Source organism: Manis javanica, chromosome 5 (genome assembly GCF_040802235.1).
Source record: "Manis javanica isolate MJ-LG chromosome 5, MJ_LKY, whole genome shotgun sequence".
NCBI lineage: Eukaryota > Metazoa > Chordata > Mammalia > Pholidota > Manidae > Manis > Manis javanica.
Window position 1 is genome coordinate 84,386,978 of NC_133160.1, and position 288,358 is coordinate 84,675,335.

Genomic DNA, 288,358 nt, shown 5'->3' on the forward strand with positions numbered 1-288,358 from the left:
CACTGTCCATCAGTGTAGTAAGATGCTGTAGAATCACTACTTGTCTTCTCTGTGTTGCACAGCCCTCCCCATGCCCCTCCCCACATTATACATCCTAATCATAATGCCCCCTTTCTTCCCCTCCCCCCCTTATCCCTCCCTTCCCACCCATCCTCCCCAGTCCCTTTCCCTTTGGTAACTGTTAGTCCATTCTTGGGTTTTGTGAGTCTGCTGCTGTTTTGTTCCTTCAGTTTTTTCTTTGTTCTTATACTCCACAGATGAGTGAAATCATTTGGTACTTGTCTTTCTCTGCCTGGCTCATTTCAGTGAGCATTAATACCCTCTAGCTCCATCCATGTTGTTGTAAATGGTAGGATTTGTTTTCTTCTTATGGCTGAATAATATTCCATTGTGTATATGTACCACATCTTCTTTATTCATTCATCTACTGATGGACACTTAGGTTGCTTCCATTTCTGGCTATTGTAAATAGTGCTGCAATAAACATAGGGGTGCATATGTCCTTCTGAATCTGAGAACTTGTTTTCTTTGGGTAAATTCCTAGGAGTGGAATTCCTGGGTCAAATGATATTTCTATTTTGAGCTTTTTGAGGAACCTCCATGCTTCTTTCCACAATGGTTGAACTAGTTTACATTTCCAACAGTGCAGGAGGGTGCCCCTTTCTCCACAACCTTGCCAACATTTGTTGTTGTTTGTCTTTTGGATGGTGGTGATCCTTACTGGTGTGAGGTGATATCTTACTGTGGTTTTAATTTGCATTTCTCTGATGACTAGCAATGTGGAGCATCTTTTTATGTGTCTGTTGCCATACATTTTTGAAAGGTATTTTTTGTTTGAATCAGTGTTCAAATAAGTTCCATATGTTTAAATTACTAGCTATTTCTTTTAATTTTTAGTTCTTCCTCATTTTTCTCTTGTAAATGAATTTGAATTTTCAAAGACTCAGGTCATTTATGATGTAGAGTTTTCCACAGTTTAGATTTGGTTGATTGTATTGTGATGACTTTACATCTTCCTCTTTCCTCTGCATTAATAGTAAACTGATAATTAGACCTTAAGTCTCGATTAGGATCAGGTTTGATTTTGAGAGGGGTGGACATTAATACTTCATCAGGAAGCAAAAAAGTTTTGATGTTCTTTATTTTCATGATGTGCACAACTGCTGAGGACCACTGCCTTTATCCATTATTTCATTAAAATGGTATAAGATGGTAATATAATTCTATCTTTGCTTCTTCATTTATTAGCTGGTACTTCTACAAAGAGAAACTTTTTCAACACCTGACTTGCAGTTAGTGCAGGTAGGAGGGTAAATGCTTAATTTTTTCCCTTTATTTTTCAGTTTTCAAAATAATGAGTTGGTTCACAGGCATTCAAGGGTGATGGGTTCTTTTTAAATTGTCATTATTATGAACATCTGGATTTAAACATACTTGATTTGTTTCAATATTGTATAGCTGTATACCCTTTCATACTCTGTGCCCTCTGACAAAATTGGGAAGGTTTTTCAAGCTGGTGACGTAATCCTAGTGGTATTCAATAATTTCCTTGTTTCTGGTTTGACAAGATGTTTCAGGTTCATTTGCATGACAATGTCTGGAATCATGAATTTGATTTGACAGTATCAGTGTAAATGCATGATATATTTTATCTTAAAAAATCTTCCACTGAAAAAGCCCAGAAACACAGACTAACTCAAAAGTAACGTGCACTCCTGGAAGTCCAGACTGTGATATCTAAATACCTTTTCCCTCTAAATACCATTTATTCTCTAAGAGTCCCAGGACTCCTGGGAAAAATGGCTGATTCCAATTGCATCTATGTCTTATCATTTGAAGCTTGAGCTCATCTTCCAAACTCTTTCCTGTTATTGGCAGAATTAAGAATTATATTAAAATTCAGTTCTATACAGACTCTATAGAGAAATACAGACTCTAAATTAAGAATCCCCTAAGAAAAAGCCACAGGCAACCACTGACATCTTAAGTGATTAAGATAGGATTGCCATTTTAGAAAGCACTCTGACAGCATTATCAAGAATGGAGTGTGCGACCCGGGTGCTGGCAGTGGCTGCACTAATGGGAAGATGACCAGCTAAGGAATTGTTATTCATCTTGGATATGGGGAAGGTCTAATATAAGACAGTAGCCGTGGGATTAACAGGGGATTGATTTGTTAGCTATTGACTGTTAGCTTTAAGTCTTAGTGACTGTGGTGCGTGTGTATAGGTGGGTGTTGCGTTATGGAAGAGCAGAGGCTCAACCAACTACCTTGGTGTCAGGGAAACTGTGGAAAATTGTTTGGAGTAATGGAGTTGTGAGGGTATGTAACTTGTGGATGAAGCACCCGCGTACCCCTAGCCCATCCTCCTATGATCTAGCCCTGTATTAGGTATGAAAATATCCTCCACAGATGGGCATTCTACCCTGTGGTAAAACGCACTGAAGGAGGAGGAGCGTTACGCTTGGCTGGCAGGATACCCAGCGGCCCTTCCTGGAATTCAGTCCTCTAAGGGTTTCCTGAGAAACCAGTGTTATAGAGGCCCTTTTTGGCTTAATTGGTGAGAGGTATTGCACAGAAACCTGATATGAAGAGGTCCCCAAGTGGGGAAGGAGGCACCTTGCAAATACCCACTAGGTATCCAGGGGTGGAGCTTACTTTTTCCTGAAGTTGAGCGTTGAGCATAATTTTAAAATCAAGGGTAAAGTGTGGAGAATGAGCTGTTCCGTAAATCAATTCTTCCATTTGCGAGTCTGGAAAATCCCTTTTTAAACATTGGCCAGGCTGACGCCGGCACAGATTGGGCGGACAGGAGCCTGGTGACTCGGTCTCTGAGGGAAAAGCGAGAGGGGCGGGATATCACGGGAACGTTTGCCAAGAGGCAATTTCCGCAAGAAGCCCGGAAAGCCAAGCGCCACACAGGTTTCTTGCCGAACTCTAGGTGGGGCGCCGAGGAGTCGTTCTAGCCTCTGCGCCTGCGCAGGCGTAACGCGCCAGGGAGAGGGGTAACGTTCCACGAATACCTTCCCAGGGCCCGCCCTTTCCTCAGAATCAAAAGGAAAGAGCGTCGTGCGCGCGTCAGCCCAGCGAGCCCCGCCCTCAGCTCGCCTCGGGTTCTCTTGCGCCGCCTCGCCGCTCGCCTACGTGCCTCGGCCATGGGCTCCTCTCGGTGGCACAGCCCACAGGCTGAGCAGTCGGCGCCGCGACCACGAGCGCGTGCGCACGTCAGGGCGCGCAGGTCCCAGCGCGAGGAGTCCCCTCCTTTCGTCTCGCCCCGCCCCCGCCGGCCTCCAGTGCGGCGCTCTGAGCAGCGAGAATCCTGGCACTCGCGCGCGCTCGGTATAGCGATGGAGGTTCCAGGGAGCCTGTGCAAGAAAGTCAAGCTGAGCAATAACGCACAGAACTGGGTGAGTAGGGGCAGAGGAGCAGAGGTAGTTCTGGAAGCCTTCGGCTACAGTTCGTACGGGAGCTGCTGTCTTTTTCCCTCCTCCTCCTCCTCCCTTGGCGCGGGGGTTAGTATCCGAGGCGGCGGCATCTTACACTGGGGCTGTGGCTGGTGCCGGACGGGGGTCTAGAGCTGGCCCCTACGTGCGGCCAGACCCACCGTCATTGCGGAGGACGCCTTCTCCAGCTCACAAGAGACCCCAAGGAAAATCTTTCGGGATGGGCTGGCAGCTGCTGAAACCTGCACCCCCGGGGGAGCTTTCTGCGTTCTCCGGAGTGGATGAAGATCTGCAGAGGAGGAGGCGGCGGGCGCCTTACGTGCGTCCCTGGTTTTTTTTTTGGCTCTGCCAGTGCAGTTAGCCCAGGTTTGGATCCATCTCCGTGTCTTCCCATTTCTGAATTGCAGTGTGAAGGGAGAATACTCAACAATGTGACCATTCATGAGCTGAGACTGCCCTGAACTGAGGTTCTTTGTGGTTACGTGTTAAATAGGAATGTCTGGAGTTTCAAAGACTGGATTCCTGGAGACAGTAAGGTGTGGGAAGACTAATGGTTTATCACGTTATCAAGGACTGCCATTTGGCTTGGATGGTCAAGTGCTATGTCCTCAGAAGGTTGCTTCCTTAATTATACATTGATAAGCAACAGCTTTAGCTTAAAATTTTGTAAGTTCAGAGCTGGTGGGGGTTGGGGAGGTTGTGTTCAACTCTGGAATCAGGAAATGGTTTTAGGTTTAGATGGAAATTTTTATTTCACAGTGAACAAAATCATGTGGTCTTGTTGGTAAAGGCAGCCTTGCAGATCATTGATTGCCCTTGGTGAGTCAAAGGATAAAGAAGCTGTGTCTGACAGGTATTCCCTTCAAGTTGCTAATTTACCATATCTGTTTTTACCAAGGATTCTTACCCTGTTGCTTTCTCCTTTTAGTAGTTTAACTCTTCCTTAGGCAATAAGGAGGGAAAGGGGATAAAAGGTGAATTAGAACATTGGAAACAGCACTGTGTTACTGGCCTCATTTCTAGTTCCAGCTTTGCCATGTAGTAGCTGTGTGATCTTGAAGAAAAACACTAATTCTTTAAACCTCAGATGACTTTTGTAACTCAGGAGTGGGGATGGAGGGGGAATATGTCCCCAGCCTCGGCAAATAACCTTTGAAGCTGGAATCTGTGAAAGGGAGAATTAAAGTGGGAGAAACCCGTTTATTGCTTACAAGCAGTCGTTTACCTCTTGTCCATGTCTCTTTGTTTCCCAGCTGCAAAAGGACCCTGTCACACCTCTGGTCCAGATAGGCCCTGCTCCCTGCTGTAATCACCTATTGATATGGAGATGACTAATTTTTCTCCACCCCTTGGGAACACCTGTTGATATGGAGATGCACTAAGGCCAGGCAGAAGTTCTGGAAATATTGCATTTTTACCCACACTGTTAAGAAGCGTATAATAGTGTGTACTTCACCAGGTTGTTGTGAGGCATAAAGAACATAATGAGTTTGAAAGTGCAATGAAACCAATGCCATGAAACTATTGTTACTGATCCTGATATTGAGCTGTTTCTTGATTAGGAAATAAGATTTAACTAAATTAGGGTGATTACAGATAATTTCAGTTACGATATCCACACTTCTTTTATTTGCTATTTCATTTGCCAAATAAGTGCTCATTCTTTGCAGAGACCTGTGCCACTCATGGAGATAAAAAATTAGCAATTCAGTGCTTGCCTTCCAGTTGATCTTGATCTGGTTAGAGTTTTCAGTGGTTGAATATATTGCTATGGACCATAGTGAATGGAGTAAGGCAGAAGTTTTGTCACAATTTAGAGGAGAGATTAGTTTAGCCTAGCTGTTTTGGGGAGGGCTTGTAGAGGAGAAATATACCCAGATCGCTGAGGCAGAGGGCAACTACACAAATAAAGGCTGGCTTTAAGCATTGCGAATATATTATTAGTGTGTACTCCAGGAACAATGAAGAGACCTGTTTAGGTACTCTGGAGAGTTTTTGTTAAGGAGTGGTGATAAGACTGAATAGATAGCATGGGGTTAGGTTATGCAGTTGTTAATGTTGGATGCTGAGTTAAAACATGGCTCTGGGAGATTTTTGATGAGGCTAGAATTTTTTATTTTTTGAGCCTTGTAAGTCTTTCTTCACCCTAATAGAGAATACTTGTCATCTTTCTCTCTCATATTTTGATCAACTGATAGGCACAAGTGTGAAGAATCCGTACACCTTTGAAGTTCCCATTGCATGATAAAATTGACATTCCAGGAAGACCTGCTGAAGAAATTAGACACTGTTAGAGCTCAGGTGTGGAAGTCTGAGGAACAGACAGGGCTATAGTGAGGTTTAAATGCATTAATGGATTTGAAGCATGCCCGATACTTGATCACTATTTAAGGTGTTCTTGTTATTAAGTCATCTGGTGTGAGGGTGGGAAGGGCTGGGCAGATAAGGTGGTAGTGGGGAAAACGAAGTAGATGCATTAAAAACATTGAAGGAAGAGTCAGAAGGACCTGACTAGAGTTAGGGGATGCAAGAGGGAGATGTGTTAAAAGATAATCCTGAAGTTTTAATCCTGGGAAATAGGGAGAAACATTGTGACATGCAGTGAAATGGGGAAGTAGGTTGGAAGCTGGAGTAATGGTGATAATAGTTAAACACTGAAGGTGAGTTTACTCTGTGCCAGGTGTAGTTTGAAATGTTTTACCTAAATTCACATACTGAATTTTTGCAACATTTCTGAGATGGGTATCCTAAGAGATAGTGGTTTGAAGCAGGGACTCTGGAGCTGACTCCCTGGGCTTGAATCTGGGCTCCACTATTTACTAATCATGTAACATTGTGCTAGTTGCTTAATTTTTCTGTGTCCTGTTTGTTCATCTATGAAATGGGAATGATAGCCTCACAGGGATAGTGTGAAGATTAAAAGAATTAATACATGAAAAATGCTTGAATTAGTGTTTGGCATATAGTAAGTGTTGTGTGTTAGCTCTTACTGTTACAGTTATATTCTTTATTGCAATTAGTATCTCCATTTATAGACAAACTGAGGCACAGATATCTTACGCTTCTTAGTGGTGGATCTAGTTTTTTTTTTGTTTTTTTTTTTTGAGAGGGCATCTCTCATATTTATTGATCAAATGGTTGTTGACAACAATAAAATTCTGTATGGGGGAGTCAATGCTCAATGCACAATCATTAATCCATCTCAAGCCTAATTCTCGTCAGTCTCCAATCTTCTGAAGCATAACGAACAATTTCTTACATGGTGAATGAATTCTTACATAGTGAATAAGTTCTTGCATGGTGAACAGTACAAGGGCAGTCATCACAGAAACTTTTGGTTTTGATCACGCATTATGAACTATAAACAATCAGGTCAAATATGAATATTCATTTGATTTTTATACTTGATTAATATGTGGATCCCACATTTCTCCCTTTATTATTATTATTATTTTTATTTTATTTATTTTATTTTTATTTTTTTTTGTTTTTTTTTTTTTGAGGGGGATCTCTCATATTTATTGATCAAATGGTTGTTAACAACAATAAAGTTCAGTATAGGGGGGTCAATGCTCAATGTACAATCATTAATCCATATTAAGCCTAACTCTCGTCAGTCTCCAATCTTCTAAAGCATAACGAACAAGTTCTTACATGGTGAACGAATTCTTACATAGTGAATAAATTCTTACATGGTGAACAGTACAAGGGCATTTATCACAGAAACTTTCGGTTTTGATCACGCATTATGAACTATAAACAATCAGGTCAAATATGAATATTCATTTGATTTTTATACTTGATTTATATGTTGATCCCACATTTCTCCCTTTATTATTATTATTATTTTTATTTTTAATAAAATGCTGAAGTGGTAGGTAGATGCAAGATAAAGGTAGAAAACATACTTTAGCGTTGTAGGAGAGCAATTGTAGATGATCAGGTGTGTGCCTGTAGACTATGTGTTAATCCGAGCTAGACAAGGGCAATAAACCATCCACGGATGCAGAAGATTTCTCTCAAAGCAGGGGGGTTGAGGTTCTGAGCCTCACCTCTGTTGATCCCCAATTTCTCACCTGATGGCCCCCCTGCGACTGTGCCTGTCTTAGGTTGTTCCTCCCTTGAGGAATCTTACCCGTCTCTGGCTAACCAGTCATCTTCCGGGGCCATACAGGGAAATGTAAAGTTGGTAAATGAGAGAGAAGCCATATTGTTTGAAAAGGTTAGCTTTTTACTTCTTTGCAGATTTATGCCCTGTGGCTTCTATGCCCAGCACTTGTCTCGAGGTATCTTTACCACCTGGAGGAATTATGATACTCGGTAAATTCGATATGAGGCACGAATTCTATTTAAGGGTTGTAATTAGGAAGGAAGAAGAAAAGCTATAGAGGTAGCATATGGAAGAAAACATGGGAGGATTGATTATTTCTTTGACATATCTTCTTGTAGAGTACCTTAAGTATGTATAGGTTTTAAACTACTAACTAATTTGTACACACATATTAACATAATAGGAATACGGTGACATAAACAAAGCAAATCTACAATTACCAGCCATCTCCAGTGAAGCCAAGAAAACCATTTAGGCACCCTAGGCATTTGTGAAAATTTGTCTATGATATGATGGATATTGTCCAACTATACTTGAACAGTCTGAGAGAAATCAGACAAATTAAAGCAGCCCATTTCTGGGATCTGTTCACCTCCCATATGTCCTTTTAACCGTAGATAGTCTATAGTCATAAGATTTTGGAGTGCTACACCTTGCACCCCTCCCAACTCCTGGTTGAGTTCCAACAGTACAGATCCGGTCAAATTCGTTGTCTCACTGTATGCACATGCCAGCCTAGACATCTCCCTCCTCATTCCAATGGCAAGTCCAGGAAACGGTGGGGTGGACGCAGCCACGACCGCAGCATTGTCCGGATCCCTGTTGAGGCTTTTTGATGATCATCCCCCGGCACGAGTCCTCCAGAGAGTGCTGATGCCGGAAGCTCCTACTCATATCGTATCTTAGTTCATTTTCTGGGTATCCAAGCTAGGCCTTGATCTTCTGCATAGAAACAAACAGACCCTTTGCCCACACTTTGACATGCCCTCTATACCACTGTGCAGAACTCATTGGAGGTCAGCACACAGGGACTGCTTTTTTTTTTTTTTTTTTTTTTTATTAAGAGAAAGGAATATTATCAGAAAAGAGTACCTCCATAGCTGATCATCTGACACCCTTTAAGTGATCAACATTAAGGATATTTAAAGCATGCGTTGATCTTTGATTTACCAATAGTTTTATCCTATCAAGGAGTAATCCCCCTTTTCTTTCTTTCTTTTTTTTTTAATCTTTAATCTACACTTACATGAAGAGTACTATGTTTACTATGCTCTCCCCTATATCAGGTCCCCCCTAACAACCACATTACAGTTACTGTCCATCAGCTTAGCAAAATGTTGTAGAATCCCTACTTGTCCTCTCTGTGTTGTGCAGCCCACCCTCCCCTTTCTCCCTCCCCCCATGCATGCTAATCTTAATACCCCCTTTCTTCTTTCCCCCCCTTATCCCTCCCTGTCCACCCATCCTCCCCAGTTCCTTTCCCTTTGGTACCTGTTAGTCCATTTTTGGGTTCTGTAATTCCGCTGCTGTTTTGTTCCTTCAGTTTTTCCTTTGTTCTTATACTCCTCAGATGAGTGAAATCATTTGGTATTTCTCTTTCTCCGCTTGGCTTATTTCACTGAGCATAATACTCTCCAGCTCCATCCATGTTGCTGCAAATGATTGGATTTTTTCACTTCTTATGGCTGAGTAGTATTCCATTGTGTATATGTACCACATCTTCTTTATCCATTCATCTACCGATGGACATTTAGGTTGCTTCCAATTCTTGGCTATTGTAAATAGTGCTGCGATAAACATAGGGGTGCATCTGTCTTTCTCAAACTTGATTGCTGCGTTCTTAGGGTAAATTCCTAGGAGTGGAATTCCTGGGTCAAATGGTAGATCTGTTTTGAGCATTTTGATGAACCTCCAAACTGCTTTCCACAATGGTTGAACTAATTTACATTCCCACCAGCAGTGTAGGAGGGTTCCCCTTTCTCCACAGCCTCGCCAACATTTGTTGTTGTTTGTCTTTTGGATGGCAGCTATCCTTACTGGTCTGAGGTGATACCTCATTGTAGTTTTAATTTGCATTTCTCTGATAATTAGCGATGTGGAGCATCTTTTCATGTGTCTCTTGGCCATCTTTATTTCTTTTTTAGAGAACTGTCTGTTCAGTTTCTCTGCCCATTTTTTAATTGGGTTATTTGTTTTTTGTTTGTTGAGGCGTGTGAGCTCTTTATATATTCTGGACGTCAAGCCCTTATTGGATCTGTCATTTTCAAATATATTCTCCCATACTGTAGGGTTCCTTTTTGTTCTATTGATGGTGTCTTTCACTGTACAGAAGCTTTTCAGCTTAATGTAGTCCCACTTGCTCATTTTTGCTGTTGTTTTCCTTGCCCGGGGAGATATGTTCAAGAAGAGGTCACTCATGTTTATGTCTAAGAGGTTTTTGCCTATGTTTTTTTCCAAGAGTTTAATGGTTTCATGACTTACATTCAGGTCTTTGATCCATTTTGAGTTTACCTTTGTATATGGGGTTAAACAATGGTCCAGTTTCATTCTCCTACATGTAGCTGTCCAGTTTTGCCAGCACCATCTGTTGAAGAGACTGTCATTTTGCCATTGTATGTCCTTGGCTCCTTTATCAAATATTAATTGACCATATTTGTTTGGGTTAATGTCTGGAGTCTCTAATCTGTTCCACTGGTCTGTGGCTCTGCTCTTGTGCCAGTACCAAATTGTCTTGATTACTGTGGCTTTGTAGTAGAGCTTGAAGTTGGGGAGTGAGATCCCCCCTACTTTATTCTTCTTTTTCAGGATTGCTTTGGCTATTCGGGGTCTTTGGTGTTTCCATATGAATTTTTGAATTATTTGTTCCAATTCATTGAAGAATGTTGCTGGTAATTTGAGAGGGATTGCATCAAATCTGTATATTACTTTGGGCAGGATGGCCATTTTGACGATATTAATTCTTCCTAGCCATGAGCATGGGATGAGTTTCCATTTATTAGTGTCCCCTTTAATTTCTCTTAAGAGTGACTTGTAGTTTTCAGAGTATAAGTCTTTCACTTCTTTGGTTAGGTTTATTCCTAGGTATTTTATTCTTTTTGATGCAATGGTGAATGGAATTGTTTTCCTGATTTCTCTTTCTATTGATTCATTGTTAGTGTATAGGAAAGCTACAGATTTGTGTGTGTTAATTTTGTATCCTGCAACTTTGCTGTATTCCGATATCAGTTCTAGTAGTTTTGGAGTGGAGTCTTTAGGGTTTTTTATGTACAGTATCATATCATCTGCAAATAGTGACAGTTTAACTTCTTTACCAATCTGGATTCCTTGTATTTCTTTGTTTTGTCTGATTGCCGTGGCTAGGACCTCCAGTACTATGTTAAATGACAGTGGGAAGAGTGGGCATCCCTGTCTGGTTCCTGATCTCAGAGGAAATGCTTTCAGCTTCTCGCTGTTCAGTATAATGCTGGCTTTGGGTTTATCATATATGGCCTTTATTATGTTGAGGTACTTGCCCTCTATTCCCATTTTGCTGAGAGTTTTTATCATGAATGGTTGTTGAATTTTGTCAAATGCTTTTTCAGCATCTATGGAGATGATCATGTGGTTTTTGTCTTTCTTTTTGCTGATGTGGTGGATGATGTTGATGGATTTTTGAATGTTGTACCATCCTTGCATCTCTGGGATGAATCCCACTTGATCATGGTGTATGATCCTTTTGATACACTGTTGAATTCTGTTTGCTAATATTTTATTGAGTATTTTTGCATCTACATTCATCAGGGATATTGGTCTGTAATTTTCTTTTTTGGTGGGGTCTTTCCCTGGTTTTGGTATTAGGGTGATGTTGGCTTCATAGAATGAGTTTGGGAGTATTCCCTCTTCTTCTATTTTTTGGAACACTTTAAGGAGAATGGGTATTATGTCTTCTCTGTGTGTTTGATAAAATTCCGAGGTAAATCCGTCCGGCCCCGGGGTTTTGTTCTTGGGTAGTTTTTTGATTACCATTTCAATTTCTTTGCTCGTAATTGGTTTGTTTAACTTTTGTGTTTCTTCCTTGGTCAGTCTTGGGAGGTTGTATTTTTCTAGGAAGTTGTCCATTTCTTCTAGGTTTTCCAGCTTGTTGGCATATAGGTTTTCATAGTAGTCTTTAATAATTCTTTGTATTTCTGTGGAGTCTGTCGTGATTTTTCCATTCTCATTTCTGATTATGTTGATTTGTGTTGATTCTCTTTTTCTCTTAATAAGTTGGGCTAGAGGCTTATCTATTTTGTTTATTCTCTCAAAGAACCAGCTCTTGGTTTCGTTGATTTTTGCTATTGTTTTATTCTTCTCAATATTGTTTATTTCTTCTCTGATCTTTATTATGTCCCTCCTTCTGCTGACTTTAGGCCTCATTTGTTCTTCTTTTTCCAGTTTCGATAATTGTGATGTTAGTCTCTTCATTTGGGATTGTTCTTCCTTCTTCAAGTGTGCCTGGATTGCTATATACTTTCCTCTTAAGACTGCTTTCGCTGCGTCCCACAGAAGTTGGGGCTTAGTGTTGTTGTTGTCATTTGTTTCTATATATTCCTTGATCTCTGTTTTGATTTGTTCATTGATCCATTGATTATTTAGTAGCATGTTGTTAAGCCTCCATGTGTTTGTGAGCCTTTTTGTTTTCTTTGTAGAATTTATTTCTACTTTTATACCTTTGTGGTCTGAAAAATTGGTTGGTAGAATTTCAATATTTTGGAATTTACTGAGGCTCTTTTTGTGAGCTAGTATGTAGTCTATTCTGGAGAATGTTCCATGTGCACTTGAGAAGAATGTATATCCTGTTGCTTTTCGATGTAGAGTTCTATAGATGTCTATTAGGTCCATCTGTTCTAGTGTGTTGTTCAGTGCCTGTGTGTCCTTACTTATTTTCTGCCTGGTGGATCTATTCTTTGGGGTGAGTGGTGTGTTGAAGTCTCCTACAATGAATGCATTGCAGTCTATTTCCCTCTTTAGTTCTGTTAGTATTTGCTTCACATATGCTGGTGCTCCTGTATTGGGTGCATATATATTTAGAATGGTTATATCCTCTTGTTGGACTGAGTCCTTTATCATTATGTAGTGTCCTTCTTTATCTCTTGTTACTTTCTTTGTTTTGAAGTCTATTTTGTCTGATATTAGTACTGCAACCCCTGCTTTCTTTTCACTGTTGTTTACTTGAAATATGTTTTTCCATCCCTTGACTTTTAGTCTGTGCCTGTCTTTGGGCTTGAGGTGAGTTTCTTGAAAGCAGCATATAGATGGGTCTTGCTTTTTTATCCATTTTATTACTCTGTGTCTTTTGATTGGTGCATTAAGTCCATTTACATTTAGGGTGACTACTGAGAGATATGTACTTATTGCCATTGCAGGCTTTAGGTTCGTGGTTACCAAAGGTTCAAGGTTAGCTTCTTTAGTATCTTACTGCCCAACTTAGCTCGCTTATTGAGCTGTTATATACACTGTCTGGAGATTCTTTTCTTCTCTCCCTTCTTATTCCTCCTCCTCCATTCTTCATATGTTGTGTGTTTTGTTCTGTGCTCTTTTTAGGAGTGCTCCCATCTAGAGCAGTCCCTGTTGGATGCCCTGTAGAGGTGGTTTGTGGGAAGCAAAATCCCTCAGCTTTTGCTTGTCTGGGAATTGTTTAATCCCGCCATCATATTTAAATGATAGTCTTGCTGGATACAGTATCCTTGGTTCAAGGCCCTTCTGTTTCATTGCATTAAGTATATCATGCCATTCTCTTCTGGCCTGTAGGGTTTCTGTTGAGAAGTCTGATGTTAGCCTGATGGGTTTTTCTTTATAGGTGACCTTTTTCTCTCTAGCTGCCTTTAAAACTCTTTCCTTGTCCTTGATCCTTGCCATTTTAATTACTATGTGTCTTGGTGTTGTCCTCCTTGGATCCTTTCTGTTTGGGGTTCTGTGTAATTCCATGGTCTGTTCGATTATTTCCTCCCCCAGTTTGGGGACGTTTTCAGCAATTATTTCTTCAAAGAGACTTTCTATCCCTTTTCCTCTTTCTTCTTCTTCTGGTACCCCTATAATACGAATATTATTCCTTTTGGTTTGGTCACATAGTTCTCTTAGTGTTGTTTCATTCCTGGAGATCCTTTTATATCTCTCTATGTCAGCTTCTATACGTTCCTGCTCTCTGGCTTCTATTCCTTCAATGGCCTCTTGCATCTTATCCATTCTGCTTATAAATCCTTCCAGGGATTGTTTCACTTCTGTGATCTCCTTCCTGACGTCTGTGATCTCCCTCCGGACTTCATCCCATTGCTCTTGCATTTTTCTCTGCATCTCTGTCAGCACGTTCATAATTTTTATTTTGAATTCTTTTTCAGGAGGACTGGTTAGGTCTGTCTCCTTCTCAGGTGTTATCTCTATGATCTTTGTCTGCCTGTAGTTTTGCCTTTTCATGGTGATAGAGATAGTTTGCAGACCTGGTACGAGTGACTGGTGGAAGAGCTTCCCTTGTTTTTCGTTTGTGGCCTTCCTCTCCTGGGCGAATAGCGACCTCTAGTGACTTATGCTTGTCAGCTGTGCGCAGACAGGGCTTCTGCTACCTGCCCGTTTGCTATTGAGTTTATGTCCGCTGTTGCTGTGGGTGTGGCCTGTCTGGGGCTGCTCCTCCAAAGTGGTGGAGCCCCGTTGGAGGGGGAGCGGCCGGGAGGCTATTTTTTTCTGTAAGGGGCCTCTGTGCTCCCTGTTGCCCAGGTGGTTAGAGTGCCCAGAGATCCCCATGTTCCCTGCCTCTGGTCTAAGTGTCCTGTCCTGCCCCTTGAAGACTTCCAAAAAGCACTCTCCAAACCAAAACAGCAACCGCAACAATGAGTAAGGGAACAGAAAAAAAATAAATAAATAAGGAAAAAACACGTGATTTTTTTTTTTTTTTTTTTTCCTCAGGCGCCGGTCCCAGGCACCCGCTCACTGGTCCTGCTGCTCTGCCTCCCTAGCACCGGGGTCCCTGTCCCTTCAAGGCTTCCAAAAAGCACCTGCCCACTGGTCCCGCAGGGAAAAACGCGCGATATTCTTTCTCTTCAGGCGCCGGTCCCAGGCACCCTCTCACCGGTCCTGGTGCTCTGCCTCCCTCGCACCGGGGTCCCTGTCCCTTTAAGGCTTTCAAAAAGCACTTGCCAAAAAGAGAAAAAAAAAGGGGAAAAACGCGCGATTTCCTCCGTCCTCAGGCACTGGTCTCAGGCACCTGCCCACTGGTCCCGCAGGGAAAAACACGCGATATTCTTTGTCCTCAGGTGCTGGTCCCAGGCACCCGCTCACCGGTCCTGCTGCTCTGCCTCCCTAGCACCAGGGTCCTTGTCCCTTTAAGGCTTTCAAAAAGCACTCGCCAAAAAGAGAAAAAAAAAAGGGAAAAAGCGTGCAATTTCCTCCGTCCTCAGGCGCCGGTCTCAGGCAACCGCCCACCGGTCCCGCAGGGAAAAATGCGCGATCTTTGTCCTCAGGCGCCGGTCCCAGGCACCGCTCACTGGTCCCGCCGCCTTGCCTCCCTAGCAACGGGGTCCCTGTCCCTTTAAGGCTTCCAAAAAGCACTCGCCAAAAAAAAAAACCAAAAAACAAAAAAAACCTGCTCCTATTTCTTTCCACCTGCCAGGAGCCGGGGGGAGGGGCGCTTAGGTCCCACCGGGCCGGGGCTTGTATCTTACCACCTTCGCAAGGTGCTGGGTTCTTGCAGGTGTGGATGTGGTCTGGATGTTGTCCTGTGTCCTCTGGTCTCTATTTTAGGAAGAGTTTTGTTTGTTATATTTTCATAGCTCTATGTGTTTTTGGGAGGAGATTTCCACTGCTCTACTTACGCCACCATCTTGGATCCGCCTCCTATTATTTTTATTTTTAATAAAATGCTGAAGTGGTAGGTAGATGCAAGATAAATGTAGAAAACATAGTTTAGTGTTGTAAGAGAGCAATTGTAGATGATCAGGCGTGTGCCTGTAGACTATGTGTTAATCCGAGCTAGACAAGGGCAATAAAATATCCACGGATGCAGAAGATTTCTCTCAAAACGGTGGGGTGAGGTTCTAAGCTTCACCACTGTTGATCCCCAATTTCTCACCTGATGGCCCCCCTGTGACTGTGCCTGTCTTAGGTTGTTCCTCCCTTGAGGAATCTTACCCGTCTCTGGCTAACCAGTCATCTTCCGGGGCCATACAGGGAAATGTAAAGTTGGTAAGTGAGAGAGAAGCCATATTGTTTGAAAAGGTTAGCTTTTTACTTCTTTGCAGATTTATGCCCTGTGGCTTCTATGCCCAGCATTTGTCTTGAGGTATCTTTACCACTTGGAGGAATTATGATACTTGGTAAATTTGATATGAGGCACGAATTCTAGTTAAGGGTTGTAATTAGGAAGGAAGAAGAAAAGCTATAGAGGTAGCATATGGAAGAAAACATGGGAGGATTGATTATTTCTTTGACATATTTTCTTGTAGAGTATCTTAAGCATGTATAGGTTTTAAACTACCAACTAAATTGCACACACCTATTAACATAATAGGAATACAGTTACATAAACAAAGCAGATCTGTAATTACCAGCCATCTCCAGTGAAGCCAAGAAAACCAGTTAGGCACCCTAGGCATTTGTGAAAATTTGTCTATGATATGATGGATATTGTCCAACTGTACTTAAACAGTCTGAGAGAAATCAGACAAATTAAAGCAACCCATTTCTGGGAACTGTTCACATCCCATATGTTCTTTTAACCGTAGATAGTCTGTAGTCGTAAGATTTTGGAGCGCTACAACTTGCACTTCTCCTAATTCTTGGTTGAGTTCCAACAGTATAGATCCAGTCAAATTTGGTGTTTTAACTGTATGCACAGGCCAGCTTAGATATCTCCTTCTTCATTCCAATGGCAAGTCCAGGAAATGGTGGGATGGATGCCGCTACAACTGCAGCATCGCCTTGATCTTTGTGGAGGTTTTTTGATGATCATCTTCTGGTGTGAGTCTTCCAGAGAGTGCTGATGTTGGAAGTTCTTCTTCATATCGTATCTTAGTTCATTTTCTGGGTAGCCAAATTAGGCTTTGATCTTCTGTATAAAAACAAACAGACCCTTTGCCCACACTTTGATATGCCCTTTATACCATTGTGTAGAACTCATTGGAGGTCACATGGTGGATGTAGTTTTAAGCATGCTGCATGTGAGGGACAGCCTTAGTACAGATAATCTATAGAACAATGCTGTCCAATACAAATATATTATGAGCCACATATGTAATTTAAAATTTTCTAGAGATCATATTAAAAAAAGTAGAAAGAAACAGGTCAAAATAAATTTTAATAATGCATTTTGATTTAACCCAGTATATCTAAAATATGTCATTTCAATATAAATGTAAGTTCAATAGTATCATAATCAATATAAAATTATTAATTGATAAATTACCTAAGTATATATTTTATACTTAACCACACAGTTCAATTTAGACAAGCTATATTTCAAATACTCAGTAGGTGCATGTGGACAGTACAACTATAGGAACTGAATTAGGTTAAGTTTGCAAATAAAGATTTAGCAGTTAAATTTGAGTTATAGAATGTAAAGAAAAACTTGAGAGACCAAGTACTAAGCTTTGGGTGATACCTCCTGTTAAGGAGCAGGTGAAAGAAGTGGATTCTTGGTACATATAAGCAAAGAGGGAAATGCAGTGTTACGGTGCCAGGAAACATTGTTCATTATAACAAGATGATCCCTCTCTGTGTCTACAAGAACAGTAAAGAAAAATCAAGAATGAACTTGCCTCTTATTTCAGTCTAACAAAGCATCAGATGTGATAAACATCATTCTCCTTCTGATCACACCTTTCTCCAGAGGGACCAGTTTCCATCTGCCCTTGGGGTGTGTGAGTTGCGCTGAGGGAAATCTGGGCACTTTGTTCAGACCCAGGTGTCATTATTCACCCATTTTGTAAATTCATATTGGCTGAATCCCTTGCTTGGACATACCTTACAGTTGAGTTGGATCCTGCTTCCCACAGGAGGGTCTGAAATCTGACATGATGTTCAGAAACACATACAGTCTCAGGTTGCCTATCCATTACCCTCTCCCCAATCACTCTTCGAATTTCCATAGTTCTGTATCCCCAACCCCAGCTTGCCTTCCATTCACATGTCTTTCCTTCCACCTGGGATACCTGTTAACCTTGATCTCTGCTGAAATTTTCAGGCTGTGGGCTTCTTTACCGTGCCAGTGTGCCCCAATTATGCACATGCTTGCTTGCATATGGGCTGCATTGTTTGTATACCTTTGTATTATGTTGTACTCTGCTGTAATCATATTTCATTATAGATGTTTTATGTGTACACATAGCTTCTCCTGATAAAACAGGATGAGGAGAAGGGGTAGGATGCAGAGTAAGCTTGGGTGCCTCTGATATTAAAAGCTTTAGGTAATATTTTTGCACAACTTAAGTAAGAATAAGCTCCATATGTGGTAGGAATCAAATTACAGTTTTGCCATTCACATGTATGATCTCAGGCACACTACCTAACTCCTCTGTGCCTCAGTATCTTCAAATGTAATAATGTGGATAATAAAACATACCTTATAACAATGATAGTATGTGCCTCATAGTTTTAGTGAGGTTTAAATAAGTTTGTATTTTAACACACTATGGTGCCTGGCACATGAGCACCATTTAAGGTGTTCTTGTTATTGTTCATTCATCAAACATTTAACACCTACTTTGTATGTTCCAGGTCCTGGGGCTGCAGAGCTAAAAAGAGTCCTGTTCTTATGGATGTTACATTCCACCTGGGAGAAATTAATTTAAAAAGCAAACAAATTAATGAGATACTTTTCCCTTTTACTAGTTCTACTTTTTCTAAACAATTTATCCCTTTTACTGTTAGATACCTTTCATAGAAGACTAGTAGCCCATTCTGGATTTTGGTAAGACTGAGGTGGTACAAAATGGAACAAGCATGCAGAAATGGAGCACAAAGAATGTGAAGAGCCCAGTAAGAGGCCAGTATATTTAGTCTTCAGAGCACTGGCCTGCTGTGGTCAGGGGCAGGTATTGATCTTCTGACCCTGGAAGAGAGAGATGCTGCTAGAAAAATTGCCTAAAGAAGAGGGAACAATGGACTTCTACCAAGAATGTACTCTTAATGTTGACTAACAGCAATAAGAAAAATAAGGATGATAGCAAGGTCTGCATCTGCATTGTCCAATCCAGTAGCCCAGCCTCCTGTGGCAACTTAAATTTAGTTACAATTAAATAAAATAAAAAATTCAGTTCTTCATCTGCACTAGCCACATTTCAAGTGTTGCATTGCCACATGTAGGGAGTGGCCACTGTATTGTGCAGCACAGTAGGCAACGTTTCCATCACTTAGAAAGTTGTATTGGACAGGGCAGATCTAGATAGTAACTTTGCCAACATTCTTTTCTACTTATCTGTGTATTTATATTTTCATATATTTATTTTTACTTTTTTCCCAAGGCAAGGAAATTTCAATAGATAGTGGCTACTCTGGGATCCTGGTTTTGGGCAGTTCTGCAGCCCTGGCTTCTGGCAGGGTACCCAGCAGTGTGAGCCTCCCTTTAGCATAGCTGGTTCTCTAAATTTGAAATGTGAAATAAGCTTCCGCAGCCTGGCTATGGTAACACTGAATTTTGAGGAGTATTTTTCTCCTCTGGTGGTTTTCCATTTGGTAAAATTTTACCACTTGTAGGGGGATGTTTGGCAATATCTGGAGACATTTTTGACTGTAACATTGTGCATTGGGTGAGATGGTGAATTAATGCTGATACTTTTCTTCTCTTTGCTTAGAGTAAGAAAAAGGGGGGAAATTATATAACTGAAAGACAAAGGTAGCAATTTAAAATAAAATCCAATTGATAATCACATTTTCTCATCCACCAGCCTTGAAGTGGCCATCTTTTGCTCTGAGATGTATGTTACCCATACTATACCAACAACAAAATAGTTAAACTGCAACCCTGAGTTGTTTTGAAAATAAATTACTGATTAGTTCAAATGAAGAGAATAACTTCTCTTTTTGGTATTTACCTAAGTGGTAATTATTTCTGTTAAGTATCCTTTCTTAAGGACACAGTTTTTTACAGTATGTTTTAACTGTGTAAAAATATTGGAAATAGTAGACATTATGTATAGAAGTCCATTTTCTAATTTTAGATGAATCAGCCATGTTTCTCTCATTCTCATTTCTTTGATGCTTGCATCCCTTCCCTATGCCTTCGTCTCACATGTGTTTAAGTCTGTAAGTCATTGTTTTTTAGTATATTCATGGAGTTGTACAACCATCACCATTATCTAATTTAGAGTATTCTCATCACCCAAGAAAGAAACCTTATACTCATTTGCAGACATTCCTTTTCTTCTCCCTACCTTCCTCTGTAGTTCCCACAACTGATAATCTACTTTCATTTCTCAATTTCCTTATTCTAAACTTTATTATAAATGGAATCATACCATAAGTGTCCTTTTGTGTCTGGCTTCCTTAACTTAGCGTAATGTTTTCAGTCTTTAACTTAGCATAATGTGTTCAGTTTTCATCTGTGTTATAGCATATATCACTACTTTATTTCTTTATATGGTTGAATAATATTCCATTTTATGGATATACCACCTTTTTATCCATTCATCAGTTGATGGACATTTGAGTTGTTTCTGTTCTTGGTCTATCACATATAATGCTGCTATGAACATTCATGTGCATAAGAGTTATTGTGTCTACTCTTACACAGGTTTATTTTAGTTAATTTTAATTTTTGAGGTAGACTTCAATGTATTTTTGTTTGCTAGACTCTGTACCCCCTTACATTTGTGTAGAGAGGATATTGCTGTCACCATGGTGGGAGGCGGGGGTCTGTCACAATGTAATGAATTCTGTATCTGTTCATAGTTTGTTTCCTTCCCTGAAATGTTTTTGTTCCATTTTATCCTCAGTACCTAGAAGGGACCAGTGAATAAATTATGAACGAACAGGTAGTCTCAGACTTGTTTCTGACTTCAGGGAGTCACTTAGGGCTGTGCGTCCCAACTGGAGGTCATCTAGGGACCCTCATTACAGGTATTGATGTTTTAAAATACCCATTAAATAAATATTTACATGTTCTTTAATCTTCAAAACAGAGTAGTTGGCAAGCCAAATGTATTTGCAGAGCACAGACATGACATATGATTGCAAACAGGTGAGATACTAGTAACCTCGTTCTGATCGAGGAGGTCTGGGCAGGGCCTGGATGTGCTTCCTGACAAGCAACCAGATCATGCCGTTATTGCTGGGCACCATGTTTTGCAGTACCAAGGTTTTAAGTACAGCCTTTTCAAATTTTCTCAACCTTCAGGAATGTATGATTGTCACTTTTGCTTATGAATGTTCAAAAGATATATCATTATCAGTATCTGAACTAGTTCATCAGTAATTCTGTGAGTTAAAATAAAAGTTTTTCCTCATTATACTGTACCATCTCTTCAATTTATCCATATCATACTCTACCATCTCTCCATATTATGTGTGAGGACATAATATAAGCATTCTGGTTACCATTTTGGGGATTCTCTTTGAAGGGATACACTGTGTAGCAGTCAGCTTAAAGTGGTGATGAGATGGGTGACTGGTATTGAGTCCAGAATTATGCTTGGTATTTGGTATGTGCTCTGTGCTTTTACAACTTTCACTTAAAAAATGCAGAGTTTTCTTGGTCATAATAAACTCACAAAGCATGAAATACTCAAGGTGACTTCATAGAAGAAATTAATTTGTCTCATAGGGCCTAAAAGGTATTGTGCTGACTGAAATAAGTCAGAGAAAGATGAATACCATATGATTTTACTTACAGTAAAACCTAAAAAAACAAAACAGGGACAGATTTATAAACAGAACAGATGGGAGGGGTTTGGAAGCTAGCTGAAATAGGTGAAGGAGAAAAAAAAATTGGTGAGAATGTTTGATCTCTTAATCTGAGTGATGGTTACATGAATATATACACATGTCAAAATTCTTTGAACTATACAGTAAGATTTGTGCATTTTATTGTATGTACCACAACAAAAAGTGAAAAAAAATTTTTTGGCCCATAAGGAAGTGGATAAAATAACAAAACAGCCACGTGGAAATTAAGGTTGGTCAAAAGAGGAGCACAGGGCCACTTGTGTGGGTGATGACTAAAGTTTGTAGAATGTGTGAAAAATGTACACCACAAATATCAGAGGCCACTAGAATTATCCTAGTAATAGGGCTGATAGTCAGGATTTTAGTTCTAAGTGTAGAAAGTAAATGAATTCCTTTAGAATGACCTGGCCCTTTCTGCTAAGATTTCTGAATGTCAATCATTATTTCATTTATACAGAAAACAAATCATACAAAATAAATGCTTTGTATCTACCTCTTATTGAGCAGTGACTAGGCATAAGAAAAGAGATGGGAGTTAGGAAAATACAGAGAACTGTAGGTCACGGTGCTTGACCTACCCTCCCAAGGAAGTCAACATACATATACATAAAAGGACAGCTTAAAGTGTAAAATGGTCCAAAAATAACAAATGAATCATGTGGACAGTACAGGGACTTCCTGGGTATACATAACCAAACCAAATCAATACTTCTACAATCACTCAGACTATTAAGAAAGAAACAGTGAGTCTGATTTTTCTGTCTTGTGGAAGGAAACTAGGCCATTGAAGACTCAGAATAGGAATGTAGTGTTAGAAGGAAATAACTCCCTCTTGGCCCCTATTGTGTCACTAACACTCCCCCACCTCCCCCCAGCCATGCCCCTGCAGAACTGTAGGAGGGATTTGGCTAGAGTGGGTGGAAAAGGAAAAGGGGAAAGGGATCTAGAAAAGTGTGTGCAGAAGTGGCTTTCAGGTTTTTAGTAAAATTCAGACATACTTCCATCACCTTGTAGTTCCAGTAATTTAAAAAAGTGCTCTTTGATTTACTTTGAAAAACTGGCAGGAAATTTGACATATCTTTTTTTTTAAAGTTTGTTTTTGAATATGAAAAATATCAAATACACATAAATAATAGGCCTCCTTACACCCAGACTACTGTTAACTGCCAGAATTTTTTAAATGGAGGCAAGAAGTCCCAAGAGAGTATTCTTTTTTAGCGATTAAAACAATCTCTGTGTATCCTGTATTTCCTCTCAACCATATCCTTTGCAGTTTATGCCTTTTCACATAATTTTTATACATTCTACTGTACTTTAAAAGAACAGCAGAAGATAGTTTATAGGGCTAAAATGAATTAAAATTCATTAGATAGATGTTTTTTCTTGTCCAAAAGCAAAGTAACTTGGACAAAAATCCAAAAACAGAATGACCAGTCAAACAGGTCCTGCAGGCCTAGACAGCTGCCTTCTGTCCCCTTCCAGCAGATGCAGTTTTCTTCTCTCCAGGTGGCCTGGCTGAGAGCTGAAATGAATGATCTCAAGGATCAGGTGCCCCTGATTCCCAAGAGAAGCACACATGACTGTCTGAAACCCTGTTTTTGTTTAAGATCTTAGAAATGCAGAGCTGGAAAGTTATGTTTGCTTCATCAGTTACTTGAGAAGAAAAGAGTTTGGAGACTCATATTGTAATTTTTTCCTAAGTGATTATTGAACATACAAGAACATAATTTTGTTGGAAATACATCTGTTAATGAGATGATGCTGGGGTTGCAGCTTCTGTGGTGTGCCTGTTAAAAGAATCAGCTTCTCCCTTTGGCCCCAACAGGCTTTCCCACTGGAGTGCAGTGAGTGGGATGCCCAGGGGCAGAGTTGCCTTTCTCCTGAACACTAGGAGGGCTTTGTAGGGAGAGGTGGGAACGAGGTCCTGAACCTTGTAGAGACGAGCACATCTGGAAATTCAAAATCTGATGGAAGTACGTTCCTTTCCAGAGTCTATGCTTTAGTACCTACAAGAGTGTTTATTCCCATTTTGAAGACCCTCTGGGCCAAACCACAGCCCTGGCTGGGTGCACTGCTGTTCTGTGCCTCAGCCTGTGCCCCTGACGGGGCTGTGGAAAGCAAGGCCATGGTGACTGGTCCTGCTTTAAGATTATGACCATTGACTTCAGACCAGTTGTTCAGGCTGCCCAGCAACCATTCTAGATTTCCCAAGTCCCTTTGTCACTTCCTTTGTACTACTGTTCCCTGTCTGGAAGGTGCTTCCCCCAGAAGTCATAGAGGTCTTAAGTGTCCTCCATTTGATGAAGCCTTCCCTGGTTTCCTGTCTAAAACACCACTCTGATTTTTCACACTTTTTGCTTTTCTTAACTTTTTCCCTTGTTGATACTTATTCCCATTTGACTTACATAATTTACTTTTTATCTTAGTCCAGTGATTCTCAAACTTGAACTTGCATCATAATCACTCAGAGGGCTTAAAATACAGAACTGATGGGCCCAGCCCCAGAGTTTCTGACTCAGTAGGGCTAGGCCAGGAGCTGATGATTTGCATTTCTAACAGTTCCCAGGAGATGGTGAAGCTGCTAGTCTTGGGCCACACGTTGAACCGCTGCACTAGTAATGAGGACTACATGAGCCCTGTGAGGACAGTGATTTTTTTTATTGGACTTGTTCACATCTTGTTTCATCGGCACCTAGAAGAATGTCAAGCATGTAGTATGCATTAAGTAAATAGTTTTGAATGAATGATGAATAAAACTCTCTTGAAAAATAAAAGCTGTAAACAGTATCAAATACAAAAGCCCTATCAAAAAAATGCTTGTACTTGTCTAGTTTATAAACAAATACTTGTTGAAAGAATCTCAATTATGTTTTTGCTCCATAGGAAAAAAAATTGAGGCTATGTAATTTTTTTTTTTAAGGAAACAGCTTTTTAAAGATATAGTTTGCATACCATTCAGTTCACCTGCTTAAAATTTACATTCAGTAGTTTTTAGTATATTTACAGTCATGCAACCATCATCAATTTTATAGCATTTTAATCACCCCAAAAGAGATTCCTGTACTGGTTAGCAGTCATTGACCATTCCCCCCTAACCTCTCAGCCTGAAGCAACCTCTAATCTGCTTTCAATCTTTATAGATTTTCCTATTCTGGACAGTTCATCTAAATAGAATTATACCATATGTGGCCTTTGTGACTGGCTTCTTTCATTTAGCATAATGTTTTTGAGATTCATCCATGTTGTAGCATGTATTGGTGCTTGATTCCTTTTTATTGCCAGATAGTATTCCATTTTATGCATATACCATACAATTTAAAAAATATTTTATCTACTTAACAATTGATGAAAAATTAGGTTGTTTCCACTTTTTGGCTTTTATGAATAATGCTGCTATGAACATACATGTATAAATTTTGTATGGACAAGTGTTTATTGCTTGTGTGTATATATCTAGGGGTGGTTTAGTTTTATGGGAACTATAATTTAACATTTTACAGAGGTGCTGTTTTCCAAAATGGTGTTATTTTACATTTCCACCGGCAAATATGTGAAGATTCCAATTTGTCCATATTCTCAGTAGAACTCTGGCTTTTTGAATATAGCCATCCCAGTGGGTGTGGTTATCTCATGGTTTTGATTTGCGTTTCTCTGATGGACAGTGATGTTGAGCATCTTTTAATGTGCTTCTTCACCATTTGTGTCATAGGAGAAATGTCTGTTTAGATCCTTTGAAGCCTCTGTAATTTTATGCCCTATTGTTTAATAAGAAATTTGGGAGAATAGCAGTTCCATTCCACTTTTTTTGTTGGATAATTGCAAATAACCAATGTTCTTAACTTTTTGTCACATGCATTTCAGGATACCTATGGGCATCCCTGCCTCACTTCATTCAGGAGTTTGCTCAGATAAACCCGCCCAGAGGCCTTTCTTGTTCATCCTAACTAAAGAGGCTCTCCTCCGGTCTCTCTTTCCAGTCTTACTCTGTTTTATTTTCTACAGTACACTTGTCAGTTTGATTGAAGTTTTATTGGTTTGTCTCCCCAGGGGAGTGTAAGCTCAGTGAGAGTAGTGTCCCTGTTTGTTCACTTGGTGTACTAGTGGGGCCTCAGTAAATTCTGGTTGAATGAATGAAGGAGTAAAAAGATGGGCTGTGGCATCCACCACTCACTAGTTAGGGGAACTTGAGCAAATTATTTAACTTTTCTCAGGTTTAATATCTTCATTTATATAAAACCATAGTAGTAAGAGTTTTTGCATTCTTGGGTGGCTGTGAGGATTGAATTAATTGGTATATATAAAGCATTACACACCATGCCAAGTACTCTAAAGAAAAAAAAAGCCTTAAGTTTTCATCTTTTTTCTTGCTTTTGACATGTTATATGGCATAGTGTCTGTATGTTTGCCATGAATATGTGTTTACCTTTTAAAGGACGCAGGTGAACCACAATTCTTTCTTTTTTTGTCTCCTTTTTTCCAGGGGATGCAGAGAGCAACCAATGTCACCTATCAAGCTCACCATGTCAGCAGGAATAAGAGGGGCCAGGTTGTGGGGACCAGAGGTGGCTTTCGTGGTTGTACAGTTTGGCTAACAGGTATGGTGAAGAGAGAGAAACCAATTATTTCAAAAGCATTGTGTATAGACAGCCTTGAACTAGGAGTAAGCATATTTAAAATTTGAGCTCTGTTTTTGTATCTGGAGCATCATAACATAACTGACAAAGTTGCTTAGTAGTAACATTTCCTTTTGGCAATTCCTTTCTTCTTTAAAAGAATTGCTGTTGAAGGGGAAAAGGCAGAAAGCATCCTAAAAACTTTCTCATTGATAACTGTATTATATTCTATAATCTTCTGCATGCAAATCAGACTTGATTCTGCCTTCAGGAAGCTAATAATGTAAACCACATGAAGAGAAGGACAGTGAGAAAGAGTTTCATATAATCAGTTTCTATCATTCAGCTTTCATTTTGTCCTCTGTTTGGCTCTTGTGTGGTTTTGCCTGAGTATCTCTCTGGGCTTAGCTATAGCAGGCTGGTGAGAGGGTAAATTGGTCCAGATTTTGGAGGTGGCTTTAAAATTGATGGATCCTTTTACTTATAGAAATTGTATTTAAAGTTTTTATGCATCTTGTCATATTCCCCACTAAAATTATGTACCTATTTACTCTCCCACCAGCCGTGGAGGAGGGGATCCATTTCCCGGTATCTTTGTCAATGTGGATATTACCAACCCTTAAAATTTTTGCTGATTGGCAAAAAAAGCAGCATTCCCATTTTCTGTTTTTAGATTACAGGTTTCAATTGGAGACAGGTCTGTCTGTTTCTGTAGGAAAGAAGACCATACTCTTGCATTCTTTTCCTCTCCTCATTCTTGTCTAGATTGATAAATTGGTACCTTACATTGCTTAGGTTTGTAACACTAACATTCTGTTCTTAAATCTTAGATTTCCCTCATTGTTTGTATTTGAGTTCTGTAAGCAGTTTGATTCAGTACTACTTAATGGGCTCACCATCAGTTCTTTTCTTAGGGCATGTTCATTCATGAGCTCTTTCTTTCAGTCAGGTTTTGATTTGTATTTCATTGTTGAGCAGATTTTGTTAAAATGTTAAGACCATTGTTTAGATTGTCTTCTGTTGAACTCTTAATTTCCTAAGTTTTTATGTTTGAGAGTGTCTGCTGTCTTTTCACAACAACATGGCTAGATAAAATACATACTTGGTTCATACTTTTTTGTCTTGAAATTCTGGAAACACGACTGACTCCATTGTTTTCTGGTATTAAATATAAAGAAGTCCAAAACTAACCTGATTCTGTGTCTTTTTAGGAGCTTTCCTTTTTTTATCTGGATGCCTGAAGAATTCTGTGTATATTTTTAAGAAGTTCTGCCGTTCTCATTTAGGCCCTTTATGTATCTGCAATTGGTTTTTGTGTGTAGTGTGAGGGAGTTATCCATTTTCTTTTTCTCCCATGTGGATTGTTTGTCCCAGGAGCATATACTGACGAAGGTATCCTTTTTGTCATACATTAGGTTTCCAGTTATGTGTGGATTTGTTTCAGGGCTCTTTGATCTATTCCACTGGCCTACTTGTTTATTCCTCTATTATTACCACACTGTCATAATTGTTATATATTTATAAGTCTTAAAATTCAGTGGAATATGTCCTCTTACCTTATTCTTCATCAGGAGTGTCTTGACTGTTTTTGGGGGTTGTGAGGAGAGAGGCTTTTTGCATTATTGTGTACATTTTATAATTGGTTTAACCAATTCTTCCAAAATCCTGTTGAGAATTAGTTTGGGATTACATTGTACCTAAAGGTCAATTTTGGGGAAAACTGGTCTTTAGAATATTGTGTGTTCCTTTTCTTGGACATGGTATTTTCTGTTTATTTTACCACTAATGAGGCTTATACACACTGCTTATCATATTTTTTGGTACTTGCTTTGTGGTTTATTATGTGGTTTCCATGAATGTTTATTTGAAAAGAATATGTATTTTCCTGATGTGTACAGTATGCTTTGCTATGTTCATTAGATCAAGCTTTTTAATTAGGTTATCCGATCTTCTGTAGCCTTCATTGATTTTGTTTTTTTACCATATTGTTGAAAATGGAAGTCAAGATTCCTTTCTTTGTGTGCAATTCAGTAGCTTAACCAGGATCTGTCAAGGTATTGAGCAGAATCTCTCAGGATATTGAGTGTTTTGTATGCTATTTGCCTGGAACACAGTTTGCTTTCTCTCAGCTTTTATCTCAGGTAAACCTTGTTTTGTATTTTGGCATTGGTTGGGGTATTCATTTCCCAGGGCTGCTGTAAATAATTACTATAAAGTGTGTGGCTTCAAACAACAGAAATTCATTCTTTCACAGTTCTGGAGGATAAAAGTGTGATGCAGGTGTCGGCAGGGCTGGTCCCTTCCGTAGCCTCTGAGGGGGGAGTCTGTTCTGTGCCTCTCTCCTATCCTCTCCTGGTTACAGGCAATCCTTGGTGTTCTTGGTTCGTAGATGTAGCATTCCAGTCTCTGCTTTCATTGTCACATAGCCTTGTAAGGACAACAGCCACTGGGTTTAATGCCCACCCTAGTCCTATATGACCTCATTTTAATTTAATTATACCACAAAGACCTTACTTTCAAATGAGATCACATTCTGAGATTCTGGGTGTTTATGAATTTTGGAAGAAGGACATTACACAATACAGCACATTTAGTTTCTCTTCTTAAGGCAGATGAATTTTTCTGTATTAGTTTTGGGTTATTGATCTTGCATTTTCTATTAATTATTTTAACTGCTTTAATTTCCTTGCCTTCTTATCTATGTTCACTATACTCATCTCACTGAAACTTAGCAATTAAATTTTCAGTAGCACCTATTCTTTGTTTCACATTAAATACATATGTAGGATGTAGATATAAACAGACAGTTATGTTGTGATTTAGGTATTCTTTGTTGTATAAAAAATTTACTTTCAGGTTTCATTTTTTTCCCCCAATACTTAGTGCTCAGCTGGTAGTTAAAAACCATGACAGGTGGAACAGCCTGCTTCTCCCCAACCCATATCTTTTTGTTCTAGTTATTGTGCCTGGTAACAGATTACCTGTTCTAATTTGCTTACCATTTTGTGGGGAAGGAATCTGGGGGCCCAGCCTAGGTCTGGCTTTGCTGCCTTCTGAAGGCTCCACTGGCTGGGCCTCCGTGATGCCTCATGCAGTTGCAGCTGCTGCTTGGCTGGGAGCTTAGCTGAAACACTGTGTGACCTCTCCAGCACGGTGGTCTCAGGATATTTAATAGCTGGCTTCCCCCAGATTAAATGTCCAGAGCGAAGCTGCATAGCCTTTTCTGAACTAGCCGTGGAAGTTGTTACATGATTGTTATTTTCACTACATTCTTTTGGCTACAGGCCAGTCCTAAGACCACCCCAGGTTCAGAGCAGGAAATTAGACTCGGCCTCTTGATGTGATAGTGGTGACGTTACACTGTAAAAGAGCTTGCAGCATGGAAATTCTGTTGCCATCATCTTTGGAAAATACAATGTGCTGTATTCGTATTGATACCAGTTTTTATGTGTAAAGCAACTAACAGTGTATTGATCCTCCTAATATATCTTCCTTTTCCTTTATGTTTTTTCCAGTTAGCACTCTCTACTACCATAACTTCCTTTGAGAACATCTGTACATTAGACTTAAGTATTGTATCTCTTGCCCCATAGCTACCTCATTTGTAAATTCTATAATTACTTAGCGAAGTGGCAACTATTAGTACACAAATAGACTTTTTTTCTTTTCCTTTACTTCTTGTTGTTTAGTGAATAAATGTCATTGGTACAGGAAGGTAGTTGTATTATAAATTGGCTTCCCAGGTACTTTTATTGTGGGGGTCTGTGAGAGATGTTTGTCCTGGGATATATAGGTTACTTTCTAATGTTTATTTATTTCACTTACTTCTGACCTTTCTTTTACTTCAGCAGAAATAATTTGGGCATATGTCTTAAAATTGGCATGTAGCTTTAGAATAATAGCAGGGGACAAAGTGAGTATGACTCAGCTATGACTGATACTTAAAAATGCTTAAGCCTTTGAAGCTGAGTGCTTTTCTGAGATACTTTTGGGCATGGACAGGAGTTAACTAAGAATGTAAATGGTTATTATATTTAAACTGCAGATGTTTGTAGCTAAGAGGTAAATCTTAAAGAGTAATATTAGGTAAGAATGTTACTGAGAGACTGCTGTGAATAATGAATGTTCCTAGGCCTGTAACTAAAATTCTGTGAAGCTCTCCTTCCAATTTTGTATGTGGAATTTGTTTGCATTGTTGAATTTTAGGCTTATCTGGAGCTGGAAAGACGACTGTGAGCATGGCTTTAGAAGAGTATTTGGTTTGCCATGGTATCCCATGCTACACTTTGGATGGTGACAACATTCGCCAAGGTCTCAATAAAAATCTCGGCTTTAGTCCTGAAGACAGAGAAGAGAATGTTCGACGTATTGCAGAAGTCGCTAAGCTATTTGCAGATGCTGGCTTAGTGTGCATCACAAGTTTCATATCACCTTATACTCAGGTATGTGTCTTCTGTGCTGTTGCTATTTTAATTACACTTGTTGAGAATGTGGTATCAGGCAGTGCAAATAATTTAAACATCAACATGTGTTTTGAGGCTAAATCAAATTGAAATAATTACCTACAGAATTTCTGTGCCGTGACTTTCTGAGTAACCTCATTTTTCATAAAACCTACTATAACCTGCCTCTCTCACCCACCTGCCCTGCTCTCAAAGTATAACCAAAATCACTGACCTCAAGCCAATGGCTAAATTACTTCAAGCTTGATTTTTCAATTCCTCAAACCTATACTGAACAGTCAACATGAATCAGACACTAGGGAGAATATTGTTTTTTAACATGTGTCCTACCATGGCTTCTTTGCTCATAATTCTTGAGTCTCATCTTTCACCACATTGTTCCTCTTATTTTAGAAACTAGCAGTGCCACTTCACTTTTTTTTTTCTCTGCACACATTATATTGTCTCTCACCATGGGATTTTTGTTTCCCACTGCCTGGAAGGCACTCTTCGCCTTCCTCGTATCCTTCCCTGCTCACCGCCAGTTGCCTCCCATTTTTGTTTGGAGCCCCAGGGTGGGTGTCTCCTCCTACTGAGCACCTTCCGTTTTTCCCTCAGGCTTTGTGGGCTGCCTTTTTTTGGTGCCCTGTTATTGCATCGTAACACAGTGTTTTATTATAAATGTCAGTCCACTGGATGGTGGTGCTAATAGCAACGGCAGTCATGGTAATAATGATGATAATTGTAGCTAATAAATTTTGGTCACTTAACTATGCACTAGCAATTGTTTTAAAGTTCTTTTATCAATTCACTTATTTACTTCTCATCACCCAATATGGAAGGTAGAGGTGAGGAAGCTCAGGTGTATATTACCCAAGGTCACACACGCTACGTGATAGAGCAAGGATTTGTACCCAGTCAATATCACTGGAATCCATGCTCTTGCCCACCTTGCTTTGCTGCCTCTAAACTTAGCTGGCTTTTTGAAGGCTAGAACTACATCTTACTTATCTTTGGAATTTTGAGCCAAGCCTTGCTTCGTGAACACAGTAGATGTTTTAGTATTTGTTAAATGATAGCATAAACCCTTAGGGAGCCCAGATATGAAAGACAGTGGTTAATGGCAGGTGAGTTGGAGCCAGAAACAATGGGCTGATATCTCAGCTCTGCCAGTTACTGTTATGAGCTTGGTCAGTTTACTTAATCTTCCTAAACTCAGGTAATCTCATAGAGTTGCTCTAAATATAAGGTAAATCAGACATTCAAAGCTCTCAGCACAGTGCCTGGTGTGTAATAAGTGTTTAGTAAATATAATAAATAATAGCACAATTTAGTACTTACCGTAAATTTGGGTGGTTGCTTAGACTTTTTTTAAACCAAAAACAAAATTTGAGCTGTAACATAGGTAAGTATCAGATTGAGTGTTAATCATACAGGTTCATGTAATTGAACCATGGTAGGAGTCCTTAAGGGTTCCTGGAGGACTAGCTGCTTTCCTTTTTCCTGAAATATTGGGATTGGTGTCAATACATCAGTTTGAGGTATACTGGATAATGAAGTTTATAAGAGACTGAGAGTTGTTAGAGTTCTTGGATCCTTGGATATAAACAATTTTCATAGTAATATAATAACAGTGATGTTCTTGCACCTTCTGGGAATGTTTGCCACTCATGGAAAAGGAGAAAGTCAGTAACACCTGATTTGGAGAGCTATCAGCTGAGACACAGGTATCAAAAAGTATACACCGATCGGCTTTTTGGCCTTCTTGTTTCCATAGTGTGGGGCAAGATTTGTGTTGGTTTCTTGTCTAAAAGCACTAAGCATGAAGATTGGACAGAGCTTAGGGCATGTCAAACTCTGATAATATTTGGATCAAGTGTACAGTACAGGATCATTTAAAGTAGTCTCTTACCTCCAGACCATTCTCCTTCCAGGCTTCAAGGGTAACCTCACTAATGCAAACCTCACTAATGCAAACCCAGAGACATTCCCTAGTACCATCTCACTCCATCAAGTATGTGTGGGGCAAAGGCCTGAGCAGTCAATTTTCTATGTCAACACAGAACTTGGGTATTTTTGTTCTAAAAATAAACCTGATGGTTCCTAGGTCATCTGGTGGGAACATAGAGGTGTGAACAGATACAATATCTTGAGGCTAGTAATTAGGTAAATGAATATAAAAGGTGCTATGGAAGATTCACAGAGGAGGTGCTTGCTGCTTGAAATGAGTCATGGAGGATGAATCAAAGTGTATCAGGCCAGAGGAGGAAACCTATTTCAGACAAAGGAGATGGTACAGTATTTGCACACGCTTGGAAATGTTAGGGACTTTGGTCTTTTAGGGAGCTGTAGGTAATTTGTTAAGACTGCTATGCAGGATGAACATGAGGCAAGAGAACGCTGGAGCAATTGGCAGAGGTCTGATGATGAACTCCGCCTGCTCAGGACTTTGCCCCACATGTACTTGATAGTTTGAGATGGTACTAGGGAATGGTGTATCTGGGTTTGCATTTGAGAGGTCACCTTTGAAGCCTGGAATGAGAATGGTCTGGAGGTAGGAGACTAGTTAGGAGGCTTTTGAATTAATTTCAAGCAGCAGTAGTGGAAATAGAAAAATGGGGCACATTTGAGGGCGCTTGAGCCAGTAGCATTAGTAGGACTTGGCACCTGGGTGATTTGCTCAATGAGGGGTGAACATGAAGAATGGTGCTTTCTACACAGAAGATGGTATGACTGAGTTAAAAAGTATAAGCTGGGAAGGGAAGACATTACTGTTTCATTTTTGGTAGGTTAGGTTTTAAATGCTAATGAATATCTAAGGGGAGAGGACCACTGGGTCATTGGAAAATTGGTTCTAGAGTTCTGGAAAGTTGTGTAGAATTGAGAGATAGATTTAGGAATCATTAACTTTATTAGTTGAAACTGAGATGAATTTGAGTATACAGAAGAGTAAGCTAATGAAATGATTTCCATGTATCAGAATAAGATGTACGACAGAGGTACACAGTGATTACTCTGAGAACTTAGAGGAAGCAAAGGTTTCTTGGTCAGCTTGGGCACACAAGTAGGCTTCCAGGAGGACTTCCCCATGAGCTGAGCTGTGAAGGAGCACGATGCTTCAGCTGCAAGAGAGGGTCAAGTGTTTTTGGCAGGGTTGATAGCAAAGGTATAAGGCCTAAACAGCCTGGTAGACCAGGCAGGTATTTATTATTATTAATAGACCATCAAGTGCAAGACTGAGAATGGTGAGATCAGATATAGAAGGTCTGGTGCTTTGCACTAAGAAGCTTGGGTATTATCCTAATGGCAGTGGGGAGTCTCAGAAGATGGTAGTGACATGCTCAAATTTGCATCTGCTTTCATCCTGGGGACAGTATAGAGGATAGCTCTGAGCAGATCAGAGCTTAGAAGCCAGCAGACTGACAGGAAGGTGGTTATTCTGTCCAGACAGAAGAAATGAACTTGAACGAGGGAGCTGAGAAGTACTGCTTGTACTTGGTTGGTGTGACATGTAGAGGTAGCATCTGAAGGACTTAGTCACAAAATGCATGGGTGACAATGCACAAAGGGAAGGAACCAGAACAGCTCTCAGAGTTTGGGTGGATAGTGTTGTCATTCCTTGATAGGTGGGATGCAAGCTGAGGAGACAGAGAATGGATTCAGTATGGGACATGCAAATTTTAAGGTACTTGTAGGATCTCCAGGTGAGTATATTTAGGAGTTGGAAATGTGTGTATAATTTTAGGAGAGAGGACAGGGCTTAGGCATAAACGCCAGTGAATATATTGTAGTTTACACTGTGAAGGCAGTTGAGAAAAATGCTCAAGGACTGCATAATGTGAGCAGCAGGCTCCTGAGCAATGTGGGCATCACTAGTCTTTGAGGGATAGGTGAAGTAGGGGAGTCTGTATAGGGATGAGTAGCATCATGGGAACATGTAGGGTTATTAATGAGAAACACAACAGAAAGTCCTGGAAGTACTCATGATTAAGGAATTTTTGTATGACTTGTTTACTTGCTTTTAATGGATGAGAGTGACTTGTATTTGTTTGTTGCCAGGGGAAGAAGCCAGTGGTGTTGGAAGAGATTTAAGATGTCAGATGGAGTAGGGATAATGGGCTGAGCAAAGTCCACTGGAAGGACAGGGACTTATCTGACAGAGGAGAAGCAGGAGTGTCTTGCCCATGGGTTTCAGCCCCAGTAAAGTTCACTGTGGATTCAGCGAGATTGGAAAAATAACAATGGAATGTTCTTGGGGTGAAAGGGTTTATACCCAACTTTATTCCCACAGTGGCAGGTCAATCACTAGAACCCCATCCACTCAGAGCAAGTCTGCCTGCAGCAAGTTGGTCTCTGCCTCAGCTTCTCTGCCCCTGCAGCTGTCTCAGTCTGTCCTCGGTGCTGCCACCACTACAGTCTCTGCTCTCCTGCAGCCATGCAGCCCAGAGCATTGGGCAGAGCTCTGTATATAGAGTCAGTAATAGTGTATTGCCCACACGTGTGTAGTGAGCAAGCTGACCAGGGCCAGGTGAGAATCCTGGCCATAGGAACCTTCACTTTCTCCACAAGGAGGGGTGGAGATAAAGATTGTTGGGGATGTAAATACATTTATAGAGAGAGGATATTGAGAACATTCATGCCTGGGGATTTCCTTTTTGGTCATCTGTTGAGTGTGGAGGTAGGCCTACTTTGTCAGGGGCCATAAGAAAGGTGGTGAATGCAAAAGTGGGCTATGTGGACATGCAGGAGCTGGCTTTGTGAGTGTTGGCCCTGCTTTGTATGTACAGTATGAATGTAAAGCTTGCATCTGAGAATGGGAAGATAAGTGGATCCTCAAGGGAGAACATAGTTTTAGTTAAGACTGGAAAGAAGAGGTTGACTTAGAAAGGAGACAGACAGTCTTTCCAGGTCAGGGTGGAGAGTTTAAACTGAGCGATGAAGAAGGTTACCAGAGAGTTGGGGGTTAGGAGCTGTGCAGAGAAGTAAAGTTTTGGGAATGCCAGAGATGAGAAGTGGCTTCAGGAACTTGCATTTATCAAGCACAGAAACTAGCCTCAGGGTTCCAAGTGGATGCCCTGTGAAGTTGCTTTAATGCCAGCTCAGCTGAGGATGAATGTGTTATTAGAGAGGCCTTAGGACACCTGCATTTGAGCTGAGCTCTGATTCAAGCTCCTCATAAAATTTCAGTGAAAGTTGTATGGGGTATCCATTGTTTTCCTCCTTGAACTCCCCAATATCTCAGATTTTTGCCTCAGAATACATTTTTAAATTGTCCCGAAGAATGGATGTGTTAACATATATATTCTAATATATGTATTAGAAATATACTTTTAATATATTTTCCATGAACTCTGCTGAAAAGCCCTTTTACTTGTCCTGGATGTTCATATAGCACCTTTGAATTGTATCAGTATTTTTCATTATTATTCCATATCTTTTTTCTAAGGATCGCAACAATGCAAGGCAAATTCATGAGGGTGCAAGTTTACCTTTTTTTGAAGTATTTGTTGATGCTCCTCTCCATGTTTGTGAACAGAGGGATGTCAAAGGACTTTACAAAAAAGCACGGGCTGGAGAAATTAAAGGTAAGTAATATTTTTTTCCCAGTTTCTCTTTGTTTAGATATTTAATCTTACCATATCTGAGACTGAAAATGTTTTCTAAGAGATTGGGGGTATTCAAACAATTTGGAGCTCCTTGAGATGAGAAAATGGGTTTTATTACAGTGTTATATCTCTCAGGCCAGCAGGAATAAGTACCTGGCACTGTGTATACTCATCAATTTTTGTTGATCAGGTTGGAGTCTGTCTTGCCAACAGGTTTTAGCCCCAGGCAAGCTCACTGGATTCAATGAGACCAAGGAATGACAATGGAAAATTCTTGGGGTGAAAGGGTTTATTTATTTATCATTTATTTTTATTAAAGTATCATTGATATACACTCTTATGAAGGTTTCACATGAAAAGCATTGTGGTTATCACATTCACCCATATTATCAAGTTCCCCCCATAACCCCACTGGTGAATCAGTTTATACCCAATTTTACTCTCATGGTGGCAGGTCAATCACTAGAATCCCATCCGCTCAGAGAGAGTCTGTGCGCAGCATGTTTGTCTCTGCCTCTGGGCCTCTCTGTCCCCGCGGCTGTCTCATCTCTTCTGTCTTCCAGAGCACTGGGTGGAGCTCTTTATATAGAGTCAATAGCAACATATTTCCCACATGTGTGTAGTGAGCAAGCCGACCAGGGCCAGGTGAGAATCCTAGCTGTAGGAACCTTCACTTTATCCAGAGTCCTACTAATACCGGGTTTTGGAGGATGGGAGCTTTGGGGGCTTGTGGACCTCCTTGATATAATCAAGTGCATAGCATTAGATTAGATATCAATTGCTAACTGCTGTTGCTTCTGTTCTCTTTGTTCCAGTGAAAACATAGGAAATTGCATAACTAATGGGAAAAATGGCTAAATTATAAGCATCTTGAAAGAAAGAGCAGTGTCTGGTTCTTATTTGTACCCTAATGTTTGGTGTGGTCCCTTATTCATTCTTTGTAAGATAGTTGAATTAGACTGAATTAACATCAATTCTATCAAGATACATATGCCTTGCTTTTTAGGTTTTATGGTTTGCACCCAGAGTTTCAACTGTGAGGAATATTAGGCCACAGAAAGAGATATTTAGAGCCCTGTTTCTGTGGCCTTTGATACCAATCGTATTATTTATCTTCTAGACATCCTTCAGCATTAGTCTTCTTCTATTATTACTAATAGAAACGGAGGACACAACATTTAAAAAAGAATCAAAGATAGATTACTCAGTCAGGATTGTTTAGGTATCAGTGATTTATGGGTGACGTTTGTTTGCTTTCCCAGGAGGGAGTGTGGTAGCGTGGGGCTCTCACAGGAGCTCTGTGAATTAGATTTTGACCTTCAGCTTCTGGTCCTCAAGAGGAAAAGGTAGAGTGGGAAGGAAGATGCTTGTTTTTCTGGGCTTGTCTGTATTCAGACCTGGGAATGTGTTAGCAGGTGGGGCAAATTCCACCTGGCGTGGTGAGATCTGGTTCCTGGGGCAAGGCTGGTAGCCAGTTGTGCCACCTTGGAGACTGTTTAGCCCATTTAGCCTGCATTTTTTTTTTGTTATCATTAATCTACAATTACATGCAGAACATTATGTTTACTAGGCACCCCCCTTCAACAAGTCCCCCCCACAATCCCTATTACAGTCACTGTCCATCAGCATAGTAAGATGCTGTAGAATCACTACTTGTGTTCTTTGTGTTGCACATCCCTCCCCGTGCCCCGTCTCCACATTATACATGCTAACTGTAATGCCCCCTTTCTTTTTCCCTGCCCTTATCCCTCCCTTCCCACCCATCCTCCCCAGTCCCTTTCCCTTTTGTAACTGTTAGTCCATTCTTGGGTTCTGTGATTACGCTGCTGTTTTGTTCCTTCAGTTTTTCTTTGTTCTTATACTCCACATATGAATGAAATCATATGGTACTTGTCTTTCTCTGCCTGGCTTATTTCACTGAACATAATACCCTTTAGCTCCATCCATGTTGTTGCAAATGGTAGGATTTGTTTTCTTCTTATGGGTGAATAGTATTCCATTGTGTATATGTACCACATCTTCTTTATCCATTCATCTACTGATGGACACTTAGGTTGCTTCCATTTCTTGGCTATTGTAAGCAAGACAATAGTAAATAGTAAATAGGGCTGCAATAAACATAGGGGTGCATCTGTCTTTTTCAAACTGGGCTGCTGCATTCTTAGGGTAAATGCCTAGAAGTGGAATTCCTGGATCAAATTGTATTTCTATTTTGAGCTTTTTGAGGAACCTCCATACTGCATTCCACAATGGCTGAACTAATTTGCATTCCCACCAGCAGTGTAGGAGGGTTCCCCTTTCTCCACAACCTCGCCAACATTTGTTGTTGTTTGTCTTTTGGATTGTAGCGATCCTTACTGGAGTGAGGTGATATCTCATTATGGTTTTAATTTGCATTTCTCTGATGACTAACGATGTGGAGCATCTTTTCATGTGTCTGTTGACCATCTGAATTTCTTCTTTGGAGAACTGTCTGTTCAGCTCCTCTGCCCATTTTTTAATTGGATTCTTTGCTTTTTGTTTGTTAAGGTGCGTGAGCTCTTTATATGTTTTGGATGTCAACCCTTTATCAGATCTGTCATTTATGACTATATTCTCCCAAAATGTAGGGTACCTTTTTGTTCTATTGATGGTGTCCTTTGCTGTACAGAAACTTTTCAGCTTGATATAGTCCCACTTGTTCATTTTTGCTTTTGTTTCCCTTGCCTGGGGAGATATGTTCATGAAGAAGTGGCTCATGTTTTGTCCAAGAGATTTTTGCCTATGTTTTTTTCTAAGAGTTTTATAGTTTCATGACTTACATTCAGGTCTTCGATCCATTTTGAATTTACTTTTGTGTATGGGGTTAGACAGTGATCCAGTTTCTTTCTCTTACATGTAGCTGTCCAGTTTTGCCAGCACCATCTGTTGAAGAGACTATCATTTCCCCATTGTATGTCCATGGCTCCTTTTTCATATATTAATTGACCGTATATGTTTGGGTTAATGTTTGGAGTCTCTAATCTGTTCCACTGGTGTGTGGCTCTGTTCTTGTGCCAGTACCAAATTGTCTTAATTACTGTGGCTTTGTAGTAGAGCTTGAAGTCAGGGAGTATAACCCCCCACATTTTATTCTTCATTTCCAGATTGCTTTGGCTATTCGGGGTCTTTGGTGTTTCCATATGAATTTTTGAACTATTTGTCCCAGGTTGTTGAAGAATGCTGTTGGTAATTTGATAGGGATTGTATCAAATCTGTATATTGCTTTGGGCAGGATGGCCATTTTGACGATATTCTTCCTAGCCACGAGTATGGGATGAGTTTCCCTTTGTTAGTGTCCTCTTTAATTTCTCTTAAGAGTGTCTTATAGTTTTCAGGGTATAGGTCTTTCACTTCTTTGGTTAGATTTATTCCTAGGTATTTTATTCTTTTTGATGCAATTGTGAATGGAATTGTTTTCCTGATTTCTCTTTCTATTAGTTCATTGTTAGTGTATAGGAGAGCCACAGATTTCTGTGTGTTAATTTTGTATCCTGCAACTTTGCTGAATTCCGATATTAGTTGTAGTATATAGATTCTAGTTTTGGAGTGGAATCTTAAGGGTTTTTTATGTACAATATCATGTCATCTGCAAATAGTGACATTTTAACTTCTTCTTTACCAATCTGGATTCCTTGTATTTCTTTGTTTTGTCTAATTGCCATGACTAGGACCTCCAGTACTATGTTGAATAACAGTGGGGAGAGTGGGCATCCTGTCTTGTACCCTCCCTCAGAGGAAAAGCTTTCAGCTTCTCGCTCTTCAGTATGAAGTTGGCTGTGGGTTTATCATATATGGCCTTTATTATGTTGAGGTACCTGCCCTCTTTGCCCATTTTGTTGAGAGTTTTTATCATGAATGGATGTTGAATTTTGTCGAGTGCTTTTTCAGCATCTATGGAGATGATCATGTTGTTTTTGTCCTTCTTTTAACTTACGTAGTGAATGATGTTGATGGATTTTCGAATGTTGTACCATCCTTGCATCCCTGGGATGAATCCCACTTGGTCATGGTGTATGATCCTTTTGATGTATTTTGAATTCAGTTTGCTAATATTTTGTTGAGTATTTTTGCATCTATGTTCATCAGGGATATTGGTCTGTAATTTTCTTTTTTTGTGGGGTCTTTGCCTGGTTTTGGTATTAGGGTGATGTTGGCTTCATAGAATGAGTTTGGGGTATTCCCTCCTCTTCTATTTTTTGGAAAACTTTAAGGAGAATGGGTATTATATCTTCTCTGTATGTCTGATAAAATTCTGAGGTAAATCCATTTGGCCCAGGGGTTTTGTTCTTGGGTAGTTTTTTGATTACCGCTTCAATTTCTTTGCTGGTAATTGGTTTGTTTAGATTTTGTGTTTCCTCCTTGGTCAGTCTTGGGAGGTTGTATTTTTCTAGGAAGTTGTCCATTTCTTCTAGGTTTCCAGCTTGTTAGTGTATAGGTTTTCATAGTATTCTCTAATAATTATTTGTATTTCTGTGGGGTCTGTCGTGCTTTTTCCTTTCTCGTTTCTGATTCTGTTGATGTGTGTTGATTCTCTTTTTCTCTTAATAAGTCTGGCTAGAGGCTTATCTATTTTGTATATTTTCTCAAAGAACCAGCTCTTGGTTTCATTGATTTTTTCTATTGTTTTATTCTTCTTTTATTTTATTTACTTCTCTGATCTTTATTATGTCCCTCCTTCTGCTGACTTTAGGCCTCATTTGTTCTTCTTTTTCCAATTTTGATAATTGTGACATTAGACTATTCATTTGGGATTGTTCTTCCTTCTTTAAATATGCCTGAATTGCTGTATAGTTGACTGCTTTTACTGCATCCCACAGAAGTTGGGGCTTTGTGTTGTTGTTGTCGTCATTTGTTTCCATATATTGTTTGATCTCTATTTTGATTTGGTTGTTGATCCATTGATAATTTAGGAGCATGTTGTTAAGCCACCATGTGTTTGTGGGCCTTTTTACTTTCTTTGTACAATTTATTTCTAGTTTTATACCTTTGTGGTCTGAAAAGTTGGTGGGTAGAATTTCAGTCTTTTTGAATTTACTGAGGCTCTTTTTGTGGCCCAGTGTGTGGTCTATTCTGGAGAATATTCCATGCTAACTTGAGAAGAATGTGTATCCTGTTGCTTTTGGATGTAGAGTTCTATAAATGTCTATTAGGTCCATCTGTTCTATTGTGTTGTTCAGTGCCTGTGTGTCCTTACTTATTTTCTGTCTGGTGGATCTGTCCTTTGGAGTGAGTGGTGTGTTGAAGTCTCCTAAAATGAGTGCATTGCATTCAATTTTCTCCTTTAATTCTGTTAGTATTTGTTTCACATATGCTGGTGCTCCTGTGTTGGGTGCATATATATTATGGTTATATCCTCTTGTTGGACTGACCCCTTTATCATTATGTAATGTCCTTCTTTATCTCTTGTTACTTTCTTTGTTTTGAAGTCTATTTTGTCTGATACTAGTACTGCAACACCTACTTTTTTCTCCTTGTTTGCATGAAATATCTTTTTCCATCCCTTGACTTTTAGTCTGTGCATGTCTTTGGGTTTGAGGTGAGTCTCTTGTAAGCAGCATTTAGATGGTTCTTGCTTTTTTATCCATTCTGTTACTCTGTGTCTTTTGATTGCTGCATTCAGTCCATTTACATTTAGGGTGATTATTGAAAGATGTATACTTATTGCCATTGTGGGCTTTAGGTTCATGGTTACCAAAGGTTCAAGGTTAGCTTCTTCAGTGTCTTTCTGTCTAACTTAACTCATTTATTGAGCTATTATAAACACTGTCTGATGATTCTTTATTTCTCTCCCTTCTTATTCCTCCTCCTCCATTCTTTATATGTTGGGTGTTTTATTCTGTGCTCTTTTGTGTTTCCTTTAACTGCTTTTGTGGGTAGTTGATTTTATTTTTTGCCTTTAGTTACTATTTGGTTGGTCTGCTTTCTTTGCTGTGATTTTATTTTCTCTGGTGACATCTATTTATCCTTAGGTGTGCTCCCATCTAGAGCAGTCCTTCTAAAATACCCTGTAGAGGTGGTTTGTGGGAGGCAGATTCCCTCGACTTTTCCTTGTCTGGGAATTGTTTAATCCCGCCATCATATTTAAATGATAATCGTGCTAAGTATAGTATTCTTGGTTCAAGGCCCTTCTGTTTCATTGCATTAAATATATCATGCCATTCTCTTGTGGCCTGTAAGGTTTCTGTTGAGAAGTCTGATGATAGCCTGACAGGTTTTCTTTTATAGGTGACCTTTTTCCTCTATTCAGCTGCCTTTAAAAGTCTGTCCTGTCCTTGAGCTTTGCCATTTTAATTATTATGTGTCTTGGTGTTGTCCTTTTTGGGTCCTTCTGTTGGGGGTTCTGTGTACTTCTGTGGTCTGAGCAACTATTTCCTCCCCCAGTTCGGGGAAGTTTTCAGCAATTGTATCTTCAAATACACTTTCTATCCCTTTTTCTCTCTCTTCTTCTTCTGGTACCCCTATAATACGGATATTGTTCCTTTTGGATTGGTCACACTGTTCTCTTAATATTGTTTCGATCCTGGAGATCCTTTTATCTCTCTCTGCATCAGTTTCTATGCATTCCTGTTCTCTGGTTTTTAATCCATCAATGGCCTTTTGCATCTCATCCATTGTACTTTTAAATCCTTGCAGAGATTGTTTTATTTCTGTATTCTCCCTCCTTAGCTCTTGCATATTTCTCTGCAAGTCCATCAGCATGGTTATGACCTTAGTTTTAAATTCTTTTTCAAGAAGATTGGTTAGTCCCCAGATTCCTTTTTCAGGGGAGACTGTCTGCGTTAATCTGGTCTGTATCAAATTCTTCTGCCTTTTCATGGTGATAGAGATAGTTGTGGGTAGTTAGCATGTGCCCGCTGGGAGAATGTCCCTTTTTGCTGGTTTGTGGCCTTCCTCTCCTGGGAGAACGGTGTCCTCTCATGGCTTGTGCTGGGCAGTTGCACGCAGATGGGGTTTCTGATTCTTGCCTGGCTGTTGTGAAGGAAGCTCCGTGCATGGTTGCTGTGGCGGGAATGAGCGGGAGGCTGTTTATCGCTGTGAGGGGCCTTGGAGCTGCGCTGCTGCCCCGGGGGTTAAGGTGCCTGGAGTTCCCCGGGTTCCCAGCTGTTGAGCTGATAGTGCCGGGATGCCTCCGTCCAGCGGTGGGGTTCCTGTCCCTTTAAGACTTTCAAAAAGCACTCTCTTTTCTTTGTCTCAGGGGCGCCGGCTGCAGGGACCCACTTGCAGGTTTTACTGTCCCGTTTCCCTGGTATCTAGCACCTCTTGCACTGTTTGTCTGCACTCCCAGTGCAGATGGCTAGAGCTGGGTATTTAGCAGTCCTGGGCTCCCTCTCCCTCCCCGCTCTGACTCCTCTCTTCCTGCTGGGAGCTGGGGTGAGGGGCTCTTGGGTCCCGCCGGGCCGTGGCTTGTATTTTACCCCCTTTGCGAGGCGCTGGGTTCTCGCAGGTGTAGATGTAGTCTGGCTCTTGTCCTGTATGTTCTGTTGTCTCTTTTCAGAATAGTTGTATTTTTTGCATTTTCAAAAATATATATGTTTTTGGGAGGAGATTTCCACTGCTCTACTCATGCCGCCATCTTGGCTCCTCCAGCCTGCATTTTTTGACTCAGAAAAAATAGGCTGGCTGACCTGAATAATTTATGACAATGGGAGAAAAGCCAGTTTAGCCCTTTAACTTCTGTCTCCTTCTCTGTTGATGCACATTTTTCATTTCAGTCTTTTGTAATAAAGATTGGGCAAAGAAAAACAAAGTGATGTGTCCAGGATCCTGAAGTCTAAATTTTGTACTTATTTTTATTGTAGCTGGTTTTGTTGTTTTTGCAAGGATGGATTTGTGAGAGAGGTAGATTTGTGTGCCCTGCTGGAGTAAGCTTCAAGGGAGCAGGGATGTCTTGAGCATTTTTGTATCTTTAGAATTTAGTACAGTGCCTGGCCTTAAACAATAATACCTGGCACACACATCTAAGTGCCTGCTGGATGGATTAGAAGGGTGAGTGGAAATCTGATGTTCAGCACACATTGATCAATGCTATTTGCAAGGTATATATTCAGTGCTTAGGCTACAAAGATGAATAAGACTGCATCTAAAATACCTTGAGTCACTTCAGGTTTGCATTGCCTATCTGGGAGTGTATTTGTATCAGTTTAGTTTTCTACATATTAGTTGTTACTTTTCTGACTGATTTACTTGCTTAAATTTTTCTGAGTAGACACTGATAAATGTTCTAAAACATATATTCCAAGTCTACAGCCCAGTTACTTCATTTTGCTTCTATTTCATATTTCTAAGAATCACATGAAGTCCTGAACTCAAGGAGAAATTTTTGCATTACCAGTATTCCCAAAAGTATTAAGTGGTGACTGACAATAAAATAGTTGGAAGAAAAAATAATTCTGGCCAAAACACTAGTTCTTAAGCTGATACTCAAATGTGGTATACACTAGATCAGCAGGTCCTAACACATGTTGTTCATGTTTACTTTCCTGACTGATTTACTTGTTTAAATTCCTCTGAGTAGACATTGATAAATGTTCTTTGGGTTAATTATATACATATGTGCATGTGTACGCACAGTTATTTATTTTAGGTTTGCCCTGGAGGTAAGAGTTCCTGGTTGTAGAGTTGTTTGTTCCCAAGAATCTTTTACTCATTGTTTCTAAGGATCTCTTTAACTCAGAGTGGTGTTTAAAAAGTTGCCTCTCGATGCTCTTTCACAGCCACATTGGTAAACCTTCAAGGGCAGATGAGATTGCACACATTCAGTAGACTTTAGGCTTCAGGCCTGTACATGGCATTTACTAGACTGTAAATGTATCCCTGTGGCAGCCATTTTGACACTTATTGACATGATTACTACTCAAGTAATCATTATCTACTTAAATATAAACGTTTTCCTTATAATAGAGTACATTTATTATAATCACTCGAGATAATTTAGCTAGGAAGAGAATTCCTAGACTTTTAAAATGTTAAGCCAAGCCTTCTAACACCATGGTTCTCAAGCTTTGCTGCACATTAGCATTACCTGGGGGAACTCTAAAAATATGCAATGCTCAGGCTGTACCCCAGAATAGTGAAATGAGCATCTCATGGATATTCGGACCTGCTGATCTAGTGTATAGCCACATTTGAGCGTCAGCTTAAGAACTAGTGTTTTAGCCAGAATTATTTTTTTCTGAGTGCTGTGTTTTTTACATTTTTTTGCTTTTTGTTGGTGATTTTGCTGTTTAAATGTCCTTCAGGCATAGCACTGAAATACTGTCTAGTATTCCTACGTGCAGGAAGGATGTGATGTGCCTGGTGAAGAAAACGTGTGTTAGTTAAGATTCATTCAGACATGAGTTATGGTGTGTTGGACATGGATTTAGTGTTAAAGAACCAACAATACGTATTAAATAAGGTGTCTTTAAACAGAAACACATATAAAACAGTTATATTTTAATCACTGTTAAGAATTTTGTGACAAGAGGCTAGCTTCACAGGAATCCAACCCCATATTTCCTCTAGGAAGAATGGTTCAGTGTTCACTGAATTAGTATGTGAGGCAACTTTATTGAATATAACTACTGTGAACAATGAGAATCATTTATATGTGTATAAAGACAAAACAGAAGTTCGATTAGAAACCTTCTCCTAAGAAAGAAGTTTCAATACTGTAACCCTGTAACTTAGAAGGATCTTTATGAATATGAACCCACAGAGCAGAGACTTGCACTGAAGAAATAAACCTATTTTAATTTTAATTTCTACCCCGTTCTATTCTCTGGTAACTTTTATAGGTTTTACTGGGATTGATTCTGAATATGAAAAACCAGAGGCCCCTGAATTGGTGCTGAAAACAGACTCCTGTGATGTAAATGACTGTGTCCAGCAAGTTGTTGAACTTCTGCAGGAACGGGTAAGAGAAGGGCAAAGAGGGAATCATCAAAGAAAAATGATTTCCACCTCGTTACCATCCCCCTGCAAAAAGAAAAATATGAAAAGGTGGCAAATGGAATAACATTTGTATTTTAAATTCTTCATCATGCTAACAGTTTCTTTGTGTGTATGTCACTGTGTTAGAGTCAGTGTAAACCACAGGAGGCATGACAAATAATCTTGTGTTTGACTAGTAATTTTACCACACAAATACCCAACAGAGAAAATTCATCTTTGATTATTCAGTTGTACAGCTTGGCATTGTTATGTTTTTGAGTTGAAGTGTATACTGTAGTTAACTTTTCCTAGACATTTAGAGAGTGCCCAGATTTTCCCTGTGACAAGGTGATGGTGTCTGTGTGATTGAATTTTGGGAGGGAAAAGTTCCCGGTCATCAAGCCCTTTGTCTGGTTCCTGAGCATATGGGAGCATAAAGTGGCCTGATGTGATCCAGAGCACTCAGGCCCACTAGTGAGTACCTGATTCTCTCTGAGTTTAATGAGGACTCAGTGTGCAGAAGTTACTTGTCTTTCCTCCCTAGTCCTTATTCTATACTTCCCCTGTCCCAGCAGAGGGTCCCACAGTTCCCTCAGTTGGAGAGGACCTGGCCTTATGTGGGGGTATCAGTGGGTACTCTCCTGCCTAGTCACTGTGTCCCTGCTTTGCTATGAGTGCTGCCCAGGGACTGCTGACATAGTGGTACACAGACAGTGATGGATCGTTGTACCTCATTCCATCCTACCTGTGGCTTATAGCATCTGAAGCCCCTCTTGATTTTTTAAATCCTGTTACCATAAAGCTCTTTGATCTAGTATCTTTTACTGGATATATTAGACATACAGCTTTTTTTAATCACCTGTGTCTGGATATATTTTTGAGTTTACTGATTCCTCACCTTTATCCAGTATATATATATTGATTTGGCCATAGAAAGAATTCTTAAACTCTTGACAGTTGTCAAAAAAAAATTCTGTCATCATTTGGCTCTCTTTTATTTATGTATAGTGTATACCTTTCTGTCGAAATTCTCTATCTGTTCATGCTTATTTTCCACTTTTGCATCCGATCCTTTAACATATTGATGATAGTTATTTTAAAGTCCTGCCTGGTGGTTCCAACCTCTGGGCCACTTCTGGATCTTACTGTGTCTCTTTAACAGTGGGTAGCTTTTCTTTCTCTTTTTGGTGTATCATAATTTTTATTGAATGTTGGGAATTGTGTCTAGAAGAACATTAGAGATTGAGTATATAGTATTTATGCTCTGGTCATTATACTGTTTCTGTCACACGGTTAGTGTAATAAGTTGAGTTAATTTAGTCAGTAGCTGGCTGGATTTGGGTTCCTTATTCTGTAGTTACTCTTAATGTACCAGCTTCAAATTTCTCCAGTCGTAGGCTTTCCTACCTGGTGCTTAGTGTGGGATCAAGCCCGCTGGAGGGTTTTTGTTGGTTTTTAGTGTTCTCTGCATGCCTGTATCACAGAAGGGCAGCACTCTCCATGCTCTTGCTCTTCTCTCAGCAGTAAACTGCTGTTGTTTATTACCTAGTGCAAGGGAGAACAGAGGTTGTTCTCGGTTCTGCTGGCCCAGCTTCAGTATAGGGCAGGACCTATGCTCCAGGGTCTTGGAGTTGGTCTCTCTCAATGTCCCTGCCACTTCTTGCATGGTTGCCAACCTGCGCTTTGAACATGGAAGGTCTTGGAAGGTGAGTTGTCTGCTCCTCACATGCTTTAGCTGATGTGTGGTTTGTATCAGTTCAGGATCATGGGCCAGGTTTCTTCTGTGTCCTAATAGCAGACCATATTTGTTTCTCTCCCTCCCCTGGAAACAGTGGAACCTGGGAGGGTTTCCTGCCCTTTCCCATCAGCTTAAGACTTTTGGGTTGTATGAGACAGCAATTCAGGGAGTGGGCAGAATTTTGTGCCTACACACCCCTAAGGGGAGCTCGCTCTCTCATCTCCAGACCTGATTCCGAGCTGTCTTCCGAGCACCCGTTGTAGGCCTGTTTGTGAATGAGTATAGAACTCCTTGTGTCTGGGGTTCTCTGTTAGACTAACCTATCCCACTGGTCCACACTCAGCCTTTAAGAGTTTTAAGAATATTTTAACTGTTCCTTTCTTTGCTGCCTTTATTGTGCCTCCTCTTCCTTCCATGTTCCACTAAAAGAAAACAGTTCATGTGTCTTGTCTTGTCTTTGGGGACTTGTCACTCTTTGGAAGCAGTTCACCTTACTGCTTTAGGACCTCAGCTCTGGGATGGGTTTAAGAAAGCTTATGATTTTATAGATGAGCTGTTATTTCCTCTTGCCAGTGGAGTTCTGTTATGGAATCTGTTTCATTTTTAGCAGGCTGTCTATTCTTGTTCTACTTTTACTCAGTTGGGGTTGTTTATAGTTTTCTTGTAAATTTGTATGAAATCAGTAGATATTAATTCTGTCATTTGCATTGGAGCTATGTTTCCCATATTTTCCTTATTTTGATTGTAGTTTTGTTTGCATTTTTTGTACATTGAATCTATCTAACTTGTGATTTGTCATAGCAATATTAGAGTATTATACATAGTTTTATTTTCTGTTTAGGTCATCTATTTTTCATATCTAACTATTAGTGATTCTTAAGTGTTTGACTTCAGGAAAATACATAGATACCTTTATATGTAATTTTGGGGGACTTGTGACTCCCTGAAGCCATTTTATGGATTATAGACACAGATAGTTCAGACACTTCTAATGTGTAATGCATACAGCAGGTAACTCCTCTTCTTCCCTTCTTTCTTCCCTCCAGGTGGCAACCACTTCTTTGAGGCCCTACTTAGAATAGCTTTCTTTGGGTTTGATGCGCTGTCTACATAGAGGCTTATTTTTGTTTTTGTAGTGGGCAGATGATTTCTTTTTTTTCAAAAGCTTTATTTTGAGAACATTTTACAACTCTTATGTAAGTCTAAAAACATCCTTCACTTGGCTTCCTTTAATGTTAACATCATATATGACCATAGAACATTTCTCAAAACTTAGAAACTAACTTTGTTAAGATACTATAAACTAAAGCACAAACTTATTTGAATTTTACAAGCTTTTCCACTAATGTCCTTTCCTGTTTTAGGATTAATCCAGGGTCCCACACTGTATTTAGTCTTAAGTTGGTTTTCAACTGTGATTCTACAAAATGAAAATACAGACTCATGTAGTGTCAGTCATGCACAGGGCTCTACCTCTCTTTTTCCCCACCTAATGGTTAAAAATTGAGGGTAAACTGCCGCTGTGTGACTTTAGGCTCACCCTACGCAATACTCCCTTAACTGGTCACCCTACCCCCAGTTCTGTATGCTTTTTATTCCATTGTTCACAGAGTCATCTTCCTAAAGTGTGGTCTAATCCTTTCTTTTTTTGTACTAAAAAACATTTCTTGATTTTCCCATTGTTTATAGAATTAAAGTAATTTGTGTTCAAGGTATTCTGCAGTTTGGTTCCAAGCTGCGTATTTTCTTATTATTATCTTTATATATAGCAGCACAGTATTTCTTTTTTCTTTTCTTTCTTTCTTTTTTTTTTTTTTTGGTGCCATTTCTTGACTTAGTCTCTGTTGGCTTAATTAATGTCTTGGTCCCAACTAATGGTTATACTAATTGCTCTTATTTTTATACAGATACTAATTTATATTATACCTACCAGTCAATCTGATAATTGAATGATTTCATTTTCATTCATGGTTTAAAACAGAAGATAGATAACATTTACTGAGTTATTAGGGACATGTATGTGGGGCTTTGTCTTTTAAATTATTTATTTGGTTGTTAGAATATGGGAGAAAGTGGCCTTTCTCCTAGATTAGCTTCTAACCACCCTTCACTTGAATCACTATGGTAGTTTCCCAAGTGGTCTGAGTGGCGAAGGTGCCTGGGTTATTGTGCCACATACAACACAACTTTTATTCTGAAATAATAAAGCTAAGTAAACTTAATCTCCTCTTTGGTCCAAGTTTCTTGAGGGTTTCTTTTTTTTTATCATACCAATTTTCTGATTCTGTGACACAGGTTGGGTGTCCAGCAATTCATTTCAGTTCTGCTACAAACTATCCAGATTTAGCTCAAACCCCACAGATCAAGGGCTCAATCTCACAAGATTTCCTCTACTTCAGATGCCAGCTGCAAATAGGGTGCCCAGCTACGATTGTTTCTGCCTCACTGACTGCAAATTTGAGAGTTTCCCAGACCTCTGCCCATACCCACACATCAATAGTTTGACTCTCATAACTTGGACAGCCCTTTACTATTTTATTATAAATTTCACCAGTTTATTGTAAGGGATACAACTCAGGAACAGCTAAATGGAAGAGATGTATGGGGCTAGGAGAGGTGTGGAGTGTCCATGCCCTCTCTGCACATGACATCTTTGGTGTGTTTACTAATGCACCAGCTCTCTGAACCTGTCCTTTAAGGTTTTATGGTGGTTTCGTGGCATAGGCACCATTGCTTAAATCTTTGGCCATGGTGATTGAACTCATTTTGTGGCCCCTTTTGCAGCCCAGAGGTCTGGGGAAGGAGCTGAAAGTCCCAGTCATCTAATTATGGTGGTCTTTCTGAATAAGCCCTGCAGCCTAGAGTCATCTCATTATCATACCAAAGAAAGAAGACACTTACCACTCAGGAGATTCCAAAGCGTTTTAACAGTTTGGTGCCAGGAATCAGGGACAAAAACCAAATATTTCCCATTGTACCATAACTTCTTATTAGAGCAGGGAGGGTAGTGTTGTTTGGGACTTCCCGGAGAATGTAGGTGTCTGAGAAGTGCTGTCTCCATAGCAGTCAAGGAATTTTTTCTGTTTGAAGCTTGGTATCACTTTGGAGGGACTCTTCTGAAATGAATTCTACCAGGAATTGTTTCTTTAATGTTCTTTACTATGGCATTGGTTTCACTGTCCAAGAAAATGTTTTTAGTGTGCTGAACAATGGGTATCTTAGGACGATGGGTGTTTTGGTGTCACATATCCTGTGTCCTCTCTGGATTGTTTTATTTTTCCTTCAATCTGGCCTATGTAATATAATTAGGGTATGTGGTCATTTATATAAATAATTTCTCAATAATTTTCAGAGCACCTTTATTTTCTTGATGTGCTTTAGTTGGCATATTTTAATTCAAGAAAATAGAAGATGCTGAAAACATATTGGGGATTTTTGGATTTCATTTTTTTCCCTCACCCTTGAATGGTCACTAGATGGCCTGCTGGTATTGCAGTTTAACTTGGTGTCTTATGACATAAGGAAGTAGGCTTCTTGCTGCTGGTTTTAATCTAAAGTGATATTTTAAATACTGTTTTTAAGTCTACTAGGGACTCTAGATTTACTAGCGCTATAAATTATTTAAAGGTTTGTCTTTTTATGAAATGGTGGTTTAGTGCTCTAAATGGAGTTTATACTGCACATAAAAACCTGACTTTGCAGCTCAGTTTTAAAGTGTTGCCAGAATGTCGTTTGGTATTCATGCTTTGGATGCATGTAGTTTAGATAATAGAAATTTAATAGTTACATAAAATATGAAATGAGCTCTAGTGCTCAAATCTGCTGAGCAGATTTGGCTCAGGAAGAAAGTGCAGAAATACTTAAAGGAAAACTAAAAGATAGAATCTCTATGTTTATTAACATGTTCACAGTTCTTTAGGAAGATTAAAAAGAGAAGGCAAGAACTACTATTTTCGGGGAGTGAATGTTGTTCATCCTACCAGTTTCCAGATAAAAACAATTGTCCCTTTGAACAAAGATATGAATACAACATTTGTTAGATCTTAGATTGCATTTAGTCAGTTGAGCAAAAAAAAAACTTGTATCCATGTTACATTTTAAAATTAAATTAATATTTAAACATTTGTAACACTTAAACAGTTCTAGACCTACTTCAGCATGTGAGTTGTTTACTGACCCCCTCTGCACAGGACTTGTAGAAGCACCCCCATGCCTCCTTACCCTTAAGTGCTGGGTGAGTGGAGCTCTTAAGATTGGGGGTCAGGGGTTTAGGTGTGGAAACACTTGTTTCTGGTCTACTTTGTGCTCCATCTTTGTTTAAAGGAAATTTCTTGAAATAAAGGGTTTTATATGTACAGATTGAAGAATAACTCATTGTTTTCTAATAGCTGACCATATATATGGAAATCCTAATGGATCCCAAATAAGATGGATAGCTCATGTGGCAGGGACTTCATGTTTTGCTGTCCACAGATCTTGTCTCACTTTGAGGTGATTTTGCTCCTTTAAATGTTTAGTTGTGTTTTGGAAACTGAAAAGATTTGTCAGCAGAATGTGTTAAATTCTTTATTTATTCCTGATAGAGAGTCCTCTTCTCCCTGCACATAGACTCTACATAGAACTCACTTCTTCTGAGCAAATGTTCCATGTTTCTCTTTATTCATGCTGTTATGTTTCTGTTAATTCCAAGAATACTCACTTTGTGCATCTTTTTAGGAGAGAAAAAAACAGTAACAACCTCTTGAACTTTTATTTTGGCATTGGTTAGGCATTAGAAGAATTTTGTATCTAAGTTGTGAGGCTAAATTCATTTAAAAATATTGTTATGCAAATTGTAAAAAGGGAAGAATTTTATGAAATGCTTGTCATGAGAAAATTACTTTGACACAAAAAAGGGAAAAAATCTCTTTTCTTGAAAAGACAGTGATTATAGCTATATGTTCATGCATAAATGCAGCACATCACTAAAAATGCATTCATCTTAAAGCTTTGGTTTTATTAGAGAACAAAACATTAAAAAACTAATTTGGTTGGGCTTATAGATAATATTCTTTCATGTACAAACCAGTTTTCTTGGAGACACTTAGATTTGCTCTAAAATTATTTGTATATTTGTTTTTTGACTTAGGTATGGTTGGAAGGAAACTAGATGTGATATATTGAAACATTTGTTTGTTCACAGTTCTTTGAAGATCTCTTCAGAGGGTGTAGTTTCACATATGTGAGTGTCCCACCAGTATCGTGACATTCTGGAAAGGGGTGATTTCAGGGTGGAGACAAGGAGCACAGACCCAGCTGTGTGCCTGGAGCACCATGGTGGGCAGCGTGCGCTGTTGCTGTTCATCCGCATTTGTCAGCAGAATCTAGTGATGCTGGCTTTGGAAATCAGTTAAAAATGCCCTGTTGTATCCAGGAAAGAGCAAAAGAGTAATCTGTTGGATGCTCTCCTCTGGCCCTTCAAGATTGTTGATAGTTACCTACAGTAAACATGGGGGAGAGGGAGAGTAGTCAGCCCCACCACAACATAAAATAAGGTATCCCATCCTTACGGTAATGCAGGCTTCAGAGATGACAAAGAAAGCTTTATGTAGAGTTATTCGTATCAGTGAAATTCTTCTGTTCCCTGGAGTCCCTAATGTCATATGTTCCCAGTTGTGGATTCTGATTTTTGAAGGCATAAGGGGTCCAAAGTGGTGAACATGGAGGTTTTCAATTTATTCACAGTGATAGGGTTTGGAAAAGTCGGATGAAAATCATTCATTTATCCTTAATGGAAATGTTTAGGCCTAACTAAAATGTCATATATCTTTACTTTTTGCCTAGAACTTTATAAACACAGATCACATGCTGACCAGAAACTCTGGGAATTGTAAATGTTTAATAAACTCATGAAAATAAACTAAGGACACTTTTCATGACAAAATGTTTCATGACTTAGTTTTCATGGGAGAAAAAATAACAGGGATTTTTATGGAGGAAAATAGTACTGGGAACTCAGTTGGAATCCCAGTTTACTATACGACCTTGTATAAGATAACCTAATTTTTCTGGCTTTCATTCTTTCCCCTGGGAAATAGGAAATACTAATAACACCTGTCTCAGAATTGCCCCAAGGAGTCTATGAGTTACTGTATGTAGAGTGCTTAGCACAGCTGCTGGAATGTAGCAAGCACACTATAATTAGTAGTTATGGAGTATTATTGTGTTTTAAGTGCAATGAAAGATGGTATGGCAGGGATTAGGGCCCAGTTATTAACATCTGATGAGTTACACTCTCCTCTCTTAAAGGAGGATATTTCTACCTTCATCGGTAGGATTACATGAAGACTAAATGGAATTAATTTATATAAAGCCCATAGGACAATGATGGTATGTATATAAGCATCTAGTTAATGTTAGTCCTTGTAGTTCAGAAATTTTGTTTATTTCACAACAGCCCTGTAATATATATGCGCGTATATATATTTTAAGCAACTGAGGAGGAGACAAGTTCAGAGATGTTAGGTAACCTGCTCAAGGTTGCACTGTTAGAATTTGAACTCAGATCTTATTTTCAAATAATCAGGAATAACGAACCTATAGAACCCTGTTGCTTTCTTGTATCTCTTTGCTTTTGAAGATGTTCTTAATGTTTTGTGATTAATGTAAATACTTAAGTCTATTTTGTGAAACTTTATCATGTTCTTCCTCATAAAAGTCCTAATGAATGCCTGACGTTTTCTGTAACTTAAGTTTAGCATTTATTCCCAGTGTGGAAGATTTCAATTCTTTATTTTGCAGCTGGAAAAATGAGTATGTCCTAAGACATCTTTGAGAGCTTTACATACCCAAGAAGCGAATTGAACATGTAGGGTGTGTGTGCAGTTTGCTTAAAGTATGTCATATTATTCTTTCAGGAAAAGTTGATTCTAAATTTCTTTTTTCTAGCTGTGGAGTAGTAAGCTTTGTGTAGTCTGGTAAAACTACCAGTTGGCCTTGGGTGAAGAACAGTTGGAGGGGAATATATAAAAATGACAATGATAGCCATATATAGGGTGTTTTGTTTTTCTCAATTCTCAATTCTCTTTACTGCTATTTTATAATTGAAGATAAATGTATTAGAAATAATTCCTGGAATTAGAAAGTACAGAGCAGACTACTTTATGCTGTTTCTCTTGATAGAGTTTAAGCAGTCTTTTGTTTTTTTCTTTTCCAGTTTTATTGAGATAGAACTAACACAGTGAAAAGAGTCCTTTCTATGTGTGATTTCCTCTTCAGGTACACAGTAAAATCAAGTATTATGTATAAATTGTGTATGTTTACATATCATTTCTTTGACCCCCTTGTCAAAATTGAAGACATGCCCTCTTTAGCTTGGGCTCATTAGAAATATTCTGCTGCATTAATACAAGGTTTTATGGTATTTACATCTAGAAAGAGAAAATACAAGCATCTGGTAGAAGCTTTTTCCTCCTTCACCATTGTCCTTTAAATACTGCATGTCCTCCTGTAGTGTTTACTCTCAGTAAACACCATACAGAGCCTTCTGCCATGGGGGCCTGCTGGCAGCTTAATTGCAGAAGGTCTGGAAGGTCCATGCAGTGCCCTGTGGTGTGGAGGGTTAATGCTTCACAAACACGCTTCTCCACTTTCCTCTTGGGAGCCATGGGATGTATAAGGGACAAAGGGGCTTCAGAATATCCCCTTCATATCTGCATTCCTGGAGCAATCAAACTGAACTTGGTATTGTAGCCAGTGCTGCTTCTTTATTTTCTGTTTTTAACTTTTATTATTTTATTTTTCTTTTCCTTCATGTTTACTCTAATTTATTCTTGGGTTTATTACGAGAAAGATCAGAGGCCTTGAATTAACCAGGTAAGACAGACCTGGTTTTGGCACATGATTTAGCCAATGCCAAACTGTGTCTTATTTGTTGCTTCTTTGAGGAGAAATGTGAGAGAGTAATTCTTTATGGATTCTCAGAACCCATTGGGGCTGCTTAAGCAGTGGCTTACAGGCCTTTCATGAGGCCATTTAGCACTGATACACATATCTGACTCCATTTTTTTTTCTCTTGCAGATTTTAATATTAGTCCAAATATAAGTTGAAGTTTCTTCCTTAACTTATTCCTCATGATAAATGGTAGAGAACGTCCTTAAAGATCTGGTTCTTCCATTGATATTTAATTTGAATTACTTTTTGTTGTTGTTATGCATTTTTTTAATGGACTTTATTTTTCAGAGCAGTATTAGGTTCATAGCAAAACCGAATGGGAAGCATACAGAATGAGTTCCCATTTGGCTCGTGCATAATCTGTCCTATTACCAACATCCTGCACCAGAGTGGGACATTTCATTACAGTCGGTGAACCTGCACTGACATATCATCACCCAAAATTCATGATTTACATTAGTGCTGTATGTTCTGCGGGTTTTGACAAATGTATAATGATACTTATCCACTGTTTTTAGTATCATACGGAATAGTTTTCACTGCCCTAAAAATCCCATGCTCTGCCTGTTTATCCCCCAACTCCCAAAACCTAATAAGTACTGATCTTTTTATTATCTTTGTAGTTTTACCTTTTCCAGAATGTCATATAGTTGGAATCTATATAGCATTTTCAGGTGGGGTTCTTTCATTTAGTAATATGCATTTAAGGCTCTTTCATGTCTTTTCATGGCCTGGTAGCTCATTTCTTCTTAGTGCTGAATAATACTCCATTCTCCGGATGAACCAGTTTTTATCATTAATCTACTGAAGGACATTTTGGTTGCTTCTAAGTTTTGGCAATCATGAATTAAACTTGTGTAAACATCTGTGTAGGTTTTGTGTGGATATCAAGTTTCAGCTCATTTGGGTAAATACCAGAGAGTATAGTTGCTGGATCATGTGGTAAAATTATGTTTAGGTTTTGTAAGAAATCACCAAACTGTTTCTCAAAATGTCTATATCAGTTTACATTTCCACAAGTGATGAATGAGAGTTCCTGTTGTTCCACATCCTCACCAGCATTTGCTATTGTTCGTGTTTTGAATTTTGGTCATTCTGATAAGTATATAGTGGTATTTTATTTTAATTTTCATTTATCTGATGACATATGATGTGGAGTATCATTTCATATCATTATTTTTCATCTGTATATCTTCTTTGTTGTGTCTTGTCAGGTTTTCAGCCCATATTTTAATCTAGTTATTTTCTTATTATTGAGATTTAAAAATTCTCTGTATATTTGGATAACAGTCCTTTTTCAGGTATACCTTTTGCAAATAGTTTCTCCCAGTCTGTGGCTTGTCTTCTCATTCTTGAATGAGAAAGTATTGCTTGGACGAGACACACGTATAGAGAGCCCTTAATCAGTGCCAATTTTGTATGCTTATTAATTAGTGCCTGGTAGTTTAAAAAAAAAGTATTGAACACATTTAGTAATTATTCCTAGGGGTATGGCAAGTGTTGTGAACAAGCCTTGTAAAACTCACTTAATGGACAGTGTGTAAGTGGCTGTGGTGTGGTAATCACAAATACATACTTTTAGGATAAATGGGCAAAAAAAATCACCATCCACTCTTGTATAAATGTATAAATGAGTACTTGGAATTAGTATATAACTTTCAGACTGCATTTCACATGGGATCCAAAAATGCTATTTCTCAGACCATGGTGCGAGGAAAGCTGATACTCTGGAGAACTGTGTTGCATGCCTGTAAAGGTGGTTTTGGTGACACCAGTGATAAAGATACTCATGAAAAAATGGTTTGATGACACCTTAAAGATAATAGTGATTATGTTTAGAGTGGTTTTGTTTGTGTCCAGATTCTTTTTATCATTACCTCTTCTTTGATGCCACCTCTTTGCAGTTGCCTGAATTTGATGTGACGTAACTGGTGCATTATAGGAATTTATTTCTTTTTATTATATAATGGGACATTATGCTTAGTGACTTCTTGTATGTGGTATGTTATTGGCTTGATAGTAGACCAGCTGACATTAGGAACATTGATTGGGGAGGCACAGCATTTAAAGCCCGCTTTAAACTTCCTTTTTAAAGTCTCATGTTGAAATGTTGTTTTTCTTCATTAAGATACCCTTTGGTGAACTCTAAATCATTGAATCAAACATTAAATTTGTACTTTTGTTGTTAAACAGGATATTGTACCTGTGGATGCTTCTTATGAAGTAAAAGAATTATATGTGCCAGAAAATAAACTTCATTTGGCAAAAACAGATGCGGAAACATTACCTGCATTGAAAATTAGTAAAGTAAGTGCTTTGTTGTTTTTCAAACCAAGTCATTTAGCCTTATGTACAGTCATTAGTCTGTAATATTTATGATTCTGTTTTTGAGCATATGTGTGGTGGTGATCAGGAGGGTATTTGGTTTTTATCATAATTTCCAGAGATATGGGACTTGTATTTAATTTGTGAAAACATATTCCCAAATTACCATGGCTTTGATGTGCTTTTAGTCATAATATCTATTTATTTTGAAATAGCAAAGAACAAAGATGGTTTAAGATTTGTAGGCTTATCAGAAAAAATGGGTTCTAAAAGATTAAAAAAATACTAAATATAATAATTGAACAATTTTTCTTTCAAGTGTTTCCTAGTCCCCTACTAAAACCCTGAATCTTTCCTACACTGATAAGAATAACTTTGTTCTATATCTTAGCTCTAATGATAATCATTAGGTGTTTTTCCCAACAAGAAACTGTTGAGTTAAATTAGATATGGTGACAGTAGAAACTATAATTTATTGTTTTCAAATCTTAGAGAATGTAACATTTTATCATATAGGTACACTTAAAAAATGAAGAGATTAAGAACCTTGACCAGGTGTTGAATTTCCCAGCCTTTCTTTTGGTGTAGTAAAAATCCAGGACACCCAAGGAAGTTCCAAATCTGAAACTAAGGAGAAAGAGGAGGACAAAAAAACAACCAAGAAACTTCTGGACTTGGAGAAAGACACTTAGAGTAGTTACTCAAATCCATACTACTCACATCCCTAGGAATACATTAGTATTTGGCATGCTTTGTGTGAGCAGAAACCAAGACATGCTGCAGGGAGCAATGAGGGGGAGTCGGAGAGCAGAGCCACGGAGGAAGCTGTTGCAAAGGAATGACAGGTTTTGTCACTGACATACTTTGCATAGAATGAATACACACCCACCCATACACACACACACACAGAAAAAGAATGAGAATGAATGAATATGAATCCAGGTCAGTCAGACTATATGACCCAGAAAGACAGTAGCTTCTTTAATACAGTTGTTTGTTCTTGTACAGCCATATGAAAAGTAATTAAGAAATTAATCTTAAATCAGATATTAGCTTGGGCTGCTATAAAAATAGACTGGATGGATGGCTTAAACAACAAAAATTAATTTTCTCACAGTTCTGAAGGTAGGAGAGTCCGACTTGAGGTGCTGACCTGTTTGGTTCCTGGTGAGACTCTTCCTGACTTGCCAGCATTTGCTCTCTTCCTCTGTCATCATGGGATGGAGAGTGAGATCTGGCATCTTTTCCTCTTCTTGTAAGGACACTGGGCCTATTGGATTAAGGCCTCACCCTTACAACCTTATTTATTTTAACCTCCTCACAGGTCCCCTCTCCAAACAGAGTCACATTGTGGGTGAGGGCTTCAACATACGCATTTGAGGGGACACAGACATTCAGCCTGTAACAGATATTTAGAATTGGATTCCAATAGAAATAGTGTTCACTGTTAGAGGTGGAGGAAAAGTTAATGAGTAAAACTTAAAGTATGTAAAACAGTGTTGAATATGATGGGAATATAATGTTTCCTATGAATTGAAGGAGGGGAATACCAGTTATTTGATTTTGCAGTGGAATATATTGGCCAACATATTTTGGGAAAAAATAGTAGTAAATAATAAAGAGTAAGCTGCATTTTTACTATGTAGTGTGTGGCCTTGTACTTCAACTTTTCACACTATGTTTATCCCAACATATATGTATATATATGTTATACTAATGATACAAGTCCATCAATTCTTTAATGTTCTGATGGGATGTGCTAGAAATCTTAAAGAAGAAATAACGAATCCTTGTGAAATGAAGGGTTCTTTGTTATAATAGAGGGACTTTTTGGTAAATGTTTTTATATGAGGTTTGTTTTAGTTTAGGACAGTAGTTATCAGAGAGTAGTTTCCTGACTTATTATTGTTAGCGTTTTCTGGGAACCTGTTAAATATACAAATTCTTGGACCCCACAGCAAACTGATTGAATTAGTCTTACCTAGAATTACCCTAAGGGGGTAGAGCAGTCTTCATTTTAACAAGCTTTCCCAAGGTTTCTTAAAACATACTCAAGTTTGAGAACTGGTAGTTAAGGAGATGCTATCCTTACTCAAAATGCTTAGAAGCCTAATGTCACTTAAATTTATGAAGAAGAAATGCATATTTTCCTAGTGCCCTTAATCTTTATTAGATCTGTATAATCTAGAATAATTCTTGAGATGTTTGTTTCCACTGCTTTCAAAATTAAATTTCTAGAGATTCATTACTGCTTTTGTTCAAAAGTACATGAAACAGAAAACTTTCCTGCACTGTCTCGTTTACTAGGTGGACCTGCAGTGGGTGCAGGTTTTGGCAGAAGGTTGGGCAACGCCACTGAACGGCTTTATGAGGGAGAGGGAGTACTTGCAGTGCCTTCATTTTGCCTGTCTGCTGGATGGTAAGACATTTTACATTCACTAGTGTAGTGAGTGTGGGAGAGAAATCACAGGTTCAGGGCTTTGGCACTATTTATAAAAAGCAGTGGTAGCATCTTTATTAGAGGTAGCATTTTAAGACTAAGTTATATCAGTACTGAACATTTCAAGTGAACTGTGAGGTCTGTTTTCCATTTTTTGTGTTCCAAATTGTGATTTATTGCAGGGGAGAAGGAAAACCTGGGGACTAGGGCTGAAAATGGATGGAAGAATCAAATTCAGTTTTCATATGCCATACCCAGCTGATGACCATGGAAAGCCTCTCTGAAAAGTTCACATATATATTGAATTTTGCTATAACGAAGCCCAGGCTCGAGTGTTGTAATGAGGAATCAGGGAGTCCAAGTCAAGGAGTCCTGAAATAAATGGTTAAAAGGATGGTTCTTTCTATTCTTTCAAAACACTAAAATAAAAAAAACAAATTGGCAAAGAAATAGATGCATGGTGTAATTGTAATTCAACTACCTTAAACTTTGTACACTGTTGGTGAGATTAACTTATAACATTGAAGACAACATTTTAAATGTCACAGAGCCCTACCAAATTGCTACCTCACTCTTTCATCGTATGACTCCTTTTAATTGAGGAGTAAAATAGGTATAGAAAAGGTAACTCCCAATCACTCTTCTCAAGAAACTGAATCACAAGAACAAAAGGGTTAAATATTACTTTTTGATTTTCTTTCTTGGAACTAATGGGAAAGCCTTTGTGGACTGCCTCCTTAGGAGTGATTTGGTCTTGGGTTTGGTACAAATCCACCTATTAATTTTCCCTTTTAAGCTCTGCCTACTGGTGGTAATTGTAAAGCAGGCAAGCAGTTATCATTGATTTTATTGACATCTTTTTCCCAAAGGATGGCTTGCCATGATTTCCAAAAAATATGGTTTCTATTTGGTATGTAAATAAGATTCACATGAATTTGAGAGTACATTTAATTTTTCTCACTTATGCACAATGAGTAGGAAAAAAAATGTAGAGCTTGAAAGTTTGGAAACTGAGAATGTGCTGTTGGTCTCACTGAGAACACAGTTTGGTTTAAGTAGAGCCACGATAAGAGCCTTTGGTTCTTGGCTAGTGATAGCTGACTTTGGTTCAATTCTGATTAAAAGTCAAGACAAAAAAAAAATTGGGGGGTGTTTTTGTCTTCTTGTCTCAAGGATACACAAATACCCTAAGTATACTTAACTTGCTACTCAAAACATAGTTGTTAGAAAGGATTTACATTTTTTCCTGAAAAGGCCATAAAATATAGTTGTCTTATTTATATATTGGAGGTGCTGAGTATGTTTTTGGTGATGTGAGGCTGAACCAGCTCATTCTTCCATGTTAAGTAGTTTCCTTTTACTTCTGTGATTTTCCCCCAAATTTTTCCCCAAAGACAGTTTCATGAATTTTTGTGAGAAGTCTTGCTGCACACAGTGTTGATGTTTTAAATTTTTGCTGTTTTTTTAATCTCTGGGGTTGCTGCTTATTCTCTTCCCTGACTTTCTGTGCCAGGTACCAATTGAACACCAATTGAACGAACCATAAAGCTTTCGTTATTTGAAGAGTGTCCACTGAAGAGCAAGGTGGATCTAAGACCTGTTGAGTAATCCAAGCTGTGTGCTTTATGTTCTTCTGTGCCCTGCAGGGGGTGTCATTAACTTGTCAGTGCCTATAGTTCTGACAGCTACTCATGAAGATAAAGAGAGGCTGGATGGCTGTACAGCATTTGCCTTGATGTATGAGGGCCGCCGTGTGGCTATTCTTCGCAATCCGGAGTTTTTTGAGCACCGGAAGGAGGAACGCTGCGCCAGACAGTGGGGAACAGCATGCACGAGCCACCCCTACATCAAGGTCTTGAACAAACCTTGCTGCATTTTGTCTTGATTTGCCAATAATTTTTGTGCTGAAATGTGGGCATTACCTTGTGTTAGTAATTAACCTATTCCATTAGAATTAGTAATAATTTGCAGAATTGAGATTGGATTAGTATGATGAACATATGGTCTTGTCATTTTGGTCCAGATAAATTTTGTTCAACAGATATTTTTTAAGCATCTACTGTACACCAGGCACAGAGCAAGGTGCTAGTGCTGGGGACGAGGGCTGTATATGTGGCAGGCACAGTCTTCATACAGTGGGAGCACCCTGTCTGGTGGTAGAGTAGACCCTAAGCATGTACTCAGATAGGATGTGAGGGCAGGATGTTGGGGAAGCCCATAGTGGCATGATTTTATCCAGGATTTTAATTGAACATTGTGTCTCTGGTATGAAAACAGTGAAATATAATTAGTCTCCCTAAAGGCCCTTATGTATTTTATGTGTATTATTATCATCGAAGTCAAGTTTCTATCATTTGTTGTTTTAAAATATGCTTTACTTTTTAAAAGAAGCTAACTTAGGTGAAATTTTAGTTGCTTTATTATGTAGAAAATTTCTATAACATCTGTTTAGATCTTGGCAACTTGCTAAATGTCATTGTCTTATGGAGGAGAAAAAAGTAATACACTTTTAAAAATAGGGAAATACATTGTTTTAGAAAATAAGGAGGTTGAACTAGTGATGTCAGGCATTCCTTCAGCATTAAAATTTTACAGGTATTTATAACAAGTAGCTTAGTTTACAGAACATGCTTATGTAAATTCTTTGAACCACATAGCAAATCTGTAGAATAAGTAGAATTTCCATCTTCCACAGGGAGAAATTGAGACTTACAGGAGATAAATGTCTTGGCCAAAGTTATGCAGTCAGTAGGTGGGATGAGGGTCTGATGTGAATCCAGCATTTGAGGCTTCAGAGCCATCTTCCACAATCCCCAGCATAGAGGGAGTATTGGTATACAGGCAGCTCTTCATATACTATGTAACCCGTAACATTAGAGAATATTTTTTATATGACTTCAGTGGAGAAGATATTTATCTTTAAATCACTCTACAAATGTGCGTGCTGTTTAGACTTCTGTTGAGAGTAATTTACAAGACTTCTTAGAGTAGTTGGTTCTTGGTATTGCAGCCTTGAGGACCCAGTAGGATTTGGATAGTAGGGAGCTGTGGGAAACGCACTCTAGGTGTCTGGAACAGGAGAAGCAGTGACTAGGTATGTGTGAGAAAGAGCTGGTTGTTGAGTGGGAGAGGACCTTGGGAAGATAGGGCTTAGCATTCTACCCTAGATGTTAAGATTTTGTTCCATCATAATAACAGCGTACATGTATTTATGCTTTTTCAAACTGCATTTCTGATTTTCAGTCCTTGTAGTGACCCTGAGAGGTAGACAGGGCTGTCTCCTTGATTCTGAGGAGCCTTAGAGTGGGCCAGCTGGCCCAGACATGCAGAGGTATCAGTCAGAAGTCAGGATTCGAGTCTGTCTTAGGTCTTCTGTGCTCTTCCCACTATGCTGCTCTGCCTTTGAATGGAAAGGTCAGAGGCAGGTTTAGAGCCAGAGAGGGTCACAAACAAAGTGGTGCCTCTGGACGGGTAGTCTTGTGTGGGGTGTCCGCATTTCACTCCTAGGGCATCCTAGCTCTCTAGGTCCCTGGACTAGATTTGCAGTCATGTGGTGAGAATCCCACTTCCTCTCATACCCTCTGCAGTCCATTCTCAGAGCAGCCAGAATGAGTCTCCTGAAAATATCAATCTGGGCATATCACTCTATCATTTAAAACTCTCCAGTGGCTGCTTATCATTAGAATAAAACCTAAGCGCCTTCAATAGCCTGTGTGTTCAGCCGGGACTGCCTTCCTCCTGATCTCTCTTACTCTGTCTCTGCTCCTCTCCATGCTTTGACCTTTTTTGACCTTCTAGCCACATGAGCCTTTCTGTTCCTCAAAACAAAGAACCTGTTTCTGCCCCGAGAATTTGTACTTGCTGTCCCTCTGCCTGAAATACTTTACCTCCATGATTGGTTCCTTTTCATCATCTCAGTTTAAGTGTCACCCTCTTCAGAGAGGCCTTGCCTGGCTCTGTTCTCTTAAATTTCATTCACTGTATTCCCTGAGCACTTGGTTCCATTGTCCTCTTGATTTTCTCTTAACATTTATTACCAGCTGTTGTTTCTCTTATTTCTCCTTTTTCCTAGTAGAGGATAAGCTCCATTAGAGTAAAATCTTTTTCTCTTTTGTTTTCCTCTGTATTCCCCAATGCCTAGCACAGGCCCTAGCACTTACCAGTTACTCAGTAAATATTTACTGAATGACTGGTTTGATGATAGGGAGAGAACTAGTGAGGAAGACAAGGTAGGAAGTGACCACAGTAGTTTAGGTGCATTATTAACATATAAACTGAAGCAGTGGAGGGAAAAGCATGAGCTTGAGCTGTATTTTGAAAATGGACAGTCCCAGAGGGTAAAGCTCTTTCTCTCAGAGGCAGGGAAACAGCATCAATGAATATGTAAGAAAAATTTGAGGTGTTATAGAGATGGAAGGCGTGCATTTGTGTCCAGCTCCATCATTATTGCTTTCGATGCTCAAAATTTTAGTATTGGAGAACACAGAGGGTAGGATAACCCAGGGTTACAAATTTTTCTATTAGTCAACACACAACAACAATGAAAAGAATGCTTTGTTGCCTAAGAAGTCATAATTATTCATTTTGGTTTTGTTTGCCTTTCATATGTAAGTATAATAGTTGTGTCACAAGTCCTTTGAGAAGTTATAAATGTATTCTAATTCCATAGCATCTCTAATCCCAACTCAGTTGATAAGCCAAATGGATTTACCATTGACCTCAAGATGAGTGGTTTACAGCTAGATTTAGTTTATATGAGAGAAATGTTCTTTGTTATTTTGATTTTGGTTTCTGTTTAAAAAGATTTTTTTCATTTTCTTCCCATTAGATGGTTATGGAACAAGGAGATTGGCTGGTTGGAGGAGATCTTCAAGTCTTGGACCGAATTTATTGGAATGATGGTCTTGATCATTATCGTTTTACTCCTGCTGAGCTAAAGCAGAAGTTTAAGGATATGAATGCTGGTAAGACATGGACCTACTTACCTACCATGGGACTACTTGGAGTTTCTGCTTGATGGGAAAGTTCTAGATGATGTTTTCCAGTGCTCACTAAAATGTGAAACAGAATGAGTAAAGGCAAATGTAGCAGTGGAATATATAACAAAAGGTAGTTGATCTAGAGTAACCTATATAGTTTTGTTATGTCAATATAATTTGTTCTAACATTATTTTGTATACTTTGTGGAAGAGGTTGCTAATAAAATGACCTTTTACTTGTTTATTATAAAACTCATGTTAAAGCTGAATAGGATTATGGAAAATAATTATTTGAATAATTTACTCATGTCAATAAGCTTTGTATCTCAGTGTCTTATATGAGTGGCATGTGTCACTGCAAAAAAATAGTAGAACAGTATTGTATTTGCTACTCATTCAACAAACGTTTGTTGTGCATGTTTATATGCCAGATGCCAAGAGCTGAGGATCCATAAATAAGTAAGACAGGAGCTTATCGTGTGGAAAAGAAGGATATTAAATAACAGAAGGTGTTGAGGAGTAAATTAAGGATTTCAGATCTCTGGATTAGGAAGAAATGCAGCAGTAAGAATGGAGAGTCTATAGATTTGGTTCTTTATAACAGTGTCTTACAAAGTACTGTAGAATAGGGATTTTTATAGCAGACACTTGTGATTAGCAGGTCTTTTATACAGAGGTAGATACGATGTGTTTACACTGGTGCATCCACACTCACAAATTCAAGGTTCCATGTCAGGGGCCAGCAATAAGTGTAGTTTTGGGGAGACTTTTTTAAGATTGGAAGAATTTAAAGCAACCTACAGTCGTGCTACTAATTAATTCTCACCCACTACAGAATTGGTAAAGCAGCCTTGGTGCTGCCTTCTTTACATTTTCTGTATAGAAATTGAGCAGATATGGCTGAGAAAGTCAGGTAAATGTGGCTGCTTCTTAAATAACTAGCTGGCCACCCAGTCATATTTTTTAACGAGAAGCCCCACTTCCCAAGTGACTACAGAATCTGGGCAAGGGCACCTGTTTCGTCAGTTGTGTTTATTAGCCTCTGTGAAGCCCAGATCCTGGTAATCATTCAGAGTCCATGTGCACACCATCCCCAGCTTCACCACCGCCAAGTTATGTGGTTGTGGGGCAATCGCTTCCCTTTCTAAGGCTCAGTTCCCTCATCTGTAAAAATGAGGACAATGATGGTACCCAATGTGTACATTTTATTTCAAAGAGTGAAATGAAATGAAATGCTTAAGGCACTGTAAACAGTGCCTGGCACATAGTAAGAGAGTAGGTTGTCATTTATTCTGTTACGTGAGTCTGAAGCTAGTCCTCCTGTATTTATGTAAAGGTCAGAGAAAGAATATCTGTTTATTCTTAAGCTGTACCATAGTTTGCTGGTATTTGAAATGAGGAGAGTTTGAAATGGATCAGAACTGGAGGCATCAGACGGACCACACACTCTGTCTAATTTATTCACAATTCCTGCTTGGGCCATTTGAGTGTAGGATCCTACTTTCCCTTCGGAACTGTACTCCTCTTTGAAGTTGAAGCACGTATTTGGCTTTAACTTCCTGTGCAGGAATTTCTCTGAATGCAGCACTTGGTGCTTGCCTATGCATCAGTTTATTTTCTTCTTCTTTCTTGTTCACATATTTTGGGCCCAGGCACAGGGAACGTATGATTTCTGTAAGTCAGTGATGGTGCCTCATTCTCATCAGTGTGTGATTTAAGGGTCTGTGCTTAAATCAGTTCTGGCCATTGAGATGTCAGAGATGGTATTCTGGGAAAACTTTTCCTTCCTGACAAGAAACTGGTTTAGAACAAAAAGGTATCTTTTTTCCATCTCTCCTTTTCTTCATTTTTGGATGCTGTCATGTAAGGGTACAATGTGTGGAGCTGTGGTAGCCATTTGGTATCCAGGAGAAACCATGAAAAGCTTACACTGTTTGAATTTCTGATCCAACCCTAGAGTCCTCTGTATCCAGACCTCTTATTTAAAGACTTAATGCATGTTTGAATTAGTTAAGACATTTCTGGTTGGGCTGTCCTTTATTTGTAACCAGAAGCATCTGATAGTTTAATAGATGAACACTTCTCTTTTTTTCTTGTCAACAGGAATGCATTAAATGGGGGATTGCTCAGACCACCTCATTTATTTTAATTTTTTGCCAAAATTCGAATTCATAACTGGAATTCATGTTAGTAAAGTAATTGTTGGCACTGTTGAGGGGTCTTATCAAGGAATTATCATTCATAATTGGGGACTTTAATATTACATCTGTTTCACATTCTCCTTTGCAAGCCAAACATTTTAAGTCATTTAGAGAATTTGTTGCATGAGTGATTGAGACTCTGTTTAAAGTAGCTGAGAGCCAATTATTAGCTCCACATCAGACAACAGAGATCATGAGTAGGATTTTGTTTACTTTTCCATTTTAGACTGAGGCACATAAGCAACAGACTGGGGAATTTCCTTTGTAGTTGTTGTTCACTCTCTCTGGAAGCCAATAACAAGTCATCTACTGATGTGTACAAGACCTAGTTCAAGGAGCAAAAACAGAGAACATATATATTTTTTTCTTCTACCTGGGGTTTCTTTTCTTACTGCTCCTTCCTTCTTGTTCCCTCATCTTAGAACTTTGATTACTCTGTGGGTTATTGACCTGTGCATATTAATATGATCAGTTTTCTGTTTCTAGACCATTCTGTAGCTAGGATTGAGAGGTCTTGAATATAATACCCACACCAGTGATTGCCAGGTGACACAGTCCCAAATGGCAGGTTCTTTGAATTACTGACGGTTGACTGCTATCCTGGAAAGGAAGAATGAATTTCACTTGAACAAAGTAAGAGCTAGTTAGTATCTATTATGCATATACTATTGGTGTCCTGCTAGATGACAAAGGAAAAGGTTGACATTAACATCTTTTAAGCTGGTATGTGGTATCACAGTATCATGTAAGGCTGAGGAAGCTTTGTAGAGTTTTTGAACTACAAACTATATTGAATGAATCGGTAGACATTAGGTATTTTAGGTGGAGTTTGAAACGATATGTGAGAAAGCTGAGGCAGAAGTAGACAGCTCGTCTCTGAAGACTCCAGGCTTGCTTGACCAGCAGTGCAGTGAACTAGAGAGAATTGTGATCTGAAGATGGGCGAGGGGAGCCTCAGTCAGGGCACGGCACACTCAGATGAGGCTCTGAACATGAAGTATTTGAAGAAGGGTGGTCAGGGTTAAGGGAACCCACAAGGAATGTGGAGGCATCCAAGGACTCGCCTCTTTGGGTAGTGTTACCGCTCCTGAGGCCAGTACGAGGAGGTGGAGCAGTGAGGGGGGCCTCTGGCAGCAGCAGGTTGTAGGGGGATGTAGGTGCAGCCAGAATCACAGCACTGAGGCAGGATGTTCCTGGGGCAAGAGTTCCCCTAGCTTTTTCTCCCTCCATCCTGGTGCCTGCTGATGTCCCCCAATCGTGGTGGCAAGTTCCCTTAATGACCCCACCCCAAACAGAAACACACAGGCATAAAACAGAATAGATGGTAAATGGAATGGAGAATAAGCACAAAGCCTGGTTGGTAGAAAGCTTTATAGTCAACATTATTTTTCACTTCAGTTTGAAAGCATTTCTAGGCTTGAGAATTGAAGACAGTTTATTGTGGCTATACTTTGGGGTATGAGAAGTTCTGATTGATATGTACCTATTTACTCAAGAAGCTTATCCCTTTCTTACTGATTCTTACCCCTACTTCCCACAAGCAGTTTAAGTAAAAGAAACACTAGTGATTTATGACGGTCTAGAGAGAGGAGGGGAGATCAAACCCTTTCTTACTTCAAACTCTCTTCAGAACAACTCCCATAAAAACAAACATTGTACACACACACACACACACACACACACACACACCCTCTCTCTCCCTCCGTCATTGTACACACACACACACACACACACACCCTCTCTCTCCCTCCCTCATTGTACACACACACACACACACACACACCCTCTCTCTCCCTCCCTCATTGTACACACACACACACACACACACACACACACACACACACACACACCCTCTCTCTCCCTCCGTCATTGTACACACACACACACACACCCTCTCTCTCCCTCCCTCATTGTACACACACACACACACACACACACACACACACACACACACACACACACACACACACACACACACACACACACCCTCTCTCTCTCTCTCTCCCTCCCTCCCTCCCTAACAACCCTAGAACTGTTCTCAGTACTCTGTTGTTCAGCTACTATATTGATTAAGGACAAATCAGAAATGCCTTTTCTTATGGCTTTGGGGTACATTAAAGTAGCAGTAATAAAGCTGGGGTAGGATGGGAAGAGGAGACTTACTAATTACTGCTGTATGTAGGACAGTTTTGCAGAGAAGTTGAAAGGGAGGAAGTGGGAAGATGTTGTAATTCTGTTCAGTGGTTGGGATGCATACCAGGGCTCTGACTGTGGGCTAGGGAGCTGAGCACAGTTCTGAGAAATCTGGGGGAAGGATGACTAGGTGTCAGGAGCTCATCGCCTCATTCGTTTGCACAAAACAGCCCTGCTGGCAGAACTGAAAGTGTCCATGGGCACTCGGCTGAGACACTACAGAGCAGGGGTCAAACCCAGGTTCTTTGCAGTGTGGCACAACAGTGTTTGCTGGCTGTGGTACTAGATCAGGCAGTCCATGTCCTCCACGTATCCAGGGCCCATCCTCCACCCACTGGTGGGGAAAGCTAGTGGTTGTTCTTCCTTTTCTCTGTCACAGAGCAGCACATGCTCAGAAGAACCTTCTCCACTTTCTTCTTCCTCTTCTACCTGCTAGAAGGAAAGGGATCAGACTGTACTTGTTTCCATAGTGTGTTGGCTCCTGGACTAGACAGAGAGAGCCTGTCATACTGGGCTGTTCCTTTAATTAGATGTGAAATATAGAAGAAGAGTAGGTTTTGAGGGCTAGCTCTGCTTTTGGCCTGAGATATTAGTGCAGGTGGAAGAATTGTAAGGGTGGGAAGACAGTAATGAGCAATATATTGAAATTTTTTCAGTAATAAGCCTCTATAGTGGGTGAATTAGAAGGTCAGGACTTAGAGATGCAGCTAACAGGAGCCATCTGTATGTACATAGTAATTGAATCCAGGTGAAGGGGTAAATTTCCTGAATGAGTACGTAAGAAAGAATTTCATAGGACCCAGCAATGAACCCTGTTGCTCCAAGAGGACTACAAGATGTCAGAAACAGGTGATTAGACCAAAATGGCCAAGCAGTATGAAATGTCATACATATTTGATTGCAACTGTGTAAAAATACATGCATAAGGAGAAAAACTAGGACACTGCAGAAAAACAAAAACACTAACTGGGTTCTCCCCGACCCCCCCAATTACTCTTCAGTGTTTCATGGCTTTTATTTTTAAAAAGAGTAAAGAGACAGATGAATAGAAAAGGTTAGTGCTGTGGTTAGCAGCCTTTAAGGCTGTGGAGACAGCGGGTAGATTTTTTTTTTGTCAGAGGCAGTAGAGAGGGCAGGGCTATTTAACATGGGAAAGTGCCTTTGGATTTGGCAGGAATTTCACACTACCTCTGTTACAGCAGGAAGGACTTGACTGAAGGAATGAATCCGGTCCTGTTCTTTTCTTCCATCACTCTCCTTCACACTGTCACCAGACTTACTTATCTTCTGAAAACAAAGACTTGTATATATATATATATATATATATATACAAGTACATATATATATATGTACATATATATATGTACATATATATATATGAAGGATATATATTCCCTTTAAACACATTTATTCTCTGATTAGTTCATGTTTGCATCTCATCTAACTAGACTGTGGGCTCTTGGGGGCAGGACCGTTTCCTCAGGACAGCAAATCTAAAATGGAATTTTCGTTTTGTCCCTACCGGATTTCTTGCTTGCCCCTGCCTGCTTCAGCAGTTGTCTGGAGTCTGGGTGCAGGGAGAAAGACCAGTTAGTAGACAAGTGTCGTGAAGAGGGGATGGAGCTGATGTGTTCATTGGTAGTGAAGAAAGTAGGGCTGCAAGGGTGCACAGTGGGACAGCCTCTTTGTTACAGGTGGTTGAGGGCAAGGCTGGCCTCTGGTGGGGAGTTGTACCTGCCCTGTGCCCCCAGGGAGTGGAGGTGGCCAGAGGTGTGCCTGCAGACTGGCGGGAGTCGAATTTGAGGTGCCCAAGGGGTAGTAAGAGGCCATTGGAGGGACAGTTTTGAGCTTAAGGGAGAGTTTTGGTCAGTAGAGAGATTTGTGAGTTGCTAAAATATGGGGCCTGCTCAGCAACCTCAGGCATTGGGAAATGGTTTCAGGGAGCCGTTAGTGCCTGTCTCAGTGTGATGCCGATCTCCAGGGTGTAGGTCAGTCAGAAGGGCCTGTCCATATCCTGAGGGAGAAACAGGTTAAGTGGGTGGAGAGAATGGAAAAGAGTTGGTAGAAGTTTTATTTTGTATGGAAATGTGGGAATATGTTCCTCAGCAACAGTCTGCTGGTTTTGCTGTCCTTCCATTCTACCCACTTCCTCTTTCCCCCTTGTCAGTCCTGCATGGCCCTGTTAGACCAATTTTCTGTAAAACATTACTGATTAACTCAGTCACAATGTCTGTTTGGTACATAGTATCCTTCCTGACCTGGCTTTCAAAATTCCACATAACAGTCTTGTGACAACTTTAACAGAATGGATGGTTCCATATCCCTCAGACCTCTCTGCTTTCTGGTCTCCACACTTTGCTCACACCAGTTGGATTGCTTGTGATGTTCTTTTAGCTTCTATCAGCCACATTCCATTTGTCATTCAGAGGTCAGTAAATTGCAGCCTGCAGGCCAAATCTGGCCTGCTGCCACTTTTTGTAAATAAAGTTTTATTGGAAACAGCCATATTCACTCATTTACATATTGTCTATGGCTGTTTTTGCAGTAGTACAGCAGGGTTGAATGGTTTCAGCAGACACTCCATGACCTACAAAGCCTAAAATATTCATCTGGCTCCTTATGGAAAATGTTTACTCGCATGCATGATGTCAGCAACTTCTTAGTGTACTTTCTAGAAGTCAAGATGATGGAATTCCTGGTCCTGTCCTAGGAACAAGAAGATAGAGGGCTAGAAAGAAATGGAAATCATAAAAGCTAATACTAAATTTCTGTCATCTTGTAGATCATCTCCATTTTCAGTTGAAACCATGATCTTAGGTAAAGCAGTCTTAAACTAAACCATAAGGAATTCTAAGTGAAAAGACAAATATTTTACATGGGCTATAGTGTGACAATGGGGAAATCACTGTCCTTTAGAAAATAGGGATGAGAATGTGAGACATTAATGAGAACTACTTTGTCAGTGACTCCAGGTCCATAGGGTCCCATTATTCTTTTTTCATCCTTTATGGAAAATTGATGGAGGAGAATTTAATAGTGATGCTTTGTAGTAGTTGGGACAATACCCTGGGAATGGAGCTTCCAGTGGATCAGGTCCTCCTATTACACCATCCATCTGAATAAGTTCTTTAGTGGAGAAATCAGATGGTAGAGATGAAAATACAGCCTGGAACTACAGACAGTAAAAGCCATTTGTATAATTCATTGATAAATAGGTACAAGAGATGGAGAAGAGTAGAAGCTTAGGAAAGACCTGGTAATATTGGCAAGAAAAAAATGGGCAGGACAGATCAAATAGTCATTGGATTTCTGAGTGGAACTGATAGCATAGACATAATTCTACCTGGAAGAAATTTTGGCAGTAAAATCCTTTATATGCTGCTGATGTGAACTTTTATGAAGACATTCATCTTAACTTTATCTGTTAAATGTCCAGTGTGGAACTACATTAATTCTTTTTGGAAAGAAAGCCTAAATAGATAAACTATTAGAATTTGTGAAATATGGGTATCTGAGAACTTATTTTTATCTTTCCTTTTGCACATCCTGTCAGATAAATAATCTTGCTAAATGGTGATTTTATAAAATCAGATTTGACCTGTTTGAAGTCTAGGAATGCAGTCATCATGCACCTAAGATGTAATGCTCAGGGGTCCTATTCAAAGATAGGCACCTGTTCCTGATTAAGGAGGACAAAAGCTGTGTCTGGAAGCACAGAGCCAGTGCACCCTCATCACAGAAACACTCCCTGGGAGTGTTATTCACACTGGAGGGGACCTTGAGCATCCAGTAGAATCGTGGGTTCAGTTTCCTGCCAGGGATTTTTAGATGTTTTGCTTTGGTTTTTGTTTTTTAAGAATGAATTGTCTTAAGGAACTTAGACTTACTGAGTGACTGTAGTGTGCATCTTACCATGCAAGGGACTTTATATTATTTTGTCTTTATAACAGTTGAAGTCTAGGAATGCATTCATCATCCCCTGAGTATCATCCCCTTTTCAAAGATGTAGAAAGTGAATTTCAGTCCTTAAAGTCCACAGTCCATGGCTAGACACCAGTAGACCTATTATTTGAACCCATGAATATCCTATTTTAAATCAGTGCTTCTTCTGGTACCCTACATATGTCTTCTCTTTTAAAACTCATATTATGGAAAATATCAAACATACACTATATTTGCAAGAAGAGATAATAGTATAATGAATCCCTATGAACCTCTAAGCCAGCTTCAAATGATTATCAGCTCTTAAGTAAGCTTGTTCATCTGTATCCCAACTCCTCACCCCTGCATGGCGTTTTGAGGCAAATCTCAAACGCCATATCATTCCTTCTAAATATTCAGTACTTTATCTCTTAAAAGTAAGGACCTATAATAGTGCAAGCATGATACCACTCTTGCGCCTAAATAATAATTATAGTCTCTTATTATTATCAAATATCCAGTCCTTATTCAAATTTCTGATAATTTCACAGTGGTCACTTTTATTTATGGTTTGGACGAATCAGGACCTAAATAAGATTCACAAGTCTCTTGTCATTGTAACTTTTTACTTTGTTTTTTAACTTTTCATTTTGAAACAATTTAAAATTTACAGGAAAGTTACAAACAATATCAAGAACCTCTGCATATTCACTCCATCCCACAATTATTAGCTTTATGCTCTGTGTGCTTTCTTATTCTCATTCTCCTTGACAGTGTGGACGTGGTGTGATGCCTCATCACCTTGTAGTATTTCCACATGCATGCTAAAAGTAAGGACAGTCTCCTTCCTAAGCACAGTGTGCTCATGATAGTAAAATAACTGTCTGATCCACACATTTTGTTCCAGTCGTGCCGTTGCCCTAATATGCATAAGCCAACACAGCAATGAAGTCTTCTCTACCACTTGCCCTTTCAGTGGAGGATGTCTGTCACATCTTCTTATCTGCTTCAATCTGGAACAGTCACTTAGTCTTTATTGTGTCTTTCACAGCCTTGACATTTTTGAAGAGTAAATGTCACTTACTTTATTGAATGTCCTCAGTTTGGGTTTATCTGCTGTTTCCTTATGATTAGATACTGGCTTCACATCTTTGTCAGGAAAACTGTAGGAAGCAATTGTGAATTCTCAGTGCACCGAAATCTGGTGGTTTACAATTTTGGTTGGTCCCGTTACAGGTGAGGTTAACTTTTTTTTTAACTCAGCTTTTGTCACTTATTTATGGTCATGTTTGTCAGGCTTTTCTGCTGTAAAGTAAAAAAATATTTTGTATTCATTAACTAATAAGCATGTTAGGGGAGAGATTCTGGAACTCAGTTCTGTTGTCATCAAACTTCTGCCTGCTGGTTTTAGTACATTATAAATATGGCCAGATGGTGATTTTCTAATTCCATCATTTCTTCTGTGTTTATTAGTCGACCCTCTATCATAAGGTAGAATTGTCACTTCTCCCCCATTGGTTTACTTATTTTGTTCTTTATGGACTCACAGATTCCTGTTTTACTCAGTGAGTTACACTCCCTTCCTAATATTACTTATCTTGATGTTTAGCTTGTCTGAGTAGGCCAGTGCGGCCTTGTACAACTTGTATCCTTTTCACATGTCCCCATCATTCTTTGAGTGCTTTATTTATGACATAAAAGATGTTCTGGCTCATGTTGCACTTTACTTCTCCTACCCCTAGAATCAGCCATTTTGTCAAGAAGCCCTAGCTGATTTAAGTGAAGAATGTTATTTAATGTGAAATTTAGGCCTTAGCTGCTGGATAGTAGTTTCCTTTTAGGACCTTTCAGTGGACAGAACTAAGAAACGTGCAGCCATATATGCATACATGCACATTTATGTCTATTCCTGTATCTGTTTGTATAGCTGAAAACTGTGAAGTCCTGCTGATACTTTCATTCCTAATCCAGTACCATGTATCCTATCCTAGCCTTTCTCTTTCCTGTATTTATGTCTTCCATCTCATGCAGTGAGAATCCTGGTACCAGTTACCCTCAATATATTTACTTAGTTGTTCTTCCTCCCTGTATATGAGTGGTCCCCAAGATGGGTTGCCTTTTTGGCCCAGGCCCTGTTGGCCTCAGCCATGCAGGTATTTCCTTGGCCCTCATGCTGCAGGCTTGGGCTGGACCAGAGTCTCCCCACCCTGGTGCAGGTATGGAGTCTGTCCCCCCCACTCCCGGTGGTGCAGTGACTCACATGAATGCAGCCCGAGAGTAGGATTCATTCATGCTTAGTAAGTGTCTCTGTTGTGATTCAAGGCTGTTTGTAAGGAATGGATAGCAAGGAAGAGAAAAGAGAACTGAGGGTGAGATTTAGGTCAGAATCAGGATGGCAGAGTAAGTTCTAGCCACAGTCCCCTAAGTGAAGGACTATTAATGTCTATACATTCAGGAGACACTTTTTGTTGGCTCTCTTTTAAAGGACTGGAGTACAGTAGAGTCAGGAAGTACAATTGCTTCTGGGTCTGGGAAGGGTAGTTCTGGAGTTCTACTTAATGGCCAAAAGGGGTGTTTGGTATGTTTGGGTATCCATATATAGAAAAAAATTTGAGGTGATTTCAGAAGGATAGAAAAACTTTGTGCCCTTCCTTCCATCTCCATAAATCAGAAAAATTTTAAATGCTCATATACGTGTATCAAGACTTTCTTGTTCTTTGTACCTTATGTCATATTAGCTATTTCTTGGATGAAAATCAGCCTTGTTCATGTATAAATGGTAACTTGAGATACTTGAGAGCATAATGATAATGCTGTAAATTGTGGGATATAACAGGATGTGGGCCCCCTCACCCCCCAAAAAACAAACCCTAAAACCCTTGTCAGGTAGGTGCCACCGTTTTCCTCCTGTGCCTTTTGTCATAGTGATAAAAGAGGGTCAGAACTGAAAACAGATGGGAGAAGATACTGTATTATTTGTCTTAAAATCATTAGGGGAGAAAATGTTCCTCTCTCTTGAGTCAAGCTTGGATCAGCATGGGATGATGCTGGGCCAGCTGTTTGAAGGCAGTAAAATACAGAGCTCTTCTAACTGGGCTGTTACTCTGTTCTGTGAAATTAGTCTATCACTCCAAAGAGCCATGCCTTTGGAAAAAGGTCTCCTGATGATAGGCCCCATGTGGGAATGAAGCCAAGTTTGCAAGCAGGAAATAGAGAATTAACCAGTTGAATTAATCTAGTAGTTTTCGTCATTTGAGTAATAGCAGTGGCTCTTATAAGGAATATTACTGCTGCTAAACTGTAGTCCAAAATCCAGACCTAGCATCACAAAGTAGCATAGGATTCCAGTCAAGCAAAGTAACCAGTATAGATGAACATATTTGGATATTAAGTACATTTTTTAAACTACACATTTCTCTACCATTCTATCTTCCTTTAATAAAGCAGTCTTGGTTTCTACAAGGGGATGACCTACTGGGTGGATAATTAAGGCAAAGCCTAGAATTTATATCCCCTGTAAGCAGTTGAAGTACGATGTTAAGACCAGAAGGTCTGATTGTTGTTCTGAAGTTTTCCATGAAGGCAGAAAGTAATTGTTATAAATACATCACTATTGTTATACATCCTCAGGGATGTAAGAATTATAAAGTAAAAGTATAGTAACGAAGTATGTCATGTTACCATGAAGTAAATGGCCAAAGCAGTACATGTTCTTCCCCAGTTTCTGATTCTGAGCATCTATGTTTTGCTTAATCCTGACATCAAGCTTTATCCTTAATACTAAACATTACTTTTGGAAGGTAATCTGGTAGGGTTGTAAGTCTCAACTTGGAAATTCTCTTTTCAGATGCTGTCTTTGCATTTCAATTACGCAACCCGGTGCACAACGGCCATGCTCTGTTAATGCAGGATACCCACAAGCAGCTTCTTGAGAGGGGCTACCGGCGCCCTGTACTACTTCTTCACCCTCTTGGTGGCTGGACGAAAGATGACGATGTCCCTTTGGTGTGGCGCATGAAGCAGCACACTGCAGTGCTGGAGGAAGGGGTCCTGAATCCTGAAACAACGGTGGTGGCCATCTTCCCGTCTCCCATGATGTATGCTGGACCAACTGAGGTAGGCTGCTTTGAATATTTTCACTGTGGCTGTGTTGAAACCACTTTTACAAACACAGCTAATGTCAGCAATAGACCTGTCTACTGAGTTTTCTCGGAGCTGTAGGTCTGTTCCATACATATGGCATCCCTGGAGTACTCTCCAGCCCTGTCGGGGCTGTTCTCCAGAGGTGGCTCCAGGCGGCAGCCTTCCAGGAACAGGAGCACAGGGAGAGGTTTCTCTTGCTTTTATTGTGGCTCTTGGTCCCAGTTTTGTTAAAGAGGGAACATATCTGCAGATAGAGAGCTGGGTGAGCTTGGGAAGCTGTGGCACGGGTCCTCCTGTAACTACTGGCCATGTCACAGACACAGCTGTGACAGCAGTCATCTTACGCCTTTAACACAGTCCTAGGTCACTCTTCCCAGGGAACAGATTTGATCTGATTTTTGCTTCTTCTGAATTTTGGAAAGGCCAAAGGTATTTCAGTGGGAAGAAAAACATGTTATCTTTTAAAAAATGTTCAGAAGACATTCCTCATCTAGTCTTTCATGAAGGACTGGAGCATAATAAAGTGAGGAATAAAATTGCTTCTTGAGTTGGGTGGGGGAGGGTGGATTTCTATTTTTTGATCAAAAGGGATGTTCTGAGATCTTTTTATAACCATATATAAAGAAGAGGACTTAATTAGGTTTTTGCTCAAAGGCAGAATAATAGGCTTTCAAAAATACTTGTTGAATGAATGAATAAATCAGTGAATGACCTAGATAAAAACAGTGTGTGGAAAATTCCTGGCCAGCTTCTTGTTGAGTTTTCGAGATAAAGAATGGAATGCAGGTTATCATTGGATTCTCATTCATTCCTGCCATGAAGGGAGCTGAATTTAGCTGAATTAGAGTTGTTGGGAAGCAAATCCTTTTAAAAATGGTCTAAATAATTTAGTTGTATATATTTTGTGATGTCATCCCCCAGAAGAAAAAGTTTAAAAAAGAAATCCAAACATATTTGCCTATTCTTTGGGATTGAGCCTAAACATTTCTACTGGAGTGTCGCTGTGGAGTTGTACACTGTGACCTCTTTATCCAAGAAAAACAAACAACAACCAGGTGGAGTTGTACACTGTGACCTCTTTATCCAAGAAAAACAAACAACAACCTACAAAATTAAAATATATTTGACTCTCCTGGACACAGCCCAAATCATGCACTGAAAATGTCCACAGCAGGTAAAACTGCTCATATTCTTTCCTCTGTTGATATAAAATGTTCATAAGATTCAGGCAGTGGTGGCCCTTTGAGTTGTCTAGAGACCACCATGACCTTTTGGAGATAAAGTAACAATTGTGTTCCCATAAGTCCAGCCTCTTTTGATGTTGTGGTTGTCATCATTACTGTTTTAACGTCGTTTGGTGTGACGTTCTCTGTAATCATAGGATGAATGGTTTCCAATGTGGAAATGGCTCCAAGTGAGTGTAGGCTCAGAAATGGACTTATGACTGATAACCTCACTGAACCACCTAGGAAAGGGAAGGATTTTACCTTCTCTGTTTCCCCATTTGGGACATCCTGTGTCTTTTTTTTTTTTTTTTTTGGCTTTGTGTTTCTTACTCCTTTTTAAAATGGGAAGAGAGATGAAATTTTGCTAACTAAAAAAATGAAAAACTGCTTTTAAAAAGTTGGGAATGAGAGGGTGGATAAATAATAAAAATAGCTAGCCATAGAAAACAGGAAATAGTTTCTTCAGAGGACATCACAAAGGGTCAAGTGTGCTGTTTTATCTACACTGGAAAGATTTCTGTGTGTTCTGATTTCAGTGCCAGGTGTGTTTCTTATGAAAGATTCGATCATAAAGGTACCTAAAGGTGCCTTGGGCACTTACATGCTAACCTCCTTCCGAGCTCTGCATTCAGGGCAAAGCTGGCAAGTTGGAAAGCTGGCTGCAGCAGACCCTTCCTGGGCCTCAGGTCCACTGCCATTGCTGCCCACAGTCTGATAAAAACAATGCAAGACTATTGTTGAGAGCCCTCCCATGGTGCTGGGCCTGGTTTGTCAACAGCTGTGATTTTTAGTCTCAGACCTCTCTGGGCTGTGTTTAAATGCACAGTAAATGGTTGTTTAAAGGATGCACAAGGTGGTGGAACTAAATGTTCTTTAAGGTTTTGTCCCATTCTGATTGTTTTCTAATTGTCTTATTTTCTTTTAATTTCTTATTGAAGTATAATATAATAGGAAAAAGCACATTTTGTAGGTGCACAGGTAAATGGATTTTTCCCATTTGAACAAAGTCAGACAACTGACCCACACAGATTTTTTAAAAGGCCATTTATCAGCATCTGGGGGCTCTCCCTCCTGCCCCTTCTGTGCACAACCTGCCCCCCCCCCCCCCCCCCCACCATCACCACCATCCTCGCTTCTGTCATGGATCCAGTTTGCTTGTGTTGAAGTTTGGATCCTCTGGGAAGTAGACTCTGAGAGTGAGATTAGGGCTCAGGGAATCATTAGGACGAACCCTTGGGATCAACGCTGTGGAAGAGAAGAGATGGTAGGGGAACGGGAGCAGGACTGGGCAGAGGGAGAAGCTGGGCTGCAGTTCAGCCTCAGTGGAAGCCTTGTGACCCCGAGTGGAGTTCTGGAATAGCCCCTCCGAGGGATGGTCCAAGTTCACAGTAAACAAGCGTGTCTAGTCCTGTGCCCAGGGAGTGAGCAGGCCTTTGGCGGCTGCTGCTCTTCTCTGCGGAGGCAGTTTCTAAGGAGGCCTGACAGCTGCCGGCTGTGTGCCGGCAGCCCTCCTGGGAGCCGGGGGTAGTCCTTCCTTCCTGAGGGGGCCTGAGCATACATCACAGCATCTAGTCCTGCCTGTCCTAATACTGTTCATAACTGAAATCATATGCATATACTCTTGTGTCTGCTTCTCTGACTTTACATTGTGTGTGTGAAACAGCCTTGTGTGTAGGTAGTTGTAGGTTGGTTGTCCTTGGTCCTGTGGACACTCCATCGTGTGATGACACCCAGTACTGAGGGGCATTTGGGCAGCCCCTGTTTTGTACTGCAATTAAGAATAGTGCTGGTGTGGAGGTGTTTGGGCGTGCCTTTTCATGGGCATTTCTGTTGGTTATGCGCCTAGAACAGCTGGGTCTTGTATGCATCTGTTCAGCTCTAGGAGATGCTGCCAGGCAGTTTTCCAGTGTGGTTGTAACATTTGACACTCTTATCATCAGTGTATTGCCTCGCGTATACTAAGTTATATTTTTCATTTTAGCCAGTTTGGTCCTTTAGCCCTGTTTAGTTAAGCATTCATTGATACTTTCACTGTTTCTTAGCCAACCTCAAGAATTTTTTCATTGAACCAGTTTCACTGAAGAGGAAACTGAGAAGTGGTAAATGAGTTGTGTATATGTACAATGAGTAAGAATATAATAGCCATTTTTATTGAGATCTTAGTGTATTTGCCAGGCAATATTCCAAATCCCTTATATGAATTAGCTAACTCAATCCTTAGAAAAACACTAAGAAGTTAGATACTATGATTATTCTCAATTTACAGGTGAGGAAGCTGAGGTAGAAAGGTTAAAACTTGTTCAAAATCACATAGTAGTGTATAGGTGGCTCCAGAACCATTGAGATCATTAGAATGTTTTTATCTTATAAAAAAGTATGTGGCCACATACATTTTGAAAACAGACTGGAAATAAACTTTTTAAATATCCTAAAGGAGTTCCTATAAAATAGTTAGGATGGCCCTGGCTGTCTTCATCAGGCGTGGAGTCTCTAGCACAATAACTTTCAAAGTTATTTTTTGGTTATTGTAGCCTAGTTTTGTAGGTTGTGATCTAATTTGTTTGATCTGTATTCTTAACTCTTTGTATTATTATGATACCTGCCTCATAGTATTAGTAATATTTGCCTATGTTTTTGTTGTTGTTAGGAGTGAATGGGATACACATTGTCTAGCTCATGACAGTACATGATAATGAATCTCAAAACAAAAACTACTTAAAAAAACAAAAACTACTTAGCTGCAAGTTCTCAACATCCCTAGGATTCTGTCCCTTTTTCAAGGGAGCGGTGTATACCTTAAGGCTGTTTGTCAATCTGTATAAAGGATTTTGACTGTGGCAGAGACCGAGATGACCTTCTCCCTAATAGACTCCCTAATAGACTTCATGTCAGAGCATGTCTCTGATTTGGAATGTCCTTTAGTATTTGACAGTATAAGCTAATATAAAGAATATGACAATAATAATATGAAGACAATGAAAATAGGCATTTTTGGCTCTGTGTCTATCACTGAATGGATACTTTGCATATATGATATAATCTAATCCTCATAGCAGCTTGGTGAGTTGGATTTTATTCACATTTTACAGATAAGATTACTGAGGCTCAGTGGCCAACTAACTTAACTGGGGTCTGTCAAGGAACATGAGAGCTGGAAAGTAGGTAGAGCAGTAAAAACAGACTTTATTCAGGAACTGGGAATAATAATAGGGGAAGCCCCTCCAAACAGAACTGGACTCAATTCTGAATATAGTATAGACAAATCAGGATTTGTAGCCAAGGAGCAGAGGGAGTGGGGTTGGTTAGGGGATAGACAATTACTTTGAAGTAACATCAGAAATCATGGGTTGGTTTAATAGACCTAGCAGGATTTACTGAAGGCAGGCCAGCCCCGTCAAATACCACTTGGAAGATGAAGAATTTGATCAGATATTGAGGATGGGAGTTCTTGTTAAACTGAGCAGGGGTTTTGCTCCAACTGGGTGGTGCAGGCCCTACAGGGATGGACCCTGAAGGCTGAGGCCTAGAGGGATTGCAGGAGCCCAGGTAGTGTTAGGTAAAGGAAAGAGTCTTTGTCAGATCTTACAATCAGCAAGACACAGAGCGGGACTGGAACTCAGGCCTGGCTCAGTGACCGGCATGTTCTTCTCACCAGGGTTCCTTGCTCCCTGGATGCCCCTGTGGGGCCTGTGTGCTGGTAGTCTGTGGGAGGGCAAAGGAGGTAGGCATCCTAACTGCCTAGGCCCAGCTCCCAGGCTCTCTAGGGGGATAAACTTGTATCTGCCTATAGCTCTGGACTGTTAGGTGCTAAGAGGTATGTTCTTGTCAAGAATCACCAGATCTGGTGCCTGAGCACAACACAGACTAACTTCTGAACTTTGGAAGAACAAACTTTAGAAATCTTGTTAGCGTCTTCATATTTTAACCCATTAAGTGTTTTAATGTTTATGACCTGGCAGGATTGATTGAGTGGCTTATGAAAAGTACCCGTTTCTTTTTCTCAAGTCGCCTCACTTACATGTTTGACTTACTTACAGCCTTAAGTAAAGATTTCTTTGTAATTAAAAAAATACTCATTTTTGTAGCTTTCCAGTGACATCAGGAAAAAGTCTGCCAGTAATGCTTATTTGCCAACTAATAATAATAAAAACGACTCTTCCTTTAATCATTCTCAGTAGGTCATTTAGAAGGCGTTGGTACCAGATTTGTTTCCCTAGCACAAATGCTTTTCAGAACAATGAGCAGCTGTGAAGTCTTGTTTGGTTATCAACAGGATGTCCCTGATTTTCCAGTCTGTAAAGATTTAATGACTTGATTCCTGAATTCCATTTTAGGAATCGGGTGCGTGGGGCTGCTGGCATGTGGAGGGAGTTTTTTCTAATGCTGAAAAGGTGTTCTGTTCAGTACATTTTTATTTTTGTGAGGTATAAATTGATGGTAGGAAATTGTGTTTGTCCCATCTCACAAAATACTAAATCTATTTCTGTAAAAGACTAATAATGCTTTCTAAGACCTGTTACGTCAAAGTTCCAGGAGTAAAATGTATTTTGGAATGTGAATATGTACACCTAACAGGTTTTTTTCTGGGCTTAAGACCTTTGAATGAGAATTACCAGTTGAATTTTGGAGAAAACACATTGTTGGAAGTAGAGATTTTTCTTTGCCGTAGAAGTTATCCATGCATTGGTAAATGAGTAGAAACTGATTCTGTGAAAGTGAGCAAAAGTCCTTAAAGAGGGACAATAGGAACATACTGCCAGCTGGATGCCAGTATAGTCGTTTAATTAGTCTGTGCTTTACACCAGTGTCTGCAGCAGTAAATAGCGTATTAACCTGTTTCTGTAAACACTTCCAGGAGTTCTAGAAACCAGGCATGACATTACTTTTTGAGATCTGAGGAGCCTAGTTATAGGAGCCACAGACTCCCAAGGTTTATTAATCATAATCTTTGACATTGTTTGGGGTCTGAGGTAATTTTGTCTTTTGCTGATTTGTTTTATTCATGTTCTGGAGTAGTGTTTCTTCATGTTCTGGAGTGACACAGATTTACAATGTCTTACCCCAATTCTTTGGGGTCATGTGTTATTTAATTTTCCTGGTGGGTCTGGGACATAAATTACATCAATATTTCTATAGCAGACTGGTTTTCACACTAAGTGGGATTAGTGAAGCCCATAAATAACTTTCAGTGTCTGTCTTAATCAGATTTAGCTACTTAGTTTTTAAAAACGAAGTTTTTGGATTTCAGAAGGATATGTTAACTAATCTTATTGTAATCATTTTGCAAAACATACATACAGTGTATCAAATCATCCCTTAAATTTGCACACTGTTAAATGTCAGATCTCAAGCTGGAAAAATTGGATTTCATATTTTTGGATAAGGAACTGTGGGTCTGTATCACAAAAGTATTTAGAACCTGCTGATTTATTTGGAAGTGATTTTTAAGATCTGTATAGCATGATATTTTATATACTTTTCATATGTGTCCTAAGAATGGAAATTACTAATTTACTTCAGACACATTAGATTTTACAGGTGTTTTAGGATGCTTTTCATGGGGAGAAAATGTCCCTTTTTTTTCTCTTGGGTTTTCTGTAGATCTATTCTTGTTTCTTTTGGAAACAGCATCAAATTCCAGTTTTGTCTTTCAGTCTGGTTTTTCCGGTTTTTCTGCAATTAGGTAATCTATACTATTTCTTTCTAAAATGTAGTACTTACTTTTATTTTTCCTTCTGCTCTGTCTTATCAGAGGGCTTGACACAGTCTAAGAAGCCAAGTGAGAATAGGTATGCACGGACTTGGGAGTTAGAGAAACCCAGGAATAATACTCAGTCTTTCAGTTTTTATTTTGCAGCCTTGGACATGTTACTGAAATTCTCCAAGTCTTGGTTTTCTTGAACAGGAATAGTAACTAACTGCTTTGATATAAACATTAAATGAGATAATATTTATAAAACAGAGAGGCAGAAGAAAATCAAGCACTTCTTTTGTGCTTTTATCAAAAGTAAATGTTGGGGCCTTTGGGCTTGGGAGGCAAGAGTGGGAGGGAGAGGCTGGGCCACAGTGGAAATACTCTCTACCCACTCACCCTTTCACTCTATGAGGCTGGGCTCAGCCAGGGCAAGGTGATTTACAAGAATAAAATCAGTTTGGTGTCTGATGGCTCTGAATAAATAACATCTCTTGTGTTTATATGTGTTATATTATTTTGAAGACTCAGACAGCTGAGATTCCTTAAAGATAAAGGAAATCTTTGGGAAAATCTGTATTGTGCCTATCAGGTCTCAGTTTCTTGATTTGCAGAATGGAGGATTTGGATTCCACAATTTAAACTCCCTTTCAACTTTTAAGATTGTGTGATGAGAGTAACTGAAGATGAGTGTAATTCTCTTTTACAAGTTGGAAAATGTAAACATGTACGTAGATCTCATAATTTTTGCATTGCAAATCAGAAATGTGACTCTTGTGCCGGCTACATACTCTTCAGTGTCTGTGAGTAATAGAAACTGGTAGAGCATTTAAAATACCAGTCGTACAAAGAAGACTGAAGCCCGAAGTACCCGGAACCTACATGATGATGGGAAGGATGAATTTCCTCTTTCATTCGGCCTCCGGATTTCCCCAGTCAGCTTGAAGAGTTTAAAATGATTCTGACTGCTCAGAAATCAAGAGGCAGGCCATTATGATTGGCAGTTTCCAGAAAAAAGATGAATACTAGAGTGATATGATGATATCCAAAGAAAAGAGGGATATTTTAAAATGGAATTCATGAGATGAATGGAGGTATAGATGTTTACCCAACAAAAATAGGTAATGAATTTTATTTTCTAAAGAATATTTGTAGTATTAAGATAAGTAAATTTTTGATACTTTGGAAAAGAAAATTTGCTCATTTACATAAAATAGTCTGTGCCTGAAGTTCTTTATAGACCAGTTGAGTATATGAGTTTTGCCTCATAGAATGTGGACTTTAATAAAATCTACTATACTTACATAAAAGCAGGTATTGGTGTGAATTATAAAGAAATAAGTCACTATAATTGGTCTATTCATTATCCTCAGTATTTTTATGTAAGGAAAATTAAAAATATGTATTTAATCTACCAAGCTTTCTGGACAATGGAATTTCTCAATTAGGGGTGGGGAGATGATGGTAATATAGTGGTGTTGTATGTAAGCGGTGTGGTCCTGTTTTATATTTTCATAATGTAATTCAAAATTTTGAAAGTAAGTTGTTTTGGTTTTAGAAACTTCTGAAAATAAAAATTTACCCAAATCTTTGCCAGGTTTGGGAGTCGGGAGATGATGATAGATAGTTTTTCTAGTGGAATCAAGGAGCAAGTGAGACTTTTATGTTTATCAAAAGAGGCATCAATTAAAAATGGGTAAGAGGCTCTCTTATAGGTAATATGCCATATTGGGTTGAATCAAGAATAAGTTTAATTCTGAAGAATTTATATTATATATAATGTTTAGGGAAATAAATGATTTAGGTTCCTACCTGTGGATGTCTTTTGGTTCATTAGTCACACAGTATCTTAATCTGTGATGGGTGGCAGGGAGAAGTCATTGTAGGATTAACATTTGCATAGATAAATTTGCATAAATTTCTTTAAGAGTTGATTATAATTTGAATCATGAACTACTCCCCAGTTATCAGTTGGGTGGCAAAACTTAACTGAGCCTTACTCTACTACCCATGCTGTAGAATTTAAAGATTTGAATAGACCTTAAACTCAAAAATGTAGCTGGGGAGGATATTCTGAAACACATATCTATTTTAGCTATAGTTATTGATTCTAAGCAGCCAGTATTCTGTGGAACATTTTGATAAAAGTAAAAGTTCTGAAACCTTAATTGAAGTTGAAGTGAGATACTGTGAACCTCATTTAGCATTTATATTTAGCCCTCCTGTCATTCCTTACTGCTCCCCTCACCCTTCTTTTTTCCTCAAAGAAAGCAACAAGAAAATTCTGTACCACACAGTGAATCAGGTCTGCCCTGGGCTTCATTATTCTGTTCTGGAGTGTAAAACTCCACTACTGTGCTGGGGACAACCCCATACCTCCCAGCTGCCTTTGGTGTTTTGGAATTCAGACCCCTGAATGAAGGGTCCCCACCAGTAAGATGGCAAACTTTCAGCTTCTCTTCGGGGTCCTCAGTTCCCGCCGGCGCCACCTGAAGCCCAGTCACCTCTCGCCCCCCTCCCAATCCCAGCACCTAGCCAACAGCCACCAGCCCCGTAGAAGTGACACCTCAATCAATTCATGCCCCTTCCTATATAACCCAGCACCTTTCCCTAATAAAGCGGGACTCTCCGGTGAATTGCTGCTATGTGTCGCTCCTTTCCTTTCATTGGTGCCGAAACCCGGGAGACGGGACACCCCAACTGGGCCCCGTCTTCCCCAGACACCAGCAGCAGCTTGCCCTCGTCCTCTTTTTCCGGCGCTGGCTCATCACACTCACCACTCCTCTCTGGCCTTTAGGTAAGTTTTCCCCCCGGAGTGGGCCACTCTTCCCCGAGCTATCGCAGTGCCATTGACCGTGATCGTCCGGCAAGGCCCTGACGCTCGGGGATGAGGAGGGAACGCTCCCCGTCTCAGGCCTTCACGGCTGCGGCGGACCCTCAGGCCCCTCCTCCAAAAGCCATAAATCCCCGCCTCAAGCCTTTACAGCTGCGGCGGATGCTCAGGCCCCTCCTCTGACAGTCAAACGCATTCACCATCCCTTCCATCAGTGCTGAAAGTTTTTAAGCAAAATTTCCCCGGGGTGGGCCACTCTTCCCCGAGGTATCGCAGTGCCATTGACCGTCATCGTCTGGCAAGGCCCTGACGCTCGGGGATGAGGAGGGAACTCTCCCCGCCTCAGGCCTTCACGGCTGCGGCGGACCCTCAGGCCCCTCCCCAAACAGCCATAAATCCCCGCCTCAAGCCTTTACGGCTGCGGCAGACGCTCAAACCCCTCCTCCGACAGTCATAAATCCCCGCCTCAGGCCTTCACGGCTGCGGCTGACTCTCAGGCACCCCCCTCCAACAGCCATAAATGAGGTGACTCCTTTGTGGATGAGAACGCTCCCTTTTCCCCCCCTCCTCCTTCTGCTCTGTCCGCCGAAAACGCCTAGCGCTAGGTACCTCATGACTCCGGCACTCTGCCTTCTTAGGGAAGTCTGGGTGACGACCCACACTTCCCAAGAAATTCCAACTCGTATACGAGTTTCTGCAGACCACCAAGGATCATCGGGGACGCCCTTTGTCTCCTTGTGGTCTGCTTCCAGTCTGAGGATCTCCGTTCGTCTTCCCGTTTGTCTCCTTCTCTGTCCTTTAGCCATGGGAGCCTCCTCATCCCTCCCTGAAAGTTCACCTCTTGAATGCCTGCTTAAGCATCTGGCTACCCCCTCCCTGACGCCTGATATAAAACCAAAACTTCTCCGTAAATATTGCTCCCAAGATTGGCCGACATACCCCCCTAGACAATAACAAGCAATGGCCCGCAGGGGGAACTCTTGATCCTAACATCACTCGCGATCTTTTTAACTACTGCCAGCACCTGAAAAAATGGAAGGAGATTCCCTATATGGAAGCTTTCTGCCTCCTCCTCTCCCCGCCCCCTCCCAAGTTCTCCTAGCCTGCAAGCCGCCGCCCCCGCAGAAGCCTCCTGTTCACTCCCTTCCCCTTCTTCTCCTACAACAGCCCTTCTCCCTTCCTCCCCAACCATCTCCTCCCCCATCTCACCTCCTCCACCTTCATTCCCTGCAGATTAAGCCTGAGCCTTTCAGCCCCCCTTTAACTAGGTCCCAGGGGCCTCCTCCGTCTTTGCCCTCATCACCTGTTTCTCCCCTGTTAGGGACTGCCTTTGTCTTCTCACATGTTTGTAGAGAGAATGGGAAAGCACCTCCCCCCATGTCTGAACGCAGCATGGGAAAGCACAAGCTAGAGAACAACCGGTGCAGTCCTTAGAAGTTATCTGTCCACAAAAACATATCTTGCCAAGACTCCTCACTCTGAAAATAGGGAGACCTTGAAGATGTGTAGAAACACCGCCCCTGCTTCTAGCTATGCCCTTCCCCCACTTGCCGATGTGGCAGGAATAGAAAACAACGCATTCCATAAGCAATTAACTGGAGCCCTGCTGTAGCTCAGTAGAGCATGGGACTCTTAACCTCAGAGTCATGAGTTCAAGCCCAACTAAAGCAGCAGAGGCAAGCAGCTGGGCTGCTAGCTGGCGACATGTGGGTCCGATTCTATCTTTCTTTATTTTCTTTGCCCCCCTTCTGCACTTCAGGACCTGCTCGACTAGGCACGGCTAGACCGCGTCACTCCCCCACAGACTGAGCCAGAACCCTTCAGTCCCCCTCAGACTCAGTCCCGAGAGCCTCCCAAAATTATCACCCCCCTCCGGGAGGTAGCAGGATCCGAAGGCATCGTGCGCGTTCACGTCCCTTTCTCCTTAAGAGATTTAGCCTAACTAGAGAAACGCCTAAGTTCCTTTTCCACTGATCCCATGACATACATCAGGGAGTTTCAATAGACCCTCCAGTCTTACAGCCTCACACATCATGACATTTTCATGCTCCTGGCCAATACTCTCCTCCCTGAAGAGCGTAGACGAGTTTAGGACTTCGCCCAAATGCAGGCTACTGAAACCCACAGGACTGACCCCACCTATCCCCCTAGCCCCACTGCTGTCCCCGAACAAGACCCACACTGAAATTATAACACCGCCATGAGTCTCCGCTCTTGAGATATTTTTGCCTCCTGCTTAATAGCAGGTCTGAAAAAGGGCAGCTTGTAAAGTAGTCAATTTTCAAAAGCTCCAAGACATAATTCAAAAGAGAGATGAAATCCCCTCCGAGTTCTTAGACAGACTCACTCAAGCCCTATTACAGTATACCAGCCTGGACCCAGAAACACCTGAAGGAAGACATGTCCTTATGACATACTTCCTAGCTCAAGGCTACCCCGACATTAAAGCTAAACTCAAAAAGTTAGAACAGGGCCCCGCTACCCCACAGACTGAGATCCTAACAGTGGCCTTTAAAGTTTTCCATAAGCGGGAGGAGGAGAAAGAATGCCGTAAACAAAAGGTTGATCAGGCCAATTTCCAGATGTTGGCCCAGCTGATAAAACCACAACCTGGGCGCCCCTCTACAAACAACCCCCCCCAAGAGCTTGTTTCAAGTGCAGAAAAGAGGGACATTGGTCAAGGGCATGCCCCTCCCCCAGATCTCCTACCACCCCATGCCCCAGATGCCACAAAAAGGGCCACTGGGGGTCTGATTGCCCAACCACCCGAAGGGGAGGCTGGACGAACAACCCCCATCCTAAGCCCGCTGTAGTGGGGCTGGCAGAAGAAGATTGATGGGGTCCGGGGGCTTCTCGCCCGACCATTTCCATCACCAAACAGGAGCCCAGGGTTACTTTAACAGTAGACGGTCACCCCATCTCCTTCCTCCTAGATACAGGAGCCACCTTCTCAGTCTTGTGAGAATACCGGGGCCCTACCACGCCAGCCATTACTCCTATAGTCAGAGTAGGAGGTAAACAGATTTTCCCATTAAACCCTCCACCCACCCTTTTATGCACAATCCAAGACAATCCCATACCTTTCTCCCACTCCTTCCTGGTTATGCTCCAGTGTTCCATCCCTTTACTAGGACGAGACATCCTTTCCCTCCTCCACGTTTCCATAACTATATCCACTCCCACAGCCCCCAGTACTCCCTTTCTGATGGCCCTCATAGCCGACGACCCCCCTCTACTCAATGAAAGCTCCGGTTCTGCCCTCATACACCCTGTAAATCCCAAAGTTTGGGACATTACAAGCCCCTCCGTGGCCCTATGTCCCCCTGCCTCTATCAAATTATGTGACCCCTCTCAGTATATCTGTCAGGCCCAATACCCCCTAACCACTTCAGCCCTCATAGGCCTTCAACCCATCATTCAAGCAGACCCACTCACTCCCCATTTAATACCCCCATATTAGCTGTTAAAAAAACCAACGGATCTTGCCGCCTTGTCCAAGACCTTCGCCTCATCAACATAGCCATTGTCCCTATCCATCCCTTAGTTCCAAATCCATACAGCCTCAGCATCCCACTTCTCAGTCCTAGATCTCAAGGACCCATTTTTCTATCCCTCTAGACCCCTGCTCCCAAGATTTTTTCATCTTCACCTGGACGGACCCATACACAAGACATTCTGAACAACTCACCTGGACAGTTTTGCCACAAAGCTTCCGAGATAGTCGCCATATTTTTAGACAGGTCCTAGCTCAAGACCTCAAACAGTTTCATCATGATCACTCCAAGTCCACCTTATTATAATACATGGACAATCTTCTACTCTGCAGTCTCTCGTGAGAACAGTCTCAACTTGACACTGCCTCTCTACTTAACCTTCTAGCGTCCAGAAGTTACTGAGTATCCCCCGTCAAAGCTCAAATCTCTTCCCCTCCTGTCACTTACCTCAGATTCCTTCTGTCTCAACAAAGAAAGTCCATTACCTTAGACAGAAAATGGCTCCTCTCTGACCTGCCCATTCCCAAAACCAAGACAGAAATCCTTTCCTTTCTAAGCCTGGCTAGATATTTTAGACCGTAAATCCCTAACTTCTCCCTGCTCCCTGTTGGCAAAACCCCTATACGACCTCAGCAAGAGCCCCCCCTAAAAAACCATTATCCTCCTCACCCCAACACTCCTTCATTAAGCTCTGTCAAGCCCTTGTGGAAGCCCCAGCTCTCCATCTTCCTGATTTGTCGAAGCCCTTCTCATTATACATTCATGAGAGGTCCAGTCAAGCTCTAGGAGTCCTAGGCCAATATTATGGCCCATCCTTTGCCCCAGTAGCTTATCTCTCCAAGCAATTAGACCCCACAGTTCGGGGATGGGCCCCCTGCCTACGGGCATTAGCCGCTAGACAGCTCTTGCAGGAAGAAGCTTATAAACTGACATTCAGGGCGCCCCTTACCATTCTGTCCCCACATCACCTAAAAGATCTCTTAACCTACAAAAGTTTATAAACTCTCCCTCCCTCCAGACTCCTGACCTTATTGTCCTCTTTCCTCCAAAATCCCATTCACCCCCTTTGCCATCCATACCCAAATCATGACTTTTTCCTCCTTTACTGCTCTCTCGCTTTTTTTCCTCATTCCTATTGTCTTCCCCACCATCCCAGCCTCCTTTGTATGGCGATTTAAAGTCAGACAGACTTACACACAGCATCAAACAAAAGTTACTGCCCTCATTGCCACACCAGACTGCCCTCTGAAAAGCTGCTCTGAGCCTTTATACCTCCACTTTCCTCCCTCCACTGAAGTGTTCATTAGCAGCTACCCTTATTCTCCCTACCTCTGCTTCCTCTATGACCAAAAACAAGCCTATTGCAGGCGATGGCCAGATACCTACAGGAGATGTCCCTACTAGTCTTGCACCATTCACTACATAGGTAACTTCCAGTACCTACAGTATTACTCCTCCAACCGTTTCATGAAATATCCCAATGGCTCATTCTTCTTATCAATCCCAGATCCCTGGGACTCTCGATGGGCTGCCAGAGTCACAGCCTCAGTTTACTACGGGGGGTCCTCGACCCCCCACAGTACCCTTCATATCTCTCGAAAGTATGTTCCCTCTCATTCCCAGATCTCTCAAGTTGCATCAGATATCAGACATTCCGAAAAAGTCATTATCCAAACTCTTGATAGCACCTCTTCATCTTCTTATCCCCACCCCTCTTCCCATTTCTCCTACTCTTCATTACAGCTCATTCAGGACACCACCATCTTTCTCAACCACACCCTTAACACCGCCAATTGTTTCTTGTGCACATCACTACAGCGCCCACTGCTGGCCGCCATGCCCCTTAATATTTCCAACTACTCCTTCCATGCAGAAAGACAACCCCTCTGCCCCCTGGCAGACATACCCCTATGGGAACCAGAATACTCAGATAATCTCACCATCCACCACTGTGTAGGCCCAACTCCACCCCCCTCCAGCACACTTCACTGCCTCTCTATCTACACCCCTACCTCCGGCTCTAAGACTTATACGCAACCAGGACACTTCTTTTAGTGTAATAGCAGTCTTTTCAACTCACTGCCTCTCAACTCCGATACACCCTGCATTCTCGTCACCCTAATCCCACAGTTAACACTTTACAGCATGGCAGAATTCCTTGAGCTCCAACCTCCCTTGCCCTCGCGCACAAAAAGGGCTGCTTTCCTTCCCATCATGGTCAGCATCTCTTGGACCACCTCAGCCATTGGGGCAGGGTTTTCGGGAGAAGCCTTGGGTCACTCTCTATAGGCAGTTAGAGATCTCAACGCCAAACTTGAGGGAGCCCTGACATCCACTGCCGATTCTCTAGCCTCTCTCCAAAGACAGGTCACTTCGCTAGCTAAAGTCACCCTTCAAAACCGGCGGGCCCTAGATCTGCTTACAGCCGAGAAGGGCGGCACCTGCGTCTTCCTCTGGGAAGAGTGCTGCTATTACATCAACGAATCTGGCATTGTAGAAACTGACATTACCAAACTCACCGACCTTGCCTCCAGTCTCCGCTCTGCTTCCAATTCCAACCCATTCTCGTCAATACTAACAAACCTCCTCCTCACCTGGCTCTGGCCCATTGCAGGCCCCATAATAATCATTCTTCTCGCCTGTCTCTTCTTACCCTGTATAATAAAGTTCATCAAATCCCAAGTCGGAAAAATCTCTAATCAAGCTTTCAACCAGCTTTTACTCAGGAACTACCAGCTTCTGGCCACAGAAGATCCCTCACCCTCATGTGACCTCCTTACCACACGCTGAGATGGACCCCTCTCTCCACTGGAAACTGTTCCTGGAAACAATAGCCACAGACGCCTGGCTCCTGACATCCATATCCTCTTGGCCAACCTATGGTTACAGGGAACCTTCATTGATTTCCAAACCTGAAGAAGTCCACATCTACTCGTCCTTACTGCGGGGAGTCCTATCAACCCTTTCCTCCCAATCCTCAAGCCCTCACTCCCTTCTCCGCCCCTGTTCAGCAGGAAGCAGCCAGAGAGAAAGCAATGTCCACAAACCCATGGAGGAGAAAGGGGGGAATGAAGGGTCCCCACCAGTAAGATGGCAAACTTTCAGCTTCTCTTCGGGGTCCTCAGTTCCCGCCAGCGCCACCTGAAGCCCAATCACCTCTCGCCCCCCTCCCAATCCCAGCACCTAGCCAACAGCCACCAGCCCCGTAGAAGTGACACCTCGATCAATTCATGCCCCTTCCTATATAACCCAGCACCTTTCCCTAATAAAGCGGAACTCTCCGGTGAATTGCTGCTATGTGTCGCTCCTTTCCTTTCACTGAACATCTTCATTCCCTCCTTTGTTTTGAGTTGCATGCTTTTAGCAGTTGGTTCACTAATAAACCAAGTCGGTAATTTTCCAAGATCTAGCTCTGTAGGACATGCATAACTATGATAGAAATCAAAACCTAAAGTCTTTATTTCATTTTCCTCCAGCATTTCTATTACATATTTTGCTTTCTGTTTTGTAAAGCTGCTTCTTAAATGTTCTATATTATAAATACCTTTCTGTGTAAATTTAAAGTCTGATTATTTTTAAAGACTGCATGGTCTTCAAATGCTAGGAAATTAATTTAATCAATACCCATACCCCATTGGAAGATCTTTGAGTTGGTTTCTGTCTTGATATTTTACCTGAAGTGAACATCTTTGCCTACTTGACTCAAAGTAATTTCTGGAATTGGAATCTTGTAGGTTTCTGACATGTTGTCAGCGTCCATTTTAAACATTTTATACCAGTTTTCATTCACAGGAGTAGGATAGTGTAATGTTTAAGCAGGTGATCACTATGCAAATAAATTTTCTTTAGAAACACTGCTTAGGAGGCAGTTACTTCAACTGGCATTGTCAGGGAATGTTTCACAAAATACTACTAACAGCAGTGTTTGTAACTGCCCTTTACTGAGGGCCAGCTGCTATCCTGAGTTCCCTCAATCTCCCATCAATCTCATGTATTAATCATTATAATTCTCATTTTTATAAATTTGGAAACTATGGCTTATATAAGGGAAATGGCTCAGGGTATTCAGTTAGTAAGGAGCAAAGTCAGGATTCAAATCTGTACAGCCTAACTCAAAAGCCTTAACCAGATACAGCAGTCGCTGTGGGCTCACTTGGATTTTTTTGATTAAAACACAATACGTTGTCAATAGGTTATAAGTTGATTCATGCCAGGAGTTCTTGGAAGAGTTACATGTGATTCATCTATTCACAGCTGTTACAGTTTTAAAGGATTCTCAGAGAAACCATTCACTGAAATGTAAATTGAAATCAGTTGCCTGCAGGATGTTGACTGCATGTTTGTGTGTTTACATTTAATTTACTCATATAACCTCTGGAAGTCAGAGACAATTTAATTTTCAAGACAAAATTAGAACTGGCCACTGCCACCAATATGCTTTGTACTGATTTCTCTGGGCTTCAGTTTCCCCTCTTGTTTTAAAAGGGTAGAGGGGGTGGATTAAACGATATGAGCTTCCCTACCTATTAAAATTAAACCATACGTCCCCCGTTTATTGACCATTTGGTACTTGAATGATATAAGCATCTAGATATAAATACTTTATGAGCAAAGTAAGTTCATCTAAATACAGAGAAATGAGACTGCCCTTTTAATCAATTCTGTAAGCAGTAGCTAATTTGCATAGGGCAAAAAGATTTTCTGTTTAAATGGAGTTCAAGTAGTTAATTGATGATTGATTCTGACTCACTTCTTGATAAAAATTCTAAGTCTCAGCTAGCAAAGGTCTCCTCTGTTTCTCCTGTGAAGGGGTAGAGGGGAATGAGCAGAATTCTCATGAAGAGTCGAATGTGAGGGTGGGTGGAGGAAGAGGTGGCATATGTGGCCACAAAAGTCTTTCAGCTTGCGCGTTGCATCTTGTTCATACAGAACTGTGGCGGCTCGATGCAAACTGTAGTTATGCTATAGTAGAAAAGGTGTAGTTACAGGACCTTGGGGCCTCTCTAGCTGGCATATGGGGAAAGAGAAGTAGGACGATACTCAGGAGGTTTTTTAACAGTCCACATTAGGGAGTGGCTCACATCACTTTTACTTTTGTTCCTTTGGCCAGAACTCCGCCACAGGGCCGCACTGTAAGGAAGACAAAATTATGTTAAATTGTGTGCTCAGGAAGAAGGATGGAACAAAGTACGTAGAAACACAGGTTTGTGGGATGAAATCAAAGTAATTGTTAATTCTGGAAAAAATAGTTGTACAAGGAGGCGAATAAAATAAAGATGATAATAATGGATAATATTTATTATGTACTTACTCTGTACCAGGTACTGTTTTAAGTCCTTACATGCTTCATATTAATCTTAAAAATTCTGTGAGATAAATATGATTGTAATTCCCATTTTACAGATAAATTTTGATTTCACTCAAGTGTTGATATCAGTATGTTTATAGATAAACGGGATAGGAAATGAGAGTGGAGTAAGAGCCCAACATTATCTTTTATAGTAGGAAATTTAAATAATCTGGAAATAACATCTATATTATATAATATCTAAAATTAAACAGTTGGTACAACAGTCTACACATATACACTGTTTAGAAATAAAGAGGTAGATGGCAGCAGGAACAACTTAGCTGAAACTCCTCAGCATGACCAAATTCAAGTATAGGTGTCTCACCTGAGTATTCCAGCCCCAGGTAAGTTCACTGTGGATTTTGTGAGCCCAAAAAATGATGGTGGAATGTTGGGGGCAAAATGGGGCTCATACCAAGTTTTAGTCTCAGTGGCAGGTCAAGCTTTAGAATCCCGTCTGCACCTGGCAAGCCTGTCTCAGTCTCTGCTCTCTGCTCCCTGCTCCCCAGTCTCTGCTCTCCTGCTTCCCTCTGCCCTGCTCCAGTCTCTGCTCTGCTCTCCAGGCTTCTCTTCTTCTGCTTCGGGCTCTGCTCTAGGATCTGGAGGAGCTCTTCCTCTAGCCGGCAGGCAGTAATGGCTTATTGCCTCCGGGTATGTACCTGCGCAGTAGGCTAAATATTACATCATTGTATGTACACTGTGGGTACACAGGTGAGGATCATGGCCATGTAACTTCCATTTTCCCTACAGTAGGGTAAGGTATTACCCTCATGCTACTGTACTTTCTAAACTATGTTGATGAAAATGTGAGTACTTGGTATCAGAAAGCTGTCAAGAGAAAGCAAATGAAAACGATCATGTATACCTTATTTTCATGGAGAACAGAGGTGGTTTGGTAAATCATTAAATGATGAAGCCTTACACTAAAAGGGAGCTGAGACCAAATTTCTAGACCTGGGTTTGTTCAGTCCTGTACTTCATTGGTCCAAGTCACTTAACCTCTGAGGGGTTCACTTTCTTCAAATTTCAATGAGAATGGTGATCTCCTTGAGTTACTTTAACTTCTGAAGTTCCACAGTTTAGGTGTTAGACCAATTTCTGTTTTTCAACAGATCTTTATGTGAAATTATAGGCGTCAAAGCTAGTTTTAGGTGTAACATGGCGGTTTAGTAAGAACCAACACCTTGTTTTATTCTTACCTAGTATGTTGCCTGGTAGTCACGTAGCTACATGGTTTTTTTGGTACCAGTTTATTAAATATTCATAACTAATTTTCATCCAGTAGTTTTTAATGTATTAAATTATAACATAGAGAAAGGTATATAGCACAATGAACTTTCATAGTGAACATGCTCTATCAGATACTGGATCAAGAGACAACACTACCAGGACTTCCTAGAGCTAATATCAAAGTGGATTGGGTACAAGCTCTTATATCCAAAGTTGGTTAAAGGATACAAACTTGCAGTTACGAATAAGTTCTGAGGATCTAATGCACATCATGGTGACTATAGTTAATAATACTCCATTATATACTTGAAATTTGCTGAGAGGAGATCTTAAGTGTTCTTCCCACACATACAAAAAGGTAACTATGTCAGGTAATTAATGTGCTGATTACCTTGATTGTGGTAAATAAATATTTTACAAAGTGTGTGTGTGTGTGTGTGTATGTAAAATCATCATGTGTGCTTTAAATATATACAATTATATTTGTTAATTATACTCAATAAAACTAGGAAGAATAAAACAGAACATTGCCTTTATCCTAGGAGCCCTTTCCAATTGTTCTCCTCAGAAAACCAACCACTAGCTTGAATTCTAACAAATAGGTTAGATTTTGAACTATAAAAAGTGACACCTAGTAGTTGTGTAAAACTGTACACATAGACACATATGCATGTTCACATATCTCTTAAAAGTAATGAAATATATAAATACATATGCATAAACATCTATACACATTTATATTTTTTAGATTTTGGTAGGGGAAGAGGTTGCCAATTTTATTTCTGGCTTCCCAAGATGATACATTTAAATTTGTTGAGATTTCCTACTGATAGATATTGATTGTATAAGAATCAAGTTAATGATGGAGTTGTGTCCTGATTAGTTGAAAATATCCTAATTCAAAAATGCATTTTATACACCTAACCTACTGAACATTGTACTTGGCCTAGCCTACCTTAAATGTGCTCAGAACATCTGCATTAGCCTACATTGGGCAAAATCATCTAACATAAAGCCCATTTTATAATGAAGTGTTGAATATCACACATAATTTGTTGAATACTGTACTGAAAGTGAAGAACAGTGGTTGCAAGAGATTCAGTTATTTGCCCTTGTGATCACATGGCTGGCTGAGAGCCACAGCGTGTGGACACTGCCTAGAATCACAAGAGGGTATTGTACTGAATGTTGCTAGCCTGGGAAAAGATCTAAATTCAGACTTTGCAGTATAGTTTCTTCTAAATGAGTACCACTTCTGTACCATTGTAAAGTCGAAAAATTTTAAGTTGACCCATTGTAGGTCAGGGACTGCTTGTATATGCATTTATTATCAATTTACTACTTCCAAGTACCAGTCATAACAGTATAGTAATCTAATAAGAAAACTTTTATTTTAGGTCCAGTGGCATTGCAGAGCACGGATGGTTGCAGGAGCCAATTTTTACATTGTTGGACGAGACCCTGCTGGCATGCCTCATCCAGAAACAGGGAAGGATCTTTATGAGCCTACTCATGGCGCCAAAGTGCTGACAATGGCCCCCGGCCTCATCACCTTGGAAATAGTTCCATTTAGAGTTGCAGCTTACAATAAGAAAAAGAAGCAAATGGACTACTATGACTCCGAACAGTAAGTTTACATTCTCTGAACAAATCTATGAATCATCTTCTGCTCTAAGCTCCTCCCAGGCCTTTAACATATTGTTATCTTTACAACTTTACCAATGACAAGCTTTTGTGGTATCCATTATGGAGAGAGGAAACTAATTACTCAGTATTCCAGAAGTTAGAAGTAAAATTGAATCTGGTTTCATGGTTCATCATTTCATAAAAGTATTGACATTTCTGTGTCTGCCATATCTGCTGTAGTACTACTGATCATGTAGAATTAGTCCAAGGACGTAGTGATGATTACTCTGGTAAGCTCTGGTAAGAGAGTTTAGTATTTGTGTAATCACTGTGTGACAGGCACTGTCTAATTGCTTTGTTGCAGATATTAAATTAACTATTCCCCACAAAAATCCTATGAGGTAGGTGCTATTATTATCCTCATTTTACAAGTAAGTAGTAAGCTGAGGCATACAAAGTTCAAATAACTTGTGTAAGGTCACAGAGCCACTAAGTAGCAGTCCTGCAGTTGAACCCAAGTAGTATGGCTTCAGAAGCTGTGCATTTGACCATGAAGAGTACAGCTTCTTCCTGCAGAGATCTTACGAGGAGAAAAAAAGTAACAAGCCTCTGTACAAACTTATAAAAAGTCCAAATTATGACAGTATGGAGCATGTGTCTATTTCCCTTTGAATGACAAAATTGTATTAATTTCTATCTGTAGGTAATATCAGTAGTAGTACATTATAAATTCAGAGTGGCAGTGCGAGGCTCTGGAGATCAGAAGTTAGGAAGTTAGGGGTTCTATCCCTGGTCCTTGCTGTGTAACCAGAGAGTCCCGTGTCACTTTTGACCTTCTTTCTTCATTTTTAAATGATGGCAGCGGAGAGCTGATTCCCTCATAGCTCAAAATCTGTAGTTCATTGCATGATCTGTAACATCTTTTTATTTCTGTGTCTTAGTAGGCGATTGCTGTTTTGTTGATTAATGATTAGTATGTAGTACAAATCACACCTGCTTATTTAGTATGCCTGCTTCTTTTTTAGTAAAAATTACAATTTATGTTTAGCAAGTGAGGTGTTATTTTTTATTTACATTTTTTTGTTGTCACCTATACTGAGAGGTACCAATTGAAAATTGACCATGGACTCATACACCTTTGATCTCAGAGCCCTCATCCTTTTGCATGATACTTTACAGATGTCTCTGTTTTTAGGAATAGTGTTCTTCCTGATCCTGATCCTGTGTCCTCATTTAATACGGTGGGGACCAGAGAGAAGAAGAAATCTTTTAGAAATCAAAGCATTTTCTTTTTTTCGAAAAGGGGCATGAAGTTTTGTGTCATTTAATTTCTTTGAGATGAATGCTAAGTTGTCTGGATAAAGAAATACTACTAACAGTGGAGTTTCTGGGATTTGTTAGCTTCTTACTTAATGTCATATGTAATTCTTAGGAAAATGTACAATTTTAGATGACAGCAGGCTTTTCTGAGTGATAAACTGTGTAGCTAAAATACGGAGCAATCTTAGGAATCTCTGAAGAGAAAAGGCTTATCAAACTGGTGCTGGCAAGTGTAAAAGAATACCTAACTGCCCCCTGTGGCCCACATGTGGAATTCAAGACAGGAGCAGTTCTGGACTGTTACTTTCTGAAAATCTAAAATTTGGTCCAGATTCCATTTTACATCTGAAACATGCCATGAGAAGACTTTGTAGTAAACCAAAACGTTTTTACCCTTGTGCAAAATTGGAGTTTGCTAATGCCTATAAATAGTTCTAAACTGTGTGTATGTTCATATGTACTATGCATGCATATGCATATATAGTTATATACACATACACTACACTGTCTTTAAAACAGTGCAGCTGTAAAAGGGATGTGCTGACAGTTTTGACTTTCTCTACCAAAGAGATGCCTTAGCAGCTTTAAAAAAAGAATATTAAGAAAAATAAAAGCAATTACAGTAAACCTTGAACTGTATTAACACAAAAGCTGATGAACACTGAAAAAAATAAAGAGTAAAATAAAAATGTTTCTAATACCATCCTGTCCTTTTATGGTTAAAAGTATGCAGGGCCACCGTTAGAGATCGGAATTTACTTAGTCTGGGGAGAGGTTTACACGTTGGCATTCTTTTGAAAGCCGAGAACCCCTGAGGAGGGTAGCATTCTATAGGAATAAATCTGTAAAACATACAGTGTCAGAGATAGAGTGCTAGGGTGGGGAACCCTTTGCTTCTCTCCCAGCATGCAATCTGTTTGTTTAGTTTGTGTACAAGGTGCTATGAACATAATCTTCTTCTGAAAGTTAATGATTAGTCACTTAAAGAACAAGGAGAGAGAGAGAGAGAAAATCATTCTACTACTGGGCAAATAGTTAAAACTTAGGTGACTTTCCATTCTGATGAGTTAGGGAAACAAAACTAAATGGAGTTGAGCTTTTCTTTTACACTTCTGCTTGTGCTTACATGTTTCATTACTGTGGTTTCCCTGCATGATCAGGTGATTTAATCACACACAGGGTCCTACAACCCATCTATCTGTATGTGGTGGGCTTATGTGCTGGAAAGCCCTGGATATCTTTCATGTTTGTTAAATCTGTGTAGTATTGCTTTAAGTCTCTCTTTTAATCATTCAAAAGCTAAATAATTACATCAGTTCTCATAAGATTTTCCAGTGATGAATTCTATATTAGTTGCATGAGTGGCTCATTTTCTTGGAATTTTTTTTGAGTTACCAAATCTTAATAAATTGTAACTGGGAAGTTTTGAAACTACCTTAGAGTTCTAATCTTTTATATTTGTGTTCAAATATAATTAAGTTGATGGGAATATGTTGGAAAGTGACTAAAATTTGTGGAAAGGCAATAGTCTTTGATGTAGTGAGAAAACAGTTATTAATTATTCACATATGAGGTTGTCTTATGTTTGATTAATGAATGCTATTCAATGCCAGCTTTTATGTAATTAATGATTTTGCAGCTTTTGATTTGATTAAATACCAGTGTAAGACAAGGCTCAGGGAGAAACGAACTTCATGAAGATTTTAGGCAAGATATTATTGATAGGGATTATGATAAAAATCATCTGTTTATACTTAACGATGTTAAGTTGGTTCTTATTAGCTGTAATAGTGACTCAAGGAAATTTAGTTTTAAGACTACAAGATTAAAGCCCATTCTTTCAGCTATTAGAAACAAACTTTTAGAGATAATTCAGTTACTTGTAATTTTTTCTCCTTTATGAAGTAAATCTTCTTTGTATTTCGGTAGGTAAATGCAAGATTGTGGTTCAGATTATTGAAATAGCAACCCAACAAAAAGAGAGCCCATGTGACTGAGGGAGGACTTTTTGGAAATGGGTGAATGAAGGGACATGTGCGTGTAAATGTTTGCTGTCTGGTTATTTCTGCATTATCAAGAGAGTATTTCTTTTGTTATTTTTAATCCTATAGTCATGTACTATTAGTGTCATTTTTAAAAAATACAGTAATCATAGGCATCCTTCAGGCTTTTTCATATATTCTTCCCTTCTATATAATTTCTATAGGAAATCTCATCTATTCTAGTGGTTTCTGTGTAGTGACTAATGTTTTCAAGTTGCTAATTGTGTTAGCTTTCTGTTGCTGTATAATGCACTATCACTAATTTAGCAGCTTAAAACAATATTTATTTATTACCTTACAGTTCCTTAGGTCAGAAGTTGAGATGGGCTAGACGAGATTTTATGGCGGGGCTAGGTTCTGGGAAGAATTCACTTTCAAGATGACCCTTACTGTTGGCAGAATTCAGTTTCCTAAGGTTGTGGGACTGAGATCTCTATCTTCTTACTGGCTGTTGGCTGAGGATTGCCTTCTGCTCCTAGATGCTACTGTTAGGTCCTTCCTTATGGGCTCCTCCGTTTAAGTAATAGAACCTCGCTCATAGCGAATCCCTCTCATGCTTCAAACCTCCCTGACTTCCCCTTCTGCTGTCAGCTGAGAAGAGTCTTTGCTCGTAAAGGGCTCGAGTAATGAGGTTAGACTACTCAGATAATCTCACTATTTTAGGTTAGGTGATTAATAACTAACTACATCTGCCATATTCTGACATATGGCAGTGACTCCATGGGGTGAAGGTCCTGAGGACTATGTTAAAGAGTTCAGTGCCTGTTACACTAATGGGCATTTATGCTTAAGTTTCTTTATGTTACTTAAAATGCCTAGAACCAACTTTACCTTTTTATTTGATTAAATACCAGTGTAAGACAAGGCTCAGGGAGAAACAAACTTCATGAAGATTTTAGGCAAGCTATTATTGATAGGAATTATGATAAAATTCTGTGATAAAAAGAAGGGAAGAATATATGAAAAAGCCTCATATCTAAAATCCTAAATCTCCTCAGTTAATTTTTATTCCCATCATATAGAATCTTGAGGTCTTTTGCTCTTTGCCTCACTCTTCACATCTAACTCTTGTTGTGTTGACCACTGAAATATTTCTTGTGTGAACTCTTTTCTTTCCCTTTCTTGTGGCATACATAGTCTTTGCAGTACACAGATATTTCTCTTAGAGCACTGGGGAACTGTCTTTTCCATTAATTCATAAAAATGCTTTGTTTATATTAATTTTGATGTTTCTTTGAAAACTTGTAGAAGTCCAACTGTAGTTGCATGAATTCACCAATGAGTCTTGTCCTATGTAGATTTTGGACATATTTTATTGTGAAAAGTTACTGCATGACCATTAATAGGTAAAATTTCATTTAAAATCTTATATTATCTTCATTTTACTTTATATTTGAAATAGGGATACTCTAAATTTTATAATTTGATTTTTGAAAATCAAATTATATGTTTTCTATGTATTGTGTCTTGTTTTAAAGTCAACATGTTATATTGAAATTAGTACAAAACTTTCTGACTTTGCCATGCTTCATTCATTTATTAACCATTTATTGAGTCTTTACTATGTACAAGCCATTGTTAGGCGTGGACACTGTAGTTGGAAATAAGCAGATGTTGTTGCTTACATGGACTCACATTCCAGAGAAGAGAGGCAGTAAACCACCACTAACACAGTTAATGAAGGGTGACTAGTGTTCTGCTAGCACTTGCCTGACCAAATCTGGGTTATCAGTGATGGATTCCTGGAACAAGTGACATTTGGGCTGAGCTCCAAAAGATGAGTAGGCATTCTTTTGGTAAAGAGGGCAGTAAAAGCATTCGGGACAAAGGGATGAGCACATGCAAAGGTCCTAAGGTAAGAAGATCATAGAGGGTTTGGAAAGTAGGCCAGAGTGGGGTGGACAGAGAGTGAAAGGAGGAGGATGAGATAGACAGGGACCAGATAAGCTGGTTCTTTGGAAGGTAGGAACTGGAATAGATTTTTGAAAGATAGCAATGTTGTCATGCCTTAGGAAGTATGCTTTAGATACTAGGAAATTCAGGTTTTTGGTAATTAGGTTAGATTATACAGATTGATTACCCCAACTAAAAATGCTGGATAAAACAAAACATTTTTATAAAAGTATTGTGACACTGATAAGATGATAAGAACTGTAAGGCCAAACTATTAAGTGAATGAAGGCCAGAAATTTAGGTAAGCTGGGTGTTGAAGCTGCTTTTGTCCTGGTGGACCTAACAAACTTGAATATTGATTTTTATGGCCCGGCCCTAGGTGGGGAGTGTAACAAGAGACAGCCTGTCAAGATGGGGCTGCCTCCCACCTTTAGTGTAAGGGAGAACCTGAAGTGAAACCAGCCCATTCTCCTATTCCAGGAGAATGTGTGCAGAGTTCTGAGCTTTTGAGCCTAAAGCTCATATTACCTGTGGGGTATCAAAACTCAGGTTATCTGGGTGGTATCAAAACAACCAACCAAAAGTTTTCAAGTCATGAAATTAGTTTTAGGTGGTTCTTGACTAGACATGTCTCTCTGTTCAACAGAAGCAAATGTATACTCTCCCAAGAGCATTATACCTTTGTCCGAGGCCTCAACTCAGTCCCATCAAAAATGATAAGAATTATTACAGCTATCACAAGCTTAAAGAATAATTTTAGTAAAAAAATGGTAAAGTTTACAATGAAACAAAATGACAAAGCAAGAAAAAAAATGGAAACTGCAGTCAGCCAAAGCAGACCGCAGAGACTTCATATACTAGTATTACCAGACACAGATCACAAAATATACTTGCAGTGCTTTTAGAAACCAGACGAGTTTGAAACTATACAGCACATGGAAGTATAGAAATGAGGTAATAATAGAGAAAAGAGAATGGTGGGAAAGCAAATCATTGTGAAGGTATATCTCATACAGGAAACAGTTTTTAATGGTAGCTTAGGTTTGGGCAATTTGCAACATGGAGATTGGAAAAAATGGATTGACTCCAAACATCTTTAGGAGGCAACAGTCATTGGGACTTAAAGTATAATTGCTACATTAAATAAAGGCTGATTTTTTTTCTTACTAAATATATAAATCTAATATCTCCTCTGGTTCCCCCCCCACCCCCCCCATATTTCAAAACAAACAAGGAAACATTTTAGTTCATTATTCTCTGGAATTCCAGAGGTAAAGGGCAGGGGATTTTAATGGAAAGAATTGAGAATTGGTGGCATAAAAGTGGGATGGAATTAGTGTAAGGATTGTGTTTTTAACATCATTATTGTATACAAGGTAAATTTTAAGTTTTCTGTAACAGACCAATTGTTTTGATTCTGAAAGTGTTCTGATGGAAAGGTTCTGATTTTACATTGCATAAAACAGTTCATAAATGAAAGATTTTTGTGTATGTTGCTCCCTTAAGAGTTGTTTAACTACCAATGAATGATGATCATTTTCTCCTAATTTTATGGCAAACTTCCTTTGATCAGTAATGAAATAGACGACAGTGGAAATGTACATTATTTGTCTTCATCCTTTCATAGACCCCTCTTTTGAAAACATTCTAGAGAAGCAAAAAAATTCAGAAAAATTGATTTTTTTCCCCTAGTAGCTAATGATAGATAAGACATTTTAAGGAGATGTTGTATTCTCATAATAAAACTCAGCAGTAACCATGTCCTGCATTTAATCAGTCACACCATCTGGGAGAAGCACAAGGTAGGGGAGAGGGACATGGATTGAGCAGTAACTAACTGTGTAGGGCCCCCAGTTAGAACTCTTGTCAACTGGTATAGACTCCCGGGAAGGTTTATTTTTTTGATGCCAGGGAAGGCAAAATAGCCTGAACCCAAAGAACGGCAAAGTTCTGTTCCTTTTTTCTGTGTCTTAAAGCCCTGACCATATTTGAATACTCTTGTGGTGTGAAATGAGCACATCTAAAACACTAGAGAAAAAGTCGAAAGAGCAAATGAAACCGTTTTTGGTAAAATAATTCCCCCAGTGCTTAGGTAGGGTGGTCTGAGTCTCCCAGTAGAGCAGTACAAGGTGCCCCTAATACTTCAGCCTGGTGAAAGGAAAATAGACCTCAGTCATGGGGGCTCAGTCTTTAAAACCTTCATTTTTAGAATGTTCCTTCTTCATGGGTCAGTGAGATACCCTACATTTGATGCTTTCTTGGGTGAATAAGGGATGAATGGGATGAGTTCACCCAGTGGTCAACCAATAACAAATAAATGTTTTGTTTTCTTTTTGTTATGAAAATGTTTAAAAGGAGAAAAAAACACATACCAACACCCATTTTTTCATGTGCTTTGCTTTTATTATTTTTCATTGCATTCATTTATAACATAATTGAGCAAGGTTAAGTTTATAATATAGTAGAATTTTATTTCCTCCTCTTTATTTATTTACTTTTCATGAACATCTTTCCATGTTGTTAGAAGTTTTCTGTACACATTTTAATCCTCCTTGATTGCCAGTTCTGGTACTGAACTGTGCCACAAATACTGTGTGTGTGTGTGTGTGTGTGTGTGTGTGTGTGTGTGTGTGTGTGTGTGTGTGTGTCCAGTCGGAGAGGCCTCCTCACAGCACAGCACATTAGGGTCCTTAGTTGTCACTGAGGGTGGGTAGCAACTGTCTGTCCCTCCTCTTCTCACCCCTTTCCCCTGAAAACATGGAGTATAGGTTTCCTTTCTCTGTGCCTTCAAATGCTGCACTCTTGAGCTCTGACTGTGATCTCCCCTCAGACTGCAGAACTGTGCTGTGTCCAGTCACTCACCTATACTACAAAGCATTGCAGCAGGAACTGGCCACAAGTCCTGTGTCTCCTGTCTTGATTTTGATTTTCTCTATCTGCTTTCTTTTTTTCTTTCTGCTGTCTTCTCATTTTTCTTAGGTTCTCTGCCCTTTTGGGGTGTGAGTGAGATTTACTGTTTATAACAATATCAAATCAGAATTCCTTCCTTAACAACATGCTCAACCTTGGCAGTATTGACAGTTGGGGGCAGATAATTTTTTGTTACAGTGTCTCTCCTGAGCATTGTAGGACATCTGCCCTGTGTAGGGAGGAGGTAAGGTAGCAAAAATCACTTCCATTGAGAATCAGAGGTTTATAACAATATTGGCATATTTGGGTACCTTATGCTCTTCTTAATTATTTCACCATTATTCACAAGTCAAAAACAGGCTTAAATTTTTTTAAAATTATTTTTTGCTCTAGGTACTCTATTTTACTTTGATATCTGGAGCCGATCTAGGCATTTTGAGAATAACAGAAGTTCTGGTTTCTAAATAAATGAAGATAGGCACATGTTTCTCAAAAGTAGAAAACTAATAATAAAACAAATTCTGGTGACACATATAAAGGGAATTGTTTAATATAGTCAGAGCAATGTCCTTGTTATCTAGAGTGCAGGACTTGGGTTTCCTTAATTTTCTGGTTAATTGATGGATAATTAAGCTGTTTGAGTCGCTACATTTTAAACCCTTTTAAAGATATATCATTTCTGCCTGCATACCCCCTTAGTTGCAGGTCTTTTACAGGAAGCCAACGCAAGGACATGAGTGTGCTGGTCAAAACAGGTCACACAGTCTGCCGAGAGGGACTTCATAAAACCGGAGTTCAGCCGTATGCCTCATGCTAGACAACTGTATTTGAATGATGGACATCTGAGAGCTTCTGGGGTTAGCTTTCTGATTATTGGGATCCATTCTGCAGTGATCTGAGGCTTCTTTCCGAAGCAGCTGATGTGCCCTTTCCCAGTTGAAAGCACAGAAGTGCCAAATTTTGCCCATTAAGATATTTACGGATCCTTTAGAAACCTGTCCATTGGCACAGTTAAAAATCTTTGTTCTTCTACCCTGTGGTAGATTATAGATTTCCGTTTTTGTTAAAGAAAATGGAGTTGACTCTCCTGTACACTTCAGGGCATCCCTGGAAATTCATTACTTGACTGAAGTCTGATAGGAGCTGTTCTTTCATTTTTATTTAGAAGACTGGGATTCTTGGAGGGGTGGGGGAAGGGAAGCATGATTTAATTAACAATTTTTATTAAGTAGGTTCTGGATAATTAAATTTTTCATGTATTTCAACTGGTCTTTGGTTTGGAAATAATTAAATTTCTCATGTATGATGCCAACCAGAGCTTTTTTCCTTGAAAGAAAGCCATAAACATTTATAGTTGTGAAGAGATGACTTTTTAACCTCATTCCTAAGAATTCTTAGTGCTTTGATGTACACTATATTAATATAAGCCTCTTCCAAGTTGAATGAATAATTAGGCCCCCAAATAGTTAATTAGGTTGACTTTTTAAGTTACCACCATTATTTTTAGTTCTTTCAGTGAAGAAATTCCCATTTGCTTCTCTGCTTATCATCTAGTTAGCATTTTTTTAAAAAGCTGGTCTAATTGAATATGAACCTTCAAAAGATATGCTTGAAGCTTCATCTGCTAACCCTAGCTCTTGTCCATTTGGACAGCTTGTTCTGGTGGCTCTGGTGGCTGCATATGTGGGCTGAGAGGCAGCAGATGGTTATAAAGATTTAAAATCTTCAACAAGTGGCCGAGTCATTATACTCTGGAATTAGTCAAGATGTGGGCCACATGTAGTTAATGTGTCCCACATGGGACAAGATGCTGGTCCCAAAGGGTCCCACATAGCTTTCTGGATGGTAGCTGTTCTAACCCCTGCCTCCTCTGTTTTTTTAAGAACTGTGGGTTAAAGGAATCTATGACCAAGTGGCTTTGAGAAGGAAAAAAACACACATACTCTTGTTTTTTTTTTCCGGTGCCATGGCACATTGGTTACCTAGGGTAATTCAGTGGCCTGATTAGAATTGCTTTGTAGGGAAAGGCTAATAAAGTCCTTTATTTAGTAACCTTTTCTGCTTCTGGAAGATTCCTGATTACTCACAGGTAAAGTTCAAAGCCAATTTTAGATCATTCCTGAATGCCTCGGTTTTTACTTGATTTAACTGTTTCTGTAAAAATGTCCAATTAAAGATCAGTTGTGAAAAGTAGGAATTGATTACAAATAGTCACTCTTGTGTCAAGTCCTTGCACCTGACTTCTGATCAAAAGTAAAATCCTTATGTGACAGTGTAAGTATAAGGCAAAGGGAAATAAATGTGTTTTCCCTAGCAAGGGTGGAGTGGACCCACCACCACATGGAAGCAGAAACTCCCATTTCATATGATGAAATGCTCGTGGTATGCAGTGCAGATGGAGTGTGAAATAGTGTCAGGAAAAGAGGTACCCAGGGACCTTGGTTTTAAAATGCAATTTCAGAAGGAATGCAAGCAAACTTCTGGATTCCAGACAGTTTGGCATTCTGGAGAAAGAAAGGAATTAATTGGTCTGGCTCTTTTCCTTTAATCCAATAGTCAAGACAGAGTCATCTAGCAGGCTGCTCTCTCACTTCTTTCTTGGTGCCATCAAGAACAAGCACTTTGTGCATGTGACACCAGGTTTTCTTTGTTGAAATCAAAATTTAAATTTTATGTGGCCAGAAAGCTCTAGGGTTTGAATTTTCCCTCAATGAAGCTTAGTAGGGAGCCTGGTAAGTGCACTGCCTAAGGAACTGAAGTTCCTTTTGCAGTTAAACTAACCAGTTTTACATCAAGTTGGAGCAAGGATGTTTGGATATAATTGGAATGCTATCTGGACCCCTCCACTCTCTTGACTTCTTCTCAGTCTCATGTTTGCTTAGCCCTGCCCTCAGGTGTAACCTCACTGAACTGGAGATCATCAGCTGTGTGGATGGAATTCTGTTATCAATTCATTCCCACACAGCTTCCTGTGACCCTCAGAAGGCAGCCTTACCTCTTCATTGACAAGGTTGAGACCGTCCTACACGAACCATCTCGTCTGTTCGTCACTCCAGATCATCACTAGTTCTTTTCCTTCTCTTCTGCCACTAGTCCTTGTCAACGTCCGTCTTCCTGCATTCTTCATTCTAGACTCTCTTCTCCATCTTTCATCTCTCTACTGTTCCCTCTCTCCTGGCTTGCATACTCGCCCCTTATCTCATTCTTGTCATTTATTTTCTTCTGCCCATATACTTGCTAAAACCTCCCTTTTCCTTTAAAAAAAATCATAATCTCTTCATCTGTACATCTATTTTACCACTCCATCTTTTTCCTTCCTTATCTACTAAACTCTATTAAAGAAGATTTAAACTATGATTTCTAAATCCAGGGTTTTTTTTTCATAGTCATCTTTCTTACCCCATATAATGGCCTTAACATTTAAAAATTTCTACTCTTCCATGACCTCCCTGTATTCATACTGGTTTTCTTCCTATTGCTTTTCACAAACACTTTCCCTTTTACTTAATCTTCTTTCTTTGGAGGACTTACCTGTTCTCTCAAAACCAGTTTTCATTTTAGTGTTGATAAATGTATATGTTTATGTTTCTAACCCCAACCTTTCTTGAGTTTTTTGAAATTTCCTCTCATAGCTTCTTTTCTAGGCCTTTTTACATGCAATCAATTTCTTTTTCTCCCCTGAAGTCATTTGTGTAAGAGAAAGATGATAGCTTACTTCATGGATCAACTCTGGGGACCAGCCCACTTACATGGGCTAGTACATTATAGTATCTGACTTTTCTTGCACATTGAACAGATGATGGAAGTGGGAGATACCCTCTGGATTTAAACTTTTTGAATCTGTCTTGCTGAACCTTTCCTTTTCATCAATCATCTTTGAAAATTAGTATGGACACTTAAAAGATGATTTATAAGAAGATGAGAGCTCTTGAAATACTGAGTTGAATACATATGCATATCTTTCTGTCTTCCTGGTAGTTCAGGAAATAGGAAAAGCAGACAGGGTGACTAGGGGAAAATGTTGCAGCCTGAATTAAAGTGGTGCCTTTCTGCTTAATAATAACAGTTGATACTCCTGTGACTGATTAAATGACTCACACTGTTTTGCATTTATAAAACTCTTAAGACATATTTCAGAGGGGAGTGAGGCAATCAGTAAAATCTGGGTATCCAACTGGGGAGTTGGAAAAGCCAGAACTAGGGCCACCAGAGAATCTAAGAGGTAGAACTAGTTTCAAGACAAGTGTTAAGTTCATCTTAGGAACTAACAGTAGTGGTCTTGTGTAGGGCCAGGCCAGGTGCAAGAGGCATTTAGGTGGTAATACAAAGAGGTCTAAGGTTCAGAAGCCCAGTGAGCAGTCAGACACCGAGCACACAGATAATGAAAATCAGAAAAGTAGGAGAGACTGGAAGGTGCGCAAGGTGGGTCATGAGGAAACCACAACACTTCTTTCTTAGTTTGAAGCCCAAGAGCTCATAGGTAGAGCAAACGAACCAGGGTAGGAGGATGGTGTGTGGGTTCCCCTGATTAAAGTGGAGGTGTAAAAGGTCAGAGAGAAGGCAGATCTGAAGATGATTGCTGAAGATAGCATCCTGTAGGACATGTAGAGATCTCTGGTGTGAATAATCTAGATTTAGATAAGAAAGGGACTGTATAAGTAGTTCAAATGAACCACAACAATAGAACCCTGGTCTCCCTTTTTTGTGGAAGAAGAAGAGTAGTGACTTGTTATGACTCTGAATGGTTCTCTATTGAGCCCTGTTTTTTTTTCTCTCTGTAACCTATTCATTTTATATTTCACCAAGTGTTTGAGTTCCTAATTAGGAAGCTATTAATAAAGTACCCAGTCGCTGGGCAGTAAATATTTATTGAATAGGTTCTGTGTCCCAGTACTATTCAGATACACTGTTTGCTGCTAATGCTTGCCATTTAAATGTGAATTAATAGCTGTGAGAAGTACTGTGAGGATAAAGAAGTAGGTCTGGAGGGGAAAAAGATGGCAGCGTGAGAAGAGAGGCAAAACCCTCCTCCCAAAACTATTTATAACATGAAAATACAGCAAATACAACCAATCTTGAAAGAGTGACCAGAAAGAAGACTGCAACAGAGGGGAAGAGAGAAGACTTCATGGAAAAAGGTAAAATAATAAAGCTGTGATCTGGCGGGACCCAAGCCCTCCCCCAATCCCAGCTCACTGGTGGGAGGAAGAGAAATGGAGTGGGGAGGGAGTAAAAGCCCAGGACTGGTAAATACCCACCTCTGGAGATCTGTTGTGGGAGCACAAACCCACATTACATGGTGCTCTGGAGATTACAGGGGTTGGAAAGCAAAGACAGGTGGAATACATGGAGAGACTGAGATTCCAGCTGCTTGTGGAGAACAGGTACCCACAACTGGCCAGTCCAGGACAAAAGAAAGGCAGGTGCATTGAAAGACTGCCCAACAGCAAGAAGGTTGCTAAAGTGGCAAAGATTACACAGAACTTGCTGCTCAGGAGAAAAGACAGGTGGACAAAATCATTCCACACACTCAGCCCAGCAGGTTGGGAACTTTCAGGGGCTTCAAGCGCTCCATCCCCGCTAGCTGGCAATGCAGCGCCGAGGCCCCCAACTGTGATATATAGCCTGTCGCTCCTTCTTCTGGGCTGGCACCCGCTTGCAAACCTGCTTCCCCCACCATCATACCAAGCCAGCCAGAGGGCAGCCCGCCTATGGCACCTACAAAGGTGTAATGCAGAGGCTGTGCCCTCCACATGACTCACTGGCCCTTGTAGTGGAGGCAGGCACCAGTGCCACTTGTCTGCAACACCCACCATTGCACCAGGTGCTGGGCAGCTCCAGAGAGTAGAGCTTTTGAGTACTAGAGGGCGCTGTCTACACGAAGTTATTATTCCATATTATTCATTAGGAATATGAAGTGACAAAAGAACTTTGTTCAAACCAAAATCCCTCAGACACCAGAAAGAGGACTCCGAAACTGAAATCATCAATCTTATTGGTAAAGATTTCAAAGTAAAAATCATAAACATGCTCATGGAGCTACAGAAAAATATTCAAGATCTCAGAGACAACTTCAAGAAAGAGATAGAAACTTTGAAAAATATGGTATCTGAAATGAAACATGCAATGGAGGGATTTAAAAGCAGATTAGAAGAGGTAGAGGAGACAGTAAATTGAATAGAAATTAGAGAACAGGAATACAAAGAAGCTGAGGAAGAGAGAGAAAAAAGAATCTCTAGGAGTGAAAGAATAATAAGACAACTCTACTACCAATCCAGATGGAACAATATCTGCATTATAGGGGTACCAGAAGAAAAAGAAGAGAGAAAAAGGGATAGAATGTGTCTTCGAGGAAATAATTGCTAAAACTTCCCCAATCTGGGGAAGGAAATAGTTTCTCAGGCCACAGAAGTGCACCGATCTCCCAACACAAGGGACCCAAGGTAGAAAACATCAAGACATATAGTAATTAAAATGGAGAAGATCAAGGACAAGGACAGAGTATTAAAAGCAGCCAAAGAGAGAAAAAAGATCACATACAAAGGAAAACCCATCAGACTATCATCAGACTTCTCAGCGGAAATCTTACAGGCAAGAAGAGAGTGGCATGATGTATTTAATACAATGAAGCAGAAGGGCCACGAACTAAGAATACTCTATTCAGCAAGAATAGTATTTAAATTTGAAGCAGGGATTAAACAATTTACAGATAAGCAAAAGTTGAGGGAATTTACCTCCCACAAATGTCTCTACAGTGTATTTTAAAGGGACTACTCTAGATAGAAATGTTCCTAAGGCTAAATAGCTGTCACCAGAGAAAATAAAACCACAGTAAAGGAAGTAGACCAATTAATTACTAAGCAAATGCAAAAGTAAATTAGCTACCCACAAAGTCAGTCAATGGATACACAAAGAATACAGAATATGATACCTAACATAGGAAGAGAGAAGGAGGAAGAAAAAGAAGGGAGAAAAAGAAAAAAAAAAGAACCTTTAGATTGTGTTTTTAATAGCATAATGAGTGAGTTAAGTTAGACTGTTAGATAATAAAGAAGCTGCCCTCGAACCTGTGGTAACCACAAATCCAAAGCCTACAATGCTAATAAGTACATATCTCTTGATACTCACCCTAAACATAAATGGTCTGAATGTACCAGTCAAAAGACATAGAGTTACAGAATGGATGAAAAGGCAAGACCCATCTATAAGCTGCCTACAAGAGACTCACTTCAAGCCCAGAGACATACACAGACTAAAAGTGAAGGAATGGAAAAAGGTATTTCATGCAAATAATGGGGAGAAATAAGCAGGTGTTGGAGTACTTTTATCAGACAAAATAGACTTCAAAACAAAGAAAGTAACAAGAGACAAGGATATGATACAATGATAAAGGGGTCAGTCCAACAAGAGGATACAACTATTATAAATATCTGTGCACCCAACATAGGAGCACCTACATATGTGAAACAAATACAAACAGAATTGAAGTGGGAAAGAGAATGCAATGCATTCATTTTAGGAGACTTCAACACACCACTCACTCCAAAGGACAGATCAATCAGACAGAAAATAAATAAGGAGACAGAGGCACTGAAAAACACATTAGAACAGAAGGAACTAACAGACATCTACAGAACTCACCACCAGAAAGCAACAGGATACACATTCTTCTCAAGTGCACATGTAACGTTTTCTAGAATAGATCACATACTAGGCCACAAAAAGAGCCTCAGTAATTTCAGGAGGATTGAAATTATACTAACCAACTTCTCAGACCACAAAAGTATGAAACTAGAAATAAATGGTGCAAAGAAAACAAAAAAGCCCAAATGGAGGCTTAACAACATGGTCCTAAATAATCAATGAATCAATGACCAAATTAAAACAGAGATCAAGCAATTTATGGAGACAAATGAAAACAACAGCTCAACACACCAACTTCTGTGGGATGCAGTAAAGGTAGTTCTAAGAGGAAAGTATCTAGCAATATAGGCTTAACTCAACAAAGAAGAGCAATCCCAAATGAACAGTCTAAACTCACAGTTAATAAAACTAGAAAAAGAAGAACAAATGAGGCCCAAAGTCAGTAGAAGGAGGGACATAATAAAGATTAGAGCAGAAATAAAATTGAGAAGAATAAAACAATAGAAATACTGAAACCAGGAGCTGGTTCTTTGAGAAAATAAAGTAGATAAACAACTAGGCACACTTATCAAGAAAAAAAGAGAATTTACACTCAAACAGAATCAGAAATGCAAAAGGAAAAACTATGGACAACACAAAAATACAAAGAATTATTAGAGAATACTATGAAAAATTATTTGCTAACAAAGTGGATAACCCAGAAGAAATGAACAATTTTCTAGGAAAATGCAACCCTCCAAGACTGACCCAGGAAGAAACAGAAAATCTGAAAAGACCAATTACCAGTAATGAAATTGAACTGGTAATCAGAACACTACCTAAGAGCAAAATTTCCTGGACCAGATGGCTTTACTGCTGAATTTTACAAAACATTTAGAGGAGACCTAATACCATCCTCCATAAAGTTTTCCAAAAAGTATAAGAGGAGGGAATACTTCCAAACTCAGTCTATGAGGCCAGCATCACTCTAAAACCAAAACCAGGCAAAGACAACACAAAAAACAAAAATGACAGATATCCCTGATGAACATAGATGAAAAAATACTCAACAAAATGTTAGCAAACCGAATTTAAAAATACATAAAAAATATATTCCATCATGATCAAGTGGGATTTATTCCAGGATGCAAGGATGGTACAGTATTTGAAAATCCATCGACATCATCCACCACATCGACAAAAAAGAAGGACAAAAACCACATGATCATCTCCATAGCTGCTGAAAAAACATTCGACAGAATTCAACATCCATTCATGATAAAATCTCTCAACAAAATGGGTATAGAGGGGAAGTACCTTGACACAATAAAGGCTATATATGACAAATGAACAGCCAGCATCATACTTAGTAGTGAAAAGCTGAAAGCTTTTCCTGTAAGATCACGAACAAGACAAGGATGCCCACTCTCCCCACTTTGATTCAACATAGTACTGGAGGTACTAGGCACAGCAATCAGACAACACAAAGAAATAAAAGTCATCCAGATTGATAAGGAAGAAGTTAAACTGTCACTCTTTGCAGATGACATGATATTGTTCCTAAAAAACCCTAGAGAATTTGCCCCAAAACTACTAGAACTAATAACTGAATTCAACAAAGTTGCAGGATACAAAATCAATACACAGAAATCTGTGGCATTCCTATATACTAATGATGAACTAGCAGAATGAGAAATCAGGAAAACAGTTCCATTTACAATTGAACCTAAAAGAATAAAATACCTAGAATAAACCTAACCAAGGAGGTGAAAAAGTTATTCCCTGAAAACTACAAGACACTCATGAGAGAAATTAAAGAAGACACCAATAAGTGGAAATACATCCCATGCTCATGGGTAGGGAGAATTAATATTGTCAAAATGGCCATCCTGCCCAAAGCAGTCTACAGATTCAGTGTAATCCCTATCAAAATATTAACAGCATTCTTCAATGAACTAGAACAAATAGTACTAAAATTCATATGGAACCACAAAAGACCCAAATAGCCAAAGCAATCCTAAGAAGGAAGAATAAAGCAGGGGGGATTATGCTCCCCGACTTCAAGCTCTACTACAAAGCCACAGTAATCAAGACAATTGGGTACTGGCACAAGAACAGACCTATAGACGGATGGAATTGAATAGAGAGCCTATTATAAACCCACACATTTATGGCCAATTAATATATGATAAAGGAGCCATAGATACACAATGGGGAAATGACAGCCTTTTCAACACCTAGTGTTGGCAAAATGGGACAGCTATATGTAAGAGAATGAAACTGGATTATTGTCTAATTCCATACACAAAAGTAAACTCGAAATGGATCAAAGACCTGAATATAAGTCATGAAACCATAAAGCTCTTAGAAGAAAACATAGGCAAAAATCTCTTGAATCTAAACATGAGCAATTTTTTCATGAATGCTTCTCCTCAGACAAGGGAAACAAAAGCAAAAATGAACAAGTGGAACTACATCAAGCTAAAAAGCTTCTGTACAGCAAAGGACATCATCAGTATAACAAAAAGGCATCCTACAGTATGGGAGAATATATTTGTAAACAACATATCCAATAAGGTTAACATTCAAAATATATAAAGAACTCACATGCTTCAGCACCCAAAAAGCAAATAACCCGATGAAAAAAATGTGCAGAGGATATGAAGAGATAACTCTCCAAAGAAGAAATTCAGATGGCCAACAGACCCATGAAAAGATGCTCCACATCACTAATCATCAGGGAAATGCAAATTAAAACCACGATGAGATATCACCTCACAACCAGTTAGGATGGCCAACATCCAAAAGACTAGGAAAAACAAATGCTGGGAGGAATGTGGAGAAAGAGGAACTTCCTCTTACACTGTTGATGGGAATGTAAATTAGTTCAACCATTGTGGAAAGCAATATGGAGGTGCCTCAGAAAACTAAAAATAGAAACACCATTTGACCCAGGAACTCCACTCCTAGGAATTTACCTGAGAGAAACAAGATCCCAGATTCAAAAAGACCTATGCACCTCTATGTTTATAGCAGCACTATTTACAATAGCCAATATGTGGAAGCAACCTAAGTATCCATCAGTAGATGAATGGATAAAGAAGAGGTGGTACATATACACAGTGGAATACTATTCAGCCATAAGAAGAAAACAAATCCTGCCATTTGCAACAACATGAATGGACTAAAGGGTATTATGCCCAGTGAAAGCCAGGCAGAGAAAGACAAGTACCAAATGATTTCACTCATTCGTGGAGTATAAGAACAAAGCAAAACTGAAGGAACAAAACAGCAACAGATTCACAGACTCCAAGAAGGGACTAGACATTACCACAGAGGGGGGTGTTGGGGAGGGTAGGTGGGGAAGGAGGGAGAAGGGGATTAAGGGGTAATATGATTAGCACACATAATGTAGGTGGGTTCACAGGGAAGGCAGTGTATCACAGAGAAGACAAATAGTGACTGTAGCATCTTATTATGCTGATGGGTAGTGACTGCAGTGGGGTGTGTGTGGGGAACTTGATAATATGGATGAATGTAGTAACCACAGTGTTGCTCATGAGAAACATTCGTAAGGTTGTATATCAATGATTCCTTAATAAAAAAAAGAAGTACTGTAGGGTCAGAATGGAAGCATAATCCTCTATCAGCACCTTATTTATCTGCTTTCATCAGAGGCAGTGTTCAGATGATAGAGGTTTCAGGTTAATTAAGCTATGTTATTTAAGATTATTTAAAATCACTTCAGATATTTTAAAAATAAGCTTTAATTCATTGTAAAAATTACTGACAATTGATCATTTTAGTTGTTATCTTGATATTGATAATTGGTGAAAATCTTCATTTTAGGAAAACTGCAGAAATTGTGATGAACAAATTTAAAATCACCTGTGATACCACTGCATAGAAATAATGGTGGTTAACATTTGACAATTTTTTTACAGCTGCTGTGTCATCCCCTCTCCCCCGTATATTTTAACAAAATTGGAATGGTGTGGTATGTGCAGTTTTGTGTCCTGATTATTTCACTTACCACTAATTACATAATGAAGATTTTATCTCATCCTTAGCTATGTAATTCTACTCAGGGATGCACCATAGTTTATTTACAACGTTATTTACAATATTTTACTATCATAAAGCAATCTTCACTATCTATATTTATAATACTGTGTCTGCATCTCTGATTATTTCCTTTATATAGGTTTCTAGAAATGTGATTATTAGAAAAACATACTTGGTAAACCTCTAGAAGCAAGGGCCACTTGGCGTTTGTGGCCTCACTGTACCCCCAGGTTAACACCACGGATAATGAAGTGGGGAGGAAACATATAGCTGCTTACTAGGAGTAAACAGATTCTGTGATCTTGTGACTTGAGGGACCCAGAACCCTTGATGGGTCCTGGTCCATTATCTAGGTTGGTTCCCCTTGTTTGAGGGAAGAGAGTGAAATTACCAGTAGACAGTATGTGTCATAACCACAGGTGTTCTGTGCTCAGTAGTCAAAGAACTTTTGTGTGTTTTTGAGTGTGTGAAGATGAGAAAAACTAGCACTGCTTTTGTGGTATATTACCAGTAGAAAAATATCTATTGCTACTTACTTATTGTTACTGTAAAAAAAATTCCACTTTTTCTAATATGCATTTTAGCCTTTCAGATTCAAACTTCCTAAGGAAGTTTTCAATTTGTGTTAGTTAAATTAGATTTTTTGTTGTTGTTCTTTTGTTTTTTGATTCCTAATTCTAAATTAGTGGTTGCCTGGGACTAGGGAGGAGGGAGAGAGGGAGGGGAGTGAGTCTGGCTATAAAAGAGCAACCCGAAACATTGTCATGTTTGGGGAACTGTTCTATATCTTGGTGGTGGACACAGGAACCTACACATGTGACCCAATCGTATAAGAATAAATAAACCCAGACAGAATTGCATGTGAGTCAAACTAGAACAATTTGAATGAGGTTGGTGGATTGTATCCCCGCTGGCACTCTGATTGTGACATTATATTGTAGTTTTGCAAGGGGCTACCATTAGGGGAAAATGGGTAAAGGATACATGGGATCTCCCTCTGTTGTTTCTTAACAATTGCATGTGAATCTTCAATGATCTCAGTAAAATTTTTGATTAAAACTTGTTTCCTGGTTCTAAAAATGGGTCATTTTCAATAGCATGTTGTTTCTTATAAATGACAAATTTGAAACTAGTTTAATATTCACAAGTACTATGTTCTGTTCAGACTGTTTTTCATTAAGCTTAATTGCCATGAACAGAACGAGTGCTTTTAAAATTTCACTCTAAGTTTCTAAAAGTGTGAAATAATTTTCTCTTTCTTTTCTCTTTCAGCCATGAAGACTTTGAATTTATTTCAGGAACACGAATGCGCAAACTTGCCCGAGAAGGACAGAAGCCTCCAGAAGGTTTCATGGCTCCCAAGGCCTGGACTGTGCTTGTGGAATACTACAGATCCTTGGAGAAAGCCTAATCTGTTAACCCAGTCACTCCACCTTTGACACTTACTGAGTACCAAGAAGGGACCACATATTTACTGTTGGCATTTCTGTGTGGTGGTGTCTGTCTGGACACGCTTCCTAAAAACAGGCCATTTTCCTTAACTCGCATCAGTTAGTCTGCCTTATGAGTTCTGTTTTGAACTAGTGTAGCACTGCTGGTTTTAATGTATCTTTCCACTTATTTTAGTCAATATTCCTACAATACAATTTTAAAATCTTGTCCTTCTATATTATATTTATGCTTCTGTCTCATGATTTTTTCAAGCTGTTGTATTGTAACCAATAGGATACATATTGAATCTCATTTTATCCCTTGAAAAAAGAAAAAAATACTCACTAAACAAATTTGGCTAGAACTCATTTTGGGAATTTTGCAAGACATCTGTAGTAATCAGATTTTTTTTTTCTACATTGAAAATATAAGCTGCTTTCTTTCTTCCAATCAGCTATTGATCTCTCAGCTATTATAATCTAAAGTATTCTTATGATCTGTGTAAAACCCTGAATGAATTTTCTTTATTCAATAAAGTAAAACTTTTTGACTTCTTACTTATGTGATACTTTTTTTTTATTCTTTTGTTTGCCCATACTCTTTCCTTCTTGGGAAAAGTTTCTGATGGAAGAAGGAAAATATATCTTTCATTACTGGAATCTAATTTAGTTTCTAACACTGTCTCATAGTGTCTTCTTAAGTGGGGAAATAATCATTCTCAGTCTATCCAAAAATGCAACTAGTTTCCCCAAATGTCTCTCTAATAGCCTTAAACATCTAAGATGGTGGTACCAGTTAATAGAGACATGACAAGGGAGATGGGAGGTGTCAACTAGTCCATTTTGGCATGAGGGAAGGTGGGGGCAAAAATCAAGTTTGCTTTTGTAGATTATCCTCAAGTAGAATATTCAAGTGGAGATGGGTAATTTAGGAGCTTGATATCAATTTTCATTGATAAACCAGCATTTTTTGATTTGCAGTCATACTTTCTATGATAAAATAATCTTGCATGTTCTGGCCTTGAAAATTCAGCATTATAAAGAGATGGCAGATTATATCAAGAGATGGTATATTGTCATTAAGGCAAATGGGAATAAAATACCTCTAGACAAAGATACAGAAGGAAATGCAAAAAAATACAGGATTATAGAATAAGTGAATCAGTTGATAAATAGAAAAAAAATGGAGAATGTGAATAGATATTTTCTAGTGGATAGGTTTATTCACTAGTGGATACTGAATATCTATGTATGCAGAGGCTATATGGATAGACATGTTGATGGGCAAAATAAGATGTTAAAGTTGATACTATTTTTTCGGTGTCACATTGTTCAGATCTGTTTATTTAGGGAGAACTTGATATAAGTCTACACAGGTTGAAGGGCACCATAGATCGCTTTCCAACCACAAACACCTAAGGTGTGACAGCACCTCCATTCATCTAAACTCCCACCTGAAATGTCGAATGTGTAGGAACTGATGCAAAGATACAGAGACAGAATAAATCATGGTTTTATGGTTGCAGTAATAGAGCTGAGATTCTGGGGGTTGTTAGTGGCAAATGGAGTGGTGTCTGCAGCAATGGGGTCTTACATGCAGAAGTAGTTATGCTATCTAGAATAAGTGGCATAACCTTGGATGAGTCCCTTGCTACCAGCTCCTTTCATTTCTGACCATTTTCTAAGCCTCATTCTCTCACTTTCCATCAATTCTGTAAGACACCCAACAGCCTTCCCATAAATTCCTTTGCTGCCCAAATTATCTGGAGTTCCTATCATCTGCCATCAAGAACCCTGATGGTAACACGTGGCATGTTAAAAAATGGGTATTTTGCATAAAAATCTTAACACTGCTAAATTTCAAGATGATTTGACTGGCAGCAAAATATTTTGAAAGTTAAAAATATAGGAAAAAAGCATTTAAAAAATATTTGGCACTCAGAAAACTTACTGTCCTTTCGAAACTACAAAAAATGTAACATCAAGAAGATAAAGAAGAGAAAATAAGATTAACAACATTAGGGAGAAATGTGGGCTAAAAAGTAATTTTGTGTTCTGTCATATAATTGTCCTTTCTAGTCTAGTCCCTGTGTGCCCCCTGGCCTTCAGCCCTCCAAAGAGGGACATGATGAAAACATGATTCTAGGTCCATGGGCCTTTGGGATTGGCCATCCACTTGTGTGTTCAGAGAGAAGGGGAGGAAAAAAAAAGGCCCCATGATTTCTGCCAGCCTCCAGATTGGCATGTGTATTTTTAATCTCAAGTCTGATACATGTAGAAATCTAATTTTTCCTTTTCCCAGTTCATAAAAATAAGCCCAAACCAATCTTTAAACATTCAACCCTTACACCAAGTCCCTACTGCCAAGTGGTCTTGGAAATCGCAGTGCCATTTTTTATCTATCCATCAGCTGGAAAAGTGAATGGAAAAATAACTTTTTGTTTTTAAAGGAAGGAGGAAAGAAAAGTTCAATCATCTTTGCAGAAATGTAATGTTTTAAATCTGTCAGTTCTCTCTTTCCCTATGATAATCAGGACCACATATTTGAATTTCATTTCCATCCAAGAGGGGAGCAATTATGTCTATCTCTTGGAAGGAAGTATTCAGATACTTTATCAGGAAAAATTCGGAAGTCATGCTTCCCACATGGTATAATTTTATTAGCACATATGTATCCAGGGGTGGGTTGGCTCACAAAGTAAGGAAATATTTCCCACTGGGCCTCTTTTATGTGTGGGGGTGTATTTCTCAGAGAACCTACAAGACTTTGGTTATATTTCTGCTGGATTCCATTCCCTACGCTACACAGTCTTTTCCTGAATATAATTATATATAAACTGTGCAAATACATCCTGTCCATCTAACTCCCAGTCAGTCTCTTCTGGACTGAAATAAAAGCTGGCCTCTCTAAAGATATGTACATGAGGACTGATTGAGCAAGGCTGTATTTAGATTGAAGCTTCTTTACCTGACTTCCTGCCTTCTCAGATACCCAAGGAAAATTACACCAGAATTAGGGCCAGTACTTGAAGAACTGAAACAGGAAACATGAAAGATACCATCATGGGCCTTTATCTCCTGGACCTGCATCACAGATCTGAATGCTCTCCCGTTGTTAAGGAAAGGAAAGTATCTCCACTGAAATGAATCAGAACACTGACTCCCAACAGATCGGGCTTATCCTCTTTGAGAAGTGTTTGTTCTCCCCAGGAGCAAAACCAGTCCTGTTGCCCAAGAAAATGTGTAATCTGAGGACACCTGCCTATTATGTTCTACATAGGTGCAGATATAGGCGTGTGCCTTTTGATGTGTGAAAATTCCAATGGGTTACTTGCAGCTGTAAAATAATTTTGAGTAAGAAATAAGTTAAAAGTTACCTTGGAGATGTTTTGTCTTAAGCAGAGGCACAAGCTTAAGGAATAGTATAGTTCAGTGATTAAGAATTCTAGCTCAGAAGTCAAACCTCACCAATTCCATGTTGATTGTGTGACCTTCAGCTTCTCAAAGCCTCAATTTCCTTATCCGTGGAGTGAAGGTTATAGTCAGGAATTATATGAAGTAATGCATATAAGCATTGCTCCATTATATTTATTACTTAAAGATGTAGTCTTTTGCCCAAGAAGCACAGTGATACAATACTTATGAGACTAGACCTTGAAACCTTTGCTTCATAATTCCATTCTCCAGACCTTGAGCAAAGTTACTAAATACAAGTGTATGTTAGATGCAAATCTAAAGGCAATCAAAACACAGTCTCCCTGGTCAGGCCATACTTTTCCCTTGCTTTTTCCTTGTGCCCACCTTCTGTGCTTCCTAGAGTAGGAAAATGAGTACATTTTTGCAAAGAGAAGAAGCACTAGAATTCTTTACCAACTGAACTATACTCTTCCTTAACAGTATAGACATTCGTGTAAAGCAAATCTAGACTAACTGAAATGCAAAAGAAAAAAAATCATTAAAAAAATGACAGCACTTTGAAGAAGTGGAGTGAAGTGGAAGATATGTCTTAAAATATGAGGAGTGAAGGACTTGGATTAGAAAAGAAGTTTATTCTCAACATTAAATTTAATGAGGAAGGTCTGCTTTAATTAATGTGGTCATTAGTTATATTCAAGCTGCACTTTACAACTCAACACTTTTCATATACTAGCTGAGTTCACCTTGTTGACTCTGATCGAAGCATAAAATCTAAAATATATTTAACTTTCAGAATTGAACCATAAGGGGTGCCTCACGTACTAGCTAACCATTTGTATCTTCTGTGGACGTAACAGATATCAGAGTCTATTAGAATATGAAATAATAATTGTATACTGTTTTCCCAGAGTTTCCACACAGGCATATTTTTTTCTTGTTCTTGTAGTCAAAACATCTCAGCAAAGAGTAAAAGGATGAATAAAGAATAGCATAAAATTTAATCTTTAATAAGCATAATCAGTATCTTAATAATAGCTTAATATCTTAATAATATAACAACAATAACTTCATATCTTAATAATAGCTCTTAATAATTGCTGACTGCTTACTATTTGCCAGACACTGTGCTAAATGGCTTACATTTGCTTAACGCTTGTAACAGCACCTGGCATAATAATGAATATTAGTAAGAAAGGAGAATACAAAGTTCTAAAATGAGAATTTAACATCTAAAAAGATGTTACAGAAATAAAAATTGAGTACTATAATTTTGTCAGCAGAGAAATTAAAAGTTAAATTTAATAGGTTAAGTATAAGATAAATACAAGCAAAAACCAAAAGCATATAAATGTGCAAATACCAAAATGCATTAATAACAATTGAGTACAAATGACTATCTGGTGGAGGAGGTCATTGAGAGGACATAACTGCCAGTTGATCCAAGAGAAAGACCTGTGTGATCAGAGGCTCCCACCCCCTCCCCTGCCCTTGGAACATAGGTTCTGCTGCCATTCCCACAGTGAGAACCTATCCACACAGTCTTTTTTTTTTATTTATTGAAGTGACTATGATATACAATCTTTTTTTTTTGGTATAATTAATATACAGTTATATGTATATGTACCACATCTTCTTTATCCATTCATCTACTGATGGACACTTAGGTTGCTTCCATTTCTTGGCTATTCTAAATAGTGCTGCGATAAACATAGGGGTGCATATATCTTTTCCAAACTGGGCTCCTGCACTCTTAGGGTAAATTCCTAGGAGTGGAATTCCTGGGTCAAATGGTATTTCTATTTGAGTTTTTTGAGGAACCTCCATACAGTTTTCCACAATGGTTGAACTAATTTACATTCCCACCAGCAGTGTAGGAAGGTTCCCCTTTCTCTACATCCTTGCCAACATTTGTTGTTGTTTGTCTTTTGGATGTTTGTCTTTTGGATGTTGCCAGTTAGGATGGCGTGAGGTGATATCTCATTGTGGTTTTAATTTGCATTTTTCTGATGATTAGCAATGTGGAGCATCTTTTCATGTGCCTGTTGGCCATCTGAATTTCTTCTTTGGAAAAGTTTCTGTTCAGATCCTCTGCAATTTTTTAACTGGATTATTTGCTTTTTGTTTGTTGATGTGCATGAGCTCTTTGTATATTTTGGATGTCAGCCCTTATCAGATATGTCATTTATGAATATATTCTCCCATACTGTAGGATGCCTTTTTGTTCTATTGATGGTGTCCTTTGCTATACAGAAACTTTACAGCTTGATATAGTCCCATTAATTCATTTTTTCTTTTGTTTCCCTTGCCCAGGGAGATATGTTCAAGAAGAAGCTGCTATGTTTATGTCCAAGAGATTTTTGCCTATATTTTTTTCTAAGAGTTTTATGGTTTCCTGACTTACATTCAGGTCTTTGATCCATTTTGAGTTTACTTTTGTGTATGGGGTTAGACAATAATCCAGTTTCATTCTCTTACATATAGCTGTCCAGTTTTGCCAACATCAGCTGTTGAAGAGGCTGTCATTTCCCCATTGTATATCCCTGGCTCCTTTATCGTATATTAATTGACCATATATGGTTGGGTTTATATCTGGCCTCTCTATTCTGTTCCACTGATCTATGGGTCTGTTCTTGTGCCAGTATCCAATTGTCTTGATTACTGTGGCTTTGTAGTAGAGCTTGAAGTCAGGGAGGGTAATATCCCCTGCTTTATTCTTCCTTCTCAGGATTGCTTTGGCTATTTGGGGTCTTTTGTGGTTCCATAGGAATTTTAGAACTGTTTGCTCTAGTTCATTGAAGAATGCTACAGGCATTTTGATAGGGTTTGCACTGAATCTCTAGATTGCTTTAGGCAGGATGGCCATTTTGACAATATTAATTCCTTCCTAGCCAATGAATGAATTTCCATTCATTAGTGTCCTCTTAAATTTCTCTTTAGAGTGTCTTCTAGTTTTCAGGGTATAGGTCTTTCACTTCCTTGTTTAGATTTATTCCTAGGTATTTTATTCTTTTTGATGCAATTGTGAATGGAATTGTTTTCCTGATTTCTCTTTCTGCTAGTTCATTGTTACTGTCTAAGAATGCAACAGATATCTGTGTATCAATTTTGTATCCTGCAACTTTGCTGAATTCAGATATTAGATCTTGTAGTTTTGGAGTGGATTCTTTAGGGTTTTTTATGTACAATATCATGTCATCTACAAACAGGGACAGTTTGATTTCTTCCTTGCCAGTCTGGATGCCTTTTATTTCTTTGTGTTGTCTGATTGCCATGGCTAGGACCTCGAGAGCTTTGTTGACTAGAAGTGGGGAGAGTGGGCATCCTTATCTTGTTCCCCATCTTAAAGGAAAAGCTGTCAGTTTCTTGCTGTTACGTATAATGTTGGCTGTGGGTTTGTCATATATGGCCTTTATTATGTTGAGGTACTTGCCCTCTATACCCATTTTGTTGAGAGATTTTATCATGAATGGAGGTTGAATTTTGTCGAATGCTTTTCAGCATCTATGAAGATGATCATGTGGTTTTTGTCCTTTTTGTTTATGTGGTATATGATGTTGATGGATTTTTTGAATGTTGTACCATCCTTGCATCCCTGTGATGAATTCCACTTGATCATGTTGGATGATCTTTTTGATGTATTTTTTAATTTGGTTTACTAATATTTTGTTGAATATTTTTGCATCTATGTTCATCAGGGGTATTGGTCTGTAATTTTCTTTTGTGGTGTGTTTGCCTGATTTTGGTATTAGAGTGATGTTTGCCTCATAGAATGAGTTTGGGAGTATTCTCTCTTCTACTTTTTGGAAAACTTTATGGAGGATGGATATTAGGTCTTCACTAAATGTTTGATAAAATTCAGTAGTGAAACCATCTGGTCCAGGTGTTTTGTTCTTAGGTAGTTTTTTTATTGCCAATTCAATTTCTTTACTGGTAATTGGTGAATTCAGATTTTCTATTTCTTCCTGGGTCAGCCTTGGAAGGTTGTATTTTTCTAGAAAGTTGTCCATTTCTTCTAGGTTATCCAGTTTGTTAGCATGTAATTTTTCATAGTATTCTCTCATAATTTGCTCTATTTCTGTGGTGTCCATAGTGATTTTTCCTTTCTCATATCTGATTCTGTTTATGTGTGTAGACTCTCTTTTTTTCTTGATAAGACTGGCTCGGGGTTTATCTGTTTTGTTTATTTTCTCAAAGACCACCTCCTGCTTTCATTGACTCTATTGTTTTATTTTTCTCAATTTTATTTATTTCTGCTTTAATCTTTATTATGCCTCTCCTTCAACTGACTTAGGGCCTCATTTGTTCATCCTTTTCAAGTTTCGTTAATTGTGAGTTTAGACTGTTCATATGGGATTGTTCTTCTTTTCTGAGGTAGACCTGTGTTACAATATACTTTCCTCTAAGCATCACCTTCACTGCGTCCCACAGATTTTGTGTGGTTGAATTATTGTTTTTGTCAGTCTCCATATATTGCTTGATCTCTGTTCTTGATTGGTCATTGATCCATTGATTTTTTTAGGAGCATGTTATTAAGCCTCCACGTGTTTTTGGGATTTTTTGTTTTCTTTGTGTGATTTATTTCTAGTTTCATACCTTTGTGATCTGAGAAACTGGTTGGTACAATTTCAATCTTTTTGAATTTACTGAGGTTCTTTTTGTGGCCTAGTATATGATCTATTCTTGAAAATGTTCCATGTGCACTTGAGAAGAATGTGTATCCTGTTGCTTTTGGATGGAGTGTTCTGTAGATGTCCATTAGGTCCATCTCTTCTAATATGTTGTTCAGTGCTTCTGTCTCTTTATTTATTTTCTGTCTTGTTGATCTGTCCTTTGGAGTGAGTGTTATGTTGAAGTCTCCTAAAACGAATGCATTGCATTCTATTTCCTCCTTTAATTCTGTTAGTATTTGTTTCACATATGTAGGTGATCCTGTGTTGGGTATGTAGATATTTATAATATTTATATACTCTTGTTGGACTGACCCTTTTATCATTATGTAATGTCCTTCTTTGCCTCTTGTTACTTTCTTTGTTTTGAAGTCTATTTTGTCTGATACAAGTACTGCAACTCTTGCTTTTTTCTCACTATCAGTTGCATAAAATATCTTTTTCCATCCCTTTGCTTTCAGTCTGTGTATGTATTTGGGTTTGAAGTGAGTCTCTTGTTGGCATCATATAGATGGGTCTTGTTTTCTTATCCATTCAGTGACTCTGTGTCTTTTTATTGGTGCATTCAGTCCATTTACATTTAGGGTGATTATTGATAGGTATGTACTTATTGCCCTTGCAGGCTTTAGATTCAAGGTTATCAAAGGTTCAAGGGTAATTCCCTTACTATCTAATAGTCTCATTTAACTCAGTATGCTATTACAAACATAACCTAAAGGTTCTTTTTTTTTTTCTTCCTTTTTTCTTCCTCCTCCATTCTTTGTATGTTATGAATTTTATTCTGTAGTCTTTATCTATCCCTTGGGTGACATCTATTTAGCCTTAGGAATACTTCCATCTCTAGGAGTCCCTCCAAAATGAACTATAGAGGTGGTTTGTGGGAAGTAAATAGAGCTTTTGCTTATCTGAAAATTGTTTAATCCCTCCTTCAAATTTAAATGATAACCTTGCTGGATAGAGCATTCTTGGTTCAAGGCCCTTCAGCTTCATTGCATTAACTATATCATGCCACTCCCTTCTGGCCTGTAGTGTTTCTGCTGAGAAGTCTGATGATAGCCTGATGGGTTTTCTTTTGTATGTGATCTTTTTTTTAATCTCTCTAGCTGCTTTTAAAAGTCTGTCTTTATCCTTGATCTTTCCCATTTTAATTATTGTATGTCTTGATGTTGTCTTCCTTGGGTCCATTGTGTTGGGAGATCTGTGCACCTCCATGGCCTGAGGACTCCATGCTTTCATTCTCCAGATTGGGGAAGTTTTCAGCAATTACCTCCTCAATGGCACTTTCTATCCCTTTTTCTCTCTCTTTTTCTTCTTGTACCCCTATAATGTGAATATTTTTCCGTTTGGATTGGTCACACAGTTCTCTCAAGATTCTTTCATTCTTAGAGATTCTTTTTTCTCTCTGTGCCTCATCTTCTTTGTATTCCTTTTCTCTAATTTCTATTTAATTTACCTTCTCTTCTACTACATCTAATCTATCTACTCTATTTTTAAATCCCTCCATTGTATGTTTCATTTCAGAAATGAAATTTCTTAATGATTGAATCTCTGACTTAAATTTGTTTCTTGAGTTCTTGATTATTTTTCTGTACCTCCATAAGCATGTTTATAATTTTTATTTATTTTGAACTCTCTTTCAGGAAGATTGGTGAGTTCAGTTTCATTTGGCCCTTTTTCTGGGGTTTGTGAGATTTTGGTCTGTACTGTGTTCTTTTGACATTTCATTTTTCTGTGTGTTGCCCACTAGTGCCCAGAAACTCCAGTCTCTGGAGCTGCTCAGCCCCTAGAGTGAGGTTGGAGGTCATAGGGGAGTGGAGCTGGTGCCTGGAGGGAGGAAAGATCTGTTTCCTAATTCCCATCTGTGGTGCCTGTCTTCAGTGTCAGAGCCAGTGGGCTAAGCACACAGGTGTAAGCCTCTGTGCTTTGCATCTCTAGCTGTTGTAGGTGGGGCCTCCCTGTGGCTGGCCTGACATCAGTGACTGCCAGTTTGCCAACCAGCACTGGCAGGCTAGAAGGGAGGCACAGCAGGCTGCATGTCACAGAGGGGGGCCTCGGAGCTGAGTAGGCAACCAAGGGGATGGAGCACTTGAAGCTCCTCAAAGTTCCCAACTAGCTGGGCTGAGCATGCCCAGACAACCTTGTCCCCCTGTCCCTTTTCCCCCACAGTAAGCTCCCTGCAAACCCTGTCCCTTCAGCAGCCCTCTTGTTGCTAGGAAGCCTCTCAGACTGCCTTCCTTTCCTCTGATACAGAGCAGCCAGCTGTGGATCCCTGTCCTCTACAAATGGCCGGAATCTCAGTCTCTCAAGCACTCCACCTGTCTGAGCTCCCCAGTGTCTAGAGCACCACACAGTGTAGGTTTCTGCTTGCAAAGCAGACCTCCAGGGCCAGGTGTTCAGCACTCCAAGTTTCCACCCCTCCCCCTGCTCCATTTCTCTTCCTCCTGCTGGTGAGCTGGGATGGGGGAAGGACTTGGGTCCTGCCTAATTAAGGCTTTCGTACATTACCCTGTTTCGTGAGGTCTGCTCTGTTCATGAGGTTTGTGTGTAGTCTGGTTCAGCTTTCTTTCTTCTTCTTGTTTTATGATTAGTTGTATTAATTAACTATATTTTTGTACTATTTGTGGTTTTGGGAGGAGTTCTCCGTCTCACCTCTCATGCTGCCATCTTGAATCTGTTTTATTCTTTTTGATGCAATTGTGAATGGAATTGTTTTCCTGATTTCTCTTCTGCTAATTCATTGTTAGTGTATAGGAATGCAACAGATTTCTGTGTTTTAATTTTGTATCCTGCAACTTTGATGAATTCAGATATTAGTTCTAATAGTTTTGGAGTGGATTCTTTAGGGTTTTTTATGTACAATATCATATCATCTGCAAACAGGGACAGTTTGACTTCTTCCTTGCCAATATGGATGCCTTTTATTCCTTTGTGTTTTCTGATTGCCATGGCTAAGACCTCCAGAACTATGTGACTAGAAGTGGGGAGAGTGGGCATCCTTGTTTTCTTTCCAATCTTAAAGGAAAAGCTTTCAGCTTCTTGCTGTTAAGTATGATGTTGGCTGTGAGTTTGTCATATATAGCCTTTATTATGTTGAGGTACTTGCCCTCTATACCTCTTGTTAGCATATATACCCATCTATACCCATTTTGTTGAGAGATTTTATCATGAATGGATGTCGAATGCTTTTCAGCATCCATGGAGATGATCATGTGTTTTTTTTCCTTCTTTTTGTTTATGTGGTATATGATGTTGATGGATTTTTTGAATGTTGTACCATCCTTGCATCCCTGTGATGAATCCCACTTGATCATGTTGGATTATCTTTTTGATGTATTTTTTAATTTGGTTTGCTAATATTTTGTTGAGTATTTTTGCATCTATGTTCATCAGGGATATTGGTCTGTAGTTTTCTTTTTTTGTGGTGTGTTTGCCTGGTTTTGGTATTAGAGTGATGCTGGCTTCATAGAATGAGTTTGGAAGTATTCCTTCCTCTTCTATTTTTTTGGAGAACTTTAAGGAATATGGGTATTATGTCTTTTCTAAATATCTGATAAAATTCAGCAGTGAACCCATCTGGTATGGGAGTTTTGTTCTCCAGAATTTTTTGATTACTGATTCAATTACATTGCTGGTATTTGGTCTGTTTAAATTTTCTGTTTCTTCCTGGGTCAGCCTTGGAAGGTTGTATTTTTCTAGAAAATTGTCCATTTCTTCTACGTTATCCAGTTTGTTAGCATATATATTTTCATGGTATTCTCTAATAACTCTTTGTACTTCTGTAGTGTCTGTCATGATTTTTCCTCTCATTTCTGATTCTGCTTGTGTGTGTAGATTCTCTTTTTTTTCTTAATAAGACTGGCTAAGGGTTTATCTATTTTGTTTAGCTTCTGAAAGAACCAGCTCTTGGTTTCATTGATTTTTCTATTGTTTTATTCTTCTCAATTTTACTTATTTTGTCTGTGATCTTTATTATGGCCCTCCTTCTGCTGACTTTGGGCCTCATTTTTCTTCTTTTTCCAGTTTCAATAATTGTGAATTTAGACTATTCATTTGGTATGTTCTTCCTACTTTAAATAGGCCTGGATTGCTAATTACTTTCATCTTTGAACTGCCTTTGCTGTGTTCCACAGAAGTTGGGGTGTTGTGCTGTTGTTTTCATTTGTCTCCATAAATTGCTTGATCTCTGTTTTAATTCAGTCATTGATCCATTGATTATTTAGGAGCATGTTGTTAAGCCTCCATGTGTTTGTGAGCCTTTTTGTTTTCTTTGTACAATTTATTTCTAGTTATACACCTTTTTGATCTGAAAAGGTGGTTGGTAAAATGTCAAAGGTTTTGAATTTACTGACGCTCTTTTTGTGGCTTAGTATGTGGTCTCTTATGGAAAATGTTCCATGTTTACTTGAGAAGAACGTGTATCCTGCTACTTTTGTGAGGAATGTTCTCTAGATATCTGTTAGTACCATCTTTTCTAATGTGTTATTCAGTGCCTCTCTGTCCTTACTTATTTTCTGTCTGTTTGGTCTGTCTTTTGGAGTGAGTGGTGTGTTGAAGTCTCCTAAAATGAATGCATTGCATTCTATTTCCTCCTTTAATTCTGTTAGTATTTGTTTCAGGTATGTAGGTGCTCCTGTGTTGGGTGCCTAGATATTTATAATGGTTATATCCTCTTGTTGGTCTGACTCCCTTATCATTATGTAATGTCCTTCTTTATCTCTTGTTACTTTCTTTGTTTTGAAGTCAATTTTGTCTGATACAAGTACTGCAACAGCTGCTTTTTTCTCCCTATTGTTTTCATGAAATATCTTTTTCCATCCCTTCACTTTTAGTCTTTGTAGTCTCTGGGTTTGAAGTGAGTCTCTTGTAGGCAGTATATAGATGGGTCTTGCTTTTTTTATCCATTCTATTACTCTGTGTCTTTTGGTTGGTGCATTCAGTCCATTTACATTTAGGGTGATTATCGATAGATATGTAGGTATTGCCATTGTAGGCTTTGGATTCGTGGTTACCAAAGGTTCAAGGGCAGCTTCTTTACTATTTAACTGTCTAATTTAACTCACTTATTATTCCATTATAAACACAGTCTGATAATTGTTTATTTCTCCCCCTTCTTTTTCTTCTTCCTCCACTGTTTATATATTATGTGTTTTATTCTGTACTCTTTGTGTTTCCCTTGACTGATTTTATGGATAGCTGATTTTATTTTGCATTTAATTAGTATTTGGTTGTTCTGCTCTCTTTGCTGTGATTTTATTTTCTCTGGTGACAGCTATTTAGCCTTAGGCATACTTCCATCTAGTGCAGTCCCTTTAAAATACACTTTAAAGATGGTTTGTGGGAGGTAAATTCCCTCAACTTTTGCTTATCTGGGAATTGTTTAATCCCTCCTTCAAATTTAAATGATAATCTGGGTGGATACAGTATTCTTGGTTCAAGGCCCTTCTGTTTCATTGCATTTAATATATCATGCCATTTCCTTCTGGTGTGTAAGGTTTCTGCTGAGGAGTCTGATGATAGCCTGATTGGTTTTCCTTTGTAGGTGATCTTTTTTATCTCTCGGGCTGCTTTTGATACTCTGTCCTTGTCTTTGATCTTTGCCTTTTTAATTATTATATGTTTTGGTGTTGTCCTCCTTGGGTTCCTCATATTGGGAGATCTGTGGTTTTGCATGGTCTTAATACTATTTCCTACCACAGATTGGGGAAGTTTTCAGCAATTATTTCTTCAAAGACACTTTCTATCCCTTTTTCTTTCTCTTCTTCTTCTGGTACCCCTATAATGTGAATATTGTTCCATTTGGATGGTCACACAGTTCTCTTAATATTCTTTCACTTCTAGGGATCCTTTTATTTCTCTCTGCCTCAGCTTCTCTGTATTCCTATTCTCTGATTTCTATTCCATTAACAGTCTCTTCCACCTCATCCAGTCTGCTCTAAGTCCTTCCATTGTTTGTTTCATTTCTGTTATCTCCCTCCTGAATTCATCCCTTGGCTCCTGAATATTTCTCTGTAACTCCATCAGCATGCTTATGACTTTTATTTTGAAATCTTTTTCAGGAAGATTGGTGATTTCAGTCTCATGAAGCCCTCTCTCTGGTGTTTAAGGGATTGTGGACTGAATAAGGTTTTTCTGCCTTTTCATGGCAATGGAAGTGGTTGCTGGTGAGTGGCGCCTGTGTCAGTTGGGAGAACAAAATCCCTTCTGTCTTGCCGATTGCCTTGCCTGTCTCCTCTGTGTTTACGATTTAACTATACACAGGGAGCAGTGTCTGGGTTATTCCCTAGGCTTCTGTGGTTGGGGCAGCCCTCAGGATGGCCTAGGGTGATGGTGGGGCCTGCAGGGCAGCAGCACTTGTGTCTGCCGCAAAGACAAAGCCCCTTCATGGTTCCTGGACTCTGAGCCCATCTCCTCTGTCTGTGCCAGTCAACCACTCGCAGGAGGCAACCTCTGGGTTAATCCCCTAAGCTGCCATGGGCAGGCGGCCCTCCGGATGGTCTAGGGCACTGGCGGGGCTTGCAGGTGAGTGGCGCATGTTCTGCCATGAAAACAGAGCCCCTTTGTGCCTTCTGGACTCTGCGCTCATCTCCACTGTTTGTGCTGGTCAACCGTGTGCAGGGAGCAGTCTCCGGGTTTATCTCCTGAGTTGCCAGGGGTGGAGCAGCCCTTGGGATGGCCTTGGGTGCTGGTGGGGGTTTCTGGCAAGTGGCGTGTGTTCTGCTGTGAGAACAGAGCCCCTTCGTGCCTTACAGGCTCTGTGCCCATCTCTTCAGTCTCTGCCGATCAAGCATACGCAGGGAGCCACCTCTGTGTTAATCCCATAAGCTTCCATGTGAGGGGCAGCCCTCAGGATAGCCTAGGGCACTCGCAGAGGTTGCAGGTGAGCCGCACATGTTCTGCTGTGATAACAGAGCCCCTTTGTGCCTTCTGGACTCTGTATCTGTCTACACTGTCTGTGCCAGTCAACTGTGCACAGGGAGCAGCCTCTGGGTCTGGGCCATTTAGCTGCGTGCAGGGAGAAGCCTCTGTGTTAAACTGTGTGGTTGTTATAGGCAGGGCTGCTCCCCGGCTGTTCTGCAGAAATGGTGGGTTAGCTGGTTTGCTTGCAGAGCTGGTGAGGGGGAAGGAACAGTAGGCTGCTTATTACCGTGAGGGGCCTCAGAGTTGCCCAGCCAACCAAAGGATTAGGGTGCCTGAAGTTCCTTAAAGTTCCCAGCCTGCTGGGCTACGTATGCCAGCACGATTTTGTCTACCTGTTAACCCCTTGTCCCTGTAAGATTTTTAATGTGCCTGCTTTTCTTTTGTCCCAGGGCATCCGGCTATGGGAACCTGTTTGCAGTCTTAGTCTTGGATTTTGCTTTCCCTTTCCTCTAATATCCAGAGCACTGTGAAATGTGTGTCTGTGCTCCCAGGGCGGATTAGTACGGAAGATTATTTAGCAGTCCTGTGCTTCCACTCCCTCCCCACTCTGATTCTTTTCCTCCCGCTGGTGAGCTGGGGTCGGGGGATGTACTCGGGTCCTGCCTGGTCATGGCTTTGTATCTTACCCTTTTCCATGAGATGTGGGGTTCTTGCAGATGTAGCCTGGCTGGTGTACTGTATCTTCTGGTCACTCTTTTAGGAATAGTTGTATCTACTGTATTTTCAAAATATATATGGTTTTGGGAGGAGAGTTCCACCACCCTACTTATGCCCCCATCTTTTCCTCCTCTGATATACAATCTTATGTTGGTTTCAAATGTACAACGCAGTGGTTCAACTGTTATCCATATTATTAAATCCTCACCAGTGTGGTTACTATCTATCAACGTAGAAAGATGTTACAGAATCATTGACTATATTCTCCATGCTGTACTACCATTCCTGTGACCAACTTATAATGTGATTGAGAATTGTCATGCCCCTTCATCCCCTTCACCCTTTCCCCAACCCGCCTCAACCCCTCCGCTTGGTAACCTCACAGTCTTGAGAGAGCCATGTGTTCTTGAGACCATCTGGATTCTGTATGTGAGTGAATCCCATTAAGGTCTCTATAAAGACTCTTAGGATTTAGGTGAGCGAATGCAGAGATTTAATCTTGCTGTCACTCAAGACAAGTCTCGTAAGGAAGTCTTTTTGCTTATTAAACCTGTCACCTACCAGTCTGGAGGGGCCTGTCACTTTCTTCAGTCTCTCCTTGCCCTCTGTGTACCAGGCTGGTTTCAGGTGAGTAAGGAAATTCCCCGGTTTTTGAATCAACTATGTCCCGATAGCCATGCAACCTGTAAAATGCATAGGCACAAAATTAAGAAGAAAAGAAACAGGATCTACTTGAAGAAAACAATAATATTTATGAAAAGATATAAAGTGAGGACTAGACAAATGGAACAGTATACCATGGTCCTAGATGAAAAGATAGTATAAAAATGTCAATCTTCCTAAAAATTGTGTTTGAGACAAAACTTCAGTGAATTTGTTTTGGGGATGACTAGATAAAATAATTTTATCAGTTCATTTGGAATAATAAATACAAGAATAGGCAAGGAAATTATGAGAAAGAACTGAGGGGAGACTTAATTTACAGCTGACCTAAAGAGATGAAAAATTGTAAGTTGTTTTAAGCCACTGGGGTGCTTTGTTATACAGCAATAACTAATTAAAACAGGTATTACAGCTCATGTATCCTAAGTCAATTGTACTCATCAGCTGATGATGGCAGGGGATGTCTGGGTTGTGCTAAAGGTAAAGAAAACTAAAGGAATTTGGAGTAGGAGCTGGAAGCCTTATAATAAGAGGGATAAATGATAGAATCACTTAGAATAGCGGCAAGATATACAACAGATCAGGCAATAGTGTATACTAAAATAGTAGTGTTACTGAGCTAGTCTTGACAAAACAAGCAAAAAAAAGTGGATAAGCAGACTTCTCTAGACCAGAAGTTGGCAAACTGTGACCTGGTTTGCTGCCCATTTTTGTGAATAAATTTGCATTGGAATATGGTTACCCACATTTGTATGGCTGCTTTTGTGGTGAGGCAGAGACCCAATGGCCTGAAAAGCTGAAAATATTTACTCTCTGGCCCTTTACAGGAAAAGTTTGCTGACCCTTGCTCTAACTGACAATTACTTCTACAGCATGGAGTTCCCACATCAGAGTTCACACTGAAAGGAGGAGACAGGCTTGGGGATAGAGCAAGAGCCACAGTATTTAGTCTGAATACCTCACCTTGGTATTCCCTTCTCTGGCTCTACCGGAGAGGAGCAGGAGGGTGGGGGGAGATGGCAAGGGGGAAGAGACCCAGACCCTTCAGCTGACTTAACCCCATGAGGTCAAAGAAATCATGGTGGTGTATGCTCAGTTGCCTCCTGTTATGGGAGATTGGATATTTATGACAGTAAAATATCCAATTAATTCAGTTGTCAGACATCCAGTCTGACTTGATTAGGAGCTGTGCTTCTGAACTATTTACTGAATAGACCAAAGTTTTTAACATCTTGTTGACTCAGCAACATTTCTCCTGGTAATGGGACTAAAAATTTGTGAATGCAAATTATATTTATATTTTAATTATATTTAAGATAATTATATTTTAAGTAGATAAATGCAAAGAATAAAAATGAATGTGAAATTTAATAAGCAACAATTCCAACAGTAGTTGTTTTCACTTTCACACTTACAATGACTGTCTAGGCAATTACAGATTTACAAAGGTTGGTGACTTGCTTGTCAGGTGTTTCAGCAGATGCACCAGTTGTGTAGTGCTGACCACCATCATGCATGTGGTTAGTTAGGGTACATGAGCTAAGGTTCCTATGAGAATATTTCACCTTTACATTTCCTGACTTCTATGTTTTCATTTGTACCTTGTGCATTGTATTAACATTTTAATTTGCATTTAGTTTCCTTTTAAAAAATGAGAACAAGAAAAATTTTAATATCCCATTCTCTCAGGGTAATCACTGTATACCATATAATAGCTGCATTGAAGTCTTAAGTTATTTATAGGTCTTTTATCTTTGCAACAACAGGGAAATGATTTGGTTCCTTTTATTCATATGTCTAATGGATTAAAAGTATTGTGCTCAATGTTTGCATAAAATTTTTTCCCTTACTGCCAGAAACCAACAAAAGACAACAAAGAACCTCATTAAGGAAAGAAAATATAATATAGCTTAGAATCAAACTTGAAAACTCTGTTTCATGTCATTAAAATTACACTAAATGAAAGTTTCAAAACCAGTCTTTTTAGAAAAGGGTTTGGAGTGATAATTTCTCTGGTAACTCTGAAAGAGAGCAGAAGTGATAAGGTTAAATCAAAGAGCTCTGTTTACAGGGGAGTTTGGGATATTATGTTAAATAAGATTTTTTACAGTATGAAATTACTTGTTCCAGAACTTTCCATATAGTAGCTACTCAACATATGTTTGCTTCCTTTTGTTTCAAGATAGAAACTATAAATTGTCTAGTCTTTATTCTACCTTCTTCCTAGACAGGAGCCTGATGTGTTGAGGTGGGATGGGTCATGAAGCACTTAGACTGATCATGACGGACGTGTTCTCAGCTTCCCCAGCCTTCCTGACTACTATCATTGGCCATGGCAACAATTTGGGCCAAGGAAACCTAAAAGAAATTCTGCTGGGGTGGGGGCTTTGCTTTTCTCATATAAAAGAGAGAACACAGCTAACCATACAATGTTTCCTTTTTTTCCCCCATCTGGTAGGCAGACAAGAATGCTTCCTTAGCAAGTTCTGTAATAAGATATGATAGATGGTATTTAGCAAATTCTGTTCAGTTGTATTTGAAAAAAGTCTAAAGAGATGTTTTCCAAATTGTGGCCTTGAGCCATTTGCATTAAAGTTACCTGGGCTGGTATCTCCGGGTTGAACCCAAGAATATGCATTTTGAATATGTGTTTTGCTTCATTCTTATGCATGCTGAAGTTTGATATCTAGTAGCAGAAAGACTGATGTGGATAATTCTTATGAATCAGTTTGTTGAAAAAGTTATGCTTTATTTGGATATGCGTTCCAATTAAAGACTTTAATAAGCTTTGGACTTGACTATTAGCTCCAGAAGTGAGGGTTATGGAGAAGTTATTGTTTAGAATCACAGAGTAAAGCCCTGGTTCTTTGGACATTTTGAGAAATATTTATGTTGAGAGTAATGGCCATATATTCAACTAGAGCCAGAGGTGGAACAAGGATGGTCCTCTCCTGATCTAGGGCTTTGATAAGTCTTTTCTTCTTTGCTAAAAGGTAGAAACATATTTGCTTTACCATAAATAATTCTCAGGGATTCTGGAAATACTAAGGACCCATATTCTCTTTTTAAGAAATAGAGCGAGACCACCACTAACAATAAGAAATTATTTATTTGAAATGATTTTTTCAGATCTTGGGTTACCTCTTCAGGTGTTTGCGGTTTGCTTGGTAAAAGACTCCATCCAGGAATTGACAAAACTCTCTCTAAATAGCTCAGGTTCCTTAGCTGAGAGCCTTATAAACTATTAAATGGGAAATGTTAACAGGCGTTATGAGACAGGTATAAACATGTCCAGATTCCCCCAAAGGTGATCCGATCTTAGAAGACCATCCATGAGCAGGGAAATAAACGGATGTAGCCCCACCTGGTGGAGCGCTTCCCTTTGCCCTCTCAGCTGAGGTGTTGGGGACCCAGCGCAGGCATTTTCTCTTCAGGGTCAAGCCAGTCTCCCATCTTCTCCATGTTCTCGTCTCTCTTTCTCCATGGCAACTCTACCACAATGGAAAGGTTATAAAATACGGAAGAAGGAATATTTCAGTCTCAGAAAAATGCTCAGCACCAAAGGCCTCTAGGCAAGCTTATCAGTGGTTACAGTTTTGTTTTGTTTCGTCTGGGTTTTCTCATGCTCTGCATGCAGCCTGGGCATCCCCTTACCGCTAGAGATATCACTCTGCCTCTTCGCTGTCAGGAGTCACTTGCCGAGGCCCCTCACCCTCCAGTCCTGAAGTAAGCCGCAGCACGTGATTACGGGAGGTCAGAAGTCAGATTCTGTCTGAGAAAGTGACCTTTTATGACAAACCAGGGCCTCAGGTTCTGGGAACTTACTTAACAATGAAATAGATTGAAAAGTGTTAGGGAAAATCTTGTCACAAAAAATAACAATAAAATATAACCAGTGATTAAAAACAAAAGTGGGAACATGTTCAGCTACACTAGGTTTATTATTATTAATGAAATTAAAACAGTCTAAAGCTCTTGCTTTATTCTGGCTAGAATGCAGTGAACTTAGATGTAAGGTGTGAGGGCACGGAGGAATTTTGATTCCAAGCTGTCTGACTTGGGCTAAGTGAATGTTCAGGGGAGCACCACCCTCTCCCGGCCTCTGGCAGTTGGGGGATTACCGATGTGTTCCTGAGAGGAACTGCACTTGCGTGGAGGGGTGCAGCCCACTGCATTAAGAATGAAGCATTTACACAGGACCCAACAGGGGCAGCGACTGTGTGTTTTTATCCAGGACTGTGATGTGTGATAAGTAGGGTTTCAGGTAAATAGCGGCAGCCACAGTGTGCAGAGAGGAGAGGAGACACCGAAGAGCAAGACACAGCGGGCTGACAGGGTTGCTGTTTCCCAGGCGAGGGGCCAGGAGGGTCTGGCTTAGGTGGGAAGGAAGTGATGGAGAAGAGAGGGTGCCTATGCCATCTTCCTCCAACACTCCCTGGGCCTCACAGCTCTGACCTGTTCTTTGGTGGCCACACACACATTAACTTCACTGTTCACTCACAGATGAGCTTTTGACAATACGAGTCCAGCAAAACCAAATCTGTTCCTTTTGTTGCAGCTCCAAATGACAGATGGGTCTGCTTTTAGGGTCTGTGCCTCCGGAAAACCTCAAGGGGCCCCTTTTTTTCCTCATGTCCAGGGGGCCTTACTCTAACTGTTCCATTAAAATTGTCATAGTACAGTACACTCCCTGCATATACTGAACACTTGTGATGGGCCTTTCCTGGGTGTTTCTAGGTTGTTTCTTGGAAAACTGCAGGTATCTTTTCTTGATTGGAATTTCAGGGCTTATGAGAAAGAGCCCTGAGGAAATAATGCTAATAGGTAATATTTGCTGTGGGTTATAATGTGCCAGGCATTTGGTGAAGGGCTTTGCATACACTAACTCTTCTAATTTTTATGACCCTATTCTATGAAGTAATACTATTGTCCCTGTTTCACAGATGCAAACACTGAAACCTAGGTTACATCTCAGGGCCACATGCTGAGAAGTGGTAGAGTTGGGGACAGGAACCAAGGTGTGTCCAGTTCCAGAGCTAGTCATTGTCTGAGATTTCTGGAATTGTCCAGAAATATAAATTAGCCCTTTAGAGGAGTAAGTACTTAAAGATAACAATAGAAAGAATGAGACAAGAATAATCAATAGCTGGTCATCTACTGTGTATCAGGTTCACATCTCAACTTATCTCATTCTTGCACTATCCTTAAGAGCTAGGAAAAATTCCCATTTTATAAATAGGAAAACTGAAGCCAAGAAAAGATAGGGAAATTAAGATCACAAAGCTAGTAAAATGCAAAGTCAAGATGAGATTCAAACTCAGGAATTCTGCAAAGGTGGTACACATTTTAGGCTATGAGTGAACAACAGTTCATATGCACTTTCTGATTTTTGAAAAATGCTTGGGATTAAGGCTGCTCTGTAGTTGAGACTCACAGAGTCCTGAATCAGAATTGCTTATTGATAAAAATATAAATACCTGGGCTCAGTGAATCAGAATCACTGGGGAAGGGACACAGAGATGCAGGAATCCCACCAAACAGGGGCTTGGCCGTGCCCCTCACTCTCTCATTGCGGGGAATCCTATCCTTAAGTATTGCCTTTTCCATGGTACACAGGATACTGATGAACTTAGTTTTACAGAAACAAAAGGAAATAGTGGATTTGTACTGAGATGGGAAGAGACTGTGCAAAATCTTTTGTATTTATAACAGTTTCACTGCATTTCTCATATCAAAGTACTAAAGAGTTGTTGAATTCTCTATTTTTGCAATTCATAATTGACATAGTATTATACTATAATGGATACATATATAAAATATAAATGACCACACCCATTAAGTTGGCTATTATCAAAAAAGAAAAAATAGCAAATGTAGTGAAATTGGAACTCTGTTAAAATTCTGGTGGAAATGTAAATGGTGCAATAGCTGAAAATAATATGGCGGTTCCTCAAAAAGTTAGAATTACCATATGATCCAGCACTCAGTATTTATGTACACCCACAAAAGAATTGAAAATAAGGACTCAGACAGATACTTGTGCTCCAATGTTGACAGCAGCATTATTCGTAATAGACAAAGGTGGAAACAATCAAATACCCATCAACAGAAGAATGGATAAACAAAATGTGGTATAAACATACAATGAAGTATTACTGGCCTTAAAAAGGAATGAAATTGTGATATATGCTATAACATGGATGAACCTTGAAAACATGCTAAGTGAATAAGCCAGACACAAAAGGACAAATATTTATATGACTCCACTTACATGAGGTACCTAGAATAGACAAATGCACAGAGATAGAAAGTACAGTAGAAGTTACCAGGGGCTGGAGGAAAGTGGGGAATGTAGACTTATTGCTTGTTGGCAGCTTCTCAAAAGTAAAAACCAAATGTATAAACCAGGAATGAGTGACAGAGGGTCATACTGGGAATTCTGCCAGAACCTGAAACATGCCCTGGGGCTTAATGATCTATAAATTTGTGTAATTCTTTGCTAGGATTTCAAAAATTATTTTTCTACCTATTTTATTTTTGCCAGAATTAAAAGACAGCACAATATGAATTTTCTTGCTATATCACAAGAATAAGTAATGCTGACTGCTGTAATGAATATTCCCAAGATTTGGGTGACTTAATACAACAATAGTTTATTTCTCACACTTATCACAGTCAGAAGGTAGATGAAGATCATTCCATTTTCTTACACTGTTACTTCCAATCTGTGGATTTCTTCATCAGTGTGGAAGAAAAGAGATAACAGTTATGGTCACACCACCAGGGCTTTAGGGTCAGACCTGAAAGTGGCCTATATTGCTTCCTGTCCACATCTCATTGGCCAGGGTCAGTCACCCCCACATGACTCCAAACTAACTGCATGGAAGGATAAGAAATGAAATTTCCCTGAATTTTCAGGAAGAGTTGAAGGGATTATTGAGCATTTAGCTAGTCTCTGCCACAACTTATAAAAATAACATAATTCTTGATGTTTTTCCAAAAAGATTTGAGATAGGATTCATATGAGAAGACATGATAAAATAGTAACAGAATGAGGAAATTAGGACAATGAAAAAATGAAAGCAAGAGATATTTTATCCTAAGTATTGTCTTTTATAAGCTTGGAACCCTTTTCTTATTTATTATATAGCCAAAGTTGCTATTCCTTCCCTAATGGTACCAGTTCAGAATTCATACTCCAAATCAATTTCTCCGAGCCTGAGCCAACCAAGGTATCAAAATAGAAACTCTATTTAATTAACTTCATCCACACAACTTACTTTTGCCCTTAATATAAATTTAGGAAGTAGGAAAGAGTGTGATATTGCCTTCCCCATTTTATACAAAAATGAAGCATAGACACCTGAGTTAAGACTGTCATGCAAGCAATTGTCATAATGCTTAATTCCCAAGACACCTAAAGGGTGGTTTTGAGAGGGATGCCTTAGCAAAGTATTGTTGGGGGATCTTGATCTCAAGCTCATAAGTTGACAGTGTCCTTGATTGTATGCCATGGTTGGTTGTGATTAGAAAGCTTATTTCAGTATGACTCTGAGCCAAATGCTCAATTTGCCTGGTAAGAGTCAAGGCCAAGGGTATCTTTGGGAAAGTCCCTTCATGTCTCTGAGCTTCAGTTTTCTTGCCTATAAAATAGGAGCCTTACAGAAATTTTGGGCTTGGTATGATAAAATGCTTGAAAGCAGCTAACTCCAAGTTTGCACACCCAGTAAGGGATTCATACACGCTCATTCTGAATTTTATTGTGGTCTTCCCATATTTTTCAGTCAGATCCTGTGTTCCCCTCTGATGTGGCACTAGGTGGGCATAGGTATGCAGACCATGGCTGCAGAGGGAACAAATACCAGTTTCAGCATTATGACCTGGTTCCCCAACTTCGTGCTGTATATAGCAGAGGGAAGTCAGCTTGTTCTGTAACATGTGGGATTCTAGATATTTGTATTTATAATCTTAAATGTCACCAAGTTTTAAATTGGCTTTTCAGTTTGGTGGTGGGGAGAAAGAATAGTAGGGTGGGGAGCAACATAAATAGGCTTATCGTCGTAATCCAGTGAGTATGTTTGGGATAATGAAAGACTATGGCAAACATACATGAGTGATGTCTGGTCCAATATGATGTGCTGGAAGCTTCCTGGCAAGCGTGGCATGGAATATGTCAGGGCCCCGAGGTCTCCTTTGTTCCCCCCTCCAAGTATCTCAGATCTACTTGCCAGGGAAGATCTGAGTGAGAGAGGTTGGTCTCATGCCTGGAGCTGTCTCAGCAGCTTTGATTACTGTATTTCTGTTTTCATCCATCTGGGGCCAGGACGGCGCACAGGGAAGAAGTAATTGCAAAGAAAGCCTTCTAGCTTCTCTTTATATAATAGGGAGACGCAGTAGAGATTTATCCACTGGTCTTGATGTGTTCTTTGTGACACTTCCACATATCTGCGTATGGGAAGGAAAGAATAGGATCTGCCATCCTTGAAAACTTACAGTGGGCAAGCAATGGTGCCATTGCTAGTGTCTTTGTGGTGTGGTTTTATGGAAGCTCAAGGAGAAAAAAATTTTGTTCTAGCTTGTTTCTGCATAATTAAGCTGTATTTTTTCCAGCCATTCAGATCCTCAATGCAGTAGTTGCTCTCCAGAATTCATGCTTATTTAGACAGGGGTTTAAAACCAGGGATATATGGATAGGGTTCACAGATTTTCACGAGCCTCCTCAAATTATATGGACAAGAAAACTAGACATGTATGCACGCATGTGTGCTTTTTCTGGCTTCCAGCAGATTCTCACAGGCATCTGTGTCTTTCCCCCTGGTACACTGAGAATCACTGTGAACATGATATCTGCCTGGGAAGTCTAGATCTCATTATTGGACATTGCTACTCTGTTTTTCAGAGGGGATTAGTTACTCTTATTCTGATTTATAGCTAATCTTATTTGTGTAATCTTACATGTATGGATGGTATAATTTAATGAATTCCAAAATTTTGAATTAAGGGGAATGGGTTCAGATTTTGGCTCCCCTACTTCCTGATTATATGGACAAGGACAAGGCCAAGTTACTTAAGCTCCATGTGCCTCTGTTTCTTCCGTGGCCCTCTCATGACCATGAAGCAAGAGAAGGTGCGGTCAAAGCCAATAAGTTAACAAAGGTGAGTGACAGGAGGAAAAACTGAGTAAATCAGAGAGAAACACAGCAAGAGCCCAGACTAAACATCCCCTGCAACCTGTCCTACTACTGGAGTTTGTTCAGTAGCAGGAGCCAAAAAATCCTCTTACTTACTATTAACCCAGTATTAGAATTTTTTTTGTTTTTTTTTTTGAGAGGGCATCTATTGATCAAATGGTTGTTAACAACAATAAAATTCTGTATAGGGGAGTCAATGCTCATTGCACAATCATTAATCCATCTCAAGCCTAATTTTCGTCAGTCTCCAATCTTCTGAAGCATAACGAACAAGTTCTTACATGGTGAACAAATTCTTACATAGTGAATAAGTTCTTACATGGTGAACAGTACAAGGGCAGTCATCACAGAAACTTTCGGTTTTGATCACACATTATGAAATATAAACAATCAGGTCAAATATGAACATTCATTTGATTTTTAACTTGATTTATATGTGGATCCCACATTTCTCCCTTCATTATTATTATTATTTTTATTTTTAATAAAATGCTGAAGTGGTAGGTAGATGCAAGATAAAGTTAGAAAACATAGTTTAGTGTTGTCAGAGAGCAATTGTAGATGATCAGGTGTGTGCCTGTAGACTATGTGCTAATCCGAGCTAGACAAGGGCAATAAAACATCCACGGATGCAGAAGCTTTCTCTCAAAACAAGGGGCGGGGGTGAGGTTCTAAGCTTCACCACTGTTGTTCCCCGATTTCTCACCTGATGGCCCCCCTGCGACTGTGCCTGTCTTAGGTTGTTCCTCCCTTGAGGAATCTTACCCGTCTCTGGCTAACCAGTCATCTTCCGGGGCCATACAGGGAAATGTAAAGTTGGTAAGTGAGAGAGAAGCCATATTGTTTGAAAAGGTTAGCTTTTTACTTCTTTGCAGATTTATGCCCTGTGGCTTCTATGCCCAGCACTTGTCTTGAGGTATCTTTACCACCTGGAGGAATGATGATGCTCGGTAAATTCGATATGAGGCACGAATTCTATTTAAGGGTTGTAATTAGGAAGGAAGAAGAAAAGCTATAGAGATAGCATATGGAAGAAAACATGGGAGGACTGATTATTTCTTTGACATATCTTCTTGTAGAGTACCTTAAGCATGTATAGGTTTTAAACTACTAACTAACTTGTGCACACATATTAACATAATAGGAATACAGTGACATAAACAAAGCAAATCTATAATTACCAGCCATCTCCAGTGAAGCCAAGAAAACCATTTAGGCACCCTAGGGATTTGTGAAAACTTGTCTATGATATGATGGATATTGTCCAACTGTACTTGAACAGTCTGAGAGAAATCAGACAAATTAAAGCAACCCATTTCTGGTATCTGTTCACATCCCATATGTTCTTTTAACCGAAGATAGTCTATAGTCCTAAGATTTTGGAGCGCTACAACTTGCACCCCTCCCAACTCCTGGGTTGAGTTCCAACAGTACAGATCCAGTCAAATTCATTGTCTCACTGTATGCACATGCCAGCCTAGACATCTCCCTCCTCATTCCTATGGCAAGTCCAGGAAATGGTGGGGTGGACGCAGCCACAACTGCAGCATCACCCGGATCCCTGTGGAGGCTTTTTGATGATCATTCCCTGGCACGAGTCCTCCAGAGAGTGCTGATGTCGGAAGCTCCTCCTCATATCGTATCTTAGTTCATTTTCTGGGTAGCCAAGGTAGGCCTTGATCCTCTGCATAGAAACAAACAGACCCTTTGCCCACATTTTGACATGCCCTCTATACCACTGTGCAGAACTCATTGGAGGTCAGCACACAGGAGCTGCTTTTTTTTTTTTTTATTAAAAGAAAGGCATATTATCAGAAAAGAGTACCTCCATAGCTAATCATCTGACACCCTTTAAGTGATCAACATTAAGGATATTTAAAGCATGTGTTAATCTTTGATTTACCAATAGTTTTATCCTATCAAGGAGTAATCCCCCTTTTCTTTCTTTCTTTCTTTTTTTTTTTAATCTTTAATCTACACTTACATGAAGAATACTATGTTTACTATGCTCTCCCCTATATCAGGTTCCCCCTAAAAACCACATTACGGTTACTGTCCATCAGCATAGCAAAATGTTGTAGAATCATTACTTGTCCTCTATGTGTTGTATAGCCCTCCCTCCCCTTTCTCCCTCCCCCCCCATGCATGCTAATCTTAATACCCCCCTTCTTCTTCCCCCACCTTATTCCTCCCTGCCCACCCTTCCTCCCCAGTTCCTTTCCCTTTGGTACCTGTTAGTCCATTTTTGGGTTTTGTAATTCCGCTGCTGTTTTGTTCCTTCAGTTTTCCCTTTGTTCTTATACTCCTCAGATGAGTGAAATCATTTGGTATTTCTCTTTCACCACTTGGCTTATTTCACTGAGCATAATACTCTCCAGCTCCATCCATGGTTGCGGCAAATGGTAGGATTTTTCCACTTCTTACGGCTGAGTAGTATTCCATTGTGTATATGTACCACATCTTCTTCATCCATTCATCTACCGATGGACATTTAGGTTGCTTCCAATTCTTGGCTATTGTAAATAGTGCTGCGATAAACATAGGGGTGCATCTGTCTTTCTCAAACTTGATTGCTGCGTTCTTAGGGTAAATTCCTAGGAGTGGAATTCCTGGATCAAATGGTAGGTCTGTTTTGAGCATTTTGATGAACCTCCAAACTGCTTTCCACAATGGTTGAACTAATTTACATTCCTACCAGCAGTGTAGGAGGGTTCCCCTTTCTCCACAGGCTCGCCAACATTTGTTGTTGTTTGTCTTTTGAATGGCAGCTATCCTTACTGGTGTGAGGTGATACCTCATTGTAGTTTTAATTTGCGTTTCTCTGATAATTAGCAATGTGGAGCATCTTTTCATGTGTCTGTTGGCCATCTGTATTTCTTTTTTAGAGAACTGTCTGTTCAGTTCCTCTGCCCATTTTTTAATTGGGTTATTTGTTTTTTGTTTGTTGAGGCATGTGAGCTCTTTATATATTCTGGATGTCAAGCCTTTATCGGATCTGTCATTTTCAAATATATTCTCCCATACTGTAGGGTTCCTTTTTGTTCTATTGATGGTGTCCTTCGCTGTACAGAAGCTTTTCAGCTTAATGTAGTCCCACTTGCTCATTTTTGCTGTTGTTTTCCTTGCCCAGGAGATATGTTCAAGAAGAGGTCACTCATGTTTATGTCTAAGAGGTTTTTGCCTATGTTTTTTTCCAAGAGTTTAATGGTTTCATGACTTACATTCAGGTCTTTGATCCATTTTGAGTTTACCTTTGTATATGGGGTTAGACAATGGTCCAGTTTCATTCTCCTACATGTAGCTGTCCAGTTTTGCCAGCACCATCTGTGGAAGAGACTGTCATTTTGCCATTGTATGTCCATGGCTCCTTTATCAAATATTAACTGACCATATATGTTTGGGTTAATTTCTGGAGTCTTTAATCTGTTCCACTGGTCTGTGGCTCTGTTCTTGTGCCAGTACCAAATTGTCTTGATTACTATGGCTTTGTAGTAGAGCTTGAAGTTGGGGAGTAAGATCCCCCCTACTTTATTCTTCTTTTTCAGGATTGCTTTGGCTATTCAGGGTCTTTGGTGTTTCCATATGAATTTTTGAATTATTTGTTCCAAATCATTGAAGAATGTTGTTGGTAATTTGATAGGGATTGCATCAAATTTGTATATTGCTTTGGGCAGGATGGCCATTTTGACGATATTAATTCTTCCTAGCCATGAGCATGGGATGAGTTTCCATTTATTAGTGTCCCCTTTAATTTCTCTTAAGACTGACTTGTAGTTTTCAGAGTATAAGTCTTTCACTTCTTTGGTTAGGTTTATTCCTAGGTATTTTATTCTTTTTGATGCAATGGTGCATGGAATTGTTTTCCTGATTTCTCTTTCTGTTGGTTCATTGTTACTGTATAGGTAAGCTACAGATTTCTGTGTGTTAATTTTGTATCCTGCAACTTTGCTGTATTCCGATATCAGTTCTAGTAGTTTTGGAGTGGAGTCTTTAGGGTTTTTTATGTACAGCATCATATCATCTGCAAATAGTGACAGTTTAACTTCTTCTTTACCAATCTGGATTCCTTGTATTTCTTTGTTTTGTCTGATTGCTGTGGCTAGGACCTCCAGTACTATGTTAAATAACAGTGGGGAGAGTGGGCATCCCTGTCTGGTTCCTGATCTCAGAGGAAAAGCTTTCAGCTTCTTGCTGTTCAGTATAATGTTGGCTGTGGGTTTATCATATATGGCCTTTATTATGTTGAGGTAGTTGCCCTCTATTCCCATTTTGCTGAGAGTTTTTATCATGAATGGATGTTGAATTTTGTCAAATGCTTTTTCAGCATCTATGGAGATGATCATGTGGTTTTTGTCTTTCTTTTTGCTGATGTGGTGGATGATGTTGATGGATTTTCGAATGTTGTACCATCCTTGCATCCCTGGGATGAACCCCACTTGGTCATGGTGTATGATCCTTTTGATATACTGTTGAATTCTGTTTGCTAATATTTTATTGAGTATTTTTGCATCTACATTCATCAGGGATATTGGTCTGTAATTTTCTTTTTTGGTGGGGTCTTTGCCTGGTTTGGGTATTAGGGTGATGTTGGCTTCATAGAATGAGTTTGGGAGTATTCCCTCTTCTTCTATTTTTTGGAACACTTTAATGAGAATGGGTATTATGTCTTCTCTGTGTGTCTGATAAAATTCCTAGGTAAATCCATACGGCCCTAGGGTTTTGTTCTTGGGTAGTTTTTTGATTACCATTTCAATTTCTTTGCTCGTAATTGGTTTGTTTAACTTTTGTGTTTCTTCCTTGGTCAGTCTTGGGAGGTTGTATTTTTCTTGGAAGTTGTCCATTTCTTCTAGGTTTTCCAGCTTGTTGGCATATAGGTTTTCATAGTAGTCTTTAATAATTCTTTGTATTTCTGTGGAGTCTGTCGTGATTTTTCCATTCTCATTTCTGATTATGTTGATTTGTGTTGATTCTCTTTTTCTCTTAATAAGTTGGGCTAGAGGCTTATCTATTTTGTTTATTCTCTCAAAGAACCAGCTCTTGGTTTCGTTGATTTTTGCTATTGTTTTATTCTTCTCAATTTTGTTTATTTCTTCTCTGGTCTTTATTATGTCCCTCCTTCTGCTGACTTTAGGCCTCATTTGTTCTTCTTTTTCCAGTTTCGGTAATTGTGATGTTTGACTATTCATTTGGGATTGTTCTTCCTTTTCAAGTGTGCCTGTATTGCTATATACTTTCCTCTTAAGACTGCTTTCGCTGCGTCCCACAGAAGTTGGGGCTTTGTGTTGTTGTTGTCATTTGTTTCTATATATTCCTTGATCTCTATTTTGATTTGTTCACTGATCTATTGATTATTTAGAAGCATGTTGTTAAGCCTCCATGTGTTTGTGAGCCTTTTTGTTTTCTTTGTAGAATTTATTTCTACTTTCATACCTTTGTGGTCTGAAAAATTGGTTGGTAGAATTTCAATATTTTGGAATTTACTGAGGCTCTTTTTGTGAGCTAGTATGTGGTCTATTCTGGAGAATGTTCCATGTGCACTTGAGAAGAATGTATATCCTGTTGCTTTTGGATGCAGAGTTCTATAGATGTCTGTTAGGTCCATCTGTTCTAGTGTGTTGTTCAATGCCTGTGTGTCCTTACTTATTTTCAGCCTGGTGGATCTATCCTTTGGGGTGAGTGGTGTGTTGAAGTCTCCTAAAATGAATGCATTGCAGTCTATTTCCCTCTTCAGTTCTGTTAGTATTTGTTTCACAAATGCTGGTGCTCCTGTGTTGGGTGCATATATATTTAGAATGGTTATATCCTCTTGTTGGACTGAACCCTTTATCATTATGTAGTGTCCTTCTTTATCTCTTGTTACTTTCTTTGTTTTGAAGTCTATTTTGTCTGATATTAGTACTGCAACCCCTGCTTTCTTCTCACTGTTGTATGCCTGAAATATGTTTTTCCATCCCTTGACTTTTAGTCTGTGCTTGTCTTTGAGTTTGAGGTGAGTTTCTTGTAAGCAGCATATAGATGGGTCTTGCTTCTTTATCCATTCTATTACTGTGTGTCTTTTGATTGGTGCATTAAGTCCATTTACATTTAGGGTGACTATTGAGAGATATGTACTTATTGCCATTGCAGGCTTTAGGTTCATGTTTACCAAAGATTCAAGGTTAGCTTCTTTAGTATCTTACTGCCTAACTTCGCTCACTTATTGAGCTGTTATATACACTGTCTGGAGATTCTTTTCTTCTCTCCCTTCTTATTCCTCCTCCTCCATTCTTCATATGTTGTGTGTTTTGTTCTGTGCTCTTTTTAGGAGTGCTCCCATCTAGAGCAGTCCCTGTAGGATGCCCTGTAGAGGTGGTTTGTGGGAAGCAAATTCCCTCAGCTTTTGCTTGTCTGGGAATTGTTTAACCCCGCCATCATATTTAAATGATAGTCGTGCTGGATACAGTATCCTTGGTTCAAGGCCCTTCTGTTCATTGCATTAAATATATCATGCCATTCTCTTCTGGCCTGTAGGGTTTCTGTCAAGAAGTCTGATGTTAGCCTGATGGGTTTTCCTTTACAGGTGACCTTTTTCTCTCTAGCTGCCTTTAAAACTCTTTCCTTGTCCTTGATCCTTGCCATTTTAATTATTATGTGTCTTGGTGTTGTCTTCCTTGGATCCTTTCTGTTGGGGGTTCTGTGTATTTCCGTGGTCTGTTCGATTATTTCCTCCCCCATTTTAGAGAAGTTTCAGCAATTATTTCTTCAAAGAGACGTTCTATCCCTTTTCCTCTTTCTTCTTCTTCTGGTACCCCTATAATACGAGTATTATTCCTTTTGGCTTGGTCACATAGTTCTCTTAGTGTTGTTTCATTCCTGGAGATCCTTTTATCTCTCTCTATGTCATCTTCTATATGTTCCTGTTGTCTGGTTTCTATTCCTTCAATGGCCTCTTGCATCTTATCCATTCTGCTTATAAATCCTTCCAGGGATTGTTTCACTTCTGTGATCTCCTTCCTGACATCTGTGATCTCCCTCCGGACTTCATCCCATTGCTCTTGCATTTTTCTCTGCATCTCTGTCAGCATGTTCATGATTTTTATTTTAAATTCTTTTTCAGGAGGACTGGTTAGGTCTGTCTCCTTCTCAGGTGTTGTCTCTGTGATCTTTGTCTGCCTGTAGTTTTGCCTTTTCATAGTGATAGAGATAGTTTGCAGAGCTGGTATGAGTGACCGCTGGAAGAGCTTTCCTTCTTGTTGGTTTGTGGCCTTCCTCTCCTGGGAGAATAGCGACCTCTATTGGCCTATGCTTGGCAGCTGTGCACAGACAGGGCTTCTGCTACCTGCCCATTTGCTATGGAGTTTATCTCCGCTGTTGCTGTGGGCATGGCCTGGCTGGGGCTGCTCCTCCAAAATGGTGGAGCCCCATTGGAGGGGGAGTGTCCAGGAGGCTATTTATCTCTGTAAGGGGCCTCTGTGCTCCCTGTTACCCAGGGGGTTAGAGTGCCTAGAGATCCCCAGATTCCCTGCCTTTGGACTAAGTGTCCTGTCCTGTCCCTTTAAGACTTCCAAAAAGCACTCTCCAAACCAAAACAACAACAACAACAATGAAAGAGGAAAAAAAAAAAAGGAAAAAATGCATGATTTTCTTTGTCCTCAGGTGCTGGTCCCAGGCACCTGTTCAGTGGTCCTGCTGCTGTGCCTCCCTAGCACCGGGGTCCCTGTCCCTTCAAGGCTTCCAAAAAGCAGCTGCCAAAAAAAAAAAAAAGGGGGAAAACGCCCGATATTGTTTGTCCTCAGGCACCAGTCCCAGGCACCTGCCCACCGGTCCTGCCGCCCTGCCTCCCTAACACTGGGGTTCTCATCCCTCCAAGGCCTCCAAAAAACACTCGCCAAAAAAAGAGGGAAAAACGCTCGACCCTCTCCATCCCCAGGCTCCGGTCCCAGGCACTCGCCCACCAGCCCTGCCACCCTGCCTCCCTGGCACTGGGGTCCCTGTTCCCCTAAGGCCTCCAAAAAGCTCTCGCCAAAAAGAAAAAAAAGGGAGAAACGTGATTTCTTTGTCTGCCTGGCACCCGCCCACCGGTCTTGCTGCCCTGCCTCCCTGGTATTGGGGTCCCCGTCCCTTCAAGGCTTCCAAAAAGCACTCGCCAAAAAAAAAAGAAAAAAAAACGCGCGATTTTCTTTGTCCTCAGGTGCCGGTCCCAGGTACCCTCTCACCAGTCCTGCCACCCCGCCTCCCTGGCATTGGGGTCCCTGTCCTTTTAAGGCTTCCAAAAAGCACTCGCCAACAAAAAGAAAAAAAGGCGAAAAATGCGCGATATTCTTTGTCCTCAGGCGCCGTCCCCAGGCACCTGCCCACCAGTCCTGCTGCCCTGCCTCACCAGTATTGGGAAAAATGTGCGATTTTCTTTGTCCCCAGGCGCCGGTCTCACGCACCCGCTCACCAGTCTTGCTGCCCTGTTTCCATGGTATTGGGGTCCCTGTCCCTTTAAGGCTTCCAAAAAGCACTTGCCAGAAAAAAAAAAAACCGCTCTGGTTTCTTTCCACCCTCCAGGAGCCGGGGGGAGGGGCGCTCAGGTCCCGCCGGGCTGGGGCTTGTATCTTACCCCCTTCGCGAGGCGCTGGGTTCTTGCAGGTGTGGATGTGGTCTGGATGTTGTCCTGTGTCCTCTGGTCTCTATTTTAGGAAGAGTTTTCTTTGTTATATTTTCATAGATCTATGTGGTTTTGGGAGGAGATTTCCACTGCTCTACTCACGCTGCCATCCTCGCCTTTTTTCTTTTTTTAAGGTTCTTGACATATAATTACATCCATGAATTATTTTTTTCCAACTTTACATTAGGCAATGAAACACATTTACAGAAAAGTGCACACACCCATGAGCACAGTTCATATCTCATTTATTGATTACAAAGCAAACACCAATTTACTTGCATTGCTGGTGCTCCAGAAATGCCCTTCATGCCCTCTCCCAGGCATCATCTCATCCTTTCTCCACAAAGGTAACCACAATCTTTTTTTTCATTTTATGGAAGAGCAGAGAGTTGCTTCCTTGCTTTTATTTATAGTTTATCATTGAAACATATATCCCTAAAACCTAAATACTTGGTTTTGCCAGATTTAAAGACTTGATATATATGCCATCATACAGTGTGTATTCATTCTTTTGTCTCGATTCTAAGTTTGTTTTTATGCTTGTGAGATTTATTCCTGTTGCTACATGTAGCTGGTAAGTTGCTCATTTTCACTGCCAGAAGGTCTCCTGATCTGGGTAGCAGTTAGAAGCTGTGATCCTCTCTCATCACCTTGTAATAACTGAAAGGATTTTATATTTTTATATTTCTTTATAAAGAAAGGAAAGAAACATTTCAGTGTCTAGTTTAGATACTACAAATCTGTATGTGGGAGAAGAAAGTGTGTTATGAACATGTGCTTCAGTTTTTATATGTGGAGTGCTCAATAAGGGGAATAAATAATCTATAACATATGGAAGACAATCTATATCCTAAATATTTGTTCCTTAGTTTGAAAATACAAGGTTATATAGGTATATGTGTGTATGTTTGCTTGGATATCCATGAAAACCTCTTTTTTTTCCATGGACAGAAAAAAATACGTTTCTTTCAGAGAGTAGATTGTCAGACCCTTTTTAAAGTGTGATGAATGTTTTTTTTTATTAGGATACCTTATTGTGCTGATAGGACTAATAGGAATTTGCTTTGTTACACACTTAGCCCAGTCATAATCTTCCCTCCCCAGGAACAGAGATAATAGAAGATCCAATTATTGATAAAATCCATTAAATCACATATATTTGATTTAAAAACAGAAACTTTTACATTGATAAAGTAGAGATTTTGAAGCAGATGCCTTCCTTATCTTTAGCATGTCTCAGGCAATCCATCATTACATACTGATTCACTTAAAAATAGGCCTTTCTTCAGTTCACATGTTTGTGAATGGAGGCGTGACAGATCTTAAGAAATAGCAGCACCTCTACTATCTTTCTCTTCATGTATGAAGAATAATTTTTTGTATATTTGACAGCATCAAGGACTAATTAGAAGCATCACCGAACGAAGATCCAGCAACTTTGAGCATATTTCCATGCTTCTAATTTACAGAAGTGAACCTAATTTATTCAAAAACTGCTGAATATGCCTTTTTCTGATAAAAAAATGTCTTGCAGACTCTACATACAGTTATTCAATTCTGAAAAGCTGACTTAGTACATGTACACATTTGTTGGTCTATTTTTCACTCTAAGGGAAGAGGAATCAGGGTTTTCTGTTTATTACCTGTATTGAAATAATAAACACAATCTCAGTACCTGGTGAACATTCAGTAAATATTTGGAAGTTGTTAATTACTTTATGCTACTGAGTCCTGGCAGCCAGCATTTGTGCAAACAGTGTTTGTTACGGCATCCACAATCTTCTGTAGGAGTTTTGGCAACATTACAAAGGCCTTCCTGCCACCAAAGGCCTCCTTGCTGACAAGGAGAGGAAAAAAGGAGTGACCTCCTGACTTTGTTTATCCAATGGGATCAAGTCTCCAAATAAGGAAGCAATTAAATTTGCTGATTTCCTGGGTGTAAGAAAGGAAAAAGATACTTTGTATTCTGTTAAGATAGGGTAATCAGTAAATCTTCTCTGCCACCAGGATTATTAAAATAAAATTACACAAAACCTTTTTAACATCAGAAATTCATTTCTGAAACTCCAATGTTCTGTTAAATAAATATTGACTTGGAGCTCATTTCCCATTCATTTAAGTAGGAAATTCTGCTCCCTCCCTACCAATTTCCTTAAATGGAACTAAACCAGTAATTATGTATATTACCTATATACATAAGTAATAGATTACAATAAGTACATGTTTACTTTACAATAAGTAATGCTTACAATATTGCTTCTTGATCACCAAACAATAGAAATATTGGTTAATAAAATAGTTGCTTTGTATGCAGTAACATTCCATTTCCCTTTGTTAGCACTGCTCAGCTTTTAAAAAGTTTGTGTAGAGTCTGACATTTTAGCAGTTGCATTTGGAATTCCAGAATTTTCCTATACACCATTTTATTTAATATGTTGTAATGAGTGTGATGGCTAATTTTATGCGTCAACATAACTGGGCGGGTAAAACATTATTTCCGGGCATGTCTGTGAGTACATTTCTGGAAGAGTTTAGCATTTGAATTTGTAGATGGGTAAAGATCAACCTCACCAGTGTGGGTGGGCTTCATTCAATCCCTTCAGGGCCTGAATAGGACAAAAAGGCAGAAGAAGGGCAAATTTGCTAGGTTTGAGCTGAGACATCATCTTCTGCGTACTGATAATGAACACTGTTGTTTCTCTGGCCTGTGGACTCAGACTATGGCTTATAACTGAGTCCCTGGTTCCCTTGATCTTGGGCCTTTGGACTGGGACTTAAACAATCAGCTTCCCTTTTTCTCAGGCCTTCAGACTCAGACTGAACACCTCCAGCAATCCTGGGTCTCTGGATTGCTTATAGCAAGTCCTGGGACTTCTTGGCTTCCACAATCACTTGAGTTAATTCCTATACTATATCTCCTCTTATGGATATATCTATATGTATCTTATTGATTCTGTTCTCTGAGAGCACTGACTCATACAGTAAGTTTTAGGGATATAAATACATCCTTTCTTTGTAAACATCCACCAAAATAAGCTGTACTAAGAGATACACGTGATCCATGGAGGTTGGTTATTGAAAACCAAAAGATATTTCACCATAAAACATTAGCTAGGGAGATATTCTGCAGGGTATGAATGTACAAGACTCTCTTTTAATCAATTAAATACTGATATCTGAGTGTACACAATCACTGATCCATCTGTTGGGATACATTGCTGTGTAACTGCGGTCTGTGGGGTCTGTGCAGTGGTCTGTGGGGATTGTATGGCAGCAATGCCAGGGCTGTTTGATACAGGAATGACTTCCTTTTCTGTTTCTCTTCCCCTAATCTTCAGAGTCCTCTAACCTATCCACAAAATTGAAGTAATGCATCTTGACATATTGTTACTTTTACTCTTCTACGGGCAGATGGGGACAACTGTGCACTAACTAGAGCATGGGAGGACAGAACCGGGACCTGGCCCTGTGCAGCATTTCTCATAGGTTTTCAGGAGCCAGTCTCTACTTGACTGATACTAGGATAGCAAACATCAACAAATGATTGTTCCCAGGTGTGGGTAGATTAAAAAAAAGTACTGACTTTGAAGCCAAACAGATCCAGTTTCAAATCCTAGTTTCCCCACTAAACTAGCTGTGTGAGCCTCTAAGATTCATTTTCTTTGTCTCTTAAAAGAAAATGGTTAGTATGCTAACTTCAGAGGGTTATATAATAGGGACTAAATGACAGTTAAATTTTAGATACCTATAAAAAGCAATCCTATAATAGACTGTGATGATTAATTTTCTGTGTCAACCTACCAGGTGTTTTGGATGAGATTAACATTTAACTCATTGAATTTGGAGTAACTAGACTGTCCTCCATAATGTAGGTGGGCCTTGTCCAGTCAATCAAAGGCCCGAATATAACTAAAAGGCCAACCTACCAAAAAGAGGGAATTCTCCAGAAGATTGCCTTTGGAAATCATTTGCACCATTGGCTCTCCTGGGTTCGAGTCTACAAGCCTCCATAATTGCATAGGCCATTTCTTCATAATAAATCTCTTTCTTTATATATACATCCTATTGGTTCTGTTTTTCTGGAGAATGCTCACTAATACATAGACCACAGGGCTCCAACAGGGAGTTATCTGGGGTTAGCATCTGCATGGTTATAGCATAAAGCCACCAACCAATATTAATAAACACCCACTAGTTTGAGTGTATAAAGTATTTTTAAGAAGGGATAGATCCCACAAATTGATAAACTATTAAATTCACACCAAGGTGATTTACAATTGTTTCCTTTCCACTTAATGCAATTTTCCTTAGATTACAGCAATAATGTTTTCTGTGGACAGAGATCTGAGCAACTCTTGTTTCTAAGAGCAGATACTTTTAATGAAAAGGGAGTTAGCATTTCTTGATAGACTATACTGAATTTCTTGGGGCTGAAGACTGTCGTATCATCTTTGAAACTTCAGAGGCTGATGGCAATGCTTGATGAATAAATCTATCTCCTAAATCTTTTAAAAATTAAGAAAAAAATATCTATGGAAAGTGGAGGTCACTGAGCCAATGATGTTTGATAGCTTTTGAATTTTTTTATCTATAGTAGATGGAACTACCTACCCAGAGAAAGCCTGGCTCTCAGAGTAAAAAATGGGTTCCCTAGGAATGGGCTGCTACAGTAAAATTTTGCTTATTTGGGAAGAATGGGATGGGGTGCTCTGCATTGTGAAAAGTTGGCATTATAGAATTATGAGAAATGAGTTTTTACTACATTCATGAGTAACTTGGGCTGGGAACCATCTGCAGCCTTTGCTTCTGTCTCATGGAGCTTCTTGCCAACAGCTGGTGGTGGGGAGTAGAACGGGACATTGAGTCTGTTTCTGTGGTCCCTTTGCTGTTTCTGATCACCAGTGGAAATGCTGCCTGGTAAGAGACAGTGGAGGAATAATGACCTTTTCTCTCCAACATGTCCTTAATCTCCATGAAAGCCACCCTAGCATGGGGCCATTACCCTCCTTTTTCCCAATTGACTTACCCAGACCAAACATCCAAGGGACTAGAAGGAAGATGCAAAAAGTGATTTTACTGATGGGTTAGCGATCTCTCTCTGTCTCATTCCTCTTCCTATTTTTGTACCCTTTTAGTTTCAGCCCTCAAATCCTTTCCTCTGGGGAACTTCTATTCTTACAGGGTTTTACAAACTCCAGTGGCTTTAGTTCTGGTGGCCAAGCTTGACTGGTTTTGAACAGGAAGAGGAGGATCCAGGAGGTGTGAGCAAAAGAAGACCCTGGACTAAGGAAGCCTTATGCTTTGGAAGACTCTGTCACAAATATACACACACAAAGTGGGTGAATAAAGTGTGACTGTGTGTCTCTGCTCTCAGGTTCTGGAGTTCAGTGCAGTTACAGCACGACTCATGGCCAGGGAAATGCTTCTCTACCTCTTTTGCCCTCTGTCCTAGAAACAAAATGTGGCCTTGTCCACATGCCATGTGGCTGTGCTGCTGTTGTGATCAGAGATACGTATCAATAACTTCAGCATGCAGAGATTCGAATGGCAAAAATGCTTGGGTAAGAGAGAAGACAAATTAATTAACTCATCAAACCCCTCCATCTCAAAATCAGCCTTTTTGTTGGCATGAATGCATTAGCTTCTTGAATGATGAAATATTGTTTCCCAGTAAGGCTGAGAGTCCATTTTCTTGTCATGTTTCAATTTGTGGATCCAGAGATATTCATGAGTTAGCAAGGTATTTTTAACAGTTTCTACATGGTTGCTTAAGAGCACTTTTCAACATTACAATTCCTATCACTTACATTTTATAGATATAAGTCTAATAAAATAATCAGGAAGAGTGATAGCAATTCTTTACATTGGCAATTGAATGGACATCAAATACCAGAATCACAGATAATTTGTTTTTTATAAATATATTTAATAAAATTTATATTTTTAAACTACTAAATAAAAAATTTTCTTTTTATAGTTATTTGATATTTTATTGTTCCATAATAATGCTAATTTTTATTTTGTCTTCCGATTTCTGTAATAATTTTGAATACATTAGAAGAAAGTCATTATTTTTGAAAATTAGACAAATAATTTTTACTTGAAAAAATTTTTATTCCTGTTGTTGAAGGTATATATAAATTTTGTATATTTTGAATATCATTGTTGTATTTTAAATTTATTAGATTATTACTGTTGACAGAACACAAATTATCTAAAAATCTTCATTGTGACAACATAGTTAATGATTTTTCTGAAATGTGTGCAATAACATTTTATGAAATAAAAATATAATAATGTATGAACCATATAGGTCTTATTAGTCATATAAACATTACTGTCTCATCAGTAGGACCTTTGATATGCAGGACAGTAATTAAATACAGTCTTATAAAGTATTTTGCCAACTTCTGGTCATATAAAAACTATAGCTTTACATAGTTTTTCAGTTTTGTTGTTATGAATGTGTTTGTCAAGGCAGGAGGATAGAACATGCTTGATTCAACAGATTGATTTTTACCTTTTAAGTATTTAGGTAAATGATATGTGGGCTTCCATCTGTATTGAGAAAGAGAAAGGCAGACCCAGAGCTGAGAGCCAGCTTATTGCTAGGCAGTGGTGTTCTCAGTGGACACCGAAATTTCAGGAGCACCAACATCCGCCAAGGTCACTCTGTGATCATGATGGGCAGGACAGTAAAAGAGCCACTCTGGAATCATGTTCTGAGTACAGAACATCTTCCAAACTGAAAGATGGCCAAATACCTACCTCTCCTAGCTATTTTGAGAGAGACTGCTATTTGTTTATGAGTACAACTTAATTTCCACTCTTTCCTTCTCATTTGCTAGATAAAATTATTAAGATTGCCACCTACAAATTAAGATTACAAATATTTCCTGATGGCATCCACTCCTAAGCAAAATCCTACCTTAAAAAATTTTTCTTGAAATCACTTAACACAAGCCCAATTCCTGTAAGTCCTTTCTGAGTCCCTCTGAGTAAGAAGGCCCACATTTCCCATCCTGAACATTCCCCCTTGCTGCAATGAGTCCATCATCCCAGCACACTACACAGGCCTCCCTGGTGGTCTTTGGCTGGAGGGCCTCCTCAGTACTCTTGCTCTGGGTCTTGCACACATTAAGGGAGGTCCTGCATGGGATACGGATTCCAATTCCAGTTCAGCTTCTCAATTAACTGGAGTCGGTGCTATTTCCTCATTAGTTACCAAGGACCAAACATATCTCTAGGGTCATGATTAATCCCACCCTGGACAGCACAAGAAGAAAGGAAATTCCTTCTGTTAAAGGAACTTCAACTCTATTTCTTATGAAATGATAAAGCTGGTGTTGTTTAATTAACCATGGAAGAATTCAATAAATATTTATTAAGCACCAGTTGTGTGCTAGTCACTATTATAGTTCCTGAGGACACAGCAGTGAATAAATAGACAAAAATCCCTGTGTTCATAGCACTTACATGCTATGGAACATTCTGACTCTTTCCTGTGTTTGGTTTATATTAACAGAGTCTTTATATTAGCTACAAATCGCTCTTTTTTAGTCATTCAGGATGGATAACACCAACTGAATGAGAAGCTTTTTGATGACCAGTCTTACTCTTCTCTATCCCATCCTTCATCCTCTCTGTGTCCCACCCCCTTACTGAAGACTGGGGAGGAGGGTTTATGTTTGAAAACCCACAAAGTTGAGGGCTACATTCTCTGAATGTTGGCCTGTTTTAGTAGTTTAGAGTTATTTGCTATCAGCAACATGTGTTTGCACACAGTTAACTTATTAAATTAAAAAAACTGATTTCAAATTAAATATTCCCACTTTCATTTCTAGCATTTCACTGGCATTACCTAAGGAAATCAGAGCTTTACTGTGTAGTTAGAAAAGATAACCTTAATCCTAGCATTGGTGAGGTTTATCAAAAAATCTAAAATAATGAAATCCACATTTAATTTGTGCTGAGTATCTTCTGTAAGGAAGGATAGAACCTTACTTTTATGAAGGTTAAAATACTTTGCAAATGTTAGTGGACATTTTCAAGATAATGCCTAGATCTGATCTCTGTAAACTTGTAGCATACAGTATATATAGCTCACTATATATATAAAGCAACGTTTTAAGTAATGACTCATATATAATAGTGTCTGCAATGTGGTTTCCATTATAACTCTAGTCCTCATCTGCTAGTAACTTTCTCCAAATTTAATCTTTTGGGTTGAAATTTTCCATGCCTGGTTTAAGTTCAAAGGTATTTAAAAAATTAATTTTTAAAGTTGCAGGGCAATTCCTTTGGCTATCATATAGACCTCTTCTAATTTAAATGCAGGCAAGAGGAAAAAAAAGGAGAAAAGATTTGAGTATTCAGTTATGGTATTTGTGTGTTCAACTAGAACCATGGAAAGGTCTCTGCAGCCTAGACCTAAGATCGTTTCACTCAGTTCATTTCCTGATGTAACTGCAGCAGGCTCACTGTTACCTGGGAGGCCTTTATCATTGCAAGAACTATTACTCTACATGGAAACAGTGGGTAAAAAGATCCTTAGAGATTAGATTCCTGTGGTTTTAAAATATATTATTAGCTGATTATTGTGATGAATTTCATGTAATACCTTTTCTCTGAGGGGAAGGGAGGTCAGGCCTCCATCATGTCCTTTCTTCCTGTTCCCTGCTCCGTGTACCAAATGCATTATTTAGGATATCGAAAGTGGGTTCTCATCAGAAAATATGGATTATTATAGCCTTTTTAGGTGTTTATATATTGACAAATATATCTTTTTGGTTTTAGTTGTGATAGTCACATTGCCAAACTTGTAACTGGTCTGCAAACATTGTTTTAGTCTTAGAATATCTATAAATGTAGCTGTAAGTACACCCTCCCTGCTTATCCAAAAATAAAGAATAAGCATGCAGCCCTCATAGAGGCCTTTGGTGGTAGAGACTTACTGGTGTATGAGCATAAACAGCATTCTTGAGGACAAAATAAAAATGAGGGAGAACGCAGACAGGAATCCCTTTTGGGGCCCACACAAGGTAAAATGAAATACCCCATATTTTACATTCCCATGTGTCTTGAATCTTCACCTCACACTCGATTTAAACTTTATTCTCATCTTAAATATGATTAAAAAATCACCAGTTTTGAAATAGTGTAGCTTAATCTTTACCTCAAAAAAATTGAATTTCCCCAAAGACATTTAAAAAGATGACATCTTAAGTATCCTTTCTCAGAAAACACAGCCATCTATGTCTATATGCATAACTGGTTTGCGTGCCTGCCTATTCTCTTTCTGTAGCTCTCCCATGTAGACATATACATATACATCCGTGTAGATTCAGAATTTTCCACAAGGAACAAAGGGAATCTCATAATGAAAAGCAACATTTTTTATGGATCCATGCCAAGGTACCGGATCCTTGTTCTTTTCCAGTTGATTTATCTTAATGATTCTATGTCAGGCAAGAGCCTTTATGCATTCTGCATAATGTCCTATTCAATTACAGCAGCATGTTTCCCTCGGCTTTGCAAAGCTAAGCTTGAGATGATTCTTTCCTTTAAGAATCTCTCCCATATTCAGTGACAAAATGAGAACAGTTACTGCTGGAGGAATGCAATTAACAAAAAGTTTTCTGTTACAAAGACTTGGGCTTAGGGAAATTATACCTGGATAAGTGTGAACAACCTTATTTTGTTTTTGAAGCTGGTTCTTCATTTCTTTCCTCTGCTTATTTAGAGAAAGGTCTTAGAACTGTGCTTTGAATTAGTTTTATGTGTAAGTAGACAGAATGTATTGTCAAAATGTTCCCTCTCAGCCTCGTCTGTCTACAGAGAAGCACAGACAGAGCTCTGGGTCGCTCTGTAACAGGGCTGCCTGATAGAACTTTCGGTGGTAATGGAAATGTTCTATAATCTGCTCTATGCAATATGCTCTGGCCACTTGTTGCTGTTGAGCATTGGAAATGTGGCTAGTGTCACTGAAAAACTGAATTTTAAATATTACTTAAATTTAATGAATACAAACTTAAATAGCTGCCTATGGCTAGGGGCTACTCTCACAACACAAGTCTGTAGAATTTAACTCTGGCAGAGTGCACTGAGAGTTTGGAAAATCCTACCACTGTAACAAGCCACCCCAAAGTTAGTGCCTCGAAACAACAATTTACTATTAGTGCTCGTGATGCAGTCGGTTGGCTACTCAGCTGGACAATTCTCACTTGGGGTTTCTCGTGTGGTTACAAATGTCTGACAGAGTCATCTGAAGGCTCAACTGGGCGAATGTTGCCCAAGGTGGCTCCCCATTCCCTGCCAGGGTGTATGGGTTGGTTTATCTGGAACAGCTGGGGACTGGCCAAGCATCTCTCTATGCAGTATCTCCAAGTGGTGAGCTTGGGTTTCTTATAGCCTGGCAGGCTCAGGAAGTCAGACTTCTCACAGGGTGTTTGGCTGCCCTCAGAGTGAGTGTTCAAAGAGACAGGAAGCTGGAGTTGTCGTGGTCTTCCGGTGTGGAAGCTGGCCCAGCATTACTTCTTCTATGATCTGCTGGTCAGCTGAATCACAGAACCTTCCCAGATTTAAGAGGACATGTCCTAGACCCTACCTGTGGATGGGGAGGAGATATAAAATTTTGTGGTTGTTTTTAGTTTTCCACAGCTATTCTGTCAGTTGTCAAATTCTCCTAAATTCTGCCAGTAGAAAATGTGAAAGCAAATGCCTTTACTTTCCTTCTCTACCTGACCAGTGGAGTAATTTCAATTGCCTATCTTAGGACCAAGAAATGTCAAGTGCATAGAATTTTGTGCTTTTCATGGGGCTTTTGACGATGTCTAAACTAAACCAGAGACCTCATGTGTGAGGAGAAACTTAGTGACTTTATCTAAACACAGGACACAATTTCATGTGAGGATCAAACACAATCAGCTGAGATCTTTATGGTTCTCAAATGATTGAGAACACCAAATTCTGGCTGAAAGTCCTCTCTACACTGCATGTGTGTAAGGGTTGTTTTTACCTGTGAATACATAAGGATGGTTTTAACTTTTTGTTTTGTTAATGCATCCTCAGTGGTTGGGATTATCTTTTTACTAGATCTTTTTTCTCCCACATTCAGCATCAAGTTGATCTTTTCTTAAAAAAATTAATAATCTGATGTTAACAAAAACTCATTAGCTACTGTAAGTGCAGAAGCTTGTTGTATCTTTGGATGTCTCATGTTTCTCTACAGATAAGTTTGCTCATTTTATGTGTGTTTCATTATACATTCAGACATTTCTTTAGTTTAACATCAGCTTTCTCCACCTATGAAACATCTGTGTGAATATCCTGTTATCAGCCAGTTTCCACCTGTCTTGTCCAAGAATATTATGTTCAGGTGAGTATTGCTTTTCTCCTTGAAGACTGACCGCATTCCAGAACCACTGCTAATAATTTTGTGTTGCTATTCATGTTAATCAATAATGTGCACATGACACCATGCACTGGCCTAGGTCTAGGTCTCTGAGCCATACAGAGGGGTACTAATTCCATGCGATGTAAAGCCTTCAGTTTAGTCTTGGGATCGTGCCTCTATCCAGCTGCCGCACTGCCAAACGGCCTCCTCGAGGACCTTCCCTTCTGGTATTTCATGTTTTATTTGGGATTCAGCTCTTTGTTCCTTAGATCTTCATTGCAGAGAGTGTTTCTTAGGTAACTGACTTCTGCAAGGCTTTAAGCTCCATCTTGCAGAAGCTAACGTGGCTGTGCAGGGCTTCCTTGGTGCATACCGCACTGTGCGCAGGCGCGCTCTTCCCATCACTGCTGGTGGCTGACGCAGTGGTGATCGGCAATCCCTGTTCCCTCTATGCCTTTCCTCTCCCCTGCTGTCACCTACATTCTGACCCCATAGTAAGTCACTTAACCTTATTCCTGCAGGTCTTGCATTAGTCTACGTCAGTGACATTTACTCTGGAAGCTACAGCAGAAGATCTGGCCCTCTTATTACCAACAGCCATGGATTCTGGTACCTGGCAGGGCTCTGTTAGCACAGGGAGAATGGGATGGACACTGTGTGTGGTTTGGGGCTGTATAATTTGGCAGAATGGGAAAACCAGGGCCTGGGAACTGAAAGACCATTTGTCCCTCCCATCAGGGGAACCACACCTCTCCATCCTCACAACTACTGTCTAGTCCAGAACTCCCGTAACTCACCCATACTTCCTCCGCTCCTCAGCTGGAGTGTTTGAAAATATGTATCTGATCAAGTAGGCCCCTTGCTCTCATTACTTCCCATCACCCTCAGCACAAACTCACATATCCTCCCCAGGATCGGACCAGTGACCACTTGTCCAGACTCATCTCTCACATCGCTTACACACTCACTCAGCCCTGCTGGACATTTGCAAGTAACTTGGACACACAGCCCCTTTGCTTTTGCCCAGGTACATTTTCCCTCTGCCAGCAAAACCCCTCTCCTCACTCTTGGAGCTCACTCCAACACTTCTGTCCCCAGTAGGTGTTGGTTTAAATATCACCTCGTCCAGGATATCATGTCCGCAGCCGGGGTGGGCCCACCTGTCACATACACTCGTTCCTCTTTGTCATCACAGTCGCTGCACTCACATCATTGATGCTGTGTTTGCTTTCTCCCAGAGAGGAAGTTTTATGCAGGTAGGGATCGTGTCTAACTTGCCCTCCTTCATGTCTTTGGCCCATCATAGAGTGTCTGGATCAGAATAGGCACTTAATCATTACTGAAAAATTGAGTAAGCTCCACATAATAAAAACATCTCTGATCTTACTGTTGAGCATAGCTCTCACATAAAAAATTGTAATGCAAATAACTGTCAATCTGAAACAACTCTGTGGCAAGAGATTTCATTTTTATCAACAGGAGTTATCATATCCCACACCTTTAGATTCAATGCTTGCAACAAGGAGTAACAGTTTATCAATACAAAGTAGAGACACTGCCTGAGATATTTTTAGATAATCTTAGGACCTAGGTACAAAGAAGGGCATAAGTCAAAAGTGACAAAGGGGAAAGAACTCTTCTTTTTCAGAAAGCCTTGATCCTCACTTTACTTCACTGGATTTTGCTGGGTGCACATGGTGCCTGACCAACCCCAGCTTTACATGAAAGGGGTTTGTCAGCTTTTAAAAAACCATATGGTAAAAACATCTACACATATTTCTTCTGATACCTTCAGGCACTGCTAAGCAGCTGCTATTAATGAACAAAAATGGCCGGTGAAATCATGGTATATCATTCTAGGAAGGAACAGTTTACAGTCAGGAGAATTATAGATTACTAGGCAAGAACACACAGAAATAGAAGGAAGGTGTGATTTCTGCATTTCATCTGGATTTGGCCACCTGTACTGCTTAAGGCAATACAATGCTGGGCTGATTAGCAAGTGTTAATTCTATTTCTACTGATGGTGGTCCTGGGAGATGAGATTAATACCTTCAACACTTATCAAAAGTATTTCAGAGTCAATGTCCCTAACTAAAGCCTCTGGGGGAGCTATGAAGAGAGCCCCTCTTTAAACAGCAACAACATTCTGTAATGTTGTTCCTTTAGATTTTCCATCTTTCTTTGCAGAAAACATATTTATTTCCTCCCAGTACATAAATTAGAATATTTATTTACATACAGAATTCCTACTATAACCTTTTAAGAGACTCAATTCTTACCGTAACCCAGATGTAGGAATTTTCCCCTCTCTGCATGGGATCCTTTTCAGCTTCATACAAGCTTTGGTACAAAATTCAGCCCTTTTACCAGGTTCCACAAAAAAAATCCAATCATACTTTTTAGTGGTTTTTGGTAGTTTTCACTTTATTCTGTATTTCACTTAGCAACAGCCTGGTTAATATAGCTCAGGTGTTTTCTTCAGAGCCCTGGCCAGCAGTTCCCTCTTCTCCCTTATGCTTTGCCCAGGCTGTGCTTAGTCCCTCTGACTCCTCTTTCTCTTTCACATTATTCATAGCAGGGTCCCTGCTGAACAGGAAACCTGGCTGACTCTGACCCATAGGCTTAAAAAAGAGTTTTTACAGAAAAAAGTTGTCAGCCAACTATAGATATAAAAATTTTCTCTAATTCTTACAGCAGAGAATGTTGGAGTTAGTGTTTCCTTTTTCTTTTCCTGCTCTCTTTTTATCCCTCTCTCTTATTTGCTGCCAATTTGTTTTTAATATTTGCCTTGGATGATATTTTTTTGTAGTTTTCAGAAATAATAAAATAAATTCCCTTAAGGGAATTTGAATGTGAGGCTTTTCCTTCTTAATATAGTTCTTTTTGAATAGTTGGAAAAAATTATAAAGCAATTATCCTTAAAGTATGTAAGGTGGTTCTTCACACACATGGGTGTGGGATTGTTGATGGTCTCCGGCCCATGCAGCTAGCTGTCAAGAGTTGCACCTTCTTCTTTGGAACCTAAACTGTTCTGGGATACTGCAAAAAAAATTATCCAAATGGACAGGAAAGATAGGAACCAAACACAGTCTCAGAGTTTGGACAGATATAAATTCCACGGAGGAGTTTTCAGCCTAAGTCCTGAGTATTGTTGCAGGGAATTTCTTATCAGATGGATGGAAAGGACATCTTTACATGAATTTTGCATGGAGGCTATGAAAAATGCTATAAATATTTTAGTTTTATTATTACTGTTATTATAAAGTATAATAAAGAAATTTTTGTGGACACACAGCCAAGCAGAATCCAAAAAAGTTTCCAGAGATTTAGAGTGGAAGCTGAAGTCAAATTGGACAATAGAATTATGGTAAGAAGATACAGGACTAATGGGGAAGGCAGTACAGCACAGAGAAGACAAGTAATGACTCTATAGCATCTTACTACACTGATGGACAGTGACTACAGTGGGAGGGTGAGGACTTGATAATATGGGTGAATGTTGAAACCACAATGTTGTTCATGTGATTGTATATCAACAATACCTTAATTAAAAAAAAGAAGAAGATATAGGACTAAATGGCTGGAGCTTAGGGTTTTGATGTCTACGGAGGAAGAGAAGTCTAGGTTGAAGGCCCTATGGGAATGAGAGCTAGTGTTGAGTATCCTAAACATATAATAACAATAGCCAACATTTAATGAGCACCCACCATGTACCAGAAACTTTTTGAAGCACTGTAATTTTGAAAACTCTTAGTACTTTCAAGTACGTACTTATGAAGTATGAAGTACATCCTATTGTTATGTTGGAAAACCAGGAGTCATGACAGATTTATTTGGGGAAAAAAGTCTCTGTAGGAGAGTTAAATATTAGACTAGACGCAGTTGAAGGGAGAACTAATGAATTATAAATTTTATCTGAGAATATTATTACACAATAGAGACAAAGAGGAAATACAAGTGAAAAAATGTAAATGAAAAAGTTATGTAAATACAAATAAAAAATCGAGAGACATAGAAGGCAGAATGAGAGAAACCAATACACATACAATAGGGGCTCTGAAAGGAACAAAGAGAGAAATAAAAGGAGAGTTCATCTAGGATAATAATGATCACTCAAATACAGACCTTTCTGCAAACCCTCTCCCAAAACTTCAAAGTAAAAAAGGAATGCAGTGGAGCCATACATGATACATGCTTGTAACATCCTTAGGAGACAGAATATCACACACTTTAAATTACCTGTAAGTAGAGAAATAAATACCAGTTCAGGCAGAGCTACCAACAGAGTTCCCACTGGCAGTCTGTAGGAACCAGGGTGGGAGAGAAGGGCATGGAGGACATGGATGTAGCGTAGGTAAAACACTTCCACCCAAAACAAGGTCTGACATTGAGGGCTAAAATTTTGAACCTATGTCTGCAACTTAGTTCACAGGCAGCAGCTACCAAAAGAGGACTTGAATGTAAGTAAGATTGGCGGTAACAGCCTTGCAGAAGCATGGTTTATGGAGAAAAATAGGTAAACAGAGAAAATGATTTTCTCTGTAGAAGTGACAAAGAAGGAAAAGGAAGTAAGAGGGAAGCATGAAGAATCATATAGAAATTAAAGTAAAAAGAAAACACACCAATCCTTCCTTTCACCCTACCACTAATGTCATCCATGAAAGACACTGCCCTTCACTCCACTGATAGCAGAGGGTGATCTTGAACTATAAATCCTAATAGAAACCCAAACAGGAAAAATTAGATTCTAAGAAGAAGATAAAAGTGAAGATCAAAATATTTCAACTGATAAAATTTCCCCCAGGGAATCAGTCAATAAGTAGAAGAAAACTATAATATAATACTCCACACTGAATTCAATGTCAAGCAAGCATTTAGAGCTACTAAAGAATTCAATTTATAATAAAAAATTCAAGTAATAAGAAAAGAAATGGTGAAAAATGTAAGAAATGTAATGAAGATTGATTGAAATTGGGAAAGAAATTAAAGGAAAAAAAAATCAGAAAAGAAGATTAAATTACAAGGTGCCCCAATGGAAAAGACTTAAATGACAAGTTAATATGAAGGTATTTTTAAAGATAGGAAAACAGCCAGGAGGAAATAATGTTAAGAAGGAAGTAAAAGGACCAGCAAAGTGAGTTTATGAAAATGAGAGAAAATTAAATCTAATGTTGAAAGGGCCCATTGTGAATCTGGGAAAATTGATTTGAAACAACTCTATGATTTATTCTTGTAAAATTACTGGATTCTCAAGACAAATTAAAAATCTTTAGGCCCAAATTATTTATAAGCATAAAAATTAAATTGGGATTAGGTTTATCAAAACAAATTAAGGTATCAACTGAGCAGCATTTTCAAAAATCTCACAAAAAAGAAAATAAGACAAGTCTTTCCTATCCAACTGAGTTATATCTTACTTAAGTGCTGTATTACTTTCTTATGGATGCCTTAGCAAATTACTGCCAACTTGGTGGCTTAACATAACAGTTATTTATTCTCTCATGACTCTGTAGTCCTGAAGTCAGTGTGTTGCAGACAATCCTCACTGTGTAGTCTCTAGAGAATGCCCTCGCTGCGTCTTCTTAGTTTCTTGTGGCTTTTGGTGATCCTTGGCATTCCTCCACTTACAACTACATAATTTCAATTTCCACCTCTGTCTTCAACTGACTTTCTTCTTTCTGTATCTCTTTGTATGTCCATATCCAAATGGTCTTTTTTCTTTCATAAAGATGCTAGTTATTGGATTTAGAGCCCATCTTAGATCCAGGATGATTTCACCTGGAGCTTCTTGACTAGTTACATCTGAAAAGACCCTATTTTCAAATTGGGTCATATTCATAGGTACAGGGGTTAGGACTTGAACACATCTTTTTTGGGGGACAAAATTCAACTCACTACAAGTGCCAAAGCAAAAAATAAGATACTTCAGTACACTGCTCACAATACAAGATAGAGCAAGTAGACAAAAGGTAACAACGTAGAAGAGCTAAAGAACATAAACAATGAAGCAGATCTTTTAGATATAGACACTGATATTAGAGAACAATTAAATTTATCAAAATTGATTCCAGTAAAAAATGGTGGTTTAAATAGGCCAAATGTAAAGTTATTAGTAATAGAAGAAATAGAAAAAGTTATTATGGAATTAACATATATGAAAACACCAGATGAGAAGTAATTAAATGCATTAAATCTTAAGGGTCAGATAAGCTAAATGCTACCTAAATTGTTTTAGAGTATAGAAAAGAAAGAAAATGAGGGAAAATATCCAAATTATTTAAATGAAGTGAATATAACATTAAAACTTAAGCCTGATAAACACAGCGACATATATCACTTATGAACAGTGATACAAAAGACCTTAATAAAATATTAGTGAAAAGACTCTATCACCACAGTAAGTAAACAATAAGCCATGACCAAGTGTGATTTATACCAAGAATGCAAAGATGATTCTATATTAGAAAATCTGTTGATATGATTCACTACATAATAGGTCTCAGGGGAAAAAATCATGAATATTTTCATAGTTTTTATAAAACACCTTTGACAAAACTCCATTCTAATAAAAACAAAAACACTTAAGAAAATAGGAATAAATGAATAAATCCTTATTATAATAAAAAAAATCTATATCTAAATCCTAAAAGCAGCATTCCCACAGAGGCCAGGAATGTAACAAGCCTACCATCTCTACTGTTATTTAACATTGTATTGGAATCACAAGACCATGTGACTAGACAAAGGAAAACAATCAGGGACATAGGAAGTGGAAAAGAAGAAACAACTATTTGCAGACAGTATATTTAAAAAATCCTAGATAATCAAGATAAAAACTAACTTAAGCATTAAAAGAATTTAACAGGTAGCACCATATAACATTAACAGGTTAAAAGAATTAAGCTTCATATACACAAATATCAATTATTTAGGACTTATGCTGAAAGGGAAAACCCATTTATAATAGCACCTGCTCATAAAAAAGATAAAATACTTAGTAATAAACTAAAAAAATATGCAAAACTTATATGGGAATTATAAAAAACTCCTAATAATACAAATGGAACATCTGTAATCTTGGATAAAACATTTCAGTTCGTTTATATGCTAGTGATCTCAACAAATATACCATTCAACCTTTTACCTGGGGGTAATCAAGTTGATACTAAAATTTACATGGAAAAAGAAGCAATAAGAATAGCTAGTAAACACTGAAAGGAAAGCACTCTGGGTTTTTGGTGTTGGGGACTAAAACTGATCTCTATAAAAATGTTTTCATTAATTAAGGTAAATCAACAATTAAAATAATGAGGTGATGCTATATAAACACTCAGATCAATGAAATAGAATATAAAATTCTAGATAGATCTAAGAATATAAAGAAATTTATCATAGGATAAAGGTAGTATCTACTAAATTTTCTGGGGCAAGGATGGATTTTTAAATAAATGGTATTGAGACAACTGGGTAGTCATTTGAAAAGCTGTTCATCTGTTCCTCACACAATACACAAGAATGAGCATCAAATGGATCAGAGATGTAAATGTAAAGACTGAAACTGGAAGAAAATATTGGTGAATTCCTCTGTAACCCATGTATAGAGGAAGATCTTCTAAATATGACTTAAAATCCTGATGCAATAAAAGAGAAGACTGATAAATTTTACAAAATTAAAGAACTTTTTCATGGAGAAAAAACACCATTAACAAAATCATAAGACAAGAAAAAAATCTGCAGTGTATCACAGATGAAGTGTTGATATCTCTAATACATTTTTAAAAATTAACATTTGAGAAAAAAAGATCAAAGGTTTCAAATTGGAAAGTGAGCAAGAGGTATGAACTGACAATATACAAAAATGATATAAAATGGATCTCTAACATGTGAAAATATGTTCAACTTTGGTCATAACAAGAAAAATGCAAATCAAAAGTATATTGAGATAACATTTCTCACCTACCAGGTGGACAAAAAGTTAAAAGCTTAACAACATTCTCTGTTGGCCAGACTGAGGAAATGGCCACTCTCATTCTTTGCAGATTGGAATGCAAAAACCTCTATGGAAAAGAGTTTGGCAATATCTGACAAAACTGTATATGCATTTCTTCTATTCACCTAGCCACACCACTTCTAGGAATATACTCTTAAGATATACCTCCCAGAAGATGAAAATATGTACAAAATCATTCACTGAAGCATTATTTGTAACTGCAAAATATTGTAAGTGGCCTAATGTTAAGGCATTAGAGATTGGTTGACTAAATTATGGTATTATTTCCACATTTGGAGTTCTGTTCAACTGTAGAAAAATATACAAATCAAACCTATAAACTCATATAGAGTGTTTTTCTAAGTGGAAGAATGATTGAAGAGAAGTATTGTATTAGTTTCAGGTGTACAACATAGTGATTGGACATTTATATACCTTACAAAATGGTCACCACAATAAGTGTAGTCACCATACAAAGTTATTTACAATGTTCCCTATGCTGTGCAATACATCCCCATGTCTTACTTTACAAATCAAAGATGTATCTCCTAATCTTCACCTATTTCACCCATCTTCTACCACCCTCCCCTCTGCAGCCATCAGTTTGCTCTCTGTTCCTATGAGTCTGTTTCTGTTTGGTTTGGTTTGGTTTGGTTTTTAATTTCACATGTAAGTAAAATCATATGGTATTCATCTTACTCTGACTTATTTAACAGCATAATACTCTATAGGTCCATTCACATTATTACAAGTATAAAGATATAGTATTTTTATGGTTGAGTAATATTCCATTTTATCTATTTAGAACATCTTATTTTATTCATCTATCAATGGATATTTAGGTTTCTTCCATATTCTTGGCTATTGGAATAACGCTGCAATGAACATAGGGGTATGTATGTCTTCTTGAATTAGGGTTTTTATTTTCTTCAGATAAATACCTAGAAGTGGAATTACTGGATTGGGTAGTAGTTCCATTTTTAATTTTTTGAGGGGCCTCCATACTGCTTTTCATAGTGGCTGCATTTATTTACAGTACCAACAACAATGAACAAGTGTAACCACATCCTCATAAACACTTGCTATTTCTTGTTTTTTTTTTTTGATATTAGCCTCTCCGACTAGCCATATTAGGTGATATCTCATTGTGGTTTTAATTTGCATTTCTCTGTTAATTAATGATGGTGAACATCTTTTCATGTGTCTTTTGGCCAGCCATCTGTATATCTTCTTTCATGTGTCTGTTCATGTCCTCTGCCCATTTCTTTTTTTGGTGTTGAATTGCTTGAGTTCTTCATATTTTTTGGACATTAGCCCCTTATTGGATATATCATTTAGAAATATATTCTCTTATTCAGACTTTTCATTTTTTTGATGGTTTTCTTCACTGTGCAGAAGCTTTTCAGTTTTATGTAGTCTCAGTTGCTTATTTTTGCTTTTGTTTCCCCTAGTACGTATCCAGAAAAAAATTTATAATGCCAATGATCAGGAATTTTTTGCCCATGTTTTCATTTAGGAGTTTTATGGTTTCAGGTCTTACATTTAAATCTTTTGAGTTTATTTTTGTATATAATGTAAGAAAGTGGTCCAGTTTCATTCTTTTGCATGTAGCTGTCTATTTTCCCAACACCACTTATCAAAAAGACAGTCTTTTCCCCACTGTATATTATTGCCTCATATGTTATCGATTCATTGACTATGTAAGTGTGGGCTGATTTCTGGGCTCTGTATTCTGTGTCACTGATCTCTGTGTCTGTTTTTGTGCTAGTGTTATACTTTTTTGATTATTATAGTTTTGTAATGTAGTCTGAAACCTAGAAAATGGTACTTTCAGCATTGTTCTTCTTTCTCAAGATAGCTTTGGTTATTCTGGGCATATTCCTTTTAGGATATATTGTTAAATGAAAAAAATTAAAGCACAAAAAAGTGTACTATCTTGTGTAAGAGCCAGGGGAAATAAGAAAACATTTTTGTATCTGTTTACATATGCAAAAAGAAATAGAGGAGAGATACGGTCAAAACTAATAAAATTGCTTATATATAGGGTGTGTGAGCTGTCACAAATAATAGATCAGTAAGCCAAACTTTAGTAACTACATAAAAATTTTAATATGTTTAACAGTCTTTGTTTAGACATCACTAAACTAAAAAATTAGAGAACACGTAACAACACATGGAATATGTATAAAAGTCGTCCAATGAATTGATTTCTTGAAGACCATATGCCTTGTCCAAAATATTGTTGATTATATATCAACAGTAAAAAATTTTTAAAAACAATTCTTATACATTTGGAACCTAGAAGACATGATTATAAATAAACTAAGGGTTAAAGAGGAAATAGAAATTGGAATTTTGAAATAATTATAATAAATAATAAAAGTGGCACATATGAAAATTAGTGAGATGCAGCTATAGCCGTACTCAGAGGGAGATTTATAACCTAAGATGAATTTCTTTAAAAAAATTAATGTAAAAAGTAAGCATCCAACTCATAAAGCTAGGAAGAGAATACAGAAAAACACAAAAATGGTAGATGAAAAGAAATAATAAAGATGACATAAAAAGCAAGCAAGCAAACAAAAACCAACAGAGATCATCAAAACTGAAATCTGTTTCTTTGAAAACTTTAATAACATAGTAACTTTTATAACATGGACAAGTTTCTGGAAAGAGTGACCATGAACAATAAGCAGAAGGAATAAATACTAACAAAAGGGCTCTAACTACCATTCAGGAAGGAATGACGATGTAGTTATAGAGCAGAGGTCATGCTTAACATTCACTCAAGTGCAGCCCAGATGCTGACTGCTTTCATAATAAGTCCTGCCTTTCTGTCTTTTAGATACAGGTCTTTTAGATACAGGCTCTTAGTCTGGCCACTTTCCTCACTAATTACATACATTTTCTTCCCCCCAACCATAGAAATCCACTTGTCCAAATCCCTAACCTCAAAGACCTCTTTTCTGTTCTCTTGGTTCTCTTAAATTCATTGTTTTTGAAACACAAAGCCAAGATGAACCTCCCTCTGAATCTCTTTTGCTGTGCCTGTTCCCTTCACTCTGCAATAAGCACAAGAAAGAATTGTGTTGGAGCTCAGGTTGAGAGGGGAAAAAAGTAAATCACTAAGAGAAAAAACCTAGTTAAGATCTGAAAATACTGTCAACCATGTATGTTCTGTACATGTAGATAATTCCCTACCGATAATACAGGAGCCATCTTAGGTGCTGAATCTCAGCCATGGTAGGAAGACAAATATCTATCTTACCTGAAACTCCCATTTCATAATGAAATTTTCTTTTTTGTAAGTGTGTACTGGGGTGGTACCCTAAACTGGAGTACAAGGGAATAGATTTGACCCTTTGCAGAAATTATAAATGCAGATAACTAATGGTGATGCTCAAATTCTTAACATATAGAAATTTACATATAGGTATATTAGCCTTCCACTTAGAATAAAGTCAGCTTGCTTTCCTCTATCCTGTGAATTTTTCTTTCAAACATTTGAATTGGTAAACTCTCTATGTGTCTCATTAGACACTTTCTCCTGTAATACTTTAAAACCATGTGTGACTTAATCCATATGCTTTTCATTCATTTACAATCAAATCATCAAAATAAAGCCTTTAAAGAGCTATTTGATTTCAAAGAACATTTTTAATAAGCATTTAAAGCCCTTTGAGAATAAAAACGGGATGCCACATTTTCCCAAGAGTAAACACAGCACAACCAAAACCACACTCATGCCCAGAGTAATCTAAGCGTCTGCACTTTTATTCTTTTCCATTTTTGCCTAAATGAGCCATTCCCTATTTCCTTTTAAGTGCTGGTGAAGCACAAAGTGTTTTGAGATGAGGAAGGAGGGTTTTTCAAATTATTGTTTAAAAGTAGGTTTAGTTACTATTTGAGCACTTCTGGAATGACCTTCTGCTTCTCTGCTTCAATTTGCCTCAGTTGTTCTATGGCAGCAATTCTTAAAAGGTGGTCCCAATCGGAAACATCAGCAGCATCTAGGAAATTTCTGGAGATAAAATTCTGTAGCCCTACAGAGATGTACTGAATAAGTAATTGGGGTTAGAGCCCAACAGTCTAACAAGCTTTCCAGGTGATTCCAGTAAACACTCCAGTTTGAGAGCCATCGTTCTAGGGCCCTGGTTCATTCCTCTCAAAGACACTTTTTCAGGAACGATTGTGAGCTCTGTCAGTCACACCTTAGTTTGAATGACTTTATGTATAGTGTATGTGCAGCCTATTTTGCATCTGTATTAAGGATTTAAGACATTTTAGGTATCATGAGGAGGAAGTTTTTTAAGAAAGAAAATAATCTTCCCACTGGCTCTGAAACTCAGCCACTTGGAATGACATCTCTTCCATTCCAATCAGAAACATCCTTGAAGATTTTTTTGGTGAAGACATCAGGAGTTAGAAACTTTTATATCAAATTAGGAACTCACAGTTCATTTGTGGATACTAATTTGTGTTGTGAGTATTCTGAGCATTTTAAACAATGCTGTTTTCTGGTTAGCACCTTTATTTCATGATGGAATATTAAGATGATATGAAACTATAAATAGTGAGGTGTAATATTGTAAGGTTTTACTAGATATTTGTTTCTTATAGTAGACCGAATTATATTTGGAGGTGGCATTGTAACCAGAGGCACCTGGGTCTGAATGTAACATTTACAACTTACTACATGTGCATACTTGGACAAGTTGCTTAACCTTTGTAAAACTGCCTTGTTCCTCATCTATGCAGGAAAGGAAAAAAAAATTTACCTTTCTTGTTGTGACATTTAAATGAGATAAAATATGGGAAGATTTAGCCTGGTTCTCATTATGTGACAGTGATTATTATTTGGTAGAGTAGGACAGCTGGTGACTGGAGAAAGTATGTGTGTGTGTGGTGGTGGTGGTAGTGGTGGTGCAGTGGATCATGACGATTGTTCAGTACTTTATAAAGAGAAACACAATTTTGGTTAGAAAGGGACGTGTGGGGAAGCTAACTCATAGTCACCAGCTTCCTTTAGGCCATTGTATTTGTTTCTCTGTCTTTCTAACTGAGCAATGTCTGCTACAGCTCCGGAAAGAAATTCTCCGTCCTTATCCTCTATTTCTTTACGCTTTAAGAGAGGATGTCAATGAGACTGGCAAGCCAGATGATTGACTTAGTGTGTGTTTACAGCATGAGCTGCCTGGAAACCTGATTCCTTTTAAGATTACAGAAAATGTCTTCCCTTTGCTTCCATATAGATGCCCATGTAAGGCTTCTTGGCCCTTTGCTCCAGCTGGATGGAGCTAACTTTTAAACTCCTCTGTAATGATTATTATGCAGTCAGTAACAATAGTGACTGACTTCATTGTCCACTATTTGATTGAATTAGTGGTTAAATTTAGTCATTGTGTGTATAAACTGACAGTTCAGAGAGTTTATCAGGGAGTTAAAAAATAAAAAGCGATACACTTGTTTGAGTTTGTTTTTGGGGAAGAAAACAGCTTTGACTGAGTGCCTTCCCCAGCCTTTTGTTGCCTCCTAACTTATTTTTTGGGTCGTTAGATCCTGGGGCTCCTCGAGGAGAGAGCCGTAGATTGGGCTAATCTGTCAACACCCTCCTGAAGGCCTGCACATGGGAAACTGCCCTGTCACTGTCCCCCGCTGTTAGGGAGTTACTCAAAGGAAAGTCCTTCAGACATGAAAGGCAAGAGTAATGCACCAGAATTACAGTTCGGGGACTGTTTGGCAAGGAAAAGGCTGACTGCACACCCTGGTTACAGGCTTCACAGTTTAGCTTGTCTTTCAACTTGTTTCAAGGGGTGGTGTCAACATTTTTTAAAAGTAGTTTAAAAAAAAATCCTGTTGTTCATAATGACTTTTCAAAAACATGGAAATTATTTTTCTACTAGTTTTGTCCTTTTCAATTTGGCAGAGAAGGCTTCGAGTGCTTCTCATGGAAATTTTGATGACCATTTTTTGGAAGACTGTATTGACAATCTCAGTCACAATGGGGACCCAGCTTTCAGTTCAGTGTCTGTTATTTGCTGAGGCATGCTAGTCCAATTTGCTTGTACTCAAGGAACAATTTTGCCTAATGGAGGCACATAATGAGAGGCCTGTGTTGATCAGAAGGCATGGTCAGTAAAATACTGCTCGAAAACGAGGGTTCTCTGGGAGTATGTGTAAGCTTGAGACCAATCCCCAAATCTGAATCCTTGAGTGATTTCGAGAAGGAATGTCTCCAAAAAAATTTTTTTTTAATTCTTGGAGACATGCAGAAAGAAGGCAGGTTGTAAAGGTCTGTGAGGTTATATGATGAAAGTTTAGTCATTATATCCTACAGCTGTGCAAAAGTTTGCTGACACTGAGAACTTTAGTAAGCTCCCAGTCCTGTGGGCCTACTATATTTGTGTCTTGAAAATTTTCAGGTACTTCTGATGTCAATTTCAAATAGAAACTTCTATACAGTACTGATGAGAAGTGGATGCCGTAGTATTGCATGAGAGGAGGGGTTGTATCAAGCCTAGTTGATAGAATGGGGGTGAAACTAAAATAAAAGTATAGTCTAAGGAAATTTCAAGTCACACTTGGATGTGGTAGAAGGTTTTATGAAAGACATTGAGAGCTGGCTTCTTAATTTTAGTTTCATGTTGAATTAATAATAATACATATATTGGGATGGAGATTTTGGGTGGTATTTTTAGCAGTAAGAGCTATCTGGCTAATGAGTTAAAGAGTAAGGGTTAGGTGCTGTTTCTGGATACTTGTATCCCAGGAATAGGATGAGTGGATACTTGGGTTCAATCAAGTTGAGTCCAGGTTACTACAAAGACTTAACTGTGCCTGTACCACTCTCAGTTGGCTTGGCATGAAGGCATTTTCCTTATGTAAGTCATTTTATGAAGAAATTATTTTTATGTAAATTAATGTATTAATGCCAGAAAAGATGTGAAACCTGATTAGGTCAGCTCCATGTTGAGGGAAATTTGGCAAAGGCAGCTCAGAGAGGTTTATGTAGCTGAAGAAGATGAGAAATCATGGGAGATAGACCTGGGGTGTGTGTTCAGGTTTATTGGGTCTGTGCACCAAACTGCTTTAAACTGGTTACTGTGCCTGCTGCCTGCCTCACCACTGCTGGGTTGAAACCAATATAATCAAGGGTTTGCAAGTCTTTGCTGCCTCCCTTGTTCAAGCTGTCTTCCTTGTTCCCTGGAAGGGGCCTCACATTGGAAAACGAAGTTCACTCTCCTGGTGGCCTGTGTGACCTGGCGTATGGCTGGAGCCATTGCTGCTCTCTGGTCTTTAGACTGACTTGCTTGTTGCTTGCAATTACTCAGGAGGGTTGGCACTGAGATAGGAGTAGAGGGAAGAAGAGCAAGTATCTGTTCAAAAGAAACCGACACCTAGAAATGTGCATTAGAGATAAATCAGATTAGAACCTCAGATCTGCCTTTTAGCATCTATGTGACCTTGGGTAAGTTAGTTTACCAAACCCAATCTCCTCACCTATAAAATGGTAATAATATCTCATATTTATATACTCTTACTGTGTTCCAGGCACTATGTTAGAAATGTGCCAAATATTATTAGTATAAAGGAAGGACTATTGTTGTCCCCTTTCACAAACATGGAAGAAAATTTTGGAAAAATTAAATGATTTGCTTTTGGTCATGTTGCTTAGAGATTTTAGAACCGGAAGTTTCTGGATTTGAACCCAAGTGCTTGGACTCTGATGTGTTCTCTTGACTACCATAGTATACTTCATGAGAGTGTTGTTTACAGATTTAAGCCTTAAAATGTACAGATATGCAAACAGTGTAAACCCAGTAAACATGCAATAATCAGCTGTTATTACTACTGTATATTAAATACTATGTGTATTTGAATGTACACAGCCTTTACCCTAAAACTAAAATTATCAGATAAGAAAGGTGGGAATCAGGATAAATTCATGTAGCTTTTAAGAGACAGACCTGTAATTTGAACCAGGATTTCTGAATTCAGAAACCATGTACTTTCTCCTCCACCATAGTTTGCAACATGTAGTATGAGGATTTCTGGAGGGCCCAGAGTTAGTATGAAGGTTCTACAAATCCACGTTTATACTAAGCTTATTTGTAGATTGAATGTATGAGATATTTCACATACATGTACTATTTTAGGTGTATGCTGTGATTAATATATACAAGCCTACTCTAGTAATTAAGAAAGCATAGGCTCATTAATGGGACTTCATAATCCATAATGTCTTCTTGCCATTATGTTTCCCCATCATACCAAAAGTACAATTATTCATGAGTTGAAATCCATGAATATTTTTGAAGTTAAAAGGATTTTCACATTTGAAAAGTTTTGGGCATAATAGATCACATGAGTTCATAAGCCTCCGTGATTAGTAAGACTATGCCTATTATACATGTAGTTCCTAGTACATATTTTCTGCCAAGCAGAAGATGATTAATATGAAGAAACTATAGGGCTATGGGCAGACACAGTGGGAGGGAGAAAGGGAAGCTCTAGGAGTATCTTATCCATGGATATGCATTATGAATATCCTACAACAGTTTTACAGGAGGGAGAAAAACATCTAAAGGAAATTAAAAGCAATAGCTTTGGCTCTGGAAATGTGAATACCTAAATTGCTAAAGTCTTTTGTAAGGCTTGCAAAGTGTGATTTCCATTAGGATGATGGGAATCACACAGCCTTCACCCTGAGAAAGTGTGTGAGAATTTCTTCCTCAAGGGTTGGATGAGTTATAAGCATTTGAAAAGAGGGAATTTAGAGTTAATTTTCCAACATGCCATTACACTGGGGACTGTGGAAGAGGAGAAAATCCTATTTACTGACTCTGTAGGGCTGTGCAGAAGAAGTAAAGCTAAGCAGGTTTTTACCTGTGTCTTCAGTGAAGTGTTGCTTGGTGAATAAACAAATTCCTACTCACTTCTCCCCAGTGTCATTCATTTAGCTTTAAGCCTACTTCTAACTTGAATTATGTGTTGCATTTACAATTTAATTTTGCCTGGTTTTAATGATTACTTAAATAAAATTTGTTGACTTGTAGAATTATAGTGAAAAGGACTTGAGTGCAGAGTGAGTCACTGCAGCCTCTAAGTCTTCATTCAGGCCAAGGATTTCACATTTTCTTTTAGCCTAAGAGCATTTCAAACGAAATCTGTTGGAGAGTCCAGTGCATAAAAGGATGGCAGTGGAACTTCTCCGACTGGAGTAGAATGCACCCCCATCCACCATCTGACTCTCTCTCTAGTCCTACTCCTCAGTGGCTTTTGAGACATCTTTGAGGAACCCCCAGGTCTGGGTATGAGTTTAAAAACCACTGTTCTAGGACCTTTGAACTCTTTTACAAGGATATATTTCCTATGTAGTCATATCCCAGACAGATTTTCATTCTCATAGAAAGTTTAATGTGCATATTCTTTTTCTGCCTTCTTTCTGAAGGAATGATTAGTTGTCACCCAAGAGGTAATAGTTTTCTCATGGTCTGTCATCTCCAACTGACTGTGAGAAACTCCTAAGAATTTAATGCTTTCTGTATGTCATTGTGCTTCTCTGCAATGAAAGAATATTGAAGGAGGATAGAAAAATTATGGTAATATAAATCAAAACATACCTAATTGAATTGAAAATACAAATAATAAGCTACCTTTTATTGAGCACATAATATATATACGAGGCTACATTTTTTAACTCATTTCTTATAGCATCCCTAGGACCTGGATATAATTATGTCCTTTGTATAAATGAGGGAATTCAAGTAAATCCCCTTGTCTTTACTTATGTGCTGATTTATATATTCTACCAAGTCTTTCAAATATGTTTGTATGTGTTTAGAAGAGACATATATCTCCTTCAAAACAGTGCTTATAGTAAGAAAGTTATATTCACATTGACTGCACTCTGATCAAATCTCATATTATAAAAGTGAACAGTCATGGAATTTGCAGCTGAAATTTTAGCTTTAAACTTATTTTGGTATATTTCTCATGATGACATTTTTAAGGATTTGTATAATAATTCATATTGTTAATGCATTTAGTGTCCCTGGGAAGTAAATTAACTCTTTAGGTTAGGATACAACGTAAAGAAAAGTATTTATACAAAGTTAAAGATCTGATTTAGCATTACTAAATTAGTCAGTATTTGGGAATTTGAGTGTGTGTGATATTTGTATGCTAATGCAGTACAATACGCAGTGCAGGATTTATCTTTGTTATTGTTTTTGAATTTGCATTGGACATTTATTACATTATAATATCTCTCATCTTAGAAAAAAGCACCGTTCCTGATACCATTTCCCCTGTAGCCAACACTCCATTTCTCTGCTGGAAAAATTCTTGGAAAGAATCTCTATTCCTCCACTGAAACAACTCCAGCATGCCAGATTGTATGGGTAATTCTCAGTCCTCATTTTATGAGATCTCGCAGCATTATTTGACACAGTGCATCACTTCTTCCTTCCAGAAACCCTTTCTTCTCTTGGCTTCCATGGTGCTACACTCTCTTCCCTGTTGCTGCTTCCAATTCTTCCTGAGAGGACACCATCCAGCTCTTGGCTAATTCTCCTGTCTTGTTATTTATCACTCTCTCTTCCTGCTACTCTGCTCCAACTTCACTGGCCTTGCTGATTCTTGAACACACCATGCTTTTTCTGCCTTAAATCCTCTGTATTTGCTTTCCCCTCCATCTCACTTACACATCTGCATGGCTCACTCTACCCCTTCCTTCAGGTCTCTGCCCAAATAGCATTTACTCCATCCTCCCTCCAGAGTCATTCCAGAGTTCAAATTCCCTCCCTCTGCTCTATTTTTCTATGATTCGAAGTTATATAATTATTTCTTTCTCCAATTTGTCTGTCTACCCTGCTATACTATAAGCTTGAGAGCAGGGACTTGGTCCACCTTATGCATCACATTGTCCTTAATTATCAGAACAGTGCTTCACATTTAGGAAGGGCTCAAAAATATTTAATAGTAATACATTTATGTGCTAAGCAGCTCCAAGCAAAATGACAATGTTTTCAATTAATTTTATGCAGATTAGTGACATTCTTGATTTTCTGACTTTCATTTTGTTCTTCAGTGACTACTTTAGACTTACTTAATATATGGGATTTGTAAACTTAATCGTGCTTTTATAAGCTCACACATTGACCCTTCAGGTTTCAGTTTCCCCTCTTCCTGTGTGTATGCGCTTTAATGTGATCGATTCACATTGGAATAATGTGGACTTATATTCCTACATACATGAATCTGCCATGATATGTTTGGGCTAGTTATGTATGTGTTTTACCCAAGCATAAACACACACATACATTCACTGGGGCATGAAGCCCATGAAAAAATTGAAACCAGATGATATACAAGGGACTCCCCAGAGGTAAAACACCAAATCCTTCATCCAGGAGCAATAATTTCCATACTGAACAATGAATATACCTATTGGCTTCCACAGTAGCTCAAAGCTACTTTTACTGTTTTATTGTAGATGGATTTTATTGTTTTTTTTATATAAATATAACTAGGAATTTACTCACCCACTAATAGTGCTTTAAGTAGGCAATTAACCAAATTAGGACTATCTGTTTAATTAGTAATACTGTACAAGGTAGTCCTAACTAACTTACTAGGTATTTCCTTTTGTAACAGAGTGGCCAACTTGTATATTTTTTTTCCAATAAGGTAGCTAAAGTCAATCATCAGAGCTTTTCTTGGAGCAAGATCATAATTTATTGATTCCACTCCATTGGAGACTTAAGTAAACAATTGAATAAAAAATGCAAAAGGGAGTATAAAAGAAAAAGAAGTTTTTTCACTGCTTTGGAGAAGAGCATTCAGGTGTGCCCATAGGTGGACATTCATCTAAATCAGACATGTTGATGCAACCTCTCTAAATAGCTCATTTCGAATGGTCCTTTGGACTCATCCCCTTTGAAATGGTGGTAGTGTAATTTTTCTTGTTACTAATGTAATGGGTGTAAAAGGTATCTCTGGTCATCCTTGGTCCTTTTTCTATTCTCTTTTTATTTTATCTAATCCTGGAAATTCCTTAAGTATGAATTACTTTGGTAAATAGAAAAATGAGAATTGAGATAACTGCTAGAAAATAGATTGATCATTTCCTGTGTAGGAGTCAATTGTAATTCAAATATCCTCGCCATCTCAGTGTGCAATATATATCCAATCAAGTCAAGTTTGCATAATGAGGAAATCTCCAAACTCAAGAGTTATCCACAATTGCATTCTAAAAATGTTCAAATGGAAAACAGATGAAGTAACATTTTTATGTGCATACTTTTGTTTATTCATGAATGTAAAGGAGTATGCCTATTGTAAATTTAGCAGACTGTTTAAGATATAAGTGAATTCTCAGAGAATGAGCAAGCAGTTTGCTGTGAGAGATGGATGGCCCTTGTTGAGATGAGTAAGTGTGGTAAATATATAACTTCTGGACACATAGTTTGTCTGCCAGACGATGCCTAACCTCACCCCATCCCTCATTCTCAACCCATCTTTGACCCTACCTCATTCCAGACCTCTACTTAATCCTTGCTACACGAGGGGGTGGGGATCTGCAACTGGGTGGGGTTCAAGGTTGTGAAGAGATTTTAGAATGGGAAAAATAAGTCTCTTTCACACATTACTTGTTAACAGAAACAGCTCAAGGCTTAATGGTTTGTTTTTTGGGCAGTGTTTAAAAATCTGCATGAAAACAGTTGCATCCATGCACAGCTGTGTTAAAATAGCCTTGTCTGAAATGTCATGTGTAACCATATTTTTTATAAAATTATATTGGACAAATCATACTTTTCTATGTATTTCTTTTCTCTATAGGAAATCATCTATGTATATTTTATAGCATATGCCTGGCAAATAAATATATAAGATATAAGGATAAAAATCTGATGCACATTTAATACATTACTGTTCAATTTAAATCATATTATCACTTTTTGGGACTGTCCACCTGGGATATTTCAGGCCACAGTCTATGTTTCTGGCGTTATGGCTTTGATATTTAGAATGTAATATGCAAATCTCAAAAGATTTAGCTTTCCCTTAAAGCGGATCCGTTTGATGAATTTAGGAGATGAGAGAGCAGATGCATATACCAGAGTGGAAAAAAACCAAAAAGCACATTTTATTTAGGATGTAACTATAAATTCAATGGCTAATAATCACCCTTCCCCCATCATTTGCAGTACGATGAGCTTTTGAATCCCTACTGCTTCCTTTAATATTTTACATTATAAAATAGAAGTCTGTGCACTGCATTTTAATCTTTTTTACATTTTAAAGTTGGAGCAAAAGGAGTCAGGGACTCTTAATTGTTCAGTACCAAATTTTATGATTTGGATTCTTAGGATGGAATTTGGAAGTTTATGTTTAGTGTTACTTCTAAATTTTTGAATGTACACAAACCTGCATAAGCACTTAAATTTGATAAGCATGTAAAACACTCAGTGCAGGGTCAATACCCTAGATGCCACTTAATCACCCCTGAGGCCCTGCATCTCTCATTCGTGGCATTGAGTGGAGACTCCCTGTGTCCCTCTTCCCGTGGCTAGGAGCTTTCAATCTTTGTCCCCGGTTTGTCTTGGAGTGATCTGATTGCCACATGGGAGTGTTCTAGGGTAGATAAAAGAGAGGCCCAGGGACTCTCATGCTCCTCATTCCCAGCTGAGACAGAACAGCTGGGAAGCAGCCAACTGGACCCAGGCTCACCTAGCCCCCTCAGCAGGCTCAGACCATCACTCAGCCTCGCTGCTGTAGGGGTTGCTCCACTAGAGCAGGACTGACTGGAGACCTTGCTGGACACACAGCCTGGGTGTCACCATCACAGCCCCTGTATCTTCTGATGCCAACCTAGTTTCCATCTGTAAATGTGTTGAGAGAGAGCCTATAGTTACACAATTAAAAATAAAAGCTAAAATGCAGTTTAGTATCACATTGATGTGAATGAGATACAGAATGAGAACAGACAAAATTCAGAACTCTCCCCATCTTCTTACAGAAATCATCTTAGGGAATGGGGCCTGGGTAGAGTGGGGTGGGAAGGAGGCATCTGAATTGATTTAGAGAAAAGCAATAAATAGGAAGACTGGAAGTTCTTTACAAATCCTATAACATTACCATGATCTGCCCTATTTGTCTTCAGCTAAAACATAGCCTGTGAAAAGGAGCTATTTCATATCATGTAAAGGAAAATGGAAATTTTGCTTGCTTACCCGTTTATACTTGGAGATTATGAACATTTATTTCACACTAAATATTCTAGAGTTTCTGATTGGCACTAACTCAGTGAAAGGTCTCACTGGAAGATTAATAGTTATTCTGTTTGATGGTTTAAAATTGATGAATGCCCTTCAGTTGAATCAACTTTCTTATTTTCGATGGCTCCTACATCAGATGAGCCTGTATCAGTGCACTCAACTTTGACTACCCAATGGGGGAGCTTTAAAAAAAAAGAAAGTGTTGATCTCTGGGACTCAACCCCTGAGATTCTAAGTCTGAGCTATGGCTTTAGGAGGAAGAGTTTTAAAGTTCCCTAGGTGATTATAATATTTAGGCAAGGTTTAGAGTCACTGGTTTAGATTAAGGATTAATTTATAGACAAAACTTATAATTTATATAACCTGGCAAAATTCTCACTTCTACTCAATTCAGTAAAGACTGTTGAGAAGCCACTCTCTTCAAGGCCCTTTTAACCTTATGTTTGCTATATTGTCAGTAGGTATCATTAGAAAGAAAATAACCAGAATCTTACAATTTTATTGTTTGAATTGTGGTTAATGTCCATCAGTAGATGAATGGATAAAGAAGATGTGGTACATATACACAATGGAATATTACTCAGCTATAAAAGAGAAAACAAATCCTACCATTTGCAACAACATGGATGGAGCTAGAGGGTATTATGCTCAGTGAAATAAGCCAGGCAGAGAAAGACAAGTACCAAATGATTTCACTCATATGTGGAGTATAAGAACGAAGGAAAACTGAAGGAACAAAACAGCAGCAGAATCACAGAACCCATGAATGGACTAATAGTTACCAAAGGGAAAGGGAGGATGGGTGGGAAGGGAGGGACAAGGCTGGGGAAAAAGAAAGGGGGCATTACGATTAGCATGTATAGTGTGGGGGGGAACATGGGGAGGGCTGTGCAACACAGAGAAGACAAGTAGTGATTTTACAGCATTTTACTACACTGATGGACAATGACTGTGAAGGGGTATGTGGGGGGGACTTGGTGAAGGGAGGACCCTAGTAAACATAATGTTCTTCATGTAATTGTAGATTAATGATACCAAAATAAAAAAATTAAAGGAAAAAAAAAAAGAAATCGAATCCAAATCTATTATTCTACAGAGAAGTGCCAATTGGTGAGAAAATTCAGAAATCCATCTTCACAAGTGAGAAAGAGAGAGGGAGAAAGAGGGAGAGGCAGAGAGGGACAGAGAGAGGAGATAAAACAAAAACACACAAAAAATTGGATCACTTTCCTTAGGTCAGTAGACCACATTTTTTTTAATGTGGTAAAAAACACACAAAATAAGTTTAGTACCTCAACAATTTTTAAGTGTATAGTAGTGTTGTACAATAGATCTCTAGAAATTTTTCATCTCTCAGGACTGAAACTCTGCACCTATTGAACAGCTTCCCCCAGCCCCTGGCAATTCCCATTCTACTTTCTGTTTCTTTGACTTTGATTACTATAGGTACCATATGTAGATGGAATCATGCAGTATGTATTTGTCACCTGTACAATTGACTCCTAAAACAACATGGGATTCAACTGCTTGAGTCCACTTTTATGCATATTTTTTCAATAACTATATTGGAAATTTTTTTTTGGAGATTTTCAACAATTTGAAAAAAATTTTCTTTCCTCTAGCTTAAGAATACATTACATAATACATATACAAAATATGTGGTAATTGACTACATTATTGGTAAGGCTTCTGGTCAACAATATGCTTTTAGTAGTTAAGTTTCTGGGGAGTCAAAAGTTATATGCAGATTTTTGACTGTATGGGGAGTGGGGTGTGGTCAGTACCACTAACCCCAACATTGTTCAAGGATCAACTGTATTTTCCTATATTTTGTTGCTAATATCGAATCAATTTATTTGAAAGAATTCAGACTAATTCACTCAGAAGTCTACAGTATGAATGAAATAGACCTAATTAATATAGTACCTAAAGTTTCTATAAGAGTACCTTTTGCAAAATAGATTTCAATAGTCAAATACATGATTAAAAGAGTGTTTGTAGAATAAAAACAAATTCAAATGTTCTAAGAGTTATTTGTAATCTAGAGAATGATGTTCAAATAAAGATGAGCAAGTTAATTGTTGTATGTTTTCAACAATAGCAACTTAAAAATTATTTACTCTGTATTTTTGTATTTCTAGGCATTTTCCGAGACCTACCTTAAAGCCAGTAGATTACTTAGCAGTCCAGCTGGTACCTGCATTTCTGAAGGTCATAGAATATAATCTTTTCAGCTCATAATGACAGGACAGGTTTTGTAGTAGAATTTCCTCCACATATCAATACATGGATGATACATTATTTTCCTTCTTTTATCCCCTAAGTCTTAAGGTGTTATTTTCCTGGGTCCAGATTAAAATTTCTTGGATGTTGGTATTTAGTTGTATGTGTGTGTGTGTGTGTGTAAGAGGGGAGCATGATATATGTAAATGACTCTATAGCTAGAAATTAAGCTGAATTTTTCCCCTTCTCTGAACAATACTTTGAAGTCATTTTGTCCTCTCAGAGGAGAGGGAATCATTATGCTGTACTTCATGTTGGACATGGCCTTATGTGTCTGCAAATTGAACTATTGGGAAACATTAGGATCAAGAAAACATGGGCTGATTTTACCTTGTATTTACTTAACAACTTTCACATGAGAAGAGGGCCTCACATTAGACAAAGTATGATTAAAGGCAAAAGTTGAATAGAGAGGATTATGTTAATGTCCTCCAGAATGTGGGATAGAGAGTCTTTTTTGTTGTGCTTGAAGGTTGCCCTTTTTTTGTTAAATTCTTTTTGGTTTAACATGTATGTTTCTTTCTTCTCAATTCTTCAAAATGGAGACATAGTCAGTAAATTTTGTCTAATGGAAAAGACACTCATCTGTGCATGGTAGTAGTGTGATGGAAAAAACCGTGAACTGGATGCCTTTTTTCAGGATTAACCTAAAGGATTTTCCACTTTCTTAGGCTGGGTAAAATAGTACTCAGAAATAATACATATATAGGAGGAAATGGAAAGTTTATTAATAGCTAAGAAATACATTAAGTGAGACATGAACATGAGCTTTCACGGAGAAACATGGAGAACAGAGCTCAGGGGTCCTCACACCTGGACCTGTCCTCAGGAGACCGTATACATGCAGGGAAGAAGCAGCAGAAACCCACAGACACCTGCTGACTTACATCGGACTTTACAAGACAGGCTTCGAAGGCCTGTCTTGCCTTTCTTCTTGGCTCAGGCATGGGTAAATTCCTCAAGTGTCCTATTGAATTTCACATGTTTCTTCTGAAGAATATAGGTGGCTTTGCCTGCTTGTTTCACAAAATGAAATGTGAGCCTTTATGTAGAATGCTTGCAGTAAGGACAAGCTGGGAAGTGGGGCATTGTATCCTAAGAGTGATTTTTGTTGTACTTATTAAAAACTTAATTCTTAAGAGAGATTAAAGGGGACACTAACAAATGGAAACTCATCCCATGCTGTGGCTAGGAAGAATTAATATCATCAAAATGGCCATCCTGCCCAAAGCAATATACAGATTTGATGCAATCCTTATCAAACTACCAGCAACATTCTTCAATGAACTGGAACAAATAATTCAAGAATTCATATGGAAACACCAAAGACCCCGAATAGCCAAAGCAATCCTGAAAAAGAAGAATAAAGTAGGGGGGAATCTCACTTCCCAACTTCAAGCTCTACTATAAAGCCATAGTAATCAAGAGAATTTGGTACTGGCACAAGAAGAGAGCCACAGACCAGTGGAACAGACTAGAGAACCCAGACATTAACCCAGACATATATGGTCAATTAATATTTGATAAAGGAGCCATGGACATACAATGGCAAAATGACAGTCTCTTCAACAGATGGTGCTGGCAAAACTGGACAGCTACATGTAGGAGAATGAAACTGGACCATTGTCTAACCCCATATACAAAGGTAAACTCAAAATGGATCAAAGACCTGAATGTAAGTCATGAAACCATTAAACTCTTGGAAAAAAACATAGGCAAAAACCTCTTAGACATAAACATGAGTGACCTCTTCTTGAACATATCTCCCCGGGCAAGGAAAACAACAGCAAAAATGAGCAAGTGGGACTACATTAAGCTGAAAAGCTTCTGTACAGCGAAGGACACCATCAATAGAACAAAAAGGAACCCTACAGTATGGGAGAATATATTTGAAAATGACAGATCCAATAAAGGCTTGACATCCAGAATATATAAAGAGCTCACACACCTCAACAAACAAAAAACAAATAACCCAATTAAAAAATGGGCAGAGGAACTGAACAAACAGTTCTCCAAAAGAGAAATACAGATGGCCAACAGAAACATGAAAAGATGCTCCACATAGTTAATTATCAGAGAAATGCAAATTAAAACTACAATGAGGTATCACCTCACACCAGTAAGGATGGCTGCCATCCCAAAGACAAACAACAAATGTTGGCCAGGCTGTGGAGAAAGGGGAGCCCTCCTACACTGCTGGTGGGAATATAAATTAGTTCAGCCATTGTGGAAAGCAGTATGGAGGTTCATCAAAATGCTCAAAACAGACTTACCATTTGATCCAGGAATTCCACTCCTAGGAATTTACCCTAAGAACGCAGCAATCAAGTTTGAGAAAGACAGATGCACCCCTATGTTTATCGCAGCACTATTTACAATAGCCAAGAATTGGAAGCAACCTAAATGTCCATCGGTAGATGAATGGATAAAGAAGATGTGGTACATATACACAATGGAATACTACTCAGCCATAAGAAGAGGGCAAATCCTACCATTTGCAGCAACATGGATGGAGCTGGAGAATATTATGATCAGTGAAATAAGCCAAGTGGGGAAAGAGAAATACCAAATGATTTCACTCATCTGTGGAGTATAAGAACAAAGGAAAAACTGAAGGAACAAAACAACAGCAGAATCACAGAACCCAAGAATGGACTAACAGGTACCAAAGGGAAAGGGACTGGGGAGGATGGGTGGGTAGGGAGGGATAAGGGGGAGCAAGAAGAAGGGGGGTATTAAGATTAGCATGCATAATGGGGGGGTGGGAGAAAGGGGAGGGCTGTACAACACAGAGAAGACAAGCAGTGATTCTACAACATTTTGCTATGCTGATGGACAGTGACTGTAAAGGGGTTTATAGGGGGAACCTGGTATAGGGGAGAGCCTAGTAAATATAATATTCTTCATATAAGTGTAGATTAATGATAACAATAAAACAAAAAAAGGGGATTACTCCCTGATAGGATAAAACTAACTGTAAATCAACGATTAATGCATGCTTTAAATATCCTTAATTTTGATCACTTAAAGGGTGTCAGATGATCGGCTATGGAGGTACATTTTTCCGATAATATTCCTTTCTCTTAAAAAAAAAAAAAAGCAGTTCCTGTGTGGTGACCTCCAATGAGTTCTACACAATGGTATAAAGGGCATATCAAAGTGTAGGCAAAGGGTTTGTTTGTGTTTATACAGAGGATCAAAGCCTAATTTGGCTACCCAGATAATGAACTAAGATATGATATGAAGAAGAACTTCCAACATCAGCACTCTCTGGAAGACTCATACCAGAAGATGATCATCAAAAAACCTCAACAAAGATCCAGGCGCTGCTACAGCTGTAGCTGCATTCATCCCACTGGTTCCTGGACTTGCCATGGGAATGAAGAAGGAGATATCTAAGCTGGCCTGTGCATACAGTAAAACAACAAATTTGATTGGATCTATACTGTTGGAACTCAACCAAGAATTAGGAGAAGTGCAAGTTGTAGCGCTCCATAATCTTACAACTACAGACTATCTACTGTTAAAAGAACATATGGGATGTGAACAGTTCCCAGGAATGGGTTGTTTTAATTTGTCTGATTTTTCTTAGACTGTTCAAGTACAGTTGGACAATATCCATCATATCATAGATAAATTTTCACAAATGCCTAGGGTGCCTAACTTGTTTTCTTGGTTTCACTGGAGATGGCTGGTAATTATAGATCTGCTTTGGTTATGTAACTGTATTCCTATTATGTTAATGTGTGTACGCAGTTTAATTAGTAGCTTAAAACCTATACATGCTTAAGTTACTCTACAAGAAGATATGTCAAAGAAATAATCAATCTTCCCATGTTTTCTTCCGCCTGCTACTTCTGTAGCTTTTCTTCTTCCTTCCTAATTACAACCCTTAAATAGAATTCGTGCCTCATATCGAATTTACCGAGTATCATAATTCCTCCAAGTGGTAAAGATACCTCAAGACAAATGCTGGGCATAGAAGCCACAGGGCATAAATCTGCAAAGAAGTAAAAAGCTAACCTTTTCCAACAATATGGCCTCTCTCTCACTTACCAACTTTACATTTCCCTGTATGGCCCCGGAAGATGACTGGTTAGCCAGAGACGGGTAAGATTCCTCAAGGGAGGAACCACCTAAGACAGGCACAGTTGCAGGGGGGCCATCAGGTGAGAAATTGGAGATCTACAGAGGTGAGGTTTAGAACCTCACCCCCCCTGTTTTGAGAGAAATCTTCTGCATCCGTGGATGTTTTATTGCCCTTGTCCAGCTTGGATTAACACATAGTCTACAGGCACACACCTGATCATCTACATTTGCTCTCTTACAACACTAAACTATGTTTTCTACCTTTATCTTGCATCTACCTACCACCTCAGCATTTTATTAAAAATAATAATAATAATAGTAATAATAATAAAGGGAGAAATGTGGGATCCACATATAAATCAAGTATAAAATCAAATGAATATTCATATTTGAACTGATTGTTTATAGTTCATAATGCGTGATCAAAACTGAAAGTTTCTGTGATGACTGCCCTTGTACTGTTCACCATGTAGGAACTTATTCACTATGTAATAATTGGTTCACCATGTAAGAACTTGTTCGTTATGCTTCAGAAGATTGGAGACTGATGAAAATTAGGCTTGGGGTGGATTAATGATTGTGCATTGAGCATTGACTCCCCTATACAGAATTTTATTGTTGTTAACAACCATTTGATCAATAGATGCCCTCTCAAAAAAAAAAACAAAAACTTAATTCTAATACTGGGTTAATAGTAAGTAAGAGGATTTTTTGGCTCCTGCTACTGAACAAACTCCAGTAGTAGGACAGGTTGCAGGGGATGTTTAGTCTGGGCTCTTGCTGTGTTTCTCTCTGATTTACTCAGTTTTTCCTCCTGTCACTCACCTTTGTTCACTTATTGGCTTTGTCCGCACCTTCTCTTGCTTCATGGTCATGAGAGGGCCTTGTAACCTCAGAATATAATGTAGGTGACTAGCATCTATGTCCTGGATTTCCTTGCAAACATTTGATTGTGTCTGTGTTTGGCCCAGTGTGGGCCCCTTGGCTGCCCATGAACCATTCATTGTGTCAGGGGAATGGAATACCTTGATCGGGTTTATCTAGAGCCATGGGAGCCAGTCCTGTAGAAAAATAGAGTAAGATTCATTGGAACCGCATGGATTTCCAAAAGACCCTGGGGATGATTTTTAAGGGGCAAGAGAAGAATGGCAGAAGCAGAGGAAACTAACAAAGCCCTACTTTAGATATTTTGGATAAGAACTGTCACTTTTGCCCCACGATAGCTACCTTGAGCACTCTGCCTCTCTGATACTTTCTAGAGGCCCTACTTCCTATCTCTCCTTTCACTCTTCAAATGAGTGCATTTGATTTCTGCCTCCACCATTCTGTTGAAACAGCTCTTGTTTTCAAATCCAGTGGAGGCCTCTAAGTCTTGAAATGCTTGACCTTTGTAGTATCTGACAGTTTGATGATGTCTTCTTCCTTGAATTCTTTGACATCATTACTAGTCATCATTCACACTGATGACTTGTGATTATTTAAATGCCTAAAATGGACTTTGATGAGTTCACAATATTATTTTATATTATTGAACATTCCCTTCAGTTTTTATATGAAAAAGGTTTTTTCTCCCATAAAAAGTAATTATTATAGAATATAATTATATACCATATAATATGATTATATAATGTTTTATAATACCACTATGGATGATTTAGAAGTTCAGAAAAGAAAAAGGAAGAAAATATATATCTGTAGTCTTATAACACAGATATAAATATTATTACCATGTCATTTGTTCTAAGTATTTAAAAATATGTATGATTAAATGATATTGTTCAAAATACCTTAAACTATTTAAATTATTTTTCTATATACCAGGATTACTGTAGAAAAGTTGAAAAATATAGAGATAAACTTTGTCCTTTCAGAGATAGCCACAGTTAGCATTTTTGCATTTCCTTACTATGAGATGGCATGAAGAGGTGCTTGAAAAGTTAACATCTGCTGCAAGAGGTCTGTTACTCTTACAATGGAAAAAAATGCAACAGTTTTGTCTGGTCAATATGGATTTTAATATTAAAGAAAATCAATTAAGTTCCTTTGCAATGGAAATAATCATTTTGTTTCCCTATCTCATTTATTTTTGGAGGTTAAGGAAAAAGATTTTATTTATTCTCTCCGCACAATGTCTAATCATTTAAATACTTTCTTCCTTATTTGCAAGGAGGTAATAAGATAGAATCTGATATGAGCTGTTAAAACTAGTAGGTCCCATGTGAACTGTGAAGGGTAGAACAGGACAAATTCCTGATCTGGGGAAGGCAAGGAAGCAGCAGGTAGAAGCTGAAGGAAGCAGAGTCAAGTTTTCCACGTCAGGGTGCAGAATCCACCTGACCATGCATTGTCAAAGTATTTCTGAGTTAGAAGAACACAGAAATCCTCCTCAATGGCGATTATCTCTTAATTAATTTATATCTGCTGGAAGAAGTCACTAAATAAGGTTTTCCAAGAAAATCTTTGAATAGTGTGTTTTCTAAACTCTTCTATCCTTAAGAATATATTTTGCTGTCTTTATACACTGGCTAAGTGTAAAAGTTGTGAAGGACAATCTTTCCCCTTGTTTTTTTCTTTTTTCTTTTGGCATTTAGTGCTTTATTCAGTAAGTCTACTGACCCCCTGAGTTTTATTTTTGCAAAAAATATCCTCCCTGTCCTTGTAGATATTTTTATTTTTCTGTGCTATTTGAATATTTTGACAAGTGATTTTAGCTATATTCTTTTATAGAGTTTACCAGGACATGCTGAGTGTCTCTTATTGTGAGAACTCAGGTTTTATTTCCAATTCTACAAAGTTTCTTCAATTATGTCTTTAATTACTATATTATCCAGTTATTAGAATCTCCTTGCTTAGGATGCTAAAATTCTTACTTTGAATCCCGATTTTCTTTGCTCTGATATGCCATTCTTTTGTCATTAGATCTTTGTCTTTTTAAAAATCTAAACTTTGGTAAAGCATTTCTACTTGTCCTTTATAATACTGATTTGATTTTTTCACAGTTTCAACAATATATTACTGTCTACTATAAGGAAATAAGTTGTATTATTAAATTTTAATTTCTTTTCATCCTTTCTTATTTCAGAAATATTCTACCTTATTTTGTTGTCTTTCAATCTCAACTCCCTATTTACTTTCTTCTTTAAGTTAGAGACATCTCACTATCTAAAGGATACCAAACTATCTAAAACGCTCCCAGTCTCCTAAAGTATGTTTCGTCTGAGTCCTCATTAAAGTTTCATTTCCTGTAGACAAAAGATTTTCCCTTATAAGGCTTTGTATTTTTTCTGCTTTCCCAAAAGACAAATCTATCCACACTTAGTGTTTCACAAAACAAGGTGTGTGGGTTGCCCTGGGCCCTATTCTCTGCCTGGTGGTTCTAGAGAAATCTCCAGTTTGCCAAAGGCAAGTTAATGTGCAGAGCTAGCCCATTTCTCAGGGCTTGAAAGCATTCAGCTGATTCCATTTGATTTTGATGAAATAAACTCTTCATCTACTCCTGAGCTCAAGTAATTATAGGACAGGGGGAAACAAACCTACAATTCTATGCATTCACTGCAGCTAAGACTTTCCTTGACTACCAGAAAGCAATGTATACCACTCATTCCACTCTCTCCCAAACACACACACACACACACACACACACTCTCTCTCTCTCTCTCTCTCTCTCTCTCTCTCTCTCTTTGTCTCTCTCAGTGGATTCTTGGAAGTTACTTCCTTTATTAGACTGTAGAAGAGTGAGGAGTTGATAAAAGGGATCATGTGTGATTGCAAGTCTGATTGCATGCCTAAGTGGTTGAGTTGCAATGGGAAAGCACTTAAAAGACCAAAGGAAAGACCTGGAGATGGCACTGAGACATGAGGGTGTGTTGGGACTTCTGCATAGGGAGTCCAGGAGCAGGTGGCTGGATGAGGTTGCTCACCGCTATTGTGGACAGAAAGGGAACAGTTTATATGGGGTAAGAAGGCAAAGACAATGTGTGTGCCAGGGCTGAGGGGGCAAGGACTACTGCCATGCTAGGGGGGATCATTCTGGGTCAACAGTGTCCCAGGGAACAAAACCCTGGACAGAGGGGTCTGCCTCCCAATAAGATGCTGCCATAGATAAGGTGGGCCTGGATTTGGTCAGCCCTGGCCATCAACATAACATACTTACCATACCTCCCAAAGGAGGGTGCCATGTGGACACATGGTCATTCTGGGGCAAAAGGTTACAAGTGGGCAGTGTTTGTCCCCAAAGACCAGTAGTTTGCTTGTCTATAAACCAATGAGTTGGTCTTATGATTTTGATTTCTAACTTTCTGTGCACTTGAGGAAAAGTAGGAAGGTTCTCCCTGCTGAGTTTTGGGCAGGCAGGTAAAAGTAGGTCTAGCATCGGTGGTCTATTTTGTGTGTGCAGCTTGGTCTTAAATAGATATACTTCCTAGATTCTGAAATCAGGTTGATTTTTTGGCCTACTTTAAGGCACTGAGTTTTGTGTCTTTTTATGTCTTCATGGGTATTTCGATAAGAAGTTATAAAGGGTCAGTTTCTCAGGAGCAAAACTTCTTGGCATCCTGGATGACATAATTTGCTTCCACGTTGCTACCCTCAATGCATCTTTCACTCTCTGCAAGTGTTATCCCTAATCCTCATTTTTAGGAGCCAGTAAAGTACCAAAGGCAGCTGGGCAGCTGGGCATCTGCTCCCAAATGTCTCATATGTACCTCAAATCCAACTGTCAATTTCACCCCCTCAAGAAATTCTATTCTTTCTCCTGTATCTCCTATATTGGTGTGTGACAGTAACATTCATCCCATCAACTAAGCCAGAAACATGGGAGTCTGCCTAGAATTTAATTTCCTCTCCTTAATTCCTCACATCTAATCAATAATGTCAACTAATTATCTAGATTTATCATATGCTCTTTAACCTATAAACAGTGCTCTTAAACACTTTGTATATGTTAATTTATTTAATCTCTATGATTACCTTAAGAAGTAGGGGTTCTTTAATCAGGGCTGGGACTGGCATGACTCAAGAGAGGCAGCTGAGAACAAAATTTAAGGAAGCACTTGCTCTCAGGCTTATGCAAGGGCATGTTTCCCTTGCTCTGCTCTACTTCCAGCTCAGCTCTTTCTTGTACCCATTTTATAGATGAGGAAACTAAGGAACCAGAATGTGAAGTAAGTCATCCAAGCTCATGCATTTGGTATGTGACTGAGTCAGCTTGCAATCTGCTCAGTGTGATGACTCCAGAGTCCACAGCTTATCTGTTACACCACAGTGCTCCAACACATCACCTTCCCTCTTCTCCCAGTTAGCTCTTGAGTCTGCCAATCCTATTGTTCAACCCCTCATTATCTCCTGGCTGGGCAGTTGGGGAAATTTGTTAACTAGTCTTCCTGCCTTTGACAGAGCTTCTATCAGATATGTAGACCCGATCACTTTTGGAGTTATTCCTCAGTCACTTGAGTAACTGAGAGATAGCTTATTTCAGTTCACCCTAGCCCACAATCATGGTTTGGCCAAGTTAAGGGCTCTTTACTCCAGGCATTTAAAGATGGAAAAGAGGCCTACTTGTTGGTTCAGAAAGACATAAATGGGAAAACTCTGAATTGATATTAATCATCATTCCCTCTATACTCCCATTCTTTCTCTTGTGATTCCAGGTTAAGAGTCTTTTTGGAAATATGCATTCTTCCCTATAGAATTGTTCACAGCTGGGATGGCTTAAAATCTCCTTCCAATTTATGGCTTCATTGTGTAGGTTCCTACATTTACTGACCAAAGGGAGTGAGTTTGGGTACTGGCCTTCCCTTCAGCATGTGGGCAGCATATCCAGTGCAGGAGTCCCATCCTCCCACGGGGAGGGGCCCAGTCGCATAGATGGCTCCTCGATTTTAGCTCCATGCTGAAAGTCCCAGGCTAGCTTTGTACTGGCCCATCCATGTCCTCTCTCAAGCAGGCATTAGAAGGGAATGTCTTCATTTTCATTGGCTTATTCATCCCAAGACCCACACAGAGGAATTAGAGCATAGTTGTATTCATCCTCAGTGATTAATCTAATATAGGGAGAAAACTTTAGTGATGGATGATATAAAGATATTTCTTTGGTAAGGTCATGCTGACAAGTATCAGTAATTTCTAATCTGTTGTATATTTTCAACCCCAGACATATTTACTCTCTGATTCTAAACAGGTCATTGTGACTTTGTATTATTCATTCAAGGGGAGGAAAAAATATAATTTCATTTTAGATAATTTTCATGCAGTCCAACACCTATCTCATACTTTCATCTCAATCTCCCACATCTATTATGCATAGAACTTTAAGAAACACCCATAGAATTACCTTGCTGAATTGGAAATCTGATTGTAATATTCACAGCCAGTATCTATTGAGAAATTTCTTTGTGCCTGCTACTATTCTAAGCACTTTATGTGCACCAGCTCATATAAATATTTGTAAGAGCTCTAGGAAATGGATGCTATTATTCCCACTCTAGAGATGAGGAAACTGAGGAACAGAATGGTGAAATGTTTTCTCCAGATGACTCCTGGAAAGTGAGAGCCAGGGTTTAGTCTGGTCAGTCTGGCTTCAGAGGCCATTCACTCACCTACTCTCTTCATCGGCTTAGAAGTAAGACCTGTTGGCAACAGGATAAAGAAGTCAATGTTCCTTAGCACAGAATATACCCTCTCTAGGTTCCTTCAGTGTCATATTTATCAGTACCAAACAGCTATTGTTACCTGCAAATACCATGATAATCCATGCCTAGTGATGACAAGCTAAGTGTTCCCTCTTCTTAGGTCTCTCTCCCCTGTCTCTGTTGTCCAGATGGTGACTTGATCCATCCCACAAAGGATTTCTGTCCTGGGCTAATTCTTTTGCTTCTGTTTCTTTTTCCTTCCCATCCCCTCCCTCCATTCTTAATTGTTAGGTTGGAGGAAGGAAAAACAAGGACATGCAAACAGAACAGAGAGATACCATAAAAGGAGAACAGACCAGACCCCAAGGTCCATGCCTTATATGGAAAGGGGACAGCTCTTCCTGAATTCCATCCTTCTGATGTGCCAACTAAGACCTGGATGTCAGCCTCCTCCCTCTTGAAAGGAAAAAAGTTTCTAGTTGTCTATTATGTCACCTTTAGCCAATCATACCTCTCCACGCCCCCTAGGATAGCTTGCCCACTCCTCCCCCGCCTAACCCCTTATAAGCCCCCACCTCCCTGACCGGGTGTGACTTCCCCGGCCTGTAATACCCAGACCTGGGAACATCACCAGGGAATTATGCTCAAATAATCTGACTGGCCCTTTGTTGCCTCTTGTCGCCTGCTTATTTCGGTTAGAATTTATCTTACACTAATGAAGAGAAAGTGTTATCTCAGGAGTGTGTGGTGTTTCCTTCAAAAGTGAAGATTGTGTTACAGCAGGTAGATAGCCAGACATGAGCAAGGGGTTTGCTGACTTTGGTGGATGTTTACATTTGGTTAGGTGCTTGTTTATATTCTAAACAGTCCATGTAAACTGTTCTCGTGGGATGTGGGGAGGGAGGGTATAGGTAACAGACCTGCCAGAACTGACTGGTTCCAACATGAAGCAGAAGTTGACCCTGACTTCACCTCAAAGTACATTATATGTTCATCAGCATACTAACAATCCCACCACTTGTTGTGGTGCCAGTTCTGAGGCAGACCATCTAAGGACAAAAAGAAGGTGTCACCCTATTTCCTGGAAATGCCCTCCCTATTCTGAGAAAACCTCACCTATCTTGATAAATATTCCACCCCCTGCTTAAACTCCAGCTATAGACCACCCAACCTGAGGCCCACCCTGCTGCCCACCTCGGGAGCACACCTGTCCCGCCCCCTCAAGTGTGTACTTTGCTTTACAAAATGACTCTTTGCTTATACCTGCTCCACCTGCTTGTGAATCTTTCTCGATCAGAGTAAGAACCCTTTCCCAGGTTGAGGTCTCACCTAGTGCACAGGGAGATCTCCCCAGATTGGATGGCCCGACAACAATGTGTACAGTGACTGATTTAAAAAAAAGAATAGTGATTTATAACTGTGACTCAACACAGTCCCTTTAAACAGACTTCTCCAACTGTCCTTGAATGTGCTTTTGATTTTTGGAACCCAATCCATCCTTGAAATTATCTAATTATCTAATCATTGAATTATCTAATTATCTTATCATTATTTCACTGTAAATATAAGGAAACTCAGTCCTAATGAGGTTGACTTGGCCAAGGCCACACAGTTAGTGACAAATTTCAGATTAAGTTCAAGTTTGACTCAGAAGAGTAGTCACTCTTCTGTACCTTTTAAGGCTAGTTGGGTCACAGAGAGAGAAGGGGAAAGTATTCTTGCTTTACTTCCTGTTCCACATTTTCCCTCATGGCAGCAATCCATTTTTCCCCTTTGGCCTAAATTTGTGATAAGGTATATGCCTCTTTTTTAAAAGGGTGCCAGGCAGATACCCTTAGCTCTCCTCTTTCTTTTCCTTTAATCTCCCCCTCAGGCTACCTCTTTCTCTGCCTTGTCTGGAATCAATACCTCTGATTGCTCATCAGAAAAGTTTATGCACACTATTGTCTTTGTTAATCTCTGAGGTATTTACTCAAATACTAGTACAGAAATGCAGGAGTCATGTGCTAGTCATGTGGATGACATGTGTACTTTGCCCATCATTAAAAATAAAATGTTACTCAAGGTGTATTTGTGTGTGTGCAGTAAATAAGACAACTTGACCTTGGTGAAAATAGAAATGTAGATTCATCTAAGAGGTGGTGTTGTGGACATGCTTCCTTTCCCATTAAGATAAAGCAGTAAAAACTTCTAACAAGGACAGTATATATGGACTTGAATATACAGACATGTATGTGTGTACATGGCCGCAGTGAGAGGTACCCTAGGTAGAGGTCACAGGAAAGAAAGCAGCTTCACAGACATCAAGGAAATAGCAACTATTTACTGCCAGCCAGACATTTCAAATAATAGCATGGATACTAGAACCACTTCAAAGGGAACTGGTTAGAAAATAGACAAGTCATGAATTTGAATTCTTTTGAGATTCCATAAATTCAAGAGCAGAGCCTTCAGATATTTGCAATAAGGTAGATCATGAGCAATTATTTCATTTCTGGAAATTGCTCAAAGCCTTTTGTGAAAGCAGAAGACTAAGACCATTTTCTGCCTTTAAATGATGCCTGTATACTGTTAGAAACAGGGGCATGTTTAACAAAAGAAATCCTGAAATCATGAAATATGTATTTTGTTCCTCAGACATAAGGGTTTTTTGGAAAAGTAGCATTCCATGAATCATGTTCTCGAGCAGACTTCATTGATTTTTTGATCATTGTAACTAAATATTTAAAAACAAAGCTAATGTTATGTTTGCTGCATAGTCAATGGATGGCCTCCCTTTTGTAATTTTTGATTTTTAGGGACATTGATCTCAGGATCATATATTCCCCATAAATAAATTAAATAAATAGGAGCTTTAAAGTATAATTATTCAAAGTAGTAAAAACAAAACAATTAGACTGTGGTTATTTCATTTCTTGGTCCTGACATTTGCGAAAATCATTCCAGTAGTACTATTTTTAAGTGGCCAAAAATGTTTCTACTCCAAATCCATAAAACTGGTCATCCATCTTTCAGAAAACAGATCATCACACTGGCACCATTCAGGGACTAGTATTTGTGAGTGGATTTCCGATATAAACAGACATAAAATCTAGCCACAGCCACTTTAAAATTGTGTGAAATTGGATTTGCTTTTCTTTAGGCACATCCTTACCCAGAAAACCTCCCACAGGGAGGCAGTGTGGTCTAGAGAATAAAACACCCATATTACCTTCCTTTTAGTTTTGCCCTTGACTTCTATTGGATCACCTCCAAAGTTTTGTTGTTTTTAGTGTCCTTTTGCCGTTCTAGCAAAAAAGTCACTCTTTTCTTATATGTAAAACTCATCTACTCTGATTAACTAGATTTGTCTCTTAATTAGAAATATGCTTGTATGAGAGATGAGGAAAATGCCTTATCCATGTGTAAATGAGTGAATGACAGAACTGCAATTAGGAATGTACAATAGTTATAGTATCCAGCAGCAGTTGATACTTAACCTGTCAAAGCTTCCCAAATCATGGGCTTGTTACAGGTGGGTAGAGGAACATTGAGCATGTTGGGCTCATTTACTTGTTTGTTCAAATTCTTCTGAGAGCCTATTAGGTTCGAGGCACTGTCCTAGATTCTAGCGATATGGAGGTGAAAGACACAATATCTGATTTCAAGGAGTTCACATATAAAAGGTCAGAAAGACAACTCTGAGGAAAAGAAGGTAGCATGGTAAGTTCTCTTGTAGAACTCTGCCGGCACAGAGAAGGAGCACTTGAAAATGTGAGAAGGAGAAAAGGAGAAGTAAAATTTTCTGGATGCATGAAAAAGGCATGTACAAAAGCACTGTGGTATGAGTGCATATTTGGGAAAATGTGTACAGGTTAGTGTCAATGCTTTGTAAAGTGTGTAAGGGGGGGCTGGCACAAAGTGAGTTTTGACTTAAGATTTTAGGCAAGGGAAGGACATGATTATATTTGCATTTTTGATACCTTTGCCTGCTGAAGCCCAGAGCTGAGGTTGCTATTTAAACCCATGTGAAAAATGATCCAAGGGTCTCAACTATGACAGTTGAAGTGAAGAAAGAAAAAGGGTCATATTTGGAAACATTTTTGAGGCAGATTTTAAAATGTCTTCTAACTAGTTGAATGTGTGGTCCAGTGAAAAAAAGAAGCCTAGGTTGACCCCTCTTCAGTTTGTGGTTTCAGTGGTTGGGTGGGAAAGTGGAGCCATGCAAGGCATGAAGTGTGTGTAAGAGGAGGTAGAGTTTAGTGAGTAATGAATGACAGGGAATGAAGTCTGAGGGGTTGGAGCTTTGTAAATGCTCAACAAATGTTAGTTCATTCTTCTCTCCTGTTGCTTTTCCCTATGGAATATTTGAAGATGCCTAATAGGCATTGGACATGTGAGTCTGGTTGGAAATAGGTCTGCAACTAATCAACATTTAGATGGGAGTTTCAGCTATGGAAATGGATACAATTACCCAGAGACATGCATGTAGAGTAAAAGAAAAGGAGGCAAAGGACTGAACTTTGGAGCAAATCACTATCAAAAGGACAGAGGGGTATAAAACTATTAAATATGTTGTTTTTGATGTTACTTTCTACCTGCATATTTCAGGTGGATAGAAGATTGAATGTTTAGAATTTAGCTTGAGAAACACACCAGTGGTTTTGGAAAACACTGGTTTTATTCAGTGGAGTCCAGTCGTGACATAATTTTGTCATAAATTGTTTTTTGAAGCACTACAAACACAGGGGAAACTGAATTGTTGAATATTTTTCTTCTAAAAGTGTACCTACTCATAAATCTAAATTCTGAAGTGATGCATCTCATGGAGTGTGTTTAAGCTGTCTATAGTAGAGAATAGATTTCCTTGCTAGATCTCGAATATGCGGATGGATTCTCCTCCTTATCTAGAGAAATTAGATCACGTTTTTGTAGTAGTTCTTTGCTTTTCCACCATTTGCAGTCTGCTCTGTGCCCACTTGGGTCCTCATGCTGTCCTCATACTGCCTTCTGACCTGCCCAGCATTTGGTAGGAATCCCATGATGACTGCTGGTCACATGGACACATCTTTCTCTGGTTTTCTTCTTCTTCTGCCTCTTTTCCTTATGGAAACAAATTTTATTGTAGTTCTGTCTCCTTACCCCCATTTCTACTCTCAAGCCATCATGTGCCTGAGTAGGTATCCAGGTTGTTAACCCTTAGTTAATCTCATAAACATATCTATACTAATATGTTCACTGCTAGGAACTAGAACTCTAGGGTTCTCTATGCATATCAAGAGAACAAGTTACTAGAGATAGTAGCTACTGAGATACAGTGAACTTTTATGTCTTATCCGATAGGATGATGACTTTATAGGTAGACATGTCAGGGAAAGATATAAAGCCATGGCAGCCGGGATTGTACAGATGGTTAGCTGATTAATTTGTTTAAGCAAAAACTCAGACCTTTCTCTAGTCACTCTTGTGTTTAGAAAATTTCATCAGAATTTCACAGATCAAGCCCACATGGGTCAAAACACAGGAAGTTAAAATTGAACTATAAAATGCATGTTGAGGAAATAAAGCTTATGGAATAAAGAGAGTAAGACCCACCATAATATGTTCACTCACCTAGCTCCAGACACACCCATTAACTCCCTTCTTTTCCTTGCATACAACAAACATACTCATTCAGCTCTGTACTTGTGCCATCAGCCTGGGTGCTCTCTCTGTAGATACCCACCTGGTTCTCCCTCTTTTCCCGCGCCTCTCACTTCCGACCACCCTATCAAAAATTTCATCACTCCCTACACTCATTATCCCCAGTTGTATTTTCTTCATGGGACTTATTGAACAATATATATTTATTTGTTTATTATTGTCTGTTTCTTTTAGAAGATCCTCCAGGGATTTGCCTACTGCTGTATCCCCTGAGCCTGTGTTTGCTTCACAGTAGGAAGTCAATACATATATTTTGAATGAATGAGTAGTGGAGTTTAGCATAGCACCCATCTCTTTGGAGTGCGGTCCAGTATTCTTTTCACTATATCCAGCCAGTTTTCATATGGTTTAGTACTCATCTTTTGAGGACATTCTGACCTTTTTCCTTGCCCTCCATGTAAGCACTTTATACCTACTCCAGCATAAATGCACTTACTAATCACTTTTAGGGAGATTTCCTCAGTTGGTGGTTTCCATTCTTTAGAGCACATTGAAATCAGCAGGGAATCCTCATAGTTCAGATTTCCAGGCTTCAGGACTACGCTCATGATTCCATAGGCTTGAGGTGGAATATGAGAAGCTGCATTATTAACAGGAGTTTCTGAAACTAGTGGTCATGTAGTCACTTTTAAGTGATGTTTGAAGCGTAAGTGGTACCTTTTAAGTTACAACTTTGTAACAGTGACTTTCCTCAGGCTCCATTAAAGTCCCTTTTTTGAAGTTTCTACCTGGGCCAATTGGACTTCAGACACTTCAAATCCTTGCTAATTCTGTCGTAGAATTCATGTAGCATTTGGTACTGCTAGGGGCCGCAGGCAGGATGAAACAGAAGGGAGTGATGGCTGGAGGAGAGGCTGGAGAGAATCTGAATGACAGTGTGTTGGCATGTGTGTGTCATTATGTCTGAATGCAACATGGGGAGGATAAAGCAGAGGGCAGTCATTCCCAGGCTATTAGGAGAAAGTGCTTTTGAGCCTGTAGATCCATAATCACTTTGGGTCATATTTCTAAGATTGTGATGTTCATTTCAGTGGTTAATTACAAGAGAGGAAGACTGGGTGAAGACATTGAGCGGCAATAAGGGAGGCAGTGGCTATAAAACTTCTGAATCCATAGCATTTATCTGGGAAGGGGCATAAGGTTTTCAGGAATGCAGGTAAATAGCTGACTTCAAAGAACATGAGGCATCGGTACCTACCTCTTAGTGCTGTTTTGTAGATCAACTGAGATCCTGTATATAAAACACTTAGCAAAGTGCCTGCAAAATAATCATCATGATAAATGGTAGTATCTACTATTATTAATACACGTGGGTATGGCTAAGCATGTAATCTCCATAGGCTTGAGGTGGAATATGAGAAGCTGCATTATTAACAGGAGTTTCTGAAACTAGTGGTCATGTAGTCACTTTTAAGTGATGTTTGAAGCGGATTTCCCAAGTTTGTCCAGCCTGCAGTGAAGAAAAAAAAACTTGTACAACATACATAAAGTATGTCGAAGTCTTCAGAAGAAAGCAGACAACATTTACGTTACCTGTCAAGTTTCTTCTCCTTGGTTCTTCTTCCCATCGGAAAAAAGAACTGAAAGGCAGAGACACAATAGTGAAGCAGAGTCGAAGTTTAATTTGCATACACTCCAGGGGAGGATGGCCAGGGTCAAGGTAGACAAAGGCCCCATTCTTTAGGCAGGAGGTCTTTTTATTACATCCTGGCTAGGAGGCACCTCTTTGATTGACAAGATGAGGTCATCTGATTGACAGGTCCATTTATGCAGCCATCCCTGTCAGTGTGCATGTTGTTTCCCAGAACGCACTCAGAAAGCCCACCCAAGGGTGGTGGGAGAATGTATTTTATTTTAATGAGGCTTTGATGAGGTGTGGGTTGGGCAGTTCTTAGTTTTGTTCAAGTGCCCAGGCCTTGTGATCTGTTGGGACTGGTTGGGCCTGGTCTCCACAGGCCAGGAAGTTACATCCCTGCAAAGCTTTTGTTGTCTTCAAGTGGGACCCCAACCTGGGCAGGTTTGGGTGGGTTTTTTAACTTGAACCTTCTCTTCCCTTTCCCTGGCTGCTCATATCTTTCTTTCTAACACTTGATAGATGATGTAACATCTTGTAAATGATGGTAGACTAATTTTTATCACCATTATCATGGATTTATTGTATGCTTTCAACCATTTTCTTAAAGGCAAACTCAGTGAAGTCCAAAATATATTTGGCTAAATGCTCTTTTACTTCGTTTTTGAAAAGCTATGTGCTCGGAAGAAAACTCACTCACATGTTACTAATTCTTTTGCATGTAATTAAGAACTTCCAACCAGTTAAAAAGCATTTCTAAGACTTCCTTTAGAAATTGGAGTTGCCTTTGGTTTCATTTTGGAGTGGAAACACTTTATTCAGGCAGGAACAACACCTTTTTTTGCTTATCCATGTATTCCCAGTAATTAGTAGAGGGCCTGCACAATAGCAGCTCAATATTGATTGGATGAATGAACCATCAGGTGATTCAAATTTTGTGACCCTCCTAAGTATTTGCATTCAAGGATACTGGCTTGAGTGTTTCCTTCCTAAATAAGTTCTATGTAATTTCAGTGGGTTTATTAGTGTCCTGTTATTGCTGCTGTAACAAATCTACACAAACTGGGTGGCTTAAAACAGAAGTTTATTCTCTCATAGTCTGGAGGCCAGAAGATCAAAGTCAACATGTTGGCAGGTCTGTGCTCCTTTGAAGATTCTAGGGGAGAATCCTCTCTTGGCTGTTCCAATTTGTAGTGGCTCCATGCGGTCCTTGGCTTGTGGCTACTTGACTACAATCTCTGCCTCCCCCTTCACGGGCCTTCTCCTCTTCTATCATGAGGATGCTTGTCATTGGATTTAGGACCTGCCTGAATAATCTTGGATGATTTCACCTTGAGATCCTTAACTTGGTTACAGCTGCAGAATTGCTTTTCCAAATGAGATCAAATTCTGGGATGTAGTCATACCTTTTCGAGGGCCACCATTCAGCTCACTACAGTGAATTAATGGAAAATTTGAATGTTTTTTTACTGGAGTTATCTTTCTTATTACGCCATTGTACACAGATGTTTTTTAGTTTTTGTAGCTGAGGAGGTTGAGGACCTGGTTTGCATTTCGGTTTAATTTAGAATAGGATCGGGGGGGTGGGGGTAAACAAAGCAACATTTCATCTACAGATGGGAAAAATAGAGTGAATGACAAAAACTGGTGGGTGGAGAGAGGAAGTTAAATAAGTGCTCAAGAGGTAATGTTCTGCCCAACCCAATGATGTCTGTGTGATACATTAGGGATGGGCATTTGAAACGTAGTGATCTGAGTGATGGAAATGCAAAAGAATAGTGGTTATGAAAGTATAAAGGGAGCCATTTTGTAATAATCTCGGTGTTTCACCCTTTAAGAGGGAAAGGTGCTTTGAGTAGAGAATTGGAAGTCATAAAGACAAGGCCAGAGACTCCTGGGATCAACAGATGGAAATGAAAGTCCCATGAAGAATACTGATCAGGAGAGAGGTGGGGTCAGTTGTGGCTTCTACACTGAAACCATCTGCATTTGATTTGGCAGTAGTAAAATGCAGTCTTAGATTGTGTAGATATCAAAAGAAATAGTGCATCAGTGGTAAGTTATTCCAGCATTAAATAAGGAGCCAGTGAGAACACATTCAGAATTATTGTAATTCTGGTCAGCATTTTACTGAGAGGAAGTTGCAGAAATTGAAAATGTTCAACAGGTGGCAACCGTAGTGATTTTTTTTATTTTTTGCCAAGTGAGGATAAAAATTTTGCTGAAAAATGAGTCAGTTTTGCTTAAGTGAAAGGATTCTTGGAGAAAAGGAAGAAGCCATGAAGTAAAAAATACCCTGAAAGGATAGGGTTATCTATTTCTAACTGAATAGTTGAGCACCACAGGAAGACCTTAATGAATAAAACACTCAGGGTGCTGGTGAAGAACCCGGTAGTAATTGGAATAAATTCCTTTTGTTCTAAGGCTTAATCATTGAAATGGGATTTTGATGCACAGCTTTTTATGAAAAATGAAATAAGTAAAATTTATTTATAACATCCAGTGGTAGACAAGTCATACAAAAATGTATTTGTAGAAATGGAAAGCACCTGCATCTTTGGGGGTTAAGAAAAACTGAATTTATATTTGGGCTCTCAAGGGAAAACTGTAAATCTATCTCTTCCTGTCACTGGAAATTCCTTTTGGTGAATTCATTATGAAACTCAGGCAGTTGAAGTCAAATAGTAAAAATACTATTGAAGATATTGGGGATTTATGCAGAAATGAAGCTATGTACTTGCCATGTGAAAGTCCTTAGTCTAGATACAAATAAAACAGATTCATTCCATTCAATTTATGTCCTTCAAAATGGCTGAGATAATAATATCACCATAACTCCAGTTTCTGTTTATGCTGTTCAGGCTCCATTATTTTTCTTTTTGTTTTACTTAACCATCATTCCCTCTTCCTTTTTTCTCACCTCTGGCTAGACACGGAAATCCAGCTTTTTTTTCATTCTGGCAGCATCTACGTTATCAGTCAAATTGTCCCAGCAAGTATATTTTCTGGGTTTGTTTGGTATTTAAAATTAAATAGAAATAAATTTTAATATATATTATATACAATTCAAAAAATGTCCTTGATTGCTAAACAATATAATAATCCTATTAATTACATGACTTTTTGCAATTTTAATTAATAGTGTGAGAATGAGTTTCTGATTCTGTCCCTGTGAGGAACAAATCGACTCATTGCTCTCATTTTCTTTTTTTCTCTCAAATATCCTGTTACTAATTCTCTGATGTATTTTGTGGCCTTGACGATTTACTTATGAATTTTTAAACTCCCAGAGCAATGGTCTACTATTAGGCCTACTATTAGCAAAGGAGAATCCATGATCATTAACTGAGGAACAGGAAGAAAGGAACAGAATTTTTATTTGTATATATTTTTATGTAGGCAAAAATAAAAAAGAAATTAAACTTTACTATTACACTGTTTAATATATGGAATGGTAATACATGTATATACTTTATAAATAAATATACACACAATGTTTATGCATTTAAAAGAATCCCATTGATGCTTTAACATGTATTTCTTCTTTATATTTTTTAGCATTGAACTTTAGACTTCAAAATAACTCTTAAAAATAAGCAACTTATTCAATAATATGTCAGAACTTTGAACTTAGGTTTTTCCTATATGCATTTTTCCTCCTGAAAGTTTTCCCTTTCTGACATATGAGCAAGCAGACTACATCTCTAGGTCTCCTAAGCTCTTTGTCAGAATTTCTTCTTGCTGAGGTACCTGGACAGTGAACAGTCCAGTATAGTGCCAAGATCTGTATGTTCTCTTCCTGATAATTACACTGATATTTCTGATATTGTGGTTTGTCTTTCTGCAGCAGTTTGTCAGCCTCTGCTTATAACATAAATTTTAGATTATAGCCCATTTAAAAAAAGACACCTACTAGTTATCAGTAAATGTGGTGATGCAGGCAAAGTGTTAACAATTTTTTCTAACTGTCTTCTCTGCCCTTAAACTTTCTTAGTCTTTCTTAGTCAGAAAAAGAAAACCCCTTCTCTAAACTATTTGAAAACTTAATTTGTCCTCACTTCAATTAAAAGTAATTATTGATCATGTACTGTATTCTAGACACTCTGGTAAGGCATGGGACATGGAGCAGTCATCAGAACAGACACTATCTTTGCTCCTTAAGGAGTTTATAGTTTATTGAACAATTCATACAATAAAGAAGTTGTAAAAGAAGAACTTTAAGGTGCTATGAGACTGCCCTTTTCATTTTTACTTATTTTTAAATTGAGGAATAATTGACATACATTATATTAGTTTCAGGTATACAGTATAATGACTCGATATTTGTATATACTACAGAATGATCACCACAAATCTAGTTAACATCTGTCCTCATAGTTACAGAATTTGCTTTTCTTGTGATGAGATCTTTCACAATTTATTCTCTCAGCAACTTTCAAATATGCAGTATAGCATCATTAATCATATTCATCATGCTGTACATTACATCTTACAACTTATTTATTTTATAAATGGAAATTTATAGCATACCTTTTGACCCCTTTCATCCTTTTCACTCACTCTTTACCTCTCATCTCTGGCAACCACCGATTTTTTCTATTGTTTGGCTATGGGCTTTTTTTTTTGGTTGTTTCCGTATTTTGGATTTCACATAGAAGTTAAGATTTATGCTATTTGTTTTTCTCTGCCTGGCTTACTTCACTTAGCATAATGCTTTCAAGGTCTATCCATGTTGTCACAAATGGCAAGATTTTATTATTTTTTATGGCTGTTTAATATTCCATTATATACCACATCTTTTTAATCTATTTTTCTGTTGATGGACACTTAAGGTTGTTTCCATATCTTGGCTATTGAAAATAATGTTGCAATGAACTTAGAGGGGTGACATTAAATCTTTACAAGTTAGTGTTTTTATTTTCTTTGCATAAATGCCCAGAAGTGGAATTGCTAGATCATATGGTAGCCCTATTTAAAAAAAATTTTTTTTTATTAAGATATGATGGATATACACTCTCATGAAGGTTTCACATAAAAAACAATGTGGTTACTACATTTAACCATATTATCAAGTCCCCACCTATACCCAATGCAGTCACTGACCATCAGTGCAGCAAGATGCCACAGATCCACTATGTGCCTTCTGAGCTACACTGTTCTCCCCGTGATCCCCCACACCAGGTGTACTAAACATAATACCTCTCAGTCCCCTTATCCCTCACTCGCCACGTGCCCTTCCACACCCCTCCCCTTTAGTAACCACTAGTTTATTCTTGGAGTCTCTGAGTCTGCTGCTATTTTGTTCCTTCAATTTTCCTTCATTGTTATATTCCAAAAATGAGAGAAATCATTTGGCATTTGTCTTTCTCCACCTGGCTTATTTCACTGAGCATAATGTCCTCCAGCTCCATCCATGTTGTTGCAAATGGTAGGATTTGTTTCTTTCTTATGGCTGAATAGTATTCCATTGTGTATATGTACCACTTCTTCTTTATCCATTCATCTACAGATTGACACTTAGGTTGCTTCCATATCTTAGCTATTGTAAAACATGCTGCGATAAACATAGGGGTGCATATGTCTTTTTGAATCTGAGACGTTGTATTCTTTGGGCAAATTCCAAAAAGTGGGATTCCTGAGTCAAATGGTATTTCTATTTTTAGTTTTTTGAGGAACCTCCTATTGCTTTGCACAATGGTTGAACTAGCTTACGTTCCCACTAGCAGTGTAGGAGGGTTCCCCTTTCTCTGCATTCTCACCAGCATTTGTTGTTCTTAGTCTTTTCGATACTGGCTATCCTTATTCGTGTGAAGTGATATCTCATTGTGGTTTTAATTTGCATTTTCCTGATGATAAGTGATGTGGAGCATCTTTTCATGTGTCTCTTGGCCATCTGAATTTCTTCTCTGGAGAACTGTCTCTTCATATCCTCTGCCCATTTGTTAATTGGGTTATTTACTTTTTGGGTGTTGAGGCATATAAGTTCTTTATATAATTTAGACATTAATCCCTTGTTGGATATGTCATTTACAAGTATATTCTCCCATACTGTAGGATGCCTTTTTGTTCTGTTGATGGTGTCTTTTGCTGTACAGAAACTTTTTAGTTTGATGCAGTCCCATGAGTTCATTTTTGCTTTTGTTTCCCTTGCTCAAGGAGATACGTTCAGGAAGAAGTTGCTCATGCTTATATTCAGGAGATGTTTGCCTATGTTGTTTTCTAAGAGTTTCATGGTTTCATGACTTACATTCAAGTCTTTAATCCATTTCGAGTTTACTTTTGCGCATGGGGTTAAACAATAATCCAGTTTCATTATCTTGCATGTAGCTGTCCAGTTATGCTAACACCAGCTGTTGAAGAGGCTGTCATTTCCCCATTGTATATCCATGGCTCCTTTATTGTGTATTAATTGACCATATATGCTTGGGTTTATATCAGGGCTCTCTAGTCTGTTCCATTGGTCTTTGGGTCTGTTCTTGTGCCAGTACCAAATTGTCTTGATTACTGTGGCTTTGTAGTAGAGCTTGAAGTTGGGGAGCGTAATGCCCCCAGCTTTATTCTTCCTTCTCAAAATTGCTTTGGCTATTTGAGGTCTTTTGTGGTTCCATATGAGTTTTAGAATGATTTTCTCTAGTTTATTGAAGAATGCTGTTGTTATTTCGATAGGAATTGCATTGAATCTACAGATTGCTTTAGGCAGGATGGCCATTTTGACAATATTAATTCTTCCTATCCATGAGCATGGGATGAGTTTCCATTTATTGGTATCTTCTTTAATTTCCCTTAGGAGTGTCTTGTAGTTTTCAGGGCATAGGTCTTTCACAGCCTTGGTTAGGTTTATTCCTTGGTATTTTGTTCTTTTTGATGCACCTGTGAATGGAATTATTTTACTGATTTCTCTCTCTGCTAGTTCATTGTTAGTGTATGGGAATGCCACATATTTCTGTGTATTAATTTTGTATCCTGCAGCTTTGCTGATTTCAGATATTAGATTTAGTGGTTTTGAAGTGGATTCTTTAGGGTTTTTTTATGTACAATATCATGTCATCTGCAAACGGTGATGGTTTAACTTCTTCCTTATCAATCTGAATACCTTTTATTTCTTTGTGTTGTCTGGTTGCTGTGGCTAGGACCTCCAGTACTATGTTGAATAAAAGTGGGTAGAGGGGCATCCTTGACTTGTTCCCAGTCTTAAAGGAAAAGCTTTCAGCTTCTCACTGTTAAGTATGATGTTGGCTGTGGATTTGTCATATATGGCCTTTATTATGTTGAGTTACTTGCCCTCTATACCCATTTTGTTGAGAGTTTTTATCATGAATGGATGTTGAATTTTGTCAAATGCTTTTTCAGCATGTATTGAGATGTTCATGTGGTTTTTGTCCTTCATTTTGTTGATGCAGTGGATGATGTTGATAGATTTTTCAAATGTTGTACCATCCTTGCATCCCTGGAATAAATCCTACTTGATCATGATGGATGATCTTCTTGATGTACTTTTGAATTTGGTTTGCTTATATTTTGTTGAGTATTTTTGCATCTATGTTCATCAGGGATATTGGTCTGTAATTTTCTTTTTTTGTGGTGTTTTTGCCTGGTTTTGGTATTACAGTGATGTTGGCCTCAGAATGTTTGGAATTATTCCCTCTTCTTCTACTTTTTGGAAAACCTTAAGGAGGATGGGTATTAGGTCCTCACTAAATGTTTGATAAAATTCAGCGGTGAAGCCCTCTGATCCAGGGTTTTGTTGTTAGGTAGTTTTTTGATTACCAATTCAATTTCATTGCTGGTAATTGGTCTGTTCCGATTTTCTGTTTCTTTTTGAGTCAGCCTTGGAAGGTTGAATTTTTCTAGAAAGTTGTCCATTTCTTCTAGGTTATCCAGTTTGTTAGTATATTATTTTTCATGGTCTCTAATAATTCTTTGTATTTCTGTGGTGTCCATAGTGAATTTTCCTTTCTCACTTCTGATTCTGTTTATGTGTGTAGCCTCTCTTTTTTCCTTGATAAGTCTGGCTAGGGGTTTATCTAGTTTGTTTATTTTCTCAAAGAACCAGCTCTTGCTTTCATTGATTCTTTGTATTGTTTTATTCTTTTTGATTTTATTTATTTATGCTCTAATGTTTATTAAGTCCCTCCTTCTACTGACTTTTGGCCTCATTTGTTCTTCTTTTTCTAGTTTTGTTAATTGTGTCTTTAGACTGCTTATATGGGTTGTTCTTCTTTCCTGAGGTAAGACTTTATTGCAATATATGTTCCTCTTAGCACAGCCTTGGCTGAGTCCCACAGAGTTTGCAGTGTTGAATTATTGTTGTCATTTGTCTCCATATATTGCTTGATCTCTGTTTTTATTTGGTCATTGATCCACTGGTTATTTAGGATCATGTTGTGAAGCCTCCATGTGTTTGTGGGATTTTTCATTTTCTTTGCATAATTTATTTTTAGTTTCATACCTTTGTTGTCTGAGAAACTGGTTGGTACAATTTCAATCTTTTTAAATTTACTGAGGCTCTTTTTGTGGCCTAGTATATGATCTATTCTTGAAAATGTTCCATGTGTACTTGAGAAGAATGTGTATTCTGCTGCTTTTGGGTGTAGAGTTCTGTAGATGTCTGTTAGGTCCATCTGTTCTAATGTGTTGTTCAATGCCTCTATGTCCTTACTTATTTTCTGTCTGGTTGATCTATCTTTCAAAGTGAGTGGAGTGTAGAGTGTTGAAGTCTCCTAGAATGAATGCATTGCATTCTATTTCCCCTTTTAATTCAGTTAGTATTTGTTTCACATATGTATGTGCTCCTGTGTTAGGAGGATAGATATTTATAATGGTTAAATCTTCTTGTTGGATTGACCCTTTATCATTATGGAATGTCCTTCTTTGTCTCTTGTGACTTTCTTTGTTTTGAAGTCTATTTAGTCTTATACAAGTACTGCAACTCCTGCTTTTTTTCTCCCTATTAGTTGCATGAAATATCTTTTTCCATCCCTTCACTTTTAGTCTGGATATGTATTTGGGTTTGAAGTTAGTCTGTTGTAGGCAGCATATAGATGGGGCTTGTTTTTCTTATCCATTCAGTGACTCCAAGTCTTTTCATTGGCACATTCAGTCCATTTACATTTAGGGTGATTATCGATAGGTATGCATTTATTGCCATTGCAGACTTCAGATTCATGGTTACCAAAGGATCAAGGTTAACTTCCTTACTATCTAAGAGTCTAACTTAACTCGCTTTATAGGCCATTACAAACACAATCTAAGGGTTCTTATCTTTTTCTCTTCCTTTTTCTTCCTCCTCCATTCTTTACATATTAGGTATCATATTCTGTACTCTTTGTCTATCCCTTGATTGACTTTGGGTATAGTTAATTTAATTTTGCATTTGTTTTGTAATTAGCTGTTCTTTTTTCTTTACTGTGGTTTTATTATTTCTGGTGACATCTCTTAAACCTTAGGAACCCTTCCACCTATAGCAGTCCCTCCAAAATAGGCTGTAGAGATGGTTTGTGGGAGGTAAATTCTCTCAGCTTTTGCTTATTTGGAAATTGTTTAATCCTGCCTTCAAATTTAAATGATAATCTTGCCAGATAAAGTAATCTTGGTTCCAGGCCCTTCTGCTTCATTGCATTAAATACATCATGCCACTCCCTTCTGGCCTTTAAGGTTTCTGCTGAGAAGTCTGATGATAACCTGATGTGCTTTCCTTTGTATGTGATCTTATTTCTCTCTCTGGATGCTTTTAACAGTCTGTCCTTATCCTTGATCTTTGCCATTTTGATTACTATATGTCTTGGTGTTGTTTTCCTTTGGTCCCTTGTGTTGGGAGATCTGTGGATCTCCATGGCCTGAGAGACTAACTCCTTCTCCAGATTGGGGAAGTTTTCAACAATTACCTCCTCAAAGACACTTTCTATCCCTTTCTCTGTCTCTTCTTCTCGTACCCCTATAATGTGAATATTGTTCTGTTTGGATTGGTCACATAGTTCTCTTAATATTCTTTCATTCTTAGAGATGCTTTTTTCTCTCTGTGCCTCAGTTTCTTTGTGTTCCTCTTCTGTAATTTCTATTTCATTTATCATCTCTTCCACCATATCCAATCTGCTTTTAATACCCTTCATTGTGCTCTTCAATGATTGGATATCTGACCGGAATTCATTCCTGAGTTCTTGAATAGCTTTCTATACCTCCATTAGCATGTTAATGATTTTTATTTTGAACTCCCTTTCAGGAAGAGTCATGAGGTCCATGTCATCTTTCTCAGGGGTTATATTAATTTTACTCTGTACCAGGTTCCTTTGGCATTTCATATTTGTGTATGGCGCTCTCTAGTGTCCAGACGCTCTACTCTCTGGAGCTGCTCAGCCCCTGAAGCAATGTCAGAGGTTGCAGGGGAGTGGTATTGGTGCCTGGGGGGAGGAAAGAGCTGTTTCCTGCTTCCTGGCTGCTGTGCCTGTCTCCACTGCCTGAACCAGTGGGCCGATCACACACGTATAAGCTTTTGTCCCAGAGCAGCTGGATATGGATCCCTGCTTTCCACAAGTAGCTGGAATCTCAGTCTTTCCAGTAATTCTGCCTGTCTTAGCGTTCTAACCCCATAATCACAAGAGTGTCATGAAAGCATCATGAAATGTCAGTTTGTGCTCCCAGAGCAGATCTCTAGAGTTAGGTATTCAGCAGTCCCAGGCCTCCACTCCCTACCCAATCCGTTTCTCTTCCTCCCACCAGTAAGCAGGGATGAGGGAAGGGCTCGGGTCCCTCGGAGCCACAGTTCTGGTATGTTACCCCTTTCAGTGAGGTCCGCTCTTTTCTCCAGGTGTGTGCAGTCTGACGCCATCCTCTTCCCTGTTGCTCTCTTAGAATTAGTTGTATTAATTATATTTTCATATTATATGCAGTTTTAGGAGAAAGCCTCTGTCTCACTTCTCACGCCACCATCTTTAATCCTCCTAACCCTATTTTTAATTTTTTGAGGATCTTTCACCATTTCCCATAGTGGCAGCACCATTTTATATTTATACCAACAGTGTTCGAAAGTTCCCTTTTCTCCACCTCCTTGCCAACACTTGTTATTTCTTGTCTTTTTGATACTAGCCATTCTAACAGGTGTGAGTTGATAGCTTATAATGGTTTTAATGTGCATTTCCCTGATTAGTGATTTTGAGCATATTTTCATGTATCTATGTGCCATTTGTGTCTTCTTTGAAGATATCCATTTATTCTGTTGCTTCTAATCAGTTACTATTCTATAACACCAAATCAGAGGATCTACTCAAAGCCTCTTCCCATTTTAAAATTGGATTTTTTTCTTTGTTATTGAGTTGTATGAGTTCTTTATATATTTTGGATATTAACACTTTATCAGATATGTGATTTGCTAATACTTTCATTCAGTGTGTTCCATTTTCATTTTGTTAATGGTTTTCTGCTATGCAGGAGCTTTTGTTTCAGGTAGTCCCACTTATTTATTTTTACTTGTGTTGCCTTTGGTTTTGGTGTCAAATCCAAAAAATCATTGCCAAGACTGATGTCAAGGAGCTTACTGCCTGTTTTCTTCTAGGAGCTTTGTGGTCTTAGATTAAGACTTAATCCATTTTGAGTTAATTTTTCTGTATGGTGTAAGAAAGCGGTATAGTTTCATTCTTTTGCAGGTATCCAGTTTTCCCAGAACCATTTAATGAAGAGACCATAATTCCCCTAATGTACATTCTTGCCTCCTTTATTATATTTTAATTGACTGTATGTGCTTGGGTTTATTTCTGGGCTGTCTATTCTGTTCCACTGATACATGTCTGTTTTCATGCCAGTAATGTACTGTTTTGATCACTATAACTTTGTAATATAGTTTTAATTTAGGAGCATTATGCCTCCTTCTTTGTTTTTCTTTATCAAGGTTGCTCTGGCTATTTGGGGTCTTCTGTGGTTTATACAAATTTTAAAATTATTTGTTCTATTTCTGTGAAAAATACTATTGGAATTTTGATAGGGATTGAATTGAATCTGTGGATTGCTTTGGGTAGTATTAACATTTTAACAATATTAATTCTTGTAATCCATGAGCACAGAGTATCTTTCCCTTTATTTGTGTCATCTTCAATTTCTTTCATCAACGTCCTATAGTTTTCAGTATTTAGATCTCTCACTTGGTTAAGTTATTCCTAAGTATTTTATTCCTCTGGAAGCAATTGTAAATGGGATTGTTTTCTTAATTTCTCTTTCTGGTAGTTTGTTATTTGTGTATAAAGCCCAGCAGATTTCTGTATATTGATGAGAGTGCCCTTTTAAAAAAGCATTCTATAATCATATTTCTAGTAGAAGGAAGCCAAGGTTTCTGGGCCCTGGATTTCCTACCTTGCTTCAGCCCACATGCTCCTGCTGCCACATTCACAGAAGCAAAACCGTGATAAAGAGGCTGATGAAAGTACTGCGTACTTCCCTCTGGTTCTTTTGATCTTTTATCCAGATCTAAAAGTAGAACCAATTTTATATGATTTTAAAGCAATTTTTGTGGATGTAGTTAATTAGATGCACTGGGAATGTGAAAAGTTTTGACTTCTTTTCTTAACAGTTGTGATTTAAAAGTTTCATAGACCTGGTCTCTTTTTACTATTGTCGCAGGCCAAGGGCATTGATAAAGGTGATTTGGATGTGAAAGTTCTAGGTATGATAATTTGTTTTAACACACCAATAAAAAGTTAAAATTTGATAGTTTCTGGAACTACATAGTGTTTGCAGTTATAGCTAATGTGAAGTGAATATTTTGCAGATACATATTAAGATGTGTAATGATCTTTCAGGAATCTTCCTGTAAGCATATATCAATTAGCTTATATAATTAAATTAGATGATTTTACAGCTGTCAAAGCAAGATTTCTTCACTGAACTCACTTCATTACATACATACACATCCACGTGGGTGTTTGCACATGCATGTCCATATATAATTAAAAATATCCTTATAGAATCTTGAAACTATATTACATCTGAGAGACAGAAGTAATACTAACATCAGAAATGCTTGCTTTCTAAATGCATAGATTATCTTAATAGGAATAGTTTTTAGAAAAAATATCCTTGTAAATGAAAAAGGAAAAATTAGGTAATCCTGATCATGGGTTTATTTTCCTGATTTGTCCTTCATACGGGGCTTTCATGTTTTATATATATTTAACAACCATAGTACAAATTAATCTTACTGGTTATAAATAGCTGAGACAAAAAAAGATGAGACACCAAGTTAGAGAAGCATGAACAAGTAGATATCAGAGCCAGAAATAGAATTCAGAGCTTCATACTTTTCAGTGTTTAATTTATAGGGCCATCCTGCTCTTCTCAAGACATTAGGAGAATAATTCCTCAAGAAATTGCTAGTGAGAAAGCTTTACAAACTCTCTTAATTAGATTGATTTAGGACATCATTTTTGTGGGTTCTTTGTTCAAATTTAGTATTACATGAAATGAAGTAGGTTTCTTTACTTTAGGACTTCTCAGAATCTTTCAGGTTTTTAATGTGCCCTGTAACTAACTAAAGGAGAAAAAATAGTGTGTTCCATTTTTTAATTTACTTAACCCAAACTATTCCTTTGAGGAACCCTTAATCATATTTCATGGATTGCAGTTTAGAAAACATTTATCTAGGATGATGGACCCCTATTGTTTGCCTTTCCCCTTAATACATCAATTTTTACACTTGAGAGTTGCTTTAGAGTAAGGATAGGAAGACATGGTACCTGAGTGAATATTCTACTCAGCATGTGGAGAACAGAGATTTCCAACTAAAGGATTTTCTTTGAATGCTTTTGCTATGGACTAAATGTAGATGTCTCCCCAACTCCACCGCCAATCATATGTTGAGACCTTTAACACCAATGTGGCTATATTTTGAGTAAGGAAGTAATTAAGGTTGAATGGGGTCATAATGGTGGGGCCCTTATCCTATAGGATTGGTGTCCTTATAAGAAGAGACACCAGAGAGCTCATCCTGCCCACCGTCATTGCTTAGAGGAAAGGCCATTTGAGGACTGTGGTGAGAAGATAGCAGTCGGCAAGCCAGGAGGAGAGCTATCAACAGAAACCAAACCCTGCTGGAATTTCATCTTGGACTTTCTGCCTCTAGAACTGTGAGAAAATGAATTTCTATTGTTTACATCACCCAGTTTATGATATTTTATTATAGCAATCTGAGCAGGCTAAGACAGCCTTTAAGGCTGAAAAACCACCAAATTTTGTCTGAAGCAAATGAGGAAAGTTATGCATTAGTGGAAGTTACTGCCAGATGAGATATTTCATAAGATAAGTTGAATAGAGACAAAGGAAGTTACTCTCAGAAATGGGGGAAACAGAAGTGAAGGGAAGCAAAGAAACTTCATAAAAAAGTCTTCCTATGTCTTCCTATTGTGGGCCTTGAATTACCTTTATTATCAAGCCATTATTCAGGATTAAGTGGAAACGTGGTGATGGGGGAGCAATGATGACAAAGTGGCGATGGGGAGTGTGAAGGCAGCATATACTGAGCATGGAGCTGTCCCCTCACATCACCGCAGCCTTTGTTGAGCCCTGCCTGCTTCCTGGCTACTAGAAAAATCAGAATCCAAACCTCTGACTCAAACCTCATTAATTCCTGCTTCCCGAGTGGTCACGTCAATGGTCAAGCACTGTGTATGTTCACAACGACGGAGGCTCAGCCTGACTCCAGCTTTCATCTCTTCTACTCTCTCACGCAGTCAGGCACTACCAAATCAGATGTAAGAGAGCAGTTCCGGAGCTTGTTTCTTTTCTTTCTTTGGGAATTTACCAACATAAGGGGGAGAGGTCTCACAACCACCCACCTTGTTGAAGACTTACTTGGAAAACTTAAAGAGAAAAAGAATCACAGTCATTACATATTTCTCTAAAGGTGATGTGTGTGTGGTGTATGTGAGGGGTCCACTTACACTGATTTTAAATATGTGATTCAGTTGTAGACATTTAAAGTTGCATGCTTGTAAGGTTATATTTTATTTATGAATCACATCAATGTATTTAACAGGAACTTGTGGTTTAAAAAATATCCATCATTAAACTAATATGCTGGCATCAAAAAATCATTTGGTTTCTAATTTGATAAAGCACATGATTTCTCCACGTGAACAAGAAGGGCCATTTGAGTGAGAATCCAAAGAGGCCTGAGTCCTTGGAAGGGTTGCTTTGACTCTCTCCGACACTGCACAGACCTGTCTTCACAATGGAGATCTAAAACAGTGCATGAAAGCAGAGACACAGGTGTTGACCAGGCCTGTGAACCAAGCCTGCTTTGTTTGTATTACACATAGTGACCTCTTTCCCTGGGAGGTCAGATTGCAAATGAAAACTGAGCGCAGTCTTTTGGAAACTAACAACCGCTGCTCTCTAGGTGATGTCCTTTTCCTTTTGGATGTGAGCTTGCTGTTTTTCATGAAGACGTCTTACCAGTGGGTCAAAGCCACTTGAAGTTTCCTTGCTTCCTTCCATGTCCTGACTTGTATACTTCAATTTCTTTTGTTTACTCGTTTATATCTAAGTAAAGCAATTAAACATGCACTGTGTAGAAAATTATTGTAACAGTCACATTTCAGTGCTTCCATCTGGTGTTACTTTCATCTTACAAGTTACTGCTTTATTCATTTGGGGAAATAATACTATAGGCTGGAATCTTCTTTGAGAACTGCAGTGAAATCAGAAGCATCCAGAGAAGATGAACACAAAAAGGGTCCTCATTTGCAGCTGATAGCTTCACTTCCTTTTGCTTTACTCTGATATTTGTTACAAAAATGGAAAGTAGTAACTTGACAAAATACATGCAAATAAGGAGTGTAGGTCTTTTCCTGGAGGAATTACCTTTGAGTAATTAAGAAAGAGAACTTTGGACATGGATCAAACTGCCATACTGAAGGAGCAAAATTGAAGACCAGTGAAAGGTTAGTGCCAGTGATAGTATCACCACCTGCTAAATATGCTCTCCTACTATAGTGATTTCAAAACCAAGAATGTCTTTAAAATCTGCTTTGGAAATCTTTTCCTTTCAAATCTTAGCAACTGAGATTTATTACCATTTTATAGTGCAATGTGACTACAATAAAAACACTCGTGTGTCCAAGTGAGAGAGACAAGTAACACAGTTCAGTCATAGAGACTGAAATCACTTGAGACTCAGGAGATGGAGAGAAAGGGATGGAGGAAGGGAGAGGGACAGGTCCTCAACCAGGTTTTCTGTAGAATATTAAAGGTTCTCCTAGCCTGTCTATCTTCATTCTTTTCACTGAAAGCGTTCAGTTAGATGTAGAATTGACAGGACTTAGTCTTGGTGGGAGCATGATACATAGAAAGCCGTCTTTGCCAGGATAAAGAGCTGAAGGCAACTGGCTCTCAACACAATACGTATGTGGCTCAGTGACCCAAGGAGGCTGGGATATTAGTCTCCTGAGTACATTTCCAAACATTCCAAGGCCCTGCAGGTGAATCACACTCCCCAACTTCTTTTGTTTCTGTTTTGGTAACCTCCCAGGAACCATTCTCAGGGGATTTTTTTGAGAGGCCAAATTTAGATTTCAACAGGGTCAAGGTAGAATCTCACCACCTACCAGGGTAAAAATACTTCCTTACATGTTCAGGCCTCTTCTGTAGTGACCTAAGAGTTGAGGTAAATGGAGCAGGGGTTCCACACATCTAGGACTGGCCTCTGTGTAGAAGCTGCTAAAATGATAATCATCTTTAAATCAGGGATTCCATTATACACTGAAAATGTCAACAACGTGAATCCTGTAACTCCAGGAGGAAAGGTGTTTCCTGCCTGGGGTGAACCCTCTATGAAACCTGTGAAACTGAAGTAACTCAAGGGAATGGATAGATGGGGAGAAACCGTTTTTATTGCTCAAAGCCTGCTTGAATTCGCTACCTAGGTCTGGCCACCACCGTCTCCTCTGGCCACTGCTCATGCTCTGCAGCCAGGGAGAGCTCTGTACTTCCTGCCCAACCCCTTCTGGGAGGAAGTCCATTGGTGGGTCCTTGGTGACTGGCAGGTGCCAGACCAATTACGTACCAGGAATGGAGGAGAGGAGAGCATGGTCATTACGTCCCTACCCCTTGCCTGGGAGTTTGTGGGAGGCTGCGGAGACAAACTCCTATTGATATGTAAATGAACTAAGGACTGGTGGGAGATTCTGGAAATTCTGCCATTTACCCACAAGCCTTACATACCCTTAAGCAGATAAACAGAATCCTCATTTTCCATACATGAATAGAGTGGTAGCTAAGATACAGTGCTTTATATGCTTTGCATACTATAAAAAAAAAGAAGTTTAATCTTGAAATTTGGACCTCAAGCAAAATTTTTAAGAATAAGCATGCTTCCAATTCTCCAGCCACTCCATCCTATTTTCCCCTGATTCACCCTCCAAAATGTCTGCTTATCAATCTCTTTGCAACTATAACTTCAGCTATTTGGGTGATGGTCAGATTTCTGAATACAGACATCTCTATCAGGGGTGGAGTAAAGGATTAAGACGAGAACTCTGTCCCTGAATCTTTCAGAAAGATGAAAATAGGAACAAAAATTGTCAGAGATGATATAAAAATCACTGGAATTGGGAATCAGTGCTCTGGATTATGGTGACTGGGAACAAAGAAAGTCTGTAAAGGGCAAACCTTGGGAGGAAGTTTCATCTTTCTGCTCTATCAGGTGCTTCTGTAAACAAATGGAGCTGGAGGCCAGAGGCACACGAGGAGGGCCCATACGGTAGGTGGAGTGGGGAGGACTGCAGGACCAGGAGGGATTTTAGGAGTGGCAGTGGTGTTGGCTAATGGCTGGCGGTGGCAGTGAGCGACGGTGGCAGTGAGCGAGGGGGAGGAGGCGGAGGGGGAGCCCGCCTCAAGGGTGAGGCGATGCATGGGAGCTGCTCTCCCAATGCTGGGCGCCTAGCCTGCTGGATTGTTTGTGCCAAGAGGGCAAGCCCAAGTAAATCTGAGGCTTATGTTGCAGAAATAAGTCACAGGATCAAAGTTCTCTACTTTCACGCTGTCTAAATGCAAACAAATAGAAAATCTAAACAAATCTCTCAGTAGAGCCAAAGAGGGACTGTTGATAGTTATTCCAAACCAAGGGAAGAGTGGGAATTTTCAAAATGCCTCCTCCCTCTTGTTTTTTTCTGTTAGATTCAATGCGTTATTTGAATTTCATTTAGCCATGCATTTCCACACATTCTTTTATAATTCTCATAGAACCCTATGACATAGGTTTACCATTATTTCCATTTTACAGATGAAGAAATGAGGTTCAGAGGAGTGACTTACCTAAAGTGAGCAGGTGGTAGGATCAGAGTCAGCTTCAGTCCTTCCGGCCACCCTGCTATAGGCCAGGGTTCCAGTGACTATCCTATTACCTTCCATTAACCAGCACATTATCTTCTGTTGGTCAAAGATTAGAATTGTTTTCAGAACTGCTTTGGACACTAGTACCACAAGCCTTATTCTACGCTTAGATAACAAAATGACTTAGGTTAGACTTGTCAACCTAGCACTGCAGAATTTTGAATAAAGTCATACTGAAAACTCAACAAACCATATTCTTGCTCAAAAAAAGTACTTGATAATTTTTTTTTCAAAAGCACATATTATGGCCATTAAAGGCCACTGAGAGAAACTCAGGTTGTTGACATGTAAGGGTGGGTGCACAGTGCACTAAACTTTTTATGGACTAAATATTCACACCAATACTATTTTAAAAGCCAGAGGCAAGTCAAATGGAAAAAAATTCAGACAAAAATGTGAAACACATTTTTACTTGTGAAATAATTCCCACAAATCAAAACAACTTTTTAATTCTATATTTGGCAACATTTGGAACGTCCAAGTGTCTTATGGAGAGAGAGTGACTAAATGGCCATTTAGATTGATGGACAGGCAGCGGTGCTCTGTTAACAGACACTCAGGAAAACATGCTCTTCCCCACTGATGGGAGTGTTTACTCTGCATCAGTCTTTATTCCACACAGCACACACTCTCTCCCAGAGCAAAGTAGTTTATTACATGGGCCTGCATTTTACTACAATTTCAGCCAGCCATTCCGGGCACTGGCAAGGTCCTGACCATATGCTTGAAAATAAAAAGATCAAAGAGCTAACAAGTAGTGGTCAGCATGCCTGTACTCAGTACAAATGAAGAAACAAAACAAAGCAGCTGCGTTTGTTTCAGCAACTGCACTAGGAAAGCCTCAAATCACTCCCATACCAGGAACTGCAAGAAATGCTGGGAGCAGTCTGTAAAACAGGCAGTAGGTCTGTTTCAGGACACCAAAAGCAAAAAACAAGCAAACAAAATCCACCCTAAATGAAACCAATGTCCTTGGGCATACCAACATCTTATTTATTTGTCAATTTTTAATACTAAGCTTAGAGAACTTTATCAGATTGTTTATTTTGAACTCATCAAATGGGGAGAATCATTGGAGCTTTAAGGCAGAATCATAGGACTTTGGTCCATCTTGTTTCATAGGAACAGAAACATTTACAAACACAGTATTTTACTTTCTGGGTCCCACTCTCTTAACATCTGCCTGAAGTCTGGCCCCTGTGAAGTGGTGCATGGCTTCTCTGCTCCACTCTATCATTCTCTCATGATCAGGCCTCTGGGGGTGATGACTGATGCCTAGGAATAGATCTCTTGGTCTTTTTTGGTGCATTTTTTAAGTGTACAACTGGGAGTGGATTACAAAGGAGCACCACAGCGATGTAATAACAGATGTGTCAAACAACTAGTAGTGGAAAAGTTAAATAGAACAGAGAATATGATTTAGGTAGAAGGCAAAGCTGCTTTAAATTACTCTGATTCAAAGGTTCCACAGCTGCCCGATCTTGAAGGACCAGTGGCATAAACAAAGAGCCAAAAGAGTGATTTGGAGGTTAATGGAGGAAAGGAGAGAGGGCAACAATGTGCTCAGGTCTTAATGCATATGTGGGTGCTAGAGTCATTTTGATGGACAAAAGAGATGGTGAGTGCCAGAGTTCTCTGTCAACCCACCCTGATCTGGGAAGAAAGCTGGGGAGTTAATGAATGTGAAATTTCTCCTGGGCTCTTGGAGTTCATAGGTCTGTTAGGAAAAGTGACTTATTGCAGATGTGTGCTTCTGTCTCACAATGTCCACAGGAATTTAGCATCACAGAGGAAAGGACCATTGCAAACTCTACCAAACTGCAGCTTGTATTCTCACAGGGGCAGGGCTATATCCATCCACAATTTGTGTATTTCTTCCACTTGTATCTATCACTTTATAATTGAAGGCAATGAATCTGGGGTTGGGAGGATAAAAGACACTAAGACACGTTCCCATCCCTGGCTACTGGAGAGTGTCTGCTCCACTGGAGAGTGTCGGCCTGAGGCCACTTGGTCACTTGAATGTTGCCGCACACTCAGTTCTTCTGACCAGGTCCTGGAGCACCCCTTCCCATATGTTGCAGTTCTTCTCTGCACCTCCCTTTCACCATGTAGAGCTTCTGTTTCCTGCAAAACTAAACATGAGAAAATAGGCCTTATAGGTGCTAGCTCAGTAAAACCACCAGGTTCCAAAACCTGAATATTTGTATGAGCAGTCAGATGAGGGGAAGAGCATTAATCAGGTGTAGATGTTTGCATGGAGAAGAACTCTACAGCCTTTTCCTGGGGTTTCTTAAGTCCATGAAAGAGAGAGATATTACTGGCCTCAGAATAATAAAGGTCACAAAACTCCCCCCTAAACAGCAAATGACAGATTTTAAGAAGCTCCAAATTCACTGAAATTAATAAATAGAATTTTGTCTTTTGAATTGAAATCCATTTCAGGAAAACATGCATACCCACCCTGAAAATTAGCTAGCAGTGTGTTCTGGGAGAATGGCTAAACGCATGACGTTGGTGGAATATCTTATTCTTCTTATTTGTTTATCCTCATTCTGATCTCCATCCCTTCACTTCCTCAGCCCCTCGCACCTGGGATGACCTATAGTTATCCTTCTGCATCTCCCCACACTTACTGACAGGATAGCCACAGCTCACTTGCTCTCCACGGCCCTTCTACTATATGCACATTGATTCTTCCCTCTCTGAGCTTCTGGAACTGTGCTGCCCAATATGGCAACAACTGGCTGCATGTGGTTATTGAATATTTGAATATGGCATGTGCACAATGAGATGCTGTAAGAGTAAATACACACTGGATTTTGAAGATTTATATGAAAAAGAATGTAAAATGTCTAATTTTAAAAAATTAAGGTATCACTGATATACAATCTTATAAAGGTTTCACATGAGCAACACTGTAATTTCAGCATTCACCCGTATTATCAAGTGCCCACTCCCCAACACCCCATTGCAGGCACTGCCCATCTGCAGAGTAAGATGCTATAGACTCACTACTTGTCTTCTCTGTGCTTATGCCTTTCCCATTTGAATTTCTTTTTTGGAGAAGTGTCTGTTCAGATCCCACACCCATTTTTTAACTGGGTTATTTGCATTTTGGGTGTTGAGGCATGTGAGTTCTTTATATGTTTTAGAAGTTAACCACTTATTGGATATGTCATTTATGACTATATTCTCCCATACTGTACAGCCTTTTTGTTCTGCTGACAGTGTCATTTGCTGTACAGAAGCTTTTTAATTTGAAGTAGTCCCATTTGTTCATTTTTGCTTTTGTTTTCCTTCCCCAAGGAGATGTGTTCAGGAAAATGTTGCTCATGTTTGTATTCAAGAGATTTTTGCCTATGTTTTTTTTCTAAGAATTTTATGGTTTCATTACTTACATTCAGATCTTTGATCCATTTTGAGTTTGCATTTGTATATGGAGTTAGACAGTAATCTAGTTTCATTCTCTTGCATGTAGCTGTCCAGTTTCACCAACACCAGTTGTTGAAGAAGCTGTCATTTCCCCATTGTATATCCCTGTCTCCTTTATCATATATTAATTGACCATATATGCTTAGGTTTATATCTGTGCTCTCTAGTCTGTTCCATTGTCTATGGGTCTGTTCTTGTGCCAGTACCAAATTGTCTTTATTACTGTGGCTTTATAGTAGTGCTTGAGGTTGGGGAGCATAATGCCCCAGCTTTAATTCTTCCTTCTCAGGATTGCTTTGGCTATTTCTGGTCTTTTGTAGTTCAATATGAATTTTAGAACTATTTGTTCTAGTTTATTGAAGAATGCTGTTGGTATTTTGATAGGGATTGAATTGAATTTGTAAATTGCTTTAGGCAGGATGGCCATTTTGACAATATTAATTCTTCCTATCCATGAGCACAGGATGTATTTCCATTTATTGGTGTCTTCTTTAATTTCTCTCATGAGTGTCTTGTAGTTTTCAGAGTAGAGGTCTTTCACCTCCTTGGTTAGGTTTATTCCTAGGTATTTTATTCTTTTTGATGCAGTTGTAAATGGAGTTGTTTTTCTGATTTCTCTTTCTGCTAGTTCATCATTAATATATAGGCATGCAACATATTTCTGTGTATTAATTTTGTATCCTGCAGCTTTGCTAATTTCAGATATTAGATTTAGTGGTTTTGAAGTGGATTCTTTAGGGTTTTTTATGTACAATATCATGTCATCTGCAAACGGTGATGGTTTAACTTCTTCCTTATCAATCTGAATACCTTTTATTTCTTTGTGTTGTCTGGTTGCTGTGGCTAGGACCTCCAGTACTATGTTGAATAAAAGTGGGTAGAGGGGCATCCTTGACTTGTTCCCAGTCTTAAAGGAAAAGCTTTCATCTTTTCGCTGCTAAGTATGATGTTGGCTGTGGGTTTGTCATATATGGCCTTTATTACATTGAGGTACTTGCTCTCTATACTCATTCTGTTGAGACTTTTTGTCATGAATGAATGTTGAATTTTGTTAAATGCTTTTTCAGCATCTATTGAGATGATCATATGATTTTTGTCCTTCGTTTCTGTTGATGAGGTATATGATGTTGATTGGTTTTTGAATATTGTACTAACCTTGCATCCCTGGAATAAATCTTACTTGAATATGATGAATTATGTTTCTGATGTATTTTTGAATTCAGTTTGTTAATATTTTGTTGAGTATTTTTGCATCTATGTTCATTAGGGATACTATTCTGTAATTTTCTTCTTTTGTGGTGCCCTTCCCTGGTCAATTTGGTATTAGAGTTATGCTGGCCTAAAATGTCTAGTTTTTAAAATTGAATTATATGTTGAAGTTATCATATTTTGAACATACCTGCTTAGACAATATATTTTTTAAAATTGATTTCACCTGTTTCCTCTTTTTAGCATGTGGCTACTAGAAAATTTAAAATGACATATGTGGCTTGCATTACAGTTCTATTGTGTTATACTGTCCTAGAGCACTTGGAGTCTGAAATAATTTTCCATTGGATTATTTTTTGGCTGGGATGATTGCGTTGTAAAAAATAGAAGTCACTTACATTTTGTCATGCCAAAATAATGATTGTTGTAAAAATAGTGAAAATATGGAGATACAGAATGAATCACAGCCAGGTCTTATGAGAACAGCAGCAAAAGGGAAGACATCAGGGATCCAGGCAGCTGCTGGCTTCCTCCACATTTTATGGTTTTTCATCCCTTTTTCTCTTTGTATGTCTGCTTCATGCTTTGCTGTATGGACAAGCTTGTTTGTGGATTAATTTTTCCATTATTCCAGTTTTCATGGGACTTTTGCCTATAATCACGCTAAATTTGGCTTGTGTTCTCCATGACCTTTGAGCTCAGTCCCCCACAGTCCCCCACAGCTTGGTCTTACCTGAATATCAATTCTGAAAGTGCAGGAGAAAAATGGGATTGACTCAGTTTTGTTCATATTCCTCAGTGTTTCTCAGGAGACATGGCTCCATGGACAAGATTACATCACAAATAGTTGGTGAGTCTGGGAAATGGAAATATTGGACAATTCTGTATTTCCTGGCATTGTTTGTTCTTCCTTTGGTTATCTTCCATTTCACCCATATCATCAATCCTTCTCTGTCTCTTGGGTCATTTCAATTGGCCAACAAAGCCTGTTCTAACCTCTTCTGTTCTCTCTAACCAGCTAATCTTGCCATTGTCCTTTTCACACCACTGCAAGTAGCTCAGACTTGAACCTAATCTTCAAGTGACTTGTTTGATTAAATTCAAGAAACATTTCTTACATCTCTTCTGATTGTATGACATTATGGAGGGTGCTGGGTGTATCTGAGGATACTAGAACAAAGCAGATGAGAGCCCTCAAAATCCCATTCAGGAAAGCCCGAACTACCAGTATAAATACAAACTGTCCCTTTCACTTGCCTCAGGAAGTTCTGTAGGCTTTTGAATAAGCCCATTCATTTCAGTATGCCTCAAAAGGGTTTGCACACTACGTAATATTATGAAAAATTGAAAAAAGCTAATGTTTTCAAGTCTTTGTTATCTTCTGGGATTTGTACTAGAAGTTTTATAAGGATTATCCATCGATACATCTGAAGTATATGTTCTTGCTTTTATTTTATTTTTTGCTTATTTGTTTGATCTGGCTTACCTGTGAAATTTAAGTTCCATATTAACAGGGGCTTTGTTATCTTACTGCCATTGTCCCTCCTGCAACTTGTCTTCATACCAGATTTATAGTAAATATTTATATATTTATTTAATAATTGAATGAAAGTGGTATGATTGATTCATCAATGAGATAGTGGGGAAAAAAAGGAAAAAGAAGGGCTGAACCTCACATAGTTTCTCTGTCACACAGTTCTGGGCACATAGAACACAATAAATATTAGGATACTATAAATAAATAGGAAGAGTAATCGATTGTTCCTTGTTTTGCTTCAGCTTCTTAACAGCTTCTCTTCTAGATCTCCTCTTAAATACTTCCTTTGTTAAAGTTAATTCTTAGAAAGAACAGCATAAAACTAAGAAGACTATTTACAAGCTGTCTTAAAAACATCTTGTCTTTGGGAAAGAGTATAATTGTGTTTAAAATTTTATAGGGTAAAAAGGCAGGACAAAACTTCCTGAGAATTCAGTGGCTCAAAGCACACAGATATTTCATTCTTGGTCTTTTTAATAAATATCCTTTAAAAAACATCCAGTACTTTGTGACCAAAATTACAATTCCCAAGAAAATAGAAATGTTTAAGTATTTGGATTCTTTGCCCCTCTAATGATTTAAATGATTTCATTAGGGTTTCAGACTGAAAAAATAACATAATTTTTGCATATAACTATAAAACCCTCTGTCTTTTGAAAAGATCTTTTGATAAGAATTTTCTTCTCTTGTAATATTTTATATTCAGATTTTATGCTGAAATCAGGTAAGAAACAATATTAAAAAATGTGTTATTTTCTAGAAACATATTGCATGAGAATTGGTATACTTTGTGTCATTATATTTTATTTTCCAGTTTTAGTGAGAAATAATTGACAAACATCACTATTTAAGTTTAAGGCTTGATTTGTATAAGTTTGTACAAACATCACTGTAGAAGTTTAAGGCCTGATGGTGTGATTTACATATATTGTGAAGTTATTACCACAATAGGTTCAGCTAACATTCATCTTCTCATATAGACAATAAAAGGAAAAGAAAGAGGAAAAGCAAAAAGGGAAAAACTCTTAGGATAAACTCTTGCAACTTTCCTCTGTATTGTACAGTAGTTTTATAGTCATCATGTTGTACATTATGTCCCTAGTACTTACTTATCTTATAACTCGAAGTTTGTAACTTTTGACCACCTTCCTCCAATTTCCCCTCCCCTACCACCCACTTCTGATAACCTCAATCTGATCTCTTTTTCTATGAGTTTTTTTAATAAGATTTCACATGCATGTGGGATTTGTATAGTACTTGTCTTGCTCTGTCTGAGTTATTTCATGTAGTATAATGCCTTCCAGGTCCATCCACCTTGTCACAGATTAGAGGATTTCTCATTTTTTATGGTTAAATAATAGCCCATTGTATATATGTATCTATTCATCTGTTGATGGACACTTGGTTGTTTCCATATCTTTGTTATTGTAAATAATGCTAACAGTGAACATGGGGATACATGTCTTTTTAAGTTAGTGTTTTCATTTTCTTCAGATAAATATCCAGAAATGGAATTGTTGGATCACATGGTAGTTCCATTTTTGATTTTTTTGAGGATCTTCGATGCTGTTTTCCATAGTGGCTGAACCAGTTCACAATCCCATCAATAGTACATTTGTTATCTATTTTCTTTTTGATGTTGGTCATTCTAACAGGTGTGAGGTGGTATCTTTTGGTTTAAACTTGCATTTCCCTAGTGATTAGTGAAGTTGAGCATCTTTTCATGTACCTTTGCCCTTTCATATAACAGTAGAGAGATGTCTCTTCAGGTCCTTTGCTGAGTTGGGTTATTTGTGTTTTAGCTGTTGAGTTGTATTTCTTTATATATTTTAGATACTAACCCCTTATCAGATAGATGGTTTACAAATATACTTTTCCATTGCATTGGTTGTCCTTTGACTTTTTTGTTTCTTCTGCTATAGAGAAGCTTTTTAGTTTGATGTAGTCCCACCTGTTTATTTTTTATTTTGTTGCTTGGCTTTTAGGTCTTTTAGCCCCCAAAAATCATTACCCAGACATGTCAAGGAGCTTTGTTCCTACATTTGTTCCTTGGTTTCAGCTCTTACATTTAAAGTCTTTAATCCATCTTGAGTTAATTTTTGTGAGTAGTGTAAGGTATGGGTCCAGTTTCATTCTTTTACATGTGAATATCTGATTATCCCAGCACTATTTATTAAAGAGGCTGTCTTTTCTCCGTTAAGTATTCTTGGTTCGAGGATTAAAGATGGAGGTGTGAGAGATGAGACAGAGGCCTCCTCCTAAAACCAGATATAATATGAAAATATGATTAAAACAACTAATCCTGAAAGAGCAATAGGAAAGAAGGCTGCACAAGACTGCATACACCTGGAGAAAATAATAGACTTCATGGAACAGCGTAACGCACAAAACCCATGGCCTGGCAGGACCAGGCCCTTCCCCTACCCCAGCTCACTGGCAGGAGGAAGAAAAATGGAGCGGGGAGGGAGTGGAGGCCTGGGACTGCTGAACACCTAGCCCTGGAGATCTGCTCTGGGAGCACAAGCCTACATTGCATGGTGCTCTGGTGATTAGTGGGGTTGGAAAGCTATGAGAGGCAGAATACCTGGAGAGACTGAGATTCCAGCTGCTTGTGGAAAACAGGGATCCATATCCGGCTGCTCTGAGACAAAAGAAAGGCAGGCAGTCTGAGAGAATTCCTAACAGCAAGAGGGATGCTAAAGGGGCAAGGATTGCACAGAGCTTACTGCTTGAGAGAAAGGGCAGGTAGACAAAATTGTCCAGGTGCACTCTGCCCAGCAGTTTGGGAATTTTCATAATCTTCAGGTGTTCAAGCCACCTGGCACCTCCAAGGTCCCCCTCCTGATATGCAGCTTGCTGCACCTTCCTCCTGGCCAGCCCGGACCTGGCTCACAAACCAGCAAACACTGCCCTGGCATCAGGCCAACCAGAGGGAAGCCCAACCTACAGTAGCTACAAACGGAAAGGATAAAAGCTTATACATCTGTGCTGGGCCCACTGGTTCTGGCAGTAGAGATAGGCATAGCATCTAGGAAGCAGAAAACAGCTCTTTCCTCCCTCAGGCACAAATACCACTCCCCTGTGACCTCCAACATTGCTACAGGGGCAGAGCAGCTCCAGAGAGCACAGCTTCTGGGCACTAGAGGGTGCCACATACAAATATGAAACTTCAAAGGAAACTGGTTCAAACCAAAATAATACATACACCAGAGAAATAGTCAAATGAAACTGAACTCATGAATCTTTCTGAAAGAGATTTCAAAATAAAAATCATAAACATGCTCATGGAGGTACAGAAAAATATTCAAGAACTGAGAAATGAATTCCAGTCAGAGATCCAATCATTATGAAACACAGTATCAGAAATGAAACATACAATGGAAGGCTTTAAAAGCAGATTAGATATGGTGGAGGAGACAATAAATGAAATAGAAATTAGAGAAGAGGAATACGAAGAAGCTGAGCACAGAGAGAATAAAGGATCTCTAAGAATGAAAGAATATTGAGAAAACTGTGTGACCAATCCAAATGGAACAATATTCATATTATAGGGGTACCAGGAGAAGAAGAGAGAGAAAAAGGGATAGAAAATGACTTTGAGGAGGTAATTGCTGAAAACTTCCCCAATCTGGGGAAGGAGATAGTTTCTCAGGCTATGGAGGTACACAGACCTCCCAACAAAAGGGACCCAAGGAATACAATGCCAAGACATATAATAGTTAAAATAGTGAAGATCAAGGATAAAGACAGACTTTTAAAAGCAGCCAGAGAGAGAAACAAGATCATATACAAAGGAAAGCCCTTCAGGTTATCATCAGACTTCTCAGCAGAAACCTTACAGGCTAGAAGGGCCTGATATATTTAATGCAATGAAACAGAAGGGCCTTGAACCAAGAATACTTAATCTGGCAATATTATCATTTAAATTTGAAAGAGGGATTAAAGAATTTTCAGATAAGCAAAAGCTGAGAGAATTTTCCTCCCACAGATAGTCTTTACAGTGTATTTTGGAGGGACTGCTATAGATGAAAGTGTTCCTAAGGTTTAATAGCTGTCACCAGAGGTAATAAAACCACAGTAAAGAAAGTAGAACAGTTAATTTTTAAGCAAATGCAAAATTAAATAAACTATCTTGAAAGTCAATCAAGGGATAGACAAAGAATACAGAATATGATACCTAATATATAAAGATTGGATGAGGCAGAAAAAGAAGGAGAAAAAAAGAACCTTTAGATTGTGTTTGTAATAGCATGCTAAGTGAGTTAAGTTAGACTCTTAGATAGTAAGGAAGTTAACCTTGAACCTTTGGAAACCACGAATCTACAGCCTGCAATGGCAATAAGTACATACCTATCAATAATCACCCTAAATGTAAAATGGTCAGAATGCACCAATCAAAAGACATGGAGTCACTGCTAGGATAAAAAAACAAGACCCATCTGTATGCTGCCTATAAGAGACTCACTTTGAACCAAAAGACATACACAGACTAAAAGTGAAGGGATGGAAAAATACATTTCATGCAACTAATAGGGAGAAAAAAACAAGAGTTGTAGAACTTGTATCAGACAAAAGAGACTTCAAAGACCACAAAGTTCATGCCTAGTTTCATAACTAGGAATAAATCATGCAAAGAAAATGAAAAATTCCACAAACACATGGAGTTTTCACAAAATGCTCCTAAATAACCAATGGATCAATGACTAATTAAAAACAGAGATCAAGCAATATATGGAAGCAAATGACAACAACAATTCAATACCACAAAATCTGTGGGGTGCAGCAAAGGCTGTGCTAAGAGGAAAGTATATTGCAATACAGGCCTAACTCAGGTAAGAAGAACAATCCCATATGAACAGTCTAAACACACAATCAATGAAACTAGAAAAACAAGAACCAATGAAGCCGAAAGTCAGTAGAATGAGGGACATAATAAAGATTAGAGCAGAAATAAATAAAATTGAGAAGAATAAAACAATAGAAGAATCAATGAAAGCAAGAGCTGGTTCTTTGAGAAAATAAACAAAGTAGATAACCCCTAGCCAGACTTATAAAGAGAAAAAGAGAATCTATACACATAAACAGAATTAGAAATGAGAAAGGAAAAATCTCTCTGGATACCACAGAAATACAAAGAATTATTAGAGAATACTATAAAAAATTATATGCTAACAAACAAACTGGATAACCTAGAAGAAATGGACAACTTTCTAGAAAAATACAACCTTCCAAGCCTGACCCAGAAAGAAACAGAAAATCTGAATAGGCCAATTACCATCAATAGAATTGAACTGGCAATCAAAAAACTACCTAAGAACAAAACCCGTGGACCAGATGGTTTCATTGCTGAATTTCATCAAACATTTAGTAAAGACCTAATACCCATCCTCCTTAAAGTTTTCCAAAAAGTCAAAGAGGAAGGAATACTCCCAAAGTCACTCTATGAGTCCAGCATCACTGTAATAGCAAAATCAGGCAAGGATACCACACAAAAGAAAATTGCTGACCAATATCACTGATGAACATAAATGTAAAAATACTCAACAAAATGTTAGCAAACTGAGTTCAAAAATATGTCAAAAAGATCTCCATCATGATCAAGTAGGATTTATTCCAGGAATGCAAGGATGGTACAATGTTTGAAAATCCATGAACATTACAAACCACATCAACAAAAAGGACAAAACCACATGACCATCTCCACAGATGCTGATAAAGCATTCGACAAAATTCAACATCCATTCATGATAAAAAGCCTCAACAAAATAGGTATAGAGGGCAAGTACCTCAACATAATAAAGGCCACATATGACAAATCCACAGCCAACATCATATTTAACAGCAAGAAGCTGAAAGCTTTTCCTTTAAGATCAGAAACAAGACAAGGATGACCACTCCACTTTTACTCAACGTAGTACTGGAGGTCCTCAACACAGCAATTAGACAACACAAAGAAATAAAGGGCATCCAGATTGGTAAGGAAGAATTTAAACTGTTACTGTTTGCAGATGACATGATATTGTACATAAAAACCCTAAAGAATCCATCCACTCCAAAACTACTAGATCTAATATATGAATTCAGCAAAGTTGCAGGATACAAAATTAATACACAGAAATCTGTTGCATTCCTATACACTAACAATGAACTAGCAGAAAGAGAAATCAGAAAACAATTCCACTCACAATTGCATCAAAAAGAATATAAAACCTAAGAATAAACCTAACCAAGGAAGTGAAAGACCTATGTCATGAAAACTACAGGACAGTCATGAGAGGAATTAAAGAAATACCAATAAATTGAAACACATCTTGTGCTCATGGATAGGAAGAATTAATATTGTTAAAATGGCCATCCTGGCTAAAGCAATCTACAGATTGAATGCAATTCATATCAAAGTATCAACAGCATTCTTCAATGAATGAGAGCAAATAGTTCTAAAATTCATATGGGACCACAAAAGATCCTGAATAGCCAAAGTAATCCTGAGAAAGAAGAATAAAGCTGGGGGATTGTGCTCCCCAACTTTAAGCTCTGCTACAAAGCCACAGTAATCAAGATAATTTGGTACTGGCAAAAGAGCATAACAATAGCCCAGTGGAACAGACTAGAAAGCCATATAAACCCAACCATATATGGTCAATTAATATACAAAGAAGGAGCTATGGACATACAATGGGGAAATGACAGCCTCTTCAACAACTGGTGTTGGCAAAACTTGTAAACTACATGCAAGAGAATGAAGCTGGATTATTGTCTAACCCCATACACAAAAGTAAACGAATGATCAAAGACCTGAATGTAAGTCATGAAACCATAAAACTCTTAGAAGACAACATAGGTAAAAGTCTCCTGAATATAAACTTCTTCCTGAACGCATCTCCTCAAGGAAGGGAAACAAAAGCAAAAATGAACACATGGGACTACATCAAACTAAAAACTTCTGTACAGCAAAGTACACCATCAGCAGAACAAAAAGGCGTCCTATAGTATGGGAGAATATATTTGTAAATGACATATTCGACAAGGGGTTAACATCCAAAATATATAAAGAACTCAGATGCCTCAACACCCAAAAAGCAAATAACCTGATGAAAAAATGGGCAGAGAATATGAAGAGACAACTCTCCAAAGAACAAATTCATATGGCTAACAGGCACATGAAAAGATGCTCCACATCACTATTCATCAGGGAAATGCAAATTAAACCCACAATAAGATATCAGTTCACACGACTAAGGATGGCCAGCATTGAAAATACTAAGAAAAACAAATGCTGGCTAGGATGTGGAGAAAGGGAAACCCTTCTACAGTGCTGGTGGGAATGTAAGCTAGTTCAACCATTATGCAAAGCAACATGGAGGTTCCTCAAAAAACTAAAAATAAAATTACCATTTCACCTGGGAATCCCACTTCTTGGAATTTACCCCAAAAATACAAGTTCTCAGATTTAAAAAGACTTATGTACCTCTATGTTTATCGCAGCACTATTTACAATAGCCAGGATATGGAGGCAGCCTCAGTGTCTATCAGTAGATGAATGGATAAAGAAGAGGTGGTACATATACTCAATGGAATACTATTCAGCCATAAGAAAGAAAAAAATCCTACCATTTGCAACAACATGGATGAAGCTGGAGGATATTATGCTCAGTGATATAAGCTGGGGAGAAAAAGACAAGTGCCAAATGGTTTTCTTCATTTGTGGAGTATAACAACGAAGCAAAACTGAAGGAACAAATCAGCAGCACACTCACAGACTCCAAGAAGTTACTAGCAGTTACCAATCAGGAGGGGTGTGGGAGGGCTGGTGGTGAGGGAGGGAAAGGGGATTGAGGGGTATTATGTTTTTTACACATGGTGTGAGGGGTCACTGGGAAGAGAGTGTAGCACAGAGACAGCAAATAGTGAATCTGTGGTCTCTTACTATACTGATGGACAGTGACTACAATGGGGTATGGTTGGGGTCTTGATAATATGGGTAATGTAGTAACCACATTGTTTTTTCATGTGAAACCTTCATAAGAGTGTATGTCAATAATACATTAATAAAAAAAGTATTCTTGGCTCCATTGTCAAATATTAATTTCTGATATATGCTTGGGTTTATTTCTGGACAGTTGGTTCTGTTCCAGTGGTCTTTGTGTCTGTTTGTATGACAGTAACATACTGTGTTGATGATTATAGCTTTATAGTATAGTTTGAAATCAGGCAGTGTGATGCCTCCTGCTTTGTTGTTTTCTCAGGATTTCTTTGGCTATTTAAGGTCTTTTGGATTCCACATAAATTTTAGGCATGTTTTTCTAGTTATGTAAAAACTATGAATGGACTCTTAATAGGGTTTGCATGGAATCTAGAGATGGCTTTTGATAGTATTGACATTTTTATTTATTTATTTATTTTTAATTTGGTATCATTATTATACAATTACATGAGCAACATTGTGGTTACTAGATTCCCCCCATTAGCAAGTCTCCACCACATATCCCATTACAGTCACTGTCCATCAGCGTAGTAGGATGCTGTAAAGTCATTACTTTTCTTCTCTGTGCTATACTGCCTTCCCTGTGCCCCCAAACCCGACATTATGTGTGCTAATCATAATGCCCCTTTTTCCCCTTATCCGTCCCTTCCCACCCATCCTTGCAGTCCCTTTCCCTTTGGTAACTGTTAGTCCATTCTTGGGTTCTGTGAGTCTGCTGCTGTTTTGTTCCTTCAGGTTTTGCTTTGTTCTTATACTCTACAGATGAGTGAAATAATTTGATACTTGTCTCTCTCTGCCTGGCCTATTTCACTGAGCATAATATCCTCTAGCTCCATCCATGTTGTTGCAAATGGTAGGATTTGTTTTCTTCTTACGGCTGAATATATACCACCTCTTCTTTATCCATTCATCTACTGATGGACACTTAGGTTGCTTCCATTTCTTGGCTATTGTAAATAGTGCTGTGATAAACATATGGGTTCATATGTCTTTTTCAAACTGGTTTCTTACATTCTCAGGGTAAACTCCAAAGAGTGAAATTCCTGGGTCAAATGGTAAGTCTATTTTGAGCATTTTGAGGAACCTCCATATTGCTTTCCACAATGGTTGAACTAATGTACCTTACCACCAGCAGTGTAGGAGGGTTGCCCTTTCTCTACATCCTTGCTGATATTTGTTGTTGTTTGTCTTTTGGATGGTGGCCATCCTAACTGGTGTGAGGTGATATGTCATTGTGGTTTTAATTTGCATTTCTCCAATGATTTAGCGATGTGGAGCACCTTTTCATGTGCCTCTTGGCCATCTGAATTTCTTCTTTGGAGAAGTGTCTGTTCAGATCCTCTGCCTATTTTTTAATTGGATTATTTGCTTTTTGTTGAGATACATGAGCTCTTTGTGTATTTTGGATGTCAACCCCTTATTGGATATGTCATTTATGAATATATTCTCCCATAGTGTAGAATGTCTTTTTGTTCTTTTGATGGTGTCCTTTGCTGTTCCAAAGATTTTTAGTTTCATATAGTCCCACTTGTTCATTTTTTCTTTTGTTTCCCTTGCCTGGGGAGATATGTTAGTGAAGAATTTGTTCATGTTTATATTCAAGAGTGTTTTGCCTATTTTTTCTTCTGAGTTTTATGGTTTAATGACTTACATTCAGTCTTTGATCCATTTTGAGTTTACTTTTGTGTGTGGAGTTAGATAATAATCCAGTTTCATTCTTTTACATGTAGCTGTCCAGTTTTGCCAACACCAGCTGTTGTAGAGGCTGTCATTTCCCCATTGTATGTCCATGGATCCATTATCATATATTAATTGACCATATATGCTTAGGTTTATATCTGGACTCTCTATTCTGTTCCATTGGTCTATGGGTCTGTTCTTGTGCCAGTACCAAATTGTCTTGATTACTGTGGCTTTGTAGTAGAGCTTGAAGTTAGGAAGTGAGATCCCCCCTACTTTATTCTTCCTTTTCAGCATTGCTTTGAGTAGTGACATTTTAAGAATATTAATTATTCTAATCTGTAAACTTGGGATACTTTTCCATTTATTTGTGTTATCATATATATCTTTCATCATAGTCTTGACTTTTTACCACTCTAAGTTTATTCCTAATTATTTTATTGTTTTTGATGGTATTATAAATGGGATCAATTTCTTTACTTCTTATTTGTTGTTAGTGTGCAGAAACACTACTGATTTTATATGTGAATTTTATAACTTGCTGGTTTATTGAATTCATTTTTTAAATCTAACAGTTTTAAGGTTGAGTCCTTTGGATTTTATAACTATAAAATTATGTCATCTGCAAAAGAGACAATTTTACTTATTCCTTTCCAATTCTAATTCCTTTTTTTGTTTGTTTTTCTTGCCTGAGGGGGTCTAGTGATGATTTCCAATACTCTGTTAAATAAGAGTGGTGAGAGTTGGAACCCTTGTTTTATTCCTGATGTTAGAGGAAAAGCTTTCATTGTTTCACCGTTGAATATGATGTTAGGTATAGTCTTGTCCTATGTGGCCCTTATTATGTTGACGCATGTTTCTTCTGTGCTTGATTTGTTGATTTTTTTTTATCATGCATGGATGTTGAATTTTGCCAAATGCTTTTCTGACTCTGTTGAGATGATTGTATGATTCTTTTCTTTATCCTATTAATGTGCTGTATAACATTTGTATATGTTGAACTATCCTTGCATCCCTGGTATAAATCCCACTTGATTGTGGTGTATGATCTTATTGTTATATTTAATTTATTTTGCTAGTATTTTACTGAGAATTTTTGCACTTTATTAATCAGGGATATTGGACTGTAGTTTTCTGGTAGCATCCTTTCTGGCTTTGGTATCAGTGTAATGCTGGTCATGTAAAATGAGTTTGGGAGTCTTCTGTCCTCTTTGAGTTATGGAAAAGTTAAAGAGGATTGGTGTTAATCCATTAAATGTCTGGCAAAATTTACCAGTGAAGCCATCTGGTATTGAGATTTTCTTCATTGGGAGATATTTGATTACTAATTTAATCTTCATATTAGTAATTATTCTATTCATATTTGTATTTCTTTCTGATTCAGTCTTGGAACATGTATATTTCTAAGGATTTTTCCATTTCTTGTAGATATCCAGTTTGTTGGAATATAGTTGTTCATAGTAGCTTCTTATGATCTTGTATCACATATAAGGTTTCTTTTTTATTTACAGTTTTGTTGATTTGTTTCCTTTCTCATTTTTCCTTGGTTAGTCTAGTTAAAATCTTGCCAATTTTGTTTATTTTTTTAAAGAAAAACTCATAGTTTGGTTATTCTTTTCTATTGTTTTTATGTTCTTTATTTCATTTGTTTCTGCTCTATCTTTATTGTTTCCTTTCTTTGCAACTTTGGCTTCAGTTTGTTGTTCTTTTCCTGTTCCATTGGTGTAGAGTTACATTGCGTATTTGAGATATTTCTTGCTTCTTAATCTAATTTTAATTGGTATGAGCTTTCTTCTTTAAACTGCTTTTGCTACATCCTACAGGTTGGATACAGTTGTATCTCCATTTTTGTTTGTTTCAAGAAACTTATTTATTTCCCATTCAATTTCTTTGATCAATTAGTTGTTCAGGAAAGCATTGTTTCTCTTCCATGTGTTGATGAATTTTCTAGTTTTCCTCTTGTTGATTTCTAGTTGCATGTCATTGTGGTCAAAGAAGTTATATGGTATGATTTGTATTTTTGAACTGGCTAACACTTGTCTGGTGGCCTAATATATCTGTTCAATATAGAAAATGTTTCATGTGAACTTAAGAAGAATGTATATTCTGCTGTTGGATATAATTTTCTTTATATGTTTGTTAGGTGCATTTGGTCCATATTTTTGTAAACATCCACTCTTTCTTAATTGAGTCCCTGGATGATCTATGCATTGTTGAGAGTGGGGTACCAAAGTCCCCAACTATTATTGTAGTGCCATTTTTTGCTCCTTCAGCTCTGTTTGTTTTGTTTGTATATCTTGGTGTTCTGACATTAGGCACAAAATATTTCCAATTGTTATATATTTTTGATGTATTAATCTCTTTATCATTATGTAGTGATGTTCTTTGTCTCTCTACCATTCTCAGCTTAAAGTCTATTTTATCTGATATAAATATAGCTACCCCTGCTATGCTTGGTTATCATTTGTTTGAAATGTCATTTTCCCTGTCTTCATTCTCAGTTTATGTGTGTCTTTAAGGCTAAAGTGAGTCTCTTATAAGGAGTATATTGTTGGATCTTTTTAAAATTCATTTAGCCATTCCTTGTCTTTTAATTGGAGGATTTAATCCATTTATTCTAAAGTAATAATAGATATTGACTAACTATTGCCATTTTGTTAATTATTTTCTGGTTGTTTTGTAAATCCATTGTTTCTGATTTCTTATCCCACTGTCTTTGTTTGTGCTTGATGTCTTTTTGTATCAGTATGTTTTGACTTCTGTATCATGTTCTTTTGTGTAATTCCTACAGGATTTTTCCTTGTGGTTTCTATGAGGCCTACATAAAATATCTTAAATTTGTAACAGTCTATTTTAAACTGATAACAACTTAACTCAATAGAATTGGTAAACTTCACACTTTGATTTTTCTTCACTCTGATATTTTAGGTTATTGCTGTTATAATTTGCATGTTTTTTATACTGGGTAAATACTAATGGATTATTGTAGTTATGTTTATTTTTATTATGTTCATTTTTTAACTTTTAAACTAGATTCAAGTGAAATATGCACCACTATTATGTTATTGCCAAATCTAACTATTATAATGTACTTACCATTACCAGTGAGATTTATACTACCTTTTTATGTATTTATAATGATAGATAACAATCTTTTATTTCCATTCAAAGAACTCTCTAACATTTCTTATAAGGCTAGTCTAATGGTAATGAACTCTCTCAGCTTTTGCTTATTGGGGAAAATCTTATTCCTCCTTCCTTTCTGAAAGATAGCTTTTCCAGGTATAGAATTATTGATTGACAGGTCTTTCTTTCAGTATTTTGAATATATCAGCCCATTCCCTCCTGGCCTGAAAAGTTTATTTTGATAGATCTGCCATTAGTCTTACAGAGGTTCCCTTGTATGTAATTTCTCTCTTTTCTCTTGCTGCTCTTAAAATTCTTTCTGTTTCTTTGATTTTGACAATTAAATTATAATGTGTCTCCCTGTAGCTCTATTTGGATTCAACCTATTTGGAATCCTTTAGGCCTGAGGGATCTGAATGTGTACTTCTTTCCATAGGTTTATGAAGTTTTAGTCATTTTTGATTTAAATATACTTTCTGTCCCTTTATCTTTTCTTCTGAACACCCATATTATAAATATTGTTTCTTTTCATTGTATCTTATAAGTTTTTTTTGCTGTCTTCACTTATTTTCATTTTTTTCTTTACTTCTCTGACTGAGTAATTTTCAATATCTTATCCTTCAGGTTGCTTATTCTTTATTTTGCATGGTTAAATCTAATTTTAAACTCTCTTGAAATCTTTAGTTCAGTTATTGTGTTTTCAAACTCTAATATTTTTGTTTGTGTGTGTGTTTTGATGGTTGCTATTTCTTTCTTGACCTTGTTGTTTGGTTCATGCATTATTATCCTGTTTGTTTAGTTGTATGTCTGAGTTTCCTCATAGTTGAGTAAACTTCTTGAAGAGGATTATTCTGAGTTTATTATCTGGAAGTTTATAGATCTCCACTTTCTTTATGGCCATTTGTTGGAGCTTTATTAGTTTCCTTTGGTGGTGTCTTTTTTACCTGATTTCTCATGATCCTTCTTTCATTACATTAGGCATCTATGAATTTGAGTAATCTGGTTTCTTTCCAAACTTCACAGATTTGCTTTGGCAGGGACCATTCTTTATCATTCAGCTCAGTTTTGGTTTCTGGGTGTGTCTGCTGGTAATGTCTTTGGGCAGGTAGAACCAGCTATTATAGTGTATTTTTGGGTGAGGCCAATGTTGGAGCTCTAAGGAGATGGGTGGTGAAATGTGCTTCTAGCTGACAACAGTTAATTAGGACTTCTGGCTTGATACCCTCTCAAGTAAAGCTGCAGGTTGGACTCTGCTGTTTCCTGGATTCTCTGATCAGACTTACTAGATGGTCAAGACTGGGTGTTATATTCAGTAGAAGTCAGGCAATGAATTATCTTCACTTCTCTTACAGGGTAGCATGATCCCAGGACCTGTACAACTCATTTTTTGGGGACCTGACTCTGTTCAGAGTGTGAACTGAATTCCCTGGTCAAATGAGGTCACCAGTTGTTCTGTAGATGGGAGAAATTAGGGCTCTGCTCTCCTTTGTACATAGGGCTATTGAGTGTGCTATGCATCTTTCTATGTGCTCTGATTTGATTCCCTGGTTGGACAGGCTAAAGTCTGTATTAAAGTGATGAGGAAGTCTGTGAATTAGACTTTCAGCCAGAAACAGCAGGAGAAGCAGCTCTAAAACCATAAAGCTATTTGCTTGTTGACTTAAGTCAATTTGCACCCCAATTTCCCTGGCTCAACAGGACCACTGGCTTTGCTTTGCCAACTCTTGGGTCTGCCACCCTTCTCTAGGCTAGAGCACCACTGCACTGCACAGCTTCTAGGAGTTGTTTCTAGCCCTTTTCTCAGATAGAGCCAGAAGACACTCTTCAAAATGGGTGTGGCTACTCTGCTTCTTTGCCTGGGTGGTAGAGGGAGGGGCCATTCCAGGCTACTCTTAATTTCCCAAACAGGTTCCACATTTGGGAGTGTCTAGGAGCTACCCACAGCCTTGGCCATGAATTGATCCTCCTGCTGGGGTAAAGCATGGGATTGCTTCATGTCCCATACTATCTTTTCCTCGGAGGCATCTCTGCCTGCCTGCATCTTGGCTAGAGCACCACTGAGCTGCACAGCTTCCAGGAGTTCTTGCTGGCCCTCCTGTCAGATAAGACCAAAAGACACCCTATATGGGAGAGTCTGTGATTCAGCTTCTTGCCTGGGAATGGGCAAAGGCTGGTAAAACTCCTCATTTTAGGATCTGAATCAGGCAGGTTTGCATCCTGCTGAATTCTTGGTCAGAGTGTGTCCCTGACTCAGTCCTGCAAATGAACAAAGCTACTGGTTGGAATTACTACTTGGACACTGCAGGTGTGAACTGGGTCTGCCAGAACCATTTGTTGGTTGTTTCAAGCCCTTCTCCACTTCTCTTTCAGAGTCAGATTCTCAGTGGTTGAGCCCTGGAGATTTACCTTTAGTCCCCGTGGTGCCATATCAGAGTTGGGTCTACTGCAAAAATGACTCCAATACAAGGAGGGGCTAGTTGTCACCCTGGGTTCTCTTTTCCTACTGGAGGAATTGGTGGGTCAGGGGAGACCGCTCCATTTGCTGTTGTGCTAGCCTGGGGGATGGGCAATGTGGTCAGTTGTATGGCCACTTCTCTTCCCCTTTCAATGCAGTCTCTCTTGGTTTCTATTGAGCACAGGTGCTTTAGCCATTCCCATATTCTAGATTCTCTAAGTAGTGTCTTGTTCTTGAGTCATGGTTCTTGTGAGGGGAGCAAAATCAGGGCTGAACTATATTGCCACCTTGGTGATGTCACTCATAGTTTTTGTCATTTTAAACTATCACAGCAATACCCTCAAAGATCCCAAGTTTTGAAGGGTGATTTTAGTGGGGAGACTTTGCCAGTTCCTGTGCCTGCTTCTTTGCTAAAAATGTTTAAACCATTGATGAGAGGAATCTTCTCTCAGCTTTAAGCTCCTTTCCTTAAACTTGATTATTGGGTTTGTTAGTTTATGAATCAGAAACATTTTTCACTTAAAACTAAATAAAACTTTTTTTGCTTAAAGGATTGTGTATCTTGACAAATATTATTTGTCAAATATTCTTTTGACTTTCAATAGGTAAAAAACTGTACCTACATGATTACTTTAGATATTGATTATTCATTTCTCATTTTAACATTTATATTTTTGTGTGTTTAAAATTTAAACCTAACAAACTATATTGCTTTAATTTTTACAGAGAACAGATCTCTTAAATGCTTGGTTTTGTTGATAATATTTTGAAAGGTTTTAAATAATTTTTTGTGTAATAACTCTGACAGCTGTGAAAAGATATGTTGGTATAATTTTTAGTTGCCTTAATGATAGATCTTTCATTTTAGAAATTTTATTTACCTGTTCAGATCATTTTGTTTATAGGTTTGGATGGTCTATTTTTATAGTTCGGGGAGTTTTAAAATATTATGGATACTTAAATCTTTATCCCTGTCTTGTAAGTATTTCTCCATAAGTTTCTGGATATTGTTTGATGATGGTGACTTTTACATTGGAAAAAATTAAGAAATAATCACATCTTTTACTTTATGATTTAAAAAAGATGAAAGCCCCTTCTGTTCTAAGAGTACAAAAGATAGTCTTTTATTTTCCTCTTCTAATTATTTTATAAATTTTTCTTCATATTTAGCTCTTTAATTAATCTTGAATGTGTTTTATGAATGGTGTGATATATTTTTCCATAGAGGTGGAAAATATACAATTCCAGTTGTTTCAGCATTGCTTTTAAAGAAATTGAATCTTTGAATTTGAAATGTCAACTTTGTTATACATCTAATTCTTGTATATAATTGTATTCTTTTTATGGCATACATTCTGTTACACTGAATTTTTAGTTTATATCTGCACTGTCTTTGTAATATGTTTGACATCTTACTAGCCTTCTTACTGATTTTCTAGTTCTAATTTTTCAATTGATTCCTGTCTTTGATAGAGAAATAGCTATAAATAATTATAGTTTTGTCATCTCATTATAAACATTTATAACTTTTTTCTTTTTTGTTCATTTTATTCCATTGGTAACGTAGTTAATACAGACAAGTGTTTGTGGTATCATGAACATTCTTGCCTCTTTTCTGTCTTTACTGAGATGCTTGTTATAGATTTTTGGTGAATGTCCTTTACAAAGTTAAGAGTTGTTCCCTTTGTTGTAATTGTGAATTATATCTCTAAATTTTCCAGTGAATGTTCCCTCTTTTTTGGGGATTAAAAATAACTTTTACAAGATGTATTATTCTTTTAATTTGGTCAATACTTTATTTATTAGTTTGCATCTAGATTTATGAATGAGATTTGACTTAATTTTCATCTTGGTGCTGGTTTTATTACATATGTTACAGACAACATAAGTCTGAACACAGGTCTATGGAAGTTAAGGATTGGGGAATAACATGTGCATGTACATCTCTGTATTTCTAGGGGTAGTGGATTTACAAGAGAAAGTATAGTTTTCTTTTCAATTTGGGAAAGAGTTTTAAACTAGTATTCTGGAGGACCTTGAACACATTTTTAAGAAGTTTGTTCTTCTGTAGGGAAGCTATTAGATTTTAAGTATTATAGAGGCATAATTTGATTTGAGCTTTGAAAATCAGAGATGAAAAAAGTATAGCCTTAAACAGATAGATTGAATATGAAAAATATGGAAAAATAGCAATTGGATTTAGAGCCACTGGGTAGCATGACCTTTAAGAGAGCTATCTAAGAACAGTATCATGCACATAAGAATGAATAAACCAGCTATTTGGTCATTAGGGAATTTTGAAAAGAAGTTTCACAAAAAATGTCTTATGGATTGCAAAAACAATAGCCAGACCATTCAGGAAGTAGTACCTTCCTTGGCAGATACTGATGTAAATTTAGTGATAAAGTGAATTAAAGTGTTTTAGCAGAGTTCTACCTAATAACAAAGTGATGACATGCAGTAACAGGTGGGGAAGTGACTTAAATATAATTTGTCTATCAAATTTTATCACATAGGAAGAAAGTAGATTTTTTCACTCTATACAAATGATTGATGTATCTGTGACTTGTTATTAGAGAATATGCCTAAAATATAAACCCATGGTCATCGACTAGAGAATAGTCCCTGAGTTCTCAGGGACTGGTTCTCAGGGACTCGTTTGCACAGATGTCTTCCTTAAAAACATTAAAAACCTTTCTGTCATGAAAATTGCACAGCTATAGAAAAGCACACAACACAGAAATGAACAGCTCAGTTAACTATCACAAAGTATATACTAGTGTAATTATCACTTTGGACAAGAAATAGAAAGTTGTCAGCACCTCAGCAGGTCTCCCTCCACCCACTTACCACCTTGTCTCCGCCCCAAAGGGAACCACTATCCTTACTTTTATGGGAATTGTTTCTTTGATTTTCTTTATAGCATATCATCTAATAATTTATCTCTAAGCAATGTAGTTAATTTTCCCTTCTTTGAACTCTATGTAAATGGAATTATAGATTTTATATATATATATTTGGCTTCTTTCACTATATATTATATATTTAAGATTATTCTTTGAACAACATAGTTAATTTTCCCTTCTTTGAATTCTATGTAAGTGGAATTACACATTATATATTATTTTGTATCTGGATTCTTCCACTAAATATTATATTTTTAAGGTCACTCCACATTGTTGAATATGGTTGTAGCTTGTTCACTATGTGCTAATGATGTAATATTCCATTATGAATATACCGTAAGTTTTGTTCATCCCATAGTTGATGTACATAGTACTGTGACTCTTGTACACATCCCCTGGATCATATGTGTCTTCATTTCTGTTGGGTGGGAGTGAAATTGGTTCACGAAGAATGCATATTTTCAATTGCAGTAGATAGTAAATGATTTTCCAAGGAGGCTGAACTGTGCTCCCAAGGGCACCAAAGAAGAGTTTCTCTTTATCTACAGGTTTGCCAAAACTTGAAATTATCAATCATCTGTCTTTCAGCCATGTGGTGGATGTGCCGTGGTAGTTCATAGTACTTTAATTTTCATTTTCCCTATTATAATGAAGTTATGTGCCTGTTCACATGTTTATTGACAATTGGATGTCCTCTTTCCAAAAATATCTGTTCGATTCTCTTGCCAAGTTTTTAAATTGGATTGTTTTTGTCTTTTTCTAGTTGATTTCAAGGAGTTCTTTGTATAATATCTTATTAGCCCTTATAATACAATTATGCTGTTGCATATGTTAAAAATATTTTTTCCTATACTGTGGTTTGCTTTTAACTCCTTAGGGTTGTATTTTAATAAATAAATACTGATTTTATTGTTAATATGGGCTTGTTTATCAATATTACTTTTACAATTAGTCCTTTCCCTTTCCCCTTTTTATTTGTTTTTTGTCTTTTTCATTTTCCCAGCTTTATTGAGATATACTTGACATGTAACATTGTCTAAGAAGGTGTACAATGTGTTGATTTGATACATTTATATATTGCAAAATGATTGTCACTATAGCATTAGGTAATACCTCCATCCTGTTTCATAATTACCATTTCTTTTTTCTGTGGTGAGAGCATTTAAGATCTATCTACTTTCTTAGCAACATTGAACTACGTAATATAGTATTATTAATATAATCAATATGCTATACATTAAATGCCCAGAATTTGTTAAATTAGTGCTTTCTATAATTATCAGTCTTTCCCTTCCCTGAGATCATGAAATTATATTCCTATTCTAAGTGATTTACTATTTTTCCTCCTTCACTGAATCACTTCCCTTGTCTTTTACTCCTGCACAGTAGAATGGCACATAAGTGTTTGCTTCTGCTCTATCTTCTGGGGAAATCAGGCTAAGACAATGTTTTGTGATTTCTATTCTGATGGCTGCTACTCTGCAGGTCAGATAAATAATGTGAGGATTCTGACAATTGCTAGATGTATCCATTCTGATTATGTACTCAGGGACTGGGTAAATCACTGGGAGTGGATCTATAGACTCTTGAACTAATTATACTCAGTCTAATAGAAGAATAATTATGGCATCAGTATCAATCATGTATTCTATATCCAGTAATTTTCAAATATCTGGGTATTCTCTTTTCTGCTATGTAATTATCCTAGAACATGGCTGTTGGTCCCTTTGGGCCATAATGTAATATGCATTATATGTTCTTGTTCTGGCATTGAAAGGTCCTTTCTCAAGGGGAGCAGATCTCCTTTCAGCTGACTGGCTCTGGTTCTGAGAATTGTTTTAGAACCAAGGCTGGATAAGGAAACATAATTTTCTAATAAAGGTGACATTGGACTTTGCTCACAGCTCTTGATCTCTTAGGTTTATATAGACTGAGCAACAATATTATTGGCTGCCTATCTGCCTTGCATCTGGGAACAAGTCTACTAGCCATTGCCATAGATTCCCATGGTCAAGGGTCCCTGATTGTCACTCTGGCCTTGCTACTTATTACAGTAATTATACCCATGTTGCTTCTAATTATTGAGTCCTGAAACATGGCTTTGGCTATCCTGAAATCATATTATCTATATTGAGATTAGAGAGTCCCATGGGATGATCTCCTACTGACACTCACAGCCAATGGAAAACAGCCTGAATTTCTCAATGAAGCCTCAGTGAGGTAAGGAGGGTCCTTCATTTCCTCCTAGGAACATAGTCAACTGGTAGATTCTCCAGTGTCATATAATCATGAACTCTAATCTTCCCTCTTCTTTGAAACTCTTGGCCCTATCTTCAATGTTCTACTAAGGCAGCCTGGCACAGTGGGTCTACAACTTCATTTGATTATGAATTGGATCAGGTTTTGAAAACTCTGGTTAACAAATGTAAGCACTTCCAAGTTAATTGAAAAGTTGTTGATAGTTGTGTTCAGCTTCCTCAAATACATGATTTATTTCTGTCTTGTAAAATAAAAGTGTCATGTTTACTGAAAAATGTTCAATAATTATTCAAAAACATTAAAGTTATTTCTCCCTGTTTCCCTTTTGGCTCATGATTCTTAATTAAATCACATATTTTTTTCTATCCCTTCATTCCCAATTACTTGTCCTTAAAGAAATATGTTTTATTGAAAAAAGACACTTTTGAATGAGAATGCAATTAGCCTATATCCCTACTCAATAAAGCAAGAGATTTCTAAACAAAAAAAATAGAGGCTGTTGACCTAAGAGATGAGATGTGAGTGAGGGATGCAGAGATGTGGTGATGGCATGATGTGCCCATTGGTTCATGTCCTCCTAATCCCTGACAGCTGCTTCACTGCCCGCCCTGGGCTATATGACTGAGAAGCTGGAATGGACTACAAGAGGGTTTTAAGTGATATGATTTTTAAAAAACCCACACATTTTCTCTTTTCTTTGCCATGTTAGTTTGCTTCTCTTCTGTAGCATGGAAATGCAGCACCCAGCTCTCTCGCTGTGAGGGCTCTGGCTGCCACCCTTCTGGGTTCATAGCCACATCTGTGCCATTATTCTTTCAGACTGTAATTCTCTTGCTTTATTGAGTAGAGGTTATAGGCTGATTGCAACTCTAAAAATAAAATTCTAAAGAAAAGCTTTACTTACAGGACTTTTGATTCTAACAAGGGGATAATTGCTCATCAAAAATAGATTTTTTGTCTTTGTTGCTATTTTGATGTGTTGAGATAAAGGGGATTTAAGATAGATTTGTTTTGTATGAGAAATGATGTCCTGTCCCATTTACTGGCATTATGTTTTCTTCCTCAGTAACTGCAACTTTTAGTAGACATTTCATGTCTAACACTGGTAAGGAAGAATTTCTTACTCATTATAAATTAATAGGTTTTTGTCCCATAACTGACTATGAATGCAATGGACCTCCTACTGAAGCTACCGCAGGCAGGAGTACTATTTCCTTCTTTTGGTAGGTCTATGAGCATTATATCTTTTTTCTTTCTGCAAGTACCATGATTTGTTTCACATCAATTGCTCAAACAAATGCATTAGAACAATTCCTGCTATTGATGGTGAACTCTTCTGGGTTGGTGCAGGTGAATGTGGGCTGGTGGGGTTAAAAGACTGAATAAAGGTGAAAGCACACTAGGTACATCATTGTTATGATAAAGTATGATGCTGTGTGACTAGCAAGAAATTAGTTTGAATCCCCACGATACCGGATTAATAGGGAATTATTTTTATTTGGGAGAAAATCCAGTGTTAGAGCAGGTAGGTAGAACCCACAAAAGCATAATTTTAGGTTTTATAAACAGGAAGACCAAGACACATAGCACCCAAGTCATTTCTTTTCTCTTTATACCTGTATGAATAGCAGAACAGAGACCAGGTATGTGCTTCAGCACCCTGGCCAAACAACTGGCCTATTAGGATGCATCTATTTTGGCTTCATAATTACCTGAGGGAATTTGATGAGTTGGTCAGGTTTCAGAGAAAAGTGATGGATGTATCAAAGGAGCAAAAGCTTTTCCAAAAGATAAGAGCTAAATAAGAAAATCTAGGTACAACTCCACAGGAATACGGGGATTGTTTTTAGCTTTGTCTGAAATAAGGAAGGAATGAAAAACTGAAATTTGGAGAAGAGAAATTCAGACTGACTATCCAATCCAAGGCAGGGAATTGAGGATTATTAAAGGAAATAGTGAAAGTTCATTATGTGAGACAATGAAAACCTAGACCAGCTGTGGTATTCCAGAATGTACCCAAAGTAATTCTATCTGGGCTCCAGGGAGTAGCCTGACCTGGGTAGCAATTTCCAGCTTTAACTTAGAATCTCTATTATTGCATTAGTTTTGTGGGTTGGCTCCAGGCATAGAGTAGTTTTCAATGGTGACTGTCTATTATTTCCTGTAGTTGAATCCATATTTCTGTGGGCTGCCACATGTTCAGGGCTGCTAAAATCTTCTACCTGCTTCATGCTCTGGGGAATCTAATAGAAATTTTCACCCTGCAGTATGGACAGTTTGCAATATAAAAAGCTTGCAATGGGATATGTGGTGTTCATGCCAAGGATATTCATCACTTAATGTTACCTGGGTTTAGACTGATCTAGCAATGTCCTTTTTCAGAAACTCTTCCAGGTGACCAAAAGAACCTCATTTGGATGTAGCCTTTTTTATGAAGTGGAGATTTAGTGCTAAAGTGATAGGGAAACAACTCATGAGTCTGAATGAAACTTGTGGTCATAGTGTATATAAATGATAGATGAGAAGTGGGATTACTACCCTTTCATGAGGATTTATATGGCCAGTTTATGATTATGATTATTATTGTGCAAAAATGTCCCTTTGTTTTCTTGGAGTTGAACTCAATTCCTTAAAGCTTCATTTTGTTCTACTCCATAGTAGACCAGCTGGAAAGAACAGGTCATAGGTGTGTGAGCTACTGTTGGCTTTAGGTCTCAAGGTGGCTCAGGGCACTGGAGCCCCTGGAACAGTCACCTTTGGCTGGAGATGATTTGTCCCTTTGCCTCAGTGTTGTCATACATCCATTATCATGTAAGCATGGTGCCACATCCAAGTTTGGGAAACGTTGCTCTTCCCTTTGTATAATCCTTCTGCATCATTTTGATGCCCTGAAACATGCCCTGAAAGAGAGGTCAAGGGTCACATATGGGGTGCTTCCCTTTATTGACTATTTTCCACAATCTGCTTTCTTTCAAAGATTTCCCCTTGTATCAACCTATACATAACAATACATATGTCCACTTCTGAGTTCTGAACATTTCTGATGACAATAAGTCTTTGATTTAACTTTATTTCACAAGTTCTTCTTTAGCCAAAAAGGTTTATGTACTTGTTTGTTTAGGATGAAGTAGGAAAATAAAATTCTGGGAGGGAAATTGTAAGATCTAGCTAGACTCCTTTCTTTAGGGTACATCACTAGCCTCTCTGGGCATCATTTGTATAGAAGAGTTGTTGATCATTAATGTCCTTTCAAGCATTATGACCTTTGGGAATGCTCGATTTAGTCATGCTAGCATTTGGTTATTACTGTTGTTGTAAATGATTCCTGACCATATAACAAAGGAAGCATTGTAAATGTTAAAATAAATACTTTAATTGCCCACAGTGTAACTGTCCATATAGTAAAAGCTTGAATGGATACTTCACCGTAGGCACTGTGCTGTGCTGGGGATGCAGAGATGACTGATTCATAGCCCTTTCCCATAGAAACCCATCTTCTGGTGGTGACATAGATAAGCAGACAGTCACATTCCTTATGGTAAGGATGAAGACAAAGAGATGATGTCTGTACCAAGCTGCCTCGCCAAGGCAGGGGCAGGTACCACTTCCCAGAGGGGTCTTTATCTCCACAAAGGGGCATGAAGATGACACAAAAGGCTGCAGGCTGTTTATCCTCGACTCAGCTGGTTCCACACACACACACACACCCTTCCGCTACTGTGGCTGCAGTCTTGCCTTCTCGTCAGTGGTTAGGGTGGGCTAGTCACACCACACAGCAGGGCCAACCTTTATCACGGACTTAGGAAAGACCCCCCTTCAGGGTGTGGAGGATGGGTTGGGTTTCATGAAAGTGCATATTGTGTAAAACAGTGATGCATGGGAGTCACGGGTCGTGGAAGGCCTGTACTTACCACCTGTCATTCGGTGTTGAGGATGCTGATAGTTAAAATTAACTTTTGAATTATTTAAGGCAAGTGTAGCAATTCGGGAGAGAATGATGGCAACCAGGAACTAATGCTATAGACACAAGAAAGCCTTAATAGTTGGAAAGAAAAGAGAAAGTTTTTTGAATAAGAAAGACAGTTTGGATTAGAGCATATCTTTTAAAATGCAATTTTGTTATTTCCAAGTAATTGTAGTACCCAGGACTGCCAGGAAACTACACCGTGAAGAGTCTGGGCTCTGAAGCCCTACTGGTCCTGGGGTGGGCGCTGGGGTTGGCCTCCTACTGTTTGGCTTGGTAAACTGGCTTAACATTTTAACCTCCTTCTACCTCAGTTCTCCATCTGTAAAGATGTATGTATCTAACAGAATTAAATGAAGCATCTGTAAAGCACTTTGTTTTGACAAGCTGTGTGGCTTTAGAAAGTGCTCAAACATTTGCAATGATACTCACCTTTGTGGAGTGCTTTCCTCCCAGCACATTCACGTGTAGTGTCTCATTTGATCTAATTTCACCACAGAATGTTGCTAGGTAACAGAGAGGCCAAGTAGTTTGTCCAAAGAAAAACAGATGGTTAAGTACAAATTCAGTATTCTTCCTCTTAGGCCCCAGCAATCTCATAATAAAAGGGCTGAAAAATTATGGTTTGTTGGTTGGTTCTTTTAGGCCTGGCCTGTTAAGTCTTAGCCTAGAGAGACGTTTTCATTTTTCATAGCTTTCACTTCCCATCAGTCCCGGTGTAGCATCTTATAGCCCCTCTTTCTGGCTGGGTTATGAGGATCTCAAGGTCAGGACACTGGGCAGGTCTTATACTCTTTTGTCCTTCACAGCACTGAGCTAGGGGTTAGTCCCAGTGGTCTGCCCCCAAGGCCTGTTATTTTAGGCAGAGCTGAAGCTGTGGTTGGTAAATAACAGAACACTGTTAGATTAAAGCGAAAGTTGTGTCACAGATTTCTTGTGTGAGAGATGCCAGAGCGGTGGAAGCAGGAATTCAGAATTTACCAGAATTCAAATTCCCTTCAGCAGGAAAGGGAATCCTTCAACTGGGCTTCTCTACAGAAAGGAGCGCTTTCAGTTCCATTTCATGAAAATTCAAAACGAGCTCCTGTACCCTAGGCTCCCTCCCCAGAGAGGAGTGCCCTGCGTGTCAGAGGACTTGGAGTTGCTGCAAGTGGTTCTGCCTTCTGTTCTCAGAGCTCCCCCATATCAGCACCCCCACTGGATGTTTTTTGTGCACTTAGCATCCCCTGAGGCAGCCTGCAGCCTGCAGCCTGGCTGAGATCCTCAGATATTTTTTATGTGTATTGTTATTATTTTTGCCAGTTACCTCACAGGTAACAATTATTATTTTTGTTACTCCTCTGTTTGCAAGCTTGCGTGGAATCTGAAAGATGGGTTGTAACTCTTTTTTCCCCTTATGCCTATTACTTTTAGTGAGCAATTTTGCAAGATGTAATGTTTGTCAGGAATGCATACAGGTGTCACAGAAGGAAAGTCTGTAAAACCATTCTCAAGTTTCAATAGAGTCCCATCTCCCTTGTTGGAAACTAGTGGAACCAGGTATATTTTGAAATTTTTGTGTAGATTTTAGAAAGGCAATAGGTGCATAGACTATCGTCTGTATACCATTTATAGCCAGCATGGTGTAATCAAAGACGTTTCAGCAAGTGGTATAAATGAAAATTATAAATAGCTGCATGTTAGGGTAGTCACATTTTGCCATCAAAATTAGTTATGAAAATCACTTCTGGTTTTTTGGAGCTTTTTAGGATTTGGAGCATCTCTCGGGGCCACTCTTTTCTGCAGCTCTGCTCCATTGCCACATGGCATCCTGTGAAGGCTGGCCCTTCAGGGAGGCAGCTGGCTTCCTAGGCTGCCTCTGGGAAAGCAGGGAATGAGTTACCAGCCTTGGGCTTTCCATCAAGTGCATTCGGGTAATTCAACCACACCTTTCCATCAAGTGCAGCCCTGTCTGGGAAGTGGGCAGCGAGGACATGGCAGTGGCCTATTCTCCCTTTCTGCCTCTTCCTCTCGGCTCCTTTTCCCCGCTTGAGACGGGCTTTCCCTTCACATCCATCGCAGACGTCTCTCGTGTCCTTCCCGCACTTCTCCAACTTAGAACAAAATCTGCAAGATCGGAGTCCATAGATGCTATGTATGAGACAAGATTTTTGGATAAAATAATTAAGACTTAAAAGTGACTTCTTAGACCATTTGGCTCCTATAACAAAATATCAGTGACTTGATGGCTTAGAAACAACCAGGAATGAAACTATTTTAATTTAAAAGTAAAAAAAAAAAAAAGCCCATTTCATCACATGACTTGTAAATGTATATGTGTCTTTTTTGTATATATATGCATATAAACATATATTTATATCTCAGTGTAGAATGTTTCTAGATTAAGTTTCTAGATTAAGTTCACAGCAGAGTGGTGCCTTATATACCACCTTTTAGTTTGAGAGCCATTTTACCTAATAACCATTTAAAACTTTCCTGGGCATCCCAGGTGTAGGAGTACTCTAGTTACAAGAGTAATAAGTTGAAAGTATTTTATTTAGCAGTGAGAAGGTGTTTTCTATCTCCTTGGCCTGTTATCTCCTTTAATCTATTTTTAGTGAATTCTAGAGGTAATACATTTCTGAAAATGGAGGAATTAGGTGAGATATCTTGTGTGCTTATTCAGTTCTTCAAAAATCAGTGCTAGTCATCACACACACACACACACACACACACACACACACACACACAGGTATGTACACTCATGTACTGGCAGACTAACAGGGAACTTCCCAGTACACTTTTTGGGACAGTTGGTAGTTGGTAGTTCATCTCAGAGGTGAAACATTGATCTGAGCTGTGGAGATGTAGATAGGAAGGTGCTGAGAGAGTTGTGATCCTGAAATAGCAAAGTTCAACTAACAGAACTTTCAGGAACAAACCCCTTCAGTGACCGTGAGGCTGTTTGTGCAAGGAGGAAGCAATGTCTACTCATCATTAACATGATTGCTTTCATACACTTTATCTGTGAATAGCAAGCTGAATTCAGTGCCAACATTTGCAAGATAAAATATGTGGCCAGACAACTGCAGGGAAAAGAACTATTTCCCCAGGTTTCTTCCTCTAGCCATAATAATATTACAGGGATCAGAGATTTTGAGTCCTGCTTCCTGTTAATATGAAGGGAGCTTATGATGAGTCCTGACAAATAAACCACGTGTTTTAAATGTAATATGTTGGAACCTTGGAATAGGGACATCCTAACACTGTTTCATTGTTTTAAGAATGAATCATTGTTTTGAGAAGGAAAAGCAGGAACCTGTAAAAGGAGCTTTAACAAATATATTCACTTGCCACTGTGCTGGTGGGGGTTTTATACTTCGTGGCAAAACACAGTGGAAACTCTTTGTTGAACTCTTTGCTTCAAAGCAAACCAGGATAAAGTGGGTCCACTTCACCCTAATTTAAAAGGATTACTTAGTGAAGCCCCATTAGTATCTTATCATAAAGCACATTCAAGAGTATTTGGTATTGAAACACAAACATCAGGGTTAGCATTCTATAGTGTTTCTCATAGTTGTTAGGAGTCATTCCTTTCATATACATTTTAAGCATGCATTGATACAAGTTTACATATAAGCTAGTATATATAACATTCCGTAGAGTAAGTTTTTGAATCACTTTTTCCTTTATGTCCATTAGTCTCACCATTTTCTTCTTTTTCTGCTCTTTTTATTTCCATAGCTTCATTGACTTCAAAGAGAACACAAAGAAAGTGAAGGAATAAAGGAGGAAGAAATGAAAAGGCAACTCACTGCATTCCATGTACCTAAGCAGGCAGATTTTTGCCTGACACAGGGCATTGTGGTTAAAAGAGCAGGGCTGTGAATGCAGAGTGCCCGTATTTAAATTCCAGTACTGTCAGTTAACAGCTGTGTGATCTTGAGCAAGTTACTTAACTTCAGTGTGCTGCTTTTCTGTGGAAAGTCAGGATAATAACGCTAACATAGGTTTTAAGGGGGTGGTGGTAGTATGAGGATTAAGTGAGTTAATCCACTTAAAAGAGTCCCCTAAACAAAGCAACCCCTGAAATTGCCTACTACTACTTTCTTCCTTTAAGTTTTGAATTGTCTATTTGTAATTTTTTTTATTGCAAATAACGTATTTTATTTATTTACCAGCAGGTGATACAGTGAGACTGATGAGAGTTCCCTAAGGAGTAGAAGAGTGACTAAGAGGAGCTTCTCTCCCCTCCTCCTGGTGCCTGCATTCTGAGGGGGCAACAACCCAAACAAGGTAAATTTAGAGAGTGCCAAATACATAGATGGAGAAGATGGTGGTGGGACAGACATTCACAGGGGAAAATGGATGCAGTTACTTCAGATAAATGGTTACAGAAGCTCTCTTTGAGGAGATGACATTTGAACAGAGATCTAAATGCTGAGAAGGAGGCAGCTGTGCAAAGTTTTGGTAGAAGAACATTCCAGAAAGGGAACCGAGGATTAGTAAGCAGAAGAGTCCTGAGGACAGATTGGCCTGGTCTGTTCAAGGAAGACAATATACGGCAAGCATGGCTGGAATGTAATGAGCAATGGAGAGTGTGATCAGAGACCAGGCTAAAGAGAGACAGGCTGGAGTAGGACCATGTGAGTTTGCACATCAGGGTAGAGTTTGGGTTTAGAGCAGTATTTCTCAACCGTTGCACTATTAATATTTAGGCCAGATACATTTTGTTGTGGGATCTGTCCTGTGCATTACAGGGTGTTTAGCAACATTCCTGACCTCTACCCACTAGATTCCAGTAGCATTCACTCCAGTTGTAACAATTAAAAATGTCTCTAGACATTATCAAATGTACCAAGAGGGGCAAATTGCCCATGGTTGAGAACCAGTGATTTACATTACTTTTAAGATACAATAATATAATTGGATTTACAGTTTTAAAATATGATTTTGGTCAATTTGTAGAATGGAGTGTTGAGAATAAGTTGAAATAGGGAGATTAGCTCTAGGAAAGAGATGATAGTATTTGGAGTTGGGAGGTATCAGTAGAGATGTTTAATTAATATTAGAGTTAGTATTTCTTGTTAATATGATGCTGGGGGTAAAAACTTTGTAAACTTTGTAAAAATTTGTAAATTATTAAGCAACAGCACAATGTCTGGACCATAGTAGGCACTCAGGAAAAGTATGTTGAATGAATAAATGAATGAATGCTTATGGTTGTCCCAATGTAATCATTTCTGCCATGATCAATTATAGGATATAAAGTCTATGCTCAATATAATGGTGGCTTTGGCTTTATTTTTGGTAGCAGATGGTGGGTGAGATTTTGTTTTGATTGTTGAAGGTTGACTGTCAATGATGCAGAGTGCTTAATTGCAGATTTAATCATTAGAGGGTAGTCCTAAAACTACTAAAGGCTTAATTTTGCTTTCCTTCAACTTTAGATAACTTTTAGATAACTAGATCTCAGGCTAAACTTGATAACCGGGGTTCAAGTTACTGGAACTATTTTCAAGGGAAGCAGCTGTTATTTTCAGCAATGGATAAAGGCCATCTTCTTTTTTACATTTGCATTCTAAAACATGCTCTGGGTACCACAACTTTTTAACCTGAGTTGATAAAATTGGTTTGGAATTGTGTTGAGCTTTTTAAATCTATTTTTTTTTGGTTGTAATGATTCTTAATTATCTGTGTGTAATATCTATCTGCCCATTAAAGAATCAAAAGTGTGCACAAGTGAATGAGGACACAGTACCCTAGTGACGGATGAATGGCAAAACATCTGTCAAGACTCCAATTTGAATGTTTCTCTGGGTTTTTCTAGAAAATGCAAAGCTAGAAAGTTCTGGAAATCTCATAAGAATAGAGTTTCCTATGTTGTGTCTTTACTTTCTCCTGCCAACTGAATTGGAAATACCACAAACAAAAGTGTTCTTGTGGTATTTTCACATATCTCATTCTTGTTCCAGGAAAAACAATATATGTGAAATATATAACTATAAAAGACTCCATTGGAAACATGATCAATCTTCAGGGATCTTTGGTTCATTTCAAGATTTAGGTAAGAGCCAATGTCTTACAATCATTTGTTAAATCTAAATAACATTTGCTTCAGGGGATTGCCATTGGTTTGCCAAATGATTACCATATCAAGGGGCTCCTCCTCGTTCATGACATCTCAGTACTTTGGTGAATTCTACAAACTTTGGTGAATTCTACAAACCTTGTGTAAAGTGCTTTTTTGAAACCTTTTTAAAAAATTAATTCTGTTCGGGATGTGAAGGGAAAAAACTATGGGAAAGGAAGTTAAAACATTAAATATGATCAAATTCCTTAAACTGAAGTTTAAAAACTTGAGTGAGATTTCCAGAAAATACTGAGAAAGGGTCGTGTCTTTATCAGTGACTGGAGGGCAGTCTGGAGGAAAATGACAAAAGTCTTTTTCAATACTTTCATAATATTCAATGGACTGAACAACTATTAAAACAATGTGCTTCCATCTTTTCTTATCATTTAAAGCTTACAGAGAAATCATTTCCTACCTATTTACTTTATCCCAGTTTTAAACAAGACAATAAAACATTGTTGCATCAAGGACTCTGAATCCCCATAGTACTAGAAAGAACATAATTTTGCTATTAATAGTCTTAGTTTGGGAAAATAAAGACATTAGAAATAAGTCATCTGCATTTTCTAAGACTCTTTCACATGTGTATTAAGATGAATAGACAAACAAATAAATAGTGAATGTACCGGCTTGAAGCAAACCCAAATAAGACATTGTAATATTTGAGTTCCTATTCCAAGCCAGAAGAATGTTTTGCAATGTTTATAGATTTTCTATTTTTTGCAATCTTTTTTATTTCCTTCCCTGACGAGAACATATAATCCTTTATTCACGCTCGGGTCCAAGTATCATTATCAAGATTATGTTTCCAGTTTAATAAAATGTGTATTTACATTGGCAAATTTCAGCTGAATGAATAGTCTTGGAATTTAAAATGCGATAGGTGTGATCTATTTGCACAGAACCCATTTGTTCTTTCTTTGGGTTTTAGGCTCTTTATTGTGAGTAGGCAGGGAGAACCTCATGTGTGAGTATTCATCACAAAGGAAAAGAAGAGCCTTTGTGTGGGGATATTGTGGCCTCAGGGTACAGGGAATCCTCTTGGTTGGAAGATTCCCTGTGAGGAAGGGAAGACAAGAACAGGTAAATGGGGAAAGGACTTGTGTTCACCAAAGGAAGATGAAAGTTTTTCAAGTTAAATGAATCCCTGCAGCATGAATGATAAAGATCGAATGGATTATGTTTTTAGTTAAAACACATGACCAATAGTAAAATGTGCTGCTGAAATTAAGAAACCAGTTGTTTCTTTTCTGTAGCTATGATTTTTGAGTAATTGTTTTCACTACAGATCCAAAATAGGTCAACATCAGGGATGACATTTAGAACTGCTCCTTTGTCAGTGTCCCACAGAGTTACTGGAGAAAGTGTTCCCTTGCTCCACACCCCCTTCTGTCCAGCTGGCTACCCCGTCCCATGCCCGACTTCCTCACAGAAGCCTGCCTGTCTCTCCTCGGAGCCCTCCCCATCCCCTCAGGTCAACTTCTCCCTCTGTGTGTTCTCACAGGTCTCGGAGCTCTGCCTTATGTTCTCTCAGTCATATATAACCACTTATTTTGAGATTATTTATTTGTGTCTATCTTCCTTAATCAGAACTAGAAACAATTTTTGTCATATTCACCACAAACATCTAAATAAATAAATAACATACTCTTACTCTACCACATTTGAAACTGTACAAACAGATGTTTTACTAAAATTTGTGTATTCATTATCTCTAGCTAAAAGTTTTTTTTTTATCCTGAGGTATGTTATATTCTGCTCCTTGTGATTTTGCTTCCCATTCTAATTCATTTTGGAACTAAGGAAAGAAAGTTCTGTGATCCAGAGTGTAGTATTGGTTTTTACAAATTGAAAACAGCTGTATGTTACAAAAATTCAGTCCACAGTGTTGGTGAAGTGTATATATTACTGTATTTTCTTCTGTCCTTGTAGTAAGACTCTGGAAGAATAATACACACATGGCTGTCAGTTAAACAAAAATGATAAAAAAATTATTTCACAACTAGTCATACAGTTCAGGTTTAAAATTTCACTGTTTCATATAACTTTATCTAAGAGAGAGATTGACTATGGGCTATGGATGGGAAGTGATTCCCATCAAATTCCACAAGAAGGTAACTTGACCACTAGGCAGAGTCTATATTAAAGCTAAAAGTCTTTACAAAAAATTAACTGGAATTTAAAACTATAAAATATACAAACTTATGGGAGAAAAAATCTCTCCATTTTGGGATTCAGGGATGCAGGGGAAGATGTGTGCACATATTTAATGTTCTTTTATATTGATGCTCTGGACTCATTTAGCCCCTCCTAAAACAAAACCAAAGAATTATTCTATGACCTAGGATTGACTTCCTGTAAATGTACATTTTATGGATGTTATAAATAGTTTATGATGGACTTAAATTAAAACCAGAAGTTAAATTTGGAACATGGAAGAGATAAATAAGTTAACTCTCAAAAATGTATGCCTTAAACTGCAATATCATATATCAGATCAAAAATTCTCCAGGGACTCTGGCTGTGATGGGAGCTATTCTTAGCAGAGCCCAAGTCTGCTCCGGTAGTTGGAATCTATGAGCTTTTGCTCTGGTAATTTTACAGTCATTGAGGCTGTTTATGTTGAAGCACCCTCTCTGGCTCTCACGTTAATAGTTGTTGATGCTGTGATAGTTAAAAGTGGAAGTTTAAGTCCCAAGGTGTTTGGAGATATTTCAGTAGAATCAAACGGTCCAAAGCATAGGTAATTATATAGCAGTGCTGTTTGCAATGATCACAGGGGACAAATGATTACCTCTAAAGGATTAGGAATGAGATTATGTGAGGGAATAACTACATGTGCTAATGACTGATAGAGGAACAAGGCTTTGATGAGGAGGGGTGTTAACAAACAAGTCCAATGAGTTTAAAATATCAGCTCCTCTGCACCTTTCAGGGACATGGTGACATGGAAGAAGTAGCATGACTGACCTTCCTTAACCCCAAGTGCCTCAGCTAATTTTGTGGGCATTAAAAGATGCAATGTAGTAAGTAAATGATGCATACTAAGTGTTCAATAAATGACGTATTATTCAAGAGGTAGTTATAATGGATGGTTAAATGTCCTTGCCTTACTACCTACTAGCTTTGTGATAAAGTCATTAGTTTCTTAAGGTTTTTCTGTCATTTGTAAAATAGGAACAACAACTCCAAATTGCAGACCTGTTTAAGGAATGACATAATTGAATGTATATAACATTCTTAGCATGCTACCTGGGATATGAGTAGCTTAAATAATGGCAGTTTTAATTATGATTATTTATATAATAACCACTACAATGAAGAGTAATATTACAGACCTGATATGAGCCTCAGTTTTTATCTCTAGAGTTAAATTTCCCAACACAAAAGTACTCTTTGTATCTGGTGGCAATACTATAAAGAAAACTCTAGCCAATAGAACTTTGTAGTAAAAGAGGAGTGAAGACTTTGGAAACCAGAAATACTGCCTAGTGGGAATTTGGCTGTTGTGTTTTATGGAGAGGATAGTAAATACAAAAGATTATTCTTTTCAAATAAATATTATATTATTTCTTGTTTTTAAAGTGCTTTGGGGCAGACACCAGACCACAATATAAATATATATTTATTTATTTAAAAGTCCTACTATTTTGGTCATTTCTGTCTTTTGTGTCACATATTCATTGTTTTCAGGAAGTGGCCTTAGTCTTCTTCAATTTATATATGCATGAGGTTATGTGTGTGCTTGTCCTATTGTGACCCCAGAAGTGGTTGGTGGTAGCTGATTACCTTCTTCATGTTTAGTGACCAGTTCTTAAACATATGAAAAAAGACCTAATAAAGAATGTAAGTAGCATTAACAAGTTAGCTAACTAGTCCCAAACCCTTCCACACCTCCACACACATACTTTCAAAATTAGGGGCAGAGTTAACCTGAGTCCTCAAGTTAACTTAAACACTGCATTCAGAGAAGCACTCTTTTCCATTCATGTCTTTACATTTTTATACTCATTTATATCTATTCGTAGCAAATTCATACTAATACACCTATAAGGAGAATTCTTATCTGTGCATACTTTTATTTTCATTGCTAGAGCTCTCCAAATGTAACTAAGCAAAAAGATAAGACAACCCATCAATAGGCAATATTCCTAATTTTAGAGCTGTTGCTCTGTATGGTCTAATGTATACATTTACAGCCTACCCATATTGAACAACCAAGGAGAAAAAAAATGTTGGGAGTGGCATGGGACAAGTAGCAAAAATTATTGGAGGGAACATTTTAATTTTTTTCAGATTTTCTTAGTGTCAATTATTATCCTGAATTTTAAGGGGATGACAGAATATAATTTCTCTTCCAGGTGAGGGGATTATGTCCCTCTTTCTGGGATCTAGGTCACCGTTTAACGCCGTGTATCTTTGGCAGTGGGACAAGCTGGTGCTTTTTAACTAAGATTGTACAAGATGGAGAATTTCCAATCTGTTGTTGTGTTATGATCACTGTGAACATGGTGATGAAAGGTGTGCAAATGGACTGCAAGGAGAGGTTTTGTGTTCATTTCCGTTTTAGGCTGCCATGGGTAAAAAACCTAGAGACAGCAGCAGCTACGTGTGTTCTGTGTAGGGGTTTGTGACCCAGTTGAGTGTGAGGTTTCACTGAATTCCTAGGAGGTGCTCTGAATGAAAATGAGAATGCTTAAAGTAAAGTTAAGAAGGCTGTTCTCTTGGTCAGCTGACAGTGTTTAATCACTGTGTTCAGTGGCCTATTATTCCAACTGTGAGGATCTTGAGCACAGAAATGGGTTTATCTTTCAGGTCTCAGCTCAGCTCAACTTCTTACAGGGAAGGGTTCTCAGACTCTCTACCTCCATTCTGTATTTTCTATCAAAATAATGCTTATCACAATTTGTTAATTATTTGGAATATAATTTATTGGTGTAGGTACTTTAACTTTCACAAATGTATCATTTCTTCCCACAGATTACCAAAAAGAATCCATAATTTCATAGGCTTCTCAATCCCAGATTGGCTCTCAGGCATTTTTGTGATACAAAATCTGAGAGAAAGTGGTGAAATTTGTTGGACGTTAAAGCAATCTACACAGAAAGGAAGTGAGAGAGAGAAAAGAGGGTGGGATAGGGTATAAAGGAAAAAAGGAATGTGGGTAGGGAGCCTTTGCTATAAACTGTCTTGATATTTACCATTATACATCTATATGTATATGAATATATTTATATTTATATATCACTGTTATTTATTAAATAAATGACCAATGCTTTGAAAAATGTATATTTCTGGAGGAAAAAGTTAGTAAAATATCAAACTTCAAAAGTTGATTTAATATTATAGCTCAAATTTCAAATTGTAAAGTATCCATATAAACTATATACCCATTAGATTGAAAACTATTTTAAAAATTTGCAAATTTTTCTCTTTTTGCAGGTGTTTTGATATATCTGGCTATAAGTAATAGCCCATAAAAGAACTTTGCATGACTGGTTAAGTCTTTAGCAAGACAGTTCTATTCTTTTCCAATAATAATTTGCTGGTAAAACGCACCCATTCTAGTTATAAGTAGTATAAAAATTAAAAAAATACATATGCAGAAAATTACTCGGAAGATCCTAAATTATTCACAAGAGAAACTCTTAAGGAGCATTGGGGAAAGCATTTTGAAGAGGTAGCTATTTAAACATATAAGATAAAATATAAATTTAACCATAAAATGATTGTATTTGAGAGATATAAAGTTTAAGTGGCTCAGGTCCCCTCATATAATTTTAAGGAATTTTCATTTATATGGAAGTTGGATTTGGGTCCAACTCTTGAGATATATCTTTATTTTAAAGAAAGGTTTCCTAAAGTCAGATTGCCTCCCTAACTCCACTCTGTAGATAATAGAAAGCATTAACATTTACTGTATGAGCTGACTCAGACTCCAAGCAAAATACAAAGTCAGAGAAAATGAAATCATGTTAAACATAATGCTACTCCTGGAATATCAGGTGGTTCATCATCTTCTGGGCAGTTTTATTTGGAAAGATCTGTCTGGCAGCTGGTTATTTTGGGACCCTAAGAGCATTGAGCAGTGCACAGTTGTTACCATGAGATGTAGATTTTCTGGTGATAGTTTAATTAACACTTTATGAGATTTAGGAGAGTTCAAAGGAAGGTTTATTGTTATAATAGCTATGAGAGGTAAAAGCGTTCATTGATCATGAAGAGAAATTAAGCCTTGCAGAAACAAACAAGTATTCTTTTCTTGAGTTATATGTGAAGGCAGGGCAAGGGCTGATAGCTGATCTTTGAACAGTTCATTAGTCCATACCAGAGTCTTAATTTACTAATTTTATAAGGGAAGTAACTTGTAAGGGAAGTTTTCTATGTTAAACTTCAGAAGATTCTTCAAAATACTTTCTCAGAAAGCTATATCAATGCAGAAATTGTTTGGCCTGACTCAGTATTAATTTATTATACCAAGCAGAGAGGCTCTTGGCTAGCAAACTTCTGTTACACATGGTCATTCAAATGACATTTTGAAAGGAGAAGCAGGTTAGACAAACTGCTGAAGGTAGAGGCCCCTCTCAGTATGAGTACTTATTAGGAAGTGAGCTGCTTCCCCATTCATAATGCTAATGAGAGCAAAGTCCCAGGACTTGGTTTAAATAGATTAATGGTCTGGTGTGTTTTAAAACTGTTGACAGTTTGTTTTGGCACTTGAAGAAGTGGTATAGCATTCATGCACAGTAAATTATGAGAGATTAGTGATCATCCAATTTAGAATCAGCTAATGGTATGTTTGTATCTAAGAACTTAATTTATGCAATCATGTCCCAGCACTAAGTAAACTTGCCGGGCTTGGGAAACTATGAAATGGCCACACAAGAGCCCAGTGGTGAACATGGTGGTAATCAAGGCCATAAAGACACAGACTACCTTTCATGTTTTAATTTGTACCAGTGTATTTGAGGCCTAAGAGCAGAAGCTGTTCTCTAGCATCTGCCAGACAAACCCATCTGTTTTGTTTGCTTGGTTTGTTTTTTTTGGGAACATAAAATATAGTAAAGCATGAGAAACTTGCCCAACAGCTGGAGTACAGTCTTTGCTGGATTAAGCTTCTTCTTAATTCCATATTTATGAGCATAAATTTTCAGGAGTCAAAAATCTTACATTTTGTGACATCATATATAGGAGGAAGTAGAGGATAAAAATTGGGACATAAAAATAAAATCTATTAAGGTCATTACTGAATCCCAAGCCACTATCACAGTACATTTGGCTTTCCCTTCTAAGAAAATAGTATTCAAGAATGTTGTTATGGTCCTAATTCTGTAAGACTAAGTCCTTTCTGTCCTGCGGGATAGATGTAGGAACCTTTTAGGTGCTTTGGATGTCCAGCACAATTCCCCTTATTGGTTCACCTCTTATGTTCTCTTTTGTTCTCATTCTATATATAACAATGGCATCAGCTAGGAGACTTTGTTCAGCCATTTATTTATTCAGTACGATTTATTCACTATCATCTATGCACTAGACATTGCTGTAGGCCTGTGCTTGCCAATATGGAAGTCACTCACGGCATGTGCCTGTGGAGCCCTCAGAGTATGGCTGGTCTGAACTGGATGTGCTCTGAGTATAAAACACACCCTGGATTTACAGACAAAGCACACAAAAGGGAAGGTAAAGTTTTAATATTTTTTATGTTGGTTATTATTTAATATATAATCAATATAAACCTTGAGGACAAATGATAAAAGCAGAAATACTGTTTTACCTGGCAGTGTGTACAAAGCAAAGCTAAGTGAGGCTCTGAACATCTGTTGGAGCTAGTCTTTCATTGGCGCAAGGTGACAACCACAGGGGTCATGACCACGAGCCACTGCATCTAGATGCAGGAATCCTAAGAGAAAAGATGCTGGCCTGAGTATGCCCACTGTCGTGGGTCGATTGGTGGTCTTCCCAAAAGATATGTCCACATCCAAACCCTTGTGATTTGTGAAAGTGACCTTATTTAGAATAAGGGTCTTAAAGATGTGTAAGTCAAGGATCTCAATAAGAGATCGTCCAGCATTATTTGAGTGGGTTTTAAATCCAATGACAAGGTTCCTTATAAGAGACAGAAGAGAGAAGACAGCAACACAGAGGACAAGGCCTTGGGAAGAGAGGCAGAATGAGAGTCATGCAACACAAGCCAAGGACCACACCGTCCCACCAGGCACTTCAAGAGGCCAGGAAAATTCTCCCCTTGAGTCTTCAGAGGGTGTATGGCTCCACTGACTCCTTGATTTTATACTTCTGGCTTCCCAAACTGTGAAGGAATACATTTCTGTTGTTTTAAACCACCATGTTTCTGGTAATTTATTAGGACAGTCCTTGGAAGTAAATACATTTTTTTCCTAAAACTCATGGATTAGATGAATCACCCCTCTTTACCTTGAGAATGACCAACATAATGAATCTAACCTAAGGTCCTTCATATAGAAACAAAGATATTCCCCTCCTATAAAGGATGGTCTCTTTGCACTTCACCTTTTAGTTCCCAAACACATAGGTTCAGTTTAACCTTCTCACATTATTTGACTCATGTTCTCATCCTTAGTCTGTGACAAGCCCCGTCCAATCTCTTTTTAAAACCCTGATCCAAAATTGAAATAACTCCTCCACACATTGCCCTATTTCATTCATTCATCAAGTATTTTGAGAAGCCTATCTATATGACAATAAATTGCAGTATTTTTCTTGAGATACAGTGTGAACATAACAGACAAAGATCTCTACCCTCATGGATCTTAATTGCTAGTAGATACAGAGAGACAATAAATAAACAATAATTAATATACCATATTATAGATTAATAAGTGTTGTGGTACAGAAAAAGTAGAGCAGAGTAAGTGGAGTCAGGAGTGCTGGGGTGGGAGGCTGTTTGCACTATTAAACAAGGAGGTCAGGGGCTTCATTGAGCAGATGACATTTGAGCAAAGACTTGAAGGAGGTGAGGAGTTAGCTAAGTAGGTATCTGTTGGACAAGCATTCCAGGCAGAGAGAACAGCACAAGCAAAGACCTCAGGGTGGGAGCATCCCTGGTGTGTGTGAGACCAAGGCCAGGGTGAGGGTAGCAGAGTGAGTAAAGGATAAAGTGGTAGGAAAAAGAGGTACTGGTAGGGCCGCAAATAGGACCTTTTAGGCCACTGTAAAGTTTAGGCATTTCTTTTTAGTGAAATGGGGAGCACCTTAGAGATTTTGTGGCAGAGAAAAGCCATATTCTGACTTAAATTTAAAAAATTATTTTGAGTATGGTGCTAAGATGGGCTCTGGAGGTGGCAGTGGTGGGAGCAAGGGTGGAAGCAGAGAGACCTCTGAAGGGGATCTTGCAACTAAGAAAAAATGTGAGCTTATACCTAGTTGGTCAGTAGACATGGTGAGAAGAAGTGAGATGATGGATATAATTTGAAAGTATAGTCAGCAGGGCATGAAAGCATGAGAAGAATCAAGGTTGATTCCATAAATTTGGCTTGAATATCTAGAGGGATGGAGACATTGTCAATGAGATAGGAAAGGCCATTTGGAGAACAAGTTTTGTCGTTGCTGTTGGGGGGAGGGATTATTCATTTCCAAGTAGATTTTCTCATTTTAATATGATTAGCCTGGGCTAGTGGCTCCATCATCAGAAAAATCAGGAGTGAGGCATGTGTAGTTCAGTCACCACTGGACTCTGGGGTGTTCGTGGTAATGGCAAAGATCCAGGCTTTCTTTAGTTCACTTCTTAATAGTCTGACTCTTTGAGATCCTCAGAAACTTCATAGGGTCTCCTGAAATTACTGATTTCATATAGTTACTTTTCACACTTTTCTAAGTAGCATCCCAGTATTCTTTCAAGGAATCCTCTCTCATATCCCACATCACTGGTTATCAACTTAGTGAAAGTTAGAACCTGCTTCTTTAGCTTCCTATTCATTTTCTGAGCTTACAATGTTCTTTCAATGAATTCTCTTTTCCTTAACACAGTCAAATGTGGTTTTCATGATTGCAGTGAAGAACTGTGGCAAATATATATTTATCTTTATTTAAGTGAGATAAAGTATAAAATTTAACTTTTTAACATTAGAATCCCATTTTACAAAGGTTGTTGTATACTTACTTCCAGAAAGGTAATTTATGTATTTTATGCAGTTTTATGTCTAATGAACTTCATGAAATTGATCCTATGACATAGTTAACAAATGTTATCTCAGAGGTCAATGTGATGACCAGTGGTGAGCTCCCTACACTGTTTTCCTCGCTCATACTATTTTAGCACAAATGGGTTCATGAGCTTACTTATTACTACAAAGATAGGTCTGAAGAGGATTTTGCATAGGCTCATAATTCAATCACCACTGGCATATATTCAGTCATTTTATATCCTTCAGCTTTGTTGCTCAACTGATGATTTACTCTTTTTGTCTTACCTTGGGTTATTTATATTGTTTTTCTCAGTCCACTATCAAATTGCTTAATACAAAGAATACAGAAATACAATCAACCCTAAGGAGAAAATGTTTCTACTTTCTTCTTTTCTTTTAGATCCCAAATCTGCTCACTCTTAGATACTGAGTTTAATCCTGAGTCACTATTATTTATCTTTTTGGTCCAATGGACCCCTTGGATTAAAAAAAATTCCCTTAGACCACTTAACAAAGCAATTATAGAAGTAAGAATAAGAAGATAGTGAAAAACAGCTATAGTAAAATTTTTAAAAACAGTTTAAGCAACATTTGCATTGTCAAAATGCAATACTTTTTAAAACTTTGTTGATATAATTTTGTTGCAATGAAGATTACCATCTTCTTCCCCTCATAATTATAAAGCAGTTTTATTTTGAATTTATTTTTAGAATGAGGGCTTCCATGAATTTTTTCATTTATACATTTTCTTCCTCTTATCTTTGTATCCAGAGCTACTCCAGCATTTTTTTCACTTATGAGTCATATTAAGTAAATTTTGGTGCACAAACATCGAAAAAGATCAGAGAACACACATCTTCTTAGCAAAACAGTATAGTCCAGGTTCTTGTAGTGAATTAATTGTAAGCCTCTGAAGTCTTTCATGTTAAGTGACCATATTTTCTTATTGTCAAGCACTGTTCTAAGTAGTTAAGATATATTAACTCATTTAATCATTTAATCTTCACAGCAACCATGTGGAGTAGCTACTCTCAGCATCCCATTTCATCAAAGAGGGAACTGAGGTGCCTAGAGGATCAGTAACTTGTCCTGGACCACACACCTAGTGAGCGGCAGATCCAGATTCAAACCTAGGCAATCTTTTCTTAACCACCATCATACTTTCTCTATGGGAGTAAATCATCTGAATATATGCCCCCTCTCTCCCTGTCTGTCTCTTCTTCCCTCCCTCTCCTTCAACTGAATAATAATTATGTTATCTTATCATATTCAAAATAGAGGGCAAGCCTTAAAAGAGGGCTGTTGCAGGACTTTTCAGCTTGTGCATTATAGATGGTTAACAGGTCTATTCACACACTTGATTCCATCAGTCCATAGGCAAGCTCCTCTTAGGCCATGGGAAGATACCTCCATTTACCCCGGTTTGCTCTAAGCATTATTTTCTGTGTAGTATGACACAAAAATGGTTGAGACGTACAGGTTTTCTCTGCCAGTATCAACCCTCAGTATACCATCAGGGTCCACTGAATCCAAAATTTGTCCTTGAGTTTCTTTTTGGTCACTGTATTTATAAAATTTGAAAAGAGGGAGGCTGAATGTGTAAGAGAGAGGTGAGAGATCAGATTTACTCATAGAGTAGGAAGGATGGGACAAAGGGGGTTCAAACTGAGGCATTACTTCAGACTAATTCATTTAATAAATATTTGCTGATCAACTACTATTTACTGGGCCTTAATCAGACTCAGAATAAAGCAGTGAACATTAATGGCATGGGTTCCAACCCTCAGGTAGCTTAGAGTATAGCAGGAAATACAGACATGAAACCCATAATTACAAGTGTGATAAATGCTATGGAAGTAGAAACATGCTTCTGAGTCTCCTTCACTAAATCCTTTTCCTCTACTTTTCCTTATGCATCTGTTAACTCCAGGGCTTTCTCCTGTGTCCCCTTAACCTTTCACTCAAAGCCTCTCTGAGGGATCTCATCTAAATCCAGTGTCACTTACGCAGCACACAAGATTGCTCTCCAAATATGTGTCTCTTGCTCTGTCTCTCCCCAGAGATTGGCTGATATATTTGGCTGCCTTTCTAACTTTATCCACAGGGGTCTAGTTGGCATTTCAAACTACACTTCACTGAAAATGAACTCATTTTTTGCTCAAAAGCTGTTTCTCCTAATGTACTCCGGATGCTAATGAATGGAGATATGAACCACCTGTTTCCCAAGAGAAAGGCCTGGAAGTTTCTGAAGATACATCATCTTCTTCAGCTCCCATCTCTAGTCACCACATAGTTCTATCAGCTCATTGCTTCTCATTGTCATTTTAGGCCATCACAGCTTTTTGCCTATATTACTGCAGTTACCATTAGTACTAAGTTATACCTACAAGTAGGGTGGAAAGTTCCTGATTTAGTTACATGTTTTTTCCATTATTGCTTGTGATCAGAGACTATTTCTTAACTCTTACTTTTTGAAATGTATTAAAGTTTTCTTTTTGGTGTAATATATAGATAATTTTTGACAATGTGCTACTGACATTGAGAAAAAGTACATTCTTTAGTTTTATAGTATAAAGTTGGATACCTATCAATTAAATAATAATTGTTACCTTAATAATTATATTATTTAGATCATTCTTCTCTACACTTATTTTTTTGTCCAGTTGATCTTCTGTGGACTCAGAGAGGAAATAAAGTAAAATTTTGACCATTAATAGCCTATTGTATTTATTGTGTTTTACTTATGAGTGTCAATCCTTATTCAAAGTTCCTTTGTGAGTCAAATTGTTTCTGTGATTTCTTTCTGTCCTTTCTTCTCTCCAGCCAACAAGGATCAGCCTCTGCAAGGCTGCTTGGGATGAAAATCTATCTAATCGACTCTGCTTCATCAACAGATCTTTCCTGGGAGAGCTGAGTGTTTCCCTGCTTCCTGGTTTCTTCTGGGTCATGGGAAAATCCTCCTGTCAGTCCACGCACACACTTGCCATGGTTAATAAGGTCTTGTTCAGGTTCCCTACAGGGAACATCACCTGTTTTGGAGAATATTCGTCCGCGGCCTTGCCTGCGGTGCCGCTGAAAACCCCTGTCTTCCTTGCAGTATCCTTCACTGTGGGCTCAGTGCATCTGGGAGCTTTTGTCATATGCTGTGCTTCAGAGTTACATGCAGTGGTGTTGAAATGGTGTTTGTGTTTTTGTTTCTCATTTTATTTATGGTTCACGAGTAGTTTTTGAAAGGAGAAAGGAGTAAGATCTTTCTCATTCACTATTTAAACCCCAAATGGCTTCTCTGTTTGCGAACTTGATTTTCTCCAGAGCAAACTCAACATTGCTTTCAGAGAAAGCTTTCTCAGTGAAAGATCTGATCAGGGCATGTGCGTGAGTCTGTACTACCGTCAAATTACAGTTCAAACTCCTTAGCATGATACAAGACGTTCTTTATGATCTGACTCTGTCAAAATCTTTAACCTAACTTCCTCCCTCCTTCACAACACATACGCCATACTGAGCTGTGGGGCAGGTTCCCAGGTGTCCCCCGCTCTTCTTGCTCTGTGCCTTTGTATAATATATTTGCTTGGCCAGGAATGGATGCTTGTATTCAAACCCAGCAGAAGCACTGCATCCCTTGGTCTCTCTCATTCTGAGGTCTCATGCAGAGGCCTTGACTGTGTGCTCTTGATAAATGTCCAAGTGCTAAGTTACTCCTTTATTTATTGAATTTATATTATATGCCAGATCCCGTTACATCTTGGAAGTACAGTAGAAAATAAAACAGACAAAAGTCCTGCCCTTAAGGATTTATAAGATTATAATAGATTGTGAAAGCTGGCTTATCATTTTCTTCCTAGCATGTGAAGTCCTTGAGTGCAGGGATTGCATTTTTAATCTTTGCGTCCAAATGGCATGGGGTATAGTAGACCCTCAACAGATGCTGGCCAAATGAGTGAACAGAAGGGAGCTCAAGTAGTTGTAAAAGTACAGGTGAGAGGATACTGGTTCCTGATCCAAAGCAAGGAAAAGTTGCCAAATGTTTGACAGTTTTGAGGTGTGAGCCTTAAATTTTGGCAATGGAAGGCTTTTAGCATAGTTCAGCTTTCCAGGTTGGGCTACTAATTGACAGACTCTGGAGGAGTGAGTAAGTTGGCAGCTGAGTTCTGTTTTGAACTCTATAGCACATACTGAAATTTCAACTCAAGCATAGTAATAGAGCACATGCTGCATTCCAAAAGGGGTGCTAGACCATATGCTAAAGCTTCAAAGATATGAAAAGATTCCAAGAGCAAAAACAGAGAGGATTTATGAGCAAGCTTTGGGAAAAATCTGTGATGTCATGTTTCCCCTCCTCCCTCTACCCAAAGAGGTGGTTGGGGATTGAAGCTAATTCTAAACTCAGTTGGCAGTGATAGCAACTTCACTGGGACCACATGGAGAGCTTTCTATGTGTGCCCTGAAACTGGGGGACGTAGGGGTGGGTGACTGGCTTGAACCTGAGAAAGCTGGAGCAGCTCATGGAAGCCAAGCAGACAGCTGCATCTGGGAAACCACATGCCCCTCTGATGGAGGGTCAAAGTTGTTGCAGGCACCATGACATGTGGAATCTCTGGTAGGAGTGGCAGCCTTGTGTGTTCTGGAGAGAAATCCTGACTAAGAGAGCAACCCATTTGGCTAGTGTGTCCCCAGCAGTATGAGGCTGAGGGGAGAGAAGGGGCAACCCTGGGAAGGACAGGCATCGCCCATTGCTGGGGAGTCGGAATTTGCAAGACCCAGCAGGGAAATCTCTGAGGGACCTGCACAAGTGTGTGAGAGAAAGAACCTGCTGGAAGCATCTGCCAGGCCCAGAGGGTGAGAAGACACCTTCTACAGTGACAGGTACCATCATGTTTCCATTAACTCTTACCTCTCCGTCTTTACCTGCTTGGACAACATGGGCAGTGAAAGACAAGGGAGCCAGGCCCCATTCTTCCAGGGCAAATGGCCTACTCATAGCAGGCCCAGGCAGGCAAAGAGGAGCAGTCTTAAAGTTCAGTCAAGTTTGGAGTTGTGAATTTGGTATTGGTCTGAGTATCCTAGTTTCTGGGTCATGGTCATATGATCTAACAGCTGGACAACTTGAAGCTGCCATCAGAGGCAGATTTAGGACTATCACCATATGCAGAGAAGGTTTAAAGGGACAAGGGGATACCTGCATAAAGCTTCATACACTCTTAGGAGCCATTAGCTTACAGTTGGTGATTTAAATAGTAGCATGAGGTTGCCAGTAATGTATTGTTGAATAAGATGACAAGAGGGTTTTGTTCAGAACCCTGGGGGTCACCAATATTAATAGGCTGGGCAGAGAAAGAAAAAATTCTAGAGAGTGAAAAGGCATTGTAAAAGAGGTGAGGGGAGTCAAAAAGAGTGCTGTCATGGAAATAGGGAACCAGGAAGACCCAGGTTCTGTGGGGCCTGAAGCTTATTCAATTATTAATACAAATTAGCTACAAAGTGGATATTTACTTATAAAGGCAAAAATACCAAGAAAATCATAAAATGTAGACAAAAGAATAGGTATTTTTATTAGCTAACTGTTTAACACCTCTATGTAGTCTTTTCTTATGCTTTTTGGCTGCAGTATTATTTGCCTCCTCTCTTTATAAAGACAGGAAAATAATTCAGTCTTTGCTCTAAGATGGTTGGTAAAAGTTCAGTTTTTCTGTCAATTTATTAAGAATATTTGTGGATAAACGAAAGTTCCTGTGGTCAGGATTCTCACCTGGCCCTGGTTGGCTAGCTCACTGCACACGTGTGGGCAATATGTTGCTATTGGCTCTATATAAAGAGCTCTGCCCAGTGCTCTGGGTGACATGGTGGCACAGCTTCAAGGCTGCAGGAGAGCAGAGCAGAGGCTGGAGTGGTAGCAGCACCAAGGACAGAAGCCCAGAGGATGGCTGTGTGGGTAGAGAGGCCCCAGAGGACGGCTGTGCTGGTAAGGAGGCCCAGAAGGCAGAGACCAGCTTGCTGGGTGCAGACTCACTTTGAGTGAACTATGGAAATAAAATTGGGTGTAACCCTTTCACCTCAAGAATGTTCTACTGTCATTTCTTCGGTCGCACTGAATCCATAGTGAATTTGCCAGGGCTGAAACCCATTGGTAAGACAATTGGCGTAGATGGCAGGATTCATTGGTGACCAAGGAAGAAGAACAGGCTGCCCTCATGGAAGGAGTGTTTCAGCAGGCTGCACATATGGATGGGGAGACATTCGAGTGTCCCCTCTGGACATGTGGTACTATGAAGGGGTGAAGGACTGGAGTCCACCCCAAGAGAAAACTGACTTATATGGCATCACTACGAAGTGCTGTGGCCTGAGAGGAAGCAGCATGAGAAGGAGCAGCGTCCTGAGAAGGAGCTGCGCAAGAAGCAGCAGCATGCAGGCTGCCAGGTGCCATGGGATAAAAGAAGGATGTAGTGGAGCCATCAGCCCCAGAAATGGAGGAGTGGGGATTTGACAAACAGGTTGGGGTGGAGGCCCTGCCAGGGCTGGAGGCATCAGCTCCTCCTCGGTTGAGACCCACCTGGTTGAAAGCTGGTGGAAAGCCAGAAGGACTCGGCGACCACGGGTTCTTCCAGGAGAGGTGCTGCCCCCTCCTTGGGTCATGGAGCACTCTATGCTCTGCTTCTATCCTCAGGCTCAAGCACAAAAAGAATAAGGTCTGCTTCTCAAAGGAAGAACTTAAAGGGCCCTGTGGAGGTCATGAGGACCCAGCTGTGGGGTGGTTTGAAAAGGCAGGAGCAGAAAGAAATTGGACTGGAGCTGTTGCAATTGAGACTGGAGCAGCAGTTCTGGCTGCTGAGGAGGAAGCAGAAAGCAGAGATAAAGCAACAAGATCAGCCTGTGCGTCTGCAAGACTTTTTGCAGGAGAGGCTGAAGAAGGTGGGTATTATAAGGCCCACCCATGGTTCTTCTGGTTAACTCCTTTGAGTAGGACTGATTTGAATACAGCCAGGATGACCACTTGGTGGCAATGGATCTCCTCAGGCTTGAGGGTTATTATAATTTGTTAGAACTGGTTTGAATACAACCAGGATGCAATGGATCTCCTCAGATTTGAGGGTTATTATAATTTGTTGTAATTTTTGTTATGTGTATATTGTTATAGCCTCTGTTGTTACTGTGAAATTTGGTTACAATGCTCCAGCTTTCTTGTGCAGAGACCATTGCAGAGGATTGAGGGCACATAGATTGAGAGGAGAGAATCCTGGAAGGGTGGAGTGTGGATAAAATGAAAGTTCCTGTGGCCAGGATTCTCACCTGGCCCTGGCTGGCTAGCTCACTACACACATGTGGGCAATATGTTGCTATTGACTCTATATAAAGACCTCCACCCAGTGCTCTGTGCCACATGGTGACAGGGCTTCAGGGCTGCAGGGCTGCAGGAGAGAAGATCAGAGGCTGGAGTGGGGGCAGTGCCAAGGACAGCAGCCCAGAGGATGGCTGTGTGAGTAGAGAGGCCCAGAGGCAGAGACCAGCTTGTTTTGTGCAGATTCACTGAGTGAACTGTGGAAATAAAATGCTTGTAACCCTTTCACCCCAAGAATGTTCTACTGTCATTTCTTTGGTCACACTGAATCCATAGTGAACCTTCCCAGGGTTGATACCCACTGGCAAGACAATGTTACTATTAGGTATTTTTATTATTATGAATTTCAGCTTTATCATTTGTTATTGGTAATGGTAAATAAAATTTTAGGATTATTATCAAATTTGGGAAGAGTTCTATAAAATCTCTTGCACAGTAAACACTAACTACTGTGGCAATTTTAAAACATGTTCACAAGTTTTTTGACTCATCTCCAATTGAGAAGTGGAATAATATGTCACTTCCTCTTGAATCAGGGTGGGCTTATATTTGTTTCAATCAAGAGTATGGTGGAAATGAAGCTATGTCACTTCTGAGGCTTGGTCAAAAAGTTCATGCATTTCCCAACTTATTACTAGAGTACTTGCACTTGGAGTCCCATGCCTCAGTGTTAGGAGTCTGACTACACAGAGATTGCCTTGCTCTGAGGAAGCTTAAGGCACATGGTGAAGCCACATGTAGGCTCTTTGATTGACAATCCCAGATGAACCCAGTCTTCAAATCATCTCAGCTCAGGTGCTAGGCATATGAATAAAGGAGCCTCCAGAAAATTCTAGTTCCTGGCCATTTGAACCTTTCCAGTTGAAGCCCCAGGCATGGTGTTGCAGAGATAAGCCATCTTGCTGTACAAGTCTAAATTCCTAACCCACATTTGAAAACTGCATTTTATATTGCTAAGTTTTAAGTTGGTTTGTTAATGGCAATAAAGAGCATGAAGAAATACTAGTCTTAATCTGTGTGAAATAACATACATTAACAGTTGGTTGTAAAGTTTTCCTCATAATAGTGCTGTGTTATTGAACATTCTTGTTCATTTAATAATCAATTGAATGAAACTATTTTTTCCTGTCAAATCAGCAGGAAATTGATACAAATAAGTACACATGTGATTGAGCAAGGCAATTTCAGATGAGGTATGAACATGGAAAAGTATGTGGTCTAGCAAAGATAAAGGGATGAATTTAGGTAGAATGTAGCAAACACACAGCATGACAGAATGTGATAGGAGAGAAAAGTGGATTGAAGCCTGGAAAAGAGGACAGACAAGGTGCCAAATTCTAGAATGTGCCTGAGAATGGACAATCAATTTCTGATGAGAGACTGAGGACAGACTAAGTCAAGGAATCAGGGGCATGATGATGGATCACTAAATAACTGAAAGGTGAAATAGTGTTTTGTTAAAATTTTTGGTAACGGAGTCAGACAATCCTTGTCTTGAATCTTATCTCTGCCACTTACACGTTTATGAAATCTTATTATCAATTACTTATATATTAAATCAGTTGCCAACTACACAGGTACATCCTTCTATTCTTAAACTAAATGTATTTCTAATTCAATTTCTCCTTAGCCAGATTCCCAAAATACCTAAGGTTTCTAAAATGTCACCTAACATGAGGTGAGTGTGAAGGCGGGAGAGTCAGTGTGGGTAGAGACAGTAGTCTTAGTTAACTGAGGTTAAATATCTCACTTTTTCAAGAGAAAAATATATGATCATGTAAATAATTACTAGGCCCCTCCCAGAATGCTGATCTTGTGTAAGCAAAGGAAGTTGAAGCTTAAGCTTCGTTATTTTCATGACAGATTTTCCTCTGTTAATGGAGATGTGTGGTTTTAGAATTAGATGGTGTCAGAATTGTAAAAGGAGTCAAGTAGCATGCAGATCGAAAGTCAGTCATGGGTATTAACAATAAGAGTCCACTGCTGAAATATGAAAGTGGTTTCCATGAAGATCTGAGGGAGTGTGAGGGTGGAATTCATATTGGTGAAGATTCAAAAGTGAGGAGTTTAACTGGATGAATTCCTGGAAACATCCTTCTGGATCTGGGGTGTAATTTTTTTTCCTAGTTCAGTGCCCAAATGAGAAACTCTTTTCAGATGGTCCTCAAAAGTATAAGTAAATTAGTGAAACTTCTAGACCTAAAACTGTAGATAACATTTCAATAGTTACAGTAATCTAAGTTTAAATTTTGAACAAAGAGAGTGAACTAGTTGGGCACATTTGGTAGCACCTAATAGAAACCACAGTTAGCCTCACCAGAGTCAAAGCATCTCTCTCCACAGCTCGATGCTGGCAGAACCCCCACGGCAGCTGCAGTGGCTGGATCCTCTAATGGGAGGCAAAAGATGACCCGAGGTCCTGGGTGACCTCCAGAAGGCCTAGATAATGTACGCTTCCAGAAAACCTGATTAGGAAGGGGAAGGAAAGATAAAGGCCTCAGGTAGATAGGGAAATGGGAGCAAAGAAAGAATATTTTAGGGTGGAAAAGTCTTTTAAGATTTTTGACTAGAGGGGAAGGAAATAGGTAAATTAGCAATGGAAGAAACAGGAGAGTGAGATGATAATTAGTGAAGCAAGGGAGGTGGCAGAAGAGGATGGAATAAATGACAGGTCAGAAAGTTGAAATTAAAGATATCTGTTATTTGTAACTTCCTTCATTTTCTGTCTACTTGTTTTACCAGTTTTATATCTTCTAGATGGATTGTCTCATTTATCATAAGGATATATTCCTCTTTATCCTGGTAATATTCCTTGTGAGGTCTACTGTGTTTGATATTAATATAGCCACTCTAGTTTTCTTATAAGTAGTGTTTGTACTGTATATCATTTTCCATACTTTAAATTTCAGACTGGATGTGTCTTTATATTTAGAGTTGGTTTCTTGCAGATACACATATACTGCTTTTTTATCCAGTCTGACAATCTTTGCCTTTTAATCAAAATATTTAAATAATTTACAATTACCATAATTGTTGATGTAATTTGGTTTAAAATCACCCATCTGGTTTTCTATTTGTCCCATCGCCATATATCCTTTACTACTCTCCCCTTCTTTTCTTCTCCTGATTTTTTCAATTAGTCCATTTTTTAGTATTCAGTTTATCTAGTTTATTTTCATATTAACTATAATTAATTTTAGCAATTGCTCTAGGATTTATAATGCACATCTTTAAATTATCAAAGTTTACCTTCAAAAATATTAAGTCAACTTATATATGATAAGGAAATCTACAACTGTATATTTTATTTCCTCTGTCATTCATTTGTGTTCCTGTTGAGGTTATTTCACTTCTTCACTTATTATAAACAATACAGTAATTGATATTTTTTCATTAAACAGTTAACTTTTAAAGAAATTTTTAAAAAGAAAAATGTCCTTTTATACTAACTACATACCACCTCTCGCATCCTTCATTCATTTGCATAGATCCAGGTTTTTATTTGGTATCATTTTTCTTTTGCTTGAAAAATTTCCATTAGCAATTACCTTCAGTATAAATTTACTAGCAGAAAATTCTCTTATATTCTGTTTGCTGAATATAGAATTCTAGGTTGATTTTTTTTCTCACAGCACTTTAAAGATACCATTTTATTGTCTTCTACTTTGCATAGTTTACAACAAGAAAACTATAATCATTTTAATTTTTGTTTCTCTGTACATAATATGTCTTTTTTCTCCTGCTGTTTTTAAGATTGTTCCTTTCTTACTGGTTCTCAAAAATCTGATTATGTGCTTTGGTGTAGTTTTGTGTTTAGCTTGTTAATGAGTCTAGAAGTTATGCATTTGCAGTTTTCATTAAGCAGGAAAAACTTTTAGCTAATTAGTTTTTTCTGTCCCTCTCCTGCCCTTCTGTATAATTGTATATCTAATTACACATTGATTTGAACACTTGATACTGTCCCTCAGGTAGCTATGGCTGTTTTCTTTTTCTTCAGTCTATTTTCTCTCTAGGTTTCATTTGGATAATTTTTTTGTGTATGTTTTCAAGTTAACTCATCTTTTGTCCAACTGTATCTAATTTGCTTTTATTCCCATCAAATGGAATTTTAACTTTTTTTTTATATCTAGAAGTTCTATTCAGATGTTTTTATATGTTCTGTTTGTTTTCTTATTGTGTTTATACTTTCTTTTGAATCTTTGAGGATTTTGAAAATAGACATTTTAACTGTATGATTTACTAATTCTGTCTTCTGTTTCTGTTGATTGATCTTCTTTTCGTTATGGGTCATATGTCCAGAAATTTTTTACATGTCTAAAAATTTTCTTTGTTTTTGGGTGCCAGGTATTGTGAAGTTCTCATTGCTGATGACTTGATTTTATCATAGTCCTTAAAGATTGCTGGATTTTGTTCTGGCAGGCAGTTAGGGTACCTGTGGATTAGTCTGATCCTTTCAACCTAATTAGGCTTGTTTTTAAGCTCTTTATAGCAAGTATAGAGTAACTTTTATTCTAAGACTAGTTAAGTCCCTCTACTGAAGTATAACCTGCTGGGGTCTACTCAATTCCCTGGGTATGATGCAGTGAGATCTCTTCACTCTGCATGATGATTATCAGGCCTGTGCGCCTTGGGACTTATTTAGCTTACAGCTCCCTGGTCATTATTATCTCCCGGACTCATGATATTTTATTCTAGGCATAAACATATGTTATTAAGCTGAAGTCTCAGGGAATCTTATGCAGACTTCTGGAAATTTTTATCCCTCTTCTGTACTCTGCCCCACAAATTGTAGGCATTTTAGATTGTGTGAACTCTGATTTCTGTCTCCTTAATTCAGTAAGACTTCCAGATTCTTTTTGTATTCTGCCTCCCTAGTCCATAATAAGAAAATTGTTCCCAGTCAAAATATGGAGCAACTGTAGAGTCATCTCATTTATTTGCCTTTTCTCAAGGATCACAGTGCTGCATTTTTGCCTGTGTTTGAAACAGTTGTTTTGCCATTTTGTCTCATTTTTTGTTTTAATGCAGGTGTAATTCTGGATCCCTTTAGTCCATACTGGTTATAAGTAAAGAAAGGTACCATGATTTTATCTCATGATTAAAAGTGGTGGCAATTTGTGGAAATAAAATTAAAATGGGATTAGCTGTGAAAATATATGTATGGTCACATGCATTGAATGGCCTGTCTTATACATGTATACCGTGTGATTAAAATAAAATTATTCATAAAGCAGTAGTGATATTTTATAACATAGTACTGTTTTGAATTTCTCATAATAGGATGAGAATCTTTACAATATTTAATACAGCATTTATATGCAAATTTGTTTCTTCCTAGGAGAAAGTAAGTAGTTGAACAAAACAAGGGCATTAGGGACATTTATTTTCTAGAAGTTTGGTTTTTCAAGGATATCAATTATAATAATAGAAAAATCAGATTTTTTTCCTTACATTTAATACTCTGTGTGCTTAATTATATGAATTTACAGGCTTTTCTGGATGCTATCTCTGCTTAGGGATTCTGAAGTTCTTAATCTCTTTACTGTAATATTAAAAAATAATAGAAGACAAGTTCCATTATAAATTTAGCACCAAATATCTTACTTCTGATAGTCTAGTGAAAAATTTGAATACCAAACATAGAGATTACTCATGTTTTTTATGTTATAGTTCTCTGCTTATGTTATAGTTAGTTCACTGTCATTCTTACTGATCTCATATATTAATAACAACACCTAACATTATATATCAGAGTTAATTGGGATCTCTTATTTCCAACTACACTTTGTTCCTTCAGCATATTTAGCTTCTAAGCCAGAGACTAGATACATTTGTTTTGAAGGGCTGAACCAGCCTAGAGACAAAATTTTTCAGCCTGTGCATAATTGGCTCATACAGTAAATATTTTTTCCACCCTAGAGCAATGCTGACTTGCAACAATTTTTCAGAGCTGCCCACTTCAGATGGGGCATAATTTCTCCGGATTGTCCTTGTCAAAATAACTCCTCATTCTAGCCATTAATGATCACTTAATTCATTCAGCATGTATTTATTGTGGCCTTAGACCTGGCTCCTTCATTCCTTTAAGTTACACACTTAATCCTTGGTCTAGAGTAAAAAGAGTGTTAGAAATAAGGAGAGGGAGATAATTCAAAGGACTGAAAAGTAGTCCTTATGACCTTTTAAACTTAAGGTTCTTAAGAAGAAGGACCAGGCAGTTGTATTCATCTTTATTCAATGCTCATTTCCCCAAGTGATTAGAAGTGAATAAGGGGACAGAAAACCTGCATTTCTCAACTATAGAAAAGAGAGGAAAGATTGAATCAATAATGGAGTTGGTAAAAGTCAACTTTCTACAGAAAAAAGAGGCTGCAGAGTAGAGACTATTTCCTTTTCTTCCTCCATCAGTTAGAGGCCAAAACTTGCTGCTCCATTAATTTAAATCTTTGTCATGGCAAGACATTTATTTAAAGAAAAACTTACTAATGCCATAGGTGGTGATTCATTATCAATAAAAATTAGTAGGCAGAGCATAGATTCTCTTTTGATGGATATAAATGGGAAATACATAAAAGGAAAATATGTGAAAAGATAAAAAGCTATTTTATTTTACATTTACTTTGGAAGAAGAAGAAGGAATCAGGAAGGCTCAGAAAACGTTTTGTTCCCAGGTTGTTCATTTTTTTCTTCTTTAGTTTGCTTTTCCTTTGTGCAGGGTGGATACTCAGCCTTACGAGGCATACTGTGTTTGGAGAAGCAGTACTGTAGGTTGACCCATCTGGTGGGAGAACTTGTTCCCTTTTTAAAAACATTTTGCCATTGTGTTATGACATCATTCCTTATAAAGGTAGAGATAGATTATTGTGCACATATAACATAATGAATTTATATGAGATATAGTGACTATCCCATGAGTGAGGGAACAAGACATAATTTGGAGTTGGAGCCTAGAGTGATTTATGAAGGTCATTGTCTTACAAGTTCAGATGCTTTCCATATGGCGTTGGAGAAACCCCCTTATGTACTGTATGTATAAAACATATGTAGCAAATTAGTTTCACTTACATTTTTTTCCCTAAATATGTTTTTGTTTAAAAATGACA

General features: G+C 38.6%; 1 protein-coding gene across 1 annotated transcript; it reads left to right on the forward strand.

The window, feature by feature from the left end:
* The first annotated feature begins 3,116 nt into the window (after positions 1-3,116).
* On the forward strand, positions 3,117-121,204 carry PAPSS1 (3'-phosphoadenosine 5'-phosphosulfate synthase 1). Its single transcript, XM_037020213.2, has 12 exons — positions 3,117-3,408; positions 25,926-26,040; positions 30,265-30,500; positions 35,947-36,085; positions 45,904-46,022; positions 57,904-58,017; positions 60,343-60,454; positions 62,122-62,327; positions 65,304-65,439; positions 77,617-77,885; positions 99,135-99,364; positions 120,489-121,204. The coding sequence occupies exons 1-12, from the start codon at positions 3,157-3,159 to the stop codon at positions 120,625-120,627; spliced, it is 2,067 nt and encodes a 688-aa protein (XP_036876108.2). The 5' UTR covers positions 3,117-3,156; the 3' UTR covers positions 120,628-121,204.
* Positions 121,205-288,358: the final 167,154 nt, after the last annotated feature.

Coding starts and splice junctions, on each gene's coding strand:
- PAPSS1 (XM_037020213.2), top strand. CDS start 3,157: ATGGGCTCCTCTCGGTGGCACAGCCCACAGGCTGAGCAGTCGGCGCCG. Junction 58,018..60,342: donor CTGCATTGAAAATTAGTAAA/GTAAGTGCTTTG, acceptor CTCGTTTACTAG/GTGGACCTGCAGTGGGTGCA. Junction 99,365..120,488: donor GACTACTATGACTCCGAACA/GTAAGTTTACAT, acceptor TTTCTCTTTCAG/CCATGAAGACTTTGAATTTA.